Source organism: Nomascus leucogenys, chromosome 13 (genome assembly GCF_006542625.1).
Source record: "Nomascus leucogenys isolate Asia chromosome 13, Asia_NLE_v1, whole genome shotgun sequence".
Classification (NCBI taxonomy): Eukaryota; Metazoa; Chordata; class Mammalia; order Primates; family Hylobatidae; genus Nomascus; species Nomascus leucogenys.
The window spans coordinates 19915058-20203415 of record NC_044393.1 but is presented as its reverse complement, the minus strand read 5'-3'; the positions used below and the strand labels follow the sequence as shown (position 1 = coordinate 20203415).

General features: G+C 46.3%; 1 protein-coding gene, 1 long non-coding RNA gene and 1 pseudogene across 5 annotated transcripts; 2 read left to right on the top strand and 1 right to left on the bottom strand.

Annotated features, from left to right (window-relative positions):
- Positions 1 to 48030: 48030 nt before the first annotated feature.
- LOC105740677 lies at positions 48031 to 49398 on the bottom strand (annotated as a pseudogene). The gene has a single exon (XR_004033065.1). The product of XR_004033065.1 is annotated as a nuclease-sensitive element-binding protein 1 pseudogene (transcript).
- Positions 49399 to 72004: 22606 nt separating this feature from the next.
- On the top strand, positions 72005 to 72750 carry LOC101179017. The gene is made up of 2 exons (XR_179210.3): positions 72005 to 72084; positions 72306 to 72750. It is a non-coding gene; the product is annotated as an uncharacterized LOC101179017 (long non-coding RNA).
- Positions 72751 to 122927: 50177 nt separating this feature from the next.
- TOX2 (TOX high mobility group box family member 2) lies at positions 122928 to 246523 on the top strand. 3 transcript variants are annotated; one of them, XR_004033056.1, is made up of 9 exons: positions 122928 to 123064; positions 150300 to 150365; positions 183560 to 183805; positions 228465 to 228704; positions 231243 to 231470; positions 241667 to 241747; positions 242602 to 242800; positions 243619 to 243746; positions 245549 to 246523. XR_004033056.1 is itself a non-coding variant. In XM_030826423.1 (9 exons), the coding sequence occupies exons 1-9, from the start codon at positions 122939 to 122941 to the stop codon at positions 245816 to 245818; spliced, it is 1578 nt and encodes a 525-aa protein (XP_030682283.1). In that variant the 5' UTR covers positions 122928 to 122938; the 3' UTR covers positions 245819 to 246523. The 3 variants fall into 3 exon arrangements, 2 of the variants coding, with proteins under 2 accessions (XP_030682283.1, XP_012367182.1); XM_030826423.1 differs by having other exon boundaries at positions 242602 to 242997; positions 245752 to 246523; XM_012511728.2 differs by having other exon boundaries at positions 242602 to 242997.
- The last annotated feature ends 41835 nt before the right edge of the window (positions 246524 to 288358 follow it).

Genomic DNA, 288358 nt, shown 5'->3' with positions numbered 1-288358 from the left:
ATTCCTGGGTATGAGATTGGGGTCACTGTGGTTAAGCCCCATCCCCTTGGAGGGTTTCAATTTCTTCCCTGCGAAGAGCGCTTATCTCTGGTTCCTTTCACCACTAACATTCTGACGTATTTTCTAATTTAGCCACCTATCCTAGAAGAGCAGTATTGAAGGGCTTGGAGAAACCGAGTACTCACTATCCCTCCTGGTGCACTATCTCTAGCTGCCCACCCAAAAACATCCCAGTCTGCCCCTGGCCTCTGCATGGAGCCTGACCCCAACACAGACCTCTCAAGAGGTTCTGGATTCACTGGTGCTGCTACAGCCCTGAGCAAAAACACAGCTGCTTCATTTACCACCCCACCCCAACATAAGCTGTCCTCGGACTTCACAAAGACTTAGGGATTGCACAGTCCACAAGACTTTCAATGCCTTTGCCCTGTATCTCAACTAACTGTCAAATAGAGGGACCTTTTTATAGGAAGAAGAAGGAAAAATCAAGTGGAAAAACACCTTGATCAGGTACTTGAAGGAGAACTAGGGCTCAAGCTGCCTCTTGGTTTGGAAAGGGTGTGGAGGTGGCTAATCTGGCCCTGGCCTGAGAGTAATTCCAGGCTGGCAGGCTGGACCGCCTGTCTCCATAGCAACTGTTGTTATTGGTAACTGAATAACCATTTCCTAGAACAGCGGCTGGAGCTGCTGATGGTTTTCCCTTCTACTTGGAAGTGAGAGGAGCCAGGCTGTTTGCTGATTGATCCTAAGTGCTGAGCTCTTTGCTGATTGGGATCTTCACTTGATATTGGGCAAGGTGAAGCCACCTTTCTGTTTCACCTCTGACCTCTGCCAGCAGAGAGGGTGGGACAAACTGACTTAATATCTATTTTCTGGCTTCATCTGAGAGGTTGAGAAAGGTGCTCAAGGGCATTTAGCTAGCAAGATCTAGAACTTGAACTTTGCCCTGTCTGATTCTGAAACCCGTGCTCGTGACCACATGGCTGTTCTGACTCTGTCCCATTCCTCTGAGATCTCATGAAAACCTGATTAGCCCTCTCTCATGACACCATGAGCTGCCTAATTATTTGTGAGGACAGGTAGCATCTTACAGTGATCCACTGTCTGCACAAAGGCTATTCTAGAAGCTGTTTTACTTGATTATCATGCAGTGGGGTCAGTGGGACCTTAAAATGCTGTAGCCCTAGAGTTATCAGGGTCATGCTCATTGAGGCCATTGCCTCAAACTTCCTGCTCTCCCCTCTGCACTCTCCCTCTATCCTGGGGAGTGATAGGCGGTGGAGCAGACCTGGCCACAGGAGTGAATTCCAGATCACTTTCATGGAGGCGCTTAGGCTATTGCGTTTGTTACCAAGCCAAAGGAGCTTGCTGCCCAGTGCACTAGAAGCCAATACTATGACACTGGATTTTTGAGAAACAAAAAGCTTTTTAAGTTGACTAACAAGGAGACAGGAGTCCAGCTCAAATCTGTCTCCCTGTGCTGGCTTTCAGACAGTCATTTCATTAAAAAAGGTTGAGGGGGTAGATTCTGGGATTAGCGGGTGATTGGTGGAAGGAAAGGGGAGGTCTGGAAAGTCCTCAGGCATGCACAGTTCTCTCTCCATGCTACCACATGTGCAAATTTGCGGGGAGTGTTCATGTGAAACAGGCAGTGTTTCCTGTTTCCAGACCAGGCAAGGTGGCTCACAAATGGCTCTACGATCCAGAGAAAGTCAGCAGGGAGGGTTGTGATTTGTTATTATAAAAAATTAACAAATTACATCCTCAATGTGTTTAACTCCTATTCCCTTTGAAAAGGATCTTTGGGTACCTAATTGACATATTTTAAGAGACATATTGGCTAGTTAGACATCAATTGACATCCTCATTAAATATCAATTAACACATATCCTAACGTGATATTTAATTAGCTTGCTGTAGCTATTCTTTTAAAAGTCAATTAAATGCTTGGAATATTCTTACAAGCCGACTCCACTGATAGCAATTATGTATGAATTCCTGTCATAAGTCATTTTTAGTGGATCGCAGGGCAAACTGATTCTGAATATACACATCAGGTCTTTCAAGAAGAATTTAAAAATCAATCATTAGATATCTAATGAACCCTCTTCTTTGCCAATTGTGAATAAAAGGCATGTTCGGCTCTTGGACTGTAGTTTAGTGCATTTTCACATGATTGTTGGAACTCTAGGTCAAACAGAACAGACACCTGCCTCTAGGGAGAGTTGTGCTTCATTTGAAAAGAAAATTGTGGTAAAATAAACATAACATAAAATGTATCATCTTAACCTTTTAAAAATGTATAGTTCAGTAGAGTTAAGTACATTTGCATTGTACAACCAGTCTCCAGAACTGTTTTCATCTTGCAAGACTGAAACTCTTGTACCCATTAAATAATGATTCCCTTTTCTCTCTCCCCTCAGCCCTGGCAACCACCATTCTAATTTCTATCTCTAGGAGTTTGACTACTTTAGGTGCCTCATATAGAATTATACAATATTTTGTGTGTGTGTGACTGGCTTATTTAACTTAGCATAATGTCCTCAAGGTTCATCCATTTTGTAGCATGCATTAGAATTTCCCTCCTTTTAAAGGCTGAGTAATACTCCATTGTATGTCTAGGCCATGTTTTGTTTATCCATTCATCTATTAATGGACACTTGCATTGCTTCTACCTTTTGGCTATTTGGAATAATGCTGCTATGAACACGGGTATACAAATATCTCTTGGAGACCCTGCTTTCCATTCTTTGGGTACATACCCAGAAGTGGGATTGCTGGATCATAGAGTGTATTAGTATGTTCTCACACTGCTAATAAAGACATACCTGAGACTGGATAATTTATAAAGGAAAGAGGTTTAATGGACTCACAGTTCCACATGGCTGGGTAGGCCTCATAATCATGGCAGAAGGCAAGGAGGAACAAGTCACGTCTTACACAGAGGGTGTCAGACAAAGAGAGAGAACTTGTGCAGGGGAACTCCTCTTTATATAACCATCAGATCTCTTGAGACTGATTCACTATCATGAGAACAGCACAGGAAAGACCCACCCCCATGATTCAGTTACCTCCCTCTGGGTCCCTCCCACAACACATGGGAATTATGGGAGCTATAATTCAAGATGAGATTTGGATGGGGACATAGCCAAACTATATCATAGAGTAATTCTATTTTTAGTTTTTTTGTGGACATGCTTCATTTTTAAGTGAATTTATTCAATGCATTCATTAAGCACCTGTGCTAGTGGACATTCTCAAAAAAGGAGAGCTCAGTCCGGTGAGCTGGCTGGCCCAAGAGTAAGCCTAACCTGTTAGGGCTACTGCTGCAGTAGTGATAATGCGAGCCCAGATGGTGTGATCAGTGCATTTCTAACAGTGTGGCATGGACCAGGCATAGCAGGGAGGAGAGTCAACACAGCTGGCCTGAGGCTGCATCCGCAGAAATGTCTACTTGCAAAGTTGGCTCTTGGCTGGTTTCTGGGTACTTGGGTTTCAGGAGGATTCTACCATTCCCGTAGCTGATAATAGTGGCTCACTGTGCCTAAACTCTTTGTAGCCATGTGCTGAGCCCCTGCTTTCCTTCTGGGAGTCTGGAATTTCGGTACATGTTAGGCAGAGGGTGCTTATATGACCTGCCCCAGTAGAAACCTTGAGTATTGACCCTCTAATGAGCTTTCCTGGTAGGCAACGCCTCACACGTCAACACCTGTCCCTGGGAGAATGAAGTGCATACTGTGTGACTCCACTGGGAGAGGACCCTGTGAAGATTGCACCTGGTTTTCTCTGGACTTTGTCCCGTGTGCCTTTTCCCTTGGCTGATTGTTTCATATCTTTTTGCTGTCATGAATCACAGCCATTACTATGACTCTGCATTGAGTCTTGTGAGTCCTCCAGAAAATCATGGAAGTGTTCCTGGGGACCCCTGACATAGGTGATACCCTGCAGAAGGCCTTACAGAAGCAGAGGGGACATCCGAGGTGGCTCTTGAAGGACAGGAAAGAGTTTTCCAGGTGGACAAGGGAGGGGCAGCCGTCCAGCCAAAGGCACATCATGAGCTCAGGCATAGAGGCTGGAGGAGAGTGGCCTGACAAGGCAGCTGCAGCTGAAACAGAGGACAGCCAAAGCCAAGAGGGTACGGGATGGCCGCTCATGACAGGCCAGGAGCTGAAGAGCTGGGACTCTGTTCATCAGGCAATGAGGAGCCCCAGTGGAGTTTGGAGCAGGAGTGAGGGATGAGGGTTCTGCTGAAAGCCCCAGTGGGGGCCTCCAGGTGTAGTGAGGAGAGAAGGAAAGCAGAGAGAATGAGAAAGCAGTTGATAGAGTAGCCAAAGGGAGTGGAGAAGAGGGAGGAAAAGGGAAGGAGGCTGGAGAAGGAGGAAAGACAGTCATTAGGTGCCCAAGGGAGAACAAATCATCCCTGCCCATGGCCTACGAAAGGGCAACCACCACTGCCCAAGTCCTCAGAGGATTTCCTCCACATCCTGCAGGAGAGAGGCTGCCCTGGCTCTGTTGGCCAAGGCAGCTGGGGTGAGCCTTGTGTCTCTCTCTGTCTCAGTTTGTCTATCTGTTAAATGGGAGTGCAACAACACCTACTTGATGGTTGTTGTGAGGAATTCCTGGAATAACAGATGTGATTCAACTTTTATCCCCTAATGTGATGTCCTCAGGTTGAGGTGAAGATGGAGGTAATTTCTGAGTCTGGGGCCTGAAAGCTGGGTTCAGAGACAGGCTACATACCACATCAGGTCAGACAGTGAGGTAGCTTTGCAGAAGGAAGCCAAGTATATTAGTCCATTTTCATGCTGCTGATAAAGACATACCTGAGACTGGGAAGAAAAAGAGGTTTAATGGACTTACAGTTCCACATGGTTGGGGAGGCCTCACAATCATGGTGGAAGGCAAAGAGGAGCAAGTCACATCTTACACGATGGTGGCAGGCAAAGAGAGAGCTTGTGCAGGGAAACTCCTGTTTTTAAAACCATCAGATCTCATGTAAAACCCATCATTCACTATCATGAGAACAGTGCAGGAAAAGCCCACCCCCATAATTCAATCACCTCCCACCAGGTTCCTCCTATGACACCTGGGAATTGTGGGAGTTACAATTCCAGATGAGATTTGGATGGGGACATAGCCAAACCATATCACCAAGCTTCTGGAGACATCCATTCCTGATGTGGGAAAGTGATGCCACATATTCTGGCTGAGTTAGTGAATTCATTCCCTCCTAGGACACTGTATCTTGGCTACAGAGAGGCATCTTCACCCTGCAGGTGGGGACCGCATAGTGGCATGGGATGGGGGGGAATAGCACACTGCACAGGGTGCTGGGGGCCTGCTCTGGTGCCTGCTCCCTCTGTGTCCTGGGTGGCATGTGATGTGGCTAACGTGACTGCTGTGTCTGGATTCTGCATTGTGCCTGTGCCTGGCCTTGGAACCACTTTCACCCTGAAAAGTAACTCCAGGACTGTTGCTTCTGCCCATTGCCATTCCCCTGCCTACAAGATAAAGGCCATGCTTCTTAGCTTGGCATTCAAGGCCCCCATAATGACCCTCAACCCTTTTTCCTGATGTCTGCCCTGGCTCCGCCCCCTGGCACCTCCTCATTATATTCTCTGACTGCACTTTTTACCCCGTTCCTGACATTACACCCACCTAGTCTAGTCTACCACCAAGGCAATGACCCCCATGCCTTGGTGGCTCCAGCTTTTCCAAACTGTGATCTTGGGCAAGTTCCCTCTGGTGCCTCAGTTTCCTCATATGTAGGAAGGACATGACGCGAGAGGCTGTCCTGTTGGCAGCTGGGACTACTTCATTGTTTGTCTTGGTTATTACGCAAGATGGGGTTGAACCAGTGACTACCTGAGGCTTCTGTCTACTCTGCCCCAAGACCACCTGCTCCCAAGCCCCTCCCTGACACCATCTGTCTTGGTTTCTGCCCCCAAGCTTCTGGCCTTTATTCTCAGAGATGGCCCAGGGTGTTGCACAAGAAAGGTTTGGCCTCAAACAGACCTGGTTTAAAACTCACAGGTTGGGTGCCCCTAGACAAGTCACTCCTCTCCTCTGATCCTTAGGTGGGTAACAGGGGGAGCTCACGGAGACTGACGAGTTAACATTTGCAAAGTGCCCAATGTCCAGGTGCTCCGTGAATGTCAGTTTCCTCCCTCCTTCCATGCCCAGTGCAAGTCTGGCTTCAGTTCTGACATAAGTCAGCCCAGCAGTGTGACTGGGAGAGTGGATTCTGCAGCCAGTCTTCCGGGAGTTAGCTTTGCTATTCACTGGCTGTGTCAACTTGGGTGGGCCACTTAAACTCTCTAAGCTTTGAGTTTCTCACGTGTGAGATGGGGGCAATCAAGTGTCCACCCCTAAGCATTGTTGTGAGGAGCTGGCAAGAGATCACAGCCCCGTACCCGACACATAAGAAACTCTTAGGTAAAGCTTCGCTGCTATTAGTGATCTCTTCTTTCCCAACTTTAGTAGATTGTACTTTCCAAAGAAGGCTGCACAATAGCTCCCATCCCATGTGCTCTTCTTACAAGGTGACCTTGATACATCTCCATCAGGAGGTGAAGTCTATGTCCCCGACCCTTGAAGTTGAACAGACCTTTGCAACTGCTTTGACCAACAGAGTATGGCACAAGTGACGCAATGTGTCTTCCAAAGGGAGGTCATGATAGGCAATATAGCCTCGCCTGGCTCTCCCTCTCTAGGCACACTTGCTCTAGGAGCCCAGCTACCATGCTGTGAGGAAGCCCAGGCGACCAGGAGAGGCCATGTGTAGGTGTATTGGCTGACAACCAGCCTGTTATCAGAAATGCATGAGTGAACCTTTAAATGATTCCAGCCCCCAGCTCCTGTCTGAGCACAACTGCAGGAGAGAGCGGAGAACCGCCCAGCTGAACCCAATCAGTCCCCAAACCGTGAGAGATAGTGATAATGATACTAACTAAAAAATTCTGTGGGCTGGGCATAGTGGCTCATCCCTGTAGTCCCAGCTATTTGGGAGGCTGAGGTGGGAGGATTGTTTGAGCCCAGGAGTTTGAGACCAGCCTGGGCAACGTAGTGGAACCCCATCTCTCCAAAAAATTAAAAAAATTAGCTGAGTGTGGGGGCACATGCCTGTAGTCTCAGCTACTTGGAAGGCTGAGGTGGGAGGATTGCTTGAGCTTGGGAAGTTGAGGCTGCAGTAAACTATGATCGCATCACTGCACTCCAGCCTGGGTGACAGAGCAAGACCCCGTTTCAAAAAAAAAAAATCATTTGGTGAATATTTTTAAGGGAAAACAGCAAAGTTTTTTCCTATTAATCAGTGACCTCAGCATGGCATCAATAGAAAAACAAGTTGGGAGGAGGGGTTGCTGGTGGCTATTGATAACTGTCATGGAGGGCTTAGGATGACAGCAGAGTTGTCCCTGGGGCCCATCATGAACCTCAGCTTCGAAGCTAAGCACAGACAGCACAGAGGTGGCAGCAGCCGGTGGGGATGTGTATGGGCCTGCAAGTCAGACCTGGGTGGATCCTGCTTCCAGCACCCACCAACTGTGTGGCTTTGGGCAAGTCCCTTCCCTGTTCTGGACCTCACTGGAGACATGTTTAATACACAGGAGCTGGGCTTGAATGTTCATAAAGTTGCTTTGCTCACACACAGGGCTGTGATTCTCAGAGAGAAAACCCCTCTTCCTCGCCCTCTCCTGCTGCCAGGTGGAGAGGGTTAGGAGGTCGGGAGGCTCTGCGGGACACGGGGCAATCCCTATAGAGACACCAGCTTGCTCAGCCTGTCTGCCATCTTCATGGTCTTCTCTGCTGGCCCTCTTTACCTTGCATTTCCCAGCATCACCTCACCGACACCTCTCATTGCCACATTTCTGTCCTCTCACCTCCCCTCACATTTTGCTGTCACCCACACCCTTGTAGCCATCCTGACAGATTCCCACTGTCTCCCCAATGCATTCATAGACTCTCCTACAACTGCCATCAAACCCCAGCCTCTTGCTTCACAATCCCTCACAATCCCAAAGTCAATTCCCTTTACAATTTCAGGTCACATGCCAACATCCATCCCCTTCACCCCTGCAACCCCCAGATGCTCTACAACCTCAAGGCACCACCTCCACCCTCCACTACCACCCCTGAAGCTGCCCAGCCTTTGCCTATACTTTTGTGGTCACCTGAACCATGGTAAACACTTCCCCTGTCTTCTCATTGTCCCCCTCACCCCACCCAAAACCAGCCTGAAAATTACTGAGTTCCCATTTGCTGCCTGGATCTCTGCTCCGTTTCCTCGTTTGACAATGAAGAGTTGTCAGTATAATCTCTGCTTTGCACGTGGAGGACTTGAGGCTCAGGGAGGCTAACTAATCTGCTTGGAGTTTCACGGGGCCAATGCCTAAATAGCCACACCTGGCTAATGTCATACCTGCCCCTGCTGCCTCCTGCTTCTCTTACGCACATTGTCTGACTTTCATCCCATTCTCTCTGCCTCCTCCTGCACACCCCCTCCCCATACCTCCTCCCTTCCAAGTGCTCTGTGTCGAACTGAGGCAGAATGATCTGAGTACAAAAGATGGAAAGATCCAGCAAGCATGGAATTCTTTGGCTCTTGGAGCCTCAGATTTCTTAACTATAAAATGGGGGCAAGAGATGGTTCTTTCACGTGACTGCTATGAGCATAAGCAAGAGCCTACCTGTGGCGTCACGTCACAGAGTTGGGTGCACAGTGAGCATTTGATGAATGCACAAAAATATTCCAGGCACAGGATGCCATCAGGTCATGAAAAACACCTTTTCCAGATCCCCCCATGAGGCCCACCTTTGTCCCCCTGCCTGCGCTCTGGGCTGGTGGGGTGGTGGCACAGTCAGCTCCAGCAAACCCTGTGGGCCAGAGGCTTTTACATCTGCTCCTTTACTCAGCCCCTTAGGGAAGAAGACCCCAAATGAGGCCCCAGGGCGCAGTTATCAAGAGGCTGAGCAGAGCTTGGAACCGGAAACTAACTAGAGTTGAAATCCAGCTCTGCCATTCATTGGCCATCGAACTTCATCTCTTTGTGTCTCAGTTTCATCATTTGTAAATTGGGGATATAGGCTGTGCTCATCTCATTGGGCTGGTTGTGAGAATGCAATGAGTAAATCCAAGCACCTTGTCACACGGTGGGTGCTCAGTAGATGTTAGCTACTGTTCTCACCAGTGAACCCGCTGAGCCCCAGGAGCCAGAGATCCCTGCTTGGCACCAACAAGGGACCTGAGGTTGTGAGCTGTGCACAGAAGGCCAGGCCTGGGTCCAGGACGGTCTTTCTCCAGCCCCCTTATGTGCCAGCCTTTGTCATCGGCTCTCTCCACACCCAGCCTTTAGGAATATAATTATGAGACCCACTTCCAGGTAAAGAAACTGAAGCTCAGAGATGCTGAGAAACTCCCCAGCTGGTAAGAGGCAGTTGGGATCAGAGCCCGGATTGGCTGTTACTTCATTTGCCCATCTCCAGCCATTCACCTGGCACTGAGGACCTGCTATGTGCCAGGCACTGTTCCAGATGCTAGGGGTACTCTGCAGAGAAACATGGATATGATGCCTGCCATTCCTGGATTTCTACAAGAGCATGCTGCCTCAGGAGCAGGGGAAAAGTCAGGCCTCAAATCTTCTGGGCAAGCATTATTTACAGGGTCAGCTGAGCTATGCATGGACAGGTATAAGTGGAACTTGAAGAGTTAAAAAATAAACAAGAGCCAAATATTTCTCTGGGTACTGATGACTGCTTGATCAATGAAGAAGGAAGAAAAGATTGGGGTGACTGGGGCTGCATTAATAGAGGTTTAATAATCAGAATAAAGGAGGTGAGCATCCCACTTGTTGCAATCCGGATCAGATCTCATCAGTTCTACACTCCCACGATAAGGAGAACATGGGGTCGTTGAACAGATGATATCAAAAGCAGCTAGGATGGCCTGTGGGCCTTGGCTAAAGAGCTGGGGCGGTGCATCAGGCAAAGAGGCAGCTTACTTGGGGCATCAGTGTTGTTTTCAGCTGCCCAAGGGTGTCTTGTGGACTCACTTCAAGGAACTTGGGGGGCCTTAAGGTCATAACCTGGACCAGATAGTGAACATTACAGAGTTCTTCTGAGAATGAACTTTGACCTATCAAAATCCTCAGTAATGGGAGGCAGTTACTAGAGGCAGTGAGTTCCTTGTCACCTAAAGTGTGTGAGCAGAAGCTAGAAGATCATTTAACTGGGGCACTTGGGAGGCGTGTCAGACTAGGAAGCGTCTCAGGTTTCCACGCAGCTCATGCCTAGAGTCTCTGCTTTTACTGTTCCTTCTGTCTAGAAGGCGTTCCAGGTACTGCCTTCTCATCCTTTAGGTCTCAGCTTTAATATCACCTCCTCAAGGAAGTCTCCTTTGATCACTCATGGTAGGTTTCTTCCTCTCCCACTCCACTATTCTCTATTTCAGAGACCTATTGAATTCCTTCACAGGATTTTCCACAATTTGTAATTATTTAGTTTGTTTTACTTGTTTGATGTCGAATGCCCTCAAAAGACTGCAGATGCAGGAAGGTAGAGACCATATTGTCTCTGTTTGTATTGTTGTCTTGTTTACCAGCTGTGCCTCCAATACCTGGGATATAGCAGGTCCTCAGTAAGCATTTCTTGGATGGATGGATGGATGGATGGATGGAGAGATGAACTGATGGACAGATAGACGAATGATGGATGGATGAGTGGATGGATGAGTAGATGGATGAATGAATGAATAAATGAATATATGCGTGGGTGGATGGATGACTTCCAGCTCACATATTTTCAGGTGTAAACTTCTCTGTGTGTTCAGGACATCCTTATATGTAGATTATCAGCAGAGAGCTGAGCTATGTGTGTGTTTCATTTCCAGTTCCTGTGGACAGGAATTATGACTTCTCTGGGGAATCACTGTAGTGAACTGATTAGCAGCTAATTACAAGACATTTTTATGTTTTGACCCCAGAATTAACCACATGAACTTTGATGAAGAGGAAAATCAAGGACTGGGTGAATTCATTTAAATTTAGTTTAATATGTCCTTTCAGCATGTAGGCAGCTAATAAAAATGGACGTCTTTCATGTGCAAATCTCCTCTGAAGGGTCCTCCGTGGATGTTCCAGGGTCACAGCCAGTTCTCTTTGAAGTGTGGCCCAAAGATCTCTGGAGGCAGGTTCGTGAGCTTTGTTAAAATGTAGATTCTGGGACCCACCCCAGACCTATTGAATGGGAACTTCAGAAGTGGGGCCCAGGATGGGACATTTCTGAAGCATTCTTGTCCGAGCTTAGGCCCCTGGGAAACCATCTCAGACAGATGCTGACAGATGATGAAACAGGCCAGCCATGCACAGTGGCTCACGCCCTGCATTCCCAGCACTTTGGAAGGCCTAGATGGGCAGGTCACTTGAGGTCAGGAGTTCGAGACCAGCTTGGCCAACATGGTGAAGCCCCATCTCTACTAAAAATACAAAAAAATTAGCTGGACGTGGTGGCATGTGCTCATAATCCCAGCTACTTGGGAGGCTGAGGCACAAGAATCACTTGAACCGGGGAGGTGGAGGTTGTAGTGAGCTGAGATCGTGCCACTGCACTCCAGCCTGGGTGATGGAGTGAGACTCTGTCTCACAAAAAGAAAGAAAATTATTATATTAAAAAAAAAAGAGAGAAGCAGCAGCTGAGGCCAGAGAGGGACAGTGACCTACTTAAGGTCACACAGCAAATCCATGGCACAGCTCAGACTAGAAGCTTCTCTTCTGTCTGCCAGACCAACAGCCTGTTCTTGATGATGGGTGAGAGTGAATGGAATTTAGGGTTAAAAATAATCATATTGCTCCCACCTTAAACTTACATTTTCCAGTCCCAATTTTCTACGAATAATGTCCATTAAATAATTAATGTTCCTGAAAATAGTCTGGGCTCCCTCATGCCTTTTTATTCCTGGAACATCAAACCCTTTCAGATCATAATTAATTAAGACTCTTGATGTCCCCAAGAGGTAGCCAGACACCCGCAGAAACTTGGTAATTGGTTCCGAATACCAAGAGACACAGTCTGCGTTCTAGAATTTACCTGATTTGAGAAGGGGATGGGACTGGAGAGAGACTAACGTGGCCCCGAGGGCTGCCACGCACCAGGCAGTGTGCAAGTTGCTTCTCATATGTTCTCACGTCTCAGTCTTGTGACACTGGGAGGTACGTGGAATTATCCCCATTTTACAAATAGAGGCAATGGAGGCTCAGACCACCCAAGGTGGCATTCTTCAGCCTGGTGGCATTGAAGGAGGTGGCAAATCTGTGTTACAGAACTCATCACATTCTCACAAATTGAGGTCAGGGTGGTGATTGTTCTATGCTGTTTTTTGTTTTGTTTTATTTAGAGGTCTTCCTCTGTAACCCAGGCTGGAGTTCAGTGTGGTCCCACCATGGCTCACTGCAGTCTTGACTGTCTGGGCTCAAGTGATCCTCCCACTTCAGCCTCCCAAGTAGCTGGGACTACAGGTGCATGCCACCACACCTGCCTAATTTTTTTATTTTTATTTTTTTGTAGAGACAGGGTCTTGCTGTGTTGCCCAGGGTAGTCTCAAACCCCTGACCTCAAGCAATCCTCCTGCTTCAGCATCCCAAAGTGCTGGGATTACAGGCATGAGCCACTGCACCTGGCCTATGCTGGTTTTAAAACACGCTTTGCTCGTGGCTTGACCACACTTGGTCAGCGTGGCTGAGAGGAGTGGAGTGAGTGTTCCTGGGATGCACCAGGAGGGTAATGAGGAAGGGTCAGCAGAGCTGGGGTCTGGGGTTAGACAGAGGCCACGCTGCAGAGAACCTGCCTCCAGGCAAATAGCTTGTTTTGTGCTGTTTCTAAGTAACCACCCCTCACACCCATCAAAGCCTTCATGGGGGTACCACACACAACCACCCCTAGCTGTTCATTCACTCATTCATTCGTTCAACGAATATTTACTGAGCACCTGCTATGTGCCAGGCACTGTCTCAGGCACTGGGGAAACAGCAGGGACCTCGACGGTGACACAGACAATAAAGCAGCAGTAAGTTCATTACTGTGGACCCTTAAACAACGCGGGGGTTGGGGTGCCAACCTCTTACCCCATGCAGTTGAAAATTCTTGTATAACTTTAAAACTTAACTAACAGCTTTACTGTTGGCGAAAGCCTTACTGATTACATAAACACTTGATTCACAGATATTCTGTATGTTTTATGCATTATATACTGTGTTCTTAAAGAAAGCTGGAGAAAAGAGAATGTTATTACGAAAATCATAAGGAAGAGAAAGTCTATTTATTATTCATTCAGTGGAAGTGGATCATCATAAAGGTCTTCATCCTTGTTGTCTTCATGTTTAGGCTGGGGAGGGGGAGGAGGGGTTGGTTTTGCTCTCTCAGGGGTGGCAGAGGCGGAAGAGGTGGAGGAGGTGGAAGGGGAGGTAAGAGAGACAGACACATTTGGTGTAATTTTATTGCAAAAAATCTGCGTATAAGTGGGTCCGCACAGTTGAAACATGTGTTGTCCAAGAGTTGACTGTCATTAATTAATTACCCATTGTCACCCGTGCGATGAAGGTCCAGGGTGTTGGAGGTGCTGTAGAGAGGGCAGTTAGGGAAGGCCTCTGTGCGGGGCTGACATTTTAGGTTGAGAGCTGAAGGCTGGGGAGGAAGCAGCTGTGGAAGATGGGGAACAGTGTGCTGAGGCGCAGAGTGGGGGAAAAGTGCCATAGGATTGTGGACTGTGGACTGTGGACTGTGGACCGAAAAGAGGACTCGCATTCCTGCCACTCCTGCCCCAAGGAGGAGGAGCAGGTATGCGGGGAGAGCGGGGCGAGGTGGTCCTGGCCAGCTGAGAAGCAATGTTGGAACATGAGGGTGCTTTATCCCTGGGTTAGGAAATGGGGGGCCATAGAGGGGTGGGGGCGAGGAGTGACACGGGCTGACTTAGGATGTGTAAGCACCTTGTGGCTCCAGTGTGGACTGCAGGTGGGGGCAGGTAGGGGCTGTGGGTGGCTGCAGGGAGCCCAGGTAAGAGGTGCTGGCTGCTTGGTCTGAGGAAGGAGGGATGAGGCCGGAGCCAAGGGCAGACCCAGATATATCTAGTGCAGGGAGCGCACCTACACAGGCTGACTTCTGGGTATTTGGAGACTCCCTCTGGGCCAGGACAGGGACTTTTCTCCCATTCAGTAGGTGGGAACACTGAGGCCTCCGAAGTGAAGTGATGTGCCTGAGTTCTCTCCGGCAGGTGCAGCGCTACACAAGGCCTCTGCCCACTTTTGTGGCCTGGCTGGACCGGGGATCTTGTCCTTCAAGAAGTAAGCGAGTCCAGCTCAGGAGAGAACCCAGCCCTGCAGGTGCTCAGGGCAGACACAACCCCAATTTACAGTGAACCCCTCCTCTGGACTGGACAAGGAGGGCTCAGAGAGGCTTGAGATGGAGTGGGGCTTCGGAGGAGGCTGCAGTCAGGTGGGGGAAGAAGATGAGAGGCCCGAGCACAGTTATATAATGACAGTCAGCAGCAGTTGAGGACAGGCAGCTTTGACGGTGGTGGTGGTGGTGAGGTGGGGAGGATCGGGGGTAGGAAGAGTGATCAGAGAGGCCTTCCTGGAGGAGGTGAGGAAACCACAGACCAAAGACGTGGCCCGCAGGGTGTGAGAGATGCCAGTGAGGGTGGAGGGTGGGTTTGGATGGGAGAGACCCTTTAGGTGAGAGGATGGGGTGTGAGTGTTTTAGGATTAAGGGTGAAGCCTCATCATCTAGGCTGGGAGGCAGGAGGCCTGGCCTGTGGCCCCAGTTCTTCCCTGAGTGATCAGCTGCCTGGAGTGGCCAGTCACATCCTCTGTGGAGAGCCCTTCCCCCTAACTGAGCCTTGAGGGGGACCTGGTTGTGGCAAAACAAGCATTCCCCATTCATGGTAAAAATAATCTCTCCAACCCTCTTGGAAGATCTGTAATTTCTTTCATTTCTTTCATATGGTATATGTTAAAAAGTAGTTAATTATTTAGATAGCATACTGTTAAAGACGGTATTACAAAGTTCATGTTTAATGCGGAAAAACATTTTTATAATCTTGTCTTTTGAAAAAGAGATATGCACAATTTCTTGTGAATTAATTTCTTTTGAATTAATTATGTAATAAATGGTACAATTTGTTGACAAATTTATCTTTGAAGGACATCTCATGATTAATTTGGGGGAATAAATGCATATGAAAGTGTAGATTGATGTTTCATTCTGTACGTAATTGAAAAACTGCTTTCATTGCCGGATGAGAGGGATTTGTGTGTTTTGTGCCTAAAATAAAAGCCATGGGATTATTGGTGAATTTGGAGATTTTGTTTCAAATTGACTATAAATAGGAGAGAAGGCTCCAAGCTGATGTTGGTAAGACCCACTCAGGGAACCCATTGTGGCGTGAATAGCTTTTTTCCCCTCCAATAAATGAAAAGTTAAATTGGTTGTGCCCATCTCTGTATTTTCTCTCTTTGTAATTGTTTTTTGTGGTGCTGGAAACATATGGATGTGTTTTATAAGAATTCTGATCAGATGGCACCAGTGAAAGGTAGCACGAGGCACATCCAGTGAATTATCATTTCAGTGGTGCCCATTCACTTGTATTTCAACTTCACTGTCCCTGGCTTCCTGTTCTTAGCTAATATTCTGTTGTGGGTATAAATGAAACAGGTATGAGTAAGAATGTGAGCAACTGGAACTGTCAAACAGGCAACATCCTACAAACACATGTAAAATTACAACAGTGATAAGATTCATAAGATGCTTAAGACACTGGAATATAGTCGGTGGCCAACAAAGGTTAGCTATGGTGATGATGATGATGAAGGCTCAGAGAGGGAGTGCTCTGGAGCTAAATTGCTGTGTGACCATGGGCAAGCTGCTTACCCTTTCTGTGCTTCAGTTTCTTCATTTGCAACATGGAGACAATTAAGGTATATGCCTCATAGGTTTGTTGTAAGGTTTAAATGAATGAATGTAAAAAGTGCTTAGAGTGTTCTGAGCACATGGTAAGAGCTAAAAAATGTTACCTATTTTTAAAAATCATTATCACTATTATTCTCATAATTAGTCAAGGAAGGCTTCCCAGAAGAAATGACTTGGAGCTGAGCTGTGAAAGATGAGTCAGCAGTAGCAAGGCAACAATGGAGGGATAAGCATTCCAGGCGGAAGGAACAGCATGTACGGAAGTCCTATGGTGGGAACAGACTGTGGTACATTTGGGGAGCCGAAAAGGGCTAGTGGGACTGGAGCAGAGTGATCAAGGAGGAGTGGGAGGAGACCTGAGGCTGGAGAGATCAGCTGGGGGCCTGAGGAGGTAGGGCCTGGGGGCTTTTGTTAGGGCTGTTAGTCTTTATGCTGAAAGCAATAAATGCCAACAAGGGGTTTGTAGGCAGGGGAGAGGCAAGGTCTCCCTGTCGATTTGCAAAGCTCCCTCTAGCGGTTTTGGGGAGGGCTGAGGATGGCGGATGAGGGCTTTGGTGGGGTGGGGCTGGGAGGGATGGAGAGATGACTGCAGGGAGGAGTCTAAGACGTGGCCCCCGGAGGAGTTGGTGATGCATGCGGTGGTTGTGAAGGGTGAGGAAGAGAAAGGGGACAAGGGCAATGCCCCTCTTTTTTGGTCTGTGTAGCCACTGCGTGGGTAGTGGTGCCTGAGAATGATGGTGTGGGGGCTGAGATTACTTCTCTGAGCCTCAGCTTCCTTATTTGTGCTGGCAGCTTGTGGTGGGGATTATTAAGTGAGAGAATGCATGAGAGAGCAGTCAGCGCAGCCCCCCCAACATGTCTTTTCCCCCGAGACTCATCACCTGGGACCTGCCTCCTTCCTACCATGGCATTGGTGGAATGGAAGGTAAATATCACTCACGCCCAAGTCCCTGGATCTTGTTTTCCTCATCTATACCATAGCGACAAGGGCCCTTAACCCACAGGTTTCTATGAGATTTACAGGATGACGCTCTATGTGCATGAAGGGCTGTGGGCGAGCCTGGGTCTGAGAGACGTTTCCCCTTCCTGCCTCATCTCTTCTGCAGCATGCCCTAACAGAATTTTTTTTTTTTTTTTTTTTTTTTTGAGATGGAGTCCCACCCTGTGGCCCAGGCTGGAGTGCAGTGATGCAATCTTGGCTCACCGCAACCTCTGCTTCCCATGTTCAAGGGATTCTCCTGCCTCAGCCTCCCGAGTAGCTGGGACTACCTGTGTGTGCCACCACTTCCAGCTGTTTTTTGTTTGTTTGTTTGTTTGGTATCACCACGTTGGCCAGGCTGGTATTGTACTCCTGACCTCGAGTGATCTGCCTGCCTCGGCCTCCCAAAGTGCTGGGATTACAGGCGTGAGCCACTGTGCCTGGCCCTAACATATGTACATTTATGTGCATGAAACATACATGTACACACTTGTGCTCACACATTCCTCCTGCCAATTTCTTAACACACACATACATGCACACACTTACACACATACTCATGGTACCCACCTCCACACATCCCTTGAAAAATTCAAACTCAGAAGGTCTCTAGAGCCGCAATTGCTGTCAATGAAAATACAATGCAAACCATATATATCATTTTAAGGTTTCTTGTAGCCACATTAAAAATACAAAGTAAAAGTACACATTAAAAGTACAAAGAAACACTGAAATTAATTTTAATATGATATTTCATTTAACCCAATATATCTAAAATATCATTTCAACATGTAATCAAAACAAAATTTATTTGAAACTTATTCAAACTTATTTTGATATTCTTGGTGGGATTTTTTGTGTGGTCTTAAAAATCCATGTGTATTTTACACTTACAAGACGAGTCATATTTCAAGGGCACAATCACTACGTGTAGGTTGTGCTATGACACTGGATAGCACAATTGGGGATTATCTACTCAGAACCCTCATTCAACAGATGGGGAGACTGAGGACCTGAGTGGGGCAGTGACTGGCCCTGAAGAATGCAGCCTGGCCACTTTATCCTGCAACACCCTACTGTGTAAGGTATCCAAGGCCCCCATCTACCCCTGCTGTCTGCAGAGTGGCCCCGGCAAAGCTCCATACCTGGCCTTCCAGAGGAGGTGCTGCCCACGCATGAATCAGGCTGGGGGTGGCCTGCAAAGCCTACTCGTCTGTCATCCTCTCCTGGGGGTGCATCACCTGGAAGCATCGGGGTTCCCTGCAGGGAGGGAACACTTGAGTCCTCCCCCTTTTCTTACAGCCTCCATATGGGGTGGCTGGAATGCGACCACGTGGAAGCCAGGCAAGGCTGAGACAAGGGGAACATGGTGACTCTATCTCCCTGGTGGGCCCGGTCCTGGGGTCAGGGAATTCATTCTGCCTGCCTTGGTTCTGCCATTAGCTGCTGAGGCCAGAGTTCACAGACAGTGGGCGGCTGACCCAGATCCCATATCTCTTCCCAGCTGTGAAAGCTTCTCTGCCAATCAGCCACCAGGGTCTTCAAGGCTAAATAAGAGGTAATGAGTCCGCTAGAAAAATGGGTCAGAGGCCCATTAACTCAGGCTCAGATGTGGCTGAGAGCCTACTTTAACTATGGCAATGCCTACAGCACGAGGCAGAGCTGGGGGATTGGACCCTTCGAGAGAGGGGTTGAAAATGGAGCCTCAAATGTCTGAGGGGCCCAGGGCTTGCAGGTGAATCAGAGTCCCAGGCTAGCTTCCTGGGGACTTGCTACCTGCCCTGCCACCTGGCCCTTGGAAAGGAGACAAGGGCATATGCCACATACTCAATGCTTTGAGTATCATCGCATTTAACCCTTTCAACAACATGGTGTGAGATGCTGTACAGTGGCTGTCCCCATTTTATAGATGAGGAAACTGAAGTGCAGCCAGGGGAGGGAACCTGCCCAGATTCTCACAGTCAGTAATGGGAGGAGCTGGGATTCACACCCAGGTGAGCTTGACTCTGGGGTAGGGATGGAAGGTGCACTTTCTGTTATAGTTTCACCCAGGGTCAAAGCCAGGCTCATTTAGGCCAGGCTCTTTTGTGCAGCCAGATGTCTCTCTGAGCTCTTGTTCCAGACAGCCAGCTGCACTGGGAGGTATCTCTGTAGGTCCTGGGTGCCTCATGCCCTCCACACTCAAACCTGAGCCCCCCTGACCTGCCCCTGCCCTGCCCGCCTCATGGAGACAGGAGACTCTCCGCATGGAATTAGACTCCCAAAACCATTCTGATCTCCTGCTGCTCCCTCAACCTCACACCCAGTGATCTGTGCAACAAACATACACTGAGCACCTATGATGTGCCAGGCACTGATCTACGTTCAAAGGAGAAACCAGTGGACAAAATCAACAAACATTTCTACATTCCGTCTCGCAGGGGCTGACTCAAGAGGAAACATGAATAAGCAAATGATGTGCCCCAGGGACTGCCTTGGAGGATGTGGAGCGGGGTGAGGAACTGGGAATCTTGGAGGAGGTTGCAGTATTTATTGGGGTAGTCGGAAGATGCCTTATTGAGAAGCTGACCCTTGAGCAAGAGTTTAAAGGATCAAGAGAATGAGTCATGGGGGTATTGAAGGGAAGAGCATTCCAAAGAAGGGGAACAGCCAGTGCAGGGGTCCTTAGGAAGAAATGGCGCTCGCAAGCTCAAGGAATAGCAGAGTGTGGGTGAAGAGGAAGGAGTAGGAAGAGGAGAGAGATACTAACAGGAGATGAGGTCAGAGAGAAGACAGGGAGCGGGCAGATCATGTGGGGCCTTGTAGAACAATGCAAGGCCTGGCTTTGACCCTGGGTGAAATGATGCCATCTGATTTACCTTCGAAAAGGCTCACTTGGAGAGGAGAGGCAGGGAGGCCAGTGAGGTGGCTGCAGCCAAATTCAGGTAAGAGAGGAGAGGGTGGCTGGAACCGGGAGAAGGGGTCAGATTTGAGTGTGTTGTGAAGACTGAGCTGGCAAGGCCTCCTGATGGGTTGGACAGGTTGACAATTGAGAAAGGGGAGTCTGCAGGTGGGGCAGGTTTGGGGGAAGATCAGGAGTCCAGCTTTGGAGCTGTGAGGTGGAAAGGCCTCCTAGATATCCCAGTGAGCTGTTGAGAGTCAGGTTTATGGGCTTCCAGATGGGGACACAGGTCTGGGCTAGAGTGGCTGGCACGTGGGTAGATATGGTCACCAAGGGCTGGCCCCCAGGGCCCTGGGGAGAAGAGGAGGGATGAACAGAGGCAATGAGAAGGAGTAGTTGCAGGGTTGGAGGAGAACTAGGAGAGCTGAGCTGTGCCGGGTCAGGTAAGATGAGGACTGAGCATCACCCAGGAGACTTAGCGATGTGGAGGTCATCAGGGGCCATGTGGGTGAGGCCTGGCAGGGGATCCCGGGTCTGAGCAGTCTACCTTTTATCCATGTGGCAGGCTGAATAGCAGCCCCCATGAGGTGCAAGGCACTAATCCCTGCAGCCCCTAAATATTGATATTAGCTTATATAGCAAAATGGTCTTTGTGGCCGTGTTAAGGATTTTGAGATAGGAAAATTATCTGCTAATGTATGGGCCCTACATACAATCCTTATAAGAGAGAGGCAGAGGGAGATTTGACACAGACAGACAGATGGCAATGTGACACCGAGGTAGAAATTGGAGTCATGCTGCTATAAGTTAAAAAGTGTCACAGCCACCAGAAGCTGGAGGAGGCAAGGAATGGATTCTGGCCTGGAGCCTCCGGAGGGAGCACAGTGCTCTTGACTCTTTAATTTCAGCCCAGTGATAATGACTTCAGACTTCTGGCCTCCAGAGCTGCGAGAGAATAAATTTCTGTGGCTTTAAGCCATCATATTTATGGTAATGTGTCATAGCAGCTACAGGAAACAAACACGCCCCTTCTGGGATCAGGTCCCCTACTTCCCACCCTCCTTAGTCATCCTCTGTCCCTCATCCAACAATTGTCACAGCCTCATCACCAGGCTGCTGCCTCCAGGCTGCCCCAGCACCTGCCCTCCCCACAGAGCCTGATGGGGTAACTTCCATCCCTAATACCCTCTGCATGGAGCCCACATTCATTAGCCCAAAGCCCAAAGCTTTTCCTGATAAAGCCCTAGCAGTCTCCACACTCATTTCTCACCACTGGCTCCCACCACTTATGCTCCATAACCTCCATGCAATTTTCCGTTGATACATGTTCTCTTAAGCTTCTGAGCCATTGTACTTGCTGTTCCCTCTGCCTGGAACACACTTCCCCATCCCGGAAATAGTCATGGTTTGTTTCCTCATTAAATTTAGGTCTTTACCCAAAGAACTTTTCGATGACCATTTTAAAAGTGCAGCTCCCTCTTCAGCCTCACATTCCTGATTCCCTTCCCCTACCTTGCTTTTCTCCATGGTACTTATCACTCACTATATATGTATTTAACTAATTTGTTCATTGTCTTTTGCCTCCAATTAGAATTAAATTCCACAGGGGCAGGGAATGTAGTCTCTTTGGTTTACACTTGTATCTCCACCACCAAGGAATATGTCTGACATGTAATAAGAACTCAATAGACATACGCCGAATGAATGAGTGGGTGTATGAATGAATGAGTGGGCGTATGAATGAATGAGCAAAAGAGACAAAAAAAAAAAAACAACAAACTAACCAGGTGTGGTGGTGCATGCCTGTCATCCCAGCTACTCAGGAAGCTGAGGTGGGAGGATTGCTTGAGCCCAGGAGGCGGAGGTTGCAGTGAGCTGAGATCATGCCACTGCACTCCAGCCTGGGTGATGGAGTGAGACTCTGTCTCAAAAAAAAAAAAAAAAAAAAAAAAAAAAGAGAGATAGAGACTCAGAAGGAGAGGCCAGTGATATAGGAGAAAAGAAAGCCAGGAGCACATGATATCTCTGAGGCCAAGAGAATTAAGTGTTTCTTAAAAATATAGAAACTTCTGAATCATCCATTGTAAAAATGAGTCAAGCCTAGGTATAATGCTAATGTATTTTTATTGCATAAAACTTTTTCGGGGATTTGATTATTGGCATGGCCTACCTGTGAGCCACAATATTTATTCAACAAAAGACCCATTCAGCTAGTTCCGCCAAACTCTCACATTCTCTGTGGATGAGGACGCCTTAAGTGCCAAGCCCTGTGCTATGCTTCATGCTGTGATTTTCCCACCAACCCTTTCCATGGGGTCTAGGGGCAGGTAAACAGTGCGGCCCCTCACCACTTCCTGATCCCATTTCCAGGAAGTAACTAGCAGGAAAAGCTTGATGTGTAGCATGGTGTGTCTATATAAGGAGACACAAAGCTATGTCATTTTGAAAGTGGTAGTCCACGAATCCTATTATCCCGCAACTGTTCCACCTCCCCAATCCCAGTCATCTGTGGACATCTTTCCATGTCATTATTGAAAGATCTGTGTCATTTCTTCCATCACTTTAGGGCCACCTCATCCCACCCTAGAGTAACTATGGAGACCAGTTTACTGTGCACCTTTTCTGGTGTGTCTGATCTTAGTCTCACCATGATCTGTCTATATAAACATACACATATATACACACAAACAGCGCTGTGGGGAGGGACGCATGCCTTGTCACAGAGCAGCAGCTGCTTTCTGCAGAACAGCTCTCTCACCTGGGAGTCCCCGCCCACCCATTCCCAGCCTCTACAGAAGCCCACGAGCAGGTGTGGGCTCTCCAGGGAGGTCGTGGTGGGGAAAGCAGCCCTTTCTATCAGAGATGAGAGCGGGGAGCTGGGGATGGGCGTGTTAATAGTCCTCTCTTGCAACGCACACATACTACTTTATTTTTAGCAGGCTATGGCATCACACTTGAGTATCGGCCTGTGTCTTGCTTCCTTCATTCACCAGCTTATCTTAGAGCACTCTCCATGTGGAAATGTACAGGTCCACCCCATTGTGAGTGAGGGCTTCATAGAATTCAACAGGATGACCAGGTCACACTGTATCCAGCTTCCCTCCTGGGGATGGATCCCCACCTGGTTCCGATCTTCTCCTTGCATGTTTGGAGACTGGGGCTATTATCAATATCTTTACACACTAAACATTTACTTTGTGTAGGTAGATTCCTACACAAGTAGTAGGATTGCTAGATCAAAGGGCAAGGACACTTAAGATTCTAATTGATGTAATTGATGCTGCTGCCGAGTTATTTTTTGCTATGATGGTAGCAAGCCACACTCTCCCTCCGTGTGGGTGAATGGATCCAGTTGCACGTGGTCGTCAGTCCAGGCAGGGAAGTGGATGAGTAGGGAGGCACCAGGGAGCTTAAGAGGAATGGGGGCGTGTTCTGCCTTTTTTTTTTTTTTTTTTGAGGCAGAGTCTCACCCTGTCGCCCAGGCTGGAGTGCAGTGGCACGATCTCGGCTCACTGCAAGCTCCGCCTCCCGGGTTCACGCCATTCTCCTGCCTCAGCCTCCTGTGTAGCTGGGACTACAGGCGCCCGTCACCACGCCTGGCTAATTTTTTGTATTTTTTTTTTAGTAGAGACAGGGTTTCACTATGTTAGCCAGGATGGTCTTGATCTCCTGACCTTGTGATCCGCCTGCCTTGGCCTCCCACAGTGCTGGGATTACAGGCATGAGCCATCGCACCCGGCTTGCCTTTTTTTTTTTAAGAGACAGGATCTTACTATGTTGCCCAGGCTGGTCTCGAACTCCTGGGCTCAAGTGATCTACCCACCTCAGCCCCCCAAAGTGCTGGGATTAGAGGCATGAGGCACCGTGCCTGGCGTGAGTTCTGCTTTGCAGAAAGGATGCTGGGGGTGAGATGTATCAAAGACAGTGCAGCGGAGTGGATGTCACTCCCTTCCACCCCTATGTGGACTTCTTTCCTATTCTTCTTTTATCATGGTCCTTCTTACATCCCTGGGCAAGAGAGAACATCCAGGGTCAGGCTAGTGAGCACCTCCTTACATTTTGCACTTTGTCCCAGACCTGGCAAAATCATACCCATTTTACAGATGAAGAAAGTAAGGCTCAGGGCAGTGCAACGAGTGTCCAAGATCACAGGACCTGCAGCTGTGTCCATTCTCCGAAGATTCCTGTGGAATGTAAGGGAGGCGGGATGGGGTCCTCCAGGGAGAGCAGCCTGGCCAATGAGCAGAAGGGGCCTGGAGTCGGGGTGATTCTGGGGGTACCACTAACTTAGCTCGGCAATCCTGGCTCCCCACCTCTCAGGCCACAGCTATGGCACCTGGAAAATGGGTGGGTGGACTTAGATTAAGGGTTACAAAAAGAAATGGCTACAGACGACCCGGGAGACAAGTAGATCTGGCTGGTACATGGCTCTGAGACTTTGTGGATGGCAGGCCTGGGGCACTGTGTGGTGATGGGGCATGCTAGGGCCCGGGCACTAGAGATGATACCCTGGCTGAAGGAGCAGCCTCTACTCATGTTGGGAGCTGGGTCCCAGGAGGGGAGGCAGGTGCAGTATTGCCAGCATTTTTTCTTTTCTTTTCTCTTCTTTTCTGTTTTTTTTTTTTTTTTTTTTTAAGGACAGAGTCTTGTTCTGTTGCCCAGGCTGGAGGGCAATGGCGCAATCTCGGCTCACTGCAACCTCCATCTCCCAGGTTCAAGCAATTCTCCTGTCTCAGCCTCCTGAGTAGCTGGGATTACAGGCACACACCACAATGCCCGGCTAATTTTTTTGTATTTTTAATAAAGATGTGGTTTCACCATGTTGGCCAGGCTGGTCTTGAACTCCTGACCTCAAGTGATCCGCCCGCCTCTGCCTCTCAAAGTGCTGGGATTACAGGCATGAGCCACCATGCCCAGCTCCAGCATTTCTTTGGAGAAAGTGAAAACTCGGGTTTTCTTTCTCTTTTTTTTTTTTGAGATGGAGTCTCACTCTGTCTCCCAGGTTGGAGTACAATGGTATGATCTCGGCTTACTGCAACCTCCACCTCCTGGGTTCAAGTGATGCTCCTGCCTCAGCCTCCTGAGTAGCTGGGATTACAGGTGTGCGCCACCATGCCTGGCTAATTTTTGTATTTTTAGTACGGACAGCGTTTCACCATGTTGGCCAGGCTGGTCTCGAACTCCTGACCTCAGGTGACTCGCCTGCCTCAGCCTCCCAAAGTGCTGGGATTACAGGTGTGAGCCACTGTGCCTGGCTAAAACTCAGGTTTTCCAGCAGTATGGAGATGTGAAAGGCTGGCCATTCGTGGGGTTTGGGAGCCATCCCTTAGGCCTCCTGGGACTCTCAACCCTTTGCAATTCTCATGATCAAACACTCCTGACCTTTCTGAGCCATGGGCCTCTTCTCTGAGCACATCTTTTAAATGCACAAAATAAAAATACATTAGATTACAAAGGATTCCAATTATGTTGAAACATAGTTATCAAAATATTAAAAACACCTTTGATATAGTAATAAATGTACTTCTTTATTAATGCACTAAATAAGCGCTAGGGACAGGTCTAATTAGCATCTTAACTTCGAAGTGGTACTGGGTGTAAACGATCTATGGAGATAGTAGCAATGACTGTAATGCGATATGAAAATATCTGTGTTTCTTTTGGTGACAAAGCCAAGAACACCGCTAATACGACTGTGGTTTGTTGTTGACATTCGCAAGGGAAGGAAATGCTCTTTCAGGGCAGTGGTGCTGAAGGGACAGATGTAATATTTTTTTCCACCTCCCAAGTTTACCAACTCCCTCCGTGAAGATCCCCTGTCATTCATGGGGTTAGGGGTGAACAGGACGGGGCTTGGACCCCAGGGGGAAGTGCTCATGACCACAGGCCCTTCCATGGCTAAAATTGGGGGGGCAACAGGAGCTGATCCCCAGGGCAGGCCTCCCGCCGCAGGCAAACCTGAGATCTGGGAAGGGCCTGCCCTTCCTCCCTGCGGCCCTGGTGAGTCACAAAACGTCCTTTCTCAGGAAGACCAAATATAAACAGTTCAGGATTATCTTGAGAACAAGATGTTTGTTTACTTTCTAAAATTGCAGACATGGCAAAGTGCTGAGGCCTACAACTGCAATTAATAATAATTTAGGCCCATCGCTCCCAGGGCAGAGCTGCATCTTCATGTTAGAGACAAAGACCCATCTTTTCCTTACTTTGTGTTCAGGCAACGTGACGTTATTTCTCCCTAGTCATAGATATTTTTATTGCTTGTATCACCCCAGATTGTACAAGCAATACATGCTCATTGTAAAAATTTCAAAACACTACAGAAAGTAAAATTTTCCCCATATTAACTCATTCCCAGAGAGAACCACTAATAATGTATTCGATCCACTGTGCTTTTCGTCTCCATGCCTGTACTCACACGTTACCGTTCATATAATTTGTTTTTCCAAATGGCATTCTGTGAAAATTGTTCTACAACTTGCACTTCTTTTGTTTTTGTTTCTTTTTTTGAGATGGAGTCTCGCTCTGTCACCCAGGCTCGAGTGCTCGGCTCACTGCAACGTCTACCTCCCGGGTTCAAGCGATTCTCCTGCCTCAGCCTCCCAAGTAGCTGGGACTACAGGCACCTGCCATCACACCTGGCTAATATTTGTACTTTTGGTAGAGACGGGGTGTCACCATGTTGGCCAGGCTGGTCTCAAACTCCTGACCTCAGGTGATCCACCCGCCTCAGCCTCCCAAAGGGCTGGGATTACAGGCGTGAGCCACTGCGCCTGGTCTCAACTTGTACTTTTCACTGAAGGTATCATAAATATTATTTGTTGATATGTCTGTCTCCTCAATTAGAAATTGGAGTTTCAGAAAAGGAAATACAGTGCTTTATAAATCTTTTTAAATCTAATGCGCCTTACCCAACAATTCATACGTAATAGGATTCAACAAATATTTGCTGAGCTAATGACCAAATGAATAAATACATAAATTTGTTTTTCAAAAAATAAATTGTGAACACCTTTGTATGTTCATTAAACAATACTTCATTGTTTCAGGGTGCCTGAGAGCTAAGTTTAGGGATGTGATTGAATTTTTCAGTGACCACTCAGGTACATGGGTTGTTTCCAATTTTTCAAACCTGTTCTGCCCCAAACATCCTTAAAACATATATATATCTTTGCATGCTTCTTTATGCATTTTTTAGACTCAAAGAAAGGCCTATTTAGATTGTACCAAATTACAAACCTATCACCACAAAATCTTTTTTATCTGTTCCCTCACCAATACTGAGTGTTTATTTATTTAGTGGATGTGAACACACTTTATTCAACAAAAATGAGGCCTATTTCAAATATGCCAAAGGTGCTTCTATAATTCTTTCTACTAACCTTTCTAATTGGATTTTTATTCTTTTGAATATTTCAAAAGATAATATACTTTGAACAATTTCAAGCTTGTGGAAAAATTGCTAGAACAATACATAGAACGACCATATACCCCTCACCAAGATCATCAGATTCTTAACATTTTATCACATTCTGGCTTTTGCGTGTGCTCTCTCTCTCTCTGTCTCTCCCTCCCTCCATTATTCTCTTTCTGAATCTTTGGAGGGCAAGCTGCACACATAATATTCCATCATCTTTAAACACGGTTGTGTGTATTTCACCAGACCAAGTTCATTCTCTACCTAACCCCAATGCAACCCTCCAAATCAAGAAATCAACATCAGTACAAACACCACCACCCAATCCATGGACCCCATTCAAGCGTCCCAACAATTTGTCTTTTCCCCTCTGGTCCAGAACCTTCTCCAAGAACATGTATTGCATTTAGTTCTTGTGTATTTTCAGTTTCCTACAAGCTGGAACAGTTTCTCATTTTGCCCGGTCTTTTGAATCCTCAACGGTTTTAAAGGGTTCCATTCTCTAGGGTGACACTCAGCTGAGATCCATCTGAAGTTTCCTTGTGTCCGCACTCAGCTCATGTTCCTGGGCAGGGAGGCCACAGGATGATGCTGCATGATTTCAGTGTATCATCTCAGGAGGCACAAGATGGTGGCCACCTCTGGAGGTGTTAATCTCGACCACCAGGTCATCTTGGTGCCTGCCAGGTTTCCCCACCGTACTTTCATTTTATTTTATTTTATTTATTTTTGAGACGGAGTTTAGCTCTTGTTGTCCAGGCTGGAGTGCAATGGCACAATCTCAGCTTACTGTGATCTCCATCTCCCGGATTCAAGCGATTCTCCTGCCTCAGCCTCTCAAGTAGCTGGGATTACAGGCGCCCGCCACCAACGCCCAGCTAATTTTTTGTATTTTTAGTAGATAGTGTTTCACCATGTTGGCCAGGCTGGTCTCGAACTCCTGACCTCAAGTGTTCTGCCCGCCTCGGCCTCCTAGAGTGCTGGGATTACAGGCATAAGCTACTGTGCCCGGCCTTAGGTTTCCCCACCATAAACTCACCATTTCCCTTTTGTGATTGATCGGTGTGTTGTGGGGAAGTTTCTGAGATGATGCCAATATTTTCTGTTCCCTGTTAAACCCCCTTCATGGATGACTTCTGGATCAGTCACCTTTGTGATATTGGCCAAATGGTAATTTTTGTATTCTCATCATTCCTTCTACACCTATGAGTTGATATCCTATTGTAAAAAAGTCTTTTCCTTTTCCTTTTTGTATGTATGGGTGTATTTATATCAGCAGGAGCTCATGAATTTCTATTTTATAATTCATTTCTATCATTACCTAGTTTGACGATCAGAATCTTATCTCCAGCCTGGGCAATGGAATAAGACCCTGTCTCAAAAAATAAAATAAAAATCCAGGCACAGTGGCTTATACCTGTAATTCCAGCACTTTGGGAGGCTGAGGCAGGCAGATCCTTTGAGCTCAGGAGTTCGAGACCAGCCTGGGCAACAGGATGAAATGCTGTTTCTATAAAAAATGCAAAAGTCAGCCGGGCGTGGTGGTGTGCACATGTAGTCCTAGCTACTTTGGGGGCCGAGGTGGGGAGGATCATTTAAGCTCAGGAGGTGGAGGCTGCAGTGAGCCAGGATCACACCACTGCACTCCAACCTGGGTGACAGAGCCAGACTCTGTTGAAAAAACCAAATCTTTTCCCAGATGGCAGGGACCCCTTCAAGAACACAGTGGCTGCCATGTCCTTTTGCTATGACTTCATCTTTCATTCACCATTTCCTTACTTTCTGGCATAATGAGATATTCTAGCTTCATCTCGTCATCATGCATTTTCTGCCTCAGCCGTGCCATTAGTCATTTCTTGGAGTAGCCCTGATTCATTTCAGTGAAGGGTGATATTTACAACCAAGATCTGGGCACTCAGTATACTCATTACACCTGGGATGTAGGTATATGTGTGTGTGTATGCATGCACATGTGTGTACACACATACTCATGCTTACTCAACTAAAAATTATTTGCATGTGTCTCTCTCTCTATATATATGTACATACACACACACACACACACACACACGAATCATGAGTTTATACCAAAACCTCCAAATCCAATCCAATACCTCAAGGTTATTTCTAGCCTTCTCGTTTCACATTTGTAAGTATCTTAGGCAATGAGAATCTTGGCTCTCATTATCCCCAATATATGTACTAATTTATTCAATTGCTTTGCTTATTTGTTTCATATCTATCTTCCACCACCGCAACATCCTCTCACCGTCCTGCATCTGCGGCTGCTGTGACTCTCAGCCCACACCTCCATAAAGCCCCCCCACACCACTGTCCCAGCCAGCCTCTTCAGCCACGAGGCCCACGGGCCTCACACTTTGGCATGACCCCACACCTCCAGCCCTGTGTCCTTGCCACTGACTAGTGCCTCCACCAGCCCACTTCTGGCATTATTTCCAATCACTCAATTTGGCCAATCTTACAGTTTCAACAAAAATATCAATGGTGTCATTTTAACTTTTTTTCTTTTTTTGAGACAGAGTCTCACTCTGTCACCCAGGCTAGAGTGCAGGGGCGCAGTCTCAGCTCACTGCAACCTCCGCCTCCCAGGTTCAAGCGATCCTCATGCCTTAGCCTCCTAAGTAGCTGGGATTACAGGCATGTGCTACAACGCCTGGCTAATTTTTGTATTTTTGGTAGAGGTAGGGTTTCATCATGTTTGCTGGGCTGGCCTCAGACCGCTGACCTCAGGTGATCCGCCTGCCTCGGCCTCCTGAAGTGCTGGGATTACAGATGTGAGCCACCATGCTCGGCCTCATTTGAACTCTTTAATCATCAACAAGGTTGAGTATCTTTTCTTGTTGTTTCTTATTTGAACGGCCTGTTCATTTATTTTGCCCATTTTTCTACTGTGTTGAGCTATTCTCTTCCTGATATGAGAGTTCTTTGTATTGTAGAGATGCTGGATCTTGGTTCCTTGCAACTAATTATCTTTTGATTTTGCTTATGGTATATGTTACCATTTAACATTTTTATGTAATAAAATAAGACTTCTTTTTTAGGGTTTTATATTCCCCAAGTTTTATATAGATATATTTTTCCTACCATTTTAAACATTCAAAAAATACATAACTCACTCATCTCTCTGGAATATATTTTGGTATTTGAAGGAAGTTTGGAATTTTTTTTTCCTCCCAAATGTGTAGCCATTTATCTCAACATCTTTTTTTTTCGGATGAAGTCTCACTTTGTCACCCAAGCTGGAGTGCAGTGGCGGAATCTTGGCTCACTGCACCCTCCACCTCCAGGGTTCAAGTGATTCTCCTGCCTCAGCCTCCTGAGTAGTTGGGATTACAGGTGCCCACCACCATGCCCGGCTAATTTTTGTATTTTTAGTAAAGATGGGGTTCTACCATGTTGGCCCCACTGGTCTCGAACTCCTGACCTCAAGTGATTCACCCACCTCAACCTCCCAAAATTCTGGGATTACAGGTGTGAGCCACTGCGCCCAGCCCCTATTATCTTTTATTGTATAATCCATAAACTTCTGACTAATTTGAACTCTGCCTTTATTACGAATTAAACTTTGGTGTACACTTGGGTCTAATTTGGATTATCCATTCTGTTTCACTCATTTGTCTCATTAGGCAACACAATATGTTATTGATTACTGTAGTTTTATAATACTACAGTAATTTTTAAATATCTGGTAAGGAAAATCCCCTTTTAATGTTATTTTTAAGGGATTTTTACAGCATTATACATTTATTTTTGGGGGAAGAATTTAGAATTATTTTTTGTTAAAATCCCAAAAGCTGTTTTTGATATTTTAATTTGGATTGCATTAAATTTTAGAGTATTTTGAGGAGAATATATATTTTTATGGTGTTAGATCTACATACAAGGTAGCTATCAGTATTCACGCAGTCTTGTCTTATATATTATGTTTCTAAGCCGTGCTTTACATTTCTCTGCATTACAGGCTCTGCACATTTCCTATTATGTTCATCCGTAAGAATTTTCTGTTTTTTTTTTTTGTTTTTTTTTTTGCTACTGGGAAATGAATCTCTTATTCCATCATATTTTCTAACTAGCTCTTGCTTATGTATGTCAGAGTATAGTGGGAGGAAGTAGTCTCTGGTGGTTAAACACACGGGCTTTGGAAGAGGACCACCTGGGTTTTCATCCCGGCTCTGATATTCAAAGCTGTGTGAATGCAGGCTGGTGACTTCACCTCTCTGAGCCTATGTCCTCATTTTTACCATAAGGATAAAAATAATACCCATTTCATGGAAAAGTTCGTGTTACATAGTAAGTCCTTAACAAATATTAGCTATTATTTAAAATTTTTGTAATGAGCCATTTTAGCGAGCTATTCTATTGTATATATTTTTCTAACTTATTATATTGTTATTCCTGTATTATCATATTATATGGAATTATTATTTTATTTCTAATGGTTTGTCAGTTGACTCTCTTAGATTTTTAGAAAGGTGATTATATATTTTGCTGCCTTCTTTCTTTTTTATTTTTTCTGTAGAGATGAGGTCTCACTATGTTGGCCAGGCTGATCTTGAACTCCTGGCTTCAAGAGATCATCCTGCCTCGGCCTCCTAAAGTGCTGGGATTACAGGTATGAGCCACCATGCCTGGCCCCTCTTATATTATTTTCTTATTTACATGTGGATGCCCTGATTCTGTTTTATCAGAAGAAATGCTCTTATGGCTGAAATTTTGAGTAAGATGTTAGTTATTGGAGACATAAGTATGTCTCCATCCAGTAGTTATCTATAGATAGCTAAATATCTGGGTATTTAGCTATCTAGATATTTAATGATGTTACAAAATTATTTTTAACTTCTTCATTATAGATTGATATTTCATTTTAGCCAATACCTTTCGGGAGGGCACGTAAGGAGATGACCTTGTCATTTTTCTATTTTAACCCATTGATATGGTAAATCATATCTATAGATTTCCTAATATTGAACCATCCTTGTAGTCTTGGTGCAAACCCCTGCTTGGACATATTATGGTAGTTATGTGATGTACTGTTGTAAGTGATTCATTAATATTTTATTTAATGTTTGGGATCAATTTACTTTTTTCTTGTTGTTTTCAGCTTTTAGTGCTACTTTTATGCCTGCTTTATTTAAAATTCAAAAAAATTCTTCTTTCTAAATGCATTGGAACACTATTTTTATTCCTTAATTATATTTTTAAAATTATATTTTATCATACAGTAAAATTGACTTTATTTGGAGAGTGTACAGTTCTATGAGTTTTGACAGATATATATATATATATTCTTGTAATCAGCACATATCAAGGCATAGGACAATTCCATCATTACATAAAGCTCTCTTGTGGTTGCTAACCAGCAGGGAAGGCAGAGGAGGAAGGGAGGGAAGAGGAGTAAGAGGAAGAAGAAGAAAGAAAGGTGGAGGGAGGGAGAGAAAGGGGAAAAGGGAAAGAGAGAGAAAGGAAGGGAGGAAAGGGGGGAAAAAGAGAGGAAGGGAAGGAGGGGGAGGAAAAAGTGGAAAGAGAGGTGAAGGGAAGGAGAGAAAAGTGTGTGAGAGGGAGGAGGGAGGAAGGGAAGGCTGAAGCAGGGAGGAAGGAGGGGAGAGAGAGGGAGAGGGAAAGGGAGAAGCGGAGAGAAGATGATGATGATCAGAAGGAACTTGTGGAACAGAATCAAACATTCCTCAGGGGTTCCCAGAATTGTTTCTATGGGGAACCTCGCAGAAGGATGGATTATGGTTGGGAAGGCTAAGAGTCATAGTAATTTGGATCTTAAAATTACTTTCTGGTCAAAGACTGTTGAAACTTGAGAACATATTGGTGAATGTTTATTTGGAAGTAACTGTTGAAGCCTATTAATTTTCTTCCAAATACAGCTTTAGCTGTTTATTTGTGCTTTCAGCCAGGAGTTGTTGGCGGGGAGAAAATGTCTGAATTTTTATTTTTTGGTTTGCCTTTACTATTAATTTATGCTTCTACTGCATCAAGTTCAGAGCTTGTGAACTGTACTATATCTACTTTTAGATTTTTTTAGGTTTCCTTTGTAGCCTAGCACATGTCAAATATTCCACTGGCATGTGAAGAAAAGGAATATTCTCTGTTTTCTGTGGACAGAGTTTAACATATTATATACACACATATTTGATCAATGTCATTAATTACATTATTTAAATTATTTATAGCTTTAATTATTTCTGAGAGGAGGGAGTTAAAGTTTTCTATTCTTGTGTTTCTCCTGATTTCACATTGTATTTATCCAAGAGTTTTTGCTTCATGTCTTTTGATGTTACATTATCTGGAATGACGTCATTGACAATCATTGTGTTTTACATCCTTTATCAGCATGGGTAATGCTTTGTCTCATTTGATAATTTTTTGGTTTCATTTCAACTTTGTTGATACTGATGTCATGAATCCTAATTTCTTTTAGTTCATATTTACCTGGCAGGCTCTTAAAAATCATTTTTAAAAAATTCCTTCCCAGTCCTTTCCTTTTCTCTCACTCCCTCCTGCCCCCATCTTAACTATCCAGTTACTGATATAGTTCATCCATATTTTTACTTTCTAAAAAGAGATATATTTGTCTCTTTCTGGATTTCTCAGCTCAAGATACAAAACAATGTATAATAGTGTATAGTGACTCTCTACCATAAAAAACTACAAGATCTGTGGATTCATACTTCCTCATTTCAACTTTGATATGATCTGAGATTTTTATCATAGGCCATTGTAGGTATTCTATTTTAATTGTTTATTTTTACATAATATAGATTTTCTTTGAGGAGTTATAATTTTGACTTAAAATTAAATTTCACAGTTATTGAGGCTTGATTTTATATTTAAAAGGATCCAAGGTTCACTTTTTTTTCCCCCCCAGACAGGGTCTCACTCTGTTGCCCCAGGCTGGAGTGCATTCTTGCAGTCACAGCTCACTGTAGCCTCCACTTCTGTGGTTTAAGCGATCCTCCCATCTCAGCCTCCTGAGTAGCTGGTGGTACAGGCATGCACCACCACACCCAGCTAATTTTTAAATTTTTTGTGGAAACTGAGTTTCTCTATGCTGCCTAGGCTGGTCTGGAACTCCTGGGCTCAAGTGATCCTCCCACCTCAGCCTCCCCGAGTGCTGAGATTACAGGTATGAGCCACTGTGCTGGGCCCAAGATTCACTTCTTAACCTCTTCTTTACCTTTCCTTCAATAGCCTTCCTATTCTTGACTTCTTTATTTTGAATTATCTTTTGGTTTTCTGGGTTTTATTATTTTCTTTTTTTTTTCTTTTCTTTTCTTTTTTTTTTGAGATGGAGTTTTGCTCTTGTTGCCCAGGGTGGAGTGCAATGGCGTGATCTTGGCTCACTGCAATCTCTGCCTCCTGGGTTCAAGCAATTTCCCTGCCTCAGCCTCCCGAGTAGCTGGGATTACAGTCATGCACCTCCACACCTGGCTAATTTTGTATTTTTAGTAGAGACGGGTTTTCTCCATGTTTGTCAGGCTGGTCTTGAACTCCCAACCTCAGGTGATCCGCCTGCCTCACCCTCCCAAAGTACTGTACTGGTATTACAGGTGTGAGCCACCGTGCCCGGCCTGGGTTTTATTATTAAAAAGCATTTTTTAAAAGAAATGTTGATGAATCCTACAGTCCCTGAATTTAGGTACTTCTACTGCACACACAGAAGATTATGTGAGATGATGGATATGTTAACAATTTGCTTGACTGTAGTAGTTATTCCATTGTGTATATGTACATCAAAACATTATATTGTATACCTTAAATACATACAATGAATTTTTTAGAAAGAAAAAAAGCTAAAAACAATGACAAAAATAAACCTCACATCTGTTTATTGGGTATGAGGTTTTTAAGTCATACTTTTATTCCCTCAAACCTTTGCAGATGTTACACTAGTCTTCTGATATCAAATATTAATATGGAGAAATCAGTGGGGGCAGTCTGGTATTCTCCATTTAATTGATAACTTGGTATTACTGTCAAGGCACTTATATCATTATCCTTCTTTTTTTTTTTTTTTTTGAGATGGAGTCTTGCTCTGTCGCCCAGGCTGGAGTGCAGTGGCGCAATCTCAGCTCACTGCAAGCTCCGCCTCCCGGGTTCACGCCATTCTGCTGCCTCAGCCTCTCCGAGTAGCTGGGACTACAGGCGCCCACCACCACGCCCGGCTAATTTTTTGTATTTTTAGTAGAGACGGGGTTTCACCATAGTCTCGATCTCCTGGACTTGTGATCTGCCCGCCTCGGCCTCCCAAAGTGCTGGGATTACAAGCGTGAGCCACCGTGCCCGGCCTTCATTATCCTTCTTAAATGCCTTAAGTTGAAAATCTTTATCACAATATATCTAGATTTTCATCTTTCTCTACTAATGTTTTTTTGAAAGCCATATACTTTTTCAATCTTCACATTCAGTATTTTTTCTTTATTATATGATGGATCATTTCCATGCTACTTTTTTTCTGTTCTCTCCTTTAAGGATGCTACTTATCGGTATGTTTACTTCCATTGTGTGTCATACATAACAATCATCTGCTCTAAATTGTTTCTGACTCTTTGACCTTTTTCCTTTGCATTTTGGGTGATTTTTCTATTATCCTATCTTGAATTCTCCCTCTTTATATTCCTGCTGTTGTCAGTTCTGTCCTGGCTGTTTCTTATCTATTTAATAGGAACATAATCCAATTATTCTGGTTCACAACTTATTAACTTGGGTCTGCAATTCTTCCAATCTTATCCTGTTAAATTTTCATCTCATCTTTGGCTTTTTTGAGACTATGATACATCTGTGGTCTAATTTTTTTTAAATGTTTCTAAAATGTCTTCTTCCAAAATGAAATCTTTTTTTTTTTGAGACAGAGTCTCGCTCTATTGCCCAGGCTAGGGTGCAGTGGTGCGATCTCGACTCACTGCAAGCTCCGCCTCCCAGGTTCACACCGTTCTCCTGTCTCAGGCTCCCGAGTAGCTGGGACTGCAGGTGCCCGCCACCACGCCCGGCTAATTTTTCCTATTTTTAGTAGAGACGGGGTTTCACCATGTTAGCCAGGATGGTTTCGATCTCCTGACCTCGTGATCTGCCTGCCTCGGCCTCCCAAAGTGCTGGGATTGCAGGCGTGAGCCACCACATCTGGGCGCCTTGAGCCCTTTCCTAAGGATACTAATTTCATTCATGGTGGTGGAGCCTTCATAACTTAATCACCCCTCGAAGGCCCAACGTCTTAATAACATCACTTTGGGGGTTAAGTTCCATTGCATGAATTCTGGAGGGACACATACTTTCAAAGCATAGCAGGTCCCGTTACTAGCTTCAGAACTGCTATTCTTGGTCATTTAAAAGTGTATGTCTATTTGTGGTTGTCATTCTATTCAATTTGGGGAGAGAGACATTGAGTGAGCCTGCATTTACTTTACCATCTTTCATCAGATGTTTCAGATAATTTTAGAGAAAACCTCACAAAATAATTTAGTTATTCAATTCCATATTTCAGAAGTAGCTGTAATTACTCTTTGCGGCACATTTTCATATCACTGTTTCCTTACATTACCTCATTTAATCCTCTGGCAGCCTATTGAGATAGGAATTATTATGCCCATTTTCTAGTGGCTTTCACTCATCCATAGCAGTGAGTTGATGTGGATTAGATTTGTTCAACTCTAAATTTTGTGTCTTTTCCACTACACTGCACTCCTTTTCAACAAATGAAATAATAACCTCCTTGCTCTATGCTGGTGAGCGTGTTTGTCAGAGAAATTGGATTCTACAAGGCATCACTCACTGTATCTACTCTACCTGAGGGCATGTTTAATTGAACTTAATTGGAACAACTACCCAGGGTTTTAAATTTTTATTATCATTTTTACTAGCTCACTCTTAAGCCAAAAACTCACCATCATTTAAAGCAGGTGTTGTTATAAGTTCAACTATATATAAATGTGGTGTTCTTCTCTGTTGGAAATAGGAGAAATATAACAAAAGCACTGGCTCACCATTGGGTTGGGATTTTCAGCCTGCCTCCTTTTTCTGTTCCACTGTGGGATGGACCACTTTCTTGTTATGCAGAGGAAAAAACACTGTGATCCTTGTCTTGGCTGTGTGACCAGAACAAGTTACTTAACATCTCTGGTCTTCATCTCTCTCTGCTGGTAATGAAAATATACGGCCATATACTCTTCCTACCTTTAAGGTTTCAGACTTCATGAAATCCAAGTCTGGGAACTGACTCCAGACCATAACTTCAGCATGGGCTTTGCTATATTGCTGGGCAGTCTTGGGAAAGTTCCTTCCTTTCTTTGGGTCTCAGTTTGCCCATCTGTAAAATAGCCTTGTTAGATAAGTTCAGTGGTTTTCTTTTCTGTTCTTTTTTTTTTTTTTGAGACAGAGTCGTGCTCTGCCACCCAGGCTGGAGCGCAATGGCATGATCTTGGCTCACTGCAACCTCCTCCTCCTGAGTTCAAGCGATTCTCCTGCCTCAGCCTCCCGCGTAGCTGGGACTACAGGTGCCTGCCACCATGCCTGGCTAATTATTGTATTTTTAGTAGACACAGGGTTTCACCAAGTTGGCCAGGCTGGTCTTGATCTCCTGACCTCAGGTGACCTACCCGCCTCGGCCTCCCAAAGTGCTGGGATTACAGGCGTGAGCCACCATGTCCGGCCAGCTCAGTGGTTTTCAAACTGTGTTACAAGGAACACTAGGAACTGTGGAGGTGGAAACAGAAAGACTAGGCTTGTGCTTTATATAGTCCACCTCTGGGTAAGGTTACATTTGTAAAAAGTGTTCTATTGTTAACAAATGAAAAAATTGTTCTGAGATATTTCTTCCCGTACAGTCTCTCCCTGAAGGAGATTCCTCAGGTGAACATTCTTAGAAACTAAAACTTACTACTTTAAGCACAATTTTGGTTTGATATTGAATGGAAATCAATATAAAGTGGAATTAGACATCTTGCCTTATTTACAGTAAGGCACTAAACATTAACTTTTTCTTGCTGTTAAGGATCGCTATTTTGAATATCAACATGACCCTCTGATGTCTTGAAGACATGGGCAGGTGAAAATGGCCCTCAGCCCTTACCATGACTGTCTCCACATGACTTCCTTCCTTCCTTCCTTCCTTCCTTCCTTCCTTCCTTCCTTCCTTCCTTCCTTCCTTCTTTCCTTCCTCTTGCTCTGTTACTAGAGTACAGTGGCACAATCATAGCTCACTGCAGCCTTGAACTCCTGGGTTCAAGCAGTCCTCCTGCTTAGCCCCCCGCGTAGCTAGGATTACAGGTGCGTGCCACCACACCTGGCTAATTTGTAAATTTTTTGGAGATGCAGAGTCTTGCTATATTGCCCAGGCTGGTCTCGAACTCCTGGCTTCAAGGGGTCCCCCCGCCTAAGCCTCCCAAAACTTTGGGATCATAGGTGTGAGCCACCGCGCCTGCCAAGCATGCTTCTTTAGTTTGTATACTGTTTTCTGTGACTCCCTCTTTACCCCATGGCTATAGGCGGTCTGAAGTCCTTACTCCTTTTGGCATTCAGAGGTCCTCCTAGGCTCTGAGAAGAAAGTCTCCCCATCTTCCTAGCCTACCTTTCTCTCCACAAATTTAGAGCCAGAAACCTAGTTGTCTCAGGACATCTTTTTTTTTTTTTTTTTTTTTTTTTTTTTTTTTTTTTTTTTGTTGAGACGGAGTCTCGCTCTGTCTCCCAGGCTGGAGTGCAGTGGCACAATCTCTGCTCACTGCAAGCTCCGCCTCCCAGGTTCACGCCATTCTCCTGCCTCAGCCTCCGGAGTAGCTGGGACTACAGGCACCCGCCACGACGCCCGGCCAATTTTTTGTATTTTTAGTAGAGGCGGGGTTTCACTGTGTTAGCCAGGATGGTCTCGATCTCTTGACCTCGTGATCCGCCCGCCTCTGCCTCCCAAAGTGCTGGGATTTACAGGCGTGAGCCACCGCTCCCGGCCGTCTCAGAACATCTTTATTGGTTACTCCAAAGATTACCTCCAATCTAACACCCTCCCTTCACTTCCCCACCAACAGCCTCTTTCCTGCGAAGCCTTCTCCTCTCTGTGCATGGCAGGAACCCGTGACTCATTTTGGATTCTCCCATCTTCCTCAGCTTCGCCATCCAATTAGTTACCCTGGCCAGTCCTCGTTCTGTCCCCAAGACAGCTTGATAACTTTCAGCACATCCTTTAACCTCTCTGGGCCTTAGTTTCCTCAGGAAGAAAAGGAGGAACAGAAAGATAAAAAGGAAGAAACGTTTACTGAGCTCCTTCTCCTTGCTATAGGCAAGGAATGTGACACCAACCAGACTGGTTCAGATCCAACCTTGCTACTTGTTAGTTTTGTGCTCTTGGCAAAATAACACATTCCCTTTCTGAGCTTGTTTCCTCATCTCTAAAACGGGGGTGGTAATATGTATTTTGAGGAAGAAATGACAGTGGGCCTGGCACGTTGTAAGCATTTGGTATATGTTAGCCAGCGTGCCAGTCCTCCCTCCCGTCTCCCTTCCTCTTTCCTTCCTTGCCTCATTGAGAGCCTGTTTGGCTGTATTTTTCCACCCAGGCAACTACTCTCCCCACAAGTGTGTGCATTGTTTGGGAGTCGGGCTGTGAGATGAGGTTGTGAGTTGCAAACACAACAGCTCCTCCAGCCTCTGTCGCTGGCCTACAAATGTCACGTTCATCCAAATAGCAATTTCAGGGCACACTTCTTTCCTGATTTGTTAGTACTTCTGAAAAATTAAATGGAGAGAACTTTGAGGTGCCAAGGAACATGATGAACTCATTGCAGAAGCAGAGCCAGCTCTTCCTCTACCCTCCAAAGCTCTAAAATTAGACTCAGCAAACCCTGTGAGGAGAGCTCAGCCCACTCTTGACCCCAAAGCAAAGGGTGTCCCTCAAGACTGAAGCAGAGCCTATGACGTCTCTCCCTCCCTCCCTCTACTTCCATCTGGAACTAGGTGCCACTGGAGACGCTGAGCAGTGACGAGCCACGTTTAATTGTTTCCTCTTTTAGAATCAACTTTATTGGGGTATAATTGATGAATGATAAAATGCACCAGGCCGGGCATGGTGGCTCATGCCTGTATTCCCAGCACTTTGGGAAGGTGAGGTGGGTGGATCACCTGAGGTCAGGAGTTCAAGGCCAGTGCCAACATGGTGAAACCCCATCTCCACTAAAAACGCACACACAAAATAATCATAATCATAATCATAATCATAATAATTATCTGGATGTGGTGGCACATGCCTGTAATCCAAGCTACTCAGGTGGCTGAGGCAGGAGAATCACTTGAACCTGGGAGATGGAGGCTGCAGTGAGCCAAGATCGTGCCACTGCACTCCAGCCTGGGCAACAGAGTGGGCCTCTGTCTCAATAAAATAAAATAAAATCCCATTTCAAGTGTTCAATTCAATGAGCTTTGACAGATGTCCACATTCATAGAACTATCAACACAATAAAAACATAGAACATTTCTATCACCTCAATAATTTTTATTTAAAATTCAGAAATATTACAACCATCCAGAAATGTTCAGAGATTAATATAATGAAATAATGCTTACAAATCTAGCACCAAGGTTTAGCAGATGTTACTGTGTTGCTACATTTGCTGTGATTTGTCCTCATTTCTTTCTCTCTCTCTCCCTCCCTTCATCTCCACTCTGAGAAAGAAAGAAAATTAAATAAAAACTCTTTTAAAGAAATGAAACATTATCAGTACAGTCAGAGCCTTCCTTATCCCAATGCTCATAGATAACTACTGTCACTACCCATGTTTTAAAGGGACATATCTTACTCGGGTTTAAAAACTTACTGCACTGTGCATGATCACAAAAAGTATACAGCTTTGTTAGGTGGGCTTTTGCCATTTATGTACAATAATGGTGTACGTGTCCTTTTGTAACTTACTGTAACTTGACATGTGCTTTTAAGATTCATTCACCTTTTTACAAGTAGATCTAGTTCATTTGCCTTAAATTAGTATTCTAGTGTAAGAAGGTTTTAAAATTTACTAACCCAATTCCCTACTGATAGGCATTTAGGCTGTTCTCTTTCTCTTTCCAGTAACATCAGTGCTGCAGTGCAAATCCTGACCCCATGTATAGGAATTACTCTTTCAGGATATTTATCTGAAAGTGGAATTGTTGCCTCAGAAGGCCCCAAGGCACGAACCTCTCTAGCTTTGCTAGATATTGCCAAATTGCTCTCCCAGGTAAGAGTATCAACACCCTCTTCCTAAAAGTTCCTGTCTTTCCCATCTCCTCTGCAACCTTTGGTTAGATTTTTTTCCCCTACTCTGATGTTTATGAAATAGTCTTTTAGTTGCTTTAATTTGCATTTCCCTGGTCAACAGTGAAGCTGAGCATGTATTTATAAATTTATTGGGCTTTAGAGTTTCTTCTGTGAATGCTTGTGGATATTATTTCTCTTTTTCTGTTTGCTTTTTAAATTGGATTATAAAAATTCTTTATGTATTATAGATATTAATCCCTTATCAGTTATGTGTATTGTAAATATTTCCTCCAAGCCTATGGCCTCTCTCTTAATTTTGGTTTTGGTGCTTTTTGGTCACAGAAATTTTAAGTTTTAATGCAGTCAAATTTTTCTCTGTGGTTTATGCTTTTTGTGAATTGTTTAAGAAATCCTTCCCTACTCTAACAACATTTTCTACATTTTCTTCTAAAAGAGGTAAGGGTTATTCTTCCCACTTGACAGATAAGGAAATGAAAGAAGTGACTTGTCCAAAGTCCACGGATGTAGGTGGCAGATCCAGGACTGGCCCACTGTATGCTGATTCTAAATCCAGCATGCTTTCCTTCACTTGGGGCCCTGGCGTTGAGAGCCGGATCTGGGAATCAGATGATCATGGTTCAGTGTGGTCTTGACCTGTGGTGGGTGGACACTGGGCAGGCCATGTCCCCTCTCTGTGGCTCCTCTTGGTGGTCCTATGGTCAGGGAGGCTCACGACTTTCCCTTTGCGAGACGTGTCAGTGAATACTCAGTTCCTGAAGGTCAGCTTTGGAAGAGATTTGGGGCCGTGTGTTACACATGGAGAAACTGAGACCCTGACTTGGGGAGAGAGTTGCTCTGGACTTGCCCGTGGCTTATCCCACCTGCCAAGGGGCACAGTTCCAGCACTGCCTGGCTCCCACTCTGAACCCACTTGGGCCTCGCCACCCTGGCCTGGCCACTGGACAACAGCAGTCACCAATGGGGAGGACACAGGCCACCTGCCAGGTGACTGCACATCTGCCCCTTGACTTTGTCCTCATAGCAGCCTTAGGGCTGGCAACTGTCACCTCCATTTTACAGAGGAGGAAGTTGAAATTTAGAGAGGGTAATTGATTTGGCCAAATTTACACACAGAGGCAGGAAACCCTGATCCCCATGATTCCAAAGCTCATCCTGTGTGACCCAGGATCCTGCTCTGTATTGGAGGTGACTGAGTCAACAATGGAGAAGCAATTCCTTCTCTGATTGACCCTCAACTGTTAGAGAACCTGTGTCCCCAGCCCCACGTAGTCACCTCTGCCCTGAGCCTCTCCTCGGTGTCTCAGAGCCTCAAACCCTGACTCAGTCTCTTGTCTTATTTATTTATTTATTTATTTATTTATTTATTTATTTATTTATTTTTGAGACAGAGTTTTGCTCTTGTTGCCCAGGCTGGAGTGCAATGGTGCAATCTCAGCTCACTGCAACCTCCGCCTCCCAGGTTCAAGCCTCAATCCGCCTCCCAGATTCTCCTGCCTCAGCCTCCCGAGTAGCTGGGATTACAAGCATGTGCCACCAAGCCTAGCTAATTTTTGTTATTTTTAGTAGAAACAGGGTTTTCCCACGTTGGTCAGGCTGGTCTCAAACTCCTGACCTCAGATGATTCTCCCGCCTTGGCCCCGCAAAGTGCTGGGATTACAGGTGTGAGCCACCGTGCCCAGCTTAATCTCTTGTCTTAAAGCAAGGAGGTTTTCACAGCTCATGGCCCATCCACACACAGCCTTTGCCACTCCCATATCAGACTGAGTGGGCAGGGAATGTCCTACTTTCATCCATTCATTCCATCACTTATTCACTTAATTTTAACTGGGCAGAGAGTCAGGGTGATGTGTGGCCTGGTCTGAGTTCCGTGCCATCTTACTTAACTCTCAGAGCCTCAGTTTCTTCATGTATAAAATGGGCACAGTGAACACTCAACTCCTCAAACTGCTGTGAAGGTTAACTGAGAGGAACAAGCCTGTGGTTATGATTCCATGGCCAGTTTACCGTGGGGTCTGTGACTGCTGCCTCTGCTCTACCATGTGAGTTCAGGGCTGCCTGGCCTGGAATGGAGGGGTGGGTAAGAGCACAGGCCCTGAAGCCAGAGTGCCTGGATTCAAATCCTTCCACCACCCTGACTAGCTGTGTGATTTTCAGCAATATACTAAGCTTTTTGGTGCCACATTTCCTCATTTAAAAAATTATGTTAATAATAATGCCTACCTTATGACATTGTCATGAATATGAAAAAAGTTAATATACGTGAAACACAAAGAACCATGTAATTATAGACAAAATTGTGTCTCTCCCAACCCCACCCCAGATTCATATGTTGAGGCCCTAACTCTCAATTTGACTGTATTTGGAGACAGGGCCTTTAAGGAGGTAATTAGGGTGATATGGTTTGGCTGTGTCCCCACCAAAATTTCACCTTGAATCATAATAATCCACACATGTCAAGGGTGGGGCCAGGGGGAGATAATTGAATCATGGGGGCAGTTTCCCCCATACTGTTCTCATGGTAGTAAATAAGTCTCATGAGATCTGATGGTTTTATAAATGGGAGTTCCCCTGCACAGGCTCTCTTGCAGGCTGCCATGTGAGACACGACTTGGCTCCTCATTAGCCTTCTGCCATGATTGTGAGGCCTCCCCAGCCATTTGGAACTGAGTCAATTAAACCTCTTCTCTTTATAAATTACCCAGCCTCAGGTATGTCTTTATTAGCAGAGTGAGAACAGACTAATACATAGGGTTAAACGAGGTCATAAGGGAAATGGGGGCGGGGCTAATCAGATAGGATTGATGTCCTTGTAAGAAGAGACAACTGAGATAGTTCTTCCCCCCATGACCTTTCCCTCTCTTTCTTGTGTGCACAGAGGAAAGGCCATGTGAGGACACAGCAAGAAGGTGGCCATCTGCAAGCCAGGAAGTGAGGCCTCACCAGACACCAGCCCTGCTGACTCCTGATCTTGGACTTTCAGCCTCCAGGACAGAAATAAATTTCTATTGTTTAAGCCACCCAGTCTGTGGTATTCTCTTATGGCAGCCTGAGCAGACTAATATGCCAAACTCATAGTAAGTGCTGAAGAAAAGCTAATTATTTGATAATAATTTTATTTATTATTATTAATACAATTGTGGTTGTAACTGAAAGACCAGATTCAGGTATCTCCTGTAATGTTGATAAGGGGGTGGCAGGGTGAGGGACTGGGGCTAGTGTCAGCACCGTGCCCAACAAAGGACTTCCCCTCCCAGGCAGCCAACAGAAGAGGCTGCGCCAGGCTGCAGGTGGTCAGGGAAGCCTGGCTTCCTTGTCACTTCTGCCTCTCATTACCGGTGCACAGGCCTGCTCTGGGCCAAGGTACCAGAAGGCTTTGCCTGTGCTGTTTCTCTGACCCAGTGGCCTCTCCTTCTTCAATTGCCTAACTCCAGGACAGAAATAACTCTGATGCCCCTTTCAGACCTGCTCCCTAAGGCACCCCCTTAGACATTGGTCAGTAACAGGAGAGAAGATGGACAGATTAGAGGTGGGGGCATGGGAAGCCCTCTTCTGGTTGTTTCTCTTTCTTTTACAAAATGAAAAGCAAGGTCAACAGCTGAGAATGGGAGGGGGTGGGAGTTGGAGATTTGAGGGGAGGGGAGATAAGGAATACAGGTTATCTTACTTTGGGTTGCTCAAAAGCAGACCCCAAGACAAGGATCCCAGAGCACGTAGTTTATTTGAAAGGTGATCCCAGGACAGCCAGGTAGGGGACTAGGGGGTTGAGGCAGGAAGGGAAAGGAGCCAAGCCCATTACCATGGTGGGCAGCTGAATGCAGGTCAATCCCACTGGGCTATCGTGGGTGCCACCCAAGATGGGAGGGGACCGGAGTGATCTACATTCCAACTAGGGGTGGTTTTTGCTTAAAGGTTGCTCCTGGTTGAGAGGTCAAATCTCTGCCTCCAGCCCTGCTCCCCAAGAAAGCCCCAGCCATGCAGATGAGGGCAATTAGCATTGGGGCAGCAAGGAAAGGGTACTGGCCAGGGGTCGTGGGTGGGACCCTGCGAACATCTGCTCTGGTGAATTAACCAGCAGTAAGTGGAGGTCCCTCAGGGCTAATGGGGATTGGTTTAAAGTGAACCAAAGAGCATAAGCATAAGGTCAAAGGACTTTAGTCATCACAGACTGCCATGCCTGGCTAATTTTTGTATTTTTTGTAGAGATGGGATTTCTCTGTGTTTGCCAGGCTGGTCTTGGACTCCTGGCCTCAAGACTGGCTTACAGACGACATGAACTATAGGGCCCCCAGAAGAAAGACACTTTTCCAAAATCACTCTTAGCATGGTCAGGATGGCAGATCACATTCCTCTGGAACCTTGCACAGAAGAAAAAATAAAAAACTTTTAAAGCAATTTTTAGTATACGAAAGTAAAACATGATTATTAGAGAAAATCTAGAAAATACAGACAGAAAATTTAGAATCACACAGAAACGTGTAACCCAGAGACAACCACTGTCAACAATGGATCTGTATCTTTCTAGTCTATTTCCTAAGCCTATGTGTATTCATATAGTTTTTGCAACAAAATTTCAATTACATTATATATAATAGTACATACTGTCCTCTAACATGATTTTTTCGTGTTACAGTATAATCGTGTTTCTCTTTCCATATCAATGAATATTTTTCTGCATAAATGTCTAGGACCACACAATATTCCGTTGTTAAACGCTGAAATTGTCTGCGGTCTTCATTATTATAAATATCACTGCAATGAATTTCCCAGAAATTCACTCTGAGCATGACCATGAATATTTCCCAAGAATAAATCCCTAGGAATGGAATTGCCAACTCAAAGGGTAAGCACTTTTTAAGGCATTTATTTGATAATTTGCCAATTTGATAAACTTTGCTAACTTTGGAAACAACATGACTTTATTCAATTGCTCAGTCCAAAATTCTTGAGTCATTCTGTGTATAATAGTTCTGTACTTAGTGGTTGGATTTCTGTAGGGTGCTTTCAAGTGGGACATAAAAAGCTATGTTCATTTGCCATTTTGATAACACTGCCAAATTGTCTTCTAAAAGTATTTGACCAAATTGAATGTTCTTATCCAAAAACACACTATTTCTCTCTCTTTCTCTTTTTCTGTTAAATACTTCAGGAGAGTTAAATTGTTGTTCCTTTTTCATAGACATCATGCACATTATAAACTTTATTCTTAGGTATCTTTTGAGTTTTATTGCTGGCATGAATGAAATTTTAAAAATCAGTTATATTTTCTAGTTGGTCATTGTTGAAAACCTAAGAAAACTATAGATTTTAGCATATTTATTTGTTTATTTTATTATTATTATTATTTTTATTATACTTTAAGTTGTCAGGTACATGTGCACAACGTGCAGGTTTGTTACATATGTATACATGTGCCATGTTGGTGTGCTGCACTCATTAATTCATCGTTTACATTAGGTATATCTCCTAATGCTATCCCTTCCCCCTCCCCCCACCTCATGACAGGCCCTGGTGTGTGATGTTCCCCACCCTGTGTCCAAGTGTTCTCATGGTTCTATTCTCACCTATGAGTGAGAACATGCGGTGTTTGGTTTTCTGTCCTTGCGATAGTTTGCTCAGAATGATGGTTTCCAGCTTCATCCATGTCCCTGAAAAGGACATGAACTCATCCTTTTTTATGGCTGCATAGTATTCCATGGTGTATATTTGCCACATTTTCTTAATCTAGTCTATCATTGTTGGACATTTGGGTTGCTTTCAAGTCTTTGCTATTGTGAATAGTGCCACAATAAACATACGTGTGCATGTGTCTTTATAGCAGCATGATTTATAGTCCTTTGGGTATATACCCAGTAATGGGATGGCTAAGTCAAATGGTATTTCTAGTTCTAGATCCTTGAGGAATCGCCACACTGTCTTCCACAATGGTTGAACTAGTTTACAGTCCCACCAATAGTGTAAATGTGTTCCTATTTCTCCACAGCCTCTCTAACACCTGTTGTTTCCTGACTTTTTAATGATGGCCATTCTAACTGGTGTGAGATGGTATCTCATTGTTTTGATTTGCATTTCTCTGATGACCAGTGATGATGAGCATTTTTTCATGTGTCTGTTGGCTGCATAAATGTCTTCTTTTGAGACGTGTCTGTTCATATCCTTTGCCCACTTTTTGATGGAGTTTTTTTTTTTCTTGTAAATTTGTTTAAGTTGTTTGTAGATTCTGGATATTAGCCCTTTGTCAGATGGGTAGATTGTGAAAATTTTCTCCCATTCTGTAGGTTGCCTGTTCACTCTGATGGTAGTTTCTTTTGCTGTGCAGAAGCTCTTTAGCTTAATTAGATCCCATTTGTCTATTTTGGCTTTTGTTGCCATTGCTTTTGGTGTTTTAGACATGAAGTCCTTGCCCATGCCTATGTCCTGAATGGTATTGCCTAGGTTTTCTTCTAGGGTTTTTATGGTTTTAGGTCTAACATTTAAGTCTTTAATCCATCTTGAGTTAATTTTTTTTATTATTATTTAAGAACTTTATTAACAGATGCTTGCAGTTTGTTGACTTTTTTGAAAAAATCAAGTTGTAAACTTTTATTACAAATTAAAAATGAAGTTCTTAAAGATCTCAACTTGACCAGATATGAAACAATTTAAAAACCTTTAAAGGCGTATTGAGAAAAACCAGGCTTTTTTAAAAAACACGTTTGTTATTACCAAAAAGAGACGTGTTTAGGTAAAAATAATAAAAACCCCATGCTGCATAGATAATGCAGATAGTTCTATTTATCTGGTCAACGGGCAAAAAGCAAGCACTTAAGGTCTTGAGCTCCAATCTTTTGTTCATTTCTTATTGCTGGAATTTCATATTTCTTCTTGTTGGATGACTAAACCGGATGATGGTAGAGATGGTAAGCTGGCATTTACTCAGCCCCGCCCTGCTCAGCTTCGGGAGCGGACGAATTCTCAGCTGGTGGATAGGCTGCTTTTGTCTCTTTGCCGTCTTGTGGTTTAGGGTTTTCTGGGCGTCTGCGTCGGTAATTGAAGTTGCGGCGGTACCGACGTTGAGGTGGCTGCTGACCTTGGGTCTCATCTCCTTGATTTTCTTTATCTTCTTCATTGCCATCCTCTCTAGGCTGTCTTTGGCGAGGAGGGCCCCTGCGGAATCGTGGTCTATATCCCCGATACATATTCTGCCTCACTGGTCTACCTTGTTCTCCTGCACCCTGGTTGTCAGCACCCTCCATCACTTCTCCCTGCACAGGAGGGTTGGAATACTGTGGTCGACGCCCATAGGGTCTCCACATGTAGTAAGGTGGGAACCTTCGCCTGCAGTAGGGCTGGCGTTGTTGGGCCTGGCCTTCGGGAGCACTCTCCGATCCCTCGTTCTTTTCCCCACTCTCACTATTCTGGTAATTTTGCTGGTAATTGCGTGGGGGACCCCTACGACGTGAATAGCGTCTATAATGGTTACGGTCTGCTGCATATTTACTGCCTTGAACTGGAACACCACCAGGACCTGTAATATTTGCTGCCTCCGCACCCTTTTCTCCTTCAACAACATCAAACTCCACAGCCTCTCCATCTCCTACACTGCGAAGGTACTTCCTGGGGTTATTCTTCTTTATGGCAGTCTAGTGTACAAATACATCTTCCTTGGTGTCATTCCTGTTGATGAAACCGTATCCGTTCCTTACATTGAACCATTTTACTGTTCCCAAAACCTTCGTTGCGATGACTTTCTTGTCGCCGCCGGCAGGCGCCGCCGATGCGAGACCTCCCGGGCCACCGCTCCCTGCGCCGCTGCCCGTAGTGCCGGGCTTGGTGTCGGCGGCGCTGAGGGCGGGGGCGGCGAGGTGGGGGGCGGCGGGCGGCTGCTGGGTCTCGGCCTCGCTGCTCATGGTTGCGGTGATGGTGACTGGGGCCGGCTGCGGCAGCTGCGGCTCCTCCCAGGGTGTGATGGTAACTAGGCCGGCGGTGGAGGTGGGGCTGCTCAGGGCTCTCTGGGGTCCGCTCTCCGCTCCCGCTACCGATCGAACTCTTGAGTTAATTTTTGTATAAGGTGTAAGGAAGGGATCTAGTTTCAGCTTTCTACATATGGCTAGCCAGTTTTCCCAGCACCATTTATTAAATAGGGAATCCTTTCCCCATTTCTTGTTTTTGTCAGGTTTGTCAAAGATCAGATGGTTGTAGATGTGTGGTATTATTTCTGAGGGCTCTGTTCTGTCCATTGGTCTATATCTCTGTTTTGGTACCAGTACCATGCTGTTTTGGTTACTGTCTTTGTAGTATAGTTTGAAGTCAGGTAGCGTGATGCCTCCGGCTTTGTTCTTTTGGCTTAGGATTGACTTGGCAATGCGGGTTCTTTTTTGGTTTCATGTGAACTTTAGAGTAGTTTTTTCCAATTCTGTGAAGAAAGTCATTGGTAGCTTGATGGGGATGGCATTCAATCTATAAATTACCTTGCGCAGTATGGCCGTTTTCACAATATTAATTCTTCCTATCCATGAGCATGGAATGTTCTTCCATTTGTTTGTATCCTCTTTTATTTCATTGAGCAGTGGTTCGTAGTTCTCCTTGAAGAGGTCCTTCACATCCGTTGTATTTGGATTCCTGGGTATTTTATTCTCTTTGGAGCAATTGTGAATCGGAGTTCACTCAAGATTTGGCTCTCTGTTTGTCTGTTATTGGTTTATAGGAACGTTTAGATTTTTGCACATTGATTTTGTATCCTGAGACTTTGCTGAAGTTGCTTATCAGCTTGAGGAGATTTTGGGCTGAGATGATGGGGTTTTCTAAATATACAGTCATGTCATCTGCAAACAGGGACAATTTGACTTCCTCTTTTCCTAATTGAATACGCTTTATTTCTTTCTCCTGCCTGATTGCCCTGGCCAGAACTTCCAACAGTATGCTGAATAGGAGTGGTGAGAGAGGGCATCCCTGTCTTGTGACAGTTTTCAAAGGGAATGCTTCCAGTTTTTGCCCATTCAGTATGATATTGGCTGTGGGTTTGTCATAAGTAGCTCTTATTATTTTGAGATACGTCCCATCAATACCTAGTTTATTGAGAGTTTTTAGCAGAAAGAGTTGTTGAATTTTGTCAAAGGCCTTTTCTGCATCTATTGAGATAATCATGTGGTTTTTGTCTTTGGTTCTGTTTATATGATGGATTATATTTATTGATTTGCATATGTTGAACCAGCCTTGCTTCCCAGGGATGAAGCCAACTTGATCGTGGTGGATAAGCTTTTGATGTGCTGCTGGATTCGATTTGCCAGTATTTTATTGAGGATTTTTGCATTGATGTTCATCAGGGATATTGGTCTAAAATTCTCTTTTTTGGTTGTGTCTCTGCCAGGCTTTGGTATCAGGATGGTGCTGGCCTCATAAAATGAATTAGGGAGGATTCCCTCTTTTTCTATTGATTGGAATAGTTTCAGAAGGAATGGTACCAGCTCCTCCTTATACCTCTGGTAGAATTTGGCTGTGAATCCATCTGATCCTGGACTTTTTTTGGTTGGTAGGCTATTAAATTATTGCCTCAATTTCAGAGCCTGTTATTGGTCTATTCAGGGATTCAACTTCTTCCTGGTTTAGTCTTGGGAGGGTGTATTTGTCCAGGAATTTATCAATTTCTTCTAGATTGTCTAGTTTATTTGTGTAGAGATGTTTATAGTATTCTCTGATGGTAGTTTGTATTTCTGTGGGATCAGTGGTGATATCCCCTTTATCATTTTTTATTGCGTCTATTTGATTCTTCTCTCTTTTCTCCTTTATTAGTTAGTCTTGCTAGTGGTCTATTTTGTTAATCTTTTCAAAAAAACCAGCTCCTGGATTCATTATTTTTTGAAGGGTTTTTTGTGTCTCTGTCTCCTTCAGTTCTGCTCTGATCTTAGTTATTTCTGCTAGCTTTTGAATGTGTTTGCTGTTGATTCTCTAGTTCTTTTAATTGTGATGTTAGGGTGTCAATTTTAGATCTTTCCTGCTTTCTCTTGTGGGCATTTAGTGCTATAAATTTTCCTCTACACACTGCTTTAAATGTGTCCCAGAGATTCTGGTATGTTGTCTTTGTTCTCATTGGTTTCAAAGAACATCTTTATTTCTGCCTTCATTTCGTTATGTACCCAGTAGTCATTCAGGAGCAGATTGTTCAGTTTCCATGTAGATGAGTGGTTTTGAGTGAGTTTTTAAATCCTGAGTTCTAATTTGATTGCACTGTGGTCTGAGAGACAGTTTGTTATAATTTCTGTTCTTTTATATTTGCTGAGTAGTGCTTTACTTCCAACTATGTGGTCAATTTTAGAATAAGTGTGATGTGGTGCTGAGAAGAATGTATATTCTGTTGATTTGGGGTGGAGAGTTCTGTAGATGTCTATTAGGTCCGCTTGGTGCAGAGCTGAGTACAAGTTCTGGATATCCTTGTTAACTTTCTGTCTCGTTGATCTGTCTAATGTTGACAGTGGGGTGTTAAAGTCTCCCATTATTATTGTGTGGGAGTCTAAGTTTCTTTGTAGGTCTCTAAGGACTTTATGAATCTAGGTGCTCCTGTGTTGGATGCATATATATTTAGGATAGTTAGCTCTTCTTGTTGAATTGATCCTTTTACCATTATGTAATGGCCTTCTTTGTCTCTTTTTATCTTTGTTGGTTTAAAGTCTGTTTTATCAGAGACTAGGACTGCAGCCCCTGCCTTTTTTTGTTTTCCGTTTGCTTGGTAGATCTTCCTCCATCCCTTTATTTTGAGCCTATGTGTGTCTCTGCACGTGAGATAGGTCTTCTGAATATAGCACACTGATGGGTCTTGACTCTTTATCCAATTTGCCAGTCTGTGTCTTTTAATTGGAGCATTTAGCCCATTTACATTTAAGGTTAATATTGTTATGTGTGAATTTGATCCTGTCATTATGATGTTAGCTGGTTATTTTGCTTGTTAGTTGATGCAGTTTCTTCCTGGCATCAATGGTCTTTACAATTTGGCATGTTTTTGCGGTGGCTGGTAGCGGTTGTTCCTTTCCATGTTTAGTGCTTCCTTCAGGAGCTCTTTTAGGGCAGGCCTGGTGGTGACAAAATCTCTCAGCATTTGCTTGTCTGTAAAGGATTTTATTTCTCCTTCACTTATGAAGTTTAGTTTGGCTGGATATGAAATTCTGGGTTGAAAATTCTTTTCTTTAAGAATGCTGAATATCGGCCCCCACTCTCTTCTGGCTTGTAGAGTTTCTGCCGAGAGATCAGCTGTTAGTCTGATGGGCTTCCCTTTGTGGGTAACCTGACCTTTCTCTCTGGCTGCCCTTAACATTTTTTCCTTCATTTCAACTTTGGTGAATCTGACAGTTATGTGTCTTGGAGTTGCCCTTCTCGAGGAGTATCTTTGTGGCATTCTCTGTATTTCCTGAATTTGAATGTTGGCCTGCCTTGCTAGGTTGGGGAAGTTCTCCTGGATAATATCCTTATGTGTTTTCCAACTTGGTTCCATTCTCCCTGTCACTTTCAGGTATACCAATCAGATGTAGATTTGGTCTTTTCACATAGTCCCATATTTCTTGGAGGCTTTGTTAGTTTCTTTTTACTCTTTTTTCTCTAAACTTTTCTTCTCGCTTCATTTCATTCATTTAATCTTCAGTCACTGACACCCTTTCTTCCACTTGACTGAATTGGCTACTGAAGCTTGTGCATGCATCACGTAGTTCTCGTGCCATGGTTTTTAGCTCCATCAGGTCATTTAAGGTCTTCTCTATGCTGTTTATTCTAGTTAGCTATTTGTCTAATCTCTTTTCAAGGTTTTTAGCTTCTTTGTGATGGGTTCAAACACCCTCCTTTAGCTCGGAGAAGTTTGTTATTACCGATTGTCTGAAGCCTACTTCTGTCAACTTGTCAAAGTCATTCCCTGTCCAGCTTTGTTCTGTTACTGGCGAGGAGCTGCGTTCCTTTGGAGGAGAAGAGGCACTGATTTTTATAATTTTCAGCTTTTCTGCTCTGGTTTCTCCCCATCTTTGTGGTTTTATCTACCTTTGGTCTTTGATGATGGTGATGTACAGATGGGATTTTGGTGTGGATGTCCTTTCTGTTTGTTAGTTTTCCTTCTAACAGTCAGGACCCTCAGCTGCAGTGCTGTTGGAGTTTGCTGGAGGTCCACTACAGACCCTGTTTGCCTGGGTATCACCAGCGGAGGCTGCAGAACAGCAAATATTGCAGAACAGGAAATGTTGCTGCCTGATCCTTCCTCTGGAAGCTTTGTCTTAGAGGGGCACCTGGCTGTATGAGGTGTCAGTCAGCCCCTACTGGGAGGTGTCTCCCAGTTAGGCTACTCAGGGGTCAGGGACCCACTTGAGGAGACAGTCTGTCTGTTCTCAGATCTCAAACTTTGTGCTAGGAGAACCACTACTCACTTCAAAGCTGTCAGACAGGGACGTTTAAGTCTGCAGAAGTTTCTGCTGCCCTTTGTTCAGCTATGCCCTGCCCCCAGAGGTGGAGTCTACAGAGGCAGGCAGGCCTCCTTGAGCTGTGGTGGGCTCTACCCAGTTCGAGCTTCCCAGCTGCTTTGTTTACCTACTCAAGCCTCAGCTATGGCGGACACCCCTCCCCCAGCCTTGCTGCCGCCTTGCAGTTTGATCTCAGACTGCTGTACTAGCGGTGAGCGTGGCTCCTTGGGCATGGCACCCTCTGAGCCAGGCGTGGGATATAATCTCCTGATGTGCCGTTTGCTAAAACCATTGGAAAAGCACAGTATTAGGGTGGGAGTATCCTGATTTTCCAGGTACCATCTTTCACGGCTTCCCTTGGCTAGGAAAGGGAATTCCCCAACCCCTTGGACCCTTTGTGCTTCCCCGGTGAGCCGATGCTCCACCCTTCTTCGGCTCACACTCCGTGGGCTGCACCCACTGTCCAACAAGCCCCAGTGAGATGAACCTGGTACCTTAGTTGGAAATGCAGAAATCACCCGTCTTCTGCGTCGCTCACGCTGGGAGCTGTAGACTGGAGCTGTTCCTATTTGGCCATCTTGGAGGGTGACTTCAGCATATTTATTTTTAAGCTGCCTTTCTTACTGAATCTATTATGATTTTTAACAGGCTTTCAATTCATTTTCTTTTTTTTTTTCCCTAGGTAGAAAATAATAAAATGGTTAAATATTAATTGTTATACTTATTTTCCTAATAGTTGTATCTCTAATTTCATTCTCTTGTCTAGTGACATCAGTAGCACCTCCAGAAGAGAGAACAAAAGCAGTGGTAGCACCAATCTCCTTAGTCTTTTCTCAGATTTAAGGGGAATCTCATGTGTGTCTTCCCTTTGAGAATGATGCCAACACTCATTTGATGTACATGTGCACACGTTTTTGTTGTGGAACTATCCTTCTATTCTTGTTTTATGAAATATTGCTATCAGGGATAGATATTACTTTTAAAAATTGTATTTTAGGGCCATGTGTGGGGCTCATGCCTGTAATCCCAGCAATTTGGGAAGCCGAGGTGGGTGGATCACTTGAGGTCAGGAGTTCGAGAACAGCAAGACCAACATGGTGAAACCCCACCTCTACTAAAAATACAGAAATTAGCCAGGTGTAGTGGCATGTGCCTGTAATCACAGCTACTCGAGAGGCTGAGGCAGGAGAATGGCTTGAACCCAGGAGGCAGAGGTTGCAGTGAGCCAAGATCATGCCACTGCACTCCAGCCTGGGTGACAGGGCAAGACTTGGTCTCAGAAAAAATAAAAAATTGTTTTTTAGGTATTTATTGAACCTTTTTTCCTTTTATATTAACAGCCTACCAAATTTTGAATAACCCTTGCTTATTCTCACAATTTTTCTTTTAATGTTCTATTTAGTTTATTTGCTAATATTTTGTTATTTTGCATGTATATTCATAATTGGGTTTGTGGTCTTCCATTTTGTGCTTGTCTACTTTTTAAATATTTAATTCTGCATAATTTGTAAAATTAATTGAAAATTTTCTTTCATTATGCATTGGGACGATTTAAAGGGCAACAGATTTCTATGTTGTTTGGATTTTTGAAAGAGTTCTACTTCATCTGATGTTATCATGGTTCTGCTTTCTGCTTGTTTGTTTTTCCTGGAACAATTTTTTTGAACAAGTTTTGCTGGTCCTCTTACTCATAGTCTTTCTGAATCATTTTATTTTACTTAAGTGTTTGTGGAGTTACATTTTATGTTTTAATTTAAGCTTTTAAAAAATCTGTGTTTATTCCATTTTCATTTATTGTCATAATAATTTCTGTTTAAAAATGTTCTTAGGTTATTTTGTTTGTTGTGATTCATCGCAGTATAATTTGCTTTGTATCTTTTGCTGTACTGTTCATAATTTTTAAAGTAATTGAATGCCCATATAGATTCTGCTTTTAGATCTATTGATAATTGAATAACTTCATTAATCCTTGTTCTCTAATTCATGAGTGTTAGAAGTAAGGCCTTGCCCTTTGTCTTTCTCTATGAACGAGAAGGCCAACTGCCCGTTTTTGCTTCCTCTCATTCTCTCCTCTGTCAATATCAATTCCAAATCCACCTCACCAGATTTGTGTATCCTGAATTTTTGCCCCAGCCTATTATAAGGAACTTATCGTTAATATTTGTATTAGATGTCTTTCTTTGTCAAGGAACTTAATGTTTTTGTTCTTTCTTATAACAATACTTCCCATGGCTATTTAGTCTTCATTTCATGTTTGGAATTTGGATGCAGTTTGGATGGATTTGGCTCTTACCCCAGGCTTTCTACAACACAGCCTTCATGTTCAGAAATATATACTTATTCAACTAGTTCTTGAGAGAGTGTTTACGTGACCTCCTCCTAAAGTTTTCTGATGTTTAATAACAGCCTGTTTCCTTACCAGGTGACTGGCACTTTGACTGGGCTTAGAATTTGGGGGCTTAGAACTTGGGACCATATTCCTTTTCTTCCTTTAAACGCTGCCTTGTCTTCTGGCAGTGAATGTATGGCAGAAACATCAGAGTCCTTTTTCTTCAGTGTAGATATTTACAGACATTTTTCTTAACTAAAATGAAATAATCTTTGTCAGAACTTGCCTTGACATTGCCTTCTTTGTTCCTCTTTCATATTAGGAAAAATCTCTCCTTTTATGTTTCGAACACTGTTTCTGTCTTTTTTTTTTTTTTTTTTGAGATGGAGTCTCACTCTGTTGCCCAGGCTGGAGTGAAGTGGCGTGATCTTGGTGCACTGCAACCTCTGCCTCCCAGGTTCAAGCAATTTTCCTGCCTCAGCCTCCCGAGTAGTTGGGACTACAGGCGCACGCTGCCATGCCTGGCTAATTTTTTTGTATTTTAGTAGAGATGGAGTTTCACCGTGTTGCCCAGGCTGGTCTTGAACTCCTGAGCTCAGGCAATCCACCCACCTCGGCCTCCCAAAGTGCTAGGATTACAGGCATGAGCCACCACGCCCGGCCTCTAGTCTCTTCTTTAGGAGCACCAATTATCCTATACTCCTTCTCTTTTTCTTTCTTCTGTGGTTTTCCTCAATCCTTTGTCTTTTGCTTCTACATTCTGCATTATTTTCTCTCAAGGACCCTCCATCTTGCCAACCTGGGTTCCTTCAATGATGAATCTGTTCTCCCTCCCTTCCTACCCATTTAAAAAATGTTGCAGGAGCGTTGCTTGGCCTCTTACCATTTTTTCTTAGCATTGCCCATTGTTTTGTAAACCCAATCCGTAGTTACAGGAGCTCACTTTGCATCCGTTTTTTTCTTTGGAGTCCTTAAACTTTTTCCCATGCCACTGAGAATAGAAAGTAGATTTGCCCCAAATTTTCATCTGTTTTATGGGTTCAGTTTATAGAAATATGGTCTTCATCTCTCTACGCTGCTGTGTTCATTTCCTTGTCATTGGTTGCTAAGTTCTTGCTTCTCACTCCCTTCTTACCTTTGAATAGGATTCTATTTAGGATTTGTGCTTACCTTGGGCTGGCATGGATAGATTTTCCTTCGTGATTCCTCACACTTTGCACTCTACCCTTAGGTATTTGGGTAGCTTCAGAATTGTCTTACTAGAACTCTGTAAGTGAATATATATCTGGATGCATTTTGAGAGATTCAGAAGGATGCAAAACCAATAGAAAATATTGGTTACTTTAAGGTAAGATTGAAGGGAAATACTATTGACCTTTAATTTAAAAATCTCTCTTAAAAAATGGGCAAACATTATGAATATCAGATAGAATGTATAAATGACTAATCTGCTATGTAAAAAGATGTTTGACCTTGCTGATAGCCAGTGAAGTGCAAACTAAAACCACACTGAGACATCATCACTTGCACATCAGATTGAAAAAGATTTACAATTTTATAATGTCCAATATGGTAAAGATGTTGAGAAAGAGGCACTATTTCAAGAATTTTTTTTTTTTTAAGGGAACTTGGAGACTGGATCATGTAACTTAATTTTAGGCATTTAAAACTCAGACTGAAATGGGCCTATGGACGAAGTGGGTTAATTTGGTCTTTATGTATTTTGTTTTCGCTAAATAAATATTTCATGTAGGTTTAAGAAACCGTATAAACAAATTCAATCACAGACTTTAGTTTGCGTTAGGATTGCCTTCAGTTTTTCGGTACTTTTATGTTTTGCCTAAAATGTGATTTCTTCACTGCTTTATCAAGAGCTGGACCTGACATCAGTATTATAAAATAAATATACAGAGCTCGAGGGCTTCAAGTTCCTGTCAAGGTGACCCAGAAGCCCATATCGATGTTTCTTGCCATGAACTCTACTCTGGAGAAACCACAGAAATAGGATAAAACATGGATTGGAGGAACTAACAAAGGACTGTTGGAAGCCCCTGGAAGGGTCTATGGCTGCTTTGAGCTGGAGTGTATATATATGGGTGCACACACTCGTGTATTTGGGAGCAGTAAAGGATGGGAGAAGCAAAGGCAATGGTGGGAGGGTGGGTTAGAGCAGTGATTTGCAATCCTGGTGCACATTATATATCATCTGAGAAGCTTTAAAAAATATTCACACCAGATAACAGGGAAATATAGGAGAATGTCCTCCTCCTTAGCTGATGTTGAATTACTAGCTGTCTGCAACTCATTTCCAAATGCTTCAACAAAACAAAACACTTCATAACAGAGAATAAGAGAGAGAGAATGAGAGCAACTGTGGCAACTTTTGATGAATCCAGGTGAAGACAGCAGTGATGTTCTCTGTACTATTTTTTTTAAGACTGATTTGTTGGTTTGATTTTTGTTTTCAAAATGCAATGTTGAGAAAATCAATACTCACCTCCAAGCCTCATCCCAGGTATTCTGATTTCGTTGGTCTGTGATGCAGTGGCATTTGAAAAATGTTCCATATGTGAATATAATGCTGAACCAAGATTAAAACCCACGGGGTCGGCAGGAAGCTTTTAAAAAGCTCTACTCTTGCTGCTTCTCCTGAAGTGCCTTGATACCATCTTTGACTTCCTCTTCACCATAGAAATTGGAAGCAACAGTCCAAACCTCCAGTGCCAGTAAACATGGGACAGCTAGGTGCTCTGCTGAGTGAGGAATTGATGCAAAATGAAATCCCAACCAGAGGAGTTGTCAGTTACAATGGCAGCAAAGAGCAGTGGCTAACTGTTGTTTTGTGGTACTTGAGCTTCTCCACTCAGAGGCTCATCCCTCTACTTAACTGACATTCATCCACAGGGACACAGATGAGAGCCTGGCCCTTGAGGTTTCATTCATACTCTGCTAAACAAAGTAGTTGATTCCACTGTGGGAAAATGAATTCACAGGCCAAGTTACCTAGACACCTGAGAAATACCTCTCTTATTAAAAAAAAAATAAGACAAACAGAATGCATTCCACCTGAAGCAGAATTATTGAGAGATGGCTTCAGAATTTAAAATAAACATTATAAAAATAATTAAGAAAATAAGAGATGATTTTAAGCATATGAAGAAAAAGTAAGAAATCGTGGACAAGAACCAAGTGGAAATATCGAGTATGAAAAGTATAATAGTTAAAGCAAAAAATACAAGTGATAGCATTAATAGCAGGACGGAAGCAGCTGAAGAACCAATTAATGTAATGGAGGATTAGGTAGAGGAATTATTCTGAGGCAGTAGGAAATGATGAAGAGGGAGAAAACTATGTATTTTCAAAATGCTTTGAAATATGGAGGATAGAAGTAGAAGTGTTAATATTTTAAAAATGAAAACACTAAGAGAAGAAAAAAATCGAGAAGATGAAATATTTAAACAAACAGTGAAGATTCAACTTCCTAAAATTGAAGACAAGGGTCTCTGGCTTGAAAAGTCCTATAGAACACCAAAGAAAAGAGATGAAGAAAAACCTATAATTAGCTGGGTGTGGTGGCTCACACCTGTAATCCCAGGACTTCGGGAGGCCGAGGCAGGAAGATTGCTTGTGTCCAGGAGTTCAAGACCAGCCTGGGCAACATAGTGAGACCCCTTCTCTACAAAAAATAAAAAATTAGCTGAATGTGGTGGTGTGCACCTGTAGTCCTAGCTACGTGGGAGGCCTGAGGCAGGAGAATTGTTTGAGCCTGGGAGGTTGAGCCTGCAGTGAGCCATGATCGTGCCACTGCACTCCAGCTTGGTGGATAGAGTGAGACTTTGTCTCAAAACAAAACAAAGCAAACCCCACAAAAAATCCTGTACCTGTATAAGAGTGAAACATAAGAACATCAAAGACAAATTCTAAATGTTTTTGAAGTTGAAGCAGATTGCCAACAAACAAGAATCAGACCAACGTCAAGTGGGTACTACAAGTGATATGAAAAACATGGAAGACTAGATATAAATATAGTCAAGTTCAAGAAATAAATAAGGATAAATAAACTTGAGTGTGGATCTTAAATTAAGGGCAACTGACACAAGGCCCAAAGCAAAATAAATAAATTTTGAACCAGCAAAAGGAAATTCTCCCTACCCAAAAGAAAGTTGGATAGAAGAATAAAAAAAGAAAAAGAAATCCCTGTAAGTGTATATTGTGAAATACATTATAACAATAATAATAATAAATAAAAATGGATTAAATTCACTAATTAAATTCACAGACATCTCAGAGTAGATTTTTTAAAAGAAAGAGACATTATGTTTTTAAAATAAGAAATAAGCAATACAAAAAGGCAAAGAAAGTTGAAAAATCAGACTGGATTCCAGGCAAATATGAAAATATTGATAATCTGGCAATTTCAACATGTGAGAAAATAGCATTTAATGCCAAAACATCGTAATGAACAAAGCAAGAGGTTGTATCCTAATAAAAGGAACAATATAACACAAAACCCAATACAAATATATATGCACCTAAAAATATACACTAAAAATATATCAAGTAACAATTGACAGAGCCACAGGGAGGGGATGATAATTCGTTATTCACAGCTGAATCTTTTATTGTATTCCTCCAAGGAATGGACAGATTAGGTAGTCTAAAAATGATCAGAAATATTTTTAAAAATCTTCTCTTTGCTCCCAGTGTTCTGAAATTTCATGATGATATGTTTTAGCATGGGTCTATTTTTGTCCATCTTAACTTGATACTCATGGGCCTTTTCAATCTGGCAGTTCTTGTCCTTCTCTTAGCGACATGTTTTATTGTTGTTTTGTTGCTGATGTACTCCCCTATGTTTCTCTGCTCTCACTGGAACTCCTTTTATTTGGGTGGCATCTTCTGGATGGTTTCTCTAGTTTTTTTTTTTTTTAATCTTTTCTTTCCTATTATCTATATCTTTGTGTTTTTGATCTACTTTCTGGGAGATTTCCTCATCTATAGCTTCCAAGCCTGCTGCTGATTTTAAATTTTTTTCTATCGTATTTTTAACTTTATGAGCACTTTTTTGGTTTCAGAATGTTGCTTTTCTTAAAATAGAATCCTGTTCCTATTTCGTGTTTGCAATACTTCATCCCTTTGAGGGAACTAATACTTTTTAAAAAGAGATTTTCTTCTTTCTGGATAATTTCTGTTTCTCTAAATACCCCTGTACTGGTTTTTGTTGCTGCTGTAAAAAAATTAAAATAATATAAGTGTATTATCTTATAGTTCTGTAGGTTAGATGTTCAATATGGGTTTCACTGAACTGATATCATAGCGTTGGAAGGATCATGTTTCTTTCTAGAGGTTCTAGGGCTAATCTGTTTCCTTGCCTTTTTCAGCTTTTAGAGACCAGTCACATTTCTTAACTCATAGCCTGTTTCCTCACATCTCTCTATCTCTTTTCTAGTTGCCACATCTCCCTCTGAGCATGGCAAAGAAAAGTTCTTGGCTTTTAAGGACACATGTGATTTGACTGGGCTCACTAAGATAATCCAGGATAATCTCCTCATCTCAAAATCAGATCATTAACAACTTTAATTCCATTTGCAACCTTAAATCTGCAAAAGTGCCATGTAACATTATACATTCCCTGGTTCTGGGGATTCGAACATGCATATTGTGGGAGGCCATTTTTCTGCCTACCATACCCCATCCCCATAACCTCTCTCTTTTTTTGTTTAGTTTTGTTCTCTGATTTTCACTTTGGAGGTTTTCTTCACGCATCTGATGATCTCTAGCTATCTGCACATACTTAGGAATGAGAGATTAAAAAGTTTATTGGAAGCTCTAAAACATGAGTGGAGCTTATTGGCTGTGTAACTGTGGATTATTTGACAGATTATTTCCCTGGGCAACCCCCATGTGAGTATCTCAGGGTCTTTCTTGTTGGGCTGGTCAATTCCCCAGAGAAGACTTGTACAGTCTCCTCCCTAGAGGCAGAAGGCCTGGCCACCCAAGTCACACTATCTGAGCAGGGGAAGAGGCTTAATACGAATTTCAAGATCTGGGATGTGTGTGTTTAGACTGAATAATTCTCTTGTGTCTGTCAATTATACCTGTCATCCCTTTTGCAAAAACCAGACATTCAGTCATCTGCCTGGGTGTAAAGATTCAAGGGGAAAATGGGGCAGGGGAGTCCAAATGTCTTTTAAAGAGACCTTCAACAACTCTTGAATTTTTAGTCAAATCCTCACCTTTACTTCCAGAGATCCTGGATAGCAATTGCTGAGTGACTGGGGGATTCTTTAGTATAAACTGGGTTGGTTCTTGGATTTACCCTCCATTGGCTTGTAACTCAACTTTCTCAGTTCTCAGCTTGTCTATCTGCTTTCCAGTTTCCAAAATTTTGATGTTGCTTTTTCCCCTATTGGTCCTTGTTAATAGATGCCTTATTGGTTTTTCTTAAAACCCTTTATTCCTGGCTAACGCGGTGAAACCCCGTCTCTACTAAAAATACAAAAAAATTAGCCGGGCGTGTTGGCGGGCACCTGTAGTCCCAGCTACTCGGGAGGCTGAGGCAGGAGAATGGCGTGAACCCGGGAGGAGGAGCTTGCAGTGAGCCGAGATAGCACCATTGCACTCCAGCCTGGGCGACAGAGCAAGACTCCGCCTCAAAAAAAAAAAAAAAAAAAACCCTTTATTGTTGCTATAATGGCATTTCCAAAGAAAGCAGAGCTCAAAGCTTGGGCTCAATTCATTATTTTTTTAACTGGAAGTTGGTACATTGTTCCATATTTGTTGAACCCACTGTGCAATGTGAGCCACGGAAGTGCCCTGTCCCACTGTGGATGCCTCTTCTGACTGACATATTTCTCCTTTTTTGGGGTGCACCAAACATATCAAAGAGATGTCAAACTAAAGGAAAAGCTCATAACCATAGGCTTTCTGTGTTGAAAGTTGCTATGACTTTTAATGGCAAAAACCACAATTATGTTTGCACCAACTTAATAATATTCCCAACCCAGCAGGTATTTGTTGAAGATATTGGGCTATCACTCTGAAAATAGTTCCCAAATAATATTTTCCAGCCTCCCTGATTCTGCCTTTGCCTTCCTGACATCCATGTGTGTGCCCACTTGTGTGTGCTTGCACACAGACACACACACACACTCACATTTTCTTCCTTTTTTGGAGTGTACCCTTATCAGTATTAAGAATCTGACTCAGAACGATAGGGAGGGCTTTAGTCTTCCTGTTCAGCTATTACCATGGCTCAGAATGCTGTCTATGTCGGGAGACGAGTCCCTGGTTTTTTTTCATGGCCTGTCCATGTCTTTCCCTCATGCCACCAAATTGAAGATAATGCTATAACTTTGCATTTAGTTTTATAGCCATAGGAATATTCAGCACTATATATGTTTAAATACAGGATAACCCAGAACATAAAACACCTCCATTCCTTTTCCAGTTGAGAATATTCTCCAGAATTTTGGCCAATTTAAGTATAAATAACCTTTAGAACCTTATTGAAATTGATGTTTACTTACAAATTTTATTGGAGTAGTTTCATTATATACACAATTTAAAAATATATATTATAAAACTAATTTAATTTACTGCTTTTTTCCTACTCATATAATAATAAAGTTGTAAGAAACAATTTTATTCAAACTCCTCACTGGCGTCTTGGACATTAATATCTTTGTCGTCAGTAGAGCCATTTTTAAAAATCTTCCAACACAGTTTTCCACAGTACGTTGTATTCATTTCCATTTGAGGCATTGTGACACATTTATGTTTGTATCTATATGTTTGCTCCCATGGAAACTTTTATCCCAAGCCACAATAGCCCATTACATGGGGACAGATTTTTGGTTGTTTAATTTGTCCTGATGGTATATGTGCATGATTTCCACAGACGACCATTTTCTGTATTGATTTTCAAGTGAGCTTTAGAAGAATTGTTTACAAAGACATTAGACACTTGCAATTGTGAGGTGATACCTTTAGCAATAATTACTAAATCTGTGTCAAATTTCTTTGCCTTCCTTATTTACTGATTCTGTCAGGTGACATCTCTAATCATTGCAAACCAGTATTGATTGAGGTCATTTCAGGCTGATATTTCTTTGCCAAACAAGATTTTTGTTCAAAATAAAGAATTTGAGGCTGGGTGCGGTGGCTTATGTCTGTAATCCCAGCACTTTTGGAGGCCGAGGTGGGTGGATCACCTGAGGCCAGGAGTTAGAGGCCAGCCTGGCCCACATAGTGAAACCCCATCACTACTAAAAAATACAAAAATTAGCTGGACGTGGCGGTGGGCACCTGTAATCCCAGCTACTCGGGAGGCTGAGGCACGAGAATCGCTTGAACCTGGGAGGCAGAGTTTGCAGCAAGCCGAGATTGCACCACTGCACTCCAGCCTGGGCAACAGAGCAAGACTCCATCTCAAAAAAAAAAATTTTTTTAAATAGTGCCTTTCCAAATTGGTCTTCTTGTTCAGCCTTATTGCCATGGCTCCGAATGCTGTCTATGTAGGGAGATGGGTCCTTGATTTTTTTCATGGCCTGTCCATGTCTTTTCCCTCATGCCTCTTCTTATAGATTACCCAGTCTCAGGTATTCTGTTATAGCAACACTAAATGGACTAAGACACTTTCTCTTCAGACATCCACAGGACTCTCTCCATAATATGAGAGATTTTTTTAAGGACGCAAATTTAGAGTAATTCTTTTCTGAGAGTTAATTTTTAGAAATTATTGTATTTGGAGTAGATTCCACACTCGGTTTTATTGCTTATTGTTGATCCCCTTTTATAATGATCTTCTCATTTCTGGGTCCAACACTTTGATCTAATAGCCAGTGGGATTTAAGTGCCATGATTTTAAACATAATTTACACACTGACGATTCTCAGTGTTGTACCTCCAGTCTTGACATTTTCCTTGATCTTCAGTTTATATCTTCATCTATCAAATCAACACCTCCTAAGCCTAAACCTAAACTGATGTTTAATAGGCATCTCAAACTTGAAATGTCCAATACAGAATTAGTCTCCAAGAGTTGGATTTTATAAAGCCAGATGCCCCTTGGGTTTAGTCTCTTTGGATTTATCCACTGCCCATTTGACCTTCTCCACCATGTTATGCTGCAGACCAGTAGCCCTCACCATAAGCCTGGGCCATACCCTTGAACTTCCCAGCTTGCAGAACTGTGAGCTAAATAAACCTCTCTTCTTTATAAATTACCCAGTCTCAGGTATTCTGTTACAGCAACAACACTAAATAGACTAAGACACTCTCCCTTCAGATATCCACAGGACTCTCTCCATCGTTTAATTCAGGTCTCTGTTAAGATGTTATCTTCCCAACTGCAATACTACCCCACTGACACACACTAGTAACTCTGTAACCCTTCATTCTGTGTTCTTTTTCTTTATAAAACTTACCATTCCATGCTAGTGCATTTACTATAATTTAAATATTTATTATTTACATTATACTCATTTGTTTATTTTCTGTTTTTCCACCAGAATGTGGGCTTCATTAAGGCTAAAACTTTGTTTCATTCATGAGTTATTCTCAGTTCCTAGCACCAAGTCTGTGTTCAATAAATATTTGTTAAATGAATTAATGAATGAGCAAACCAGTTTTCCATATGATAGATCACATATTTAGTTCTCCTTTCATCCTTTTTCTTTTACCCACTGCATTCCTGCTTTCTCTTTTATAATTTTAACCCTTCTTCTTTTCTCACTGCATTCCTGACATCTTATCAACATCAATGACTTGATATGCATTTGTTTTGCTGCAGTACTTTATTACTGTAGGCACAGTATAAAATTCTGCCATGGCATTGTTTATTTCTTATATTATTAGTTTCTCACAGTAAAAATCTCAACCAGGCTTCTGTTCATCCCATTCTTTTGCAGTATTATTTCTTCTCTCATCTCACATTTCATAGGCTCTACGTTTTCTTGAATTTTATTGGGAACTTAAACTTTTCTTCTAGCAAGTGATTTTCTTCAGAAGACCTTTTTTTTGCTTCCTTGCAGAGTGTTTAGCAGTGTCTCAACATCCACACAGAACCCCAAAGTGAAGAATGGGAGATGTGTTGGTCTGAGGCATTTAAGGAAATCTCTCTTTAATCCTTAGTGGCTGAGCTAACCAAGCAAAGACTTCAGTGGCAACATGTGACAAAGAATACAGACTTTACAGAATAATTCCAAAGGACACTAAAAAAAAATAGCAGCAGCAACAACAAATAATAATAACAAACTCTGGAGAGGGGGAGAATCTGATTTCCAGAGTTGCCATATTATATTATTTTAAAGGTCAACTTTTTCAACAAAAAATACAAGTTACGCAAAGAAATCAGAAAGGATGGCCCATAAACAGGAAAAAGGAAGCAAAAACAAGAGAAACTACACTAAGGAACCCCAGATGTTGGATTTATTAGACAAAGACCTTAAATTAGCTGTTTAAAATATGCTTAAAGCATGAAGGAAATTATGTCTAAAGAACTAAAGAAAAGTTTTAAAATGTTGTTTCATGAAATATAGAATATCAATAAAGAGAAGTTATTAAAACGAAAATTCTGGAGTTGAAAATACAGCAACTGAACCGAAACATTCACTTAGAGGAGCTCAACAGAACATTTTAACAGGCAGAAGAAAAAGAAGTCAGCAAACCTGATGATAGGTCAGATGATGTTATCTGTCTGAGGAAGAGAAAGATAAAAAGAATGAAGAAAAATGAAGAGTCTCAAAGACCTATCAATCATACCGAGATATACCAAGAATACAAAAATATGCATAATGGGAGTTCTAGAAGAGAAGATAGAGTGGCAGAAAGAATATTTGAGAAAAAAAAGGATGGCTAGGCTGGGTATGGTGGCTCACACCTGTAATCCCAGCACTTTGGGAGGCTGAGGTGGGTGGATCATGAGGTGAGGAGATTGAGACCATCCTGGCTAACATGGTCAAACCCTGTCTCTACTAAAAATACAAAAAAAGAAAAAAACAATTAGCCAGGCATGGTGGCAGCACCTGTAGTCCCAGCTACTCGGGAGGCTGAGGCAGGAGAATGGCGTGAACCCGAGAGGTGGAGCTTGCAGTGAGCCTAGATCGCACCACTGCATTCCAGCCTGGGCGACAGAGTGAGACTCTGTCTCAAAAAAAAAAAAAAGGATGGCTAACACTTCCCAAATTTGATGAGAAGAATTCATCTACACATTCAAGAATCTCAACAAACTCCAGCTAGGATAAACTAAGAAAGATCCTTACCTAGACACATCATAATTTAACTGTTAAAAGGCAAAGACAAAGAGAATATCTTCAGAGTGTCAAGAGAGAAGTGACTCACCATATATAAGAGAGCCTTAATAAGATTGTCAGCTGACTTTTAATCAGAAACCATAGATGTCAGAAGACAGTGGGATGGTATAGTCAGAGCCCTGAAAGACAAAAAAACTGTCAACCAAGAATTCTATATCCAAACAAAACTATATTTTAAAAATGAAGGAGACATTAAGACATTCCCAGAAAGACAAAAATTGAGGCAGTTTGTCAGATATTTCATCCTGAAGCTTTTCTACAAGTAATACTAATGAATGTTCAGTCCTTCAGGCTGAAATGATAGGACAATAGGAAGTAACTCAAATTGACATAAAGAAATAAAGGTAACTACATAGGTAAATACAAAGGGCAAAATAAATATAAAAGGAAAAATAAATTTATTTTTTTCTTTGTAATTTCTTTCCTCTTATTTGTTTTAAAGGACAGCGATATGAAGCAAAAATTATAAATCTATGTTGATGGTCATACAATGTGTAAAGATGTAATCTGTATGACAAAAATAGTACAAAAGTTGGGGAGGGAATGAAGTTATATTGGAGAAAGGTTTATGTATACAACTGAAATGAAGATAATAACTAGGTTGTTATAAATTAAGATGCTAATTATAATCTCCAGGGCAACCACTAAGAAAATAACTAAAATATATATAGTGAAAGAAATGACAAAGGAATACTAGAAAATATCTAGTACAAAGGAAGGTAATAATGGAGGACTAGAAGAAACAAAAAAAGAAACATGTAAAAATAAACATCAGAATGGCAGACATAAAGCCTATCTTATCAGCAATTATCTGAAATTACATAATCAAAATATAAAACTTTTATGTTTCATTGGACACTATTGAGAAAGTGCAAGAAAATTCAGAATGAGAAAAAAGTTCAAATTATATATCTGATAAGGGACTTATATCTAGAATATATAAAGAACTCCTACAGTTCAACAATAACTAAACAAATAACCCAATTTAAACATTGTGCAAAGGATCTGAATATACATATCTCCAAAGAAGATGTACAAAGACAATAAGCACATAAAAAGATGCCAAACATCATTAGCCAGCAGGGAGAGAAATGCAAATTAAACCAACAATGGGCTGGGCACGGTGGCTCATGCCTGTAATCCCAGCACTTTGGGAGGCCGAGGCAGGTGGATCACGAGGTGAGATCGGGACCATCCTGGATAACACGGTGAAACTAAAAATACAAAAAATTAGCCAGGCGTGGTGGCAGGTGCCTGTAGTCCCAGCTACTCGGGAGGCTGAGGCAGGAGAATGGTGTGAACCCAGAAGGCGGAGCTTGCAGTGAGCCGAGATCGCACCACTGCACTCCAGCCTGGGCGACAGAGCAAGAATCTATCTCAAAAACAACAACAACAAAAAAAAAAAAACCAAAAAACCAACAATGAATACATTTTTTGTTTTTGTTCTTCTTAAGAGATGTGGTCTCACTATGGTGCCCAGACTGGAGTGCAGTGGCTACTCACAGGCACATTCATGACACACTGTAGCCTCAAACTCCTGGGCTCAAGTGATGCTCCCACCTCATCCTCTCAAGTATCTGGGACTACAGGCGTGCACCACTGCACCCAGCTTAAAACAATGAGATAGTACTTCAGACCCACTGGAATGGCTATGACAAAAATGACAGACAATAATAAAGGTCAGTGAGGATGTAGAGAAATTGGGACATGCCTACACTGATGGTGGAAATGTAAAATGGTGCAGCTGCTTTGAAAAATTCTGGCAGTTCCTCATAAAGTCAGACATACAGTTACCACATGAACCAGTGATTCCATTCATAGGTATATGACCCCCAGAATTGAAAATCTATGTTCATACAAAAACTTGCACAGAAATGTTCATAGCAGCTTTATTCATAATAGCCAAAAAGTAGAAAGAACCCAAGTGTCCATTAACTGATGAATGGATAAACAAAACATGGTATATCCATACAATGAAATATTAGTCAGCCTTAAAAAGGGATGAACTACTGATGCATACAAAACATGGATGAACCTTGAAAACATTTTGTTAAATGAAAGAAGCCAGACACAAAGAGTCACATATTGTATGATTCTATTTATGTGAAATGTCTGGAAAAGGCATATCCATAGAGACAGAAGATTAGTGGTTGCCAGGGGCTTGTAGAAGGGGGTAGTGCAGAGTGGTTGCTAATGGTTACAGAGTTTCTTTTTAGAGTAATGAAAATGTTCTGGAATTTGATAGTGATGACTGTTGAACTACTCTGTGGATGTATGAAAAACCACTGAATTGCAGTTTAAGGGGTAAATATTATAGTGTGTGAATTGTATCTCAGTTTTAAAAATGGGATGGAGTTGTGTCTAGACCTCTAATGTGCAAGGACTTCCTCCTATGTCCTACCTCTATCACCTGGACGTGTCTAAGTGGCCCTCCTGCCATCACCTTGACCCCTCTTGGTCCCTGTATTAGTCAGGGTTCTTCAGAGAAACAGAACCAATAGGGTATCAACATCAATATTGGCATTGACACCAGTATCTATATTGACAAAAATATTAATATATAGAGAGATATAGACACATAGAAAGACCAGCTGTTCACCCAACAAGCTCCTTCCTGTCCCCTTTGGGAGCTCTATTCTTTATATTCCCAGTAACTAGCTAGGATTCCGTGATTAGAATTATCACTCCTATTTCCTTCTTGTTGTGAGGTTAATGAGGGGATACATATTGAGCCCAGAACCTGGCCAGCCCAGGGACTGTGGATGTCCTGGTGAGGGTGACTGGCTGACAGCTCCTGAGATGGAGAAGATGAGAATCTATGGTTCTTTGAACAGTGCATGGCTCCTGAGACCCTAACCTCTATGCATTGACTAGAATATTCTCAGCTTTTTTAGAGACTGGAATTAAAAATCTAATAATATTACAATTCTGCTCAAAACCTTCATCGACTCCCCATTGCATTCTAAATAAGAGCCTAAGTGTAGTCTAACATTCCCTTTCTAGAATGTGATCCCAGTCCACCTGTCTAGTCTCCTGTGCAGTATTCCCTCAGTAGCTGTCATTCTTCTGCAGGACACTTGACCAAACATTCCAGAAAACCTGGCGTCTCCCTCATGCATTGAACATGCCATTCGGCACAATGCCATTGAGAAACTGGACTTGGGATACAGGGAGACCTGGTCAGGAAGTCCAGCTCTGCCAAAGACTAGCTGGGTAACCTTGGGGAAGTCACTCTACCTTCTGTTTAGTTTCCTCATTTGTCAAAATGAGGAATGAGTCTGGCAGTCTCAGTCGGTGGTCACAAGGTTTAAGCGACGTAGAGCATGTGAAGGGCCTTAGAGAACTAATTTGGCCTAGTCTAGCATCCCCTTCCTGGGGGAAGAGGCCCCCTCTCCTACTCCCTCCCTTTGGTTCTGTGGGTGGCCAGTCATTGCCACTTTTACTTCTCTGGACACACAGGTGAGGAAGTGGATCTCTCTGGGAACTTTCAAGTTGGAGTTAGAGAAGGATCGCCTCTTTAAGATGGAAGAGTCTGGAAGATGTGAAGTAGGGAGGCAGTGGTGCCTATGTGGCCCAGAAAGCCAGTGTGTAAGCATGGAGAGAGTCCAGGTGGCATTTAATTTTGGGTTCTGGTTATTTCTGCAGCCAGATGCAGCCCTTTCCATGTTAAGCAAACTCACCCATCAATTACCCTTTTACCCAAGCTGGATTAAGACAGGCTTCTGATCATCGCATGACTGATGAACTCAGGAGTCAGGGATTGGGGGAGCCTTCCCAGACTCCTCGTTGCTCCAGGTTTGTGTTCTTACTCTCTACTCTTACCTTTCCCGTGAGATCTGAGGCTCTGTCTAGGCAGGGAAATAGTCATTTGACTTGCTCCTCCCTTTGAGTCAGCTTGGGGTTCAGTCAGTGTTTGGGCTTAACCCTCGAGGCTCAGGCAACATCAGCAGGGCGGTGAGAGCCTTTGCTCAGGGAGTGGAGGTACTTAGAAAACTTTGAGATGGGTGCCAGGACTTCTGCCAGCTTCCAAGGGAGAACTAAGTTTGGACTTCTGTGAATCTCAATGGCTAAACCACCTTCATTTCCACTCAGACCCACCAAATCCAAGTTTCTGGAATCGAGGCCTGAGAATCTGCATGTTTTTCAAGCATGCGGGTGATTCTCGTGTGACCTAAACTTGACAATCTCTGGGCTGAGTCTTTTATGAAGCCCTGAGTTCATCGTTTTACTTCTTCAGATTCCTGAGTACAGCGGTTTGGGGAAAGTTATAACCAAAACAAGCCAGCGAGCTAGTTTCTTATGCTAATGGTCACACAGATCTCATAATTACATGGAGGACACAAGTGTCTCATAATTAGCGTCTGCTGTTCTGTTCCTGGGGGGCAATTGTTCTGCAACAATGGCCAGGCTCAGTGCTGGACCACCAGCGTCCCTCAGCTCACTCCCCTCCACCACATTCCAATCTCATGAGAGAAGAGCCCCTAGTTCTCAGGACTTTAACCCTCTCCTGCCAGGACCCCCAGGGCCAGTGCTGAGGTGGGGGAGGTTCATGATCTGATGCCAGGCATCCAGAGGGAAGTGGGAGAAAGAAATGTGGAATGACCGAGTACTGGGGGCAGCTAGCACTTTGCATTTAAGGCTGTGTTTCTCACTCAGACCTAACGAAGCATAACTTATGGGGTTGAGGCACAGGAATCCTGGGAATTCTGATTTTACTAGGATTTGAGACTCACTGACCAAATCTTTACCTCTTTCAGGCTGACAAGTTGGCTAAAAGGGCAGGAAGACTTACTCCTAGCATGCATCTGCCACTCAAACCATCACAATAGCCTCCCGCCTTCTCAGTGGGATTACGAGTGACCCTGCGGCAGAAGGCAGCAGGAGGTGGTGACAAGAACACACATCTGGCCCTAAAACTTGGGTCAGTCACATCCTGGCTGCCATTCACCAGCTATATGATTTTAGGAAAGTGGATTCACCTCTGAGCTGCAGATTCCTCATCTATAAAATGAAGCCAAGAACACCCACCCTTAGTATTTGGGTATTTAGATTGTTTCCATATTTTTTTATTTCTTTTACCATATTCTTGGCATTATGAGTTTAGCATTCAAGGTTCTGACCAATGAGTGATCCCAGGGGTGTTCATGAAAACCCCTGGGGGAAGCTTTTACAAAATAGAGAATGGAGTCTATTGAGCTGGAATTTGTAAGGGCATGACTCAGGAATGGAGTATTTGGAGAAAGTTCTTCACGTCTTCCTAATGCATACTTTTATCTTTTATTTTTAAATTTTTTTGTTATTATTTATTTATTTTTTTTAGAGACAGGGCCTCACTCTGTTGCCCAGGCTAGAGTGCAATGGTGCAATCGCAGCTCACTGCAGCCAGCCTTGACCTCCAGGGCTCAAGTGATCCTCCTGTATCAGCCTCCCAAGTAGCTAGATCTACAGGCATGTGCCACCATGCCAAACTAATTTTTTAAACATTTTTTTGTAGAGACTGGGTAATATGGTTTGGCCGTGTCCCTGCCCAAATCTCAACTTGAATTATATCTCCCAGAATTCCTATGTGTTGTGGGAGGGACCCAGGAGGAGGTAATTGAATCATGGGGGCTGGTCTTTCCCCTGCTATTCTCGTGATAGTGAATAAGTCTCACGAGATCTGATGGGTTTATCAGGGGTTTCCACTTTTGCTTCTGCCTCAACTTTCTCTTGCTGCCACTACGTAAGAAGTGCCTTTAGCCTCCTTCCATGATTCTGAGGTCTCCCCAGCCATGCGGAACGGTAAGTCCAATTAAACCTCTTTTTCTTCCCAGTTTCGGGTATGTCTTCATCACAAGTGTGAAAACGAACTAATACAGTGGGTTTTGCTATGTTGCCCAGGCTGGCCTCAAACTGTCCTCAACTCATCCTCCTGCCTCGGCCTCCCAAACTGCTGGGATTACAGATGTAAGCCACCATACCTGGCCGTCTAATGCATACTGTTATTCAAACTCATCTGTGAGAGGCCTGGAAGGACTTTGACATGGTTAAAAAAAAAAAAAAAGTGTGATTTTGCAGAGGCATCGGTTTAAATTGTGTACACTGATAATGTTAGAGCAAATTTGTTAGCAGGGAGTGAGCCTAGGCAAGTACCCAGCATAGACTTGTCTGTCTCCTTTCTAAGATTTCCAAAGGGCTAAACACTTTACTTATTATCTTTTTTAATCCTAAATTTGTATTGCTGCTCTGGGCTACTCCCCAGGCCCCTAGACCCATATATCCAGCTACCTGCCTGATCTCTCCGCTTGGATGGGAATAAACATCTCCAGTGTTGCTGGTCCCAACTGAACTTCTGATTCCCCCCAAACCTGCTCCAGTCTCAATCTCAATGGCAACTTATTTAATGACAATTAAATTCTTATGATTTCTCGGGCATTTTGAATATATCCTTAAACGTTCCCTTTCTCTCACACCCTACATCCTATTCTTAAGCAAATTCCACTGACTCTCCCCTTGAAAAACATCCGGAATCCAAAAAGTTCTCATCATACTCATGGCAACCTCTCTATCCTAAGGCACTTTCACCTCTCTCCTGAATAATTGCCATCATATTAAGGCAATGTCTCTGATGCTTTTTTTTTTCTTTTTAGAGACGGAGTCTCGCTCTGTTGCCAGGCTGGAGTACAGTGGCATGATCTCGACTCACAGCAACTTCTGCCTCCTGGGTTCAAGTGATTCTCCTGCCTCAGCCTCCCAAGTAGCTGGGACTACAGGCATGTGCCATCACGCCCAGCTAATTTTTGTATTTTTAGTAGAGACGGGGTTTCACCATGTTGAACAGGATGGTCTCAATCTCTTGACCTCATGATCCACCTGCCTCGGCCTCCTAAAGTGCTGGGATTATAGGCGTGAGCCACCGCACCCGGCCTTTTAATTTTATTTTAATTTATTTTTTGAGACAGTGTCTTACAATGTCGCCCAGGCTGGAGTGCAGTGGTGCAATCTCAGTTCAGTGCAACCTCCACCTCCTGGGTTCAAGCAATTCTTCCATCTCAGCCTCCAGAGTAGCTGGGATTACAGGTGTGCGCCACCACGCCTGGCTAATTTTTGTATTTTTAGTAGAGATGGGGTTTCACCATGTTGGTCAGGCTGGTCTTGAACTCCTGACCTTAAGTGATCTGCTCACCTTGGCCTCCCAAAGTGCTGGGATTACAGGTTTGAACCACCGTACCTGGCCTAGACAGAGGCTTTTTTATCCCAGTCTCCCAAATCTCTCTGAGCTATGCCATGCCAACTCTGCAGTAATCCAGGCAACTGGACCTGAAAAGGAATTGAATCCTCCGTGGCTTTTTTGCTCATTGTTTCCACCTGTGAGGAATCCTAAGGAGAAAAATGGAAGAATCATTTGCACAAAGATATTTATCTCTGGGATGGGTGTGGTGGCTCACGCCTGTAATTGGAGCACTTTGGGAGACCGAGGTGGGCGGATCACGAGGTCAGGAGATCGAGACCATCCTGGCCAACATGGTGAAACCCCATCTCTACGAAAAATACAAAAATTAGCTGGGTGTGATGGTGCATGCCTGTAATCTCAGCTACTGGGATGGCTGAGGCAGGAGAATTGCTTGAACCAGGAAATTGGAGGTTGCAGTAAGCTGAGATCACACCACTGCACTCCAGCTGACGACACAGTGAGACCCCATTTCAAAAAAAAAAAAAAAAAAAAGATATTTATCTCTGAATTGCTGGTTTATTCAGTAGAATCTTTGAGAATGACAAGTCTGAGCTCCGGAGCCCAATGTTAAGAGGTCTGGGAGAAGAGGCCTGGTGCTGTGGCTCACACCTGTAATCCCAGCACTTTGGGAGGCGGAGGCAGGTGGATCACCTGAAGTCAGGAGTTCGAGACCGGCCTGGCCAACATGAGGAAACCCCTGTCTCTACTAAGAATACAACATAAACCTTAGCTGGGCATGGCAGCGCATGCCACCCAGGCTGAGACAGGAGAATCACTTGAACCTGGGGGTTGGGGAGGCGGAGGTTGCAGTGAGCCAAGATTGCACCACTGCATTCCAGCCTGGATGACAGAGTGAGACTCTATCTCAAAACAAAACGAAACAAAACAAGAGATCTGAGAGAAGAGAAAGAACCAGCAAAAGACACCAAAAAGAAGTGACCTGGGAGGTAGGAGGAAACCAGGAACGTGTGGTGTCCTGGAAGGCAAATAAAAACGTGCCTGGAGGAAGATTCCTAGAAAGAAGATCGGGAACGGGTCTACTAGCAGAAAAAAAACACCGAATCTCCACTGAAGGATATGAAATAGGACTTCAATAAATGAAGACACATGTTTGATAGGAAGTTTTAGTATAGTAAGGATGTCTGTTCTTGTTACATGAGTGTTTAACTCAATGTAATTCCAGTAAAAACACCCTACTCAAACTGATAGGAACTTAACGAAGTTATTATAAATCTGGGACAATTGGTATAAAAGAACAGAATTGAATTTCCTGAAAAGGAAGCATAAGAAGTGGAACTTGCCCTACCTGTTTACCAAAACATATTATAGAGGTAAATTAATGGAAACCAAACCACAGGCGCACGGCATGATGAATAAGGGGGCCGCCAAGTGCAGACTCAGGCTCCAGCATCATGGCTGTTCAGCGGATAACGAAATTGACACTTCGCATTTGGGGAGGAAATAATAAATTACTTATTAAATTTTATTTAAATTAGCTAGTCATTTAGATTAAAAAAAAAAAAAAGCTAGAAACTGTCCCTGAGTCTTATTCCAAAAGAGACTTCAGAAAAATGGAAGATAAAAAGAAAAAAAATCCATACAGTATAAAAGAGAACACAACAGAATAGTTTAGTAATCTTTAGAAAAATAAGATTGACCAATTTAATTGCACAAAATAAAAAACTTCTATAGAGCAAAATAAATCATAAAACTAAAAGATAAACACTACTGTGAAATATAAAAACTTTTAAACATATATGAGAGAAATGGTTAATATCATTAATGTTAACTCTGGGATAGGAGTAAAGTTGGGAGCTAAATAAATACTTTGGTAAGGAAAGGAAGAGCCTTAAATTCTGTCCATCAACTCCTTCCTGCAGATATCGGCTCCCTGCACCCGCACCAGGTCAGGCTACTTCCAGGTGGGCAGGCTGGGCCGGGTTCCTAAGTACCTAGAGCTGAAAGCCCCACGTACACCACTCCTCCATCCTGGTGGCCCATCTGGACCCTCCTGCCCCTCCTCTGCACCAGGTGTGATGATAGGGGACAAGAGGAGTCACGGGAGACCTCTTCTCTCAGAAAGCAAGACCAGGCTGGCATCCAAGCTAAAGGCAGGGGCTAGGACTGCTAGGTGGAGGGATGGAGTGGGTTCTGGGTCAGAGGATAGGTGGGAGGAGATGGAAGGCTGTGCGCAGCAGCAGGGAGGGGAGGTGAGGAGGGGGAAAAGCAGAGATGGGAGCCCAGGCAGCTAGAATGGGGGTGGCAGTCGGGGGCAGCAGAGGTGGGACAGCTGAGGTGGGGGGTGTCCCTCCATGCCCCAGAGCTGCCACTTCGCCTCTCCCAGTCATCCAATTTGCAATGAGTTCCCTTTAGTACATGGAAAGTATCCTCCAGAACTTGTTTGCAGGAAACAACGCAATGCATGAATGCCCACTTGAGATGTTAATTACTTATTTGGTTCATTTATTCAAAAATAATTTATTGTTTACTCTGAGTCACACTGTGCTAGGCACTGGGAACACTTGGAATACTCACCACACCCGTGCATTTATGAATTTTAAGACAATGTGAGAATGCTTAGATTTAAAATGGAAAACCATAAATGACAAGGTTTCTCTGCCAAGTCTACTCAACTGCGTTTCACCAAGGTCAGAAAACTCCAGGGTGTGGGTTTCCTCCTAAATTTACTGAGGCTGCCATGGGCCAGGCAGCACGCTGGCCTCTGGGGTTAGAGTACTGACTATGCTCATGCGTTTATTAATTTAAAATGAGGCCCAAACACAGGGAGGGTCACACAGTGTCCAAAATGAAATAACCTTTGGACCGACACAGCTTGTTTCAAAACAGCTGAGATCCGTTGCCTTTTTGGCATTTGATTTTTGGTGCTGGGCCAAAAAAAAAAGGGGGGAGATGTATCTGGGAGGGGATCATAAATGCAGCTATTTAATCCGCTGTCACTTTGTAAGAGCCCCATTGAATTTTTGATGGGAAAAATGTTTTTGCCCGGATTGAGCTTCAGGACAAAAAAGAAATGCAAGGAACAGAGAGCAGAATTGATAGTGTTTAAAAATATGTTAAAAGATCTTATACTTTGTAACAAAGTCGGTAAGCTACAATGGAAGAATTCCTGACACAGCAGAGGCCTGGCCAAGCCCCTCCAGTGGGAGCCCTGGGAATAAAAGCTTCCTCCTCCAAGCTGTCAGTTGAAAGAAACCGTCCTGCCTGATGGCCATGTGCCACTCTCTGATGCTTGGGAACAAAATTGTGATGTGGCAGACTATACATTGTTTTTCCAGAATAACACAGAAACGTGTTCTGGAGAATCAGTTTAGACTTAGGGTATCAGGTGAGCCAGTGCAAGACTGGGAAACAGATGCCCTGGGTTCTAGTCCCGGCTTCACGGGAGTGACCCTGCCCAAGGCTCGCTCTCTCTCTCTCTCAACCTGTTTGCTCCTCTGTAAACGAGGATAATGAGCTAAAGGAGCTCCATCTCCCAAGACTAAGTGAGGATCAAATATAGCAATCAGTGGGAGAGAGCCACTCATGCCTTGCTCCTTCCTCCCCACATACACATCATCTCCATGTTCCAGTTAGAATCTCAGTCAAGGCCAAGAACTGAATTCAGGGTGGCTGCTCATGTCCTTGGCCACTGGCACAAATTTGTGCCTCGAGGCCCCACTTTCCTCTTGTTTCTGTCACTTCCTATGTCAGTGCACCCAAAATCTCTGCTGGCTTTTCCATGGTGTAAAATTGTTTTGAGGAGGCATCTTTCCAGTCTATCACTACATTCCTAGCCTGTCTTGCATCTGGGGTTAGCTATATGAGAAGTTCTCATCAAGGGAAGGTGAGCAGAAGTGATATGTCTCCTCTGGGCTGGGGTTTATGTGAAGCAGGGGGATGGTGGAGCCAGTGATAGAGGAAGCCTGGATCTCTGAATCACCACATGGAGGAAAGCTGTCTGCAAACAAGGAACTGGACTTTTCAGTGAACTGGAGTCATCAGTGAGCAGGAAACAGACTTCTGAGATTAAGCCACTGAAATTCAGGGCTTATTTGTTGCAGTAGCTAATGTTACCCAGAAGATACACACTATCCACATACTCACCTCTGCTGGCACAAGCTGCCCTTTCAAACCTCTCAGACATTCACAGATGACATCCACACAGATCCAGGGGAACTGGATCACTGATGTTATCAACTTAGTCATTGATTGAACAAATATTTATAACTCATCTGCAATGTGCAAGGAGCAAGGCTAAGCATCCCCAACACAATGCAGATCGCGCCCCTACCCTTCCTGGAGGAGGTCATGTTCAGGCCTACTCCCAAGTCCAGCTGCTGGCCTGAGGCCTGAGGCCCTCATTCTCCTACATGGGGATCCAGCCCACCCTTAGACCCTGATCCTGGACTTTCCCTTCTTCAAAAATCAGCCCTTACTCACTGTGGACAATATACCCTAGAGCAGCGGTTTCCAACCCCTAGGCCCATGGACCTCCACCGCTCTGTAGCCTGTTAGGAACCGGGCCACACAGCAGAAGGTGAGCGGCAGGCAAGTGAGCATTATTGGCCAAGCTACACCTCCTATCAGATCAGCGGCAGCGTCAGATTCTCATAGGAGCACGAACCCTATTGTGAACAGTGCATGTGAGGGATCTGGGTTGCACTCTCCTTATAAGAATCTAATGCCTGGTGATCAGAGGTGGAACAGTTCCATTCCTAAACCATCCTTCCCCTGTACCACTGGTCCGTGGAAAAATTCTCTTCCACAGAACCAGTCCCTGGTGCCTAAAAGGTTGGAGACCACTGCCCTAGAGACTGTCTTCCCCTTAGGACGGCCACTCCCCATCATTAATGTAAAAATCCAACTGGAAGTCCTCACCATTCCACCCTCAGCCCTCTCACCTTTCCTCCAACTGCATCCCATGGAGACCTCCAAAACCAGAACGCCCTCCTTTTATCATTATCTGTCCCCCTCCTGCCTTCCCTTCACTCTTAATCTAGGATCGACCTGAAAGCTGAGCATTTTCACTGTGTCTTCACCCCCTGTACAGATGGCAGGGTGCATGTCCAGTCATCCCTGGCAGCCCCAGGAGCTACTAATAGTTCTCCAGGGCCTTCTCATTTGTCCTGATTCTTTTGCATGGCCTCCCTTCAGATGTAGTGCCTCCTTCCCCCATACCACACACACACTGCTTAGAGCTGAGGACACCACTGTCCACCCCTGGAAATGGAAACATAAGCTACTGACACCTTTGCAAGCTGACCTTGCTGCCTCTTTAAGTGAAGGGTTTAACTGTGTCCACAGGGCTTGGCCAGCAGACCATAGGCTGGATTTCAACTTCATTCACTTCTTTTACACAGTACACAAGCTGTGCAACTGTACATGGTTGACTTGGCTTTGAGCTCCTAAATCTGGCTCTTGGGGTCCTCCCTCTGGCTTGTCCCTCCAGCTGTGTCCAGGCCCTTTCTGCCATGCCCTGGATTCTCCACCAATAGACAGCTTCATGGGGAGCCCTGTGTATAGCAGGCTACTTCAAACCACCCTGTCTTTGCTCTTACTGTGTCTTCTGACTAAAGAATTCTGCTTTGCTCAGCCAGCTCCTGGTCATCTCTGAGACCTCGTTTGGGAGTGTCCCCATCCTGGAAGTCTTTCTGCATCCCTTCTTGCCTCCTGCAGCCTCCACTCCCAGCCCCTGTGGGCCCTGGGTAACCCCCATTGGCACTCCTTGCCCTCCACTGCCATTTCTGTCCACACATCTGTCTGAACACAGCCTCTCTCCAGCAGGGATCACATCTGTAACCTTGGTAGCCTGCTCCAGTTCTGGATGTGGCAGCAGAGGACAGCAGGAAATGGAATTAAATGAGGAAAATGGTTTTAATCTAAAAGAGTGCTTGATAGGATGAAATGAATCCATTCTGATAGATTCACTCATTCATGATCCACTGGGTCAACACATACTTTTTGAGCACACGCTGTGTGCCAGGCACTGTGTTGGCCCCGGGGCACTGTGAACAACCATTTCTGGCTATGTGGGAGCTCCCAGCTTCAGCTCTCACATACATCATCGTACCAGAAAGAGAAGTGTAAATAATGATTCTGGTTGGGGCAATGTGAGAGGAAAGGAAAAACTGGGCCTAACCTGGCAGGGGCTGTGGGTGGAAGCCCATGATTCTGGGAGTGGAAGGAGGGCCAGGGCTGCAGCCAAGGCCTGGTGGCTGTTCCCCATCCACCTGTGACCTTCAAGAGCCTAGGCCTGGAAGTTAAGATCCTGGACTCCCAGGCGCCTCTCTCATGTGAGCGGCTCAGAGAGTTTGAGCAAGGCACTGCCCTGCTTTAGGTTGCAACTTTGAGGGAGAAGAATCCATGGCTGAATGAGGTTTGAGCCCCCAGGTCTGATGTCAGTCCATGGGGGCCTGCCCTTGGCATAAGCTCCTTGCTCTTGGGTACAGAGGCCACCACAGAGCCAGAGACAGCCAGGACCACTTTCTGGGCCAGGCCCAGGCCCAGGTGCTTGCTAAAAGTTGAAGAACCCATCTGCTTACCCAGTGCTGCTAGAGTTGCCATTTTAATAACCAAGTTTAGGAGATTCAATTAAGATTGGGAGCCTCATCCCTCTCCTAGGGAGGCCTCACAATTGGTGTTTTTCTTCGCAAAAGCATGAGTGGGGCCCTTTGCAGGGGTTTTTGTACAGCAAGCAGCACAGAGAGAACAAGAGATAAAACCACCAACTTTAGTTCAAAGATGCCAATAATAGGGGGTTTCTTTTCCCGTCTCCCCATGGAAGGTTGTCAATGGTACAGGCACAATCAGGCCTGGCGGCTGGCCTGCTCAGAGAGGGGGACGTGTGCTCCTTTGTTAGGACGGGCTGAATAGGATGTCCCTGCACCCAGACCTGGTCTCCCGGCTAACAAAGGGCCCCTTTATCACCCCGGGCAAAGAGTGCTGCTGAGGTTGCCACAGCAACTCAGGGACACAGACTTAACGTGCAAGTGACATTTCAGATGGTAACCGGGCATGCAAAAATTCAAATTTCTTTATGTAGAGTGGTTTCCTTCTCTGGATATTTTAAAGGAACCATATTGCAAACAAAAGAAAAAAATAAATAAGCCAACAATAAACACGCGGTCAAGCAGCAAACAGAACATTGCAATTCAGCATGCTGGCTCCTCCTCTCCTGATGAAAAAGTTGGGTGAAAAGCCAGGGCATCGTGGGAGGCCCTGGGTGAGCTGAGGGTTTTTCTTATCTCAAAGGCAATCAGACATCATTAAAGAAAGTTTGGGGAAAAAATCACCTGTAATTCCAGTCACTGGACACAGGACACTTTTCCTTGTCTCTGTCTCTGTGTTTACCAAATACTACTGGATGATTTGCTGCATGCCAGGCTGAGAGCTGGGCTGGGGCATGCAAACAGACGTCAGGTTCCTGCTGTCCAAGGTGGACGGTAGTGTGCGGTCCCATGTAAATGCGATCTCCATACAACGCTACATTGCCTTTAGTTGAGGTCAAGGGAGTCGCCCCTCAGAGGAAGGAATCGATGTTACATGAGCAGAGGTGAGCAGGGAATAGTGGAACTTGGATTTGCTGCCAACCCAGTGTTGACCCTTTGTTGCTATTCGCTGGATGGAATGAGGGAGACCCTGAGGGAAGGAAGGAAGACAAGGAGGAAGGGCTACCTCTACATTCTTCTGTAGTGGAAAGCATGGTAAATAGCATGATGCAGGCACAAATGTTTATCCAACTGCCATCATAACACACAAGGTATTTTCCCTCCACATTCTGTGATGACAGTTTAATAAACAATGTGGAAAGACTATGACAGCAAGCACCTGTATATCCACCACCTGGATTCCACCATTACTTTCCTCTCCTGCTTTTATCACATACTTACTATCCATCTCTCTGTTTCTCTATCCATTCATCAAGCTGCCTTGTTTTGGGAGTGCATTTCCAGTTGCAGACATCCTTTCACTTCCCCTAAACTACATCAGCATGTGTACCATCAATTGGAGTCTAATATTTGTTTACAATTTTTAAAATGTGAAATTTACATACAATGCAATGTACAAACCTTAAATGTACATTTTATAAGTTTTGAGGAATGTGACTGCCTGTGTAACCTAAGCCTTCATTGAGATATAATACATTAGGGTTACTTCAGAAAGTTTTCTCATGTTCCTGCCTAGTCAATTCCCCCACTTACCAACCATTATAGCAAAAATAACGTTCTCATGTTGCTTTCTAGTCTTCATGGCAATTCATTCTTCGGTTCACTTAATCAATTCATTCTTTAGTCACCCAGGGCCTTCACTGTCTCAGGCACTGGGGACATGTCCCCATAGGAGATGGTGTGTAAATGTAAATGCTCTGGGTTTGAATCTCAGGCCTAGTGTTTTGTAGGGCAAGCCAGCTAACCTCTTTGAGCTCCACTTTCCTGACCTGTAAACTGGGGACGGTAACATTAGCAACAACCTCACAGTGGGTAGATTATGTGAGATGATACATGCCAACCACTTAGTGCATAGTAAGTGCTCAGTAAACATATTGTCTTGAGGGAGGCCACAGCTGAATGATTGTTGTCAGCCCTCGAGGACTTTAAAAGCCTTTATTTTTCTCATGGCCATTAACTCGACTACTGTCGCTGTCTAATTTTGGCTATTAAAAGCCCTGCTTCTCTGAACGTTTTTGGGCAAAGATATTTAGGCTTCTACAGAACAATTGTCCAAGGCCCAGTAGAGACTTGGAAGGGAGTGACCAGGCAGTAGTACATCTTTTATTTTTATGTTCTTGTCTTCATGCGCCCCTTAAAGTGGGCTTGCTTACGAAGCTACCAGCAGTTGGGGAATGGCCGTTACCCTAAGGGGCTTTGCCAAAGGTCTTCTTCAAGGTGAGAAGTAGCAGCTGACTCTATCTTTATTCTCCTTTGCCCACCCCTGTGCTATAGCAGATGATAGAGAATATGGCACCAGAGGGGCACGTAGGACCAAAGTGGAGTATTGTCATCCTCAGAAGGGGGAAACATTAGTAGACATTCTTTTGTGAAAATGAGGGAGCCTAAGATCACAAATTCCTGGGTCTGGGCAGCTCACCCTTGCTCAGAGCTGAGCCACTTGAAGATGAGTCCAAAAGCAAGGACAAGAAACAGCCATCTCTTTCACTTGCCTAACTCTTACCCATCCTACAGTGCCCAGCTCAGCATCACCCCGCTCAGGAAGTACTCCTCTGTGTTCCCAATCCACTTTGTACTTAACTCTGTTATGTTTATCATACTATACCTCATTGACCACTTATCTGTCTGTCTCCCCAGTTCAGCTATGAACACAAATCATGTCGCAATCATAGTTTGAATCTCTAGTCCCTGGCATGTGCTAAAAAATATTTTTCTTAGATTAATTTAACCAATATTGCCAAATTTCTAAGTACTAGGTGTTTTACATGTATTATCTTTGTGTGCAAAAATGTTAATTTTTCTTCCCAGTTACTATAAAAAACTTGGAGAATATATAAAATAGAAATATAGAATAAAAATGTAGTTTAATGACAGACAAACTTTAAGTGTGATTGATTAAGAAAATAAGAGAAAGGGCATATGTAACAGATACAAGAGCATTTCAAAAATCATAAGATAATACTAAAGACATGCTTAACCCAATACATTTGAAATGCTAAGTGAAATGAACAATGTTCTAGAAAAACATACCAACATTTACTAAGAAAAAATGATATGATCATCCAATTATAATTTAAGAAGTTGAATCAGTTATTAAAATTCTTCTTTCCCATTCATTAGGCAAAACCAGTATAACCTTGACACATAAAGCTTGGCAACAATAGCACAGAATTTTAGAGCAATTTTGGTTATTAACATAGATGCAAAAAAAAAAAAACCCTAAGTGAAATAACTTCAAATGGAGTTTAGCAGTGTATTAGAAAATAAATTATGGCTGGAGGTAGTGGCTCATGGCTGTAATCCCAGTCACATGGGAGGCCGAGGCAGAAGGATCACTTGGGCCCAGGAGTTCGAGGCTGCAGTGAGCTATGATCACACCACTGGACTCCAGCCTGGGTGACAGAGTGAGACCCTGTTTCTAATAATAATAATAAAATTAGAAGCAAGTAGAAGTCCCAACAATTACCCAAGGTATTCAAGGATGGTTCAATATGAATAATATCTATATATATAATACATATCGTTAATGGGTTAGATGATAAAACCCAGATGGCTTTTTCAATAGATGCCAAAAAAAACCACATTGTAAACTACAATTAATTCATGCCAGAAAAAAATATCTTAGCAGACTAGGAATAAAAAGAAACTTTATTAATTGATAAAATGTATTACCAAGAGCTACAGTAAGTATCTTAATGGCTTAATGGTGAAATATAAGAAGTAGGTTCACTGAAGTAAGGAACATGACAAGAATGCCTGATACCACCACTTCTATTTAACATTGATTCTAGAGGTACTGGACAATGCAATAAGAAAAGACAAAGAAAGAAGTGGTAAGAAGATCAAAAAGGAAGAACAGAATCAATCCCCCCTTCCAGATAACATGACCATCTACACAGAAAGTCAAAGGGAACCTATAGAAAAACAGAGCAAATAAGAGAGTTTAAAAATTTTTCTTGAATACAATATCAACTTTGAAAACTTTAATAGTATTCCTATCTATCTGAATTAAAACAACTTTTAATAAAAAATTTAATTCTCCCCAAGTTAATTGAATAATTAAATGTAATTTCAAGTAAAATACTAATAGGGTTTTCTTTTTACCTTAACCTGAAATTTGTATGACAGATCAGAAAGATGCAGTGAGGTGTAATAGTTATGAGTGTGAATTTGGGAGCCAAACTGGCTAGTTGCACATCCTGGCTACAACTTGTTCTAATGGCAGGTAAGTTACTTGGCCTCTCTGTGCCTCAGTTTCCTCATGTGTAAGATAGGGACTACCTACCTCATGGGATTGTTGGCTAAGGGAGTTGAGCAGAGTCCAGGACTTGCATTCAGAGTCTTTGACATCTCATTTGGTATTCTTATATGCGGGGGCCAGAGTAAGTCACTTTGTGCCAAAGTCTGTCACACACGTGTTGGTCCATTAGATCTTTTGTCCAGCAGACACTTTGAGTGCAAATTGTGGGCTTCTTTGGCTCATTGTCAGAAATAATGGACAGGTTGGCATGCTGTTGGCCAGAGGGCACCATGGCCAGGGCTCCAGGAATGCCAACTGCTGCCTCAGACAACAGCTACCCACCAACAAAGTTCCTGGAGGAGATGTGTATAGCTTGTACCTGCCTCTTTTTGCTTAAGGGCTTTCTCTGGTTGCCACAGCCCTGTTGTGCCTCTCAGGCTGAACTGCCAGGAATGAATGCCCCAGATAGTAGGCTTTAACCAAGAGTGTTAAGAGAGTGGGTGGGTAAAGACCCCAATTCCTTGTTCTTTAAGGGGATAACTCCAAGTATGTGCTCTACGCTGTTTCCAGAATTCCCCAGTGGAGTTAGGCTCCAGTTGCCCACAGTAGTAATTTGTTGGATAATATGCCCTTTCTTGACTGTCTTCCTTTCTTGTCTCACTTTCCCACACCACTACCCGTGTGTCCTGGAACTGCGTTCTCATAAACTACTTGCCCCAGAATCTGTGTCTCAGGATCTGCTTTTGACCTCAACTAAGATAAGTTGAGCTTTTGAAGTGAGGTTTCCCCTGTGGACTTCCATTTTCTGCACCTCAATCCAGCTTAACATATCCCACCACATGCATGCTGGCTACTGGAAAGGAGGGGACAGAGACAGATGTAGACAGGGCCTCACCGGAAGGCTGAATTGTGACTTCCCTCACTGGCAAACATGGCCCATCTGTGAGCTGGAATCTGAACAATTAAATTCTTCGCGTGTGTGTGTGTGTAGGAAGGTGTGTGTGTGTGTGTGTGTGTGTGTTTGTGTGTATGTAGGAAGATCTTCTCCCCAGAGGTGGGCAGGAAGCATCCAGGCTTTGTTAGCCCCTGTGCTAGTCACTGGTGGCACTGAGATGAGCAAGCTATTGTCCTCGCCTTGGAGAAACTCACTGGGCAATTGGAGAAACTCATTGGGCAAATGTGATGTTGCAGTTCTTTGAGATTCACACTAGTAGTCCTGTGTGCAGATGGTTATTGGAGCACTAACTTGGAGTCTTGGAGAAATCTTAACCAAATAAATGTTACTTGAATTAGGTCTTAAAAAATGAGTTGACATTTGTTAGGATTTTTATGGCTCAGAGAATAGGATTAAATATGCTCAGGCCCTTAAAGCTTCCACCTGGAAGTGACACACACCACTTCTGTTCATGTTCCATTAGCTAAAGTGTCACATGGTCACACCTAAATTCAAATGGGTGGGGGAGTACAAGTCTACCACGTGCCTATAAGGAGAAAGAGGAAGAAGATACATTACTAGATCTAAGTGCTCCCACAGTTGGGTATTTAGTTCCTCTGCCATAGTTGTTTTTTAGGGATTAGTCCTTTTGATTTAAAGCCAAGACATTTCCTAGGTAAAGGAGCAATAGATGGAGTAGGACTCATTTCCCTCTTGGATCCCATGGGTAAGTGGACACATCTTGTATTAACCATGTCTTATTTTCTGTATTCTGATACTTTGACATCTGGGGTCTTGCAGACCCTGGAGGGACTGCCCATTCTAGGGTTAGCCAATACCTAGAAACAGTAGACAACTCACCCGTGAGCCTGTTAGCATAATTTTCTAATGCAAACCAATACAGAGCCTACACCTCCAACCACCTGTATTATGGGGCTCTCACACTCCAACTCACTATCTACCTGCCCTAATTACTCCGGGGCCAGTACCAGACAACTAGGGACAGCCCCTATGCCCCAGAGCTGCTGAAATTATTCAAACAAGCCAATCCTAAACCTGCTTACCCTGCCTTGTCTGCTCCTTCCTGCGGAAACCACAGTAAAAGCTCTTACCCACAGTTCTCCCCTCTCCCTCTGCCTCCTGACTGACCTGGTGCTTCCCCAGTGCCCTCAATGGCATGGTATGTCCCCTCCTCCTGACACCTGGGAGTACCAAACTGTCTTTTCCATGGCAATCATCTCCTGATGTGTTGTCCTTACCATACCTCAAGGTTAATAAAACATATTAAAACCCATCTATATTCTGATATCTCAGCTATTTATGATATCAGAAACTGAGAGCTGGAAGATGAATAAACAGATACTTTGGGTCTCCAGACTGGACCAGCTGGGCTACTGGCTGAGATCTGAGCTTCCTCTCTCACAGATTTTTCCTTGCAGTCAAAGGGAAGAGAGGAGAACTGAAGCCCCACTCCCATCTTCAAGACAACAGATGAGGCTGTGGTGTTTCTTTGGGGGAACTGAGTCATCAGCTTCCTGTCTGATCAACTGCCAACATGAAGTGGCAAGATCAAGCTTTGGGGCCTTGTTGGACTTTGCTGCTGGACTTTTCAGATACCTCCTTGGTGCTGGCTCCCTCCTCAGGAAAGAAAGTGGATATAGGTGACTGGCAGGGTTGATTGTTGCTGCTGCTGGCAGGCTCCAGAGACGTCAAATAGCTGCCTGTAGCTGACCCATTGCACATGCATCTTCAAACTCTGGTGGTCATTGTTCTACACCTCTGGTCAGAGTTAGTGGGACCAACACTGTGGAAATACGGGCAGTAGGAAGTGCCCCAGGTGGAATTTCCAGACTTAGGTGTAGTCCTGGCTCTACTATTAACTGTCAGGATGTGCATTCCTCACTGGGTCTCACTCTTCTCATCTGTAAAATGGCCACAGCAGTATTATTTCCTGACCCAGAGTATTTCTGTGGAGACTGATTTCTCCAACCTGCAACAGAGGTATCTGCAAAAAAAACTGGATCACAAGGTCAGGAGATCAAGACCATCCTGGCCAACATGGTAAAACCCTGTCTCTACTAAAAATACAAAAATTAGCTGGGCATGGTGGCACGCACCTGTAATCCCAGCTACTCGGGAGGCTGAGGCAGGAGAATCACTTGAACCAGGGGAGTTTGCAGTGAGCCAAGATCGCACCACTGCACTCCAGCCTGGTGACAGAGTGAGACTGTCTCAAAAAACAAACAAACAAACAAAAACACCAAAGCAAAATGAAACAAACAAAAATAAAACTACAGAAAGCATTATAACTAATGGTGAAATATTGATATCTTTCCTTCTGAGATCAGGAAATCAGGAATGGGACAAGAGTGTCTGCCACTATTACTTCTTTCCAAAATTATACTGGTGATATTAGCCAGTGCAACAAGGCAAGAAAAAGAAACGAAACTTACAAGAATTGAAAAGAAAAAACTAAAACTCTCATTTTTACAGATGAGATAGAATTTTTTTTTTAAAGCCAAAGAATCTACAGATGAATTACTAGAATTAATAAATGAGTTTGGCAATGTTGCTGGATACAAGGGCATTATTTAAAAATCTATTTATACTATGTTTCAGACCTATATTGCTAAGTAACAAATCACTCCAAAACTTTGTGGCTTAAAATAACAATAATCACTTATTATCTCTGATGGTTTCTGTGCATTTTGGATTCAAGAAGGGCTCATCTGCACAGTTCAGCCTTTTTCATGTGGGTGCAGTCAGATAGCAGACGGAACAGGAACAGCAGGAGCTGGCACAGCTGAGCACTAGCTAGGAATCCCTCTTTACTTAGTATCAGGGTCTCTGCATATGATTTTTCTGCATGGGTTACTTTGGGCTTCTTCAATGCATGGCAGCCTAAGAGAGACTTCTTATATGATGGCTTAGTGTTCTAAAGACAAAAGTCCCAAGAGAGGGAGCCAGGTAGAAGCCCTATTAACTTTTATGATCTAGCTAGCCTCAGAAGTCACATAGATTCACTTCTGTCACATTCTTTTTGTTAAAACCCATTCACTAAGACTAATCCCTTCCCAAGGGGAAGAGTGTTAGACTCTACTTCTTGGGAAGGGTGTCAAATAATTTGTGGACTTGTTGTAAAACAACAACCCTGTACTGACAACAAACAGAAAATAAAATAAAGAAGCCATTCATAATAGCAACAAAAAATACCTAGGGCTAAATCTAATAAAAGATGTGCAAGTTCTCCACATAGAAAACTACAAAAACATTGCTGAGATAACTTTTTTAAAAACCCAAAATAAATGAAGGGACATACCATGTTCATGGATAAGAAGTTTTACTATTGAAAATGTTAATTTTATTCCAATTGATTCCAAAATTTCTGTGAAAGTGTAAACATCAAGAATAGCCAATGCAGTCTTAAAGAACAAAGTGGTTAGACTTATTTCATGGGACATTTAGACTTATAAGGCCACAGTAATCCAGACATTGTGATAATGGCACAGGGAAAGAAAAATAGGCTAACAGAACAGAATAGAGAATTCAGGAACAGTCTTATGTACATATAGACTACTTGATTTATGACAATGTTAACATTACAGAAGAGTGTGTGTGTGTGTGTGTGGGGGGGGGTGGTGGTGGTGGTGGTGATCTTTTCAATAAAGAGTGCTGGTCAGTTGGATATCCAGATGAAAAAAATGGACACAGGACAATGGAAAATTGTTTCTGATGAGGTGTGGCATTGTATTTCTAGAAACAATGACTGCTGAAATTTATTTGGAAGTTCTTTCCTTTCTGAGCTAAAATTTCCCTCTGTTGTTCCCAAGCCTCCAGTGAATGCCTGTTTCCCACACCTATCTTTTGTTAATGCATCTTTCTTATGGTCCTAGTTCTTGGCCAGGACCAGCAAAGCCCAAGCAGCAGTTGAGAACTAAGTTCTAAGCTAGCTCCTGAGTGGGCAGGAAGCTCAAGTCCTTTTCTCCCAATGGCATCCTATATCCTGGTGCCACACAAGAATGCCATTCTGGCTGACTTCTGCCTCCTGGCCTCTCCCAGTCAGACATACCTGGAGCAGTCAGTGAGCAGTGAGATTGCTAGTGGAGATTGCTAGTGTAGACAATTCTTGCATGAAAAGGGGGATGGGGGTGCAACAGTCTAGCAACCAGCAAGTGATATCAAGAACTAGAGGGTTTTTTTTTTTTGGGGGGGGAGGAACCCCATTTCACAGTCACCTTTGTGACCCACCATCAGAGCCATCCCATTCCAATCTCATTTTCTTCCTTTCCTCACTCCAAGAGACCGTGACTGCGGGCAGATCCTAGACCCCTCTTCAGAGCTTCGGGCTCTAGGCATTCCTGCGGCCCTTCCCTCCCTATCATTAAAAGGGGTGGGGTCCTGCTGCCTTCTCCAAGTGGTTTCAGCTCTGGATCCTTTGGGAGCAATGGAGCCCACCTGCCTGGAGCTCCATTACTGATGCTGCAAGTCTTTGACTCAGTTTCCCCATATATGAGTGAGAGTTTAAGCGCGGCAATCTCCAGGGGGGGCTCTCAAGCTGACTCAAATCAGTGAGACGAGGAGGGGGCGGGCATGCTAAGAGTATCCTCCGGCGCTGGCCTGCGTCCGCCCAGGTAAGGCAGCACCCATCTCCAAAGTGGTCCTGTCACCACCTTTCTCTTCTCCCCCCGCACCCACGCCGCGGGGCGGGGGCTAGCGCCGCCTCAAATATTTAGGGCAAGGGAGTGTCCCACTTCTGGGGAGGGGTGCCGTTCGGGCTTCTCTCCTCACCGTGGGTGGCGAAAGCCGGGACGGAAAAGCGCCGTCTGGAGAGGCGCGCCCCCCTCAGGGATGCAGGGCCGGGCGGGGGACCCGGAGGCGGCCCAGCCCGGAGGAAGGACCTCCCCGCCCCGGCCCGGGCCCCCGGCCCTCGGCAGCGCCCGAGGCCGGAACAATAGCGCGCGCGGGCGGGGCGGGGGCGGGGGCGGGGCGGTCCTCTGGGCGCCGCCCCCGGCCCGCCCCCCGCGCTCGCAGTCCCGCTCGCACACTGGCTCCCACCCGCCGCCCGCCCAGGCACTGCCAGCGGGAGCCGCCGCCGCCGCCGCGCCCGCCATGGACGTCCGCCTGTACCCCTCGGCGCCCGCGGTGGGCGCGCGGCCCGGGGCCGAGCCGGCCGGCCTGGCGCACCTGGACTATTACCAAGGCGGCAAGGTAGGCGGGGGCGGGCGGGGGTCCCCCGCGGGCGGGGCCGGAGTCACCTGGCAGCTCGGGACTCAGGCGCTCCCGGGGTCACACGGGGCCGCGCACATCAGCCCCGCCGACGGGCACCGGCGGCTCACATCGATCCCCTCGCGGCCACGCTCACGCCCTGAGTTGTTGGGATCGCGGGCAGAAGTCATCCCGACAGCCACCCTTGCGACGACACAGTGGCCCCTCATTCGCGTCCCCCTGACAGCCTCGCAGTCATTCACAAGCCGTCACAGTGACCCACGGCCACACGCAGGCGGCCAGGCACTGCTTACACGGTCCCGCCGTCCCACGCAAGTCACCCTGACAGTCACTTATACACAACGACACGCGACCACTCACCCGCGAACAGTCTCACCGCCACAGACGAGTCACCCACAGACGCTCCGATGCCCCACACACCGTGACATGCCCCCACCCGCTGTCACAACCAGGCACAACGGGGGACAGTCACACAAAGAAGTCGCCCGACAGTCACACGCTCGCAGCCACAACGCCTCACCCAGGCGCACGCTGTCACACACAGCCACCCCCCTGGACGGTGAGCCTCAGACACAGATCGTCCTGACGGCCACACAGTCACACGCGGTCACACCCAGGGGCGGCCACACCTCGGTCATCCACACTCGCGCGTCGAGGTTTAACTTCTCAGCGCCGCAGCACACTAATTGGGCAGTTTACTAATTGGCCGTCACTGCCCGGCGGGGCCTCGGATTCCGAGTAGGCTGCGGCCGGCCAATCGAGGCCTGTCCCCTCCCGGGAGCGGTGAGCCGGCGTCCCTCCAGGCTGGGGCTGTAGTGCGGGACACCCTCCCTCCTCCACGTTTCCAGGACCTACCCCCCCACCCCAGCCAGGTCCCCGCTGCGCTTCGCCGGGCGCATTCCCAGTGATGGAGGCTTGCGTGCCTGGAACCCCGAACCCGAGGCGTCAGGTCCCACTGCCCCGACTGGCCCAGCCCGGAGGGGTTGGGTGCCTCTGTGCAGTCCGCGTCCCCTTCGGTCGCCGGGGAGGGAACTTTCAAACTTAGTTAGGAAGCCAGACTGTCCGCGCGTCCGCCAGTCGGTGCGTCGGTCCCGGGCCGGCTGCAGCCAAGCGCGGCTTTTCGTCACTCGGAGCCCGGATTGAACAGCGCGCGTGGGTTTCCCGCGGCCCTGGCGCAGACGCGCGGGCTCCGTGGCAATGCGGGGTGAGTGCGCGTCCAGTGGCTGGATCGGCGCCCCCCAGGGTCTCTCCCCAACCTCGCAGGCTTTTCGTCAGGCCCCTGGTAGTGGGGATGAGGCAGGAGAGGGGCGTCCCGGCGCGGATCCCGGGGCCTCCCGGGCTGGGCCTCCCTGAGTGCACCCTCAGGCCCCAGGGGAGCGGCTTCTGGCAAAGCCTCCCTGCAATTCGCCAGGGTCGGCAAGCATCCAGGCCACTAGGGCCTGCGCGATGTGGGGCGGTGGTGGGCGACAAGTGAGGTCTCGCGAAGAGTGGCGGTGGTTCTCTTTTGTCCAGTGACCTGCAAAGTTAGAAGCCGATGAGGGGGGATGGTAGCCTCAGGAGAAGGCCGGGAGCTGCCTCCAGTCTGATGGAGGAAAATAGATTAAAAGTAGCAAGTGGAGTTTTCAGGGAGGAGAAGGTTGGGTGTGGGGGCAGCTGGTCTGTCTTCTGCCCTTGGCTTTGTTATTTTTCAAAATGTGAAGTTGGCGAGGTAGGTGCCAGCGTCTGGTTTGCGGGTGTGGGTGGGCTGGGCATTTGTGCCTCAAAGTCTGAGTGGGTGGGGGCTTAGCCTGGAGCGCTCCGTTTGAGGGTGGTGTTTCTATAAATCTCGCCAGGGTGGGGCTGTCCCAAATAGGGGCCTTTGGAGGCAGGACTCAGCCGAGGCTCCTGCTTTATTCTGATGCTCTGTAAACCTCTGACTCAGCACCAGAACCTGTGTGAATCTCGCCGGGAAGGGCCCGTCAGGGAGGGAAGGAGAAGCCGGCGATTCTGGTTTCTTTCTGTGTGGGATGTAGGACCCCGGCCCATAGCTGAGGATGTGTCCAGAGTGAGGCGGGGCAGGGATGGGGGTGGGGATGCGCTGAGCCACTGGATAGGTGAAAGGAAGGTCTGACTTTGCACTTGGATGTGAAACCTGCTACTCAGTCCTTCAGGCTAGAGCAGGGTGAGGCGGGAGGGCAGAGGTCACTGTACTCAGTTAGGGGCTAGAGGTCTTTTGATAAGGGATTCCCAAGTGGGCATGGCCTTAGTGGTGGCGGTTGGGGGGTAGGGCCAGGCTGTGATCAGGAACTCCCCTTTTCTGGCTCAAGAAGTGGATGGGGAGGGGTTGGGGAGGGAAATGCCCAAGCTCCACCTTTACACTAGGTCACTGTCAAAGCTGGAGGGAAACAGGCTCAGGGCGCAGTAGTGACCACACTTGGGGCCTGTAGGCCTGGCTGAATCCACACATTGTGGGGTGGACACACCCACACATGGGGGGCTCTGTCCCCAGACAAGAGGCTCATTGCACAGGGAGCCAGGCTTTATATACATAAGGGCAAGCATTTGCCCAAGTGATGCCCGACAACTATGGGGCAGTTGACCTGGAAGGGCTCTTGGCGACCGTCCCCTTGGTGACTATCCCCTTGGCGACTGTCCCCTTAGCAATCCTCTACACAGAGATTCCCAGCCTCTTTAAACCAAAGTCACGAACATTGGTTGTTCTTTTGGTATCTTTTGTTTGAGAAAATACACACTAATGAAAAGCTGTTATGGTTTTATTTTTGCTTTGAAATAGATGTGTATTTTATTAATCACAATATTAGCATGCGTTAGAAAAATAGCTTAACAGGTATGAAGAAGACTCATTACTATTTAATGTAATAAAGGTGCTTTTTGAGCATAGGGATTTGTGGCCCCATGGCTCCCAGGATCTGTGGCTCCATGCTGGGAACCATTGATCTCCTCCTTCTTTGCATTACAGAAGGGGAAACTGAGTCACAGAGGAGTGTAACTCACAGATTACACAGCAAGTAAGGAGCAAAGATGAGGCCTGAGCCCAGGTTTGACTCCCAGAAGGACACTTGTTTGGCTTTTTTGCAAGTCTCTGTCACGGTTTAGGGGTTTAGAGCCTGTAACATCATTCTTAGGGTAACTATGAACCCCTGGTTCAGATTTTGGCAAGGCATCTTACCAAGTTGGGGGACAGCTGGGGGATCCCTGCTCAACTATGGCAGACTAGTGTAAACTGGCCATCAGAACTGGGCAAGCCTGGCTTCAAATGTCCATTTGTTGCTTAGTGACCTAGGGCAAATTATTTTTAGCTCATTTTTTACTGAGATATGATTTACATACAATAACATGAAGATTTTAAGTGTACAGTTCCATGAGTTTTGATAAATATTAACACTCATGTAACCAACATCCCAGTCCAGATAGAGAACATTTCCATCATCCCAGAAAGTTCCCTCAGACCCCTTTATAGCCAGCACGCCTTATCCTCACTTCCAGAGGAAACTACTTACCTGATTTCTGTTACCAATGCTTTCTTTAAGTTCAATTTAGGTATATTAACCATGTTTAAGTTCTAGAATTTGATATGCAGCATAAACATTTGTGTGTCTGTCTTCTTTTTGCTCAATGTAATGTCTTCAACATTCATCCATGATGTTGTATATATTCATAGTGTGTTCCATTTAATTGCTGAGTAATATTATATTGTTTAAATATAATACAACTGGTTTATCCATTCACCTGCATGTGGACATTTGGGTTTGTTTCCAAGTTGGAGCTATTATAAGTAAAGCTGCTGTGAATATTCTTATACAAGTCTTTTTGTGGGCGGGGAAAATCATTTAATATCTCTGAGTCTTGGTGTTCTCTCAAAGACAACATTGCCTACCTCTGAGTTTCAGGAAGGTTAAGTGAGGTGATACAGGTTAGGACAGTTATTGGCACATACCAGCTACTAATTAGATAACAACAATATCAACCATCTGGGGCCCATTCCAGGAAGAGGCTTAGCATCTCCTTTCCAGCATCCTTCATCCCTGGACTGAAGGGATGAAGGCCTTCATCAAGGCCAACCTGGGTACCACCTTCCCCGTGTGGTGCTTCACAGCCAGCAAACTTCTCTTTCTTTCCAGGCTTCCCCAAGAACTGGTACTGCATAGGATGTGGCATGTTCTGCCATCCATCATTCTACCAACAATATTTATTGAGCACTTCTTGGTGCTAGGCACTGTGCAAGGCAACTGATGCTGCAGCAGTGAACAAAAGTCACTCAAATCACTGCCCTCTGGAGCTTATTTATCAGTGTGGGAAGTCATAAATATATGGGTGAAATATATGGTATCATGATTGATGGGAATATGACTTTTGGAGAAAAATGGAACAGGAAAGAGAGTTGGGAGTCCCAAGGCCTGGGGCTGGTTTGTGATTTTAAATAGGGAAGTTGAGGAAGGATTTGTGGTCTAGAATAGTTTTTCTCAAATCTATGTACACATGAATCAGCTGGCAAGATTTTTTTTAAATTTAATTTTATTTTATTTTAAGTTCCAGGATACATGTGCAGGATGTGCATATTTGTTACATAGGTAAACGTGTGCCATGGTGGTTTGCTACACCTACCAACCCATCACCTAGGTGTTAAGCCCCACATGTATTAGCTATTTATCCTGATGCTGTCCCTCCCTCCCTCCCCCTGGCACTTGACAGGCCCCGGTGTGTGTTGTTCCCCTCCCTGCGTCCATGTGTTCTCATTGTTCAGCTCCCACTTATAAGTGAGAACATGCAGTGTTTGGTTTTCTGTTCCTATGTTAATTTGCTGAGGATAATGGCTTCCAGCTCCATCCATGTCCCTGCAAAGGACATGATCTTGTTCCTTTTTATGGCTGCATAGTATTCCATGGTGTATATGTACCACATTCTCTTTATCCAGGTTAACACTGATGGGCATTTGGGTTGATTCCGTGTCTTTTGTCTGGCGAGATTTTAAAAACAGATTCTTGGGCTCCACCCCCAGAGATTTGATTCAGCTGGTCTGGCGTGGGGCCCTGGGAATTTGCATGTCTAATGAGCTACCCAGGTGATGTTACTGCTGATCCAAGGACCACACTTTGTGTAGCAGTTGTTTGGTTGTTTGTGTACAGGCTTTTGTGGGCTCCTGGCAGGCGGGAATTCTGCCCAGCACCTGGCATGGTGCCTGACTCATAATTGCTCAATAAATATGTGCTGGTGGGTGAAGGATTCAACTTCCCACACACACGACTCTGGGCACAGCATCTTGTAAGGATGAGATCTGGACAAGCTTGGTTAATGAATGATTGAAGACTCTTTTTGACAAAAATTCATGAAGTGGGGTAAACTATGGACTTGATCTGGACTTGACCTATGTGAAGCTTGCCCAGCATCCTTGGTGGGTGAGATTCCCACAGCTCCTTGCTTCAGGGGCACAGGTGGCTGCTAGTGGGTCCCATGGAAGGTACCCTGGGATGGGTGGGCTTAGAGCTGAGATGGCTGGTCCCAGGGAATGCTAGGAAGCTCTGCATCTCTGCTAGGAAGCTCTCATTTACTTTCCATCTAAACATGTTCCCTATAGCTCCTCCCCCAACCTGTGCTGGAGGCTCCCTCCCAGGACGTTTGCATGGCGGGACCAGCAGCCCAAGCCTGGCACTGCTGCCCCCGATCTGCTGGGTGACCTTGAGCTTGTCAGCACCCTTCTTTGGGTCTCTGTTTCCCTGTGTGCAAAGGGAAGGCAAACCGGTGACCATCAGCCTAGAGGGATGGTGTGGGGGTAGAAATATAATGAAACGAAGGCTGGGAATGTCCTTTCTAATTGTGGAGGGTGCACTGGGAGGGAATGCTGGTGGGAATGGTGCTTTTTGAGGAGATGGGCCTGTTATCCTTCAGAGGACAGGAACCACTGTGTCTGCCTTTACTTTTGTATTCCCAGTGCTAGCCTGACACATAGATGCTCAGCAAATATTTGCTGAATGAATGAATGAGTCTAGGGCTTGCCAGTTGTAACCTGTGGCTTGAGGAACTTAGCATCTGTTTGGCTGTTGTCATCTGAAGACTTTGTGGGGCACAAGGAGTCCAGGGCAGGACCCGGCAGAGGCGCAGTCTTTGGCGGACTTTCCATTCCTAGAGGAGCTTCCCCAAGTGGGCTCGGGGGACAGAGCCTGGCACACAGAGCAGCCTGTAGGCGGGAAGAGGAGCTGAGCCTGCATGAAAGACAAGGTCCTGTGCTTCCCCCTTGGTCCAGCAACCCCCCTGCTGTGTGGTTCCTTGCCCCACGTGATTCTGTAGGGCAATCTATTTTGCTTCTCTGATTTCCTAGAGTTGGTCTCAGGATAGGAAGGCAGCATGGATTCTGGAACCTGGCAGACTTGGGTTTGAACACTGCCTTCACCACCGTCAGGGCAGACAAGTTATTTAACCTCCCTGGGACTCAGTCTCCTCATCTGTAAAATGGGGACATAGACACCTCCCCTTTGGAACTTGAGGGTTGGAGATCATGTATGTGTAGCACTTGGCCCCAGCAGGAAATGCTTTCATTTTCATCCACAAAGAGCAGCCCAACTGAAAGTTAAAATGCGAGAGGAACTTGCTTTTCTGAACCAGTTGCTGGAGGATGCTCCACAGCTGTCCCGCCATGTTCTTCTTCTTCTTCTTTTTTTTTTCTAGAGACACAGTCTTGCTCTGTTGCCCAGGCTGGAGTGCAGTGGTACAATCATAGCTCAGTGCAGCCTCAAACTCCTGGGCTCAAATGATCCTTCTGCTTTGGCCTCCCGAAGTGCTGGGACTGCAGGCATGAGCCACCACTTCTGGCCCTGGGCTGCTGGCAGTCCCAGAGCCGGATGCTTCCATGTCTTGGTCCCTAGACCTGATTTTCCTGAGCCTCTGGGTTGAAGGAGCCTCTTATTTGAGTGTCCAGGATTATGAATTGGGAGAGAGTTGCTCATTTCCTCCACCTTCTGTTATCTTCTTGAATCTGTGTAGCAGAGAAAATGCGTTTTGGAGGCAGAGAAACTGGTTCAAATCACAGCTGCACCATCCACTGGCTTGGGCAGGTGACCTTATGCACATCACTTAGCTGTTCAGGTCTCAGTTTTCTTATCTGTACAAGGGGACAGAAATGTCTGCCTTCTATTGTTGCTGCGAAGATCAGATTAAAGTAATAGGTATGGAAATTCTGTCTAACCTAGAATGGTGTTTCCCAGCCTTGGCGCTATTGACATTTTGGACCTAATAACGTTGTTGTGGGAGTTGTTGCATGCATTGCAGAATGTTTAGTCATATCCCTGGCCCCTACCTAGTAGATGCCAAGAGCATCGCCCTGCCACCAGTCGTGACAACAAAAATGTCTCCAGACTTTGCCCCTGGTTGAGAACCAGTGATGTGGGAAGAAAGTTTAGCGCAGGTAAACTAGAAGATGGTGGCGAAGGGAATTGCATCACCACGGCAGGGACCGTGCTTTCTGGCCAGGGCTTCAGTCCACTGTCTCCCTTCAGTAATCCTGTATCCACAGGGTTGACAGTCATCTTATTTACATGGATTCAAACCTACAGGGTGATTTTTCAGCATGGTTTGGGAGTAACAGTAAAAACATATGGTAAGTGATTATTAACCTAATGAGTTGTGGGAAATTGTAATTTTATATCTTAATGAAACGATGTTGTATGACACAGGATAGTACATTTTGATCAATTTCCCTGATATTTAAAACTTGCTGCCGTACAGTTGCTAATTCTGGTGCCTGCTAGGATGAGCAACCTGATTGTGGTTTTTCAATATTTAATGGCCTGTTTACTGCTGGGTTTCTCAGATGTTCAGCAGGTTTTTATTGAGTGCCTACTGGGTGCTGGGGATTCAGCCCTGTCCTGGAGGCTCAGTGACTCCATAGAAAAGTTTTATTTACTGGGTGAATGGCTATGTGGATTTGTAATCAATTGGCTCAAAATGCAGAGTAGTAATTAAATATAAAATTGGCTGAGCAGTGCCAATGCCGGCAGTGTGGGAAGGTTTCACAATGGCAGAGTCTTACAGGAATGCCAGGTGGGCTACCTGGGGGCATGTAGAGTGGTGGGGGGTGTTCCAGGCAGAGGGAGCAGCCATTGCAGGGGTGCTTTGGGGATACTGTCAGCCTAAGGAGGGGAAACCTGCCTGTGTGGGAGTTGGGACACCAGCAGAGATGGTTATGAAGAGCCTTGCACCCTAGCCTGTGGGGCTTTAAGTAGAGGACTGTGCCTAGAACCAGGGGTGCGGTGCACAAGTATGGAATGCATCATGTTGCTGGATTCTGACCGTCCTCAGTGACTGTCTCTTGGTCTTCTGCTGATGGGAAAGTCTAATGACTTGCATTTGATTTCCCCCAGTAGCCCATGATAGATACTCTGCTTCTCAAACTTTAGCCCACCAGAATCACCTGGAGCACAGTTAAAACAGACTGCTGTGTTCCACTCCCAGAAGTTCTGACTCAGCAGGCCTGGGGAGGAGCTGAAAGTTTGCACTACTAGCAAGTCAATGGTGCTGATGGTGCCGGTCTGGGATCCACACTTAGAGAACCTCTGGTCTAGTCTAGAGCGTGGCAGGATTGTCCTGCCTTAACTGAGGACAGTAGAGATGTATTGCTGGCCTGGGGCATGGAGCCCTGGTGTGGATGTGGTTAGGTGTCCTTCTCAAGCCGCTTGGTGGGTTGTGGGGAGAGTCTTCTTCACCATGGGGAAAGTCTTACATTGGGTTGCCTGGAAATGGACTCTGAGATGGAGAGTTGCTCGTGGAAGGTTTATGTGGGGAAGTTCTCTGCGGTGAGGTGGGCGGAAGGGGTGCACCTGCAGCGGACACAGGAGGAAACATGCTTGGGCCGGGGAGAAGCTGGCCTGCCCTGGCCTGTGGTTCTGACAAACGCCATCCCACAGGGAGCTGTGGCGCTAAGGTGGCTGTTTAGTGTTGCCCCAGACGGAGGTGAGGGGACTGCCCAAGCCTTTGATTTCTGCATCATCCGGTCATTTCGGCATAAGTGAGAGGCCTAAAAGTGAACAGCAGGCAGTTCCCTTGGGTGAAGGAGTTCACTGCAGTAGAGGGCAGTCCCGCTGAAGGGCGAGCTGCAAGCCCAGCCGCTGATATTCCTGGGGTTGGGAGATGAGCATATGGAAGAGGGCCAGGGAGTACCACTGTGACCATCTCAGGGAGATGCATCATGTGGAGAAAATGCACCTTCCTTTTGGTTCCCAGGAAATCAAGGGCCAGCATGTGGATGACTTTTAGTGATGGTCACTCACTTACTCAAGGTTCTTCTTTGTCTCATGAAGTGAGAGAGATGTGTCATCTCTTCTGCATAGGAAAGGCAGGATAGTTACTTTTTGGGTCCAAGGGAAGACAAATGGTAATTAATGGAGTTTTTAGGGGCTCAAAGATGCTCTTAGATGCTCCAGGGTGGGATTCCAGAGTCCTTGCACTGAGCTGTCACATATCTTCCTGTGTGTTAGGGAGGACTCCAGATGGGTCTCCAAGGAGCTTCTGGGCCATGCTTAAGGAGGTCACCTCTGGGCAAGAGCCAGGGCTTTCTTTTTGGGCTGGAGTCCTGTCTAGTTCAACAAGAGGCCGTCTGCCCTGCCCAGCCTCAATGCAGGTCAGTGTCTCTGGCTTTGCCTTTCACCTTCACTGAGCTCCCAGGAAGCTCAGAGGCAAAGGAGTGGGTCACCTGTAGCCATAACATAGGCTATTGTGGTGTGGCTGCTGTTCATTAACTCACTCCCAATTGCACCTCACTTTTCTACCATTTTCCTCTTTATCTTGAGTCCTGCCACTCTTTTATTTTTAAAAAATTGATTTTGGTCTTTGTAAGACACATAGAAGTATTTTAAAAGAGGAAAGACACAAGTGAAGTCCCTGTTACTCTCTGTCCCTCTCCCTTCTCCACACACAGCCCTGTGTCCCGGGGTGTCCACTGAAAAGGGTGTGGAGGATGTACTTCCCATCAAACCCTTTCTTCAGTTCCTTACTTTTAATACATTCGTTGTTTTTATTTCTGGAATCATTTTTTTATTTTCCCAGAATTCTGAGTTTCTTGATTGATCTCATATCATCGTGGTCTATTCTTCTTTTATGGATATGTGACTATCTTGAATCTCTTTGAAGATGGTAATTCGATTTTTAAAAAAGTGGTCTTTTTTTCCTGCATTTAACTCTGTTTTATTGGTGGTTCTTCTGTTCACTTTTAGGCCTCTCTTTTATGCTGATATTTTCTACAAATGCCTGGTGATTCTTGGTTGACATTTAAATTTGTAAATGGGAGGGGGGGCGGTCTAGATCTGTTCTGTGGTTGTGAGTTTCCTCAACATGGGTGGAAGGCGTGACTGCGTGGGTGGGCAATGTGGATGTTGAGTAGAAACGCCCTGTGTGTGGTGTGTGAGTGCAGACTCTATTGCAGTGTGGGATGAGCCTATGATGTCCTTGGGGGCCTCTTTGTCCCTCAGGTAGGCCAGCAGTTACCCCCAGGGCACTGGTGCACTTTTTCCAGCCTTGTGCTCACCCGCAGGAGGGAGTCTCCCAGGCAGATTTCTCCTTTCAGTTAGAGAATTCTTCTCCTTGGCATTAGCCTGGGGGCAAAACCAACAAACAGCTTCTCCCGGGGCTTTGGACGGACACAGAGGTCCCAGCGCAGGCTTCCTCTCTCTGGGAATGTTCTGGGGTTCAGTTAGGTGTTGCGTGCCAGTTCCTTAGTGCTCACAGGCTTCGCTGTCAGTCTGTTTCTTTGACTTCTTAGTTTCTAGCGATCTCATAACGTTTCTGATCCCAGCCTTTTCTTATTTTCTTATGTGCCTTAAGTTTTCCCAAGAACTATGCTGGGCACCTTTGTCCCCGTTTGTTAGGTGAGAAGACTGAGGTCCAGATGAATCAAGTAACAGAAGGGTGGCAGAGGGGGTTGTTAGGCAGAGCTGGAATTTGGCCCCAGCTTGCTCTGCAGCTGTCAGGGTGCCAGGGGGAGCTCACTTCCTCCTGCTGCAGGGGTGGAAGAGTGTATCACTGGCTCCTTGTCTTAGAGCGCCTTTACATTACAGCTAATTAAAATGTGCTTATCTCGAAGCTGGGCCTGATTTGCAGGAATGATTTAGAAACTTGTTGGAAATGAATCGACTCAGTGGTAGTATAACCCAGGGTCAATCCCATGCATACATTTTATTGTTCCATAGTGCTGTGTTTTGGCTTGAACTGAACTTTATGATGTGGAAGATGGACCCTGGGCCCTTTATGTCTCATTTATTCTGCAAATATTTCCTGTTTACATTATTTAGGAAGGTCTCCCACCCCCACTCCCATGCTTTCTCTGTTCTCTATGTCCACCTGAGATGGAAGTTCATTTTTATGCAAACCCAGATGTTGGATCCAAATGTGACTTTGAGTTTGATGGAAGTGCCTGAGTTCATATCCTGACACTTATAAGCTGTATGACTTTGGACCTGTTACTTAGCCTATCTGAGTTGTGGTTTCCTCACATAATCACATTTGCATCTCAGGTTGGTGGTTAGGTCTGTGGGAGAGCAAGTAACTCTTCCCCTCCCTCATTTCTTCCTCCAAGGCACTGTTTAGGTGAACTGGGCACTCTGTAGAACAGCGAGTATAGACCTTATGCTAGGTTTTGGTGCCTTTATACATTATACAGTCTAAGGAGCTTTTCAGTTCAGGATCAGTGTAGCACTTGTTCCCACTGGGACTGTCTCTTTTCTCTCCTGTATCAGTTGCCTTCTTTCTCATTGCAATTCTCACAGGGAGTTTTTAAGGACCAATGAAACATTCAGACTCACAAGAGGAACACGGGACACTTGGCACCAGTCTCCTCGAAAGATTTGGGAAACAGCCTGACACAGCCTGCCAGCAAGGCACGTGAGCTGTTCTCTTCTGCACGAGTAATTCTTGCAACAGTCTCTGCAGTGGTCCACGAAGGTGGCCAGGAGCTATTCTCTTTGCTGCCCCCTCCCTCCCAGAATCTAGTTCAAGTGCAAAGGAATGAGATACACAATGGGTGGCTGTGGAAGCCACCCTGGCTTAGAAGCCTTATTCTCCCAGCAGCCATATCCATTGTAACAATTCCGTAGGCTTAGCTTCAAGGACCCAGGGACATGTCAGGTACAAATGTCACTGCATCTAGGAAAACCCAAAGTATGGCTTCTTTTTCAGATATTTATAACTTATTTATAGTTCCTCCCAGTTCAAATGCAACTTACCAATCAGGGGTCATTTTTACCATGAGCAGAGTTGCCTGGTAACATAGTTAACGTCCCACTTTCCTCAGGTTTCCAGGGGAGTTATGCTCTGCAATTAACAAAGGTGCAATTCTCTTGCAACAAGGAAAAGGGTTTGGTTAACCCTTTCCCCCATATTCATCATCCTACTTTTTTCCCCTGTGGGCTGGTATTTTTGGCATCTCTTTTGGAAGGATGAATGGAGTCCTCAGTAATATATTCCACACTGTGTACATTTTCTGATGATCTATGTAACACACACACACACACACACACGCACACACACACACACACACACGCCATGAGATATGCTTTGGAGTCATACTGGCCTGGGATCAAATCTTGGCTTTGCCACCTATGAAGAGTTAATTTCCTTCCTTCCTTCCCTTCCCTCCCTCCCTCCCTCCGCCCTCCATCCCTCCCTCCCTCCCTCCCTCCGTCTCTCCCTCCTTCATACAGCCATCCAAAAAGCATGCACTGCCTGCTGTATGCAAGGCTTTGTGGTAGGTGCCAGGCAGGAACAGGTGATTAAGACATGGTCCTTTTCCTTGAGAAGCATGATCTTATTAGAGAGACAGAAATAAACAATTTCAAATGTGTGTGGTAAGCATTATGTTGAAGTAGCACAGGGGAGTGTGGGACCACCAGGCTAGGCTGGGGACAGTCAGGAAAGGCTTCTCAGAGGAAGGGACACTTGCCTGTGCTTGAAGGTGAGTAGAACTTGGCCAAGTGAAGAAGGTAGGGAAAAGCATTCCAGGTAGAAGGAACAACATATGCAAAGGCATAGGAGGGGCTGAGAGTGTTAAGAAGTGAGGCTGAAGAAGGGAGCCAGGGGCATTTGGAAAGCTATTTATTATCTCTGACTTCAGTTTTCTCATATACAAAATGTGATGAGCAATGCTTACTTGTTTATGAAATTAAATGAGGTAATGATGTATGTTTAAGCACCTGGTGTAGTTAGCTTCAATTCCCTTTCCAAATCTGTCTACAGATGCCTAAGAGCCAGGCTTTGATTTTAAATGAGAGAAAGAATAAAAAGCACTGAAGGGCCTGGCCGCCCACTTGCACAGTGCAGGTTTCCTCCAGCTGCTCTTGTGTTGGTCGCTTTATTGCTCCTTTGGACGGAGCACTAAATGTCTGCATGCCGACCTGGATTACATCCTTCAGGATCAGCGAAGCACATCATTGTGTTTTCTTAATGGCTCGGTGCTAACAGCAAGTCACGGCCTGTTGAGGTGTCCTGTGGGACAATTTTTCATCCGCCTATGGCCATGCTTCTGTCTGACGCTCTGTCAACATGCCCTGTCATTCGCTTCTTTGTCTTGCTTTGCCGAAAGGTGGCCACCTCCCACATGCCAGCTGGGGAAACTTAGCTTTCCATGGAGTTTGGAGACATTTACTATCCAGTGACCAAAGGTCAGGATGAGCTGAGGAGCCATGGTGGCCACCATCGATGTCTTTATGATGCATAAATTGAATCCTGTCTCTTCTCCATACAAAGCTGCTCAATGGGGCCGGGCATGGTGGCTCATGCCTGTAATCCCAGCACTTTGGGAAGCAGAGGCAGGTGGATCATTCGAGGTCAGGAGTTCAAGACCAGCCTGGCCAACATGGTGAAACCCCGTCTCTACTAAAAATATGAAAAACAACAACAACAACAAAAAAATGGGGCATGGTGGCTCGTGCCTGTAATCTCAACTACTTGGGAGGCTGAGGCAGGAGAATCACTTGAACCCTGGAGGCAGAGGTTGCAGTGAGCTGAGATCATTCCACTGCACTCCAATCTGGGCGACAGAGTGAGACCCTGTCTCAAAAAAAAAAAAAAGAAAAAAGAAAAAAGAAAAAAAAACAGGGAAAAAAAACAACCCCCACAAAGCTGCTCAATGGCTTTCTGTTGTAGCTTGATGAACTCTTACAAACCTAAATCACATCTTCTTAGGTTTCTGCTTAAAGCCTTCCAGTGCCTTGCCCTGGTGAGTAGATAACATCCAACTCCTTCTTTGGCCCATAAGTCCTCTCTTGAGCTTGCCCCTGCCTGCGTTTCCAGCCTCTGTTCCAGGAACCAGGCTTCATGCTGGGGACATGGTGATGAGTAAAGTCAGAGTCAGTCCCCCTCAGTGACTCCATTCCAGTCACCTGGCCTTCTTGCTATTGCACAGACCCCCCCCCACCCACCCCACCCTGTTCTTTAGCGCTTGAGGGGCTTTGCACATGCTGTTCCCTTTGCCTGGAATGTTCTTGCCCTCATTCTTCACATGTCTGGCTCCTGCCCAGTCTCTGACCTCAGCTGCATCCTCATCTTCCCAGAGTCTGACCTGCTCATCTGTGCAGTTGTCTTTCTTTTTCTCTACCGTAGCCTCTGAGTATTTTTATTTTTTAATTTTTTATTTATTTCTTTATTTTTTTGAGATGGAGCCTCACTCTGTTGCCCAGGTTGGAGTGCAGTGGTGCGATCTCAGCTCACTGCAACCTCCACCTCCCAGGTTCAAGCAATTCTCCTACCTCAGCCTCCCGAGTAGCTGGGATTACAGACATACACCACCATGCCCGGCTAATTTTTGTATTTTTAGTAGAGACGGGGTTTCACCATGTTGGCCAGTATGGTCTCAATCTCCTGACCTCATGATCCACCTGCCTCGGCCTCCCAAAGTGCTGGGATTACAGGCATGAGCCAACGTGCCCGGCTGCCTCTGAGTATTTTTCTTCGTGGCATCATATATCTGTGAAATTAGTTGGTTGTTCCCCCTTCAGGATAATAAACTTTAAGAAGCAATAGGCTCATGCTTATTTTGTTTACCATTGCGTCCCCATGGTGTCTGATCTATAGTAGGTGCTCAGTAAAAAGTTGTTGAAAGATTGAACGAATGAATGAGGCAGGTTATATTTTTCAGAGATGACCACTGTAACATAGCCCAGGCTGTGTTTCTAAGAATAATCCACTCACCCTCTCTGGGCCTCACTTACCCTGTTTATATGTTGCTGCCAGGAGGATTAAACACATATATGTGAGGGACACAGTGTTTGGGGCCTGCAAGTGTTAATCCATGTGAATTCTACAATTCTCCTTGTAGAAACATGCCAGGCCCATCTCTAGCTGAGCCCAAGGAGGAAAGTTGAGATATGACTCAAGAGAGATGATGTTTGAAATCCTTGTCCTCATGGCTTTTAATCAATGCTTGACCCTTTGGGGCAAGGCTGGCAGATGCAGCCCCTGTTTTGTCCCCTTCCCATCTCCCTGGGAATGATGACCTTGCCTTTGTCAGGAGGGAAGCATCACTCCCAGTTGCTTGGGCTGGAGTGTCTGGGGCACAGTTTTCCTGGCCTTCGGAGATAATAAAATCTCTCTCCAGCCCATGGGAATGTTTCTGTTGAGCAAGCAGGCCTTTTTGGTGGCTTCTCTCCTAAAGTTATCACTCTTCTTTTTTTAAAAAATTAAACTGTAAATTATGAACACTATGTTACCTGCCAAAAAGTTTAGGAAATAAGGGAAATCACCTGCTATGATCCCACGGTGCAGATTCGAGGGCAGTGTTTGACACTTTGCCTTCTTAATACTCAAGGCTTGCAAACTGCACTGCCCTACCATGGTTCACTGGAAGCCTCTTACCCATTGCTTTCTCTCTGCCTATTCCTGATGTTTATTGTTTATGTCCTTCTCTCCTCCCTCCTCTATCCCCTTCACTAGAATATCGGCTTTGGAAGTGTGGGGAATCTCTGTCGTTTGCTCATGGGTGGAGCCTTCGGAGCGACTCTGACTGCCAGGCCTCTGGTTTTAGTGTTTCCCACCCACCAGGCAAACTCCTACACATACATCTTTTATTTTATTTTTCTTTAAAAGACAGATGCTTGCTCTATTGCCCAGGCTGGAGTGCAGTGGTACAAACATGGTTCACTGCAGCCTCGACCTCCTGGGCTCAAGCGATCCTCCTGCCTCAGCCTCCTGAGTAGCTGGGACTTCAGGCACATGCCACCACACCTGATAATTTTTAAATTTTTTGACAAGGGGTCTCACCATGTTGCCCAGGCTGGTCTGCAACTCCTGGACTCAAGCAATCCTCCCACCTCAGCCTCCCAAGTAGCTGGGACTACAGGCATGTGCCACCACACCTGGCTAAACACACATGTCTTTTAAATTTCTGCTCAAGTGCCACCCCCTCCTGGAGGCCTTCACTGCTATCCTCCCCCGTGCTACTGCCTTTCCCATCCAGCATCTCTGACACTGTGGGCTCCCTGTGGCTGGCTGCCCAATGTCCACAGGAGACATGGGCTTCAGAGGCCATGTCTGGGTGCTTGGACTTTGACTTAAGAGCAGTGGGAGTCATGGAGGTGTGCTGCGTTTTAGAAGAATCTTTGCAGTTGTTCTGTGGGGGAAAATATTGGACGGGGCAAGAGTGGAGGCAGGAGAATAGTTGGGAGGTGGTGCCTGTGGCTCAGGGGAGAATTGATGATGGCTTGTGGCCATGCTATCCTATAAGGTAGCCAGTAGCCACGTGTGGCTCTTTTCATTTAAAATACAGGAAAATAAAACAAAATTTAGTTCATTCACACTAGACATATTTCGAGTACTCGCTAGCCACATATGGGTATTTTAGCCCCTGTTAGGCAGCGCAGATACAGACATTTCCATCCCTGCAGAAAGTTCTGTTGGTCCACTCTGGCTTGGACTGTGGTGGTGGAGTGGAAATGAAGAGAAGTAAGGGTGTGGGAGGTGAAAGATATATGCAGTTTGGGGAGGAGTTGGATCTGGGGTACGGTGGAGAGTGGGGTATCAAAGAAGACTCAGGAAGTAAAATTTCTGGGTCAAAAAAGTGCGAGCATTTTTATGGCTCCCAATTCATGCCGACCTGTCATTTTCCAAAAGGGTCATCCCCACTCACCAGAAGCATGAGAAAGTGCCCATTTTATCCTGCCCTGCTGGCACAGCTTATTACCTTCTGAACATCCTTCCATTGTGTATATACCTCTTGCCAAATCTGCCTTCATTTAGGGTCTAGCATGTGGACCCTGAGGTCTTTGTGATCGGGGACTTATATGTATATTAATGCAGATTTCAATAAAAAGAGTTATGTTTGCCATTGTGGTACGGTCTGATGCTGTTTAAATGCCTTTGGTAATATCTTCAATCAGACAGCAAATAGAAAACAGGAAAGTTAGTAATAAAAAATGAATTAGGACGATTAGTAAAAGGTGAACCGCTTCCCTTCTCAGGCGACAGGCAGAGTTGACGGAGCTTTGCAGGGTGCCTCCTGTCCAAACACACGTCTGGATTATTGCAGCCTTCGGGGCTGGCCCTGGGGTCTTCTCTGCACATAGGACTTGGTTATTGCATTTAGTTTTGCAAAGGTCATGAACATCCCCTCGGAGGGGCTTTGAGGGGCTCACACCAGGATTGGGGGCCCACACCCTGGGTTGGGTAAAGGCAAGGGGTTGGAGAGGGGTTGCTGCCCCCCCTGCCATTTCTGACTGAGGGCAGGTCAGCGGCTTCTTCCTCTGAGCAGAGACATCGGTGGGCCTTGCTCCCCTCCGTGCATCCTCCAGGGGCCTGGACAAATCTCATCTGCCCCTCTTTCTGACACCTTCCCCGGGGTTGCTTTTGGGGAACCTTTCCTAGCTGTCTGGTGGTAGGGGCAAAGTCCCTTCAAGAAGGAAGTAGAGGCAAAGGCTGTAATTGACTAATGCAGACCCTGGGGCACCAAAGAGAAACAGAATTCTAGTGACCAAGTAAGGTCACTAGAGTTTAGAGCTCAAACCAGAAGGGTGAGAAGCTTCTACCTGGGTAAAGTTGGTGATCACACTCACCTGGAGCAAAGGGGACCACGTTGACCCCCACAGGTGGTGAATGTCTCCATTACCTAGCTAATTTCTGTAACTGATGGTCAAGTTTGGACAATGTCTCAGCTCACTGGGGCTCAGGTAACATAATACCAGAGACTGGTATTTATTTATTATTTCTCACAGTTCTGGAGGCTGGGAAGTCCAAGATCAAGGCATGGCAAGTCTGGTGTCTGATGATGGCCCACTTCCTTGTAGATAGCCCTTGTTTCACTCTGGCTTCACATGGTGGAGGGGGCCAGCTAGCTCTCTGGGCTCTTGATTATAAGGGCACTGATCCTCATCAGGAGAGCTCTGCGATACCATCAGGATTTCAACATGTGAATTTTGGGTGGACCACAGCATTCAGACCATAGCAGATAACATGCACATTAGCAATACGATTGCCATGACAGAGGGGTTGGTTTGGTTAATACCCAGGTTAGTTGGCTGATCCCCACAGAGGGCTGGTGACTGCCTACCTCAAGCCAGCGCATCTGAAACTGAAGAGCACCTGAATCACATGAGGGTCTTGTGAGAATGCAGATTCTGATTCAGTAGGTCTGGGGCGGGTCCAGAGATCTGTCATCTCTAACAAGGGCTAGATGTTGCTGCTCAGGGAGCCATGCTTTGAGAATCAAGGCGTTTGTGTTAGGCTGAGATTCTAGAAGCAGAGCCTGAGATGAGGGTTCTTGTGCGAGAGGTTCGGTGGGGAGTGCTCGCAGGAGAAAGGGGGAAGGCCCTGGAGCAGGAATGTTACGAGAAAGCGGGTCCCACCTGGAGGCTGGGATTGTGCCTCTGCAGCCCACATGTCAATCAGTCATTGGCCATGGGCTGCCCAGGAGGGGGAGAGGTATCATGCCTCCTGTGCCACCTCCCAGCAGGTATTTCTCCAGAGGGAGCAGCTGTGGGCAGCTGTGGGCATCAGCACTCAGCCCCTGGGGAGTGGGTGCACAGCCTGAAAGAGGGGTTCTGGGTGGAACTCGTGGTCATCCAGTCACAGTATCTTTGCCTGAGGATGGCCTTGAGGAGGGTGGACTGGGAGGCAGGACTCGGGCTCTGGTGTGGACTCTGCTGTGTCCCCTGGGGTGGCCGCCTCTCCTCTCTGGGAGGAGAGGACCTGCGTGTGCTGCAGGTTCACAAGGTGATGGTTTGGTTGGTCCTTTGTTCTGGTCCTCAGGCTGTGATGGAAGCTGAGGGTGGGGATGGGGGGAGGGTCTGCACAGGAAGAGGCAGCTCTTATTTCAGAGCCCAAGGTAAGGAGAGAGAGAGAGAGAGAGAGACCTGCCCTCAGTCAGAAATGGCAGAGATTACCCCTGAGGCCTACGGTGTTCAGGGAGGGCTTCCTGGCAGAGGGAACCTTTAGGCGGGACCTCCAAGAAGCGTAGGAGGAGAACATAGAGGAATGGGGAAGGGCAGAGGCATTTATTTAGCATCCATCACAAGATGGGTATTTCACTTACATTATTTATTTAATCTTCACAACAATCCTATTTAGAAAGCCACCTCCACCGTGCAGGTGAGGAGCTGAGGCTTGAGAGGTGAGGGCACTGGGCCGGGGTCACAGTGGGATTGGAACCCAAGCCTGCTTGCCAGGAACATACTTTCTCTTCCTAAGGGACCACACCACATAGGGAGGGGGTGTGTGGAAAGGGGAGGGGAGCTGGAGGCCTTGGGAATTACTGCAGACCTGACTGGGTGGGCAGAGGCTCGTATAGAGGGGCTGGGAGGACACTGACTGCCATGCCAGGCTCTGGGGTTTGGATTCTGTATGGGGAGCCGTGGAGGGCTTTGGGGCAGGCGTGATGGTGCAGTGTCATGCCCTCTGCCCTGGGACCCCCTTCCCACCCCAACTCTGAGCCAGCTTCTCCACATTGTCCACCCTCCCTGGATTCAGACTTCATCTGTGTGTGTGTGTGTGTGTGTGTGTGTGTGTATGTGTGTGTGTGGATGTGTGTTGGGGTGGGTGGAGTCCATCCTGGACCCTTTCTATAGACCATTTTTTGGACATTTGGGCTACTCTGTACAGGAGTCATCTATTTTTGCTATAGGTGTTTTGTGGGGCAGAGGCCAGGCTAAGCTGCCAACAGCGTCCCTGGAGTCATGCTCTGTCCAGGAATCTTGGTGACAGCTGGGTGTCTGGCCACTGTGGTGAGCCTTCCTTCTCTCTCCTTCCCATGCAGCCAGCCCCATTCTGTGCACTGGTGCCTTGAGCATGAATGGAGGGAGGAGCACAAATCATTATCCCAGATGAAGACAGATTGGTCTTGGGGTGCGTCAGGACCTTGTGGGGAGGATTCGGTTCTGAATTATCTTCAGTCTTCTTCGCTCTGTCCCCACCTCTGAGGCCTGAGTTTTCTCTCCCAGTCAAAGCTGGGAACATCCAACTCTTTCTCTGTCATCTTCCCTGTAAACCTCTCCTGCGTAGGATGTTATATAAGCTATAGTCACAGCTTGGAACCTGGCACGATATGCTGATATCAAACATGGAAACTGTTAGTGCTAAGCTGCGATGTGGGAATAAGATGGTCGAATGAAAGGTACCAGTGGAGTTGGGGCGGGGACGAGGAGGAACTACTGTTTAGTGAATACTTACTGTGTGCTAAGCACTGTGCTAGGTGTCTTTTGTGTACTATCTTATTTAACCCCTACAACAGCCCTGCAAATTATGTATTACTATTACCATATCACAAATGGGATACCTGAAGCTCAAAGAAACTTGCCCAAGGTCACACAGCCTGTAAGAAGCAGAGTGGATCTGCCGGGTGAGGTGGCTCATGCTTGTAATCCCAGCACTTTGGGAGGCCGAGGCGGGTGGATCACCTGAGGTCAGGAGTTCGAGACCAGCCTGGACAACATGGTGAAACCCCGTCTCTACTAAAAATACAGAAAATTAGCTGGGTGTGGTGGCAAGTGCCTGCAATCCTAGCTACTCAGGAGGCTGAGGCAGGATAATCGCTTGAACCCAGGAGGAGGAGGTTGCAGTGAGCCAAGATCATGCCATTGCACTCCAGCCTGGGCCAAAAGAGTGAAATTCCATCTCAAAAAAAAAAAAAAAGCAGAGTGGATCATGAACCTGAATCTGTCTAGCTCTGAAGTCATGGTCTTTATTCTGCACCACATATTCTTGCATGCACAGGGGTCTTTAGCTTCCTTTTGGAGACCCTTTCGTGTGTTCCTCATTGAGACTCAGATCATCAACCCGAGAAGGCTTGGCATGGCGTATTGTCATTCCCACTGGTAGAGACGGGCAGACCCACCCACAGAGGTGAGTGCCCACCTTGTCCCAGCTCAAGGCAATGTCATAGGCCAGCAGGCTCAAACTCAGGGTCTGAACTTCCCTGATCCCAGCTGCTTCCCAGCCCCCAAGAGGCTTTGTTGTTTTCAACTTGATGTTGAGTAGACCAGACACATGTTCTTTGGCTGTGAGCGTATCAGCGCAAATGCTCTTCTATTAGCTCCTGTATCGGTTGTGTATTGCTTCACAATAAGCCACCAGAATTAATGGCTTAAAACAATAACCATTTCATTAAGCTCATGATTCTGTGGGTTGGCTGCAAGGCTTCTTGGCTAGGCTGGTTATCTCTACAGGCTCTCCCTGCATCGTGGTCAGTTGGCCAGTGGCCTGGGAGCTGGGTGATCTAGGACAGCCTCCCTCGTGCGGCTGGCAGTTTGCACGCTGCTGGCTGGGGACTGGCTGGTTGTTGGCTCAGCCCCCCGCGTGACCTCCTGTCCTCCAGCAGGCTAGCTTGGGCATGTGCACCTGGGGCTCCCAGGCTCCCTGGTGCATCAAGAGAGAGCAAACCCTAGTGTCCTGGTGCTTTTCAAGCCTCTACTTGTGTCACATTTGCTGTTGTCCCATTTGTCAAATACAAGCGTATGGCCAAGCCCACATTCAAAGCATAAAGAGAGAGATGATGAGAGGAGTGGCAGCCTCACAGTGCCGAGGGCATGCATGCAGGACAGGAGGCTATGATTATGATTAGTGGTCATCTTTGTAATCTACACAGCTGCCCCCACTCTTCAGACAGCTGACATTCATTGAGTCCCTGCTGTGTGCCAGGCACTGTGGCAGGGACTCTGGGGTGAACAAGACAGGCCTCATGCTGTGGGCATGTGGCCTCTAGTCTAGCCAGTGAATAATCACATGATGAAACATAACAAAAGCAGAACAGGTGTGATGAAGGAGAGCCACAGAGGGCCGGGAGACCAGGCAACAGAGAGCACTGGGGGGACTGTGGGAAGACTAGGAGTTGCTAGATGATGGGCACAGGGGAAGCATTCCAGACAGGGAAGAGCACGTGCAAAGGTCCTGTGGAAGGAGGGGCCTGGCACACTTGACCACTCCAAGAAAGTGCCAGTTTCTTTTAAGTGTCGGCAACCTTGGGCTGGGAAAGGAACTTCTGGTTTGCAAAGGTCCCCTGAGCATTCCTGTGCAATGCAGTCTCAGGAGGGAGGTGGCTGATACCTTCCCACGGGCAGCTCCTGGGTTTTGTGGGCTGGGAGAGGAGACCCAGGAGGGATTTGAGCATTGGGAAGGGTGTTGTGGGCACAGGGTTCAGTTTGAGGAAGGGGGAGGAGGAAGCAAGGAAGGGGTCAGTTGCAGAGGATTCGGGAGGACTGGCGTGTGAGGGAAGTGAGGGGTTTTGGACTCAGTCCTGCTGGCTGGTGGTCTTTGAACCATGGACTGAGAATGAGGTGATCAGATGTTGGGCAGACCCGTAGGGAGGGTGCACAGAGGAATGACTTGGGGACCCTCCCCAGCCACACCCCAGGTCTCGAACCCTAAGCCAGCCTCTACATCCATGTGCAGGGCTGGGAGGGCCATCCTGGGGGCAACCGTAGCATCAAGTCCCCCTGCGGAGCTGCCTGCCCAGTCCCATAAGCAGCCTTTGATGTCCCTGGAGCCTTCAACAGCTTCTCTCAAGGCAGATCAGGGGCTGTGGTTTTGGAAAAGACCTAGCATCACTGGCTGCCAGAATAATGATCATAAATAAACCAGCACAGATTGGAAAAATGGGAGGAGTCTGGAGTGTGGGTTCCTGCTTCTCGCCAATGTCTCCATGAAACCGTGCAAGTAGCTGCCCAGTCCTGAGCCTCAGTTTTCTCATCTGGAAATAGGGCCAGCTCCCATCCTCCCTGGGTCAAGTGAAGAGGAAGCTTTGAGGGCTGTTAACCTCAGCACCTTCAGTCTAATGCTTGTGGACAATGTGGGGACCCCAGTAACTGCACGGCGGAGTGAAGCAAACTCTCCTCTTACCAGAACCCATGTCAGTGGAACTTTCTTCCCCAGAATAAACAGAAACCATGGCAACTGGGATATGTCACATGGACTGGCAGCCTGTCCCAGTGATGGCCAGGAGAAGGGCCTGGCACAGATGTGGGCCCCACTCACAACTCCACCTGCTGTGGGATGACCCACTGGGACCCCTTAGTCCTCCCCTCCTGCCTGAGGTAGGACTGAGAAGTTCAGTCCTGACTTTGGGTTTCCATTCAACCTCAGATTTTATTATTACTTAATAGTAAAATGCTTGTCCCAGAAAGCATGTCTCAAATGAGATAAGTTGAAGCAACCCTGGCTCCTGCCCCATGTCCTGATGGGTGCACTAGGAGTTATCAGGATGCTGCTGGAGGTGGGCACTGAAATGGCAGCAAATCTACTCTGAGAGGGAGGGTGCTGAGCCTGTGAGCTCCTTCAGTTTTCAGATGGCCAGTGAGGTGGTGGCATTAATACCCCACTTTATGGAGAGCCTCAGCTCTTTACCCGGGGTTCACAGCTAATATTTGACAGAGCTGGGATTCGAACCTGCATCTTCATGCCCCAGGACTTATTTCCACACTGGCTTTAGCTGAACTGGAGGCCCAGCCACCACGTGGCAGGCAAAGAGCATTTGTTGCTCCCTGCATTGAGGGGGCGACTGGTCTGTGATGCCTGCTTCCAGCACAATGGGTCCAGGGGTGGTGGAGGGGCATCTGAGGCAGCTTTGAAGGCCAGGGGGGTTTTTCAGCCCTTGTGTTTCTGCCTTATGGCCTCCTTGTGCAGCTCTGGCAGGAGTGGACAGGTGCCCTTGCTTCTGGAAGCGTGGTCTTGCCTTAGCTGGAAGTTGAGGGTGGAGCTTCCTGGAGTCGCTGGCTTCACCTGCATCTGCAGCCATCCAGACAGGATGCCAAAGCCCCAGCTTGGGTAACCCCCTTGTCTCTTGGAGCCCCAGTGTCCTTATCTGTAAAATGACGAGATCAGTGACTCAGGGACAGCATAGCATGGTGGTGCTGGGCATGCATGTTGGGTCCTAGGACCTTAGTTCCAATTCTGTCTGTGACAGTTACTAGCTGTGCACATCTAGTAAGTTACTTAACCTCTCTGTGCCTCAGTTTCATCCTCTGTAAAATAGGGATAATAATTGCATCTACTTAATTTGTGGTAAGGTTTGCACAGGGATTTCATCATATTGGAACTGGAGGAGTTGAGTAAGAAGAAAGGACAGAACCTTGGTCTAGCTTCTGCCAATTTCTGGGCAAAAGCTGAAGTTAGCACAAAGTCAGCCCAAGCATGCTCCACTGCACTCAAAGTACAGTTCTGCTGCCAGAACCCAGCCAGGGGGAGGGGATGGGAACTCTATAAGAATATACTGTATATGTGTAGGGGATGGGAACTGATTAAGAATAGGACAGATGCCAAGACTAGTGAGGCATTTTAACAAAATGAGGCTGGAACGTGGCATTGTGTAAGTCCCACAAATGAATCAGTGCGGTGAGGTTGGAAGATAAGCGAGGGTTCATTTGGTGAGACCATTCGTATAGTCAGACGTGAGTTTAAACTGACCCTGCAGCTTAGAAGCTGTGTGGCCTCAAGAGCTTACCTAACTTCTCTGAGCCTGTTGGCACACCCAAAAAGAAAAACAACTCATTTCGTTTTGCTAGATTGTCTAAGGATTAAAGAGGTGACAGAAAGTACCAGTGCTTGGCACAGAGTAGATGCTTACGAAGCACCCCAAGAGTTTCTTTTGGGGTGCTTATGTGATTCAGTCGGTGCCGCTACTGAGTGACCACAGGGATATGCTCAGATATGCTGCAGAGGTTTCCTTCTATAGTTAAGGGGCAGGGAGTCATGCCCTGTATGAGACATTTTTCCGTAGGGAAAATGAAGTCATGGGACTTGTTCACCTGGATAGTGCAGTCCAGGGGTGTATGGGGCTTGGGGTACTGCAGGCAAGTCCCTGGGACAGTGTGGCTGAGGGATGGGGTACTGGGTCTAGGAGCTTGGTGCAGAGCTCAATCAAGAACCTTAAAAGAAAACACAATGTGAAGACTTTCTACCTTGAGGACAGTGGGGGCCGTTGAAGGATTTTAAATGGTGGGACGTCACTTTTTTTTTTTTTGAAGAGTTGGTGTCCTACTCTGTCACCCAGACTGAAGTGTAGTGGCATGATTATAGTTCACTGCAGCCTTGAACTCCTGGGCTCAAGTGATCCTCCTGCATGGGGCTACTGAGTAGCTGGGATTACAGGCATGCACCACCATGCCCAGCTATCTTTTTTTTTTTTTTTTTTTTTGGTCTGTTTTTCAGAGCTGGGTCTCGATATGTTGCCCAGGCTGCTCTTGAATTCCCGATCTCAAGCAATCCTCCCATCTCGGCCTCATAAATTGCTGGGATTACAGGTGTGAGCAATCGCACCTGGCAACTTTTTTTTTTTTTTTAATTTTTCTCAAGAAAACTCTACTAATTGGCCTGGAAAATAAATGGGGGAGGGTGAGCTAAGGGGCTGCTATGGGGATCCAGGCCAGAAGGGTGAGAGGCTGAGCCAGAGTCACAGGGATGGAGGGGGAAGGAGAGGTGACTGCAGAGGATGAGGCAGCGATCAGGGCACCCTAGGGGTGTGGTATGGCACTTTAGTGGTCAGTGCTTTGCAGAGAGGAGGCACATGGGATTAAGCAAACACAAAATCCCAGTGGGCGTGAGGATGTAGACAGGGCACCTTAGAAGCGCAAAGCGGCTTTAGTCACTTCTCTTGGGTGAGATTTGTTTAATAGAAGCTTGCAGCTTCTCAGCACTTAACAGGTGCTGACGGGGGCATCACAATATTGTGAAATTAAGCTGTGAAGCCGACTTCATTACCAGCTTACCTGGTGATGAAGCAGCTGCCTTAGTTAGCACTGATGGTTAGGCATGACAGAGCTAAAATTGAACTTGGCAATTACTGCTCATGAGAGGTTCTCAGTACTGTGAAAGGAAGGTTCCATGGAAATCAACCCTGGTAATCACAGGGTTTAAAATTAGTCAGTTACTATTAAGGTTGCTCTGTCAGCGTATGCTTCAGGGCGATGTGAGGGAAGGGTGTGTGGAAGCTTGGGTTTGGGCTGTTGTGGGTTACCTTATGTTCACCTGCACTGCATTTAAGAAAAAAAGTTGGTTCTAGGACAAAGGTTCCAGAGTCCCAGTGTTCATGTCATGGTGCAGGGTGGCCATTTGGATAATAGGTGATTTTAAAGCCCTGTTCTTTTTTTTTTTTTTTGAGACAGAATTTCGCTCTTGTTGCCCAGGCTGGAGTGCAATGGGGTGATCTCGGCTCACTGCAACTTCTGCCTCCCAGGATCAAGTGATGCTCCTGCCTCAGCCTCCTGAGTAGCTGGGATGACAGGCATGTGCCACCACACCTGGCTAATTTTTGTATTTTTAGTAGAGACGGGGTATCACCATGTTAGCCAGGCTGGTCTCGAACTCCTGATGTCATGTGATCCACCCACTTTGGCCTCCCAAAGTGTTGGGATTACAGGCGCGAGCCACTGTACCTGGCCTAAAGCCCTGTTCTTTTTATTTGCGTAAACTCACACCCTCTCTCAGCTTTGGTGTTTTCTATTGACTTGAGGAGGTTTCCTGACTCGCTTCAGGCCTCTCCTTGGGATGTTGCGCAGGAAGAGCTCAGCTCTCTGTGGGTTCCTCCTTGCCCCGAGGAAGGAATGATGTGATACGATGGAAGGTTCCTGAGTCCTTCACAGAATTGTTTTTGGTAAACCTTGGCTGGAACATCTCAGCAACCTCAGAATGTTTGTCCCCATTTTGTGAATAAAGACAGCAAGGGGCTGATATGGGCTTGTTGCTACTGTAGTGAAAATCAAAGGACAAAGCTTATAATGATTCAATTATGAGTTTGCCTGGGCTGTGTGCATTGACCCTCATGAATAAGAAGATGGAAGTTGACTCATTGCTGTGAGCCTCAACTTCCTCATCTGTATAATGGGAACTTGTTTTGTGCAGGTGTGAGGATTAAATGAGATCACCAAAGCACAGTAGGACCTCAGCATGGTGGCTGTTGGCTATTAACAGTGAAATTTATGGACCAGACCAGGCACTTTCCATCGATGACAGCTGCTTTGCACAAAAAACCCACCAGGAGGGAACTATTATTCCTATCTTAACATTAGTAAATAGAGGCTCAAAGAGGATCTAAGTTTGGCCAGGATCTAAGGGTACAGCCAGGATTCAAACCCAGGCATTCTGGCCACAGAGCCTGGCCATTGTCCCTCCCCCTCACCCTGGGAACAGCTGAACAACAAGGAAACAAGTAATATCATGGCTCATGCCTGTCATCCCAGCACTTTGGGAGGCCAAGACGGGAGAATTGCTTTAGGACAGGAGTTAGAGACCAGCCTAGGCAACATAGTGAGACCCTATTTTTACAAAAAAAGAAAAAACACAAAAATTAGCAGGGTGTGGTGGCACATGCCTGTAGTCCCAGCTACTCGGGAGGCCGAAGCAGGAGGATCTCTCGAGCCCAGGAATTGAAGGCTGCAGTAAGTTATGATCATGCCACTGCACTGCAGCCTGGGCAATAGAGGGAGACCCTGTCTAAATAAATAAATAAATAAATAAATAAAAAAAACAAGCAGCTTGGACAAGCTGCCTCCGTGGATAAGAAGAGAGAAGCATTAAAACTGAAAGATCATTTCCAAAAGGCTGCAGCTCCTCCACAGGAAGCTGAGTCATCTCTCTTTGTTTTGAACCATAACCATCACGTTGCCTCAGAATCTGAAAAAGTAAAAAAGAACTAAAAAAATGCTGAGTTTCTTCATGGTGCAGAGGCCTTTCTTGTCTCCACCCTAGAGGAGCTGAGCAGAGGGGCCACAGAGATGGGACCCCCTCCAACCCACATTAAATACCTCCACCTGAGTATTTATTGCAAAGCCAAGAGCACTGCACCTGGAATCCGGTCTTACACCCTGGGATTTGCCTTGCTAAGCCTCAGTCATCCAATCTGCCAGGCAGGTGCACCTGCCCCAGCTCTGCCTTCTCTGTGAGGCTGGTGCTCTCAGGGTGCACGAGTCAGGGTTCGGAGGATGCTTTCTCACCTGCACACCTGTGGATGGTACGATCACAACCTCAAATGCCTCCTCCCAGTACATTTGGCAGAATTCAGTCCAGAATCTGGGCCTCGGCTTAGCTCCTGTAAACTCCCTCTCCTACAGATGGTGGGGTTCAGTAAGCATTTGATGAAGAATGCAGGGGCTTTCTATGCTTGTCTGGTATCACCCAGCTTCTGCCTTTTAAAATGCCTTGTTCCTTCTCTGTGTACTCAAACTCTGCCCCTTCTCCAAATCTCAGCTTGACTGACACCTTTTTCATGAAGCCCTCACCCAGGTGACCACCCTGAGACCCTTACCCGTGAGCACTGTCTCCCTTATATCATACTCACCTCCATGTGTAAGCTGGGCTTCCTATGAGGACAGGGACAGTGTCCTGATCACACATTGCTCCAGCTTCTGGAATTATGACCTGTGTGAAGTAGGGAGGAGGCAGAGGGAACAACAAAAAAAGGTTTTTTGAGTGAATGAATAAATAAATGAGACTTGAAAGATTTTTACCTTTGTGTTTTCTCTCTGACAATCAATTCTACCTTTCACTTATCTCTTGTTTCTGATGAACAAGTTTAACATTCAACAAGCAACATGGCTTCTTGCAACATCAACAAATGCCCATCATTTTCATGGCCGCATAGTATTCCATCCTATGGAGAGCCATGATTTATTTATCCAATCCTCTATCAATGGACTTTATTGTCATTTTCATCTTCTTATAAATAATGATGCAATAAATATCCTTGTCCACACGAATTTGAGTCTAGAAAGTTCTTTATCATCCTAAGCTTATATAGATATTCATGGACAGTTTCTTCTTGCATGCTTACAGCTTTGTGTGTGTGTGTGTGTGTGTTTCTAAATCTTTGGTATGTCTGAGATTTTCATCCATCTTTGTATCACAGTGCAAAATGCACCTCTCTTTTGCCTTGAGACGAGTGCCATGTGCCTTGGATCTATGTGTTGTGTGCACTTTCTATTTGGTGAGCACACACTATGTGTCAGGCCCCATGCTGGCATCCAGGACCCAGAGATGAGCAAGACAGACGATCCTGACCAGCAAGAAGCTCAGAGCCTAGAGAAGAACAATAAACACAGAAGCAAAAGCCATCAAACACATGAACAGAAACCATTGGCTGCAGGAGTGTGCTGTGGACAAAGTAATTCGGGTGCAGGTGAGATTAGAGGAGCTCTCTTTGGGGAAGAAGGAGATCTTTGAGCAGAGCTGGAAGGATGAGAAGCAGTCAGTTGTGTGAAGGTCAGTGGAAGAGCATTCCAGGCAGAGGGAACAGCATGAAAAAGGTACAGAGGCAGGGAAGCAAGACTTTTTCCTTTCTGGAGCCTTTTGTAATCCCCCTTCTAGCCTCTCCCTCCTCCTGCAGACACGCTGGGCACCAGCCCCCTTTATCACATGAAATTTGCTATTCCCAGGCCGTTATCTCTGTCACTTACTTTAGTGTTGTTACAAGTGTTCAGGAATAGGATGATTCCCCAGAGCTCTTCCTGCTTAGTCTGGATCCTCTCAGCTCTGTGATGCCTCCTCAGCAGCCTTTGCTGCTTCTGAAATGTCCAAAAAATTAAAATTATTTTAATAGCACCTGGCACAGTACATGACACTTAATAGGTACTATTATCCCCATTTTACAGGTGAAGAAACTGAGGCTCAGGGAAGTTAGCCATTCCAGCAGGCAGAGCTAGGATTCGAACCCAGCTCTGTCTTATTTCAAAGTCTGCCTTCATCATGGAGCCCTAGTTAACTGCATTTGTGCAAAAGCTAATGAGAGACTGCTGGTTAATCCTTAGTGCCTGGGGCCAGCTTTATCCCAAGCCTGATCAAGGCTTGTGGTGGGTGACCTTGGCCTTTGGCCTGATGGCTTCAGAAGAGTGGAAAGGAACCAGGGGAGGTTCTTATTTTTTTTGTTTTAAATTACAAATGTAATACATGTTTGTGGTAAAGAAAAAAAAATGAAACAAGAAAGAAAAAAGCAGCAACTGAAAATATCTCCTCCTCCCTAGTGTAACCACTATTAACAGCCTGGTATCTTTTATACTGCATGTTCAGACACATACATATACACCGTTATTGTTTTTATAGAAATGGAACCACGTCCTTGACTTTTTCTCCCAGGCAGTTCCAAGTCAGTACCTACACACCTTCCTCATTCCATCGGATGTATTTCAATGTATGCAACCAGACCCTGGCTTTCGACATTTAGCTGTCTCTCATTCTCTCTGTAACAAGCAACATCCTTAGGCATGCATCCATGCACTGAGTACAGGTATTTCTGCAGGATGGATGCTCAGAAGTATAATTGCTGAATGAAAGGGCATGCAAGTTTCACACGTTGACAGGTGCTGCCAATTTGCCTTCCGAAGCCTCTTCCAGTGCAACACCCCTCCCAAGGCAGCGTGTGTGAGTGGGGAAGGCTCTTAAGCCACAAATGACGTGGAGCCGCGCTGTACTTAGGGGCTGCCTCCCCTTCTGCTCCCCGAGACCTGGCGTGGAGACCGCCACCAGGAGCTCCAAACACGCAGGCCCAAATTGGAATAGGAGATGGATTTTGATAAAAGAGGTTAAATAACAGGTTTTTCCATTTCACCTTATACGAATGGGATGGGGGGTGGGGGTGCTGGGCCTCTAGCCAATAGAGGACCAAGAGTTGTCAGGAGGGCTTATAAAGCTTGCTATTTCTGGCATTTTTTCCTCTTTCTCTGCTGATTATGCAGCAGACTCGCATAGAGGCTGTCGCGGGCGCGTTCTCTCGCTGCCTGGGCTTCTGTGGAATGAGACTCGGGCTCCTTCTATTTGCAAGACGCTGGTGCATTGCAGGTGTGTTTCCGCAGAAGGTAAGCAGCGGGTGCCCACCGCCCCGTGAGGTGGAGGTGATCAGGCCGTCACTGTGGGCTGAAGACAGGTGATGTCTGGATGGGGGCAGGCAGGGACCTGGACTGGTGCTTGTCACATTCTGGAATGAAGATGCTTTAGAGGGGCCAGGAGGTCTGCAGTTGGCAGCTCCTTCTTGGAGAGGAATTCTGGAGGCGGTTGGGGCTGGCCTCTGGAGAGCAGGGTCAGGCTGTGGCCTTGGTGCCCAGGCTGCTCAGGATCATTCATTCATTCATTCATTCAGCACACCCTGCAGTAGGCCTGGCCAGGTGTGGCTTGGGGGGTCTGGCTGATTCAGACTGGAAATGATGGGAGCAATGATGGGGATGGCCCATGGCTTGGGAGGAGCCCAGAAGATACCTGGGCTAAAGAGTGACAAGGGCCTTCCAAGAAGGCAAGAGGGGTGAGAAGCAGCTGAGGACGTCACCAGGAGTACCCGAGCTGCCTCTTCCACTGGATTTTGGGGTTTGGGGAAATCAATAAAAATTTCTCGCCAAATTTGGTGAATGCCACCTTTTTGTTTTGTTAAGTAAGGACATTGAAAAATAACCAGTTGGGATCTCTACACACCATACTTTCGTAGAAGAAAGGACAGCAACAAATGAGAAAGGACCTAAGGGGACTTAAGGGGACACACATGCCCTTAATAGGTGGCAGAGATTTCAAATGCAGAAACCTAACGTGAATGGCCGTCCCAGCTGTGCCTGGGAGGCTATCTTGGTGATGGGAGTTGACTGGGCTGGGGGCGGGGCTTGTTGCTGTTGATGGTGCTGCACCCAGCAGACCAGGAGGCCTGACCTCTTCTGATGCTGTGATTTATCACAGCCATTGTTGAAATCCGGCTTCGTGCATGTGTGTCCCAGCAACAGAAGCCTCCCGCTCAGGTCTGCTTTCAGTCATTTGGAACATCCTGGGTGAACTGGGAGAGACCAGGAAACACCAGCTTCTGTGCCTCCGGGCATGGTTTCCACCCTCTCCACTCTGGGTCTGAAAGCCTGCAAGAGGCAGTGGGCCCAGGTCTGCAAGGGAAGCCTGAGGAGCCAGCTGGACACAGAATGTAGCTATTGAGCACCTACTGTGTACTGGGGTCTAGGTTAGGCACTGCTTACAAATCTCAGCTCAGTCACAAATACAATCTGTGACACAGCTCGAGTTCCTTGAGCTTTCTAAGTCTGTCTCTTCATCCATAAAATGGGGACACTGATGCCTACTTTCTTGTGTTGTCATGATGGTGTGTGTGTATAAGCATTTACGTGTGTTCATGTGTATATGCACACATGCACGTGTGTACACACTGTAACACTTTGCCTGGTGTGTGGAAGGGCCTCATTAATGAGGCATGAATGAATGAACAAATGACCTAGGATGTCGGCTCAGCTCATAAGGAGGGCGTGGCTCACAAGGGCATGTGTTTGTGTGCATCCGTGTGTATGATCCAGGGAGCTCTCTTCTTGTGCTTTAGAGTCAGAGGCTCTGGAATCTGTTTGGGGAGCTTGAAGGGAGGGCCACGTTTGTTTCACAGCCCTGGATAATAGGAATTCTTTGTGTTTCTGGTCACATCCATGAGTTCTTGACTGGGAGAGGAGTTCATGGCAAGGACTGACTGGCCATTTTGAAAGAGAACCAACTGATCCTTTTAGTGTTAACACTCCCTGAACAACTTACTGAATACCACTCATCAGCACTGTGTTGGTGGGGCCCTGGGAAAACAGCCAGCCAGTAAGCCAGTGTTCAGATTGCTACCTGACGACCTGTTTGCTGAGAGCCCCTGGCTGGGAAGGAAGGTGCTGGAAGGAAAGGAGTCTTGGAAGGGAGAGGGTGGCTGAGAATTGCACCCTCACACATGCTCCCTGCCTGGAGAACAGAAGCTGAACCAGGTTTAAGACCTTGTTTTAAGTCACGGCTCAGTTCCTTGCTTGCTGTGTGACCTCAGCACAGCAACCTCTCTGAGCCAGAGTTTCCTTGCCTATAAAATGACAGATTGTTAGGAGGACTAAGTGGAATAAAATACATAAAAGCACATTGTTGGTGCCCAGTAAATAACGTGTTCTCCTGGGGAGGGAAGATGCCCTGGAGAGCCTTTGCCTGAAACCAGGGTGTCTGCTGGCACGCAGGGGCCCAAACACAGCAGGCACCTACTGAATATTTGTGGGAAGAATGAAGGTGTGCAGAAGTGGGAGGCCTGAGTTGCAGGGCTTTTCCTGCTGTTAGTAATTGCTGTGTGATCTTGGGCCAGTTCTTCATCCCTTTTGGACCTTTGATTCCCTCAGAAGAGGAATCCAGGCTGATGGCTTCAACCCCTGCTCCTCCACTGTGTTGGAAATCGGGTATGTGGGAGCCTCCAGAGCAGGATGAGCTTCATGTTTGAAATTAATTTCCTTTCCTCGGCCGGTGGCATCCCTGATGACTCTCCCCTGCTGCCTTGTGCATGAACAAACCGGTAATTAATGAAATTGGGAGCAGGGGCAGGGAGGTGAGGTTTCCCATGGAGGCAGCTGGGGGCCTGCTGGGGCAGCCTCTGTGCCACCCACTGGGAGGCCCAGGGCTGCCCAGGAGCTGCCATCTCCTTCTAGCCAGGGGGCCTGGCAGATGTTCACACATCTGGACAGTTGCAAAGAGAGGCATGAAATATAGATGGGGAGATGGGGAGTGAATTCTCCAGCTTCTCCTGGGCCTGGGGAGCCATTTTCCAGGGAGGGCTTCGGGAAACTCCTGCTGTTGGGTGTTGAGCCCGGAGTATGAATTGAGTGGACCTGGATTTTCAGCCTTTGCTCTCTTGAGTTGTGAGGCTCGAGTTGTGAGGCTTGAGGCAGCTCACTTAACCTCCCTGGGTCTTCCTTGCTGTGAAGAGCAATTGAGGCTGTGGGAGCAGCAGCCCCCTAGTCATGGGGGGATTGGTGTAGAAAGGCAGCTCTGATTTGCATGTCCTCACCCCAGGGGCTCATCTAGAAGGAAACAGTTACTCTCAATGGCCCTTTTCCTGATTCACACCCTCCCTCACCTCAAAATGCCCCTTCTACTTTGTGCCCACTTTGTATATATGACTGTCCACCCCTCGGCTTAGGCCACAAATGTAGGATCATCTTTGACCCCTTTCTCTGCCTTACTCCTTGCATCTAATCCACCTGCACTTGCTGCTGGCTGTACCTTCAGGGTGCAATGACTTCTCCTCGCTTCACTATTACCTGTCACCGGGGTGACTGCAGGAGCCTCCTCCCAGGCCTCCCTGCCTCCACCCTTCCCCTGCTGTTCTTGCAGCAGCCAGTGGGATCTCTGAGAACCACCTGATGCGCACCTCCCTCCCTGCTTAAAGCCTGTGGTTGGGTGTCTTTTGCAATCAGCTGGATCTGTTCTGATACCTTTAATATACCTGCCTGGGGGAGCTGGGCACCTGTCTGATCCCACTTTTTGCAGTCCACAGGCTAGCTAATGCCTCCTGCAGAATCACTGTTCTGCTCCCTCCTAAATCCCCTTCCCCAGTGACCAAGCTATTGTGCCTCTTAATTTTACTTTCAGACCCCTTTGTCCAGAATGTTTCTTTTACCCCTTGGACTCCTGTTTATTCTTGCAGGTGTGATCACGACGTCCACGGCTTTCCAGAAGCCTTCTCTGATTGCCCTCACTGTCTAGCCGCAACTATCTGAGCCAGGGTCCCCTTCCCTGTGCCCACTTCTGTCATTGTCCTCCCCATCAGTGCTGTGATGCTCTGGGAGAACATCACCCATGATGATGCACCTTTATTCGCACAAGTGCTGCAAGGCCAGACAGCACAGAAATGTTAATTTAGGCAGTAGATGCGAAGACCTCCCTGCAAATTAAGGGCCTTCAGACCTAGACAGACTGGAATAGGATCCTCAAACTGGTTTGATTTGGCTGTGACCTTGGACAAGCCACCTAGCCTTTCTGAGCTTGGAGGGTCACGAGGATTGACGAGATGACATGTATAACAAACATCCTCCTCTTTCCCACTTGCTGGATAGGAAGTGTTCCCAAAGACACTTGGAATGCTTAACCCCTCACATTTGCTCTGAGCAGAGCAAACTCAACAATGCACAGACAAGCCCACCACAGAACCCCAAACAGGAGCAAAAATAGCAGCCATCAGGGCAACCTGAGATGCAGAAGCCACAGGAAGAAGCCGCAGGCCAAGCGGATGTCAGCTGCTCTGAGGCCCCGCTGAGGTTCCTCGGATGTGCCGAGCTATGCAGCCCTCACGCCTGCCCTCGCTGGCTCCCCAACCACAGCATCAGATAAGGCCGGTGGAAAAAGTGCTGGCTTCCTCTCTCTGGGGAGGGGTAATCTCAGTGCCATCTGTGGGGCACACTCCATCCCCAGTTGCCTCTCTGGCCTCCCCTACCCCTCCCCACTGCTTGCTCTGCCCGTCTTTGCTGGTCTCTTTGCTGACCGAGGTCACACCTGCTGGCGGCTCCCATCTTAGGGCCTGTACACAGGCTGTTGGGCCCTGGAATGCTCTCCCCAACACATCTACTTGGCTCACTCCGCCACCTCCTTCCAGTCTTGGCTTCACTATCACTTCCTCAGTGAGGCCCACCTTGACTGCTCTGTTTAAACTTGCATACCCTCCATCTCGACATTCCCAATACCCCTCACCTGTTCAACTCTTTCTTCTTTCCATATACCATGTAAGTCACTTATTGACTATGTGTATTGTTTTCTGTCTCCAATGCAAGAGCGTAAACTCCAGGGGTCTTTGTTCACTGCTGTCTCCCAGGAGCCCAGAATAGTGCCTGGCACAAAGTAGATGCACAGCAAACATTCTTTCGGTGCGTGGATGCATGAGTGCGTGAATAAGAACCAGCCCAGCAATCAGAAGTGGTTCAGGCTAGATTTTGGGGTGGGAGGGTTTGTTTCTGGGCACCAGGCCCCAGGGATGGGCTCACATAGTCATTGAGGATTCTGGCCCCAGGATTGACCTGCATTGGCCAGAAGCCCCTGCTGACCTTCAGGGCGATAGCTGTCTGGGGCCGGAGAAGGGTCTGGAAGCCTGTGGTCACTTTCAGGAGGGACCCTTGCAGTAGTTAAGAGTTTGGCTTTGGAACCACATGGTTCTGGGTTTGAATCCCAACTCCACCACTTCCTAGGTAGCTAGCCTTCACGTCTACCTCTCTGTATTTGAGTTTTCTACCTTTAAAATAGAGTAGATAGGCCGGTGCGGTGGCTCACGCTTGTAATCCCAGCACTTTGGGAAGCTGAGGTGGGCGGATCACTTGAGTACAGGAGTTCAAGACCAGCCTGGCTAACATGGTGAAACCCCGTATCTACTAAAAATACAAAAAAATTAGCCAGGCATGGTGGTGCACACCTATAATCTCAGCTACTTGAGAGGCTGAGGCAGGAGAATCACTCGAACCCAGGAGGTGGAGGTTGCAGTGAGCCGAGATCATACCATTGCAATCCAGCCTGGGAAACAAGAATGAAACTCCACCTCAAAACAAAACAAAACAAAAGTAGCGAATTCTGACCTTGCTTAGGTGGTGATTATGAGGGTTACATGCAATATAGGTAAAGTGCCTGACTCACGGTAGATGATCAGCAAATGATCATTACTATTAAACTTATTATTACGTTTTTTTTTTTTAGAGAAAGGGTCTTGCTCTGTCAACCAGGCTCTAGTACAGTGGCATGATAATAGCTCACTGTAGCATCAAACTCCTGGGCTCAAGCAATCCTCCCATCTTAGCCTCCTGATTAGGACTACAGGTGCATACCACCATGCCTGGCTAATTAAAAATAATTTTTTTTTTTTTTGAGGCCGAGTCTCGCTCTGTTGCCCAAGCTGGAATGCAGTGGTACGATCTTGGCTCACTGCACCCTCCACCTCCTGGGTTCAAGTGATTCTCCTGTCTCACCCTCCCACGTAGCTGGGACTACAGGTGCGTGCCACCACACCCGGCTGATTTTTTTTAATTTTTAGTAGAGATGGAGTTCCACCATGTTAGCCAGGATGGCCTTGATCTCCTGACCTCATGATCTGCCCACCTCGGCCTCCCAAAGTGCTGGAATTACAGGCGTGAGCCACCGCGCCTGGCAGAAAAGTAATTTTTTTTTCTAAGAGATGGGGCCTTGCTATGTTGCTCAGGCTGGTGTCAAACTCCTGGTCTCAGCTATCTTCTCGCCCTGGCCCCGCAAAGCTCTGGGATTACAGGTGTGAGCCACTGCCCCTGGCCTAAACTTAACTGAGCATGTCAGGGTTATGCTGCTGTAACAACCCCTTGAATCTCAGTTGCTTATCATGAGGAAGGCTTATTTTTGCTCTTACTACGTGGTTCCATGACAATCAGCAGAGAAGTAGGGGTTGGGCTCTGCTCCACAGATCACTCAGGGCTGTAGGTTGGTCAAGTCTCGACCATCTGGAACCTTGCTGGTCCTCTAGAGAGAGCCTGTAGATCTCAAGTTTGCTTTTCTATACTTCCACCCAGAGGAGACCCACGTCGTTTCTGCTCATAACCCATTGGCCTAAACTAGACACATGGCTCCAATAAATGGTAAGGGGAGCCTGAGGTGTAGTGTCCTATGTGCCAGGAAGGAGAGGAGAGCCAGATATTGGAAAGCAGTAGTAAAGTCTACCACAACAGGTACTTCCCTCTCTGTCCTCTCCAGACATATAGGCAGACTGAGACATAGTTAGTCAGTACTTACGGGACTCACTGTGGGCAGTTGAATAATGACCCCTGAGTATAGCTAGGTCCTAATCTTTGAAACCTGTGTACGTTACTTTAAATGGCAAAAGGGGCTCTGCAGATGTGATTAAGGGTCTTGGGATGGGGAGAGTATCATGGGTTGTCTGGGTGGGCCCTATAGGATCACAATGGTTCTTATAAGTGAGGAGGGGGTTCAGAATCAGGAGAAGGTGATGTGAGGATGAAAGCAGAGACTGGGGTGATGTGCTATGAAAATGGAGGAAGGGACCACAAGCTGAGGAACACAAGCAGCCACTAGACACAGGGAAAGGCAAGGAAATGGATTTTCTCCTAGAGCCTCCAGACCAACCAGCCCTGATGACACCTTGGTTTTAGCCCAGTGAGGCTGATTTTAGACTTCTGGCTTTCCAGAACTGTAAGAGAATAATTTGTGTTGTTTTAAGCCACCTGTTTATGGTGATTTGTGACAGCAGCCCTAGGAAACTAATACATCACCTTCAGTCAGAAAATCATTTGAGACCCACTGCATAGAAGCCTCCTCTGTCTGCTCTGACAGAACTGACCCCTTCCTCCCGTCTCTTGTGGCGCCCCTTGCACCTGTCTGTCATCACGTTCATGCACAGGCAGAGGTGTCTATTAACATAGTCCTTCCACTCCCAACCCCCATGTGCCAACATGTATACGCACACCCTCAGCCACTCTTTGAGCCTGTCATTTCTCGGGCTGATCCGGGTTGGTGTGTGTCCATGTTTGTAGGAATGCAGGGCAGGCTGGTGGCAAGGTCATTGTAAAGGACTTGTCTGTAGGGAAAGGGCCCTGGCATGCCCCAGGAGTGGCCCAGTTGGTGGGACAGTAGAGGCCTCGTGGGAGATGGTGGGGGTGTGAAGGATGGGGCTGGGGAAATCATCAGGGACCAGGTCAAGCAGGACCTTGGGACCCTGGGACCAAGAGAAAGAGGTGGATCTTTGTTTTGAGGACAGAAAGGAGCCTAGTAGGATTTTCAGCAAGGGAGCGACTATGGATGACTGATGACTGGGTTCTCCTGGTTTGTGACTAGGTTAGAAGACTGTCTTTGTCCTCCTATCTTCTGGAAGTCAACTCTGTGCCAGGCACTCCTGAGCTATGCTTTTCACAGGATTTCTCATGCATCCATTTTATAGAGGAGAAAGCTGAGACTCAAGGAATGGAACCTCATGGAATCCATCCTCCACGTGGCTAGCTGAGTCCTCTTTTAAACTATAAATTAAAGCATGTTACTCCCCTGCAAGAACTCTCCAAGGGCTTCCCATTTGGGATGAAATCCGAGTGCCTTATGGTGGTCCTAGGATCCCAAATCACGTCCTTGCCTCGCCCCTCTGCCTACTGTGTCCTGCGCGTTATTCCCCCTGAATGCGAGAGCTTCTACTTGTGGACCTCAGGGACTTTGCATTGCTGCTCGCTCTGCCTTAAATGCGCCCACCCACTACTTGTTGCCTGACAGCCTCCTCCTCTTCCTTCTGGGCTCCCTCAGTTTAATTGCTGCCTCTACAGAGAGACCCTGTCTCCACACTTCCTGTGTTTGCTGCACAGCATTTAGCACAATGCAATGTGTGACCACCCTTGTGTGTTTGCTTGTTCGTTGCCTGCCTCCTGCAGTAGACTCTGAGGCCTGCAGGGGCTGGGACTGTGTCTACCTTGCTTCTCGTTGTGTCCCAGCCTCCAGGACCTGGTATGAAGGGGGCACTCAGCGAGAGAACCTCTGCGGAACGATGAAGGGTGGGTCCTGGGTGCAGAGGATGCGGGGAGTCTGGACCTTTGAGGGTGGCTGGAGGCTCCTGGACCTGCCTCGTAGGACAGACACCATGCAGGGGCCAGCTGAGGAGTCACGCCAGTGGTTTCTCTGGGCACCCGGGCAGCCCCATTCCTATTGCACCTGGCCTTGACCCACTCCCTGTGCTGTCTACATTCCCTGTCACATTAAACGCTCTGCCTGCCATTTCAGCCTCTGGGAGGATCTACGAAGGTGTGGGGAGAGACATCAGACCTGGGTTTGGATCCCAGCTCAGCCACTTAATAGCTCTGAGACCTTGCACTGTTTCCTTTAACTTTCCGAGCCTCAGTTTCTTCTACGTAAAATGGGCATACACAGGGACAGCCTTCTAGCACGTGAGTCCTGGTGCTTGATTCAGCTCGAAACTGCCTTATCTGCAATCCAAAAAGCCCTGCAACCAGAAGTTGTTTTGTCAATATGCTGCAAACTCGTTTGGCCCCCAAAATCTGACCTGAGCTGACGCGAGGCTCTTTGTAATCTTTACTTACCCCACTTGTGTGAATATTCATATGTTCCACTGCAGAAATATGAATGTGTTCCATTGCAGGTGTTGCCTGAGGCTCCACTGAAGCTATGGCGTAATTTGCAGAATTTGCACTTCATTACTTTTCTGAAATTCAAACAAATTCTGAAACTGCACGAGTTCTGGCTGAGAGCTGTGGATCTGTGTATGTGAGTCGCTGCTGAAAACCCTCCTGGGGCACAGGAGGGCCCATGGGGGCCTCTGGCAGCCATCGCAGAGCCTGAAACCCCTTGTTTCCCCTTGGCTGGCTTCTGGTTTCTTGGCAGCCAGTGTCTTCTTAACTACCTGGGTTTATGTTGGGTTTTGCTGGTTCAGGGGCAGGGGTGAAAGCTTAGGGCAGGGTGAGCAGAGGTACTCAAACATTTCTGATGTGAATTTAAAAGGAGAATTTTTTTTAAATGAATCATCAGAAGAAAGAAATCAGAAGGAAGTGTGTGACCAAGGAGAGGAAATTAGCGTTTGCAAATTGCATGAGTCACCCCCTTTCTGACTCCTGGGTGATCCCTTGCCCTTGGCAATTTTCACTCATCTCTGAGACTCTCAAGGCCATATTCTGCACAACATGCTGGGGCTGTCATGGTTTTATTCTGGCTCCAAACCTGCTTCTCATTCTAGCCGTCAGTATAAATTTCTATTTTTGAATCACTGCCACGCTGTTTTACTTATTATTGCGTTAGCCAGTGTTTCTTCCCTGCCCAAGCCCTGCTCAGACTCCCGTTTCCCCATCTTAGCATCTGCAACCCATTCTCCACCCAGAAGCCAGAGGCCAGTTTCTGAAGTGCAGCTCACATTCTGGGTTTCAGTCTCAGCTCCCCAGTGTGGCCCTTGAAGCTCCCTTGTGATAAGGCCCTGCTTGCCTTTCTGTCTTATCTTGCACCGCCTTTCTACTCCATGAATGGGCCCTTCCCTCCAGCTCCCAGGCTTTGGTGAATGCTGTTCCCACTGGCCTCTGCCCTCGCCTGGCTAGTTCTGTGCATGCTGCGGGTAGATCTGCTTAGAAGCCACCTCTTCCGTGAAGTCTTTTTACAAGGTCCTTGTCTAAGTCCCATGAACCTGGCTTCCCATCTGCTTATCACCCACCCATATTCTGATTCCTGGTCCTGTCCCCTTCCCTAGACCATGAGCTCCAGGACAAAGACTGTGTGTCCACCAGGTGCAGTGGCTCAGGCCCGTAATCAATCCTGGCAATTTGGGAGGCTGAGGTGGGTGGATCACCTGAGGTCAGGAGTTCGAGACCAGCCTGGCCAACATGATGAAACCCCGTCTCTACTAAAGATACAAAAATTAGCTAGGCATGGTGGCGCATGCCTGTAATTCCAGCTACTCGGGAGGCTGAGGCAGGAGAATCGCTTGAACCTGGGAGGCTGAGGTTGCAGTGAGCTGAGATCGTGCCACTCCACTCCAGCCTGGGTGAGAGTAAGGATCTGTCTAAAAAAAAAAAAAAAAAAAAAAAAAAAAAGACTGTGTTTTCTGTATATCACTTTACCATCCCCAGCACTCAGAGTAAAAGGCTGTTTTAAGCAAGACTGTTTTAAGCCCTCGAGTCCTCGTCCCCTGCCTCTGGTTGGCTGTGTCTGCCTAAGAGTGGCCGCCATATTGTCTTCCATTAAGCTGGAACCCGTTTCCCGTGTCAGCAGTGGTATGAAATATCCCAGTTGCATTGCAGTAGGTTTGTTTTATGTGCATTTCCCCACTTGCCATTGAATCAGGTGTCCCTTTTTTCCCTTCCATATTTGTTTCTTAAGATATTGCCTCTTGTGTGACTTTTGTTTGAATCCCATGTCTTTTTGTCTGTTGGCATCTTGCTTTCTGTTTAATTTGACTGAGCCATTTCTACCTTGTATATATTAACTGTCTTATAGTTGGTGCTGATATTTTCTTAGTCTGATGTGCTTTTCATTTTGATTTTATTATGTTTTCTTCCACAGAAGATATTAATGCATATATATTTGAATCTGTCAATCTCTCCTCCTCTGTGATTGCTTCGAGGGCTGAAGAAGTTATCCTGCCTCCACAGATCTGATAAACATTCTGTTCTGTGTTGTGATTGTTTCCCTGTAACATGACTTTTTATGTTTAACTCTTTAATCCATTTGGAGTGCATTTTGGTGGGTGTCTTGCAGTGGGTGTCTAGTTCAGTGTTCCTAAATAGGGACAGGATAACCCTCTTGTCCCCATTCTGTTTATTAAATAATTAGTCCTTGTCTCTTTGTTTGCGAAAGGGGAGACAAAATAGAGTAGCTGTTATAAGCGTGAGCTTTAGCAGAATTAAGATTTTGGCTTTGCCGCTTTCTATGTGAGCTATGAGCACGTTGCTTAAATTGGGCTTGTTTTTTCCTTTGTAAAACTGGATGATGATATCTGCCTTCTAGGACCATTGTCAAGATTGAGCAGAAAATCATGTGTAAAGCACATCAAACGTTACCTGGCATAAAGTAAATGCCCTCTTTTTTTTTTTTTTTTTGGCTTAACCAATATTTACAAATATTGTGTCACAGGGCTAGAGGTCAGAAGTATGAGATCAAGGTGTTGGCAGAGTTGATTCCATCTGAGGTCTCTGTATTAGTTTGTTCTTACACTTATATAAAGACATACCTGAGACTGGGTAATTTATGAAAAGGTTTAGTTGGCTCACGATTCTGTGAGCTGTACAAGCTTCTGGGGAGGTCTCAGAAAACTTACAGCCATGGCAGAAGGCGAAAGGGAAGCAGGTACACTTCACATGGCCAGCAGGAGAGACAGAGCAAGCAGGGAAGCGTTACACACTTTCAAACATCCAGATCTCATGAGAACTCACTATCACGAGAACAGCAAGGGGGATATCCGCCCCCAGGATCCAATTACTTCACCATATCCCTCCTCCAAAATTGGGGATTACAATTCGACATGAGACTTGGGTGGGGACATAGAGCTAAATCATATCAGCCTCTCTCCTAGGCTTGCAGGTGGACACCTTCCCCTTGTGTCCTTACATGGTCTTCCCTCTGAAATGCCCTCCTTAATCTTGATACGTTTCCATACCTGGTTGGGTCCAACATTGTACTTTTCCTTCTGCTTCATTGATTTAGAATTCTTGTTTTCTGTTACTGCCACACCACTTTAATTGTGGCTTCACGGAATGTTTCACTCTCTGGCCAGATTGGACATCCTTCCGTTACTCTTTCTTTAAGAATATTGCTTTAAACACGCACCTGTTTTCTTTAGTGGATGTTGATTTTCTCTCTCCCGTTCTGTACTGTAGTCCACCTCAGTGACTTCTAGACACCCCTTCTTCCCCTTCCCCAGCACACATACCGGTTTTCCCCCAACTTGGCTGCCTAGCCTTTGCTCACTCTGGACCCACTACCTCACAGGTACGTACCAACTGCTCTCACCTGGCCTATCTCCACCTTAGTGCTTTATCAACCCCCGCCCGGGTGTCATCATGCAGATACCCATTTTCCCTATGGACCTGAGCTTCCCTGGGAATTGGTTCTAGGTCCCTAGTGCCCCTCTGCACCTGGCATGTGGCCAGGTACATTGTAGGTGCTGAGGTCAGGGCTTGGGGAAGACAGGAATGTTCACCGTGCCCTTGGGCTTTTGACAGTAACTGGGCTAAATCTGGCTTCTTCTGGAGGTGCAAGCTCAGGGGACCCAACAATTTGGCGGTTGTAACCCTGGACATGCTCTTGCCAATAACGGTGGGCCATCCATCAGCCCTGGCCTTAGTTTCCCCAGTGGGATTTGCAGAAGCCAGAGGGTTAAAGCCCTCCCAGCCCTGAGGCCTCATTATTTATCTTAGTGGGTCCATAGTGAAGATGAATTAGAATAACTCATTGGCACATGCTATGCCTTGGAGTGCAGTTTTCTGTTTTCTGGGAGAGAAAAGGCCTCTTAGGACAGAGCCCCCCACTGCCCTCCTGGGTCTCCAGGAGAGAGCCCAGATCTGGGTCAGAAGGGTTCAATGGTCAAGAATAGAGGGGTGGCTCTCTGCCTGGGAAGGCAACTGGGGTGAAAGCAGGGAGCTGGCCTTTCTCTGCAAACTGCTAGGTAGCATGCAAAACCCTGCCTGTTCCGTTCCTGTTCTCCAGGGGAGGACTCTGAGGATGAGAGGGGTAAGATCCCTGCCCACTGCCATGCAGCAGCTAAGTGCAGAGCCTGGACTTGAACCTAGATCTGCCTGCTTCCAGAGCTGTGCTGCACCAGTGTTCTCACAGCTCCCAGTCCAAAGGCCGACGTTGAGACAGTGCTTAAAAAGATATCAGCAGTGTTTACAAATACCATTTCCTGTGTTATCTGGTACTGACAGAAGGAAGTGAACCTGGCACTCTGTGTCAGGTTTGGGGTTAGAGGCATAAGTGCCAAGTTCAGATGACCTAGAAAAACCTTTCTAGGTCAAATTACAATTTCAAAGATTTCTTTTCTTCTTCTTTTTGAAGCGCTCCAAGATCGAACGCTGTCGTTGACATATTTCCCTTCCGACAACACGAGCCCTTTGTGGCATGATTGAGGGCTTGTTTTGTAGTGCTGGGGAGAAAATATCTTCCACATCATCTGCTGCTCATTGTCTCAGTCACACTCGTTCCCCCCACACCACAGTGCCACGCGACGTACGCTCATGCGGCTTTTAGTTAATTGTCTTTGGCAAGAATCAGTTTTGGGACTTGTTCCCAACCGCTTGGATGATAGATAGTTGTCAAATACAAATATTGTCAGCACAGGGCAACCTGAGGCTCTAGACCGCTGACCGCATCCCAGCCTCTGGGGAGAGCTGGGAGCTGGGCAGCTCCATGTTATGGGAGGTAACGGGGCAAGACCTGGCAGCAGTACAGCCTTCTCATTACAATGTAGGCTCTGGAGTTGAACTTCCTGGGTTTGAATCCTCACTCCACCCCTTCCTAGCTGTGTGGCCTTGGGCAAGCTACATAACCTCCCTCGACCTCAGTCTCCTTATCTGTAAAATGGGAGTCTCAGTAACTTACCTCGTGAGGTTGTCGTGAAGATTACAGGAATGGATGTTTGTCATTCAATTAAGAGTGCCTGGCTTGTCGTTAGTGTGATGTAAACATTGCACGCATTCGTTCTAATGAGTAAATGATTGTAGCCATTAGGTGGATGCTGTTGTGTGTCACCCTAGTCCCTCCTCAGATCCAGGCACACATTCTGTCAGCTGCTTAGAGTGTTGGCTGCTGCCCCTATCAGCTGAGCCTCTCTCTGGGCAGCTCCATGGTGCCTTTGGTGGAAAGAGGAAGGCTTGGCCAAGGTCATCAACACTCGCCCCCCGGGCATCCTGGATCCGATGGCCATCCCATGTGGGGATACACAGTGCTTAGCTCCCTGCCTCAAACTGGGACACCTCTGCTGGGCCATCCCAGTTCCAGAGCTCCCCTTGGGACAGGTGGAGGCCTCCGTTATGACTGTGTCACAGTTTGGCTTGTCTTTCTGGCCTGTCCTGCTCCCTCAATCCCCTGTTGCACTTCCCAGTACATTTCTTGTCTGTAGATTTCACCCTCAGAGTCTGTTCCATACCTGAAACAACAGGTAGCTATCCAGACGCTGAATGGAATCTGATTTCCATTTTAAAGCACATGCTGATTTCACTTGCTTGTATTTTTGGAAGCTTTTTGGGGGATGGCCTTGGGTTCTCCACCACTCCTGTCTCCCACCCTCTGTGTGTGCACCTTTTGGGCACTGTCAGCATGCCTTGGTCACCTCCATGGCTCCTGGTGGGAAGAATGTTGCCTAGCTCCTGGGCAGACCATAAAACTTAAGACTGATGGAACGGCCCAGGGGCTCAGAGGGCATCACCCATTCAACCCTTGCAGGTACAAATGAGGAAACTGAGGCCTAGAAAGGGGGAGGCCTTTTTCAAGGGCACACAGTGAGTGGTACCTTTCTTTTCCATCTTTGAAGGTGATGGTGTCTCGGGATGTAGTAAGCAGGCTGGTCTTAGTCAGACGTGCGGCTGTTGTGATATTGTGGCGCTAGGGTCCAATACATGTTGTACGGGGTGCCCCCATGGCAGAGGAGTGGTCAGGCAGGCCCAGGAGTGGGTATCAGCAATGGCTTCTGGAAGGGGGACAGCATGGGAGTTGAATGGGCATGAACGGTGTGGAAGAGAGAAAGCAGGGAGTTTTAGGTGGAGACACAGCTGCTGCAGAGGCCTGGATGAGGCGTGCGGGAGAGTGCGATCTGGGCAGGGAGCTTGGAAAGGCAGAAGAGGGGATGGGCGCGTGACGGGTGGGAGGCAGCCTGGACCGTTGGGCTGGCAGGCGGCAGATGCTCAAGTGAATGTTGTGGCCAAGAATTAAAACTTTTCCCCAGTGGAGGGGATGGGACTTGATGGAGAGTGACTTGGGGAGAGCCACGCAGAGGCCTTACGTATCATGGTCCCCACTGACCCTGCACTGCCTGAGCCAGTTGATGCTCAGTCAATGGTTGTGGAATGAATGAGTGAACGAATGAGGGAAGGGAAGATGGTGCTGAAGAAGAGGCCTCCAGCTGCACTGTGGCGGGTAGGTGGGACGAGCCCACAGGCTCTGATGAAACTGGCTCTTGGTTGGTGGTTTCATCCTTCTGAGCCAGACTGTGGGTCCCTACCTTCCCTCCTGTCACTGGAGAGGTCCATGGGCCTGGCTTCGATGAGACTCTGGGGACTTGGGGAGTGCCGGTGAGACCAGCCGAGAGCATATACATTGGCATCACCCACAGCAGAAGCCCAGGGAAAGGGCTCAAAGTCGTGAGCCCAATCAGATGAGGTCCTGGCCCTGCCCCTTGGATGGCCTCATCTCATTACACCTTGACTCACTTCCCAGCCCAGCTCCTTCCAGCCCCAGGCAGCGTCTGCAGCCCTCTTTGAACCATTCCCCCTCACAGCGCCAAATGAAAATGTTTGTTGAAAACAACATGTGCATAATTAAAGCTTAATGAGCGCTTGTCTGTTTGGAATGTGCAATTAGATTTACAATCGGGGATGGGAGAGAGCTCCAAATGGCTTTAAATGGAGCTGAGAGAGAGGATAATTTTTGCCATAAATCTGCAGTAATGCAGACGGTGTGTGAGCTACCAGTGGCAGTACCAGGGAAGGAAGAAATACAGGCCTGCCAGGCCTCCATGCTATCTATGTTAGGGGGCTGCCCTGCCCATCAGGCCAGGCCCTCTGGGCAGCTGCAGCTGGTAAGTATACTGGGATGGGACTTACTGGTGGTCCTGGGGCAGATCAGCCCTAGGTTGGAGCTGGAGTTCCTGCCTGCAGCCTATGAGATCTGTGATCCAGCCAACTGTGAGGGGCTGAGGGGCTGATGCTGAGTCCAGCTGCCCAGGACCCCAGGATCCCATGGCTGGGGCGAGATTCCTGCGTCATCACCATGTTCACCCCCAGCCTACAAACTGGCTTCAGGGCAGAGCCCTAGACTGGGATGTGGCCCTCTACCTCGTTCTCTGCTGTTTCCCAGTACCCAGAGCATACATAGTAAGGCCTCAGTTAACATTTGTTGGATGAATGAATGCCTCGTTACCAGACTCTTGCCTTCAACACGTCACTCTTCCTCTGCAAACCCCATTTCTCCCATATCTATCACAGAGAAATGGATTCGGCTACTGCTGATGATGTCAACTCTTCTGTCTCTGGGGTTCTGGGTCAGAAGAAGACAATGACTAGGGAAGCGTCTAGACCAGCACCATCCAGTAGAAATACAATGCAGGCCACATACATGATTTTAAATTTTCTAATAGCCATGTTCAGAAAAAGTGAAAAGAAACAGGTGACATTAACTTTAATACTTTAGTTAACCCAGTATATCCCAAATATTAATATTGTTCCAATATATCATCAATATACACATATTGATAAGGTATTTTGCATTCCTTTTTGTTGTCATCATCATCATTCTTGCTCTGAAGTCTTCGAGATTCAGTGTGGACTTTACATTTACCCACATCTCAGTTTGGACTAGTCACGATTCAAGTGCTCAGAAGCCACATGTGGTAAGTGGCCACCATTCTAGATGGTGGAGGTCTAGAAAGAGTACAGTTAGCCAGGTGGGAGGGGGCAATGATTTCCACCTCCCAGAGGAGCCCAGGTGCCTGGCAGCCCTCACTTCTGGTGTTATAGTGACCACTGCCATTTTTACACTACCCCTCGATGTCTTTTATTGACTGAAATAGGTGGCACCATCCAAGCCAACTCTTGGTGGTGGTGGGGACAAGGGTTCTGCAGGGGCCCACAGCACTGAGCTTGCTTACAAGGGACATTCCCAGCTCCTGCGGCAGGCAGTGCCCAAGGCGTTGTCCTTGCTTCCGATAGTTAAGGTCCCAGGCCCGTAGTCATGAGGTCACCTTCTCTGGTTCACGTGGCTTGGAGGCAGTGGGGGTGGGAAGCCAGGGTGTACTCTTAGGAGTCAGCAGCCTGGACTTCAAGACTCAGCTCAGGCAGGTCTTGGCTGTGTGGCCTTAGGCAGATCCCCTAAACTTTCCGGGCCTCTGTCACCGGGAGGATTTATCACCAGGCAGAATACAAATGTGCGTTGTGCCCAGCAAAGCAGGCGCACTAATCAGGAGAAAAACATTTTTGAAGAGAGGTTAATATCTGATATTTTAGGAACAAAGCATGAAAGTCGTCGTTGTTGGGAAAAATCAGCCATCACAGTTGGACTTTCTTATAAAAGACTTTAATTTGCAAATTTTATTTCAAATTACATACAGTGGGCACAGGCATCAAGGGTCTTTTCCATGATTAAGACCTCAGAGATTTGCACAAAGCCCCACTCAGTTTCTTCATCTACAGAAGAGAGGTAGTTATAGCAACTGGCAGGGTTCTTAGGAGGATTCAATAATAAAATAAGAAATAGCTAACAATGATTGAGTACCTTCTCTAGGTAGGCAATGTTCTAAGCACTTTCCGTATATTTAATCCAAATAATAGTCATACCCATTTTGCAGATGAGAAAACTGAGACACAGTAATGTAGTTAAAAAAAAAAAAACCCAACAGCTTGAAAGCAACAAGTCCAGGATTTGAACCCTGGCAGCCAGACCAGGGCCTGTGTTTGTATCCACTGTGCCATCGTGTTTCTCCAAGTGGTGATGGGCCTGGAGTTGGTGTACAGGGCCCGGATCAGGCTGAGACTGAGGCTTCCCGGGCCATGCTCTATTCCTGTTCCTCTTCCATCTGTGCCGGGCTCTCTGCCTGCACCCCTCCCCCGGCATCTTCCTGGCCCTGATGTGTATTTCCCCATGAGACTTCCACATAAAACCGCACTCTCGGCAGGACCTAGGTTGCAGCTGCCTCTCTCTTTAGAGCTGTGTTTTATCTGTGCAGAATGAGCGTTCTCATGGCCCAGTGTGGGGCAGGCGGGAGCAGTGTGTGCTGCTTTGATTGTTTCCTTTTTAGATCTTGGTGAGGCGCAGCTCTCAGTGCCTGTGACTGGCTAGGCTGAGGGCTGTGCATCCCTGGTCTTTGATCTGTGTCTCTGTGCAGAGGGGAAGAGCAACAGCTTCTACAGAACAGCTGCTGCTTTGGTACCTGGGATCAAGGCCAAGTTCAGACTTCCTGGGTGGCTTTGGACAAGTTCCCAACCACTCTGAGCCTCACCTTGCTCATCTCGACAGTGGGGCTGCTGCTTATGGAAACCTAGGGATTTCTAGGGGGTTCCAGTGAGATGGCTGGTCACAGCTCTGGGACAAGGGCTGGTATACAGTAGGTGCTCTTTGGCCAGTGCTCACAGCAGCCTTGGATGTCATATTCCTTGCTCCTTGCCTAGTCACCTCCTGTGCTTCCTACATCATGGAGCCTCCAAGTCACTTTTTCAGGATGCTTCTCTGGAAAGACCCTCTGCCTTGCTTCTGCTCCCCTTGGCTAACCTTATCCTGGCCTTTGTCACATGTGTCAAAGAAGAGGGCATCATTCAATATCGAAAGCAAGAAGCTGAATTCATTGGTATACTTTGCAAGGGTAGTCTCCCCAAATCAAGCAAGAGGCTGATCTTTTCAGGGTTTGGGGAAGCATGGAGTCCTGGGACAGGAGGACTTTCAGAGCAGGAGGTTTTGAGACAGGCTGGCTGTCTCCCTGGTGGACATGTGGCTATTAGGAGTAAGACTATTGATTGATTGACTTTCAGAGGTGGGGCTGTAAAGCTCCCAGTGACCAATGAGGATGAGCTTTAAGCTGGTTTGGGGGCTCATTGTTTACAGCTTGGGACTGTGGTCAAAGAACATCTCTTCCTTTGTAGATTTGGAGAATAGGAAGGTTTCATTCTCCCTCCATAGCTGTCATCTTCTCCAAAGGACTGGGGGTTCCTTGAAGGCAGGGGCTGTGTCATCATCATTTGGCATGCCTGGCACCTAGCACACTGGCTGGCACACAGTAAGCACTCACAAGAGATCGTTCAATGAACAGTGACTGTTGCCTCCAAGTCCCTTTGCTTTTATCTCTTTTCAGTGCCTTTGTGATGATCTATTTGCATAGATTTCCCAAGGGGCAGTGGCAAAATTCACTTTTAGATTCCCCAGTGGCTGGGAGCATATTCCTCAGCACATGATAAGTGCCTGGTACACGATACAACAAAGGCACTGCCTGGTCTCGTTTCGCCTCAGAACATTTGAATGAGATCTTAGACCCAGGACCAAGAGTGGGAGCGAATGGGCAGAAGACATGGGAGGGACAGGGTCAAGGTGAAGAGGCTGACCTTGGAACAGGAGGGAGATAGCTTTTCAGACTAAAGGAAAGGAAGTCAAGATGAGCATGATGTAAATAATGTAGGGAAGGTTGGGAGAATTGAGGGAATATCTGATGGCTTCAATTCCTCAGTGACAGAGGAGACAATGTCATCTGCTAGACTGAGGGAGATGGGGGCTGATAAGGGGATAGGAGTTGAGTATATCATAACAATGATAATAGGTAAATTTATTAAGCATCTGTCAAAAATAGTTAATATCTGTAACATAATGCTTAATAATGCTAACTCACAGCTGATGTCTGATAACAGATACCAAGAACCTTATGAGGTAGGAATGTAGCTGTCATAATTGTTGTTTTATAGGTGAGGAAAGGAAGGCAAAGTGAAGTTAAAGTCACTGAGCTCGTAAGTAGTGGAACCAGTCGTCAGATAAGTGCTGTTACCCAGTATGTTACACTGCACATGGAAGTTGAATTAAGTCCAAAGCTGATTTTAGATGGAAGCTTTTGGTTAGGTCCAAGAATATGGGTTTATAAAAGCAAGCAAGACAGTGTTAAGGTTGGAGTTTGTAGCCAGAAATAAAGAAGGGCCTAGGAAGAGGTAGAGTTCAGTGGATAGAGAAAGGGAGAGTGCTCCAGGCTGATGGTGGGACGATGTGTGAGAGTGGGGGCACTTGCTGGGTGTGGTGGCTCATGCCTGTAATCCCAGCACTTTGGGAGGCCGAGGCAGGCAGGTCACTTGAGAGCATTAGTTCGAGATCAGCCTGGCCAACATGGTGAAATCCCGTCTCTCTCTACTAAAAATACAAATTTAGCCAGGCGTGGTGGTGCGTGCCTGTAATCCCAGCTACTCAGGAGGCTGAGGCAGGAGAATCACTTGAACCTGGGAGGTGGAGGTTGCAGTGGACCGAGATCATGCCACTTCACTCCAGCCTGGGTGACACAGCAAAACTGTCTCAAAAAAAAAAAAAAAAAAAAAAAGTGGTGTTCCTGGAGGCTCCCACTACGCTGAGGACCCCAAGGGAACTGAGACTTGGGGCTGTCCTGGAGGGTCCTGGATATAGGCTAAGTGATGGGGAGTCTCTGCAGGGTTTGGATCTGAGGAGTGAAGCGATTGCCCAAATATTGCTAGTGATAGCCAAGGTGTAAGATGGATTGTGTGACACGGACCTACCAACATGGGTTTGTGGTGCCTGTGTGTGCCCCTACGCTGTGCATACCACATGCATTGTATACCTTTGTGTTCACACTCAGCATACTTTTAGGGAAGCTGAGCAGAAAGATGTTGTGGGTGATTGGATCAGAGGGATGTAGATGGCAGGGAGACCAGAGTCACCCCAGGGGTACTGACTGTGGGACTGTGTGGAAGGTGACAGTTTCTGTTATGACAGGGGAGTGCTGGAGAAACAGCAAGCCCATGTACATGTTATGAGTTTAGTGCTGGAGGTGTTGAATTTGAGGTGCTCATGGGCAAATGGGGGAGAGAGCCAGGGAGAAAACTATCCATATTGGAATCTGGGGGTAATTTGGCTAAAGATGAGGATTTGAGAATTGGTGATGTTGCAACCATGAGTAGCCATGACATTTTCCAGAGAAAGCGTGAATCGAGTGAGAAGGAAATACCAGACCCACACTTCTATGTGCCTATCCATTCCACCCAACCACTCAACCCATTTTATCCACCCAAGAACCCACACATCCAGGCATCTATCCATGCATCCCCAACACCCATCTCACCCATCCATGTTCATCTCGTCCACCATCCCAATACTCTTCCCATACACTTGTCTGTTCACACTCACGCAGCCATCCCCTTTCACCTATCCATTCATCCACTCCTCCCTCTCATCCCAGCCATCCCATCCATACATCCCAACCACCCATCTATTTGTCCATCCATCCATCTCATTAATAAACCATTCATTAATAATCATTTTGTATCGATTACATGTTGAAATCATGTTATGAATATATTGAGTTAAATATATCAAAATTAAGTTTATCTGTTAATATTTTTAAACTGTGGCTACTACATTTAAAAATAACGAAAAGAGTATAATTGGATTGTCTGTAACACAAGGGATAAATGCTTGAGGGGATGGATACCCCATTCTCCATGATGTGATTATTACACATTGCATGCCTGTGTTGAAACATCTTATGTACCCATAAAAAAACTGTGGCTACTAGAAAATGTAAAATTACATATGTGGGTCACATTTGTAACTTATATTTCTGTTGGACAGTGCTAATGTGTACAATCCCTCACCCATCTGTTCATTCACCTGTCTATCACCTGCCGATCATCCATCTATCCATCACCCATCTATCAATCATCTGTCCACCCATCCATTCATCCACCCATTTGCCCATCCATCCATCCCATCCTTTACTCCTTCCTCCTTTGCATCCATTCATCTACCCAGTTATCACGTCTGTTTACCCCACAAATATTTTATTTATACCTGTCATAAATCAGTGACTCTGTAGTCATAAGAATGAGAAAACTGAGGCTTAAAGCAGTTAAGCAATTTGCCCAAGGTGGCACAGATGGACCTGGGATCTGACTCTCTAAGATCAGGGCTCTTCACCTTAGTTGCCTATTTGCTAAGTTTCCTTAAAAAATCCTTTGGGGAAGCATGGTGTGCTTAGGTTGGGGGATGGTTGTTGGAATAGGGGCCGAGGAGCTCTTTTCCCTGAGGGGACCACACAGGGAAAGGAGAGGTAGGGGAGAGACAGACGCCTTAGAAGCCCCTGTAAGCTGTGTCCCTGGTGGCCGTCATGAAAGGGTTATCCCTACACATTCGATATTTGCAAAAATGTGGGTTCTTTCAGATTCCAAAACTCATTTCCATGACAAAACTCTTGGGAAGAGAAGATGAAGGCCTGGCTTTTGCAGAACAATCTTCCAGCTGTAATGAGGACTGAAGATGGCAATGGGAAAAGGAATTATAATTAGAATATGAAATGGGGAAAATTAATCTATTCCAGTCACTGGTAAGAGGATGTTCTCCTGGCGTTCATGGAAATTCTTAAGCTGTTGTTTCTCCCTACATTTTTTTTCTCACATTTTAAAGCATAGGGAAGGCTGTGTGGTATGAAAAAAAAGATTTTTGGCCAAGGAACTGATAAACTGTGAAATATGCGTAGAATTGAAGCTCTTGTGCATCTTTGCTTTGTATGTCTCTATGCACATGCAGTATATGTTTGTGTTCACATTTATGTGAGTTACATTTAAATGGCTGCAGATGCATGGAATGTTTATACACATATGGGCACACTCTGCTTTCGTTGTGTGCATGCTGTGGTTATTTTGTGCCCAGTTGTATAAAGGGTCTCTGACATGTGCACACTCACGCTTGTGCTGTGTGTGTGTTGCTTTGTGTTACCCATGGACATGGTACATGAGTGAGTTGAACACCGCCATGTTGAACGCTGTGCTGCATGACATGGGTCCACACAAACATGGGTTTGTGGTGCGTGTGTGTGCTGCCCACGCTGTGCACACGGTGTACATCGTATACCTTTGTGTTCACACAGCATATGTACTGCGGTGGGTGTAGATGTGGGTGTTTTTGATCTTGTCTGTGCACATGTGGAGGAGGAGGTAGCCCTGCTGTGTCTGATGGCAGAGGTAACTTTGTCATCTCTCCCTTTGGCTTCCAAGTTCATTTACCCAGAAAAGGTCCCAAATGAGGAGGGGCTGAGGGGGTAAGTCCCACGCCTTAGAGTCCTGGAAGCCAAGCCAGGGGGAGCCTGGGAACCCTCAGTGTCCCCCAACTATCCCTTCATGCCCTTGAAGGGCTCCAATGTGGTGGAACCCTGGCAGAGGTGGGCAGAGAACAGGCCTCCTCGCCCCCTCAGGGCCTCTGCTCACTGCTGCTCAGCAGCTGGTTCTGAGCCCAGCAGGCTCCAGGGCATTGTGCAAGGTACCCAAGGGTAACTGAACTGAGGAGACCCAGGCCCTGCCTCGGGAACCTCTGCCAACTTCTCAAGTGCCCCTTGAAAGCCAGAAGCAAGCTTTACTCCAGCACGCGGCAGCTCTTTCCTAGACATTGGTTGAATAAAGGAGTGAATGAATGAGACAGGCTCTGGTGACCTCATAGGAATCTACTACCCACCTCCTTGCCTGCCCCTAACACACTCGCATCAGAGACCAGGCCCCCTTACCCTACATCTCCAGTGCCATTCCCACTGCTCTCTGTGGATAATTCCTCCCTCTCCTGAACCTCTAACACACTTATCAAGCACCTGTTATGCGCCAGGCCCAAGGCAGACTATTGATTATATAGTAGGATCTAGAAAAGCATTGGTCCCTGCTGTGAATGCACTTGCAGCTAGTGGGAGAGTCCAAGCAGAAAAAATCCAACAAGGGACTCTTAAATCCCATCTCTCCCCAACTGTGTGATCCTGGACAACTACTTAACTTCTCTCTACCCATTTCCTTGGTTTTAGCAGTGAAAAGAATACTTTCTTCATTGGATCATTGTGAGGATTAAATGAGGTCCTTTATGTAAAGCATTTTGCTCAGTGCCAGGAATATTCAGTCAGTCACCAAATATTTATTGATTGTCTGTCTACTGCGCATATCGGGGAATGAAGCAGATGGTGGCCCCTGCCTTGCAGTGGCTCTGTTCTCACCAGCATTTAATAAATGGTGACCATTCAAAGGTTTTTGGACATCTTTCCCTCTGTTTCTTATGCATATTCCTATATCATACCGTTCGATTACTATTGCTTTATAAAACGTTTCAAACACTTCATTAAACTTAATGTTCCTCCATCTCCAATTATTCTTTCTATTAGGGTCTACTTATAAGTTACGTGTGGTTTTAAAAAAATTTTACTTTTGTCAAAATGATCAATGACTATGGTCACACATCAAGTCAAGTACCCAGGAGCTTTTGCTGAAAGCGCCCCCACCCTGCCTAATCTATAGCCCCATCCCTAATGCCAGGCTCTGGGAGATTTGGAGATGACCAGGACACAGTTCCAGCCTCCATGTTGCTCCCACTCTGGGACAGATGACAAATGTGGAGCCAGTCTATGTTGTAAGAGGAACAGCCAGAGGAGGTGAGAGCATGGCAGGCCTCCTGGAGGAGGTAGCCTCTCAGCAGGGTCTTACAGCATGAGCTCTGGGTGCAGTGTGGTGGACGGAGTCCTGCATTTGGGGTCAGTGCCCAAACTCTAGGCATGGAAGAGCCTTTTCTTTTAATCATCCAGCAGTCACTGAAGTACTCTCCCCGTCCCTGTGCTGGGGAGGCTCTTTGGTGTAACCATCAACCCAACTGCCTAGATGGGAAGATAGGCCTGGTCAGAGGTGATCTGAATGTGGTAGTGGCTGCTTTATTTACTTATTCAACAAACATTTATTGAGTACCTTCTCTGTGCCAGGCACTGTTCTAGGAGCTTGGGAGGCATCAAGGTACAGATAGACAAAGATCCCTGATCCCTGGGAGCCTCCATTTTAGTAGGAGGAATCTAATCGTAAGCAATGAATATAGTAAATATAGAGAATGCTAGAAGGTAACAGGGGCTATGGAACAAAGGCCAAGGGAAGGCGGGGCGAGGGTGCATCGAAAATGGTGGTAGAAAGGGTGGTGGGCTCTCAGCCCACAGGGGCTGGGGCTGGCATCTGAGCCAGTTGTCAAGCAAAGCTTCTCTGAGTGAAGGGGACTGGGTAAACTGACATTTCACATGGTTGTGGGCGTTTGGATTTCTACGGCCTCCATGAGGGCAGCTGGGTGATGTCTGTCTAAATTACAAATGCACATACAGTTGGACCCAGCAATTATACAAACGAATCCTACAGATAAACTCACACCCATGTGGAATAACGGATGCACAAAAATATTTATGGGAGCACTATTGGGATAGCAGAAAACTAGAAACAATGCAACTACCCATGTGCTCAGCTAGTTAAATATATGTGTTATATCAACACTGTGGAATACTGGGTACAGAAGAAAGAATTATGTTCTGATATAAAACATTTTCTAAGATGTGTTGCTAAGAGAAAAATAAAGTGCAAAACTGTATAGCATGCTGTCATGAATAGAATAGATGACTCTAAAATGTGTATATGTAGACAGTCTTTGAAGTGATATAAAAAAGCTGGTAGACGTTGCCTCTGGAGAGGGGCAGTGCTGATGGCTGGGAGGTGGGGTGGTGTTGCTTTTTGTACTCTTGGAATTTTGAACCATGTGAATATATCTTAATAAATAAATGGTTCAATTAAAATAAAATGCCCCACCCAGAACCCTTTACTGATCAGCACAGACATCTCCCACCCACCTTGAGCACGAGCTGCCTGCAAATGGCTCACAGCCAGTATAGTTCTCTGAAGACTTATCCTTGGCCAACTGGGGGCCACCTTGCTCAGAAGGTTATGCCTCCCCATGTCCCCTAAGGGCAGCCCATGAACGATGACTTCCTTACCTGGGCTACAACAGCCACCCCTTGTTTCATGTTGGTACTAACTCTGCATACAATTCATGCCCCAGAGCTCCCCACCAGAACAGGCTGAAGCAAGTCTTCAGGCAAGACCACATCCTTGCTTAGCTGTACCCACTCCTGTCCGGCTTGCCTTCCACACTTACAGGTTGTTCCCAAGGAGTACTTAATAACCACATGCATCTGAACCCTTGCCTCAGGCTCTGCTTCTAGGGAACCCTATCTAAGACACCTAGCTCAAGGGAAGGGAACTAACTGGAATTAAGTCCTCTCCATATGAATGTGTTGAGTCAAGTGCTCTACAGTGCAACATCCTATGAGGAGGGGCCTACAGGCATCATCCCCATTTAACAGATGAGGAATCTCAGAAGTTGAGGCACCAACTTGAGATCACACTTCAGGGCAAAGAGGGAGGCAGGGGTCCCAGAGCCCACATTTCTTCCCCTGCACCTGCTCCTGAATTTTTAGGCAGATTTATAGGGAAATCTTCCTGAATCCAGACTTAGCAGCTTCTCTGCACACAGGATTTAGTTCCTGTACATGGTCTCTACCATAATCCTCACTGCCTGTAGCCAGGCGTGGTCCTAGGGGCTGTGATGGCATAGGTGATGGGCCAAAACCACTCAGGATGGCAGGACCCGGAGGGCATGTCTGGGGAAGGCTGTCACGATCCCAAGGCTCTGGTGTTCTTGGCCTCCCCCAGCACATGGGATTCCAGCTCTAGCTGATCACCTGATATAATTTTAGTCAAGGGAGGTGTTTGCATACTTCCAAGGATGGGCAGCTCAGCACATGGCAAGGCAGCTTGCTGTGTTTATGGACAAGTTATAGAGGGCAGAAAGGTTTTCCCATTTTCATTCTAAGTGTGATTAACAGCATGAACCTGAGCACTCGAGAGCCATGGAACAGGGGCTGCTCCTTCCACCCTAGAGGTAGCCCTGCTGAAATGGGGCCTTGGGCATCCTGGGCTCTGATTTGGCTTCTGCAGTCCCCACGGTCCCCTGCATTCAGTCTGCTGCCTTCCTCGGGCTGCTTCTCCTGGTGCCTTCCTGAGAGCATTTTAATCAGAGCTGCTTCTCTCTCTCTCTCTATTCTAGTTTGATGGTGACAGTGCCTACGTGGGGATGAGTGACGGAAACCCAGAACTCCTGTCAACCAGCCAGGTGGGTGCCTCGTCCTCCCTGAACGGGTGTCTTAAGATTTGGGCTAGCTGGAGCTGAGCCGTTCCTGGGTGGAGGTGGGGGGTGCACAGTGGGGCCATCACAGCCCGCTGCTATCTTCTCTCTGAATGATCAAGAATAGCAATAGTCTCCTTAAAAGGTACAATCAAAGTGGGACTATAGTGTTCTCTGTAAATCAACTACCTGGCTACTCTTGGCTTAAAATGGATTGGGAACTTGATGAAACTTGAAATGTATTGCCCACACTCCCTACCCTTCGGGCAGCTTTTCAGCAGCAGTGAGTTGAGATGCCTGCTGCTGTCTGGTGCCACCTGCCTCTTGCCACCACACAGCACCCATGGGGACATGTTCTGGTTTGGATGCACACATGCCCTTGCATAGACATGCATGGTTCTCTTGCCCGCTGGGAGTTGTTGAAGGCCACAGGGGAGGGTTGTGGATAGGGCACAAGGAAGAAGAGCAGAGGGTCTTACTGGTGGCAAAGGAAGCACAGTCATTCCTGGGCAAGTCTGTCCGAACCCCAGCCTGGCTCTCTGGGGGGTCACAGTTGCCAGTTGGAATCAGATTTTCCACTGAGAGCCTGGTCTCTGAAAATTAATGTTTCTCTCAGCTGGGAGCATCCTCACTATAGACTATGATGCCACAGAGGGTCCTTGCTGCAGGCTGAGGGTCCAGGGAGGGTCTCCCTGCAGAATGTGATGGCAGGGTGGGTCCTCACTGCAGGCTGGGACCCCCCAGGAAGGGTTCTCACTGTAGGCTGAGATCAGGGAGGGTCCTCACTGCAGGCCAGGACCCTTGGGAAGGTCATCCCTGCAGAATGTGATGCCAGGGTGGGTCCTCACTGCAGGTGGGGGCCCCAGGGAGGATCCTTACTACAGGCCGGAACCCCAGGGAAGGTCCTCACGGCAGAATGCGATACCAGGAAGTATTCTCATTGCAGGCATGGCATCGTGGAGGTTCGTTCCCTAAGGCAGTGGTGCTTGCTGGGTGGGACTAGCTCAGGACACTGATTGGACAGCCGAGGAGGGTTATAGCCGCTGAGAAACTTGGGAAGCTGGAGGGCAACCCCGGCCCTGGAGCTGACCTCTACCCTCTGTCTCTGCCATTGTGGGGGCCATGGCAGTCCAAGCTGGGTGGCCCCTCAGCCATCAGGCTGGGCACATATTTTCCAGATGGGGCAATAGAAGCCTATTAACTCACAAATATTTATGTCCCTATTCTGTGACAGGTCCCATGGAGGCCATAGATGAGTAAGACACGGGCCTGTGGCCCTAGGGGGCACTACTAGTGAGGAAGATACTGTAGTCTCAGTGGGGGCATGGAAGCTCTGCTGCAGGGTGCTGCGCCCCCTCCCCTGCCGCTGCAGGATCGCTCATGCTGGGGCCACCATACCATGCCCCTCTCTGGCCAGTCCCCATGTGAGCATCATGCTGCTGCTGCAAAGCTGCCTTTATACTGCATTGACATGCGCCAACATGCAAGACTGGTGGGCAAGACTCCAGGCCCTGGAAGTGGTTATTTTGGAAGAGTACACTGATGTCATTTAATTGTACATAATCAACTGAAGTCTCATCTCAGCAGACCAGAGTTAGCCCTGACATCTCATCTGAGCCTTTTCATAATGTTTAGATAGTATTTTTGTTAACATATTGAGCCCTGGTTTTCAGAACTATGTTATGGTAAATTCTGTTCTGGAACCTACTGGAAAGCAATGGCAATGTCCTTCTACCAAGAAGGGAAAGTGGGACTCAGTGGGGCTCTGTGTCTGCTCTAGGCCTGGGCAGAGGAGAGCACAGTCGTTTGGAGAGGAGACTTGGTACAAATAAATGTCACCCTCCCCAAAACATTAACAGTCATATCCTCAACAATTCCCCCAGCACTTTGCAGCTTGCAAAGCCTTTTTCTCAATGGTTATTTCAGCTAATCTTCACAACAGCCTCGAGAATGAGTAGACATTATTGTTCAGTCAATTTTATAGATGATGCAACTGAAGATCAAGGATGTTGGCTGATTCAATCAAGGTGACTCAGCCAGGGAGCACTAGAGCTGGCATTCGAACTTGTGAAACTCAGACTCGGAGCTCCACAAGCCTCCCTTGCCTTGTCCACTGACTTGCCTCAGCCTAAATGTCACTTCTGCAGAGAGCTCTTTGTGACTGCCAAACCCACATTAGGTCCCCTTTCCATGATTCTCATTAAAATGGCACCAGGTCTTTTTAATTCGTAGTGTTTGTCACAGTGGTCATCTACTTACCTTGTGATGACTTAGTTAATACCTGATTTCCACCCTAAACTGTGACCACCATGGGGAAAGGATCTGGTCTCTCTGGTCCAATGCTGTGTATCCCAGTGGGATATAGTGTCTGGAACACCGAGAGCACTCAGAAAATATTTGTGTAATGAGTGATGGTAGCCCCTGCTCTTCTCTGAACTTCAATGTCCCTAACAGTGGAACAAGGTGGTTGGACTTCCTGAGGGTCCTTCTAAATCTTTTATGCTGTGGCCCAGAGGGTCTCCCTAACTTAGGACTTTATGAAGAAGAAGATCAAAATTCTCTGAGATTAAGTCTAGCCAGTGGCATGAGCCAATCTTAATGTGAACAAATTTTGCAATTGCAGTTACATTTCTTATAGTGTATCTGTTAATTTTTGCTGCATAACAAACACCTCAAAACTTAGTGGCTTAAAACAACAAATGTTTATCTAGTTAATGATTTTGTGGGTCAGCAGTTTAAGTGAGTTCAGTTGGGGGGTTCTTCTGGCCTTGCTTAGGATCACTTTAGCAGCAGCAGTACACTGCCAGATCAGCAGTGGGCCGGTTGGTATGGGGAGGCTCACCTGTGTTCCACATGGTCTCTCAGCTTCCAGCAGGCTAGCTCCAGGTTGTTTACATGGCAGGAGAAGGGTTCCCAGAGCAGCAAGAGCAGAAGTTTCAAGATTTCTTGAGGTCCAGGCTTGAAATAAACACACATCTACTTCCAACACATTCTGTTGGTCAAAGCCAGTCACAGGACCAGCCTAGATTCAAGGAATGGAGAAATAGCTTCTACCTCTTGAGGGGAAAGGCTGCAAAGTATTGTGGCCTTTTTACAAACTACCACATGTAGGAAACATATGGGATATGATTCATGATGATTTTGTTGAAAAATAACTTAGACTTTTCTGGTACCTATAGCTCCCTACAGCTCAGTGGGACCCTACTGGCTTCTAGACTTGAAAGTCCTATATATTTCCTTCCTCTTTTCCCTGGAGTGCTTCTTGAACTCATGACACACACACACACACACACACACACACGAACACCCTCTCACAATGTGTTGTCTCATCAACTGCAGGAATTGTATTGTCCAAATTACTGGATTAAGGATTGACATCAACATTTGGGTAAAATGAAGCTCTCACAGCCACTAGAGGATTCAGAGGATAAACACTCTAAATGGCTTAAAATATGTTTTATAAATACAGTTAAATACAAGGTTCACCCAATCAGCAAAGGTTTATTGGACACCTGTTATATGCAAGGCTCTGAATATCAGTGGGAAGCCATTTCTGGAAAACATTTGCTTCCAGAACATCCAATCAATATATGTATATATTTTTGAGATGGATTCTCACTGTCGCCCAGGCTGGAGTGCAGTAGCTGGATCACGGCTCACTGCAACCTCCACCTCCTGGGTTCAAGTGATTATCCTGCCTCAGCCTCCCGAGTAGCTGGGATTACAGGTGCCTGCCACCACACCCAGCTGATTTTTTTGTGTGTGTATTTTTAGTAGAGACAGGGTTTCTCCACGTTGGCCAGGCTGGTCTTGAACTCCTGACCTTAAGTGATCCGCCCACCTTGGCCTCCCAAAGTGGTGGGATTACAGGCGTGAGTCACTATGCCTGGCCCAGAACATTCAAATCGTATTACAAATTTGTTCTTTAATGTAACATTTCTCCTGAGATGCCATCTTCTTTACTTAGAAACTGCAGCTGAGACAGAGGTTCCCCTAGGGTATGTATTAGCTGACTGTGTCCCTTTTTGAAAAGTTTCACAGCAGCTCTATGGGCTTGAAGTTTTTTTTGCAAATGCATTCTCCATTGTTTGGTTTTTGCAAGTCTCCACAGAAATTTTCGCATAGCTGCTTTAGCTTCTACAAATGATCACACTCCCTCTCCCTCCTTGGACCTTGGGTTACTTTTGTACCAGACTTGCCAGGGTGGCCTGAGAATGAGATATAATTCTCAGATAGGGCTGTGTCCCCATCAGCAGCTCCAGGGGGGTAGAGGACCTGGTAGAGGTCAGTTCTTTCCTGTTGAGAGCAGACTCTGTCCAGGAGTTACAGGAATGGATATTTCCTGATGATGTGACCCAGAAAGAGTCTCCTCCTTCCTGGGATGAGGTGAGGAGGAAAGGGAGTGGGCTTGGGACTCAGCAGACCTGGATTCAAATTCCAGCTCCTCCATGCCTCAGCATGGGCCAGATTTCCTTATGCAAGTGATAGCAGCTTCCTATCAAATGGGAGGAGTAGCGCCTGGCTCCTAGAGTGTCATGAGAAGTAAATGAGGTGTGTGTGTATTGTGGATTCTGTTGCTGCCTCACCAGAGTCCTGCTCATCATTCAGCTGCTGTGAGTGTTGGCTGCTAACTATTCACAGCTTTAGCTACTTCTTCTTTGGAAAATTGGAACTGTGAACCCAGGAGAGGATAGAAGGGGAGGTCTGGAAACCGAAATCCTTATCTCAAGGAGTGACCAACTCTGCAACTCCTCATGGGCTCCAGCTAATCCAGCCAGACTCCAGCCAAGGCCAAATCTTTACTCAGCTCCTCCCCTGTCATGTCCTGCCTCCCTTCCTCCCTTCTTCTGAGAGCCCTCTTCAAGTCACTTTCACAGGCATCCCCATCTCAGGCTGTACTTCAGAGGAAGCTAAACTAAGATTATGTAAAGCACCAGAGTTCAGAAAAACTAGCTATGACTTATTATTATTATTTTTACCATATATAATGCTTTGGTCACACAAGAGCCTCTGGTCACCTCTTGCGCTCATTTACAACTTAGTGTTTTTATATGCATTGTTTCCTCTGATGGGAATCCCCTAGTGTTTTTCAACCAACAAATGCCTATTTGTTCCTTCAGGGGCACTGCAAATGTCACCTCCTCATCACAGCCTTCCTGGCTGTGTGTAGAGTTTTCCACTTTCTTAGCTCTAAATACCACTTCTGCTAAAGAGCTCACATTTTTTACAGGAATTATTGAAAGAACTTGTGCGTGTGTGTGTGTGTGTGTGAGTCAGACTGAATGACATGAATGACATCAGATTTGCAGTACTAAAAGCTCTCAATGACAAGAATGAATACAGGGAGACCAAGTGGGAGGGTTGGTAATAGGCCAAGTAAAGGATCAAGATCTAGATTGTGGCAGAGGGGATGGAAAGAAGTAGATGCATTGGAGATAAAGTTAGTGGGTCTTGACAGTGATGGACATAGAGGGAGAGAGAAATGGAGGGGTAAAGGATGACTCCTAGGCTTCTACCATGAGCCCATTTTCAGGCATGGTGGTACCATTTTCTGAGTTGGGGAAACCCTGGGGAGTTGCAGGTTTGATGATGCCAGACTTGGATGTATTATATTTGAGATGCTCTTCCACATGGAGATGTTCAAGTAGATAGATGATGGTACAAATCTTGAGCTCATGAGAGAAGTAAATTTGGAAATCTTCAGAAGTAAAATGGAAAACCTTGGGAGTGAAGGAGATTGATGGAGAGAGGGAAGAATGAGAAGAGCAGAGGACCAATGACTCTGAGATGTTGAGCTCCAACATTTGAAGGCAAAGTAGAGGAGGAGGAGAAGACTGTGAAGTAGATTAAGAAGGAGTGGTTTGAGAAGTAGGAGGAGAACTTGGAGTCTTAGAAACCAACAGCAGAGTAATTCAAGAAGAGAGGGGATCTAGGGGAAGAGGATGTCGGATCCACAATTCCTTAAAATTTATCAAAGGATAAATAAAATCCTTTGATAATGGGATCACATCAAGTTAGAACGCTTCTGTACAGCAAAGGAAACAATCAACAAAGTGAAGAGACAGCCCACAGAATGGGAGAAAATATTTGCACACTACCTGATGAGATTAATAATCAGAATATATGAGGAGCTCAAATGACTCTACAGGAAAAAAAATCTTATAATCCAATTAAAAAATGGGCCAAACATTTGAATAGACATTTCTTAAAAGAAGACCTGTAATGGCAAACAGGCATATGAAAAGTTGCTCAATATCACTGACCATCAGAGAAATGCAAATCAAAACTACAATGAAACATGATCCCACCCCAGTTAAAATGGCTTATATTCAAAAGACAGGCAATAACGAATGCTGGTGAGGATATGGAGAAAAGGGAACCCTCGTACACTGTTGGTGGGAATGTAAAATAGTATAACCAATGTGGAGAACAGTTTGGAGGTTCCTCAAAACACTAAAAATAGAGCTACCATATGATCCAGCAATCCGACTGCTGGGTATATACCCCAAAGAAAAGAAATCAGTATATTGAAGATATCGGCACTTCCATGTTTGTTGCAGCACTGTTCACAACAGCCAAGACTTGGAAGAAACCTACGTGTCCATCAACAGATGAATGGATAAAGAGAATGTGGTATCTATACACAATGGAGTACTATTCAGCCATACAAAGAGAATGAGATCCATTTGCAACAACATGGATGGAACCTAGAGATCATCATGTTAAGTGAAATAAGCCAGGCACAGAAAGATAAACATTGCATGTTCTCACTTATTTGTGGGATCTAAAAATCGAGACAATGAACCCATGGAGATAGAGAGTAGAAGGATTGTTACCAGAGGCTGGGAATGGTAGTGGGGCAGAGGGGGACATGGGGATGATTAATGTGTACAAAATAGAAAGAATGAATAAGATTTAATATTTGATAGTACAACAAAGTATAGTCAATTGCATATTTTAAAATAACTAAAAGAGTATAATTGGGTTGCTTGTAACACAAGGATAAATGCTTAAGCGGATGGATACCCCATTCTCCATGATGTAATTATTACTTATTGCATGCCTGTATCAAAATGTCTCATGTACTCTATAAATATGTACACCTATGTACACACAAAAATAAAAAATAAAAAATGATTTGATAAATGTTAAATCAAACATTTAAATATACTCAAGGGAACCATAAAGGCACCAGCAAAACAAACCTTAAGGTATACTTGACAACTTTGGTGTGGGGAAGGCATTTCTACTATTCAAAGCCTCAGAAGAAAAGACTGAAAACTGGACCATAAATTAACATAAAACTAAATTAATATAAATATAAAAACATAAAATCAACATATGACTTTTGTATGGCCAAACCAGCATAAGTAAAGTCAGCAGACAAAAGCTGGGCAAGAATATTTGCAACTTACACCATAGTTGAAGAACTAATCACCTTTATACATAAAGAGTTGCTAGAGATCAGTTCAAAACCCTGGTAGGAAAAAGGAAGGAAATATGAACCAATAGTTTACAGAAAAAGAAATACAAGTGGCTCTTAAGTATGTGAAAAGTGCTAAGAATCATTCATAAGATACATCACAAGAGAGCCATTTTTTACCAATTGGATTGACCAAAATCCAAAGGTTTGATAACACACTCGATTGGAATTCTTATGGGGAAACAGGTAGTTTTACACATTGCTGTGGGCAGGGTAAATTGACAACATCTATCAAATTGCAAATACACTGACATTTAACCCAGCAATTCGTTTTTTGGAAATATGCCCTACAGAGAGAAATGACATGTTCAAGACTATTCATTTTGATATTGCTTTACTAAAAAAGATGTAAAACAGTACAGTATGCTACCGTTTATACAAAAAGGTGATAAGAATGTATATTTCTATGTGCTTGCATTTGATTAAATAACCTTGGAAGGATATATGGACGCTAGTAGTGGCTTTGCGCATTGTACATGCATGTACCTCTGTGCCTGTGTGCGTGGTATGGGAACTGTGCAGGTGCTGAATACAAAAAGACTTTTCACTGTATGTTTTTATGTTTAGGGAGTTTTAAACCATGGGAATTTATTATAACTTTAGAAAGTTAAATAAAATTTAAGAAGGAGGAGAGAGTCAGTTAGCTCAAACACTTCTGAGGGATTGGGTGAGATGAAAGTTGAAATGTGTCCAATCATCTTAGCGAAAAGGAAGTGACTCTGGGCTTCAGTATAAGCAGTTTTGATGTGCAGGGTCATTGTGCAGGTCCCATGGGCGGATTGAGAAGCGTGAGGTGAGGACATGTAAACAGCAAATATAGACAACTTGTGTGAGAAGTTTAGCTGGGCAGGACAAGGGCCAGGGCCGAGCTCAATGAGATGAAGATTCCATAGAAGGGATTTTTTTTTTTTTTTTAAAGAAAAGTCTTTAGAATGTTTAGTCATCGATGGAAGGTGTCAGGAGAGAGGGTGAAGCTCTAGGTTTAGGAGGGGGAAAGGCTAAGGGATGCTTTCAGATTTCAGAGAAAGTGGGAGGGTCTGGATCCTGCTCAGAGGTGGTGGCTCTGGTCTTAGCTGCGAGTGCTGGGTGTGGAGGACAGCAGAGAAAAGGAGTGTGGCTTTGTAGATGGGTTGGCTAGAAGCAGAGGGTGTCTGCACCTGAAAGTGTCAGTCTTCTCAGAGAGTTGGTGGGCCAAGAGCCGGGGGACTGCAGGTGAGAGGTGGTGGGGAGGTCTGGGGAATTTGCTGTGGGGCATGGGAGAATGAGCTCCCGGTGCTTGTGCTGTGGGGCAGACAGGTGGGTTAATCCAGGGCAAGAGATCTGCCAGGTAGGTGCACCAGAAGGACGCGACAGCTTTTTTTACTCAAAAGAGACTGATGTAAAGGATCAGGGAATCTAAGCTGCGTTGAGAGAGAAGACGGGTCCCAGGGCCCGGGGTCCAGTGCAGCTAAAGAGCTACTGGGGAGCAGCTGGATGGCAAGGACACCTTATTCAGAGCAGGAAGCTGGCTGGTGATTTTGGAAGTGAGCAGGCCATGACATTGGCAGGGGCCTGGTGTGCCTGGGGAGCAGAGAGCTGCATGGGAGAGAAGCTCCTGGGAGGTGAGGAGCCCACTGTCCAGCACAGCATGGTGGCTGAGCTGAAGGGCCCTGGAAGGATGCCAGGGTAGGGTGGATGGGAAGGTGGGACCCAGAACTGAAGGCTGGAAGAATGAGGGGCTGGATGCTGATGGGGCTGGGTGTGGTGGGATTTATAGGGACAATCAGCAGGGGTCTGAATGGATGGGGCAGTGGAGAGGGAGAAGGATGTCAGTTCCTCTGAAATTCCTGTTGAGGCAGGAGGCGAGCAGAAGCCGTGTTCTAAGTCAAGGCTGGGAATAGGGTACTTTGTTCCTAGAGTGAGAATCCCAGTGGCTCCAGAGCTGTTTGCAAGGGGAATGACACTGCACAATTGAACATGAAGATTCTGGGGACTTACACATGAGGTGCTCCCTGGGGAGCCCTCAGGTCTCTGGGGTGCAGTGTGTGCCACCAAATGTGAACCTGCTGGCTGTGAGCCTCATAGGGCATGAGCAGCACCCAGTGTGGCCCCTGGCCCCACTGCCCCCGTAGCATCCCTTCCCAATGCTCCAGCAGAACGTGTGCTGGAGTACAGCCATCATGTCATACAGGCCAACATCCTCATGCTACGGAATGAGGCTTCTCAGTGCCTCACACCACACCTGGCATGCAACAGACACACAAGAACTTGGAGTTCGTGATTCTTGCTCTTGGCTCCAGCACGACCATCATGCTTGTGCAGCAACCTTCCTTCACAGATCCCCCAAGTTTGCCTGGTCTGTTTCTCTCACCACTTGGATCAAGCATAGACCTAGGGTGGGGAGATGGTACCATCAGAAGGCCAGAAGACAAGGTGCTGGTCAGCCTCTAGAGGAGAGCTCAGACCTGCCATTCCCTGAGCACTGAGATTCTTGTGGCCTCAAAGTCACAGCCTCCTTCCAGCAGGGGGCAGTGTCAGATGCCCAGAATGGGAAAAAGAGCCAGGAGCTCTGAGTTCGAGTTTCTACCCTGCTCTTAGGCCTTCACCTGTGCTGGTATCACTCTGAAACTGTTTCCTCATGTGAATAATGAGGGTAGATGATCTGTTTTTTCAAGCACTAAATGATGATACCGATGATCAATAACATTTGCCCTGCACCTCCTTAGGCTCAGGCTCTGGGGCTAAATGTTTTCCATGGGTGGTCTCATTTCATCCTCACATTAACTGTGTAGGTAGGCACTATTGCTGTCCCATTTTACAGAGGAGGAAACTGCAGCACAGAGAGGCAGAGGAGGGTGAGGCTTTTCGAAACAAATAAAAACCCTCCCCAGTAAATGTATTGGAGGCAGGCGACCCTCCTGCTGCTGTTGAAATCTAAGATTTCTGTCTTAGTAACTCTGGCCTCTGAGTCTGTGTACATTGTAAAGGGCAAAGATGACAAGGCTTTTATTGCTTTAATTAAAACCTGGGTGAAGAGCTCGCGATTCATATTAAAATGAAATTGTGTTTGGCCCGCTGTGGTGCAGGGAAGGTAACAGCGGTGATTACCGCTAAGATTACAAACAATCAAAGAGAAAAGGCCTTTTGCAAGCATTTCCTATTAAAGCCACAAACATCACACTTTAAAAATAATTATGGTTGTATTATCAGAACATGATTCATGAGTTCTGAATAAATACCGGAGGCCTTAAAGGAAACTGTTTCAAGACCATAGATTTTGTTCAAATCTGATGAAATTTAATATCAACTTCACAGTTGGAGAATAAAATACAAGGAGGGGGAAAAAGCCCATCCTGTGTATATGGAGAGAATTGAGTATATGTCAGATTGAACTAATGAGTTCTCCCCCATCAACCCTAAACGCATACTCAGAAAAAATGGCCTAGCTTCTCTTATTTTCATTGAGAGAAAACTACCGAGGAGGAGTGAGTACTTACATCTCACCAATCTTAATTTTACATCTCAATGGCCAAAAATATATTTTAAAGCTCTTGATTCCTGCCTGTGAGATGTTTAAATATTTGAGGGCACAGGCATGGAGGCATTGGGGAATGGATGGGGGGAGGACTTTGGTCTGCATTTATGGTGCCTCCCCTGTCATAAAGATATTTTTCATACAATACAGTGAATGTTTATGGCATATAGTTTTGTTTCCTTCCAACTATTATGAGAGAAATTGAATCCCAGGAAATGTTCACTCTCTCTAAATGGGATGGAAACAATGATGATGATGTGGGAAGTGCAGGGGCTTGGGGGAGGGGATAGCAGTGGGGTGGACACGTGATTTCAAGGATTTTCTTAAAAACAGCACCCTTCCCCCTCCCAGCCACCTCCCAGCCACCTCGAACTTAGCATCCCCTGTAGGACCTGGGTTTTTACTGGGGAGGGTCAGAGAACGAAGATTTTATACATTGTTCATTGCTGTGTGTGAGCTCACCGGTGACCAAGAAGTGGAAATGAGGCCAGACGTGGGGACTTTCTCAGAATGGGACTGGGTTCTTATCTTCTGGAGGGTCAGGATCCTGGTTCTGGCCCCTCCTCAGCCCCTCTCCCTGTGTCCCCTCAGACTGGTCATTTGTCCTCTCTGGGCTCTGGTTTTTACATCTGTGAATGGGGATTGGATGAATATCTCTGAGGGACCTTCTGGGTTGACTTAGAGCCAAGGGCTCAGCCCCCTTCATCCACTGCCTGAGCGCCCAGGAGGGACAATGGTCTGTCCCAGAGGTCAGAGACTGGCCTTCCCCACCTGGCTGAGTCACACCAATGATGAGAGGGCCCCGCAATGAGGCTGGAGGCTGTGTGTCACATTTCAGCCCACCAGGGATGATGATAAGGAGCTGGGTTATAAAGGTAATGACATGAGAAGGCAGAACTGGGCTCAAATGATAATCTTGACACATGTGGCTGGGGAAGCTTGGACAAGTTAACCAAGTTTTCTGAGCTTCAATTTTGTCTTTAGAAGTTTCTCAGAGTGATGCAGAAGTAAATTAGGTGTGTTTATATCCAAAGTGGTTATTCTAGTGCTTGGTACATAGCAAATGGTAGTCAGCCTGAGGTGCTACTAAAATACCCATTTTATAGATGGAAAACATTATTTTCAGTAAGGTAAAACGGGACAGGTACATACTCAGCCCCAAGTAGAGGCTCGGAAGCCCTGGGGTCAGGCCAGTGATGCAGGCCTTCGACGATGCATCTGCTTGCGAGGTATCAGGGTCTGTGCCGACAGCCACCCGGTAGCGCCGAGCTCATAGTTGGGAGGGTGCTCAGAGCAGAGTGAGGAGCTGGGGCGCATGGCTTTAAGAGGAGTGTGTGTCCAGCTGGGAAGGATGAGCGGGCTGTGAGAGTGACCGTTGCCTTTGGAGAGAGAGATGGGGAAGGAGGGGCTCTGAGGAAGGTTGCTGTGCATTGGGAGGTGGGATCTTCCTCTTATAAGTCCCCTGAAGAAAAGCTTCAGTGAAGTTCTTTGTAACCGACCAAAGGCTTTAAAAGTTAGCACAGTGTGACCTTTGGCTATTGACTGCTGGGATGGCCCTGAAGGGTAGGAAGTTCGTGGCTAGTGGTTATACTTGTGCCATGTGTAAACTGAGCAGTTGTAGTTTTATTGTTGCCGCTAGCCTTCACAAACAATTGTTGGCAATTGCAACAGGAAAGATATAATGGGAAGGGACGAGGAAGCCTTTTTAAATGTATGTATGTATGTATGTATGTATGTATGTATGTATGTATGTATGTATTTTCTGAGATGGAGTCTCACTCTGTCACCCAGGCTGGAGTACAGTGGTGTGATCTCAGCTCACTGCAACTTTCGCCTCCCGGGTTCAAGTGATTCTCCTGTCTCAGCCTCCCAAGTAGCTGGGATTACAGGCATGTGCCATCACGCCGAGCTAATTTTTGTAGTTTTAGTAGAGACAGGGTTTTTCCATGTTGGCCAGGCTGGTCTCGAACTCCTGACCTCAAGTGATCTGCCCATCCCAGCCTCCCAAAGTGCTGGGATTACAGGTGTGAGCCACTGTGCCCAGCTTTAAAATTTATTAACATGATGTACTCCCACCGAAACGGAGAACATGTAAAAGACTAAGTTGACAAGGATCTGGAGGAACCAGTACCCTCACCCACTGCTGTGTAAATTGGTACCACCACAGATGCCATTTTGCAGTATCTAAAGCTGAACATATGTCTCTGTGACTCAGTAATTCAACTCCACCAATGCTTTCATATGTTCACCAAAAGATGCACATAAGAATGTTCAGACCAGGCATGGTGGCTCATGCCTGTAATCCTAGCACTTTGGGAGTCTGAGGTGGGAGGATCACTTGAGCCCAGGAGTTCAAGACCAGCCTGAGCAATTTAGTGAGACCCCTGTTTTAAAAAATTAAACAATTAGCCAGGTGTGGTGGTACATACCTGTAGTCCCAGCTACTCGAGAGGCTAAGGTGGGAAGATCACTTGAGCCCTGGGGGTTGACGCTGCAATGAGCCATGATTGCTCCATTGCACTCTAGCCTTGGTGACAGAGTGAGACCGTTTCTTTAAAAAAAAAAAAAAAAAGTTTATAGGAGTGTTTTTCATTAAAGCTCAAAACCGAAAACAATCCAAATGCCCATCAACAGTAGACTGGATACATGATTCAGAAATATTCTTACACAGTGGGATACTATGCAGCAATGAGAATGAATGATGTGTAACCACATGCCACCAAGCAGATGAGTCTCACAAACACGTTGAGTGAAAGAAACCAGACAACAAGGCAGAACATTCTAGACAATGCCATTGACATACAGCACGTGAACAGGCAAAACTAATCAATGGAGATAGAATGTGAATTGCAGTTACCTAGAGGGGGTTAAGGAGTGACTATAGGGGCTTTGAGGGGCTTCAGAGGTGCTGGGAAGGTTTTCTCCCTTCCTTTGAGTGCTGTTTACACAAATCTGTTCACTTTATGAAAATTCATTGAGCTGTACATTTATGATTTGTGCACTTTTCTGTTGTATTCTATGCTTCAATAAGGTGTAAAAAAAGAAAGATCAAGGCATTGTATTTTTACAAGTATCTCAATTTTTAGAGACAGGGCAGGCAGGGAAGGGAACCTAGCCAGGTTTGGTCATTTGTATCTTGTGTTAATCCGGTCACCAGGGTAGTAAGTTCCCACTGGGAGCATGGATGGACGAGCCTTTTACTGCTTGAACAATGTATTTAACTTCCTGGGAGGAGAAGAATTATTTTAGCCTCATAATGGATGATGAGCTGTGAAATTGCTCTGGCTGTGGCTTGCCCCAGGGAAGCAGGTGGCACGGGCTTCCCTAGATCTGCTCAGCTCTGCAGGCTCTGGCCTTCCACTTATATTTCCCTGTGGACAGAGTTTTAGGAAATGTTTGAAATATCAACATCTTTTTTTTTTTTTTTTGAGACAGAGTCTCACTCTGTCGCTAGGCTGGAGTGCGGTATCACAATCTTGGCTCACTGCAACCTCCACCTCCCGGGTTCAAGTGAGTCTCCTGCCTCAGCCTCCTGAGTAGCTGGGATTACAGGCACATGCTACTACACCCAGCTAATTTTTGTATTTTTGGTAGAGACGGGGCTTTACCATGTTGGCCAAGATGGTCTCGATCTCTTGACTTCGTGATCTGCCCGCTTCGGCCTCCCAAAGTGCTGGGATTACAGGCGTGAGCCACTGCCCCCGGCTGAACATCAACATCTTAAAGCACGTGTGTGTGTGTGTGTGTGTGTGTGTGTGTGTGTGTGTGTGTGTGGTGTGTGGTTTTTGTGATGCTGTGCTACGGTGCCAGAAAATCTTGTTAATGGAATATGTGAAGATGTCTAAGTTTCTCTGGGTACAGACACACACATGCTTGTATACAGACACATTCATGCACAAATACAAGCAAATGCAAACACAACTTGTAGGCATGCTCAGTGTATGGAAAGGCACATTGAGCATTGCTGTGTGCTCCTGGGCAAGTTACTTAATCTCTCGTTGCCTCAGTTTCTGCAGTGAAATGAAGATAATAGATCACCTGGCTCTTGGGTAGTGTGAGCAATACTCTCACATGTGCACAAGCACACACAAATGAGATTTTAGTTTCTGTTTATTTGCTGAATGGCTGCTTTCCTCCTAGACTGTGGGTTTCATGGGGGCAGGGACCTGGCAACAGGGTAGGAGTGGAGTTGGTACCTGGTGAGCTAATATCTGGTGATGAACAACTCTCACAAACCCACTGGTACAGATGCTGTTTAGACACATTCACAAGCACGTCTGACACACTCATTCACGGGTATGGGCGCATACAGGGATATACACGCACACACTCAAATGTGTCCAGACTCAGAACTTAGGAGGGTGGATTTATCTGCAGTTTGGGGACTCTGGACTAGAAGTGAGAACACTGGGTTTTGGTTGTGGCTCCAGGTAACTCTGATTTATTATGTGACCTTGAGTAAGTCTCTCTTCTCAGAGGTCAAGGACTCCCAGCTGCATGTGATGGACTAGAATTTGAACCACGGTTAGTCTGAGTCAAAGTGCTTTTAATGATTCAGGCTGTGCTATCCCCAGTGTGGTCATGGACCTGCAGCATCCCCTGGAGCTTGTTAGGCATGCAGCATCTCAGTCCCCACCCAGAGTCTGATTTAGAGTCTCCTAAATCAGAATCTTCATTTTAACAGATCCCTACTTGATTTATATGCACATTACAGGTTGAGAAGTGCTGGCCTAGTGTACTTTGCCTTCCCCAAGCACTGCAAGCAATTAGAGAGCCCATGCTGAGGGGGTTCATAAGCTGATGGGGCACAGGCACATGCCCACCCTGTGGAGCAGTTAGAGAATGGGAGAGGAGGCAGTCGGGAGCTGCCTATGCAGACAGAATCAACATGGAAGCTCAGCATCATACATGCGGGAGCCCAGTCCCTTCTATTTATAAAGAAGCAGAATCACATGGTCGTTAAGGGTGCCAATTCATGAGCTAGGCTTTTTAATTTTAAAAACAGCATATATTAGGGCTAGGCACAGTGGCTCATGCCTGTAATCGTAGCACTTTGGGAGGCCCAGATGGGTGGGTCTCTTGAGGTCAGGAGTTCGAGACCAGCCTGGCCAACATGGAGAAACTCCATCTCTACTAAAAATACAAAAATTAGCTGGGCATGGTGGCGTGTGTCTGTAATCCCAGCTACTCAGGAGGCTGAGGCCGGAGAATCACTTGAATCCGGGAGGTGGAGGTTACAGTGAGGCGAGATCACGCCACTGAACTCCAGCCTGGGCAACAGAGCAAGACTCTGTCTCAGAAAAAAAAAAAAAAACAACCCACCCAGCATATATTAATGATCTCATAGTTACTGCAGCCCAGTATGGCTTCATGGGGTGCCTCTGGGTTAAGATCTCTTGGAGGCTGTGCTCAATGTGACAATCAGGGCTGTGGTCTCATCTGATGGCTTGACTGAAGGGGGATTTACTTCCAAGTTCCCTCTATTGGTTGTTGGCCAGATTCAGCTCCCCTGAGCTGAACCATTGAGTTGGAATACTGGCTCCATCCCTTCTTACCAGTTGGTGTGGCTTTGTGCAAGTTTCCCATCTCTGTGGCTTCTCTGTGAAATGGGTATAATAATAACACCTGCCTCATAGAGTTGTTGTGAAGATTAACAAATTCATGTATGAAAAGTACATAGGATAAGGATACCTCTACACTGCTATTTTTTGAAAAAAGCTGTAGAAAAGCAGGTCAGAACAATGTGAGGATGGGGGCTGAGCTATTTTTTTTAAATTTTACTAGTAACTCTGTAGGTTGCAGCACAAGCCTAGTTCAGAGTGGGTGCTCACTACGTTTTAGGGGAGTGGATGAGCTCTAGGTGACAGCCCCCTGATGGGATATTTGGGGCATAGTAACAGGAGCATGGGGTCCAGGCTGCAAGAGGAGCAGGCCTTGCTCTATTCTGCCCAGATCACTGGGCCCCATTTGTGGTGCCACCACCTGGGAAGGCAGTAGGGTATTGTGGAAGTCCTCTCATTGTCACCTGGGAGGACAATGGCATGAGCAGAGGGACCAGCACACCCAAGGGCATGGTGATACCACAGAATGCAGTGTCTGGGGGCTACAGTGAGTTCACCGTGGCTAGTATCAGGCAAGGTTGCAGGCCTTGGTCCAGGAGGCCTTGGATGCCAAGCAGAGGCTGGGACCCTGTTCTGAAGGGTCTGAGCAGGGCAGTGTCCATGGAGCAGTGTGCTCTAGGGGACTTCACTGCTCAGCCTGGTGTCCTGGGATCTCAGGGCACTCATGAGGACCATTCTTGGAGAACTTAAGTGCCTTCATCCACAGGCAGCTGGCGCGTGGCACATTTTTAGGCAATGCTACTTCTGTCATTTTCAGAAGGTAGAAATGGGAAAGAAAAAAAAAAGCTGCAAATAGACATCATTTTTCCAGAAGCTTATTTTAAGACAGAAACAACTAGAGAGACTACTCATCATTTTTGCTGCTTTTAAAATCAGCACTGCTTTGTGTGTGCCTGGGTACCTGCACACAAGGAGCACAGGCATGAATTGAATTTGATTTTAAAAATCCCTTGATCCAATTGCCTCTTTTTACAGTTGGTGTAACTGAGGCCCAGAAAGGGGTCAGTGATTTGTCCAAGGTCACACAGCCTGTCAGAGGTAGGGGCTCAGATCTTCATGAGAAGATGCTAAGATAAGGGCAGGGAACCAGGAGACCCCGATGGGCCAAGTTAGAATGATTTCATGCTGAACAGCGTCACCGAGCAGGAGGCTGCTTCAGACCTTTGCTGACTTCTTAGAGCTTGCAGGAAAGATGGTGCAGTGCTGAGCCCAATGCCATAGCAGACCATTAGGACGTTCATTCATTCATTCACTCCAAAACCTATTTACTAAGCACCTACTGTGTGCCAGGCAGTAGTGTGGGTGCTGAGATGAAACTGAACAAAGCAGTCAAACACTCCTAGTCCTTACTCGTTCATGCATTCTTTTATTCAGTAAATGTTTATTGAGGGCCTACTATGTGCAAGGTACTGTCTTTGGCCCTTGGAATATATCAGTGACAAAATGGTGGAATTTATATCCTAGTGAAGGGGACAGGCAATAATTATTATTATTATTATTTTGAGTTGGAGTCTTGCTCTGTCGTCCAGGCTGGAGTGCAGTGGTGCGATCTCAGCTCACTGCAACCTCCGCCTCCCAGGTTCAAGCAATTCTCCTGCCTCAGCCTCCTGAGTAGCTGGGATTACAGGCATACACCACTATGCCCGGCTCATTTTTGTATTTTTAGTACAGACGGGGTTTCACCATGTTGGCAAAGCTGGTCTTGAACTCCTGACCTCAGGTGGTCTGCCTGCCTTGGCCTCCCAAAGTGCTAGGGTTACAGACATGAGCCACCGCAACCAGCCATAATCATTATTTTTAAAAAGTAGAGTATACTGTATGTCTGCAGGTAAAAGTTCTGTGGGGAAACTGAGCAGGTAGGGGAACTGGGTGTGCCAGCAGGAGCTGCATTTGCAAACAGGGTGGCCAGGGAAGGTGCTGTTGAGAAAGTGACATTTGAGCAATGACTTGAAGGGGGTTGAGGGAGTTGAGATCTGGGAAGGGACATTGCAGCAGGGGAAATGACCAGCACCAAGGCCCCGCAGTGGGAGTGTGCCGGGCATGCTTGAAGAACGTGGCTGGAGTGGAGGGAGGGAGGTGGAAGAACTGGGAGACTTATCTGAACAACGGCTGGGATGGCTTATCTGAACAACGGCTGGGATGGTCAAGAGCAGCTCCCAACCATGTGTGGCATGGACAGAGGTAAGTGACCCAGGACAGCATCAGGAGTGATCGTGTAGGAGCCAGGATACCCCTACCTCCCTTGTAAGGCCTCCCAGCATTGGCATGTGGGCAGGGCACGTGCATGTGGTGTGGCATCCCTTGCAGTGATTTAAAGGGAAGTCTCAGTATCTCGCAATGTCTTGGAGCCAAAAGAGCTGCCATTTTGAGGCCACTGTGGGAAAGTCATGTGGCATAAGGAAGGATCATGGCCTTCCGATCGAGCCAGGCCCATGTCTGAAAAATGTCATGGTTGAATGTCTTAGTAATACCAGCATGGAGAAGCCATTTTCTAAGCACGATGTGAAAGCCAGAAATCATACATTAATACGTTTAGTGTTATTAACATAAATGTAAAGCCCTTGATATGGCAAAAGTTATAAATAAGATCAAGTGACAAATTGGGAGTAAAATTTGTAGCATGTAACATGCAAATACATAGAATAAAACAATAGAAAAATGGCAGAGGTAATGCTGGTTTTAAGAACATGAAACACATTCATGCAGAGTTTACAAAAAAAAAAAAAAAAAAAAGGGTGGAAGGCCAGATTTGGTCCACGGCCTGTGATTTGCTGATCCGAACTGATTAGGAAAGTTGACATGTCCAAAACTGAGCTTGTGGTCCTCCTTTTACCCACCAAGCATGTTTTCCCCTCAGTATTCCTCCACCAGTGGCTCGAGATGGGAACCTGGGAGTGATGTTCGAGTCCCCTCTGAATGAGGAAGACACGTGGCATGTCAGACACATCCAGGCTGGCCATAGCGATGAGGGGGTGTCATAGGAGGTGAGACTGGAAGGAGACTGGGCCGGATCATGCAGGACTTTGCAGGCTGCAGAGAGGGTTTCACACACACTGTATCCCGAGCGTAAAGAGGACATCAGCTAATGGGAGTGTCACCATCAGTTTTGTGTGTAAACTTCCACCCTGGCTGCTATGGAGAGAACAATTTGGAAGCAAAGAGATTAGAAGTTAGGAGATCATTGAGGAGGTGATTACAGCAGTCCTTGTGGGAGGTGATGACCGCTTGCACTAGGATGGTTGCTCTGCAGATGGATAATGGTGGGAAGATTTGAGATACATGGGGAAGTGGGGCTGACAGGACTTTGTGACTGATTGGAGATGGGGGTGAGAGAGGGAGGAATTGAACATCACTCCCAGGTTCTCAGCTTGAGCCACCGATAGAGGAATACTGAGGGGGAAACGGACTTGGTGGGTACAAGGATGACCACAAGCTCAGTTCTGGACATGTCAAAGAAATCATGGCCCTTGGACCAAATCTGACCCTCCACCTGTTTTGTGTAAATAAAGCTTTCCTGGAACATGGGATCCTCCTTAGTTTAAATATTGCCTGTGGCTGCTTTCATGCTATAGCAATAGAGTTGAATAGTTGTGACAGAGACCATATGACTCACAAAGCCAAAAATACATATTATCTGCAGAAAAAGTTTGCTGGGCTTTTGTGTAGGACATCCAAGGGAAGAAAAGTATCAGGCAGTTGGATATGTAGCTATAAAAATGTCATTTGAGGCTGGGCACGGTAACTCATGCATGTAATCCCAGCACTTCGGAATGGAAAGCAGGGAGGATTGCTTGAGGCCAGGAGTTTGAGACCAGTCTGGCTAATATAGCAAGACCCTGTCTCTACAAAACAACAACAACAACAACAACAAAAACAACAACAAAAAAAATTAGGACATGATGGCACATGCCTGTAGTCCCAGCTTCTTGGGAGTCTCAGGTGAAAGATCGCTTGAACCCGGGAGATTGAGGCTGCAGTGAGCTGTGATCATGCCACTGTACTCCAGCCTGGGCAACAGAGCAAGACCCTGCCTCAAAAAAGAAAATTAAAAAAAACAAAAACAGTTTGGCATGGTGGCTCATGCCTATAATCCCAGCACTTTGGGAGGCCAAGGTGGGTAGATCGCTTGAGCTCAGGAGTTTGAGACCAGCTTGGGCAACATGGCAAAACCCCATCTCTACAAAAAAAATTAACCAGGTGTGTTGGCTCGTGCCTGTAGTCCCAGCTATTCAGGAGGCTGAGGTGGGAGGATGGCTTGAGCCTGGGAGTCAGAGGCTGCAGTGAGTCAAGATCATGCTACTGCACTCTAGCCTGGGTGACAGGGCAAGACCCTGTCTCCAAAAAAAAAAAAAAAGTCTACCACTTATTGGAAAAGTGAGCTTCCTTATCTGTAAAATGGGGTGCAATGCCTGGTTCAGCCTGCCTCTTCTCATTCAAATGCTGTTGCCCACAAGTTATCCCCAGCCTTGCCACTTTTGCTACTTAAGTTCTGCTGGGCCTGCTTCTTCCTAAAGAAAAGGACCCCCAAACCCACCCACCAATAATGTATCTTTCCAGAGCCTCCCCATCCCTGCACAGTGAATCACCCAGGATGCTGCTGGAATCTTAGCTTGCGTCAGATTGTGTCCTGAGAGAGAACACATGGGGATTATCATGTTTGTTCTCAGATAGGGTATTAGTCAACAAAACTCTTGTCTAATGTGACTGCCTGTCATTGTCCCATTATGACGCCTCTCTCTGTCCCGATCCAAGCATTTCAGGGTCAGGAACAGCCACAGAGCAACCGTGGCTGGCAGCATGGCAGACTGCCGGCGGGAGGGTGTTAGACGCGCTCCTGTGTGAGTGCCCTGGCTCGGCTTGGAGGTTCTGCCTGTAGATAAAGGCTGAAAAAAGATATTACATTCCCCTCCCCCACCTCCTCCAGAATCCACGCTTCATTTTAACGGTATGGCTTTTCTCTCCCGTTTGGCTTGTATATGGTATGGACTTTCAGTTTTTTATTTTTTAAGAAGCATTTTTAGTCCAGGAAAATGACAGGCCAGGCAAAAGGCATAATTGTCCTGATTTTCAGAAGTGCTGCAATACTCCAGATCTGATGTATGGTAAGACTCGAATCAGAAAGATTCTATTAAACATGTCTGGGATGGGTGACACAGGGGTATTATCTGAGATGATTAATTTGACTCGGTCATTATGGACACAGACAAGCCTGACAAAATTGCATTTCATTCCCCGCAGAATTCATAAAATCACTATACCCGTGATAAGAAGTTACAGTGCTAGGAGCTCAGCTCCAGTTGATGGGGTTTGGAGTTTGGATAAGATGCCATTTTCTGTTGTGAAAACAGAATTGAGAAACACGGAATTGCACTACAGTCTTTTAGCCAAGATGGGTTTTTTTTAAACTTTTATTTTAGGTTCAGGGGTACGTGTGAAAGTTTGTTATATAGGTAAACTTGTGTCATGGGGATTTGTTGTACAGATTATTTTGTCACCCAGTTATTCAGCCTAGTACCCATTAGTTATTTTTTCTGCTCCTCTCCCTCCTCCCACCCTCAAGTAGACCCGTGTCTGTTGTTCCTTTTCTTGTGTTGATGAGTTCTTATCATCTAGCTCTCACGTATGAGTGAGAACATGTGTTATTTGCTTTTCTGTTCCTGCATTTGTTTGCTGAGGATAATGGCCTCCAGCTCCATCTATATTCCTGCAGAAGACATGATGTCGTTCTTTTTTATGACTGCATAGTATTCCACGGTGTATATGTACTACATACAACATTTTCTTTATCCAATCTGTCATTGATGGTCATTCAGGTTGATTCCATATCTGTTGTGAATAGTCCTGCAATGAACATTTGTGTACATGTGTCTTTATGGAAGAATGATTTATATTCTTCTGGGTATATATCCAGTAATAGGATTGCTGGGTTGAATGGTAGTTCTGCTTTTTGTTCTTTGAGTGATTGCTATATTGCTTTCCACAGTGGTTGAACTAATTTACACTCCTACCAACAGTGTAAGTGTTACCTTTTCTCTGCAACCTTGCCAGGATCTGTTATTTTTTGGCTTTTTCATAGTAGCTATTCTGACTGGTGTGAGATGGTATCTCATTATGGTTTTGATTTGCATTTCCCTAATGATCAGTGATGTTGTAGCTGAGATGTTCTTGCTGGTGTGGGTTTTACTTGTTAAAATGGCAAGGTGGTAGGGTGACCATATAATTTATTGGCCAAACCAGGACACTGTTTAGAGTGAAATAAAACATTATTAACATGACACTGGAACAAGAGGCGTGGAGCACGCCTGCCCGGGCCTAGCCAGGACTCGTGTGTGTTGGGAGGAGCTTGAACAGTGGCAGAGCAAAGCTTTGGCTACTGGTAGGCAGGGCTTCTTGTCCTCATTTTCATAAATGCTACCCATATGACTTTGGATAAGTCATTTTTCCCTTTTGAACCTCAGTTTCCTCATCTGTAAAATGGAAATGCCATTTTCTACTTGTTCTGCGTATCATCCAAGGGCTTTTTTTCTTCCTTGGGTGTGTGTGTGGGATTTATGCTGACTTTCTGTTAATGTGTTTTCCCATCTGTTTCCTTGTATAATTCTCTCAGCTCTTAGGTGGGGTTTTGTAGACAAGGAAACTGAGTAGTAGGCAGTTTGGATAAATTGCCAGAAGCCCTCAGCAAGTAAGATTCCCCATGTCAGTGTAACTCCAAAGCCAGAGCTCTTTCTGCAGATCAACAATGTAACTCTCAATACATGAGAGTTACAGCACCTCATGTTTCCGTGTATTTCAAATATTCCTCCCAACAAAGCTGGAAGGTTGTTGGAATACATAATCAGGATTCAACTCTGGGGACACAAGTTGGGTTCTCCCAAGAATCATTTCTCACCATGCATCACCAGGGAGTGAATGCCACTTCTCCTTTTATGCTATATGCCAACTCTCAACAAGCTCTTTGGAGAAAGGTCAAATCACCCACTACTCCCTCAGTGAATCTTCACCTCTTTCTTATACAGCATTGTGGTGGGAAATAGAGATCGATAGTCAAAACGGCAGCCTGAGAACTTTCATGTAAGCACTAACTGGGATAAAGTAGAAAGCCATCACTAATAAAAGGAACATTTCACCAAGCAGATACAATAACATTTGATTTGTAAATACCTAACAACATAGCTTTGAAATACATGAAGCAATACAGCAGGTTGCTAAAAATCACAATCACAGTGGAAATTTTTAATACATTTCTCAGAAACCAAAGGATCAAGCAGAAAAAGAAAAGTAATAGTTGTTTAGAAGATGTAAATGATAGAATTAACAAGCTGAAAATTATAAATATTGATCAAAATTAGCCTGATACTGTATCAAAGGAATTCTCAATGGCTTTTAAAGAATTAATGTATTTTTCATTCCCTTTTGGGTATCTTTTTCTTTTTTCTTGTCAGTGGTTCCTTATTTTATTAGCCTTTTCAAAAAAACCATCTCTTCCTTGTATTTCTTATCTAAAATTTGTTTTCTATTTTATTACTTTTTCTCCTACAGATTTTCGGTTTATTTTGTTATTCTATTTCTACCTTCTTGAGTTGAGTGCTGAGTTTGTTTGTCTTTCTTGTCTTCTAATAAATTCATTTCGATAAAAGTATAGTTTTTCATTGTCCATCTCTCATAACTTTTGTCAGGTAGTGTTTTCATCATTTCAGTTGCGATTTCCTCTTTAGCACAGAAGTTACTTAGATAATTGCTCTTAAACTGTTTAAGTATGTAGAAGGATTTCCCTCCCTCCATTTTTTTTTCTGCTTGTTTGTTTTTGTTAATAACTAGTTTGGTGCAGGTACTAGTCTGTTCTCACATTGCTAGAAAACTACCTGAGACTGGGTAGTTTATAAAGAAAAGAGGTTTAATCGATTCACAGTTCTGCAGGCTGTACAGGAGGCATGGCTAGGGAGGCCTCAGGAAACTTACAATCATGGTAGAAGGGTGAAGGGGAAGCAAGCACATATTCACATGGCAGCAGGAGAGAGAGGGAGATGGGGAAAGGGCTACACACTTTCAAACAACCCGATCTTGTGAGAACTTACTTACTATCACGAGAACAGCAAGGGGGAAATCAGCCCCCATGATCCAGTCACCTTCCACCAGGCCCCAGCCCGAACTCTGAGAGTTACAATTTGACATGAGATTTGGGTGGGGATGCGGAGTCAAAGCATATCAGTGTATTTAGGTCTTAGAATAGAGAATGTGATCTATCTCATTTCTACCTTTTGAAGAGTTTGAGATTCTCTTTGTAGCTTACCTGGTTATATTTTGTAAGTGTTCTGTGGACATTTGAAAGGAATAAATCAAAAGAGTGAATTGTGTTATTCAAATCCTCAATCCTCACTCATTCTGACTGATTTGCCCATTTTGTTTATAGTTTTGTACTAACAGTTTTTTTACATTTTATATTTCTGTGGTTTTATCAATTTACATAAAAATTTGTTGTTTCTTCTTAGTAGATTTATATCATTTATTGACTTAAGTGTTCCTTTTGATATTTTTAATGCTTTTTTGCCCTGATTTGTACTTAATTTGTAATTAATTTTGCCACTCTGCTTTTTATTGGCCTGATACATCTATCTATCCATCTATCTATTTATTTATTTTAAGACAGAGTCTCGTTCTGTCACTCAGGATGGAGGGCAGTGGCACAATCTCAGCTCACTGCAACCTCTGCTTCCCAGGTTCAAGGGATTCTCCTATCTCAGCCTCCTGAGTAGCTGGGATTACAGGCACTCGCCACCATGTCCAGCTAATTTTTGTATTTTTAGTAGAGATGGAGTTTCACCATGTTGGCCAGGCTCGTCTTGGACTCCTGACCTGAGGTGATCTACCCACGTTGGCCTCTCAAAGTGCTGGGATTACAGGCGTGAGCCACCATGCTCAGCTGACCTCTATTTATTTTTACCTTACAGGTCATTTTATTTTAGGCATGTCTATTATAAATCATATGCTGTATGTATTTTAATAAAAATATTTTGTCTTTTAATAAAGCAATTGAAATCATTCCTATTGCATTATGAATAGTCTTAATGCTGCCATTTTATGAATATTATGTTTAATAGTTCATTCCTAGGCCGGGCGCGGTGGCTCATGCTTGTAATCCCAGCACTTTGGGAGGCCGAGGCGGGTGGATCACGAGGTCAGGAGATCGAGACCACGGTGAAACCCTGTCTCTACTAAAAATACAAAAAATTAGCCGGGCGTGGTGGCGGGCACCTGTAGTCCCAGCTACTCGGAGAGGCTGAGGCAGGAGAATGGCATGAACCTGGGAGGCAGAGCTTGCAGTGAGCCGAGATTGCGCCACTGCACTCCAGCCCAGGTGACAGAGCGAGACTCCATCTCAAAAATAAATAAATAAATAAATAAATAAATAAAATAATAGTTCATTCCTGTTTTCTTTGCAGATTTTTCTAGATTGATAAAGTTCTGTTTTCTTCTACTTTCTTTGGTTCTTCCAATGGTGTAAAATTTTTGCTTTTCCTTAAAATTATAAAAAATAGTTAATAAATGAATTCATCAAAGTTTCAGGGCAAGATCAGCATGGAAAAATCACTTGTATTTCTGTAAACCAGCAATGAACAACCCATAAAGGAAACTAAAAAAAAAATTCCATATATAATAACATCTAAGAGAATAAAATATGTAGGAATAAATTAACAAAGAAGGGGAAAAACTTCTAAACTGAAAACTCCACAACATTGCCAAAAGAAATTAAAGATCTAAATAAATTGGAAGATATCCATGTCTGTGGATTGGAAGACTTAATATTGTTAAGATGGTAATACTATCTGAGCATCTACAGATTCAGTGCAATCCCTATCAAATTTCCACTGGTCTTTTTTGCAGAAATGGAAAATCTGATCCTCAAATTCATATGGAATTGCCAGGGGGCCTGAATAACACCAATAATCTTGAAAAATAACAGGCTGGAAGACTCACACTTCCCAATTTCCATAAAGCAACAGTAGTCAAAACAATGTGGTACTGACATAAGGATAGACATATAGACCAATGGAATAGAATTGAGAGTCTAGAAATAAACCAATACATGCATGGCCAGTTGATTTTCTATAGGGGTGTCAAGACCATTCAATGGGGAAAGAACAGTAGGCTGTGTGGATATTGAGAGCAGAGTATTATAAAGGGTGGGAACAGCCATTGCAAAGACTCTGGGGCAGAAATGTGCCTGAAGTAGCTGGAGTGGTATGAACAAGGGGAATAGGAGATGATGACATCAGAGAGGTAAAAAAGGATGTGGGACTGGGGAGAGCAAGACTACATACCATGGTGTGGGGGCCATTGTTCCTTATCTGAGTGAAAAGGAGAGCCCTAGAGGGTTGTGAGCAGAGCTTATATTTTAGCAGGGTAATTCTGGCCGTGGGGTGAGAATGGACCTTAGCAAGGGTGGAGGCAGGGAGGCCAAGAGGCCAGGGAGGAGACTGCTGCAGTCATCCAGGGCAAAGAGGGTGATGGCTCAAGGTGGAGCTGATGGCATTTTTGGACACATTTCGTGTAGGATGTGAGAGGAAGAGGGGGTCAAGGATGACACCTTGGTTTCTGACCTGAGCAACCAGAAGGATGGAGTGGCCATTAGTTGAGGTGGAGAACACTGTGGGAGGGGTAGGTTCTCTCTTAAATGTGTTAAGTTTTTAATATCAATTAACATCCAAAGGGAAGGACAAATAACAGTGGGCTATGTAAGTCTGCATTTCAGGGGAAGGTCTGGCCTAGAGGTAAGAACTGGAGCTCAGCAGCATACAGATGGTCCATAATGCCACAAGTCTGGATGAGAGCACCAGGGAGTGAGTGTGTTTAGAGGGTATAAGATCTGAGTTCTGGGAATGTCATCATCAATAGATTAAGGAGAGGAATGGGAACCAACAAAGGACATACAGAAGAAATGGCCTGTGATGTTGAAGGACCAATATCTCTGGTGTCCCAGAAGCCAAGTGAAGAAGTTTGTTCCCAGGGAGGAGGATGCACTAATTAAATCAAATTCCACTGATAAGGTCAAGATGAAGGCCAGATGAAGACTGAGCATTGGAAACTGGATTTAGGAAGATGGAGGTCATTGATGACCTTCCCAAGCAGTTTTGGTGGAAGTGGGATGAAAACATGATTGGAGTGGGTTTAAGAAAGAATGAATGGAAATGAAGAGGTAACTCTTTGCAGACTTCCTGTAAGATTTTACTAATATTTTTAACTGGCAAAGCTCTTACGACTTAGCATCTCTTTCTATATTTTCATGAGGATGCCAGTGGTAGAGAGAAAATTAGGCACCAAGGAACGGCCAATTCTACTGCAGGAAAATGCTGGGTTCGGAGTCACAAGACCAGGGTCTGAATCACAACCAGGACCTACTAGCTATGTGACACCTCCACTCTCTAAGCTCCACGTCTCTCATCTGCAAAATGAAGATAATAATCACTTCTCTACAGAACACATATGAATTAAATGGAGAATGTATATGGACATGCTGGGCTCAGTGCCTGGCACATAGTAGGTACTCAGGACAAGTTGTTTTGTGTTCAGTGTCATGCATGTAGGATTTGACTGCATTCAGAAGCGGCATGTTCATGTTTGCGTGCTTAGTTATTTTTAAGTGTGCTAATTGCCTCTTTAAGTGAATTGTCATAATTGTGTGATTCCAATATTTTGATACAGCATATGCTTATTTTTTCAAAAGGCTTCTGGTCAATTGGGCCGGTTCCAGTGGATTGAAGTTTTGTTTTTTGACTGAAAGGAATGGACTTGAGCAGTCAGTTAGCATTCACTGGGCACCTTCTCTGTGCCAGCACCTATTTTAAGGGTGCCGAGGGACAGGGAGGGAGGTGGCGGTCAAAACACATGAACAGCAGGTGGCTGAGGGGTGTGTAGTATGCTGGGAAGGAGACCTGTGGTTTGAAACTAGAGTCCGGGACATTCCCCCATTTCCCATGCCCATTTATTGTGTTGTAATGAGTCATTACTGTGCACTGTGCTAGGCACTGATGACAAGACAGTTAAAGGACTTCCCCAAAGACACAGAATAAGTAAACAGTAGCTCATTGGCTCAGGATCGTCATTCGTGAGTGTTCCTAACTTGCACAACACAGGTCTGAGCACCACAGGGTGACGTGTGTCTTCAGCCTGACCACCAAGATGGGCTGGGGGCCGATTGCCTTTAGGTGGCAATAAGCCACAGGTATCATATCACCCCAGAAAGTAGAGTCCCACTGCCAGCTTTCCAGTTCAGAGTCGCCACCTCCAGGAAGCCTTCCCAACCCCTCTGCCCATTCTAAGGCAAGACTCTACTCCTTTGATGCTCCCTATACAATCCCTTGTGTGTGTCCTCCATAGTATCATAGTATTCGTGACCACCTGCAACCATTTTGACTCTACTTACCTTTTGCATGTGTCCCTGTCCCCCATATCCCATTGTGCTACTGTTTGCTTATTCTGTGTCCTTGAGGAAGTCCCCACCATCTCTGTGAAACTCCAGATGAGGGCAGCAAGGATAGCAATGACTAACGCTGACATCACTCACTGTGTGTTCGGCATTGCCTTGAGAAACTTACATGTTATTGATTCATTTATTCTTCATAGCAGCCCTGTAGATACATACTGTCATTACTCGCTTTCTCACACATCAGGAAACTGAGGCACAGAGAGGGTGTTTTAGTCTGTTTTGCATTGCTATAAAGGAATACTTGAGACTGGATCTTTGACAAAGAAAAGAAGTTTAATTGGCTCATGGTTCTGCAGGCTGTATCAGCATGGCACCCAATCTGCTCACTTTTGATGAGGCCTCAGGAAGCTTTTACTCCTGGGAGAAGGTGAAGAGGGGAGCAGGCATGTCACATGGCAGGAGAATGAGAGAGAGGGGAAGAGGTGCCAGTCTCTTTAAACAACCAGCTCTTGCATGAATGAATAGAGCAAAAACTCACTCATTACCAAAGGGAGGGTCCCAAGCCACTACTGAAGGATCTGCCCCATGACCCAAACACTTTTGGCCCAGCCCCACCTCCAACAGTGGGTCACTTTTCAACATGAGATTTGGAGGGGACAAATATCCAAACTGTATCAGAGGGTAAGTAATGCACCCAGAGTCACACACAGGCAGTAAGTTGCAGAGCCAGGATGCAAACCCAAGCTGCCTGGCTTGTAACCCCTGCACCGCACTGCCTCCTGCGTGATAGGGACAGTAGTTCCCACCTCCAGGGCAGTCATGAAGGTTGAGTGAGATGCATGTTTACGGCGTCTGCCCCAGGACCTGGCTGTACATTCAATTCTTTTTTTTTGAAGATGAGGTCTCCCTCTGTCACCCAGGCTGGAGTGCAGTGGCACAATCACAGGTCACTTCAGCCTTGACCTCCTGGGCTCAAATGATCCTCCACCTCAGCCCCCAAAGTAGCTGGGACTAGAGGCGCATGGCAACACACCCAGCGAATTTTTGTATTTTTTTTTTTTGTAGAGATGGGGTTTCACCGTGTTGCCCAGAGTGGTCTCAAACTCCTGGGCTCAAGCCATGCTCCCATCTTGGCCTCCCGAAGTGCTGGGATTATAGGCCAACTCATTGTTTCTGAGCTCTTACTTTGTGTTCCGACTCTGTGCCAGGTTCTGACCAAGGCATTGGGGATATAGGGAGCAAAACTCACATTAAATATCAGACAAATAATCACACAAGTCAGTTAACTACTTATAACGATGAGTGCTTCCATGGAAAAATTCTGGGCAATCTTGGGGTGTGAAATGGGGTTTGATCTACCCTGGAGTATCAGGGAAGACATTTAAACAAAACCTATTGTGGAGAAATGAGTAGGAATGAACCACGGGAGGGACAACGTGTGGCGGGCGGAGTGCAGCAGAGGGAACTCTGTAGGGGAGAGCCCAGAGGCAGGAGAGGTCACTGTGGTTAGAGGGGTGGCAGGGCCAGGCCATGCAAGGACTTCCAGGGCTGGACCTGGGACTGTGGACTTCATCCTGAAGGCAGTAGGGAGCTCATCATTTGATGTGGGATTGACATCGCGTGATGATCATCTTGATAGAGACCAGTCTGGCTACAGAAAGAGAATAGAGCAGCCCGAGTGGCCAATGAAAGGGGCTGGTAAGAGGTGGTGGTGGCCTGGACTAGGATAGTGGCAGTGCGAGAGAAACAGATTTTAAAGATATTTCGGAGGCGTTTCATTGGATTTGAGAGATGTCAGGGGGTGAGTCCCAGGTTCATGGTTCTATGAACTGGATGGAAGGTAGTGTCACTTGCTGAGATGGGGAGGACACAGGGACACGGCAGGGGAAGGGGTAGTTTATGATCAACAAATGAGAACATTGACTGGGCATGGAGGGGCTCAGCCCTGGAGCTCAGATGAGTGACCAAGGCTGGAGGGGTAAATGTGGCACTTAGATGAGAATTGAAACCCAGACTGGTTGAGGTCCACCTGGGGAGGCAATGTAGGACAGGAAGAGAGGGGAGTTCAGGACAGCCTGAGGAATCCTAGCATAAGAACAGAGAAGGAGAAGGTGAAGCAGAAAGGTGGGCATGGTCATGGCCTGTTCCCAGATGACTGCCCATCTATGAGATCATCCCGCTGCAGCCCTGCAGAGGGAGGAAATGAGCAAGGGGCCATGTGGGCTCTGGGTCCCAGTGGTGGGTCCCAGGGTGGCAAGGCACTTACCCTCTCAGTCTGTTCTATGACTATAACGGATAGTCTAGGGCTCTCCCCCCCGGAATTTAGGTATCTTGTGCTTTCTGCTGTTGCCACAGGCAGTACACACACCCAGCTATCCCCACTGCTCATTAACTTCATCCAGCAGACACTCAGGGAATTGGCTACCACCAACCAGGTCCTGTGCCAGGCTCAGTGACCTTCACTATTTTAACGCACGCACTTAACAAACAATACAATGATGCTAGAAGATGTTATTTCTTACATGCTATTGTGGTTTAGGTTTTCCCCCCACCTCTACGCATATTTCTTGATTGATTTAAGATTTAGCACTGTAGGTAACAATATATGTTACATAGTTATATAGTCTGAAAGAGCTAGAAGGAAGATATTGAATGTTCCCAACACAAATGATAAATGTTCAAGATGCTGGATATGCCAATTACCCTAATCTGACCGTTATGCGTTATTTGTATCAAAACATCACTGCGTACCCCATAAGTAGGTACCATTATTTTACGTCCATTTAAAAAATGAAAGAAAAAGTGTGGAAAACATTTACCTTTATATTTACCAATGCCTTTGATATGCTTCCTCTGTTCTGGAACATTCTCAACTATTATCTCCTCAGTTCTCCCCTGACCTATTCTCTCACTCGTCTCCTTCCAGAATGCTAATTGAACAGGCATCCATTAGACACTCTTACTCTGTCCGCTGTGCACATAAACTCTCTTTCATATTTCCTTTTTGACCGTCCATGCCAAACTCTGGATAATTTCTTCAGAGTCATCTTCCAGTTGACACACCTCTCTTCTGCTAGGTCTAATCTCTTCCAGAGTGTAGAAATGGAAGAATGACTCCTCAAGCTAAAGTAACCTTGTTACTAAAACCCCAACAAGGACAGAATGAGACAGGAAAACTATAGGCCAGTCGCACTTGTGAACCTGATACAAAAGTTCTAAACAAAACATCAGCCAACAAAACTCAACAATCTATAGAAAGAATCATATGTCATGACCAAATAGGGTTTATTCCAGGAATGCAAGATTGATCTACCACTAGAAAACCAAATTACATATTTACCATATTAACTGAATTAAAGGAGAAAGGTCATTTGAGCCTGTCAGTGGATGCAGGGGGAAATAATTTGATAAAATTGAAAAGCCATGCATGGTTTTAATAAAGCCACACACTTTGACCCACCAGGAGGTCCCTCAGCGTGCTTAAGAATACCTCAAAGAACCCGTGGCAAATGGTATCCTTTGTGGTGAAATATTGAGCTCTTTAAGATAAGGAAAAAGGCCCGGATGTCTGCTCTCACCATTTCTATTCAGCGTTGTCCTGGAGGTTCCTGGACAGTTTGGTGGGGTGGGAAATAATAAACAAGGAAGGATTGGAAAGGAAGGTGCGCAGGTGACTCCTGGTTTCTAGCTTGCGCTCCTGCAAGGATGTTTGTGCCATTTACCAAGGCCTGGAATCAGGACACTTCAGCTCCATTCCCAACTCTTTCCCCAACCTTAGATGGACTGCTTTCCTCCCTGGACCTGAGTCTCCATCTGTGAAATGGGTGGGCAGGAAAGATGGATCCAAGGTGGGCTGTGATGGCTAGATCTGGTGGGAAACCAGAGAGGAACAGGGGGAGGCAGCCCCCATTCTCCAGGAGGGCAGGCTTCTGTGTGCAGAGCCTCTGGTGGGAGGAAGCATCTGTTTGGGGATAGGGCAGGAGTCTGACCGAGTCAGGGCACTGTCTTGACCCTCTGCCTTGCAGAGGCATCATCCCTTCTCTCCTTTGTCAAGGGGTTGCTATCGTTATTGTTGCTGTTGGGTATCTTCTGTGGTTGTAAGGCACTGGCCCCCACCGACATGTCTTTTTGATGTTTTAGACCTACAACGGCCAGAGCGAGAACAACGAAGACTATGAGATCCCCCCAATAACACCTCCCAACCTCCCGGAGCCATCCCTCCTGCACCTGGGGGACCACGAAGCCAGCTACCACTCGCTGTGCCACGGCCTCACCCCCAACGGTCTGCTCCCTGCCTACTCCTATCAGGCCATGGACCTCCCAGCCATCATGGTATCCAACATGCTAGCACAGGACAGCCACCTGCTGTCGGGCCAGCTGCCCACGGTGAGTCCCTGTCACCTGCTGCAGTTTCTGCTGATGACAGCAGGGAGGGGTTTGAGAGGGAAGCAGAAGAATGTTGATGCTTTGATAAGAACCCTCTGCTCATGGGCAGGGTCTGGGTTCACCTGGTTGCTTGCATAGGAGTCTGTGGGACACGGCGGGTGGGCATGGAGAGAAATCTAATGTCAGCACGCTGCTTCCTTCTGGAGCTCTGGGTACAATATCTTGGTATTGGTTTGCATTATTTGTTAATAGTATAATCTCATTTTTATTTTTTAACAGTTTTATTGAGGTATAATTTATATTCCATACAATCCACCCATTTAAAGTATACTACTTAACGGCTTTTCATATATTCACAGAGTTGTGTGACCATTAACACAATTGATTTTAGAACATTTCATCACCCCATAAAGAAACACTAGCTAGGCACAATGGTGTGTACCTATAATCTCAGCTACTTAGGAGGCTAAATGGGAGGATCACTTGAACCCAGGAGTTCTGGGCTGTAGTGCACTATGCAAATCAGTTGGCCGCACTAGCTTTGGCATCAGTATGGTGACCTCCTAGGAGTGGGGAACCACTAGGTTCCTTAAGGAGTGGTAAACTGGCCAAGGTCGGAAACAGAGCAGGTCAAAACTCCCATGCTAACCAGTAGTGGGATCGTGCCTATGAAAAGGCACTGCACGCCAGGCAACATGGCAAGACCCTATCACGAAAAGAAAAGAAAAAAGAAAAATGCTCTATTGCTGGGCATGGTGGCTCACGCCTGTAACCCCAACACTTTGGGAGACTGAGGCAGGAGGATCACTTGAGTCTAGGAGTTCATAGACTTGGCAACATAGCAAGACCCTGTCTCTACAAAACAAAAAATTAGCCAGGTGTGGTGGCATGTAGCTGTAGTCCTAGCTACTTGGGAGGCTGAGGTGGGAGGATCACTCGAACCCGGGAGGTCAAGGCTGTGGTGACAGAGTGAGACCCTTTCTCAAAAAAACAACAGGAAGAAACATCATATTTTTGGCCATCACTCCCAACCCACTCCCTGAAATCTTCAGCCCTAGGCAACCACTAATTGACTTTCTGTCTCTATAAATTTGCCTATTCTGGACATTTCATAGAAATGGAGTCATATAATTTAAAAAAATTGTATCTTGCTTAAGCTGCCAGAGAAGAGGGTGATTACTGAGTTAAAGTTCATGGGATAGGTAAAAATGTACCAGGCAGACAAAGGCAAGAAAGAACCTTTCCCAGGTTGGGGGAATATCAGGTCCAAAAGGAGGCGGCAATGGTGCTTGTGCCATGCTTGGGAACAGCATGTGGTTCATTCTTTTTATTGGTCTGGAGAGGAAGGACCTGGAGTCAAGGAGAGAGAGGAGATGAAGGAGCTCAGCAGGGCTCAGCAGGGCCTGGATCGTAAGGGTCCTGAATCCCATTCTAAGGAGATATATATCCTTAGAATGGCTGATTTGAGGCCAGGCATGGTGGCTCACAACTCTAATCCCAGCACTTTGGGAGGCTGAGGTGGGTGGATCACTTGAGGCCAGGAGTTCAAGACCATCCTGGTCAACATGGCAAAATTCCGCCTCTGCTAAAAATACAAAAATTAGCCAGGCATGGTGGCACACACCTGTAATACCAGCTACTCAGAAGGTTGAGGCACAAGAATTGCTTGAACCTGGGAGGTAAAGGTTGCAGTAAGCCGAGATGGTGCCACTGCACTACAGCCTGGGCCACGCAGCAAGACCCTGTCTCAAAAAAAAAAAAAAAAAAGGCTGATTTGAACCATCACAATGTATAGAAAAATGGTAGAACAGTAGAGCATTTTTTTTATACCATAGAAAAATCTCCTTAAGGGAATTCTAGTGCTTCTTCTGAACAACTGTGACTTGTGCTTATTTTTGCTTTTTTTCCCTTCACATTTAATATTACATACTAGTCATGACTCTTACATTCATTTTTAAGTGACAGGGACCAAACTCGAACTTATACAAAAGAGTCTGAAATATCCAGGGGGTGGATACAGGGTTTCAGGCATGGTTCAATCCAGGAACTCCACCAGTGTCACAAGGCCCATTTCCACACAACAGGCTTGATGGCTGCTGGCAGCCAGCATCTTCCCTGACATCTCTGGCAGAGAGGACCATGACAGCATCGCTGGACAGACCACTATGTCTAGGAGGAAGCGGCTCACTATTTTGTCAGCTTGAGTCACACACACACCTGTGGCACAGGAGGAGGGCTGCTTAGTTGATTTTCCTAGCAGAATCTCATGGTTTGGGGTGGCTTGTGTCTACCTCTGCCATGACTGTTCAGAAGCCACAGTCAAATTCATGGCCCAATTCTAGCAGACCCCTGAGACCTTAGGACATGGCTTTTTATAGTCAAATGATCTCAACTGTATTTTGTTTACTCTTCATTTATTACCACCAAACTTCCTTGTTTAAAAAAGCTGGTGTCCTCTGTGTATTTTTGTAAGGCATGTCCCATTTTTTGGTTTGTTTTTGAAGTTAGGTGAGAAATAAAAGGAGACAAGGAAGGGAAGGAGGGTGGGAGGAAACCAACTCGAGATCCCCATTTTATAGTGTTTGGTTCTCACGAAAGAGTTCAATGAAAATGGATGCTCCGTTTCTCCAGAAATTTTTTCCTTGTGGGTCCATCAATAATGCAAGTCCTCAGCTTCCTCTTCTCTCTCTCAAACCTAGCGATTCAGACTCACACCGCCATGTCTGGAATGGTTTTAACCCATTTATGTCTGAGGTTGCAATTTTTTGAATTTTTGCAATCAGACCTTGGCGATGAGCTTGAGCAGTAGGATATAAATAACTCCCACAGGCTTAGCGTTTCAATAATGGAACACTAGGCATAAATGGGTTTCCAGTTCGTTAGAATGCTTGTGCCTTACTTGCTTACCGGGCTCATTTTCTAGCAGAAACCTCACTGCTCCGGACCATCCCTGTTTGGGATTTATGGTAATACAAGCAAAAGCAGGGCCAGATGGGCACCTTGTCATCTGCTATGAGGGCTGTGGTGCAGGAGTGAGCATGGCTACAGTTTGGGGCCACTGTGTTGCCGCCTTTGGTACTGGGGTGAATGGAGACAGTGTGGGGTGGTGGTTGGTCCCAGACACCCGAATTAGATCCTGGCTTCACCTTTGAAGCCTGGGTTCCCTTGTCTTGGAGTCATAATCGTACCCACCTGAAGATTGCGATGAAGTGTATCAGAGATAATGAATGTAAAGTCTTAGCAAATGTCTGGCAGAGAGTGAACATTCAGTGAGCATTTGCTATTGTTATTTGTAATAAAAATGAATTCCCACTATAACTAAATGGCAGTGTTTTCCCTTAAGTCTCATTTACCCTAAGGAGCAGACTGCAGACACCCTCAGGTACATTTGTAGGGCCACCTGATTATAATAGCTCTGATAATTACAAAGCATGTTATCTTTTTATCAAAGATGACCCCCTAATCGCCCCTCCTAGGAAATGCTTTTGTTGGGCTCTGTCCAAATAGGCACTTGCAGTCGTTTTCCAGATTTTCTTTAAAACTAGCTCATGTTTAAGAGGCTTCACAAATTCAGATAGCCTTAATTCTTCCATTAGAATTTGCAAGGGTTCACTGAATTTCATATTCCCTCTTTATGTCATGAAAGATAAGCCAAACTCTATTACCCAGGGGAGGGCACCCGGACCAACTGGGAAAACCAGATAAGAAGATGTACATGCATTGGGACTATCTGGTGAAGAGAGACAAGGGACTCTTCAAGACAGTTTTTAAATTCATCTGAACCACAGGACAAAGGGGCGTGGCTCTGTGTGTGCGTGGGCATACACGCTACGTGGGTGACGCTGGAATTGGTGTTAACACCTGCTGGGTGTCAAGCACCATGCAGAGGGCTTTCAAATGTTTTCTTGCATAATCACCCCAAGAAGCAAACCGAGGGATAATGATAATAGTATCATGAAGGGATGGAGACCCCAAGGTGGCAGGTGATTATATTAGTGTCTCATGGCTGCTTTAAGAGATTTCCACCAACTTGGGGGCTTAAAAAAACAGAGATTTATTCTATCACACCTCTAGAAGTCCAGAAGCAGTCTCCTTGGGCTGAAATCGCGGTGTCAGGAGGAACTCACTTTCCCCAGAGGCTGTCGGGGAGAATCCAGCCTTGCTTCTCCTCCGGCTCCTGGGGGTTGCTGGTCTTCCCTGGCTCGTGGCTGCATCATTCTGATCTCTGCCTCCATCTTCACATGGCCTTCTCTCTGTCAGCAAAACTCCCTTTTCCCCTCTTCTAAGGACATTTGTGATGGCATTTAGGGCATTTGGGATAATCTAGGATAATCTCCCATCTCCAGATCCTTAATCACATCTGCAAAGACCCTCTTTTCTAAATACAGTACCATTTACAGGTTCCAAGGATTAGGACCTGGTATCTTTGGGGGGCAGTTTTCAACCTACCACAATGATCCTCAGCTGTGCGACAGCCTTCATTGAGCGCCCACTAGGTACCAGGCATTGTTCTAGGCTTGGGATCTACAAGATGCCCTTGAGGGACTCCTGGTGCAGATGGAGAGAAGGTGAAAAGCCTATTTCTAAGACTGTGGTAAATTCTCTAATAGCATCAGTGTGTGGTGCTCTGTGCCCGGAAGAGGTCCCTTAGATGTGGGGTTATCACTTCCTAGAGGAAGCGTCCCCTGATGCAGAGTAGATTCTGTAAGTACTTTGTGAATGAATTACTGTCATGCAGCTCTTAAACAGCAAGGCCAGAATGCAAACCCAGCTCTATCCCCTGCCATCCACCTCTCAGTTTTACCAGATGGCTGTGGGATGGTGCGACCAGGCTGCAGGGCCACAGATGGCACAGAGGATGCGCTGATGGCCAGGGTGCTTCAGGCGTTGTCTGCACAGGTCGAGATACACTAAGGATGTCATCCCTGGAGAGGCGGGCTAGGCCAAGGCATTTGACAGCCATCTCATAAATGCCAAAGCCCCCTTGGCTGTGATCCCGGAGGCCACCGATTCTTTCCGGTCCCCTGCCCTGGCCTGTTCAGCCTTGTGGGCATGCGTGGGAGTTAGCCTTCTGCTTTAAAGGTATGGCAGCTAGCAGGAGTCATGTACAGTATTGGAATCGAACCCCTTTTACAAAATTAAATATGCTTAAGGCTTCTCCCTCAACTTCAGCGTCTTAACTGATTAAACATTCATTTCCAAGACAAAAAGAGTCAATTTAGTATGAAAGATATATTTTGCCGGTTTAATTTAAAGTGCTGCACCTCTGTCTGACCCTGATTTTCATAACTCAATAATTTTATCCTGTGTTGATTGTCTCATTTCGAGAGAGATATTGTATGTATAAATCAGTTTCTAAAATACCCAAAGAAACTCGAAGAGTGGAATTTATTAAGCTGCTTCTGTTAAGTCTGAAATCATTTATTTTGGAGTCGTCCTTGGGAAGTGTTTGAGCTTATGCTCCTGGCTTACCCAGGAGAGGAATTACCCTGGGAGATGACAGAGTTGGACGTTTCCAGACAGGTTCCTGGGGAACCTGCACCTTTTGTGAGACCAGAGAAACTCCTGGGAGAGCCTCGGGCAGATGGAGGCTGGGCCCAGCCAGAAATGAATGCTGGCAAAGCTCCCCCGACACTAGCCATAGATTCTGGTGATCAGGGAAATGTGGGTTTTTCCTGCACCAAGCCCCGTGGGTCTCTGGAGCTGTGTGGTCTTGCTGTGGGACTCACTTAGTGCAGGAGAGGTATGCAGTGTCATTCATGCTTGCTCCTCCCAGCTCTGACTCCTGTTTGCTTTCTTTGGGATCTTGGACAAGTTACTTCTCTCCCAGCCTCAGTTTTCCTATCTGTGAAATGAGGATTGGGATTTCAGCTCTGATGAACTCACAAATAGGAAAATGGGTAGAATTGTTTCGTTAGCAGTGACATACTAGACAAGTATACGGATCTGAAGTTCAATAGTCCTCCCACTACCAATGTCACACATATCACTGGCCTAAGGGGGCTCAAATCCTATCAAATGCAGTACTTAGTGCTGTATTTCAGATTCTTTGTGTTCTAGGTCCCCGTCCTAAAGCATCTTGCCAGGATAGGCCCTTCATGCTGCACACACAGGGCTAGGGGCTGTGGCCCAGGGTCCCCCACCCCAAGCGAAGGGCCTTTCCACGCTGGTGCCCTGGACTAGGCTGTTGGGGAAGAGGCTGAGCTGTACCTTAGTTGCCACTTGACCGCTTTGCTTTAGAGATGGTTCCTGTGCCCGGAGCCTGGGGGCAGGGTTTAAAACTTGGAGTGGGGACTTGATCCTGGGGGCAGGGCCTTGGACTTAGGGACAAGGTCTGGGTATTGACTCTGGGAGGTCCTTGATATACCTTGGAGTGGGGACTTGATCCTAGGGGCAAGGGCCTTGGAGTTAGGGACAGGGTCTGGGTATTGACTCTGGGAGGTGCTTGATATACCTCCTAACACCTCCCCCATTTTCTTCCTGTTCTGAACTATTCCCCTCCAATCTCCTTTCTCTCTCCTCTTCTCTTCTTTGCCACTTTCCTCCTCCCTGTAGAGGGCATGGTCTATCTCTGTTGGATTCTCACAAGTTGAGACATAGGAATCCCCTCCCGAGTTGCAGATATAAGTTAAAAAACCCTCAACCCTTGGTCCTCTGGTCTTTGAAACACAGGGGGCAGTAGGGACCCCCTAGTCCAACCCAGTCATTTCATTACTCTTAATGCATAACATTTTTGGTTTGGTCATGTCTTATGAATGTATCAATTAGCTTTTGCTGTGTAACAAACTACCCCAATACCTAGTGGCTTAAAACAATGCATTCTTATGATTTCTTATTATTTGGCAGGTCAGTGACGTAGTTCTTTTGATCTGGACTGATTCAGGTGATTTCTGAGGTCCAGCTTACAGCCCGCCTGCAGCTGCTTATTGTAGGATGGCCTTATTGACATTGCAGTGGTTGGCCCAGGGTCAGCTGACACCAAAGGGGAATGATTTGGCCACTCTCATATCTCATGATGACAGCTGTATGTCTCAAGGCTGGGCATCATGGCTTGCCTGTCATTTCAGTACTTCGGGAGGCCAAGATGGGCAGATCACTTGAGGTCAGGAGTTCAAGACCAGCCTGGCCAACATAGTGAAACCCCATCTCTACTAAAAATACAAAAATTAGCTGGGCATGGTGGCTTGCGCCTGTGGTCCTAGCTACTCGGGAAGCTGAAGCAAGAGAATCACTTGAACCTGGGAAGCCAAGGTTGCAGTGAGCCAAGATCACGCCACTGCACTCCAGCGTGGGTGACAGAATGAGACTATCTCAAAAAAAAAAAAAAAATAGGAAAAGAGAGATGTGTGTCTCTCTGGTGTCCTAGGATCATTCACATGGTGATGGACACAGGGTGCCCAGGGTAGCAAGAGAGGGTACACCCCAATGTGCAGTACTTTTCAAACCTCTGCATGCATCCTGTTTGCCCCTGGCCCATTGGCCAAAGCCTGTCACATGGCAAATCCCAGAGTAAGGGGTGGAGAAATAGATCCTACCTCTTGAAGAGAGAAATGGTAGAGTCACATCATAGAAGGGTGTGGACGCAGAGAGGCAAGAATGTGTAGCTAATTTTGTAACCTACCGTGATGAGGTTTTGGGTTTTCTCTGTGCATTTTTGGTTTCTTGGCATACAGCATCATCTAGCAGTCAGGTGTATAGGCTATGTGGTCAGGCTGACCTAAGTTCAAACCCCAGCTCCCCTCCTCGTTACCCCCAACCCTGTGACCCAGATCAAGGGGTTGATCCTCCCTGAGCCTCGGTTTCTTCATCTGTAAATGGAGATATTGTTACCTGCCTCGTAGGAGTTTATAAAGAGTCAGCGATCTGATGCAGGTGAAGTGTCACACCTAGGCAATCGGTAAATGTAAGCTGCTCTGTTTATTACTTTATCCACTTTACTGACAGGGTTGGGGTGGCTTCAGCCTCATCTCTAAGTTTGTCCAGGCTGACTTGCTGGTTACCAACTTTGTCGCGGGCTGAGGTGGCCAGAGATAGTGGGAGGGCCCCAGCTGGGGCACAGGCAGGGGAAGGCGTATTAATTACACTAGGACCTCGGTCAGGGCTCAGAGCTTAAAAGCAATAGTGGAGTGACAGTTCCACTGCTTGCCAAGAAAGCGGGGGCCCAAGATGCAATGCTTCTTGGCATCGTGACCAAGGGAAGGATCCATCTTAGTCGAAGCAGGGGGTTACCAGGGGCACCTCTGAGTTGGGCTTTTCCAAGGTGCCATGTTTTTGTCTAACATCCCTCTGGGGATGGAAGTAGGGGGAGCACTGATCTCCAAAACAGGTCTCTGAGGGTCCTAAACAGTGGTAACTAGAGGCCCAGGGCTTCCTTTGTATTTATCAGAGTCCAGATGAAACTCCTGGCCCCTGTTTTTCAGAGACATTAAGCGAAAGAAATAATGTCTTTTTACATTTTATAAAACTCAGAAAAATGGCTTTAAACAGCTTTTGCTCCCCTGCTATAATTATTTATTTTCAAACACTCCTGCAGGGGACCGCTCCGTTTTCTTACCCTGAACTCCTTTTTCTCATAAATGAACCATCACTTCAATAAATCATTATGGAAACAGAGACTAACACCGGCTCTGAAAGGTTGAAAGATTTATGTAACACATTTATGTTTCCCATTTTCTCATTCTGGTACTCAGCTGCAAAAGCTAAGCTAATAAAAGCTGCTATTAATATTTCTTGTTGCCTAGCAACCCCAGAGCGGGAGTAATAGCTTTGGCTAGAAAAATAGATGACCGATAAGGAAAAATTCAATTCTTTTATTATCTCAGGGGGAAATGGCCTTTTACTGGAACATTATGATGTACGAGTGTGAAGTTGAACACAAAAGATTTTTTCGTATGTGTTTGTTTTTCTATTTTTAATGAACATTATTTTACCTCCACTAACTCTTTTAGGGTACTTTTTCTTTTCTTTCGTAAACCCCCCATCCCATCCCTCATGCTTAATTTAGCAGCTACAGTAGTTAAGAATCTGTCAGCGTTCTTTAGTTTAAAAATGGTTTTTGCAAAGGTTTACAACTCAGTCATAAAAATTCACTCCCTGTTAAAACTCAGGCCAGTGATAAGCTAACACGCAGGCTGGTTTTCTGTGAACAGGATCACGTTTGTTGACGAGATAAGATTCAGGGTTTTCCCTACAAGAAAGGTCGGAAAGGAACAAAACATGTTCTTTTCCATGTCCCAGTTTTCTTTGGAACCAGGGATGCTGTCTCTTTTGAGAACTGTTTGCTCTGCAGTTTGGGATGTGTTCACACTGGGAGAGGATGGGGCACAGATATTCACTGAGCACCTGCTCTGCAGAGCCTTGGTGCTGTTCCCTCCTCCCAGCACCCTTTAAGGTAGGAACAATTAGGGTACCTATTTTTCATATGCAGAAACTGAGACTTAGAGAGGCCAAGGGATCAGGCTGAGGTAGCATCTTTTTTATTTTTTATTTTTTTATTTTTAGTAGAGACAGGATTTCACCATGTTGCCCAAGCTGGTCTTGAACTCCTGAGCTCATGCAATCCGCCTGCCTCAGCCTCCCAAAGTGCTAGGATTACAGGCGTGAGCCACCACGCCTGGCCTGAAGTAGCATCTTAAACCATGGTGTTTCCCACCTGTGTTCTTTAGCACAGGGGTTCCCAATCTCGGCACCACTGACATTTTAGGTGGGATGATTCTCTGTTATTGGGGGTGTCCTGTGCCTTGTCGGATGTCTAGCAGCATTCCCGGCCTCTACTCACTATTCTTGGCCTCTAGTAGCACTACCCTAGTCAAAATCAAAATGAAAAATGTCTCTAGACATTGCCAAATGTCCCCTGGGAGCAAATTCATCCCTGGTTGGGAGCCTCCACATGCTGTTCGCTCTGCTGAGAAGGCTGTTCCACCTTGTCCACCCAGTGAACACTATACAGTTGGACCCAGTTGTCCACCTATTCCTGTATGAGGACCCAATTCAGAAGTCATCTTCTCACAGAGGCTGCCTGGATGCTCTGGGCTGGAACTAGGGTGAGCCTTGTGAGACGCGTGCCTCACCCATAAAATTTAAGGGTGTGTCCAAAAACTCAGTCATCAAGATAAAAATAGTGTTTTAATGAAATATTTTGAAAAGGCAAAATTAACACAGAAAATCGTGATGAACAACATATCAGAAATTTAAATTAAGGTGGGATCAGTCTGAATTCATGGCAATGTGTGGTTGTGCATTTAGCAGGGGCCACTGGCCTGGGACAGCCTGAAGGCTGGGCCAGGGCCTTGTGTCTTTCTCTAGGCCCAGCATCTAGCAAACAGCCTGGTTAGCAGGTGGCCTTCAATGTCTGTTTATTAATTACTGAATGAATGGGAGAAGGGAATTACTTGTCCAGGGTCACATAGCCAGAAAAAGGATAGAGCTGGAACTTGAACCTGGACCTCTGACTCTAAGCCCAGTTCTTCCTGCACCCGCCTGGCTGAGTATGAGTATGGGGTGAATCTTTGTTGTCTGCTGAGTAGGGATCTAAGCTGTGGAAGATTGAAAGATGCTCTGGGGTGCACAGCATCTAGGAGTGGTGAGCAGGGAACAGTGGCTATGATTTCAGCTTGGTGTCAACCCAGCTTTCCTTGGGGCTTTTATTTCGGCTTCACCACCTCTGTGCCTGGCAAGAGCTGACGTGGGCAGCTCAGTGGCCTGTGGAGCATCCCCAAGAATGTCACGATGGCCAGCCCCTTGCAGCACTGCTCATGCCCATGGGGCCAGATGCTTCATCTTGGCCTTTGGAGGTCAAGAACCACACCTTATTTGACCTTGTATCCGCTCAGTGAACTTTTCTTAAGCGAATGGGTGAATTATTTATAACTGTCATGTAACATTTATTTAGCAGTTACTATGGAGCTGGCACCTACTTAAATCCTTTCTATTTATAATCTCACTTAATCCTTGACCCTGAGAAGGAGGTACTGTTATTGTTGCCATTTTACAAATGAGAAAACAGAGGCACAGAGGGGTAAATGACTTGGCTACACAGCTATCAAAATGATGGTGCCAGGAATTGAACCCAGGCAGCCCAAATCCCCAGCCTGGGCTCTCCATATTTAGCCCATGTAGCCTTCCAAAATGAATGAGTGAATGAGCAAGGCAGTGAGCGGGACAAGATGGAGACCCACTTTATCTGCCCAGCTCTGAGTCGAGCCATTCATATTCATAAATAATCTCAACATGAAATGTGAGGCACTTGCAGCTTGGAACAAGAAATGGAAGAAGTGCTGAGCTCAGAGGACAGTCCCGGCACCGAAGGCTTCCTGAAGGTGGTAACCTTGGGGGCCAGAGGACAGTGGGAAAGCCTGAGAGGAAGAAATTTCATATGTGCATGGACCTCCCTGTTCAAACCTGATCACCACCCCTTCCGCTGAAATTCATAAAACAATTTGTGATGTTTTAAGGTTGCTCAGCTGCCCTGTGGTACCCACCCTTTCCATCCCCTGCTGAGCTCCTAATCAGAGCACTCGAGGCTGAGTGCAAGGGCCAGGTGTTTAACTTCCACTCCAGGCAGCATGCCCAGCCTAACAGAGTATGAACTCTGAGAGCTGCTCCTGAGTCATGAGGGAGAATTCAGGGAAAATCACAGCGACATTCGTCAGCTGCAGCCTCGATATTACTGGGTGTAATGGCTCTTTCCTCTGAGTGCATATTCAGGACCATGTTTGGGAAAATGAGCTTTTAATGTACCATCGGCATTGCTGAGAAGCCATCTTTGGCTCGGCAGAATGTCTGGAGCACATAAAACTTGAGATTTATTGGAGTCATTTTCCCCCTGCTCTGCCTGGATAATAAAAAGTCAGTCTCATGAGCTCTCTTTCTCTCATCTTGTGGCTTTGTCCATTTAGAACTCGGAGTCTTTATAAAAGGTAGCAAGACAAATACAGCTCATCTAAATATTAAAGCTCTAGGAGAGAGTGTCGGGGCACTATGGAAGACTGGAGGCTGGGAGCGTTTCCAGGACAAGTGCGTCCCATCAGAGATTTCAGCTCAGCAGCTGGGTTGGGCTGGGGCCCGGGCTATGGTGGTGGCAGCCGCTTGCCCAAGCAATAGCACTTAACTGGGAGTCTGAGGTCCTGGGTCCCTGTTCTACCCCAGTGAGTGACCTCGGGTGAATTACTGTCTCTCTCAGAGCCTCAAGTAAGATGGAGCTGATGCTGTCTACTCCACAGAGTGTGAGAATCAAACGTGCCAATGAATATTTCTGATGCTTTGCTTCATGTGTGGCATATAGCAGGTGTCTGAAAAAGGTTTGTTGACTGACCGACTGACTGAAGAATGAATGAATGAATGAATGAAAAATAAATGCCTCTGTAAACACCTCAAACTAGAATGCTACATCATTTTTGGAGAGTAAGTCGTGTGGGGACCCTATAGCGTCTTCTGTCTTACACTGCAGTCTGCTTCATGTCTTCTAACCCTCCCGTCGTCTTTAAGGGAGATAAAATTCTGCTCATTTACAGATGTGTTCCCAAGACCCAAAGGGCAGGTGGCTTGTCCAAAGACACACAGCTAGGAAGTGGTGAAGACAGGATGGGACCCTGATTCCTTGACCCCAAGTGCTTTATGTCCTCAACACAAAAACATCCCTCACCCTATCCTTGGCCCAGGCCTCTGAGCTGGGATGGTGGGCAAAGGTGGGACCCTTGCCCCTGTCTCCCTGTCGTGTGTGGGTGTTGGTCAAAGCTCTCAGCCAGACAGGGTTAGGAGGGCAAAAGTGTTGGCTCAATGACTCTGTCTCCAAACTCTTGGTAGCAAGGAAAAAGGGAAGGAATATCAGGTGAGTAGTCAGAACCTGTCATGGGGTGTGTGTGTTGGGCGGAGCTGTGGGACTGGGATGCTGGAGCCCTGAGGAATCTCTAACTAACTAACTAAGCATGGTTAGTTCTTCCTGTCACCCCGGAAACTGATAGCAAGACCGCGAGTCAGGAAGCCTGGGTTTAACTTCCTGTCTCTGCCACCACTAAGAGATTGTGGGAGGCAAGTCACTTTCCTTCCAGCCTCACTTTCTTCACCTGTTGAATGGGCAAAACCCAAATCACCCCAGGGAGTTGTGGAAAGGATCAAGGGAGAGGGGGCCTCTAAAGCATTTCATGAATGAGCTCCTCAAGCGATTCAAGTCTCTGGAGGGTGTGGATCACAGCCAGCTCAGGAGAACCACGGGGTTAGGAGGTAGGGCTCCAAGGTCAGGCAGCATCAGCTGCGCGTGTAACCAGCTGTGCGACCTCAGCCAAGCTGCTTAACCTCTCTGTGCCACAGTTTCCTCCCAGGGTTGTTGTGAAGAGTAAATGAGACATTAGACATGCTATCCGGAGCTGCGCTAGAGGGAGGTCTGCCTGGTCCCACAGGCAGCACTGCAGCGTGGATTAGGCCACAGAGTTGCTGGCATTTGTTCCCCAGTGTGAACTGTGAATCAGTCGTGGGTCACAGGCCAGAAGTAGGTGGAGCTCCTGCATAACTTTCTACATAAGACGGCCCCCCAAGAGAGGGAGAGCATTAGGACAAATACCTAATGCACGCGGGGCTCAAAACCTAGATGACAGGTTGATAGGTGCAGCAAACCACCATGGCACGTGTACACCTATGTAACAAACTTGCACCTTCTGCACGTGTAACCCGGAACTTAAAGTAAAAATAAAAATAAAAATAAAAAGATGGCCCCTCTTGGCCAAGGGCAGTTTTCGAGAAAGGGGCAGGTGTGTGCCTTTGGCAGCCACACTCCCAGCAGGGGATCCAGCAAGACAGACTACTGCTGAGCTGCTTCCGGAAACGTGATCCTAAGGCCAGCAGCAGCAGCATTGCCTGGGGACCTGTTGGAGATGCAGATTCTCAGGCCCCTCCCTAGACCTGGTGACTGGGAGACTGGGCTGGGCCCAGCAGTCCATGCCTAACCACGCCTCCAGGGGCTTCTAATGCCAGCCCAGAACCACTAGGCTGTGGTCATCCTCCGTTGAGCCCTGAATTCTCAGTTGTTTTAGGACACATGGGATGCACTTGTGTTTCTGTTTGCCCTGAGGATTTCATCACACTTGGGATGGTTGCAGACTTTTTCCCCCCAGAGGAACTCGAGGACCGACACCTCTGCCTGTGGTTCCTGGTTCTTTCCTACCCTGTGCACCTCCCATTGGCACAGGCCTTGAAGCGGACCCTCTGGCATGATGACAGTCCCAGCCTGTGATCAGAAAGACTCTAGGTTTTCCTGAATCGCATGACGCCTCATCCTGGGGTGCTTCATGGGCAATTGTGCAAAGGGTCTAAGAAGAACCAGGAACAAAATGCAACAGGGAAGAGAAAGGGGGCCTAGGACAGGCGTGGTATCAGGGACGTCTGTGTGACCAGAACGCAAGATTCCTCCCACTGCTTATGGGGGAGAGGGGTGTGCATATGCCAGGGAAGGGATGGATCAGCAAAGCCCGTTCTTTGAGATCATAGGAGGACAGAGTGTGAGCAAGTAGACAGACTCAGACATTTGCAGCACTGGTAGCAACTGGCCCAGAAGAACTGGACCTTGGTCAGAAGCACAGGATAACAGCAAATTATGGGGCCATAAGCCGAGATTCTAAGACTGAAGGATTAGCCTGAGATGGTCGCTACCCCATCCCACAGGACTCCTCTTCTCCTTTGGGAGCCCCAGACTTGAGGCCCCTGTCCCTGTGCACACAAGACCCCCAACCACTCCCTTTTTGTCTGCCTTGTGAACTTGACACCTTCTTACCTTCTGCTTCTGTATCCCTGCTCTGAAAAGCAGATTAACTCTAGCCAGTACATTGGCTGTGCCCTGCATGCTTCCACTAGGTCGACTTTTTTTTTTTTTTTTTTTTTTTTTGAGACAGAGTCTCGCTCTGTTGCCCAGGCTGGAGTGCAGTGGTGCAATCATGGCTCACCGCAGCCTCTACCTTCCTGACTCAAGCAATCCTCCTGCCTCAGCCTCCTGAGTAGCTGGGATCACAGACACACACCACCATGTCTGGCTAATTTTTTTGATTTTTTTTTTTTAAGAGATGGGGTTTCCCTGTGTTGCCCAGGCTTGTCTTGTACTCCTGGCCTCAAGTGATCCTCCCACTTTGGCCTCCCAAAGTGTTGGGATTATAGGTGTGAGCCACCACACCTGGCCTAACTGACTTTGATCACACTAAACCAGAACTGTACCTTCCCATAACCCACTGCAAAATGAATTCCAGATGTGGTAGGGAGCAGGCTCACTTTGCCGTCAGCATGTGGCGGAAGGCCCGTCACCCACTCGTGCGTCCACAGCACAAGTGAGCAATGTCTGGCCCCATGATGCTGGAGACAAAACTGTCCTTCGGGAACAGCCCCTTAACCGGGACTCTCGCTGTCTTCTCTGTGCCCGTGGCCCTGCTGAGAGGGGGTCAGCACGTTGCCAGAATTAATGTCACTGGCCTTGGACTTGGAAAGAACTGGATTTTGAGTTTCTCCAGCTACCTGTGTGTTGAGGAAGTTACCCAGGCCCTCTGAACTTTAGTGTTTGTGTGTGTGTGTGTAAAATAGATGTGTTATTCATCCTTACCTTGTGGGTTGCTTTGAAAATTAGATGCTGTCATGATTATAAAGTACTCAGCATGGGAGCCATGGCAATGCTATTGTTTGTCTCTAAGCACTTTACGTGTGAGCTGTCTCTGTTTTCTTCCCTGCCAACCACATAGAGGGCTCTGTATCCTTTCCGGTTCCCCCAGGAAGTCCACCTTCCCAAGCATTGGTGAACTGCCAGTGGATGCCCACGTGGGCTCACGGGGGTACCTGGCACCAACAGTTTACTCATTTTTGCGTTTCCATGTCTTATTGTGGCCACAGTCACTGTGAGCCTGTGAGTGTATCCCTGCCCTGTGGCATGTTCCCTGCCTGGGACTTCTCTGGGTTCTGTCTCTCACACTGTGAGCCCCTCAGCCCTGGCATCTCCCCTATACTTACCTCTGTGCCCATGAAACCAAAGCTCCTCCATGGGCAGGACCTGCCTTCGTTTGAAATTAGCTTAGTGACCCCTGAGCGGGGTGCTCTTGGGATCCACCCTCCACCCCAAGCAGGTCCTCAGTGTGTTTCTATCAAACAGGTACAATTTTTCTCCCAAAGACGGATTCTAGTTGTACATTAGTTAGAGTCTACCAAGAAGCAGGCACCAGATGGGATTAGATATGTAAGAGGAGAGAGGGAAAGGGAGATGGGGGGAGGAAGAGAAGGCCAGAGGGGGGAGCTTCAGACCATGATATAGGTCTGAAACCAGAGGGAAAAAGGATGGGAAGGAGGGAAGAAAGGAAAGAAGGAAGGAAGGAAGTGAGGTAGGAGGGAAAGATAGAGGAAGGAAGGGACAAAAGGGAAGGAAGGAAGGGATCCCAGCACTTTGGGAGGCCGAGGTGAGCAGATCACCTGAGGTCAGGAGCTCAAGACCAGCCTGGCCAACATGGTGAAACCCTGTCTCTACTAAAACAACAAAAATTTAGCTGGATGTGGTGGTGAACACCTGTAATCCCAGCTACTCGGGAGGCTGAGGCAGGAGAATCACTTGAACTTGGGAGGCAGATGTTGCAATGAGCCAAGATCGCACCACTGCATTCCAGTCTGGGTGACAGAGCTAGACTTCATCTCAAAAAAAAAAAAAAAAAAAAAAGAGGGAAAGAAGGACTGACTGGATAGGAAGATCTGGGTAGCAAGGACTGGGCAGGAAGCATCTTGGACTGCATCAGTTTTAAGAAAGGTTGGCCAGGCAAATGGGGAGTCCTCAAACCGAAGCTGCGCATCAGAAGAGCTGCACACCTTCCCCAAAAGGACCTGCCTTAAGCCCCAGTGTGTTCAGACACTGACTGGGCATGACCACAGGCAGCGTGGCCTGGGAGGCGCATGCTCAGGGAGCCGAGGAGCTGCGGCTGGTGCTCTCAGCACCAGTGCCAGCTGGCGAGGAAGGTCTGAGTCCCACATTTTGGTGGCCAGCACAGTCCATCCCTTTTGCCACACAGCTCTGCTTCTCATGCAGGACAGTGAGCAGCACCTCCACATCCCATGGGCCCTCACTTCTGCAGGGAAACCTTAACAAATGACAACCTCATTGCTGCCTCTGGTCTTGGGGCTGCCACCAGCACTCACCCCCTTCCCTCCTTCCTCAGCCGCATCCCCTCTCCCTTAGCCCGTCCCCTCTCTGATCCGGTGGTGGCTTTTTATAAGATAGCTTTATCATACTTCTGTACTGAGGTTCTACTGTCTTTATAAGATGACTATTACGTTGAGATCTCCTGAGAAATCTACTACACTGAGATCTACTGACTATTACACTGAGATCTCATACTTCTGTACTGAGGTTATACCATCTTCATAAGATGACTATTACATTGAGATCTATACGGTTATTACCATGGAGTTGTATATAGTATTACCTTATCTCTTTTATGTTCCTCGTATCTATAATTACACCCTGATTCATAATGCTAAAGTTGGTGGTTTCTCCCTCTCTTTTCTGTTCATCTTTACCCGGGGTTTATCTGTCTTATTGCTTTATCTACATTGTTTTATTCATTTTATTCAGAGGACTAAGCATCAGAGTTATGTTCCAATTCTATTACTTTTCTTTCTCTTAATGTTTTCCCCCTTTATGTTTATGAATCACTTCTTTCTTTCTGTAGATGTTTAAATTTTTTATTTTGAATTCTTTAGTTCATTTACTTTTATTGTTTATTGTTTAATAATAAAAAGTTTATGGCTGTACATTTTTTCTTAGTATGGCTTTGGCTGTATCCTATAAATTTTGAAATGAAGTCTTCTTACATCTTTTACTTTCTTCCCAAAGCATAGCTTTGTGGATTTGATTTTTAAAAAATGGCCCATGTTCACTGTGAAAAAAAAAATTAAACCAACAAATACAAAGAAGTAAAAATTGTTAAAACTGCACCATCCAAAAAATAATCGTTATTAACCCAACCATTTACTAAGTATCTTTTCAGTCTTTGTGCATTATACACAAAGATAATATATACAATAATATATACAATATACAAAGATAATGTACACAATATATACAAATATATACAAAATTTACATAAATGGGACCCAAATGTGATGCCTTTTCCTGTACTTTCCAGTGTGTTCTATTGGAGCAGTTCTAGGACCTGCCAATTTTCTGCAGCCGTGTATCATGTGTATACTTCCGCGTGCATAATTACAGGTCTTGCTCTTCCTTTTAGTGGCTGGATAACATTCCATCATATGGGTTTTTTTTTTTTTTTTTTTTGAGGGTTTTCTTGCCCAGCTGGGTGCATGCCATCTCGCTCACTGCAAGCTCCGCCCCATCACCCATCTCCCCTCAGCCCCCGGTGCGGACTACAGGCCCCCCACACCCGGCTATTTTTGTATTTTAGTAGAACGGGTTTCACTGTTAGCCAGGATGGCTCGATCTCCTGCCTCTATCCCCGCCTCGGCTCCAGTGCTGGATTACACTTCCCCGCCAGTATCATATGGGTGTTTCATCATGTACTTAACCTTCTGTTGATGGACATTTAGGCTATTTCTGATCTTTTCTATTATAAATCCTCTTGGGATGGGTTCTTTGAGAGTGGTGAAAAGAATTTTTTTTTAATTTTAGTATTATTATATTTTGAGGGTGGGATCTCAGGAGAGGGAGGGAGAGATGTTAAGGCAGACAAAGAAGTTTCCCTCGGATGCGTCGAGCCTCTGCCTGCCCCCAGGGGTGTTCTGGAGCATAAACTGCACTACACCCGCACAGCTGATCCCATCATAGCATATAAAGGGGTAGCCTTTGCACCCCCATGTCCATTTGTCATTGGCCAGAGATTGGGGGATGGAGTGACCTCCTGGGGCTGCAGTACCTGTTGGCAAGGGGTGTCCCCTGAAGAAGGGGGCAGCTGAGAGCCTTCACCAACCGATGTTCCTGGCAGCTGGGGGACAGGGCGCTGCTCCAGTGAAGGGGGCCCAGAAAGGGGCCAAGAACTTCTACTACATCCGTGGTTCTTAACAGGAGCAGTTTTGCCCCCCTGCAGACATTTGACAGTGTCTGGAGACATTTTTGATTGTCACAACTGGAGGCTAGGGATGCTGCTAAGCATCCTATAATGTACAGGACAGCGCCCCCAACCCCTGCCACCAAAAATTATCTGGTCCCATATATCATTAATGCTAAGGCTGTGAGACCCTGCACTACAAACACAGTCAAACATTTTTGTGGATTTACCTTTTCTATTTGTACATTTATCTCCTGTGGGATTTCAAAACTTCTTGAAACAGTCATGTGTCTTCATTTTTCCCAAATTCTGTCCTCCCACCCTTTCTTGGCTTTTGTTTTAAGCCCTTCACTGACACTTCCCACTTTGTGGTTTTTAATGACCTCCATGTTGCTGAATTCTGGGGTCAGTGCTCAGCCCTTGACTTACTTGCTCGCGCATCAACCTTTGACACAATTGGTCACTTTCTCAGCCTTGCACAATGCTTTCCTTACCTGGCTGCTGGGACTCACACTCTCCTGCTCCTCTCTGCGCCCTCCGTATGAGTCTCCTGAGTTTACCTCTGAGCACTGAAGGGGCCCCAGGGCTCAGTCCTCTTTTTATCTGTCACAGGTGCTCCATGATCCCATCTAGTTTTGTGGTTTTAAATACCCTCTATATCCTGAGAACTTCCAAAATTTTATCTCCAGCCCCAAGTATCTCTGTGGTTGTCTAACAGGCCTCTGAAACATACTCTCTCCAAAACCAAGGTCCTAACACTTCCCCTGCCCTGCTCCTCCATTGCCCTCCACCCCTTTTCATCTCACCAAAAGACAGCTCCATCCTCCCAATTGCTCAGGCCACACAGCTAGGGGTCATCATCCCGGACCACCCTTTTTCTCAGTGAGAGAGCTCTAGGTGAGGACCTTGTTAACAGCCTCCCAGTGCCTTCACATCTCCCTCAAAGTGAGAGCCAGTGATTTATAATGTCCACCAGACCCCGCATAATCTGCATGCCACCCCACCCCCACTGCTTACTCGGCTCCAGCCCTGCCAGCCTCACCAGTCCTTGAACGTGCCAGGCACGAGCCTGCCTCCGGCTCTTTGCCATTCTGTTCCCTCTGCCTGAAACACTCTTCCGCAGACATCTGCAGAGTATATTCTCATACCTCTGTCTTTCTTAAAAAGTGACTCAGTTGTCATTCTCAGGCGGCCTTTCTAGCCACCCCTTCTAAAATTGCACCCCATCCCCCACCCAGCACCTTGAGCTCATCTTCCCTGCTCTATTTTCCTCCCTGGCACTTGCCACTGTCTAAAGCAAGATATATTTATTTGTGTGTCAGGTGTCACCTCTGTCTCCTTGACTGGAACGCCAGGGCCCTGAGAGCAGGGACTAGGTCTGTTTTGTTCACTGCTGTATCCCCAGAACCAAAATCAGTGCCTGGCACACAGGAGGCACTCAATAATTACTTTTGAATAAAATTGGAATGAGTTGTGGGCTAGACGACATGCACATTTTGAAGCATATTGCCAAGTAATTTTGATTCGGATGACAGATGGTGGTGATTGTGGGAGCTCTAGTGGATCGAGGTCTTTTCTACTATTTCTCAGGCCCTGTGCTGAGCGCTTCCTCATGCATTATTTAATTCTCATGAAACCTTTGAGGTAGACTCTATTGTCATCCCATTGTATGGATGAGGCAGCTGAGGGGATGGAGCTGTGCAGTGTGTTCTGGAGAAATGTTCGGACCAGGTGGGTCTGCCCAACATCACTGCACTGAATCCCTACACACCACCCAGCAAACGGGCGCATCAGCTCCACCCCTGCTCATGGTGCCAGAGATACCAGAGTTCTCCCGCCCATGTCAGCACTAAATTTTGTAGAACTTTTAAAAAATCTGAACTAATCCTATGTGTGAAAAATGTTATTTTCCCCCCTCCCACCACATGTCTGGATGGATCCTTGGGAGTAATGAGTTACAGCTTTCCCCACCCTCAGACAGAGCCCAGATCCTCAGTGGAGGAGCAATTTGATGCCATCAGGAGAGCAGGGACCTTAGGGCTAGAAGATTCCAGCTCAAGCCCCAGCTCTATCCTGGGCAAGCTTCTTCACCCTCTCAGCCTCAGCTTTCTCATCTGTAAAAAATGGTAACCATCATAGCACCTGCCTCAGAGGAGGGATGTGAGGATAAATGAGGAGCCATTTGTGGAGCCTTCTAAACTGTTTACAGGTTGAGAGGCCCTAAGGCTCCTGGTGGGGCGGGGTGGGGACATATAGTCCTCTGACGTGGCCATGGAGTCTGGGATAGGGGGAACTCTGATCTTTAAGCCAGCTTGGATTCTAAGATGGCCTGTTGCCTTGAATGGCTATACCTGATTGGTCAACATTTGGCCATTGCCCAAAAGGGGCTGGGGATAATGACTTCTTTCCACATGATTATAGCAGCACAATTCACAATTGCAAAAATGTGGAACCAACCCAAATGCCCATCGGTCAAGTGGATAAAGAAACTGTGGTATATATATATATATATATATATATATATATATATATATATATACACACACATATATATACACATATATATATATATACACATATATGTATATATATGTATATACACATACACAATGGAATACTACTCAGCCATAAAAAGGAATGAATTAATGGTATTTGCAGCAACCTGGGTATGATTGGCGACTATAATTCTAAGTGAAGTAACTCAGGAAAGGAAAACCAAACATCGTATATTCTCACTCATAAGTGGGAGCTAAGCTATGAGGATGCAAAGACATAAGAATGACCCAATGGACTTTGGGGACTCAGGGAGAAAGGGTGGGAAGAGGGGGAAAAAGAAGATAAACAGCATATTTTGAATTAAAAATTACTCCTTGATATTAATAGTGGGCATTCCTTTAAAATTATGGATTAAAAAAACCCTAGGAATTTGTTTTACCTCAAAAATAAAAATAAACCATAATAAACCTAAAAAGGGGGGGCTGGAGAGCAGGAAATGTGTGGCTTCTTCTGCCTCCCTGACATTGTCTCAGGCCAGACCTCCCCAGACCTGCTTCATCAATTAATTTGTGGTAAATTAGGCGGTAGGAACCACCCCAGAACTCCAAGTCCTTCTATGCCTCAGGTCCACTCTGTGACCTCAGGGCGGGTTCTGACCCTCTCTGGGCCTCCCTCCCTCTTCTGTGGGGTGAGGCCACTGAGCCCCATCCCTGAGCACCCACAACTCTCCTGGGAAAGGATCTGGGAAGCTTTTCCTGCCGCCTCCTCCCCACTTTGGGCATTTCAATCTCGGCTTAACCAGGCACTTCAACAGGCAACACTTTTCTCGAGAGTTCATAAAAACATGTAAACACGGGTGAGGATACAAAATATTGAGCGGCGAGGCAGTAAAACACAGCAGTGTTTGTTGTGTTAATTGAATATTCATGAGCTGACTGTTTAAATTACAGTTCACAACTGTTGCAGGGCCTGATGAATAATTTAAACGAGGGTGGCCAAAGAGATTTCAACACTGCATTAGCAAACTGCTCAGGATCAGCTTCAGAGAATTTATAATTAGCTCAGAATAGCCTATAATAAATTCTTTGGAAAGATGGTTTTAATTAGCACATGTGCCAATTCAGAATGGAGAATGTTCAGCGTTTGGGGAAGGGGGTGGGTCACCCTCCCCTCCTTCTTACATTTCCCCGTCATGCGGAGGTCCCACCACCTGCCTGGGATCCCTGAGCCATGCTGAGCCCACCCAGAATCCACCACCAGGCTTCCTGCCTTGAGTCTGTCCCGCCTCCACTGCCCCATCCCAGCTTAGGCCTCTCTGCCATAGCCCGTGCAGCTGCAGAAGCCTCTGACCTGGTCTCCCTGCTTCTGTGTCTCCTGCTCCAGTTCATCCTCATGGGGGCAGCCAGTGGGAACTTACTGGATGCAGATCTGATTCCATCTCTGCCCCATTTGGAGATCCTTAATTGAGGAGGCCCAGAGAGATGAAGTGGCTGGTCGAGCTCAAATAGGTCCCAGAGACTAGTTGACTTCAGCCAGTGCCTAGGTGATTGGGGATGGGTGAGGCATCACTGGCAGAAGGAAGTGCACAGGCACAGGTGAGGAGGCAGGAATGTTCAGTGTGTGGGGTGCCAGTGGGGAGCAGGACAAGCAGAGCCTTGGAGGAAGCGGGGGCCCGACCGCGGCGTGCCCCAAATGCTTCGAGGTGGAGGATGTAGGAGGGAGGTCCCACTTAGGGGATCATGGAGGCTGCCAGTCTGGGGCCCAGAGCTCCCAGCCCACCTGGCTCATTCCTCAGCATGTGCTGAGTGCCTGACAGGTGCCAGGCCTCAGGCTGGGCACTGGGGAAACGGCTCAGAGCAAAGCACCAGCTACAGTTCCTGCTTTCATAAATGGAGCACACAACCAGAGCCATGTACACACTCAGTTGAAGGTACGACTACAGCTGTGACAAGTTCAATGGAAAAAATAACAGGGTGTCAGGAGAGAGAATCAGCAGGGATCCTGATTTAGGTGGGGGAGCCAGGGAAGGCCTCCTGAAGGCAAGGGCATTTGAACTGAGTCCAGAAGTGAGTAGGGGTGAAGGAGGCCAATTGGTCCCAGGTGGAAGGAGCTGTCCCATTCCCAGAGCGGGTGCTGTGGCTGGGCAGGGGGGTGAGGGGGTCTAGTAGAGCCCACAGCAGCAGCCTAGGGTGGGGCTGGACTGGTTCTGGGAGAGGGGCATCTGTCTATGGGGAGCTCATTGCTGGAGGAGGAAATTACCTACTTTTCTGCTCCCAAACCCTCGCTGCAGCGCTTAGATCTGCAAACCTTGAGCAAGACGTTGGAGTTTCTCTGCTTCATTCCATCAGGATCACTCACACACTCATTCAGCCCTCACACTTTTATTGAGCCCCTACTATGTACCAGGCACTCTTCCAAGCCCTGAGCAGTAAACAAAACTGATGACAATCCCTGATTCATGGAGCTTACATTCCAGTGAAACAGACAAAGACACAAAGGAGTAAGATGTGCCCTCCCTGTCACTTAGATGGGGGAGGAAAGTTTCCCTGCCGGATTCTCTGATGCCCCCTTCCAGCCCTGGTGCTGTGGGCAGGGCTCTCAGACCCCTTTTGAAATAGAAACTGAAGATCAAATTCAGGAAGTTGGAGGATTCACAGCTTGGACAGGTCATTTTTAGTTATCCACCTGCTGTGACCAAGGGCGGCCAGTTCTGCCTCCTCAGCTCTCTCCTGTCCATGACATCTGCCCCACGTGCCTCTTGACCCTGCCTTTAGCCTCTTGCCCTGAGCACAGGGAAACCTGCTGGGCCATCCTCCACTCACACACTGCTCTGGCCCCCCAGTGACTGCCAGACCAAGTCCTCATCCCCTTGTGATCTGCCCCTCCTGGCTCCCCAAGCTTCGTCCCTTACTTGGCCACAGTGAACCCGGAAGTCCTAGCAGCCCCCGACACTCAGGGTCGCCACCGTGCTGATGCTGAACAGCAAGCCTCGCCCTCCAGCTCTGCTTCCATCACAGCAGTTCTGCGGTTTGTCATTGTTTTTGACCAGTGTTTCCCTCTCAGTTCTTCACAAAGATACAGAAAGATAAGTCACAAAGATTTGTCAAAACAAGGCGGATATCGCTGTGCTGACCTGCCTGGCGATAATAAGCACCATACCCTTTCAGGCACTCTGTAACCGTGGGTAAGGGGATGTGGTGAGGCCAGCCCAGCCTATACCATGCCCCTCTGCCCTCAATAGTGAAAAGAGCTCAGACTTTGTGGTCAGACAGACCTGGGTTTGGATGCTGATCCTGCTGTGTGTGTGCTACAGACAGGGAGCCATGAACCTCACCTCTTGGAGGCTCCATTTGTTCATCTGTAAAGTGGAAACAGCAGCAGCGACCTCACAGGGTTGTTAAAAGAACCACTTGACCTCCAAAATGAGAACATGGCCTGTGAGTGGCAAAGCCATGTTACAGTCACCCGGTTCTGCAATTGGGATCCCCATGGGGAATTGCTGTGATGGGGACACCTGCCCTCCACAATTGCGCTTTCTGCTCAGCATCTAAATAGAAAGTTGTCCCTTGACACCTGCTTACTGTCTCCTTTCTCCCCTCTTGGTCCCAGCAGAGCTTCCAAGAAGGGTCATTGACTCTGGCTGTCTGTATTTCCTCCCCTCCCATTCGCCTGGCCTCTGCCTCCCTGTGACTATAAAACTCCTCTGGTTAGGGGCACCAATGGCCTCCACGTTGCCAAACCCATTGGGCACCTTCTGTCTTTATCATCCTTGACTTTGGCTGTATTAGACCAGGCTCCTGGTGTCCTCCACTGCTCAGGCCACCCTTCTGCACCCTCCTTTATAGGACTTTCCTGATGCTCCACACTCATGGCTGGGTACCACAAGGGAGTCCAGGCCATTTCCACTGCTCTATCCCCTCTCCTAAGCACCAGACCATGCAATCGGCCCCCACCTGGAGACCCCCGCTTGGATGTCATCCCCAAGCTCAGCTGTCCACAGCTGGCCACTCTCCCCTACCTGGCTGGATGTGTCTCTTCTCCTACGTAAGCAGCCCATGGATTTCATCAGTAATCTGGTGTGAGCCTTAATCATCTGCCAGAACCAGTCCCCAATCCTACGTCTCTCCCTCCATCTCTTGCTTTCCATCTATCTGAGTCTCAGATGGTGGCTATATCATCTCTCAGCTGGAAGTTGCCACCTACTCTTAGCAGCCAAGCTGGCCTTTCTGAAATACAAGTCACTGCTATGCCTAAAACTCTTTTGGGTTTCCAGTGACCCTCAGGATAAAGTCCAATGTCTTCCCCTGGCGTTCAAGGCCCACCCAGCCTGGCACCTGCCTGTGTGTCTAAGCTCCTCCTTCCCCGACCCTCCTCAGCCCTCCCACTATCCTTCATTCCTGCCAAATCAGGGTCTTTCCTGATGCCCAGTGTGCCCTTGACCCCTGATCTTACAGCCTCACTTGGCCTGTGGCTTCCATCTCGGCCCTCACCACCACTGTGACTGTGTATTGATTTGGGTGTAGATGAGCTCCACAGGGCAGGGGAGTCCCAGTGCTCAGCACAGGGCCTGGCACATAGCAGATACTTAATAAATACAGATGTGCCTGCTATAAAGTGACATATGCCTTCCTGAAAAACCTGCAAAATCCTAAGAACAAGAGTTTGTGGGAAAAATAGAGCTGGGACAAACTACTCAAAGTCCGTGCAACTTTGTAACCAGAGCACTAAGAGAAAACCATTACATTCCTAATGTATATATCTGCACAGTTAAAAAGCATTTGTTAAATTCTTCCTTAAAAACCCTCAGTAACAACTGGGGAGGCATTTTGATGGAAGGAGGTTTGAGGAAGGGTGGGGAGGCATTTTGATGGAAGGAGGTTTGAGGAAGGGTGGGGAGGCATTTTGATGGAAGGAGGTTTGAGGAAGGGTGGGGAGGCATTTTGATGGAAGGAGGTTTGAGGAAGGGTGGGGAGGCATTTTGATGGAAGGAGGTTTGAGGAAGGGTGGGGAGGCATTTTGATGGAAGCAGGTGTAAGGTTCACTGCTGAGTTATGGAGACAAGGGCAACATGCACAAAGATGGAGAAGCAAGCAGTTGGCGCTTTTATACCACAGCAGGTGGCCAAGTGGTATGAAGGTGGGCCAAGTGGTACACAAGAGCAGGTGGGGGAAGGTGGGCAAATGGGCATTGGAAGCAGGGCTGCTTCCTCCACTGCTTGCTGAGTCCTGCTCTATTAGTGCCCTCTGTGTTTAGACGCTGTTCCTTGGTAGCATAAAATAGTACTGCCCTGGAAGAAGCCTGTATGACTGAGCAGGACTCCTCTGCAATGCCACTTTCCCCATTCACTGGAAGGGGTGAGATACTTGTGTCACAGGAGCATGCTGCATTTGTCGAGTGGGTGAGTGCATTAGTAGCATGGGTTGTGCTATATTGGTGCGATTAGCTCTTTCCATCTGTTTGTCCCGCTGGACTTGGTGGCCCCTTCTGCATGGCAAGGTCTGTGCCTGCATTCTTTGTGTCTCAGGTCCTGTGGCTCATTGACCACCACTGTGTAGGTCCTGGGGCTGTGACAGTTCACAGACCACTGTTTCTGCCCTCAAAGAACCAACCGAGAATGCACCATGTGGCCTGTGGGAGTTACCCAAAAGCACTTGCTGGAGAAATGCCTAAGCTGCCCATTAAGAGACTTACCATAGTCCAGGAAATGAAGTGGGCTCTGAACCTTGGCAAGAAGGGGTGGATTTGGGAGACCAGGAGGAGGTGGCATGTGCTTTTGGAGGCCCAGCAGACATGGAGGGTGAAGGGAGGGGGAGGTTGGTGGATAACTCATTCAACATTCACTGAACCCCCTGCTAGGTGTCGCGGTCTAGATACCAGCAGGCACTGGTCTAGATACCAGCAATACATCAGTGAACAAAACAAAGATCTTTGCCCATGTGCAATTTACATCCTAGCAGGGGGAGCGAGATAATAAACAGTAAACTACTAAATAAGTCATGCGTATGTTAGCAGGTGTTAAGTACTTTGGAAGAAAGAACAGAAGCATAATGGGACGCGGAATGCTTGCCCGGTGTGTGGGGCAGGGGAGCGGGTTGCAGTATTGGGTAGGATGGTCAGGGAAGGCCTTCTGATAAAACTGTGGTTTGAAGGAAGTCTTGCAGGAGGTGAGGGAGGGAGGAGGGTGAGTATCCCCTGCTGGGTGGGGGAAGAACATTCCATGCAGAGGCAGTAGCTAACCTCCCAGGGTTTTCCAGCTCAGCACTACTGACATTTTGAACTGGATTGTTTGTTGCGGGGCTGTCCTGTGCATTGCAGGATGTTCACCAGCTTCTCTGGCCTCTACCCACCAGATGCCAGGAGTGTCCCTGCAGTTGTAACAACAAAAATGTCTGTAAATAATGCCAGATATCTCCTGGGGGCAAAAATGCACTGAGCTAGAAGAGAGCCCTGTGGTGGGAGCCTGCTCGAGTGTTGAAGGAAGAGCAAGGGGGTGGATGTGATGGAGAGGGGTGATGGAGGGGACTGGAGTGGGGGAGGCCAGAGAGGTGCCAGGTGGTGGTGGTGGTTGAGTTGTTATAGGGGCTTGTGGCTCAGTAAGGACCTTGGCTTTTACTTGAGATATAGTAGGGAGATAGAGCTGGCTCTGAGCAGAGGAGAGAGGGTCTGTATTGCAGAGATGGGGAGCACGGGGACCCCCCACAGCCCCATCCCAACCTGAACAGAAACCTCACACCCCCAGCTGAGTAATCCCAGACCCAGGGGCTCGGTGACCTGTATTTGCAAACCTTTCTTCAAAGACAAAACCAGCCCCCAAAGGGGACAAATTGCTTTTCATTTCTCTGCTTCTCCGCCGATGGCTTCATATTCATAACACGATGATCAGTATCACCAGGAATGGGGCTGTTGCCTTAAAGGATAAATTAGTCTGACTCTTAACTCAATAATTAAAACTGTGATGGCACTCGGCCTGCAGGGATAATATACTATTATTATAGTCGTTTGTTTCAATTAAATGCTTACTGATTTTACAATAGCAGCTGGGCACCTGTGCGCTACAGCTATTATTCTGAACAAGACATCTAAATTTCAGGAGAAATTTGTCAGCGTGAGAAGGATCTCCCACCAAGCATGAAAGTGTATTAGAAATACGTACCGATGAGGCTTTGGGGCCAGGGGCAGGCACGGGGGAGGCTTCCTATTGGTTCTCTTTTCCTCTCTTTTGTGCTAGATTTTTTTTTTCCAAAAAGGAGATAATTTTCAATTATTTGATGCTTAAAACCCCGGGACATCTCAGAGAGCAGTGTGTCCCTGGGAAGACTGGCATGGGAGAGCTTTAGTTGTGACTTCCCATATCATTGATTCTGGGCTGCAGTAAACTGAATCATGCCCCACCAGATGCCCATGTCCTGATCTCTGGGGCCTGTGACTGTGTTACCTTATATATCAAAAGGGGCTTTGCAGATGTGTTGAAGGTAAAGATCTTGTGATGGGCATATGGCTCTGGTTTATTTGTGTGAGCTCAATGATGTAATTTCAGACAAGAGGGAGATGGGAGGGCCCAACAGACAGAACCACTGCTGATGAGACCACAGAAGCAGAGAGCAAAAAGGTCATGTGATGTGGGGCCACAAGCCAAGGCATGAGGATATGGTTCATCCAAAAAAAAAAAAATTATGGAAATGCTTCTCCCCTGGAGCCTCCAAAGAGAATGAGCCCTGCCAACACCTTCACTTTAGTTCAGTGAGACTCGTTTTGGACTTCTGACTTCCAGGAGGTGCATGTGCTGTTCTTGCTCCTGCAAGGGAAGGAATTTGTGTTATTTTACAGCATTAAGTTTGTGGTAATTTATTACAGTAGCGATAGGAAATTAATACACAGAGTCTCTGCTGCCTTCTCAGCGGACTGAGATGTGTTGCCTTTCACTGGGGAGGCAGATATGCTGCAGATCATAGGGCTTCTTGTCAGTTGTCAGTGCCCAGACCTGTTGCCTGTGGCCATCCCCTTAGCACCTGCAAGCACACTTACCCTCCATCAAGTCCCAGCCTCTGGATACCCCTTTATCCTTATCTCCCACCCTACCTATCACTCCAGCCCTGCCAGGCTCCAGGCGGCTTGCAGAGCTCATCACACTGGCCTGTGCCTCAGTGCCTTTGCATGTGCCGTTCTTGCTCCTAGTGCACCCTCTGTACCCTCCTTATCTTCTGCAGACTTCAAGAGTCAGCTCAGTTTTTTTCCTGTGGAAAGGCTTCCTGGCTGTCCAGGTATTGGAGGGGCTTCTTCTCTGGCACCCCACAGGACCCCAGACACACCTGGGTTGCTGCACTATTTACAATTATGGGTTCATTTCTGTCTCCCCCACCAGAACGTGTACTCCTGAGATGGGGTGTTTCTGGCTCAAGGTCTCAGACATAACAGTCCTCAGGGAATGTTTATTGAATGAATGAATGAATGAATGAATGGAGTACTAGGAGCAGCTTGGAGCTCTGGGAGGTCTAGAGAAATGAAATGGCCACAGAAAGAGTTGTGATGAGGGCAGCTCAAGACAGAGGCCTGCAGAAGACATGAGAAAGAGGCTCAAGGCAGTGACTCAAGGAAGCTCACAGTCAGAGGACAGAACAGTGGCCAACTTCTGGGTCTCTGTCACCGTCCAGGCCTCTCTGCCAGGTCTAGACTTCTAGGCTGGACTCCAGACTTGTGACCTCTTCTTCTCCTTCCAGGACTGGCATGCAGGAGCTTTGTCTTGACTTCTCATATCATTGATCCAAGTGTGGTGGGCTGGATAAGAATCCCCCCCAAAGATGTCTACATCCTAATCCCCAGACCCTGTGAACATGTTAGCTTCCATAGACACCCTGTTGGCTCCCAAAACTTAACACATTTCTGCCTGTGCTCATCACCTTCACCCTGCCCAATCCTGCTCCTTCTTCTATGTATCCACCTCAGAGAACTGCAATAGCCACCCCTTATCACCATTTCATCCCAAGAGTCTTGCTTGACTCAGCCACTACTCATCCCACACATTCCACTCAATCACCTATCAATATCAATCTTCCTCAGTGCCTCTCGGACCTACCTGGTAGATTTGGCCACTGCCATAGACTGTACCAGCCCCCTCTCTGGGACCTCTTGTCTCCTCTCTCAACTGCCTCATCCATGTGCAGCCAGAATGGTTCCATAGGGCAATTCTGAACACATCCCTCCCCTGTTGAAATCCCTTTGATGGCTCCCCATGGGCCTGGGAGAACCTTCCCCCACTCTGGCTCTCAGGCCTTTTGCTGTCCATCCCTGCTGGCCTCTGAAGCCTCAGTGAAGCCACCTTGGGTCCTGCCAGGTCCATGTCAGCCCCAGGCTTTGCACAGGCTGTTTCCTCTTCCTGGACACACTCACCGTCTTCACCAGCTAACTCCTGAGCAGCTGCAAGAGTCAGGCCAGACTCCACTTCCTCTCGGTGGCCACTGCCTTCTGCAGACTAGGTGGGAAGGTCTCTGTACACGTCTTACTCCTGTTCCCCCACCACCCCCACACAAGGCCTCTTGAAGGAGGGACCGTGTTCCGGTCAGCCATGTGTTCTCTAACCCAGCATCTGCACTCGGCACTGGACATACTCAACAAGGGTTGCTGAAGGGCTGGAGGGAGACGTGGCTGATGCATGGGGAGAGGCTGGTTCTTGCCCAGGCATTAGGACCCTGCTCAATGCCTGGGAGATGCAGAGAGCTTGAATGTGCTGGGTAATGGGGTAATATGGGCCAGCCAGGTGGCTGTTATCAGTCAGGTTCCCTGGAAATAGACTCCGAGATGGAGATTGTGCACAGCAAGTTTTAGGGGAGCACTCTCAGGAACGTCACCCATGAGAAGTAAAGGAAGCAGCCTGGGGCAGAGAGAGAACTTGAACCAACGTGCATTGCTACAGAGGCCTCAGCCAATCCAGTGAGCTCTGGAATGCTAGAATGGGCCTTCTGAGATGTCCCAAATTGAGTCAGCGGGGCTGGGCCTTTGAACCCCCACATCACTGAATGTAGACCACCCCTTGGAAGGGCTTGTAACCATGGGGGAAGCAGCTCCATCAGCCACAGGCAATTCCTGGAAAGGGTGGCAGCTGTGAGCTGTCAGAAGCCCATATGCTCGGCAGCTGGAGAACTGAGTCCTGTGGTCCTGAGGGGGCCATCGGGGCGTGCAGGGGTCACAGCTGCACTGATTTTAGAGAGAGGCTGCAACGCAAGGTCAGAGCAAGAGCTCAGCTTGTGGCCAGTGCAGGGCTTGGCCAACTGAGAGCACACTGAGTAGGTGTTCACTGAGGCTGTGCTGGGCAAGTGGGTGCAGCAATGGGGTAGGGCTGAGGACACAGGCCTGGGAGCCACACAGACATTCATGTGAATCCAGCTGTGCCGCCTACAGCCAAATGACCTTGGGCACGTGACTTCTCATTCTGAGCCTCAGTTTCCTCGTCTGTAAAATGTTGATGATAAGCACCCCTTTCTCGCATGCCTGAGTAAGAAGAAACTGTGGTCAACAGGTCAGTGTCTGGCAAATGCTACCTGCCACATAAAGGATAGCATTTCTACCATTGCTTCTACTTACCACACTCCACTACCAGAAGGATTGCCAGTCTGTGGCCCTGGGCCAAAGGCCCTCTGCCCATTTTTGTAAATAAGGTTTTATTGGAACACAGCCACAGCCCTTCATTTGCATTCTCATCTATGGCTGCTTTCCTGCTCCTGCAGCAGAATTGAGTTGAGTAGTGATTAGAGGCCATCTGGCCCACAAAGCCTAAAATATTTACTGTCTGACCCTTTATAGAGTTTGCCAACCCCTGGATCTGACAAATATAGAAAATATTTGTGAAGTGCCCTCCTGTACCAGGCTGTGTGCTGTCATTTTTGGTGTCCTTGGAGCCTCCCTCCTGGCATCCCTCTCCTCTCAGATTTCAGAACCTTCTATTGTTTCTCATCTCTTCTTCTTTTTTGTTTTTGAGATGGATTCTCACTCTGTCACCCAGGCTGGAGTGCAATGGTGCAATTGCAGCTCATTGCAACCTCTACCTCCCGGGTTCAAGCGATTCTCCTGCCTCAGCCTCCCGAGTAGCTGGGATTACAGGAGCCCACCACCATGCCCAGCTAATTTTTGTATTTTTAGTAGAAACGGGATTTCACCATGTTGGTCAGTCTGGTCTCTAACTCCTGACCTCAGGTGATCCACCCACCTTGGCCTCCTAAAGTGTAGGGATTACAGGCATGAGCCATGGCGCCCAGTCATTTCTCACCTCTTCTTAGCCAAGTTGAGATCCAGTTCAAGCTCATACCTTAAGTTCATGAGGGGATGAAGAAAGGAAAACTTTTGTCTTGAACACCCGCTAGGTGTCTGACCCTGTACAAAGTTACCTTTTCGTTTGATCCTCACAGCTGCCCCATGAGGGCAGGGTCATTGTTACCCCATGTTGAAGCTGTTAAGATCTGTATGGATACAGTGAAAAACATCTCAGACTCAGAAGACAGGCAGAATTCTGGCTTTCCCACTTTCTGGCTGTGTGATCTTAGGCAAGTCACTTAACGTCTCTGGGTTTCGGTGTCTTTATTGTCAAATCAGGGTGATAAGAGTGCTTACATCAAAGATTTGTTGGTGACTCTCCTAGCGTGATTCCTGGGGTGTAGTGAGCCCTCACTCACTGTAATACTAGATATTCTTATCATTATTATTGCTATCATTTTTTATAAAACAAGGACATTGGGATCTATTGGAAAGCACTACTCTTTTAAATTACTCAGTGACAGGTAGTTCTTTATAGCAGTATGAGAATGAACTGATACAGAAAATTGGTACCAGTAGCGGGGCAATGCTATAAAGATACCTGAAAATGTGGAATCAACTTTGGAACTGGGTAACAGGCAGAGGTTGGAACCTTTTGGAGGGCTCAGAAGAAGGCAGGAAGATGTGGGCAAGTTTGGAACTTCCTAGAGACTTGTTGAGTGGTTTTGACCAAAATGCCGATAATGATATGGACAATGAAGTTCAGTGGTCTCAAATGGAGATGAGGAACCTATTGAAAACTGGAATAAAGGTCACTCTTGCTATGTTTTAATTTCTGATTGTGCTCAGAAATTAATGAGAAGTGCTGGGTGCCGTGGCTCACACCTATAATCCCAGCACTTTGGGGAGCTGAGGAAGGTGGATCGCCTGAGCCCAGGAGTTCAAGAACAGCCTGGGCAACATAGAGAGACCCTGTATCTACAAAAATACAAAAAATTAGCCGGGTTCCTTGGCTCCGCCTGTGGTCCCAGCTACTTGGGAGGCTGAGGTGGGAGGATCGCCTGAGCCGGGGGAGGTGGCAGCTGCAGTGAGCTGTCATCATGCCACTGCACTCCAGCCTGGGCAACAGAGTCCAGGAATTAAGGAGAAGTTTCTGAACCCTGTCAAACTGAAGTAGGGACTTAAATAAGAGCACAATTGAACAGAGCCTTTGTTGCCATCAGAAAATTGATTCCACATTGTATACATCTGTCAGCACATCGGATTGGACCCTATACATATATACAACTATGACTTGTCAATAAAAAGAAAATAAAAAAATTTAATTGTGGTGGGGAAAAATCCACCTTTCCGGGCTGAAGAAAATAAAAAAAATTTAATTGTGGAAAAAAAGAAAAAAAAAAACAAAAACATTCCACCTTCCTGGGCTGAGTGTGAGGCTGTGTTGAATGACAGCTCACTCAGGCCTCGGAGGACACAGGGCGGCTGCCAGCTCTGTGAATCGGCAGAAGGCGGGAAGGAGGAAGGTGTGATTTTTCTTGTTCTCTCCTCACTGTGTGGGGTTACGCTGAGCACATGGGGCTGCTCTCCATAGAGACTGCAAATAGGGAATTTGTGAAAAACGCCCTTGTGTTCCTGCAGCCCTGTGAAGCTATTAAGCTCTGCGATCCTAATTACGTTCACAGCCGCCTCGTTCCTGCTGCCTCCATGTCTCCTCCTTACTGGGGCGGGTGCAGATGTGGCTCAGGAGCGTGGCCATATGTTTCCATGAGGGAAGCAGGAGGCTGGCTTCACTTGTTCCCAGACATCTCATGAGTGCCGGCTGCCTGCCCAGCCCTCTCCCTGGTGCTGGGAGGCAGGTGTCTCCGCACTTGAGCAGATGCCGGGAGGCAACGTGGAGAGCTCTGTGAGAGGCTTGGAAAGAGGACGAGGCCAGAGGATGGAGCAGGAGAGGGAGGGCTTCTCTGAGCAGGTGACGTTTCAGGTAAGCCATAAAGGAGGATGACACAGAGGGCAGGTGTCCAGTCTAGAGAGAAGCCCACATGTCCCCAGGGAGCTCTGGGAAGGGACTGGAGAGGTCAGGAGGAGAGAGATTGTATAGATCCTCATGGGGCATTTTACTTGGCTAGGCCGTTGCTAAGTGGGCACGTGGGAGCTGCTGAGAGATGGAGAACAGGGAGGCGACATTTCATGCCCCAGAAGGGTCACTGCAGGGGCCAGCATGGTGCCGGGACTCAGGAGGCCATGCTGGAGGCTGGGATGAGAGCTGGGTAGCTTGAGATAGCCCCGAAAGCAGACCCTGACCCAAAGGTTTGGGTGCAAGAAGTTTGTCTCAGGGGTGAACCCAGGAAGCCCTTGGAGGGAAGAAGGCAAGTGAGATTGAAAGGAAAGAAAGTCATGGGTTGTTACCACTGTGGGCAACAGGAACGGGGTCCTGCTGTGGACCCTCTGAGAGACTTGTGGATGTGATCCGGGAAGGACGCCAAGTCTTCCGGGACACAAGTCAGAATCGTCCCACTGAGGGGAGAGGAAGTCGAGGTTTCATCTACAAACTCTTGTTCCTCATTGGCTGAGGGTCATTCCTGGGGCCCCAGTTGGTCAGCACTTCCAGGCTGTTTGGGGCAGAGAACACCCTCAGGCAGGGTGCTGAGGGAAGCTGTCCGCACGCACAGTAACCTTCTGTAGGGACCCCCGAGGTGGGCCGAGGGTCGGGGGGCAGGGTCTCCACTGCATCTGCTGCAGCTGATCAGGACAAAAGGCCTTAGCTGCTAAAAGTGTTGGGGCAGCAGGGTGTGGGTTCTGATTGGAGTAGGGGTCTCGTGAGCTGGTAGAGCGTTCTAGAATGCATGGAGGGATGGACAGGGTCTCACCACTTCTGTGTCCCTCTCTTGTGAGCTCACCTTTCTTCTTCTAAAGGCTGAAATTGGCTTTAAGCAGAACATGTTTTTAGGTGAAACTTGGGAATTTTAGAATCATCACGGGGATGCCCCTATCCGTAGGTGTCTATGGAGGAGCCACAGACTCACTTGGAAGGAAAGTAAGTTGGGAGGAAATGTCAGACAGAACCTTAGGAACACCAGCGTTTAGCGGGTGGGCTGAAGAAGAGCAGGAAGGATTGGCTGGAGAGGTGGTTGGACAGTTAAGCACCAGGCCCTGGACAAAGGGAATGGGGCTGGGAGGGGAGGCAGCAGGCCCAGGAGTTGAGGATGGAGAAGTGTCTTGGGGAAGGCATCGTAACTTAGGGAGGAGGGTGATACTTTGGAGAAGCTCAACTCCACCTTTAGTAGCTGTGTGATTATGGGCCTGAGTCTTGGCTTTTTCTGCTGGGGATGATTATATTCCACCTCCTGTAGTAGTTGTGATTAAATGAGTCATGTGGACATGCTCAGCACAGTGTCTGGCACATATTAAGTGCTTAATAAAAGTCTCTCCTCCTCTTCCTCTTTCTGTTCCTCCTGATGAGGATGGTGGTGAGGACGTTGATTACAACGGTATGGGTAGTAATGAGGACAGATGCCAGGTGAGTCGCTGGTGGGAGGAGTGGCCCAAGGACAGTGAGGAGAGACAATTCTTTGCACAGTTGGCTGCATGGAGAAGAAGGAAAGTTGGGGCAGAAGTTTTTAAGAGACCTGGAGCTAAGAGAGATTTTAATTTTAAGATGGGAGAGGAGTGATATTGATGAGATGCAGCCGACAGAGAGGGGAGACAGGAGCTGAACCGATAGAGGTGGGGGCTGTCTAGAAGCAGAGCCTGAGATGGGGTTCCTGTGAAGGTTTTTTACTGAGGGAGGGGCTGCAGGAATCAGGGATTGCAAGGGAAGGGGCTGAGCATGGATGTAGCCTCGGCTGGAGACTCGCTTCAGCCTGATTCCACAGGGAGCCCTGGAGCGCAGCTTCACTGCACAGCCAGCAGGGTGGCCTTTAGCACCCCTGTGCCAGTCAAGCAGTGGTGAGGTCGGCTGCAAGGTGGACTGTTGGCGTTAAGGAGATGTCATAGCCTCCTGGGAGAAGCAGCTCTCATTTGGCCACTTTTCTGGAGATGGGGGCAGGTGCCAACGCTCCCAGCACACAGGGGAATGGTTACAGCAGCGTGGTAAAGGGGGTGGGGTCCGGCACCGACAGTGTCCACTACAGCGGGCATCCTCAACTAGCAGGCCTCAAATTAGGGGCACATCTTTCCCTTGGGGAAATTAGGACAAAGCTTTTTAAATGTCCTAGAAAACCTGGGATGCTTAGTGGCTGTCCCCATGTCTTGCTGGTTTTTATCTGTGAATAGCCAGTCATGTACTGTCTTTATGAAGGGAACTGTCTCTCTAATTGACTGTGAGACCCTGAAGTGCAGTTGGGGAAGTGGGCGCTGTCACCCCCAAAGCTTGCCATTGTGTGTCCATCACAAAGCATGGACTCATGAAAGCTCCGACCATATATTGAGAATATGTTTGTAACTATAGCAAGAATGAAGCTTCTCCACAGAGACTTGAGGTTGGGGTTGTAAGGGAAAGGGAGAAGTCAGGGTTTATGCTCAGGTTTGTGGCTTGGGTGACAGCAAGAACGCCAGTGCCATTTTACTATTTTGGTAAAACCGGAGGAGGAACAGGTTTCAGGAGAAGGAAGAGCTCCATTTGCAGCATGTGAAGTTTGATATGCTTGCGGGGCATCCGAGGGAAGATGTCACTCAGGCAATTGGATGTGGGAGTCTGGAGCCCAGGTTGGGGATGAGGGGATAAAGCTGACCCTGTTTCAGACATTTCAGGGTGCCTAATATGGCCAATTAAGTCATGTAGGTACCAGCCATTTCCCTTCATTCCAGACTTCCTGGAACCCATCACATTTAAGTTTAACACTCTGCTTGGAAGAGCCCATATTGTTGTTGCTGCTGCTTTGGATCTGCTTTTGAAGAAATAAATATTGCAGGTACAAGTTAAGGTCCATTTGTACCTCTCTGTTCTCAGAAAGAAATAACCACTATTCTGCAGTGAGTGTTTTTATGCTTTTACTACATTTTCATATATCCTTGAACACCTGACAGTGATGTTTTATATTTTAAACGTGTTCATAAAGGCATTATACTATATGTGTCCTTCTGAAACTCTCTTCACTGGTTATTGTCTTTGAGTTCATCTGCATTGGCAGCTGTAGGTCCAGGTTGGTCAGGTTAACCCTCTAAGAATTCCATTATGTGAATACACCACAGGTTTTTGCCATCTCCCAATTAGTGAATGTTTACATTATTTCCAGTTTTTTTTGGAATTAAATGCCATAATGATCATCTTTGTTGTAACACATAACTTTCTAAAGGTAACATCATAACTCTCATACAAATGTAAGGTGAAAGCATGCCAAAAATTTATGTAAGTCATGATTAATGAGGAATCTAGTAAGATATGACAACAGGTTCAAAGGTGAATCTGAAGAATAGACACATATATAGGCAAACAGGAATGGTGAAATAAATTTTCTAAGAAATGCAAAACTGCTTAATGGCTATGGAGCAACCAAACATAATGTTTGGAATCATCTTTTTTACAGGGTGGGATCAATTATATCCCTACCAGACAAAATTTGTTTGCATTTTTATGGACAAGAATGAGTTTCACTCTACCTCACACCTATTAGGATGGCTTCTATTGAAAAGAGGGAGAGAGAGAAACAAGTGGCGTGGACGTGTAGAAACTGCAACCGGAACCCTTGTGTATTGCTGGTGGGAATTGAAGTGGTATAGCCACTATGGAAAACAGTATGGTGGTTTCTTAAAAATTAAAAACAGAATTACTATATGATACGGCAATTGGAATTCTGGGTGTCTACTCAAGAGAATTGAAAGCAGAGTCTCCACGAGATATTTGTGCACCCACGTTCCTAGCAGCATTATTCATAATGCCCAACCAAGTGGCTACCAGCAGATGAATGGATAAGCAAAATGTAGTCTGTACAAACAAGGGTGTATTGCTCAGCCTTAACAAGGGAAGAAAGTTCCGATTCAGCTACCACATGGATGAACCTTGAGGACCTTATGCTAAGTGAAATAAGTCAGTCACGAAAGAATATTGTGTGATTCCACTTGTTTGAGGTACCTGGACTAGTCGTATTTCTAGAGACAGAAAGTAGAAGAGTGGTTTCCAGGGCTGGGGGGAGAAAGGAATGGGGAGTTTCTTACTTACTAGGGATGGAGTGTCAGTTTTGCAAAATGGAAAGAGTTCTGTGGATGGCTGCTGGTAATGGCTGCATAATGGTGTGAACGTATTTAATACTACTGAACTGTACACTTAAGAATGGCTCAGATGGTAAATTTTATGTGTATTTAATCACAATTTAAATTTTTGAATGATTAAAAAAATCAGTTGCATTAATACCACCTTTTTAGAGCTTACAAAGTTGTAAAATAGCCTAGACAAAGACGTATACTCCTATAGAAGCAGGTACCCCAGAGGTCCGCTGGACAATGCCCCGCAGTTCATTGAATGACACTCATTTGTCCATTTCGAAGTCTTTTGCAGTTTTCCACACTGTGTGTACGTCTTCTTGTGCATGTGCGAAAGTTCTTTATAGTAGCCATCTTGGAGTAGAATTCTAGGTTATAGGATGTCTGCATCTTCAATATACTGAGTATCGCCAGGTTGTTTTCTAAAGCGTTTTAAATACTAGTCTACACTCCTAACAGCAGTATACGCAGAAACATAAATGGTCCAGTAAACTTATGAAAAGGTGGTCACCCTCACTAGTGACCAGAATGGTGGAAATCAGAATGACTTTGGGAGAATTTCACACTTAGCAGGTTTGCAAAACTTCAAAAATCCGCCATTATCAAGAGTTGGTAAAAATATTAAACCACTGAGTCAGGAATATATGATGGAAGAATTCTAAAGCAGGCCGCTGGGAAGAAAAAGAAAACAAGCCCTAAGACAGAGCTCTAAGGCCGATTTGACCTTGAGGAGCTAATGCCAGATTCTTGTTTAAGGCTGATAGAAAGTGAGAGTGCATAAGCTGTGGGGTGGGAAGAGGGGATGTTTGGAGAATACATTTTAATACCTTCTATAAAACAGTTCACTTTAAATCTGTTTCTCAGATATTTGTATGATTAAGAATCAAATACATATGTCACAATATATTAAGAACTGGGTTAGAAACCAATATCTACCTACACACTGTTTACACTTAAAATTATGCAGGACAAAAATAAAACAGTGAAAAATTAGAGTGATAATGATAGCAGATGAAGTAGGAGGTAAGACAGAAACATCAATTAAGGCAAAGATGCTTATTTTTTATGAGCAAGGAGAAGCCACAGTAAAGACATAACATTCTGGGACATTTACAGGATAAAGAACTTCACATTAGTATGTATGCAGAAAATCTGTTTAGAGAGAAACTGCTGGAAACACAATAGGAATGTCAGGCTTTGTGGAAAACAGCATGGTGGTTTCTTAAAAATTGAAAAACAATTACTATATGACACGGCAGTTGGAATTCTGGGTGTCTACTCAAGAGAATTGAAAGCAGAGTCTCCACGAGATACTTGTGCACCCACATTCCTAGCAGCATTATTCATAGTGCCCAACCAAGCGCCTACCAGCAGATGAATGGATAAGCAAAATGTAGTCTATACATACAAGGGTGTATTGCTCAGCCTTAAAAAGGGAAGAACGTTCCAATTCAGCTACCACATGGATGAACCTTGAGGACCTTAAGCTAAGTGAAATAAGCCAATTTTTTTGAGATTTTACACCTGAAGTAGTCAAAACTGTTTATTGAATAGACATATGGAGAAATTTATACAATATACAGTATTATTTCCAATATACATGAACAGTTTTGCAAAAATTGATCATACTTTGGTGACAAAATAGTCTGTATACCAAACCCCTGTGACATGCAATTTGTCTGTATAACAAACCTTCACATATACCCCTGAGCCTAAAAGTTTTAAAAAAGGACAAAAAAAATTGATCATATCCTAAGCTAAAATGAAAACCTCAGTACATTCCAAAAAGATAAAATTCTAGGAGTCATGGTCTCTCATCATGATAACAAAGGATACATTAAATAAAAACACTCTTCCAAATAGTTTTAGGGTAAGAAAGAAAATAAAATCATCAATGTAGAATATTTTAAAAATACTTATATGATGTAGCTAAAATTCTCCTTGGGATAAAAATCATAGTTACGAGCAGAGTTTTTCAACCTCAGCACTATTGACATTTTTGGATGCATAATTCTTTGTTTAGTGGGGACATCCCTGGCCACTACCCAGCAGATGCCAGTAGCTTCCCACCCTCCAGCTGTCAGAACCAAAAATGTCTTCAGAGAAATGCCCCCTGCAAGGTAAAATTGCTCTTGTCTCAACTCCTGCCCTAGATGTTTCTATTACTAAAAAAGAAAATGTGAAAGTAGCTTAATTTGAAAACCTATGTAAAAAAACAGCATATGATACCTCAAGTCAATATTAATAGAGAAGAAAGCAGAATTTAATGAATTATCATGAAAGTTGTCAATTTTTTTTTAAATATAAGAGCTGGTTCTTTGGCTAGACAGTTGAAATATATAAACTTTTGCCTGGGTGTGTTGGCTCATGCCTGTAATCTCAACACTTTGGGAGGCTGAGACGGGTGGATCACTTGAGGTCAGGAGTTTGAGACCAGCTTGGCCAACATGGCAAAAACCCGTCTCTACTAAAAATACAAAAAGTAGCCAGGTGTGGTGACATGCACCTGTAATTCCAGCTACTCAGGAGGCTGAGGCAGGAAAATTGCTTGGACCTGGGAGGTGGAGGCGGAGGTTGTGGTGAGCCGAGATAGCGTCACTGCACTCCAGTGTGGGCAACAGAGCAAGACTCCGTCACAAAAAAATAAATTTTGAGAAGGAAAATTTTAAAAAGCAACATGTATTCACAATATTACAATTTTGAATGGGAACTGATGAAAACCACAGAGTATATTTAAAAATATATTATCCAGTTATATGCTAGTACATGTTAGTATCTGGATAAAATGAATTTTTATATATATATAATTTACCAAAACTGACTCAAGAGAAAATGGAAACTAAAATAGACCTTTTAGCCTGAAGGATATTGTGAAAACAAAAAGCACTGGGCCTCAGATGGTTTTCTGTTTAAGCTCTTTCATTCTCTAAGGATAATGTAATTTATATGTTATCTATACTGTTCCAGGGCATAAGGGAAAAGTTCATTTTCTAAAGCTGATCATAACAAAAACATTTGACAAAAGTAACCCTAAAAAATAAAAACTAAACTAAGAGATTTGTAATTAAAAAAAGATATGCCAGACACAGTCAAACAAACATACAGGCAAGGACAGCATTATTCATATCAGACTCCACTGATTTCAAGGCAAAAAAAATGAGACAAAAAAGACACTTAATAAGAAATTTAATCCATAATGAAGACACAATTGTCTGTCTTCTTTTTGTAATAAAAACCAGCATCAGGGCTGGGTGTGGTGGCTCATGTTTTTCATCCCAGCATTTTGGGAGGCCGAGGTGGGCAGATCACTTGAGGTCAGAAGTTCGAGACAAGCCTGGCCAATATGGTGAAACCCTATCTCTACTAAAAATACAAAAATTAGCCAGGCATGGTGGTGCCACCTCTTGTCCCAGCTACCTGGGAGGATGAGGCCAGAGAATCGCTTGAACCTGGGAGGCAGAGGTTGCAGTGAGCCAAGATCGTGCCACTGCACTCCAGCCTGGGCGATGCAGCACAACTCTGTCTCGAAAACGAAACAAAACCGACATCAGATTCCCAAAACAAACACTTTAAGCATTAAAAGGGTTTTTTAATGGAAGCAGAAAAATTGCAGGCAATCTAGACAAGTCTGTGTAAGATTAAAGAGCCAAAAAGGTAAGGAATCTAAAGAATAATCACTGATGGAATGGAAAAATATTATATTGCTATATTCATCTGCAAACATAGCCTATTTCTTTGTAAGGACTGTGGAATATGTACACAATTTAATCATATTTGGGTCTCAAAGAAAACCTTAACAAAATCTCACACTTGTGAATAGTACAGACCCCATACTTTGATAATTTTTTTTACTGGAAATTGTAGCCAAAAGAAAAAAAATGAGCCACTTAGAATTTCCAGAACTCTTCTTTTTGTTAGCCTTTTTAAATTTAAGTTCCAGGGTATATGTGCAGGATGCGCAGGTTTGTTACATAGGTAAATGTGTGCCATGGTGGTTTGCTGTACCCATCAACTCACCACCTAGGTATTAAACCCAGTATGCATCAGCATTTTGCTTGATGCTCTCCCTCCCCTCGCCCCCTCAATGGGCCCCAGTGTGTGGTTCCCCTCCCTGTGTCTAAGTGTTCACATTGTTCAGCTTCCACTTGTGAGAACATGAGGTGTTTGGTTTTCTGTTCCTGCATTAGTTTGCTGAGGATAATGGCTTCCAGCTCCATCCATGTCCCTGCAAAGGACATGATCTCGTTCCTTTTTATGACTGTATAGTACTCCATGGTATATATGTACCACATTTTCTTTCAGTCTATCATTGATGGGTATCTGGGCTAATTCCGTGTCTTTGCTATTGTGAATAGTGCTGCAATGAACACACATGTGCATGTATCTTTATAATATAATGATTTATATTCCTCTGGGTATATACCCAGTAATGGGATTGCTGGGTCAAATGATATCCTTGAACAACTCTTGGATCAAAGAAGAAAGTAGATTTTAAATGTTCTCATCTAAGCAATGCTATGTGAGGTGATGAATATGTTAATTATTTCACAGTGTATACATGCATCAAAACATATCGTACATATAAATATATACAATTTGTCATTTGTCAATTAAAAAAATACAACTCAAAACTGAGGGGGAAGCAGCAATTATAAATCTTTAAAATGCGGAGGAAGGGATAGCTAAAGATAAAATGAGATATTAAAGAATTAGAAAACAGAGAAGCAGAAGTGATAAACTTGAGATTTGATTCTTTTGAGGAGAAAAGAAACAACCCACGTAAAACTGAAAACCCATTTGCTTTCCTAATGAAGAAAAAATGAGAGAAAAACAGATACTTGATGTTAGAAATTAGAAAGGGGAAATAGCCACAGATGCAGAGGAAATAAAAATCGTAAGAGTATGCAAATAGGTATGCTTCACTCAACAGGGTGTGGACACACATTTAGGTCCAAAGTCCTATTCTCAATGTGTGTTTTGTGTGAGAAATGCTTATATGTAAAAACCAATAACTTTCCAAAAGTAACCAGTTAGAAAATATCATGGGGAATGGAGTTAATAACAAAACTGCTGACTGTAGGAAGAAAAGTGCTCAAGTTTATCAAGAAATTTATTTATTCAATGTATTTAACATATGCTTATACGATATAGGCTTACCGTATGCCAGGTACTTTGATCTTTAAGAACCCTAGAATGTAGGTTTGCTCATATTCACATTTTACAGATGAAGAAACTGAGGCACAAAGAGGTTAGGTAACTTGGCCAAAGTCACCCAGCTGGTAGATGGCAGGACCAGGATTCAAAATGTAGTTAGCGTCCAGCATCTGTGTGCGTTGCTATCACGCTGACTGCTCAGTTCATGCAGAGACGTATCACATTCCAGGAGGGAAGACTCAGTCTCATCAAATGATCCAACAGAACCGGACTGAGCTCTCTGGCAGGGGCTGAAATGCAAAGCGTCTGTCCGTGGTGAATGTCAGTAGAATGGCACACAGCCACGGAGCTGCCGGTTTCCCACGAGTGCACTTAATCACGCCGAGGCCCAAGTAGCATGAGGCTCCATCTTGAGATTCACCTGTCAGGGATCCGAGCAGGAGCTGCAGCCATCACTTCTCCTCTGCATTCCCTCCTCCAAGTCCGCTAGCACAGATGTGATGGAGTGGCAGTTCAGATCCTTCCTAACTCAACCCCCTGTCCTCCTCTCTTAGATCCAGGAGATGGTCCACTCGGAGGTGGCCGCCTATGACTCGGGCCGGCCTGGGCCCCTGCTGGGTCGCCCGGCAATGCTGGCCAGCCACATGAGTGCCCTCAGCCAGTCCCAGCTCATCTCGCAGATGGGCATCCGGAGCAGCATCGCCCACAGCTCCCCATCACCGCCGGGGAGCAAGTCAGCGACCCCCTCTCCCTCCAGCTCCACTCAGGAAGAGGAGTCGGAAGCGCATTTCAAGGTATGTGCGGTGGAGGAACAGAGCCTGAAGCTGCCCTCCTGTCGGCAGGGAAGGGGTCCTGTGGGGAAATGGGCATCACCTCCCTCTAGTAAATACTAGAAAAGGCCGATGTCCCAAGGCCCCGTAGGTGCCATCCCCACCGAGCAGGCGTTCCTGGTGGCGGTTGGGATGTCCGCCGCAGAGCTCAGTGGTTTTCTGTTAAGACACCCGGGCCACGCTGGAAGCCAGGGAAAAAGCACATCGGCAGGTGGAGCACCTGGTCAGGGGGGACGGCACCTATGGGGCTTTGTGGCATCGGGCTTTGGCTGCTCCATGTGCTGAGCATCCTTGACAAGCTGTGTCCTCTCGGGGCTCCCAGAGCCTTGTGCGGAAAGCAGAGAAAATTCCAACAAACATTGAGGGGATGGGGTGAGAAGATCCTGTGAAAGTTGGCAAAGCCTGACTCCTGAAGGATGGCTTCAGCAAGGCCATCAGGGTCACATTTGGCCCTTTCAGGAGAAAATATTCTGACAAAACTGTGTGGTCCAGAAGACAGCACCTCTGGGCCTAGAGTATTCACTGACCTTGAGGGTGGGGTGCAAAAATGACCCCCCCATTGGGAACATGCATTCTCCCAACATTCCTGGAGTCTAGAGTGGTTTGACCTCCTCCAGAACATGGTAGGGATGAGAGCCCGCCACCTGTCCAGGCTCTGGCCCTTCTTTGCATTGACTCCAAATCCACCTCCCAGTGAGAGAACATCTTGTCTTACCAGGGAGGAAAACAGAGGCCCAGAAAGGCCAAAGACAGAAGTGTTTGCCCAGGGCCTCCCAGCGAGCTAGTGGCAGAATCAAGACTTACCTCCCTCTGTGGCTCCTACCTCTGTCGATCCAGTGTCCTTTCCACATGGTGGCCTCCTAAGGCCTGGGGCAGTAACCCTGGACTTCGGGGGAAGAGGGGGTTTACTTTTGGATCCTGGCCCAGCTTCATCCTAAGGATGACTCGACCTCTATTATAGTCCATGCAGGAACGGTTTTTATTCAACAAACACGCCCTATGGGCCAGACACTGCTCTAAACACATAACAAGTATACGTCCATGTAATCCTCATGAAAGTCCTATGGGGCAGGGACTCTTATTATCTCTGTTTGGCAGATGGGGACACTGAGACACAGAGAGGTTAAGTAATGTATCTGGTGTCACACAGCTAGTAAGTGGGGGGAACCAGGATTCAAACCCAGGAGGCTGCAGGTGCAGTCCAGTATATGTGCCCTCAACCCCCTGCCCTGCTGTGCCTGTTCAGGACTTTATCAATGACAACATGCCTCTTCATCCCTGATCTTGCTAAGGCCACACCACAGTGCTAACAAACACAACTGGGGCTTGGAGAAGGGAGTGGCTGCAGAGAATAAGCCTCAGGAACAGAACCATGTCCTTCAGACATGGATGCCTGATCATGCTTACTGGCCCATGGCTTTATCATCAGTTCAACATGTCACCTCCATCTTCTTGGCTCCTAGAGCCAGAGTCTTCACTGGCTTTTGACCAAAGTCCCCTGTTGCTGCATGGCTTGAGTGACCCAACAGAGACCCACTGAGGTCTGTGGTGGGCATCCCAACCACCACCCCATCCTGGAAGCCCTAAGTCAAGTGTTCACAGGATCGTGGTCCCGCAGTCTGTCCAGCGTGAAGCCACTGGCTCCAGGGCTGACGCAGTAACAGTCGCTTTAGCCTCATGCCCTCCCCACTTCACAGGGTCCAGGGACTAAGCCACCTGCTCAAAGCTGCACAGCTGAAACATGGTGGTGGAGGCCAGCCTTTTGTAATGCAGGATCCCTTTTGGGGATTGTGATCCCAAGTGGGAGGGCAGATATATACACACACGCACACAAACACACACACACGTATATACACATATACACATGCACACACACTCCAAACTTGGAAATAGGCCCCCAAATGACTGCACATTTTTTCAATGTCGTACCAAAGCATTGGCTAACTGGCTCACTCAATAATTATCTGATTCTCTAGGAAACTGGACCTTTGCTTTGATTCGTTATTCATTATTGATTAGGGGATTTTACAATTCTGTAAAAGAAGATGTTACCTTGGGGGGGAAAAAGTGATAAGAGATGTAAGTGATTTTTGTCTGATTATAAGGCAAATTAACTTTGCCTGGTAGAAATGCAAATTTCTGTCCAGTAGAAAAGATTAAAAGTCCCAAAGTTGATAGTTTTAGCGCACTATTGGGCACTAACCAGTCTCACGTGTAATTTAGTAATCTAATTCCAGCATTCTTTCCATTCTTTCAGTGACTATACAGTCGTCTTCTCCTCCTGCATTTCTCTGAATCAACTTTACCATCAGGCTGATTCTCTTTAATGAGTTAAACACCCACCCGGGGTGTGTGTGTGTGTCCATTGCCCCCTCCACCGCGCGAGTGGTTATCTGTGTGTGAGCAGGCTGGCAAGTGCAGCTCGGCCTGAGTCTGTGTTGATCGCCATTGGCAGGAGGCCCTTGGGCTTCTTTGGTTTTCTGACTCTTCTCACTCGGGCAGATCTCGGGAGAAAAGAGACCTTCAGCCGACCCAGGAAAAAAGGCCAAGAACCCAAAGAAGAAGAAAAAGAAGGACCCCAATGAGCCGCAGAAGCCTGTGTCGGCCTACGCACTCTTCTTCAGAGACACTCAGGCCGCCATCAAGGGTCAGAACCCTAGTGCCACTTTCGGTGACGTGTCCAAAATCGTGGCCTCCATGTGGGACAGCCTGGGAGAGGAACAGAAGCAGGTGAGCCTCCCTCTCTTTCTGGGCCATCCCCTGAGGCTTTGTGGTCCTGGAGCCAAGGACACACTTTGAAGGTCTGAAACCAGGCCCAGCTCTGGAACTAGAGACTCTTGCAGAGGTCTTTCCTGGGCTCAGGTTGCCCATCTGTAAACTGGGAAGCTAGCTGCCTTCCAATTCTACTAGCCAACTGCATTTACTAGCAACTTAACCACTCTGAACCTCTGCTTCCCCCATTGATAAAATGAGAACAAGCATCTCCAACCATCTTGTCCCTCCAACCCTAAAAGTCTGGAGTTCAGGCCAGAGCTTCCTATCCCACTGACCATCTGCCTGTGGCCTCCTCTAAAGGCCTCCAGGGAGAATAGAGAGCAGAACTAGCTGGTAGGCAAATGGAGTTGCCAGCTGTGTGACCTCAGCCTGACCACCTAAACTCTCTGAGCTTCAGTTTTCATGTCATAAAACAGGGGTGCTGGCTACTCATTCTCTGAGCTCATGTCTGGGCTGGGCTCTCCCTCTGGTATTTCACTGAATCCTTACAACACCCTGTGGAGTAGCCATTGCTTTCCTGTTTGGTAAAGTGACTCACCCACGGTCACCAGTGTGAATCAAGGTAGAGTCAGGATTTGAACTCACATCTGTAGAAGCAGGAGGCTCAATTGAGTTGTTGGCATGAGAGACATGAATCAAATAAGTAGAAGAGTAAATGTAAAATTACAATTGTGATTGTGCCATGTACCAGGAGGGTACATAGTTCATGAGAGTGGAAAGAGCAGGGACGGACATTGTCCCGGGGGTCAGGTCACCAGGTGAGACCTGAAGAGTGAGTTCTCTTTGGAGGAGAGGAAGTGTTCCAGACAGGGAGGCCTGGTAAGGGAAGGAGCCTGGAAAAGCACAGGGGACTGAAAGGAGACCAGGATGGCCAGAGAGGAGACAATAAGGGTCCCCATGGCAGAGATGGAGCTGGAAAGGAGGGCAGGGGCCAGACCACACTGGGCTTTGCAGACCTTGGAAGTAGTCAGGCCCTGTTCTAAGAGGAGAGAAAACCAGTGAAGAGTTTTATGCAGAGGAGAGACTGGAACGGCAGCATAAGGCAGGTAAAAGTGGATGTGGAGGGTGCACAGTGATCCAGGTGGGGGAAGGTAGGGTCTGGAGCATCTTCCAGAATGGTTTGGGGTAAGGGACACAGAGCATGTCCTGGGAGCCTCCTTGCATCTGGCTTCCATTCTGAGTAAATGGAGATGTCAGTCACTGGATGGGAAATATGGGGAAAGTAGCAGGCTTGGGGCAGAGAGATGAATTGCTGACTTGTTTGAAACATCTCCTTTACCATATTCTAAAATTTTAGCTAATTTTGGAATATGTTATAAGGTGGAGTTTTTTTTTTTTTTGTGAGACCCCCACCTCTGGTAGGGGAGCGGGGAAATGAGACAGGGAAAGGAGGGCAGCCAGGAAAGAGCACATTGTCCCAGGAGAATCCACCAAGGGCAACTGAAGCACAATCCCGCTGGGAACTCAGGAGCCTGCTTAGAACGTGCCAGGCCTCAGGGTCATCCTGTCTGAGGGGCAAGGGTGCTGGGGTGGACACCAGCATTCCTTCAGAGCTGCTCCAGGGGACATTACTTCTGCAGCACCTCTGGCCTGCTACTCATGCCAGGCTCCTGCCACCAGAGGGACCCTCAGGCAAAGGAATATAGCTGGTGGCAGCTGGAAGTAGAGCATGTTTGTAGGACAGGGGTAAGGACTGGGGGATATTGGCAGGGCACTGTGGCTTTTGCTATAGGGATGTCTGTCATTTTCACTTGTGTTTTGTTGGCAACCAATTCTCTTTCAAAAGACTTCAGGTTGTTTTTGTTTGGTGGGGGGATTTCCTTGCCCTTTTATACAGTCTGGGGAGACAGCGGTCTCAAGTGCTGTGTCCCCAGGCACTCCCTCCACCGATGCTTTCTCTGACCTCATTCAGCACAGCCCAGAGGCAAGCAAAGGTGGTTGAGAGTTCCAGCTCCTGTGTCGGTTTCATTTCTGCTTACCTGTCTGGCGTTTTATTTCTAATCCAAGAACTTGGCATATATTTATTTCCATCCAATAATGGGCATCTCTCTCCTTTTACTTAATGCATTATAAATGGCACATTTCTCCCCATTTTCCTAGCAAATTGTTGTTGATGTATAAAAAGTTAGGAATTCATTTTGTAACTGCCAAGCTTACTATTGTATCATTTCTGATCATTTTTAATTCCTGAGTCTTCTAGGTTTAAAAAAAGATGTGTCTATATATACATATTTGCACACATGTATCTTTTACAAATGATAATTTTGTCTCCTTTGTTATTTGTTTTTTTAAGAGACAGGGTGTCGCTCTGTCACCCAGGCTAGAGGTCAGTGGCATGATCATAGCTCACTGCAGCCTTGAACTCCTGGGCTCAAGCAATTTTCCCAGCTCAGCTTCCCAAGTAGCAGGACGACAGGTGTGCCATGCATCACCATGCCCCACAAAATTTTTTTTTTTTTTTTTATAGAGACAGGGTCTTGCTTTGTTGCTCAGGCTGACAAACTCTTAGCCTCAAATGATCCTCCCACCTTGGCCTCCCAAAGTGCTGGGATTAGAGGCATGAGCCACTACATCCAGCCATGTCTCCTTATTTTGTCTCCTCACTTCTCAGATTTCTAATTTTGTTTTCTTTTCCCAGTTATGTTGACTAGGACTTCTAAGAGATGTTCAGCAATGGTTGGGATAGTAGTCTTCTTACTTTGCATTACCTCTCATGTTTCACTATTAAGCATAAAGCTGGGATGTTAGCTTGTGTCGGTTTTTGAAATCACATTTAGAAGTGTGACTTATATTCCTATTTTACTATGAATACACTAATAACCAAGAGAGGTAGTGTTGAGAAAATTATACGAAATAAAAAACCCCCGCCTAGCCCCCAAAAGTTTCAAGCCTAGGTGATGGATAGGAAAGTTCTTTCAAATCATCAAAGAGCTAATAATTCTAAGACTTAGAAAAATAAGAAAACCTTCACAAGTCTTTATATACAATGTAACCTTGACACTAAAACATAATGAAGCTAACTGCATCATTTAATTTTGAATGTGTAATAAACAATACCAAAATTTAATGGCTTAAAATAGTAATCATTTATTCAACTTATGATTCTGAGGGTCCATGAACTGTGCTGGGCTCAGCAGGATGGTTCTGCTGCTGCTCTTGGCTGGGCTCACCCATTTGCATCAGCGGTCAACTACAGTAAATTAGGCATCTCTGCTTCTGGGAGCTGGATGGCTGTCAGCTGGAGCAGTGGAGCCAAACTGAGCCATGTGTCTCTCATCATCCAGCAGACTAGCTCATGCTTATTCACATAGCAAGTCAGAGTTCCAAGAGCAGTTTTAGAGCAGAAAAATGGCGGAAAGGAGACAGGACTAACTTGCAGCTCCCACTCGGACAGACAGAGCAGTGCATGGAGACTCACATTGTAAACTTTTGCTCCAAGAACTACCACAGGAACATACTAGGAAAGCCAGAAGAATCCACAGACCCTTTGAAGGATGTGGAGATTGCTACTGCAGGCTCTCTGGGACAGCCAAGGAATTGTGAGTTGGCTTGCTTTCTCAGCTGGGAGGCCTGTAGCCTGGGGCAAGTTCTCAGCGCTGTTCACTGGCTGCCTGGAAATAAACTTGGTGCTGTTGGGGGTGCATGGCGGGAATGAGACCAGCCTGTGGCTGCCAGCTTTCCCTCACTTCCCTGACGACCTGTGTGATGCAGCAGAGTCAGCCATAATCACCCTGGGAACCACAACCCCCACAGCATCTGCAGCAAGCCCCGCCTAAGGAGAGTCTGAGCTTAGACACACCTAACCCTGCCCCTACCTGATGGTCTTTCTCTACCTGCCCTGTTAGCCTAAGACAAAGGACATAATCTCTCTTGGGAACTCCATGGCCCCACCCACCACCTGACTCTAGGGCAAGCTTGTATCCTCCCTATACTACTGCAGCTGATGCGCTCTAGAAAGTGCCACCTCCTGGCTAGAGGCCAACCAACACAAAACCGGTGCACTTAAAAATACAACCAAGGACCCTCACGGAGTCCACTTCACTCCTCTGCTACTTCCACCAGACCAGGTGTTGCTATCCATGGAGGAGAGACCTGAAGACAGATCACATCACAGGACTCTTTGCAGACACTCCCCAGTACTAGCCCAGAGCCTGTTAGCTCCGCTGGGTGGCTAGATCCAGAAGAGAAATAACAATCACTGCAGCAGGGCTCTCAGGAAACCACATCCCTAGGGGAAGGGGGAGAACCCCAAGGGACAGGAGAATCTGAACAGCAGCACTTGAGTCCCAGATCTTCCCTCTGACATAGTTTACCCAAATGAGAAGGAACCAGAAAAATAATTCTGGTAATATGACAAAACAAGGTTATTTAACACCCCCAAAAGATAACACTAGCTCAACAGCAATGGATCCAAACCAAGACAAAATCTCTGAATTGCCAGAAAAAGAATTCAGAAGGTTGATTGTTAAGCTAATCAAGGAGGCACCAGAGAAAGGTGAAGTCCAACTTAAAATAAAAAAAATTATACAGGATATGAATGGAAAAATCTCCAGTGAAATAGCATAAATAAAAACAATCACAACTTCTGGAAATTAAGGACACACTTAGAGAAATGCAAAATACACTGGAAAGTCTCAGGAATTGAATTGAACAAGTAGAAGAATGCACTTCAGAGCTCAAAGACAAGGCTTTCAAATTAACCCAATTCAACAAAGACAAAGAATTTTAACAAATGAACAAACCCTCCAAGAAGTTTGGGATTATGTTAAATGACCAAATCTAAGAATAATTGGTGTTCCTGAGGAAGAAGAGAAATCTAAAAGTTTGGAAAATATATTTGAGGGAATAATTGAGGAAAACTTCCCTGGCCTTGCTAGAGATCTAGACATCCAAATACAAGAAGTTCAAAGAACACCTGGGAAATTTATCACAAAAAGAAGGAAAGGAAAACCTATCAGATTAACAGCAGATTTCTTAGCAGAAACCCTACAAGCTAGAAGGGATTGGGGTCCTATTTTTAGCCTCCTTAAACAATTTGCCAAGAATTTTGTATCCAGCAAAACTAAGCTTCATTACAGTTCTTTTTTTCAAAGCAATGCTGAGAGAATTTGCCACTGCTAAGCCAGCACTGCAAGAACTACTAAAAGGAGCTCAATCTTGAAACAAATGTTCAAAATACACAAAAATGGAATATCCTTAAAGCATAAATCTCACAGGACCTCTAAAATAATAACACAATTTTTAAAAAACCACAAGGTATTTGGGCAACAAATAGCACAACGAATGGAAGAATAGTACCTCACATCTCAATACTAACACTGAATGTAAATGGCCTAAATGCTCACTTAAAAATACAGAATGGCAGAATGAATAATAATTGACCAACTGAGTATCTGCTGTCTTCAAGAGACTCACCTGACACATAAGGACATGCACAACCTTTAGGTAAAGGGGTGGAAAAAGATACTCCATGCAAATGAATACCAAAAGTGAGCAGGAATAGCTATTCTTATATCAGACCAAACAAACTTTAAAGCAACAGTGGTTTAAAAAGACAAAGAGGGACATTATATAATAAAACTAGTCCAACAGGAAAATATCACAATCCTAAATTTATATGCATCTAACATTGGAGCTCCCAAATTTAAAAAACAATTACTACTAGACCTAAGAAATGAGAAAGATAGATAGCAAAACAACAATAGTGGGAAACTTCAATACTCCACTGATAGCACTAGACAGGTCATCAAGACAAAGTCAACAAAGAAACAAGGAACTTAAACTACACCCTACAACAAATGAACTTAACAGATATTTATAGAACATTCTACCCAACAACTGCAGAATATACATTCTGTTCATCAGCACATGGAACATTCTCCAAGATAGACCATGCAATAGGCCATAAAACAAGTCTCAACAAATTTAAGAAAATAGAAATTATATCAAGTACTCTCTCAGACCACAGTGGAATAAAACTGGAAATCAACTCCAAAAGGAACCCTCAAAACAATGCAAATACATAGAAATAGTTAAATAACCTGCTCCTGAATGATTGTTGGGTCAACAATGAAATCAAGATGGATATTATAAAATTCTTTGAACTGAACGATAATAGTAACATAACCTATCAAAACCTCTGGGATACAGCAAAAGTGGTGCTAAGAGGAAAGCTCATAGCATTAAATGCCTACATCAAAAAGTCTGAAAGCACACAAATAGACAATCTAAGGTCACGCCTCAAGGAACTAAAGAGAGAGAACACACCAAACCCAAACCCAGCAGAAGAAAAGAAATGACCAAGATCAGAGCAGGACTAAATGAAATTGAAACCAAAAAATACAAAAGATAAACAAAAAGCTGATTCTTTGAAAAGATAAATAAAACTGATAGATCATCAATGAGATTAACCAAGGAAAGAGAGAAGATCCAAATAAGCTCAATTAGAAACAAAACATGAGATATTACAACTGATACCACAGAAATACAAAAGATCATTCAAGGCTACTATGAACACCTTTATGTACATAAACTAGAAAACCTAGAGGAGACGGATAAATCCCTGGAAATATACAACCCTCCTAGATTAAACCAGACCAATAACAAGCAGTGAGATTGAAATGGTAATTAAAAAGTTACCAACAAAAGAAGTCCAGGACCAGATAGATTCACAGCTGAATTCTATCAGACTTTTAAAGGACGCTATTCCACAAAATAAAGAGGGAATCCTTCCTAAATTATTCTATGAAGCCAGTCAATCACCCTAATACCCAAACCAGGAAAGGACATAACAACAACAAAAAAGAAAACTACAGGCCAATATTCCTTCTATGCCCAAAATCAGCATAGAAGGGACATACTTTAAGATAATAAAAGCCATCTATGATAAACCAGAGCCAACATTATAGTGAGTGAATGGGGAAAAATTGAAAGCATTCCCCTTGAGAACTGGAACAAGACAAGGATGCCCACTCTTACCATTTCTATTCAACAGAGTACTGGAAGTCCTAGCCAGAGCAATCAGACAAGAGAAAGAAAGAGCATCCAAATCTGTAAAGAGGAAGTCAAAGTGTTGCTGTTTGCTGATGTTATGATTGTATACCGAATGCAAAAATCCTCAACACAATACTATCTAACTGAATCCAGTGGTGTATTAGAAAGATAATCCACCATGATCAAGTGGGTTTCATGCCATGGATGCAGGAATGGTTTGGTTTAACATACACAGGTCAATAAATGTATACCACATAAACAGAATTTAAAACCACATGATCATCTCAATAGACACAGAAAAAGCATTTGACAAAATTGAGCACCCCTTTGATTAAAACCCTCAGCAAAATCGGCATAGAAGGGACATACCTTAAGGTAATAAAAGCCATCTATGATAAATCCAGAGCCAACATTATACTGAATGGGGAAAAGTTGAAAGCATTCCCCCTGAGAACTAGAGCAAGACAAGGATGCCCACTGTCACCACTTTTATTCAATGCAGTACTGGAAGTCCTGGCCAGAGCAATCAGACAAGAGAAAGAAATAAAGGGCACCAAATCAGTAAAGAGGAAATCAAACCGTTGCTGTTTGCTGATGGGATTATCATATACCTAGAAAACCCTAAAGACTCATCCAAAAAGCTCCTAGAACTGGTAAATGAATTCAGCAAAGTTTCAAGATACAAAATTAATGTACACAAATCAATAGCTCTGCTATACACCAACAGTGACCAAGCTGAGAATCACATCAAGAACTCAACCTCCTTTAGCTGCAAAAAAAAATAAGATAAAAATAAATAAATAAAATACTTAGGAATATACCTAACCAAGGAGGTGGAAGACCTCTACAAGGAAAACTACAAAACACTGCTGAAAGAAATCATAGATGAAACAAACGGAAACACATCCCATGCTCATGGATGGGTAGAATCAATAGTGTGAAAATGACCATACTGCCAAAAGTAATCTATAAATTCAATGCAATTCCCATCAAAATACCGCCGTCATTCTTCACAGAACTAGAAAAAACAATCCTAAAATTCATGTGGAATCAAAAAAGAGCCCTCATAGCCAAAGCATGACTAAGCAAAAAGAACAAATCTGGAAGCACCACATTACCCAACTTCATACTATAAGGCCATAGTCACCAAAACAGCATGTTACTGGTATAAAAATAGGCATATAGACCAATGGAAAAGGATAGAGAACCCAGAAATAAAGCCAAATCCTTACAACCAACTGATCTTTGACAAAGCAAACAAAAACATGAAGTGGGGAAAGGATACCTTATTCAACAAATGGTGCTGGGATAATTGGCAAGCCACATGTAGAAGAGTGAAACTGGATCCTCATCTCTTACCTTATACAAAAATCAACTCAAAATGGATCAAAGACTTAAATCTAAGACCTGAAACCCTAAAAATTCTAGAAGATAACACTGGAAAAACCCTTCCACAGACATTGGCTTAGGCAAAGACTTCATGACCAAGAACCCGAAAGCAAATGCAACAAAAACGAAGATAAATAGATGGGACTTAATTAAACTAAAAAGCTGCACAGCAAAAGAAATAACCAGCAGAGTGAACAGACAACCCACAGAGTGAGAGAAAATCTTCACAATCTATACTTCTGACAAAGGACTAATATCCAGAATCTACAAAGGAACTCAAATCAGCAAGAGAAAAAACAATCCCATCAAAAACTGGGCTAAGGAGATGAATAGACAATTCTCAAAAGAAAATATACAAATGGCCAACAAACATATTAAAAAATACTTAACATCATTATGATCAGGGAAATGCAAATCAAAACCACCTTACTCCTGCAAGAATGTCCATAATCAAAAAATAGATGTTGGCATGGATGTGGCAAAAAGGCAACACTTTTACACTGTTGGTGGGAATATAAACTAGTACATCCACTATGAAAAACCGTATGGAGATTCCTCAAAGAACTGAAAGTAGATCTACTGTTTGACTCAGCAATCCCACTGCTGGGTATCCACCCGGAGGAGAAGAAATTATACAAAAAAGATACTTGTACACATGTTTGTAGCAGCCCAATTTGCAATTGCAAAAATATGGAACCAGCCCAAATGCCCATCAATCGAGTAGATAAAGAAAATGTGGCACACACACATATATATATGTACACACACACACACACACACACACACACACACACACACACACCATGAAATACTACTCAGCCATAAAAAGGAAGGAAATAATGGCATTTGCAGCAAACCTGGATGAAATTGGAGACAATTATTCTAAGTGAAGTAACTCAGGAATGGAAAACCAAACATTGTATGTTCTCGTAAGTGGGAACTAAGCTATGAGGACGCAAAGGCATAAGAATGATACAATGAACTTTGAGGACTTGGGGAAAAGGATGGCAGTGAAGGATAAAAGACTATACCTCAGGTACAGTGTACACTGCTCAGGTGGTGGGTGCACCAAAATCTCAGAAATCACCATTAAAGAACTTACTCATGTACAAAAAATTTTTTTTAATTAAGAGTTCCAAGAGTAGCAAGAGGGCTCACCAATATGCGATCACTTTGTTTCTGCGTGCATCACATTTGTGCTTGTCTTATTGGCCAACACAAGTCACATAAGGCTAAGGTCCAAGTCGTTCGCACCTCCTTGTTTCTACCAAAAACCATGGAAAAAAAGGAGGTGAGAACAAACTGGGACCAATCCTACAATAACATATGAACCTAGGTCTAAAATTTTTAATAAAAAATATTAGCAAACTGAATCCAGACTAACATACTATGAACAAGTAGGTTCATTCTAGGTTGTGAAGGCGGTTCAGCATTAAGAAATCTGCACTGTGCTGGCTCAGAATGGGGGCTTCAAAGGGCCTTGTCTTTCTGTGATCAGTTGTACTGATATAACCTGGAGGCCCAGAGAGGTGAAGCATGTTGGCCAAGGCCACACAGCGACTTGGCTGAGGAACTGGGATACGGCCTGGTCTCCACAATTTCTCTGCAGCGCTCCCAGAAAGGGGCCAGTGGCTGGCTGACTCAGCTTCTGACCCCACCACCCTCATCCATTCATGATCCTTGAATCCATACCTTCCCACCCCAGGACCCTGCACCGCATGTCCTCTGTAACTTTCTCTCCAGTGTTGCTCATGTGTTGACTCTTCCAGGCCTATAAGAGGAAGACAGAAGCAGCAAAGAAGGAATATCTGAAGGCTCTGGCAGCCTACCGGGCTAGCCTCGTCTCCAAGGTAACACCCGGAATCTCCAGGCACAGCCCTGATCAGAGTGGGGCCACTTGAGGAATGGAGCAATAACTGGGGCCTGTGGGAAGGGCCAGCACCCCAGGTCTTAGAAAGGATGGGTCAGACCTAAATGGTCATGTTTGCAGGGCACCTACAGCGTGCCAGGCTCATTCTGGGCACTTTATATGCATTTCGTTGGCTTCTTCCAACAAGAACCCAACACCCAGAGGGGTTGAGCAACTTGCCTGAAAAGATCGAGTTTGTTAAAGTGGCTGCACCAGGATTCAAACCCAGTTTTGCCAGTTTTATGTGGCCTTCACTTCTGACCACTGATGGGGCTTGGGACATGCTACCCCAAAATATGGCACCTCCTCACCACACCATCGGCCTCCTCTGTCAACACCAGCAATGTAGGAAGCTAAGTGTGGCTGTGGATGCGTGGCCCAAGTGGAGGTGGGTGTTGTTCCTGTTACAGAGGAGATGGCATCCAAATTGGTCCATAAAAGGCCAAGTAAAAGGCGGTCCAAAGTCAAGGGAACAACATCTGCAAAGGCACAGAGGCTGGAAGGAGCATGATTAGAGCTGGCTCAGTGGGATGGTGCTTGTCTCACTGGCCAGGCTGAGGAGCATGGATTCCCCCGTGGGCAGAGGAGCCCCCCAAAGATAAAAGCAGTGGGTGGCTGGATGGTCAGAGCCAAGGGGACTAAGGACCCTGTGCTATCTCTGGTTAGTCCAAGCTCTCTCCCAAGAGATCCAGCCAGCAGCCATCTCAGTGGGTTGCAGAGCCTCCTGGCCTCACAGCCCAAGTTCTGGCTCATCCCTCTTCTGTTTTCCAGTGACTGATATCTGTCTCCTTCCAGAGCTCCCCGGATCAAGGTGAGACCAAGAGCACTCAGGCAAACCCGCCAGCCAAAATGCTTCCACCCAAGCAGCCCATGTATGCCATGCCAGGCCTGGCCTCCTTCCTGACGCCATCGGACCTGCAGGCCTTCCGCAGCGGGGCCTCCCCGGCCAGCCTCGCCCGGACGCTGGGCTCCAAGACTCTGCTGCCAGGCCTCAGTGCGTCCCCGCCGCCGCCACCCTCCTTCCCACTCAGCCCCACACTGCACCAGCAGCTGTCACTGACCCCTCATGCCCAGGGCGCCCTTCTCAGTCCACCTGTTAGCATGTCCCCAGCCCCCCAGCCCCCTGTCCTGCCCACCCCCATGGCACTCCAGGTGCAGCTGGCGATGAGCCCCTCACCTCCAGGGCCACAGGTAAGCAGGGAAGAGAAGAACAGCCCTTCTGTGACCGTGTGGGGAGGGGAAGCAGCTTTGCCCTTTCAAACCCTGGCCCTGCCACTCACCAGTGATACAACCTCAGCCTTGGCACCCGACCTCTCTGAGCCTCAGTTACCACATCTAGGAAGTGGGTCTCGCACACCTTACCTGAGATGCACTGGCTGCAGTGAACAGTTCACAAGTTGCCAGACTGACTCTTAGGATATTCCAGTCCCCTCTTCCTGCATCCTCAGCCCTAGCCCTGGCCCTTCCCAAAGCCTTCGAGACCTTACTCCTGCTAATTGTTCCACGGAGATTGCTGCAAGGTTCACATGGCCCTTAGAGGTCATTGGGCTCAGTAATTCCATTTTACAGATCGAGAAACTGAGGCCCAGAAAGGGAAAGGCCCTGAAAGCCAAGTCCTTCAGCCCCTGATTCAGCCAAGACAAGGGTTGAACATTTTGGAAGGTGCTCTACTGGGAGCAAGGCAGCAGCCCTGGAGGCAGCATCTCTTCCATGTGGACACCCCTGGACACATGGGCTCCCACCCCGGGAGGCCTGGGACAGTCTGCCGCCTCATCTCTCCTTGGCTCATGGCCCCCTCCTTCCCCACTGTAGGACTTCCCGCACATCTCTGAGTTCCCCAGCAGCTCGGGATCCTGCTCACCTGGCCCATCCAACCCCACCAGCAGCGGGGACTGGGACAGCAGCTACCCCAGTGGGGAGTGTGGCATCAGCACCTGCAGGTTAGTCCTCGCCCGTCCCTGCCTTTGTCCTGCCGGCCAGGGAGAGTGGGAAAAGGATGGCCAGGGATGGGAAAATGGCCAACGGCAACGTCGACAGGGGAGAACCCTGCAGTCACTGTCAGCCCTGCCGAGGGGAATCGATATCTCAGATGACACTGCAGAGCCAGGCCCCAGAAGGACTCTGCTGGCCTGATGCTGAGGCCTGCTTGGGAAACTGACTAGTCTTCAGTCTTGCTGCTTCTTCCTTGCTTCTGTTTTTTTCACAAGTGCTTCCCCATGACATTCACAGATGAGTCCTGCATCTTAGGCCGGTTCCCTAGAAGCAGAGCCTGAGGCAACAGGGATTGGGTGCCTTTGGGGATGCACTGGGGAAAGCTTGCAGGAGAAGGGGGTGAGGGAGGCAGGATGGGGTGGGGGAAGGAGCTGAGGGGGGATGTGGCCTCAGCTGAAGACTTGCTTCTGCCTCATCCCATAGGAGCCCTGGAGCATGAATGGTGCTAGAGTGGCTCCCACCTGGAGGGCAGGGAACTGGTTTTTTGAACCCCTTCATCAGTCAGACCTTGGCTGTGGGCTGCCCCGGGTGGGGGGGAGTGTAGCCCACTGGGCAGGGCATCTCCCAAGACTAGAACACCTAAGAATGCAGGACAGGGGACCTCAGTGGGACATGGTGGGAGAAGGGACCCACTGTTTATCCCAAGGAATTACAGACACCTTAGAGACCCCTTCCCCCTGCACCCCAGTGTCCTCCCTAGTCCTCCTGTGGTCCTCCTGTCTCAGGCCTCTGTTCCTATCCTGCACTCAACCTTTCAAATCCATGCTAACACCTCCCTCTAGAAAGTCTTCCTGGATCCACGCCACCCCAACTCCGGGGAAGAGTGACCTTTCACTGCAGCCAGCAGGAGAGGGAGAATGCAGTGAGGAGGGACACTTGCTTCTTAAACCCGCCAGCCGGGTTCCCATTCCCTTGGCAAAAACGAGTCCCGCAGCCACACCTGGGGGACGTAGTGCCAAGCAGCTGTCCCAGCGATAGCGCCACACCCTGGAAGGCACAGCACACTTGTCGGGTGGCCACCTTGCTGCTGAGAACCGCTGCCCCCAGCCCTAGCCTCGGCCTCCCAGCACAGGGCTCGTTCCTCTGCTAATCCCGCCAGCGCCGTTGGACGCTGAACAAGTGACCACTGCGCATGCCCATTTCTGACATGCCTGAAGTGAGATTCTACGTGGGTGGGCAGACTCAGCTCAGCAAGAATCCCTTCCCTGCATCCCAAGCAGGTGCAGACCCTCCTACCCCAGCCCCTTCCTGTCCCCAAGTTTCCTTCTCAAAAGTCAGAATACTTAGGGTATGTAGGGGAGTGTCACACAATGTCCAAGCCTCCTGAGGCTGGCCCATCACATCCAGCATGGAGGTCGGACTCCAGCAGAGCCCTATTTTAAAAACATAAAAAGCACCTGTCCTCCCTTAATTCAGTTTGAGATTTACAAATTCCTGTGATTAAAAACCCATGTGAGAGCAATGGTGACATCGGCGTGCACCTCGATGAAAGACAGACACACTACTGCCCTTTCACCCAGAGCTGAGGACCGGGTGGTCCCCTGCTGGGTTTCCAGGAGGGGTTTGGTTCTGCTTGGTGCAGAGGTGGGTCGGGGTGGGGGAGCAGCTGCAAGTCCCTCATTCAGCCACAGAGGGGCAGCTGAATCCAGTGGCTGGGGTGGGGGTGGGGGCGTACAGTGCAGGGGTCCTGATGCTCCCCTGGCCTGGGGAGGTACCCAACAGCTTTGACAGCCCCTCCTCTCTCTCACAGCCTGCTCCCCAGGGACAAATCGCTCTACCTCACCTAATCCCACCTCCCCCCCACCATCCCTGAGGCTCGCTGGAAGGCACTGCTCAGAGCCTGAAGGGCTGACAGCAGAAAAGAGGCCCTAGCCAGAGGCAGGTGGCCCATCGGAGAGAGCAGTGAGACACCCATTGCCCGGGGGCTGAGTCTCTTCCTCAACCTCCCACCAGACTCTGCAGAGGCAGCCCACTGCCTGCCGCCAGCCCAAAGAACCTGCAGGAACCTTCTGCCCGCTGACCTGCTTGCTCCAGGGTAACTGTGGACCCTGTCCTCGCCCTGCGCACGGTACCCTATGTCTGGACGCCCGGCCCCAGCCCCAGCCCCAGCCCCAGCTCACGTGGGCTGCCCCTGGCGGGGTTGCTCACCAACGGACACCCACCCCAGATGCATGGGCCAGAGGGCCGGCCCCCGGCACAGACGTGCACATCGGTTTTCCAGTGTGAACAAAAGATTACGAAACCTAGAAACTGTTGGTTCCGTGTAAGTAGTTGACTACGTGTTTTAGAACTGTGCTGAAGACATCTGTAAGATTATTTTGTGGGGAAAAAAAGTAGTTTCCTTTAAGGTAAAAAGCATTTTATATGATCCTTAGCACATTTTTAAGTTTTATCTTAAGGGAGACGTGCACAAAAGCGGCTGCCAAACCGTTTCGTCATCCTCACAGCAAGGACCGGACGCTTGCTAGCCACCCCAGAGCACCGCTCTCCTTTTAATCATGTGTTCATCTATTTTAAATTGCCGGCGACGACTTTTGTCTATTTATGAAGAAACCTTGAGAACAAAGTTGCAGCTTATCCTACCGTGTGCGTGGTTTTGGGGTTTGGTTTGGGTTTGGGTTCTTGACGTCGTTTGCAGCTGTTTCCTGGCCCTGGCGAGTGTCTGTCTTGGTGCCCAGTGCTTCTCTCAAATCTCTTTATAATAAAACTTTTGAAAAGCTGAAAACAAGTCTGTGTCTCCTTGCCCTTGGTGAGCCAGGGTTGAACCCCCTAAAGTGGCATAGAGCCCCTTGGGCCAGACGGACGGGGTTCGAAGTCTTGCTTGACCTTTACCAGCCCATATGGGTTTGTGTGTGGGTGATGGGACCACTCTGACCTCAGTCTTGCCCTCTAAGGGGGTAACAGTGGTACAGACCCGTAGGGCTCTTGTGATGATGAAAAGGGGTGTGGGCAAGAATGCCACCACACAGGAACTTGCAAGAGCTGGTGACAGTGGCGAGCCCTTCCTCTGGAGGATGGGGCCTCCCAGGCTTGTGGAGGTGAGCGGTGGGAATCCAGGGAGGAGGCCAAGCGGTTTTTCAAACCTGAGTGTAGGAAGCATCCCAGACAGGGGATTCTTTAAACCAGGATTCCCAGCAGACCTTAGATGGCGATACTAACAACAACAAACAACAACAAAAGGCAAATAATAGTTGACTGTTTTAACTACATCTGGAAAAATACCAATTGCCTGGTGGGAGGCTGCGACTCTTGCACCCTGTGATGCAACCACTTTGAGGTGGGGCAGGTGTCCCCGCTCCCAGCCAGGCTCGGGACCCAGACAGAGGAGCCCCCACACTCAGGACAGCTCTCCCAGCCTCTCACCCTCCAATCACGGTAAACCCCCTCCTTCCAGATGACAGCCCAGGAGTGGGGTGCAGTTTCCCCACTGGAGGGCATTTTGTAATCCACTTTGGAAAAAGAAAAGAAAACCCCAAACAAACCAGCCACCTGCCGTCCCGTCAGCAGCAGCACTGCAATGTGCAGCATAAATATTTCATGTGGTTACAATTTCCTTTTCTATGTGGGGCTTGTCAGTAACACGACGGCTTAGATGGTTTAATATTCAACTCTTGCTTCCATGTTTGTGAAAACAGCATCACTGGGATCCACGCAGACAGCCCACAATGACAAGAGTACAAGGCCCTCCTTGTACAGTGGTGCTGAGGCGGAGGCCTGCTGCCACCCCTCACAGCTGCACCAGGAGCTCAGGAGTCCTTTCCAAGCATCCACACACCAAGGCCACTCCTTCTAGGCTGCACGGGACACTCAGCAGAATCTAAGCACCCTGCCTGCAGATAACCCAAGCAGAACCTAAGCACCCTGCCTGCAGAGATCAGGGACTGTCGCACGGGTATTTTCTGGGGCCCGGAGAGTGAGAATAGATCCTAAAGGCCAATTTCAGAGACATGGAGTGGACAGCGACTGTCTTAGTCCATCCCAGCTGCCATAACAGAGTGCCATGGGCCAGGTGGCTCACAGCAACACAAACTTACTGCTCAGTTGTGGAGGCTGGGAGGTCTAAGATCAAGGCGCTGGCAGCTTCAGCGTTGGGTGAGGGTTCACTTGCTGGTTCGTAAATGTCCATCCTCTCGCCGTGTCCGACAGGGCAGGAGGGGAGGGCGCTCTCCAGAATTTAACAGCACTCACCCCAATCCTGAGGGCTCCACTCAGTCACCTTCCAAAGGCCCCGCCTCCAAATACTGGCCCATTGAGGGTTAGGATTCCAGTAATCAAATTCCGGAAGGACACAATCATTCAGTCTGTAGTGCCGACTGCAGTAGTTGGCACTGGTGTCCCCCTGTCCCCAGGCTCTTCTGTTGCCAGAGTCCATCCCCAGGTCCTGAGTGCCATCCCAGTCATTGCCCACCAGAGCTGTCACAGCTAATGGAGATGCCAACTCTGTGGTCCCATTCACAACCCGAGTCCCCGGGAGCAGCCTGAAGCCGCCTCCAGCGGCAACACCATCCTTGCTAAGCTCCTTCCCCGTACCCTGCCCTACTCTGAGGATGTGACTCCCTTCTGAGAGCACCCACTCAGAAAATCATTTGAACCAGAATCCCCATCTCAGGCCTGTATGTTTCTAAGGCAACAGCCTACCATACTGATTATGCCCATGGCCCAAGTGGGGCCACATCAGTATTGCTCCAAATGTCTCTGGCTCTGGCCTTACCTGCAACTACAAGACTTTCAGCCCCGAAACAACCACCCAAGCCCCACTCCAGGGGCTTCCTCCTTCCTGGGAGGCAGTGTCTGCTGCATGTTTTCTACTCCATCCTGCAACGATGGTGGCCACGACCCACAGAGCCTCCAAGAACCCAGGGTCACACCGGCTGTAAAAGCACTGGGGTCTCTGCCATGGGCTCTCCCACTCCCCATCCCTGTGCTCCCAAAGCTGCCAGCCCTGGGTCCCCCAGCCTTGTCGTGGGCCAGGTTCTCCCTGCAGCATCCTCCACCTGCCGGGGCCAGTCTGCAGCTAGGTCCAGTCTGCGGTTGGGGTCCCTCACACTTTGAGGCTTCAAGTTATTGCTGGACCCTAGAGCAGTGGCCCCAACAGTGTGAACACCTTTAACTCCTACCTGCAGCCTGCAGCCTGCCCCCACTGCCCACAGAGCTGACCCAGGGAGCAACCCCACTCACCCTTCCCAGGGCCAAGCACCTTCCTCAGGTTTCTCCATCTCACACCTCCCCCTACAAATGCATCTCAGTCCAAGCAGGAGGCACGACCTGGGCAGAGGCTGAGACTGAGCCCTAGCCCCACCCCCACCCCAGAAGGCAGGCATGGCTAGTCCCAAAATTGCCCAGTAGTAATTCCTCCCTGGAGGGATACATAGAAATTTTTACACTGGATTGGAATGTGGGCAACATGGCACAGATTAATTTTTTGATTAATTTTCAGAGTTCGCGATGCTAAAATTCGATGTGTTCATTCAGCAAGAATACAAACAACAGAGCAGCTCTTCTCTGCCACATAGCACATGCACACATACATCAGTTAGCATGGAATTATCTGTCCTCGGAAGTTTGAAGTAACTCCCATGCAAAAAAGATCCGATGTGCTGTTACAGATTCAGGAGTTTTAAAAAATTGTTCAACCCATCAGTTATTAACCAGCTCTGCTTCCCAAATTACCCAAAACGAATAACCTCAAGCCCACTAAACGCTGAAGGGTAGTCAGTCAGAGTGAGAGGCAGTGTCGGGGCGGTGGTTAGGAGAGAGGGCTGGGTCACAGCCTGCCTGGGAGAATATTCGCTTGGCTGCCTACAAGTTGTATGAGCTCAGGCAAGTTTCTTAACTTCTGTTTCCTCATGTCTAACTTGGAGATAATAGTCTCCTTTTCAAAGGGCTGTTCTAGTAACAATGAGTTAATATAGATAAGTCCTTAAAATAGTATTATTTCTCATTATTATATAATAATATTTAATCTCTGCACCGGAAGGTCAAGTTTCTTGCATCGTGTACTATTCAGGATGTGCTAGGCTACGCTGCAGAAACAACTCCCATCTCAGCAGCTTAACCCAACAGAGTTGATTCCTCCAAGCCTCCTCCAAGCCACCAAGAACATTTGGGGATCCAAGGTTCTTCTCTCTGGTGGCTCTGCCATCCCCTTCACCCTCGGAGCCCTCCCTGAGTCTTCTATAGCCAGCCAGTGGTGAGTGAGCCGGGGATCCTGCAGAAGCGGGAAACGAAGTGGTGCCTGTCACTGCTTCCCGTTTCCTGATGGCCATAACTAGTCAGCAGGGATGGGAAATGGAATCATCCCAGAGAAGGGGTCCCCAACCCCCGGGCCGGTCTGTGGCCTGTTAGGAACCGGGCCACACAGCAGGAGGTGAGCGGTGGGCGAGCAAGCATTACCGCCTGAGCCCCACCTCCTGTCAGATCAACAGCGGCATTGGATTCTCATAGGAGCGTGAACCCTATTGTGAACTGCGCATGCGAGTTACATGCTCCTTATAAGACTCTAACTAATGCCTGATGACCTGAGGTGCAACAGTTTCATCCTGAAACCATCTGCCTGCCACCTGCCAGCCATGGGAAAGTTGTCTTCCATGAAGCTGGTCGCTGATGCCAAAGAAGTTGGGGACCACTGTCCTAGAGGAAATGTGCCCTGGAGGAAAAATGCAAGTTTGTGGAACTCACAGTGATGCTTTTGCCGAATATCACAACACATTTTCAGGGGAGGAACATGTTGCCCAGAGAGGCCAAGGTACTTGCTGGAAACCTCTGGAAGGCAGCCTTCCTCCATATAATTTTCATGAAAGCAAGAATTAAAATGACATCAGACCCCACATCTCTCCTTTTCCAAATTTCCTCTACTTGCATGTAGGAAGCAAAACTCCAGGAGGGAAGAGAGCTCAGGCACTAAAGCCCTAGGGGCTTGACTTGCAAAAAGCACCTAGATCATCACTTGACACACAACCCCAGCAACTTTATCTTCCAGCCTTTAGCAGATGAGGGAAGTCAGCAAAAAACTGCTAGAGGCGGGCACACCAAAAGCCATGAGAAGCAATGCTGGGCAAGGGAAGGAGATATAAGAACTCAAACTTAGTGGTCTGGGGACATTTGGTGCAGGATCAAACAGTCCTATGCACACCGGCTGCCCCTGCAGTCATCATCTAACATGCTTGTAATTTTTTCTCAGGTTTCAACATGTATAGGGGGACATGCATGAGTTACTAGACACATTTATTTCTGCAAAATGGCCGTATCCTGGCAAAGTGGACCAGATGACCTGTCATTGTCCTTTGAATGAAGGAAAAAGATGACATTGGGGAGTGGACATAGTCTGGAGAGAGAGGGCTTGGCTGAGGACCAGAGAGGACTTCAGGCACAACGGAGGTTGCACAACATCTGGCAAAAATCAGAGACTGAGGATGGCAGCAGCTTTGGGGTTCTAGGACCAACCCTACCCTTTCTGGCGGTGACACCTGGAAGACTTTCCACTTGGAGATCTGGTTTCCTCATATGCAAAACCTTATGGTAATAGCTATGGCTCAGCCTACTGATTAAATGAGACAGTATGTGTGAATTGCCTGGGACAATTTAATATAATAGATGTTGTTTGCTTATCTTTCTCTAGGTCTTGCTTTCCTTATCCGAAAAATGGGAATACTATTACCATTCCCAGAGGACACTTGTTGGGATTGAAAATGATGGCATATTTGTAGGGGTCTGGCTCATAACGACTCACATTCTCATGTTTTATTATGCGTGTTTTTTAAGAACCTGGGCCTAAGAGTGAAGAGAGCAGTGTCACCTTTAATCTCTCTGGTCCCCGTTTCACTCTGCCTGCAGGGCGCGAGTTTTGCTTCTCTCCTCCCCAGTCTTGCTCCTGCTACCAGAAGGTGTGGCCACCCACCACCCACCTGCCCATCTCTCTGCCAGCCTGGCCTTGCCTGTGTTTGACCTTCTACCTTAGAGCTCTGCTTCCAAGTGGAGGAAGGCTGCCTTCCAGAGGTTTCTATTAAATACAAAAACAGGTCAGTTGGCATTCATTCAGCAAGGATTTAATGAACTCCTATTAAGTGCCAGCCGCTGTGGCAAAGTGACAAGTGACACAGACAGGCAGGTCTCCAGCCTTCTGGACTTCAGGATAGCAGGAGGAATAAGCCCTAAACAAGGACACATGCAGACGCAGAGAAGACTTCCGATTGTGAGGCTGCTGAGAAGGGCTGATAATCGCTGCTATGAGCAAGAATAAAAGGAGGCCTGTTTTAGATGGGGAGAAGGTGGAGAAGAAAGGCCTTTCGAGGAAGCACCCTGGAGGCCCGCCCCAGCCTGCAGTCGTTTTCTTGCAGGGGTCAGAGGTGTGGACGCACACGGGGTGCTGACCAGGGAGGAGCTGCCGTCCATCCTTCTCATGAGCTCCAGGGATGAGTGTGAGGGGCCAGGGGCAGGGAGGTGATGTGTGGCCCCACTGCGAATCAACTCCTGCCACGCTTACGCCCTCTTTCTCCTCCGCGGGGATCCCTGGTCACCCTCCTGGCAACAGGAAAGATTCCAGTCAACATTTTCTTACACAAATATGCTAAGGAATAAACAGGAAATATGAGATGGTGACAAGATAGGATAGGGTGACATGATGGGGGACGGAGGACAGGTAGTGCGTGGCACCTCAGAGAGGGAACAGAGCTGGCTTTTGAGCGGAGACCTGAAGGAAGCAAAAAACAGACAAGGACAGTATCAGAACAGAGTTCCTGGCAGAAGAATGGGCACACAGATGTCTGCAGTGGGAAGACGCTGGCTTGCTCTGAAATAACAAGGAAACCAGTGTTGCCTGCAGAAATGGCCAAAGGGGAACATGGCATGAGATGAGTTTGAGAAGCCAGCAGGGGCCTGGCCAGGCCACAGGAGGAGTTTGGACTGTGTTGTAAGAACAACGGGAAGTCATCTAAGTTTAGGAGAGGCATGACCCAAATGGCAGTTTTACAGGATCCCTCTGGCAGTTGAGAGGGGATGGGATGGAGGCGTGGAGGAGTGGACGTGGGAAGATTTGTCAGGAGTCTGCACAGTCATCCAGGGGAGAGGAGGTGGTGACGTTAGACAAGTGTGGTGACAGCGAAGGACAGGAATCCAAATTGCCATGATGCAGAATGCCACTGGAAACTGGATATATACTCGCGGGTGCCATGAGCGAGAGCACTGGATGAGGAGCCCGCAGTCCTCAAAAGTCAGAACCCCAGCCCTGGGGCCTACACCATGACGCATTCGCCACATGACTGTTGTGCCCCCTGTACCCAAGGCCAAGGCTGACTTTGAGGCACGGGAAGGGAATCAGAGGACAGAAATGAGCTTTCTGAAGTGCGAGTGCAAAGCAGTTTAAAGAAACCACTTTGAAGAAGTTCCAGTCAACAGAGGAGGGTGCAGAGGCCAGCTGTGATTTCACTGTTGCCTTATGCCGTGTACTGTATTGTGTCTCCCCAAAATTTGTATGTTGAAGCTCTGACCTTCAAGGCGATGGTATCTGGAGATGGGCACTTTGGTAGGTGACAGGCTGAGACTCTACACGAGGGTAGAGTCCTCATGATGGGATCAGTGTCCCAAGAGGAGACACCAGAACCCCCCTTCCTGCCCACCAGGTGAGGACACAGAGAGAAGGCAGCCATCGCCAAGCCAGGAAGGGCCCTCACCAGAAACCAGCCATGTGGGCACCTTGATCATGGACTTTCCAGCCTCCAGAACTGCGAGAAAACAAATTTCTGTTGCTTGAGCCACCCAGTCTGTGATGTTTTGTTATGGCACCCTGAGCTAAGAAGCCCTCAGCATTAGAAAGGGCCCTAGGGGGACAAGAACAGGGGACTTGGACCTGGCAGCGTAAAAATCACGCTGGTGGTGCCCTGCACAGGCGTTTCACACAGTTTTAAAATAGCAAGTAACATCTACATGGGTGAAAGGGTGCTAATTTTCAAGGTCCTTGACTTCAACTTTAAAACTTTAATAATATAATTGCGGCCAGGTGCAGTGGCTCATGCCTGTAATCCCAGCACTTTGGGAGGCCAAGGCAGGCCAATCACCTGAGGTCGGGAGTTCAAGACCAGCCTGACCGACATGGAGAAACCCTGTCTCTACTAAAAATACAAAATTAGCCGGGATGGTGGCGCATGCCTGTAATCGCAGCTACTCAGGAGGCTGAGGCAGGAGAATCGCTTGAATCCGGGAGGGGGAGGTTGTGGTGAGCTGAGATCACACCATTGCATTCCAGCCTGGGCAACAATAGTATAACTCCGTCTCAAAAAAAAAAAAAACAAAAACAAAAAAACAGTTTAATAATATAATCAACCCTTGGTATCTACAGGGGATTGGTTCCAGGACCTTCTACAGATACCAAAATCCACAGATGCTCAAGTCTCCTATACAAAATGGCATAGAATTTGCAAATAACCTATGCATATCTTCCTGTGTACTTGAAATCATCTCTAGATTACTGATAACACCTAATCCAATATAACTGCTATGTAAATAGTTGTCATACTGTTTTGGCTTTATTTATATTAATTTTTACTGTTGTACTTTTAAAAAAAAAAGTTTGCTCTGTGGTTGGTTGAATCCATCATGCAGAACCCACGGATATGGAAGACTGACCACATATCCCTGCCTTAAAAAGTCAAACCAAGCCGGGCACGGTGGCTCACGCCTGTAATCCCAACACTTTGGGAGGCCGAGGTGGGCAGATCACGAGGTCAGAAGATCAAGACCATCCTGGCTAATGTGGTGAAATCCCGTCTCTACTAAAAAAAAAAAAAAAAAAAAAAAAAAAAAAAAAAAAATTTGACCAGATGTGGTGGCGGGCTCCTGTAGTCTCAGCTACTCGGGAGGCTGAGGCAGGAGAATGCATGAACCCTGGAGGCGGAGCTTGCAGTGAGCCGAGATTGTGCCACTGCATTCCAGCCTGGGGGACAGAGCGAGACTCTGTCTCAAACAAAAACAAAAAACAAAAAACAAAAGTCAAACCAGACCATGACGCTTATAGTGATGTCAGGATTTCCTCTGCCCTTCCCTCCTTCAATCTCTGACTCTCACCACCTGGGGGTAAATACTCTCAACTCTTTTTATTTAACAACTGAATATGCACACACTGCTATTTCTTGATTTACAGATTTTTTTTCTTTCTTCTGAGATGGAGTCTCGCTCTGTCACCCAGGCTGGAGTGCAACGGTGCAATCTCAGCTCACTGCAACCTCCGCCTCCCGGGTTCAAGCGATTCACCTGCCTCAGCCTCTGAGTAGCTGGGAATACAGGCAACCGCCACCACGGCTAATTTTTTGTATTTTTAGTAGAGACCAGGTTTCACCATGTTTGCCAGGATGGTCTCAATCTCCTGACCTTGTGATCCGCCCACCTCGGCCTCCCAAAGTGCTAGGACTACAGGTGTGAGCCTAGCCGATTTATAGATTTTTAAATGCCTTTTATTCACTTCTTTTCATGGAAAAAGAGGATTTAGTGCTCCTCCTCCATCTTGCTTCCCCCATGTCCTCCCAGTGAACTACACAATCATTGCAGTTAATCAGTATTCCAGGCTTACATTATTCCTATTCTGTAACTCATGTTTGCTGATGGGTCAAGCTACATATTTTTTTCCTTGAATAATTTTTCATTTTTGTTTTTCATGTGCTTAATTTTCCTCCCTGTCACTCATTTTCCCCCAAAGCTCAGAGCTGTAAACCCCTTCTGATTATGGCCAGACACTTTGTGCTCCAATCTGATCTCCTTCTCAAGCAGATTCCAGCCATCATCAGATGCTTCCTTTTATTACTTAGCAAATCCCCTTGCTTTTCTCTATCATGGGTCCTCTCTTTGCAGGATTCCATCCATTCCTCCTTCTTATCTTGCTTCTTTGTTGTGGTGGAATGCATCTTCCAGGCCCTTTCTAAGAAAGGATGGATAAGAAATAAAGGTGCAGTTCTGCAAATGTTTTCGTCTTACCCTCACACTTGATTGGTGGTTTGACTGGGTAAAGACATCTAGGCTGAAAATAACTTTCTCTCTGAATTTTGAAGGCACGGCTTCATTGACTTCTCGTTTCCAGCCTTGCTGCTGTTGAGTGTTGAATATTATTCTGCCTCCCATTTCTTTGTATACTTCTTACTTTTTGCCCCCTTCTCTGGTAACTTTTAGATTTTCTCTTCATCCACCGTGTCTTGAAATCTCACAGGGATTTAGGTGGGTCTTTCCTGGCTTTGCAGGTGGTAGGTGGACCCTTCCAATCTGAAGAGAGCCAGACTGCATCTCCCCTTCCAGCTTCCTCTTACTCCTAGACCATCTTTTTGAACTTGGAAACCAAGAATGTGGCTTCTTTATGCTCTCATCTATGAAGAAGTGGTTCTCATCACTAATAGTAAGAGCGTAACAAACAAAGCACATTCATTAATTCCTCCACACACATGTCTTACACAGGGGAGCGGGGAGTAGGAGGATGGTCTCCAAGCTCCTTTCTCCTCCCCTGCCAGGCTGGCTTTTTTTTTTTTTTTGAGACAGGGTCTTACTCTGTTGCCCAGGCTGGAGTGCAGTGACGCGATCTCAGCTCACTGCAGCTGCAACCTCCTGGGCTCGAGCGATCCTCCCACCTCAGCCTCCCGAGTAGCTGAGACTATAGACATGTGTCACCACACCTGGCTAATTTTTGTAGAGACAGGGTCTCACTATGTTGGCCAGGCTGTCCTGAGCTCAGGTGATCCTCCCATCTTAGCCTCCCAAAGTGCTGGGATCACAGGTGTGAGCTACTGTGCCCTGCAAGGCTGGCTATTGACCACAGACTTACATCCTCAGCTCAGCCAGCCCTGTCTAAGCCCCTGCCCAGCCCACCTTTGATGGATAGCATATTAGTCAGCCTGGGCTGCCATAACAATAGAAATGGTTTAAACAACTGAAATTAATTTTCTCACAGTTCTGGAGACTGAGAGTCCAAGGTCAAGGTGCTAGCAAGGCTTTGTTTCTTCTGAGGCCTCTCTAGATGGCCACCTTCTCTCTGTGTCCTCACATGGCCATCCCTCTGTGCCTGTCCGCCTCTGGGGTCTCTGTGTGTGTCCAAGTCTCTTCTTCTTATAATGACACCTGGTAGATTGAATTAGGGCCCACCCTAATGGCCTCATTTTAACTTAATCACCTCTTTAAAGGCCCCATCTCCAAATACAGTCATATTCTGAGGCACTGGGGGTTTGAACTTCAACATGTGAGTTTGGGGGAACACAGTTCAGTCCCTGATAAATGGGGTGCTCAATAATGATTAGAAACCCCACGGTACTGGTTAAGCCCAACCACTGGTTCATGGGCCAGGTGAAAGGAAACAGATGCAAATCAGGAAGGATTCTGTGTGAGTGCACAGTAGCCAGGTCACTCTTCTGGGAGGGTACCGCAAAGTCAAAATGCGGCATGCTCCACCTCCCGCTCACCACCGTCCAGCCCAGGAAATCCACAGGTCTTTGCAGGTGCCATGCACGCTATGCTGACAGAGCACAAGGGACATTTACTGATAGGTCCAGGGCGGACACTGAAGGACAGGGCTGCCTCCCGCATCTCCACAGTGACTCTCGGCCACACCATTTGTCACCTTTCCTGGGTGCCTTCCTAAACCTCCAAGCTGCCCTGGAATCCCTTGACTCCCATCTATAATATATTATTAGTATAAAGGGAGTTGACAAACTCATGACCACAAGCTGCAAATTCCAGTGACGTCAGGGTCAGGCAGATAACATAAGCAAAGGAAGGAGACAGAGGGACACATGAGAGGCAGTGATGAGGACTGGGGCTGAGTGGAGAGGGACTGCCCTGCCAAAAAGCATTTAAATTCAATGCGTGTTGGAACACCATCCCAGCCAAAACCAAAAAAACAACCAAACACAAACCAACCAACAAAACCAAGTTTGCTGACCAAATGCAGCCTCCAAGCGTCTAGTTTGTGACCTGCACTGAGGATATATGGTTAAGAGGACAGGCTTTGAAGACACAGACCTGGTTTTGAATTTCACTGTGTTTCTGTGAAACAGTCTGGTCCAAATGTTAGAGATGTGTGAGAAATATATGAAATAAAGCATGTAGTGCTTAGTGCAGACCTGACACATAGCAAGTGCTAAATTAATAGTAGCTATTAATATTACAGTGGTAAATAAGAAAGTAGTGATGTGATTCTAAGCCTTCACTTCTCAGAAACAGTGCGGAGAGTACTCACGTATGGAGTGGTGGTGCCTCCTGGTGGTCATAATTAGGAACTGCAGAGCAGTGTAGCAGGCCTAACAGAATGACTAGGAGCCAAGTGGGCCAATTTAGGGTCAGACAATGGGTTTGAATCCAGTTCTGCCATCTGCGAGTAGGTGACACAGGTCATTCACCTCCATGCTTAGCCTCCATATTCAACTGCCCTACACCTACAACCCCACGGAGTGGCTCTGACAACTTAACAAGACAATATGATATCACTTAGTATGCAGTAAAGCCCTTAGTAAGTGCTACAATCCTAGGATGATCCTGGCATGATGCCAGAACTCAGAACACCCCAGCACCACACTGCCAACATCCTTCTCTCTTGTGAGAAGGTGAAACAGGTGGATCCCCGGTTGTTATTTACTTTTTCTTTTATTGGATGGCAATGAGAAGGGGTTACTCCGGACCAGAGCCCCTGACCAGAAAAATAGATCTGCTGTATCACCTGAAATTCACCGGAGCAAAATATTCCTTTGAGTTATGCATTGCTCTATCCAGATTTCTCTTTTAAACCGAAAGTTCCCCCAGAAGGGTGACTGTATTAGTCCCAAATACCCACGTGAGGATGAGTTTATCAGCTGCTCCCCTCCCTGAAAGGAGGGGCCTGGGGGACACTTCGTGCTGTCATCACCTCCGTTTGGGATCCCCGCCCCAGTCATAGCCTTCTGCCCACTTGCCATTGCTGGCCTACAGAGCTGGCTTCCTGCCTGCCCGGGATGGGAGACCCTGCCTTCAAGCTGGCTGAGTTGTCCCCAGGAGGTGGAGAGGCCAGGCCTGACCTCAGACTGCAGGGTCCCCTCTCCCACGGCCCTCTGGGGAAGCTGCCCGCACCCAGGCCTCCTCAGCCCTGCCTCTCCTCCCCAGGTCCTGAGCTCTTCTTCCAGCAAACAGCAGCAGCATCTGTCTGGAAACACAGGAAAGGGGCCTCCACTTGTATCCTTTCCTGCCGCCAGATGGAGAAATGAATAACAGATCCCACCGCCAGAGCACGTGTGCTGGGGCCTGTGCTGGGCACTGCAGACCCATTGGCTCATTTCATCATCTCGCCAACCCCATGTGATAGATACAATGATCGTTCACATTTCACAGATGAGAAAACTGAGGCTCAGAAGGGTGAGTGACTTGCTGAAGGTCACAGAGCTTGACAGCAGGGGAGCCTGGGTGGGAACCAGGCAGACCAATGCCTGACCCTTCACCATGGTGCAATGTTTACCCAATGGGGAGCCATCCCTTCCACCTCCAAATCCAAGAGGCTGCTGCTGACTGACCAAAATCCAGCCCATTACCCTACCGTCAAATTGATCACATGAGCACGAATTATCAAACTGACACTCTGACCCACCCTGACAAATGTCACTGGCCAAATGTGTGACTGGTCATAACTGACAGATGGACAGACATTTGGCTTGGGAAAGCTAGGACCTGACTAATCTTTGCTTTTAAAAGATCTTAAGTTTTTTTCATTTTAAACTTTAAAAAAATTGAGGCATAATTTACAGCCTCTAAAATGCCCACATTTTAGAATGATGCACAGTTGATGCGGTTTTGTTTTCTTGTTTTTGAGATGGAGCCTTGCATCTTGCTCTGTTGCCCAGGCTGGAATGTAGTGGCGTGATCTTGGCTCACTGCAACCTCCACCTCCTGGGGTCAAGGGATTCTCTTGCCTCAGCCTCCCGAGTAGCAGGGATTACAGGCATGCACAACCACACCTGGCTAATTTTTGTATGTTTAGTAGACACGGGGTTTCACCATGTTGGTTAGGCTGGTCTTGAACTCCTGACCTCAGGCGATTGGCCTACCTCAGCCTCCCAAAGTGCTGGGATTACAGGTGTGTGCCACCATGCCTGGCCAGATTGATGAGTTTGATACACGTGTATATCCCAGTCAAGCTACAGGACATTCCTGTCACCCTAGAAATCTCTCACACCCCTTTCCAGCCAACCCCTCTGCCCCCACTGCTCTAGGCAGCCACTGCTCTATCACTACAGCTAGGTTTTGCCTTTTCTAGAATTTCATACAAATGGAAGTACTGGGTATGTACATATTTATGTGTCTGCTTCCTTCACTTAATGGCTTTTAAATTCATCCAGGTTGTTCCCTGCATGTCTTTAATTTCTTCCTTTTTGTCCCTGAACAGGATTCCATTTTAAGCAATCGGGCACAGTTTGTTTTCTATTCTGTTGAGAGTCATGTGTGTTGTTTCTAGGTTTTGGCAATTATGCCTAAAGCTGCTATGAACATTCTTGTACAAGTCTTTTTGCACATATGTTTTCATTTATTTTGGGTAAATACGTGGGAGTTTAAATGCTTGATCACAGGGTAGGTATATGTTTAACTTCAAAATAAAACCTGCCAAACTGTTTCCCCAAGTGGGTGTATGATCTGGTCACTTAATTTTAACTACTCATCTGGTGAGCCAGAACTACCTACCAACTGACCTCCTTTCCAGACAAATACCATGTGACTCATGAGCTGGGCTTCCAGGGACTAGAATTGTTCCTGGGGACAGGCTGGGTGTTGACCAGAAGCAAAGGATGACATTTGGGAAGTTACCTGGCTGGCTGCCCGCCTTCTGGGGCCTGTGCTGGGCACTGCAGACCCACGGTCTCCCTTCTGCCCCAGCTCCTCTTGCAGGCTTCTGAGGCAAAAGAACTTCTGCCGGGCCAGGCATCCCAACTCCCTCTAAAAACACCCTCAGCAAGGTGCTCTCGGTCCCTCACATCAGTGCCAGGTGGAGAGAACGTGCCCAGGGCTATCCTGAGGCTGCGGGTGGCCAGGGGAGGTAGGAGGGAGAGGGCAGGACCTCTCTAGACCAGACTAGAGTTCCATGCTGAGGTGTGAGGCTGTACAGCCCTGTGGTACACCTCAGATCTGGGAGAGGGAATTATCTCACCTTTGAGAGTGCGGACAATACTGTCAATAGTAGCTCCGCCCTGGCCTCATGTCAGTCATCAATTGCCGTGTAATGAAGGATCCCCAAGCTTATGGGTTAAAATGATTATTCATTCTATCTCACAAACCTGTGGGTTGACTAGATGGCTCTCCTGCTCCACGTGGTTGGCTAGGGCGACACGACACTGGAGCTGAAGCATCAAAGACAGCTTCTCTCCACGTCCAGAGCTCAACTGAGATGACTGAAACATCTGGGGTTGACTGGTCATCTCTCTTCTTTCTCCGTCCAAGTGGCCTGTCCATGGAGCTAGCTTGGGCTCCCTCATCACATGGTAGTCTTAGGGGCATCGGGCTTTTTTTTTTGTTTTTTTGAGATAGGGTCTCACCCTGTCACCCAGGCTAGCATGCAGTGGCATGATCACGGCTCACCGCAGCCTCAACCTCCCTGGGTTCAGGTGATCCTCCCACCTCAACCTTCTGAGTAGCTGGGACTACAGGCACACACCACCATGTCTGGCTAATTTTTCTTTTTTTTTTTTTGTAGAGGATGGGTCTCACTATGTTGTCCAGGCTGGTCTTGAACTCCTGGGTTCAAGTGATTCACCCACCTCAGCCTCACAAAGTGCTGGGATTACAGACGTGAGCCACCATGACCAGCTGAACTGAACTTCTTACATGGTGTGGTAGGCTGAATAATGTACCCCCAAAATTCATATCTGCCCAGAACCTCAAAATATGACCTGATGTATGGTTGTATATGACCTCATCTTAACTAGTTATATCTGCAAAGATGAGAACAAGGTCTTCGCAGATGTTAACTAGTTAAGATGAAGTCATACTGGATTAGGTTAAGCCCTAAATCTAACGTCAGATGTCCTTCTAAGGAGGTTGGAAGACAAACAGATACACACAGGGACGAAGGCCATGTGAAGATAGAGGAGGAGAGTAGAGTTATGTCAACACCAGCCATGAAATGCCAAGGATTGCCAGCAGTCAAGAGACAGGCGTGGAACAGTTTCTCCCCCCAGAGCCTCCAGAAGGACCCAGCCCTGCCAACACCTTGATTTTGGCCTTCTAGCCTCCAGAACTGAGACAGAATACATTTCTGTTGCCTTAAGCTGCCCAGTTTGTGGTACCTTATTATGGCAGTGCTGGGAAACTAACTTGCATGGTGACTGAGGTCTGAAGATGTAGCAGAAGCTAACGGCGGCTTAAAGGCTGAGCCCAGAACCAACGGAGCATCACCCTGCCATGCTTCATCGGGCAAAGCAGGGCCTCTCAGCGTAGGCCCTATTGGCACTGGAATGATCTCATTCTGTTTGGGGAGGGCAGAGGAATTGGAGGAGGTTGCTCTGTGTGTTCCAGCATGTTTAGTGGAATCTCTGGCTTCCGCTCACTGTCAGTGGCACCCCCACCAGGCCCAACAACAAAAAGTGTCCCCAGAGATTGCCCAATGTCCCCTGGAGGACCAAGCCACCCTGGATTGAGAACCACTGGGTTAAAGTAAGTAACAGGATCCGCACAGCTCCCAGGGCAGGGGCTGCACAAGCACGGGAACGGCAGCAGGCTCCCTGAGGGCCACCAATGGGACAGTCTCCCGCTTCAGGATCACCTGGAACTTGCCTTGAGATTTGCAGGACACAACCCACAACCCCAAGATCTTTTTTTTTCTTAGAGACAGGGGTTCATTCTGCCGCTCAGGCTGGAGTGCAGTGGTGCAATCACGGCTCACTGCAGCCCTGAACTCCTGCGGGTGGCAGGGAGGCCGGGCTCACCATGTGGTAGCTCGCCACCTCCTGCAGGCTGTCAGCGAACCTCTGCAGACATTCCTGGAGGAGCAGATGGGGACCCGTGCTGAGACGGCAAATCCGGGCCCAGGCTCAAGTGAGGCCTCAGCCACCTGAGTAGCTGGGACTACAGGCACATGCCACCATGCATGCCCGGCTAATTTTTATTTTTATTTTTGTAGAGATGGGGATCTTGCAATGTTGCCCAGACTTGTCTCAAACTCCGGGGATCAAGTGATTCTCCTGCCACTCAGAGTGCTGGGATGACAGGTATGAGCCACGTGCCTGGCCCCCCAGAGACCTTGAATCCCTTGGGTTCCACCTTATGAAGTGAGTCCCAGGCGGGGGTCAGAAGCTGGCATCCAGGTCCAGGACCCCGTGGAGGGTTACCTGTGACTTTGGGTGCTTCTGCACACTTGTTGCCAACTTGAGATGCTGAATTCAAACCACCACAGAGCTGCTCCCTGTACCAGGTGAGAAGTGTGGGAAAATGGTTTGAAGCCATGTGGTTTGCCTTGGGCAGTCTAACGGGCAAGACAGAATGCACATGTGTCTAGGTTGGGCACTGCAAAAAAAGATGCCACATCTAAGGGCAACAGGGCAAACATACTAACTCGCATGAGTGGCAGAGGTAAAGATTCATGGGCTCCCACCTGAGTCCTGGAGCAGCACAGGAGAGCCTCTGCCCACCTAAACCAGTGCTGGCACCCCCAGCCATGCCACACGCTTGGGAGAACTCGTTCACCCTGTGCCGCACCCTCCGCTGCCCAACCCCAGACCTACATTGCAGCCTCGGCGTGGCAGGCTCCTGGCGGGAGCACACCCGGCATCTGGGGTAGCTGTGTGTGAAGCACAGAGAGTGGCACCTGTGTGTGCAGCGGAGTTCACCTGGGAGGAAGCCGCATAGCATTTGCCTGATTTCTTGTATGTTGCATACATGCCGGACACTGATTTAGAAGGGCTGCTTTTCTGTTTGCTTGTTTTTAAATTATACATTTTCACATCTCCATCTCTGTAGCCATGACCCAAAACAAAATGGAACGTTTCCATCACCTCAATAGTTCCCACGTGCCCCTGTTCATCAGTGATTTCACCCACCTCCCTCCACACCACCTCCCCAGGTAACCACCATGCTAACTGTTATTGCCATAAACTGAGTTTGCCTCCTGTTCTATCATTTTATATAAATGGACTCATATATGGTTATCTTTTCTGTCTGACTTTTCTTCAGCACCATTTTTCGAGATTCATTCCTGCAGCTGTGTATAGCATCCCTTGACTTTTTTTTGCAACCAAGTCTTGCTCTGTTGCCCAGGCTGGAGGGCAGTGGTGCGATCCTGGCTCACTGCAACCCCCACCTTCCCAGTGCAAGCCATTCTCCTGCCTCAGCCTCCCCAGTAGCTGGGATTACAGGCTTGCACCACCAAGCCTGGCAAGTTTTTTTTGTATTTTTTAGTAGAGATGGGGTTTCACCATGTTGCCCAAGCTGGTCTCCAACTCCCAGGCTCAAGCAATCCACCCGCCTCAGCCTCCCAAATCCCTTGTACTTTTTATTGGTGTGCAATATGATAAAAAGAAGCTTGGTTTATGAAACTGCAGTTCCTAACTTGATGCTACTGTTTACGGCCCAGTACCAGAGCCCCTACCTCCTCCTTCTCTCCTTCCCCGAACTCCATCTTTACACTTTGGCCATGACCACTGTTACCCAACTCACCTAGAGTGAGCGTCCCATTCCGCCTCAGTCCAGCTTTCCCCCAGGGCCACCTGTGATTGTTCAGGCTGTGCAATGCCATCCTGACTCCAACAATCCCTGGGGGAGAGGTGACGGATATCCTAACTACCCTGCTTCGATTATGACACATGGTATGCATGTACCAAAATATCACATGTACCCCGTAAATATGTACACATACTGTATATATATCAAAGATGGAGAACTACTGCAAAAAACAATGACTGGAGGAAGAAAAGCCTTTTTCCAGTTTACACCCTGGCCCTGCATGGCTGGCAGAAGGTTCTCCACTTCCCACAGCCAGAGCCCTTTAAAAACTGGTTTGGCCTCAATGCCATTGCTGCAGCTGGAACGGGTACAGCTGGCTCATCTAGGATAGAAAGTGCATGGCCAGATTTGTGTGAAAGGAGAGGAAACTCTCTCCCTGCACATAGCTGCTGCTGTTGGATTCCAAATTCCTTGTCCTGTCCTCCCATCTTCCCCGTATCCTGCCCCAACTTGTCCTTGAGGCACTGTTCCACCGCAGCCCTGCCCACTCCCACCAGAGCCATGGGCACACCAGCCACCACCCTTCCAGGAAATGCAGTGCGGCAGAGCACATAGGCCACACTGCTGGCAGTTCGGCCACCTCACGCAGCCTCAACTTCCTCATTTGTAAAACAGGCATAACGACAGCAACTAGCTCATTTGGTGGGAAAACATAAGATCATCTAGGTAAAGTCCTGGCACAGTGCCTGGTGCACAAGTCGTCACTGAATATTACCTTTTGGTTGATCTGTGCAGGACAGTTCTCCATGTGGCCTTGGGCCAACCCATCAACGCAGTTCTCCTTGCCTGCCCCCACCCGCCCACCCCCTCCCCCAACTTTTTTTTTGAGACAGAATCTCACTCTGTCACCCAGGCTGGAGTGTGGTTGTGCGATCTCAGCTCACTGTGCAACCTCCACATCCTGGGTTCAAGCGATTCTCCTGCCTCAGCTTCCCAAGTAGCTGGGATTACAGATGTGCGCCACCACACCTGGCTAATTTTTGTATTTTTAGTAGAGTTGGGGTTACACACCATGTTGGCCAGGCTGGCCATGAACTCCTGACTTCAAGTGGTCCACCTGCCTTGGCCTCCTAAAGTGCTGGGATTACAGGCGTGAGCCACATTGCCCGGCTACCCGCTTTTTTGCTTAAGGTTCTCAGGACTAACTTGGTGTGTGCTGGGAATGCAATATCCTGAGATACGTAGGAACTGGCTATAACAGCCCAGGCACTATTCCTCTTTCCCCTGCAAACAGGATATCCTTAGGCGTTTTAGCCCAGCCTATCGTGTTGCCCCTGAAGTATACAACCTGGGCTGGGCTGTGTTTTGGGGTATCTCAGCTGTGGTACAATTGGGGCACACACACACAGACTCCATTCACCCCGGGCAGATTTCCTGAGCCTGGGGGACTGGCTTGCAATGAATCCCAGGCTTCTGTTGTCCCTTGCTGCCTGTCTATAACTAATAAACCCATTTCATTTCATGTAACGTATACGTGGCTGTTCTGTCTCACCAGATTCAGGCCAGCTGGTCACCAGCACACAGAAACTCTGCTCCACAACCTGGGATCTAGTTGAAACTCCGGCACTAGTGCCAATTTGAGAGGGCTCAATGCCTGGGTAAAAATACACTTCTACCCCTGTCCTTCAGTTTCCCCATCTATAAAAGAGATGGTAGGCCTGTAATTCCAGCACCTTGGGAGGCCGAGTTGGATGGATCACTTGAGGCCAGGAGTTCAAGACCAGCCTGGCCAACATGGCAAAACCCCATCCCTACTAAAAATACAAAAATTAGCCAGGTGTGGCAGTGCACGCCTGTAGTACAGGTGACCCATAAAGTCACTTCCAAACCTCACATTCTATAAAGCTATGATTCCCAGAGGCTGAGAGCTCACCACCTTTTTGGTACTTTCATTTTTAATATTTAAATCTTCAATCCATTTGCGAGTGACTTTAGTGCAAAGTATGAGCCACAGATCTAAGTTTACTTTTTCCCCAAATGGTTGCCCAGTTTTCTCCTTGCTATGTATTAAATGTTCCATTTCACCTTTTTGAGTGACACTCCTTTAATTAGAAAATTGGGTCCATTTCTGGATTTTAAAAATCTTATTCCATTGATCCATTGATTTCACTGTAGATTTTTAATATACTTAAGTATTTTTGTGGGTCAAGCAACCTCTAGTTTCTTTCTGAAATATTTTAGATGTATAAACAGTACAGATAGAATATAACTAGCACCTAGGCAACCTCTACCAATCTTAAACTTCAGTCAGAACTCAACCCCCCACACACAGTTATAATCAAGGTTCCCACGTGTTTCATTCTACCAGTTTCCATCCTCCTCTGAAAGTTGCTGCTTCAAGTTTTTTTTTATCATTTCCATTATTTAAACACAAATGTAAATATCCACAATATATAATATTGCTTTATGTGTTTTAGAATTTTATGTAAATTTCTCATACTATAAATATTCTCCACTTACAGGTTTTTGAGAAATATGTAATGTTGGTATATGTAGCTTCTCATTCTCATGGCTCTAAGAATTAAATGAAATAATCCTTGTATGCAATTAGAAGTGTCTGGAATGTGATAAACAAGGTTAGCTGTCATTATCAGTGTCACTGATCATTATTTTTATTATCACCATTCCTACAAAAGGGATGAGAGGTTCACACATGACATTGTTGAGGAGCAGCAAAATGGAGCCACGATTTCTTTTAGGATAACAGGAGCCGTTTTCCCTGCTCTGAGGTATGTTTGGATGGGAACACTGGGCTCGGTGTCAGCTGTTCCCTGGTGCTATGCACAGCTTGCAGGAATGGCTCTGATTTTGTTTAATGACTCTGACATGGACTCCAGACTTGGCCATGTGACTTGTTCTAGCCAATGAGACAGCAGCAAACATTACGCAAGCAGAAACTTGAAAAGTGCTTGCTCATTGGCCTTGCCCTCTCACTGCTCTTGGTCAGACCCATCACCATGAGAACAAGCCCATGCTAGCCTGTTGGATAATGAGAGACCCTGCAGAGAAAAGGAAGGTCCCCCACCTGACATCAGAAAGCCCTGTGCCCATCCAGCAGCCAACTTCAGATGTATGAGTGAGTTCCAGCTGAGATAAGCCAAACTTGGCAAAATCGCAGAACTGCCCACATGAACCTACCCCAAACTGTCATCCCACAGAGCTGTGAGCTCAATAAATAGTTGTTGTATTAAGTCACTGAGTCTGGGGTGGTTTGTTATGCTGCATAAGCTAACTGATACACCTGGTTATCTGACAGCTCCACCAATTACTGACCTGTATTTGCAGACTTAACTCTTGGTTACATGACCAGAAAACAATATTCCACGTGCATGAACCACAACCCACAAGAGACAGGCTCCCTTTCAGAAACATCAAACGATGTTCAACATTTGGCAGGTGTGAAAAGCTCTCATCCATACCATGAGTGTGTAAAACATGCCTTGACCAATGATAATCACCAAGGGGCACTTTCTGGGGGATGGTGCTATCCCCCCCAAATAGCAGACTCTTCCCAAAGGAATCACAGGTGATGTATAGGTGTTTCTAACTGGTCCTAATCCCAAATCCACGTCTGAAACCTCACCTTATACCTACATATTAACTTCATGGGTGCAAACACCACACCTGGTCATACCAGAAAGCAGAGTTCCCAAAAAGGGTGGATGTCCTTCTGTACACAGCAAAGGCATGTTGGGCCATGCCTAGAGGAAAAGGAGGCAGAGGCTGCAGAGCTGGAAGCTCAGCTGTTTTGAGGCCCTGGGCTGTCAGATCATTGTCCACAGCCTTGCCAAGAAATGCCCTACAGTCCCACATTTGGAAGTGAACAAGCTGGAAGGGTGATTTTCCAACTGGACGCAGCTGGTGACGATCAAGATTGTGACCCTGGATAACTGCCTTCAGACTCTGCAAGGCCAATTCTCACCACAGGTGGAGTTATTTGCCTGCATAATCGATGGTCAGGCCCTCTCTCCTGCCCCCAGACACAGAGGAGGGACCACGCGCTTCCTGACATTGTGGCCTCAAATCCCACAACCACAAGGGGCCATCCACTTAGGTACAACATTGGTGTCTGCCTCAGGAAGTCCCTTCCCACTCCACCTGCCTGGGAACACGCCCTCTGATGTGACGGCTTCTGGACTCATGTTATAAACAATTTCTTTCTTAAGGGCCTGAAACATTGCAATAGAACCACCCCCCAAAAAAAAATGCAAATCCAAAATACCAAGTACTATACAAAAGTGCTCTAATTATGCTTGGTTCAAAATAATTCACAAGAGGAAAGGGAACCGACTCCGTATGTACGCATGTCTAAGAAAGAATAAGAGACGCTTTCTCTATGTGCGTGCTTCCCAGAAATTAATGAATGAAATCTCTCATCCTAGTCCTTTACAGATTTATCTAAGGTTTCTTCCTGTGTTTGAATTCCTCTATTAGAAAAAAATTAATCAAAGCAATATATCCCTGTGGCTAGAAATTAAATATTTACAGACATATTATAGAAAGCAGTAATTTGCCACCCCCTCTCTCCACACCAACGCAACTCTCACAGTGAATTCCTGATGACTACCTAGCATAACTCTAAGTAATATATTTATACCATTCTTTCTTATCAGCTCTGACATTACTTCTTCCCAAATTCCTCTAAAGGTTTTGATAGATTACTTTGATTCCGCCACCCCTTAGAAACATCACACCTTTAAACAATGCACTTAAACCTCGATTAACTGAGCTTTTCTATTATAACTTTTGTCTCCCTACTACAATTGATGAAAATAACTCCCTTCTACCTCCCCACCCTTCTTTCATTTTATACCTTTGTGTGTCTGTTAGCTGCATCGTAACTTTTACCTGTAATTAACTCCTTAATTGCCAGGCACTATTCTCTGTACTGGGGATAGAACCTTCCAGAAAACAATAACATTCCTTCTGTCATGGAAATGACCCTTTAAGGGAAGCAGAGAATAAAAATATAAGGATGTGCAGAAGATAATTTCTGAGAATGAAAACACACTGGATATAAACAAACAGTCATGTGCAAGAGACTGTACCTAGAAGCAGGAAGCTCAAAACTAACTGGGGTCCAGGTGTGGTGGCTCACTCTTATAATCCCAGCATTCTGGGAGGCCGAGGCAGATGGATCACCTGAGGTCAGGAGTTTGAGACCAGCCTGGCCACCATGGTGAAACTCCATCTCTACTTTAAAAATAAAAAAAAGTAGCCGGGCGTGGTGGCACGTGCCTGTAATCCCAGCTACTCAGGTGGCTGAGGCAGGAGAATCACTTGAACCTGGGAGGCAGAGGTTGCAGGGAGGCAGAGATGGTGCCACTGCACTCCAGCCTGAGTGACAGAGTGAGACTGCCTCAAAAACACAAACAAAACACCTAACTGGGGAGGTCACAGAAGGTCTCGCCCAGCAGACGGCACTTGAACTGAGACCTGGATAACAAGAAACCCTGTGAATCTTAAGATTGTCCAGTCTGACTGTGGGAGCAGACACTGTTCCTGGTCCTGAGGGAACATGTCTTCCCCCTGGTCTCACGTAGTTCCATCTCACACATGCACTGATCAGCAATCTGCCAAGTAAGGGAGACACTCTGCAAACACCTAGGGTGCTCTGTGTAATTCTCTTCTCTCTGGGACTCTGTCCTGAGAAGTCTGCCTACCTTGGTTTTCCCAGGCCCTCAGCCAGTGTCCTCAACTCACAGCACTGCAAGCTGAAAACTCACTGGGTCATTTGTAGAATCAACCTGAAAACTCACTGGGTCAGTTGTAGAATGTATTAGCCTGGGCTGCCATGACAAAAGATCACACATAGGGTGGCTTCAACAACAGACATTGTTCTTCCACTTCTGGAGGCTGAAGTCCATGATCAAGATGACAGCAAATTCAGTTTCTGTTGAGAACCTGCCCCCTGCTGGTAAATGTCCTTCCATGACTTCACTCTGTGAAGTCTTTACTCTGTGCTTGCACTGGGGAAAGGAGGGATTTTTAGTGTGTGCATGTGTGTTTTAGTTAAAGAGGCAGGGTCTCTCTCAGTTGCCTGGGCTGGTCTCAAACTCCTGGGCTCAAGCAATTCTCCCATCTCGGCCTCCCAAAGTGCTAGGATTATAGGCGTGAGCCACTATGCCTCACCTCTTCCTTTTCTTATAAGGACGCCAATCCTATCTGACTAGGGTCCCACCCTTATGACCTCATTTAACCTTAATTACTTCCCTAAAGACCCTATCTCCAAATATATTCATATCGAAGGTTAGGACTTCAACATATGAATTAAGGTGGTGCTGGGGGGGGAGACACAATTCTGTCCACAACAGGGCTCACTCCATTTGTTTCCCATTTCTCAGCCATCACTGTCCTTTGTTGATTGATGTACAGTGTCTTGCAAACCATTGTTTAGTCCCTTCTTTTGTTGATCCAGAAGGGAGGTTACCTCTTGGCTGGTCTTAGATTTTCACATTTATTTGCATAAAATAGTCTCAATTTTGTTTTCATTTTTGTTTTATGGTCATTTGCAATATTTTGTATGTTTGTGCTTTTTTCTTTATTACACTAGCTAGTATTTTTTTTCATAGAAACAATTCCCAGTTCTACTATTTCCTTTCTCTTTTCTGATTATTCTATGTACTTGTGTTTATTAATTCTCCCTTCCACATCTTTTCATTGATATTTGATTTGTTTTGTTTTGTTTTGTTTTTGAGACAGAGTTTCACTCTGTCACCCAGGCCGGAGTGCAGTGGTGCAATCTCGGCTTACTGCAACCTCCACCTCCTGGGCTCAAGCGATTCTCCTGCCTCAGCCTGCCAAGTAGCTGGGATTACAGGCGCCCACCACCATGCCCAGCTAATTTTTATATTTTTAGTAGGGATGGGGTTTCACCTTGTTGGCCAGGCTGGTCTCAAACTCCTGACCTCAAGTGATCCACCCACCTCGGCCTCCCAAAGTGCTGGGATTACAGGTGTGAGCCACTGCACCTGGCCCTTTTCGTTGTTATTTTTATTGTTGTTCATTTCTTAACTGTGAGTTGGAAATTAAACTTTTCTCTTTTTAATATATTTATTGCTATACCTATTCAGTGGTATGAGTTCTTAGCTAAGCACTGTATTGGCCGTGTCCCAGTGATTCTGGTATGTTTTTATTCATAATAAAGCTTTTAATTTCAATAAAACATACATCCAGAAAATGCACAAGTCTTGAGACAGCTGACAAACCCATTACTAAGCGAATATACTCATGAAACCAACACCTGGATCAAAAATAGGACATTGCCAGCATCCTAAAAATTCCCACTGTGCCACCTCCCAATATCCCTCCAGCCCCCAAGCAACTATTATCCTGATTTCTAACACAATAGATTACATTACGCCTGTTTTTGAACATTACATAAGTGATATCATGACGGAGTCTCTTAGGTCTGTCTAGTTTCACCCAGCATTATGTTTGTATAATTTGTCCATGTTTCTGCACGTAGAAGAAAAATCTGTTAAAATGTTTGTTATGACTGAAATAAATAGAAAATGCAAAATCGCTCCTTAAAATCTGTTATTACAAATGTTCCAGGCAGATTTCATGATTTGGTGAAGAGGTTGAATAGCTTACCCAATAATATGCAACAGATTAAAGAAAGGAAGTACTCCAAAGTCACATCACAAAAATAGATGCCTACATAAGTAGAAAGAAACTAAAAATTTAATAATTGACATAACCTTTACACAATCTATATTATTTTGACTTTAAAAAAATTGCTAAAATGAAATCTTACATTTATCAAGTTTGCTCATGTAGGGATTATGCACAATAAACATACATCCTCTTGGTCAGGCATGGTGGCTCATGCCTGTAATCCCAGCACTTTGGGAGGCCAAGGCAGGCAGATCACTTGAGTTCAAACCAGCCTGGCCAACATGGTGAAACCCCCATCTCCACTAAAAACACAAAAATTAGCCGGGCCCGTGGCAGGCGCCCGTAATCCTAGCTACTCGGGAGGGTGAGGCAGGAGAATCACCTGAACCCAGGGGCGGATGTTGCAGTGAGCCGAGATGGTGCCACTGCACTCCAGCCTGGGCAACAGAGTGAAACTCCGTCTCAAAAAAATAAATAAAACAAAAATAAAATAAACATACATCATCTTTATACAGTGTTTTTGGAGAGAGACTGATCATATGATGCAAATCACTCCAGACTGGGAATAACAGTCAAATTTGAGTCTCTGTCCATCAATGATAAACAAGATGAAGTTAATTAGATTCAAATATTTTATTTTCAAGCATAAAATAGGGCATTCACAAGACATGCTGAGGTTTTTCTAGCTCTAAAACATAACATGATCCTAAATATATTTAGACAACCAAAAATTATATCAGAGACATGAGAAAATCTAGCAAGATGGTGATTTAAGAGGTGGACCCAGCTCACCCTCTGTATTCATTTTCTACTATTTTTACTATTAAATTTCCTGGTATTAAAAATTACCAAAACTTAGTGGATTAAAACAACACAAATGTCTTACCTTATTATCTCATAGTTTTGTGGGCCAGAGTCCAGCAAGGGTCTCACTGGGCTGAGATTGAGGTGTCAGCAGGGCCATGTGCCTTTCAGGAAGCTGTAGGAGGGTATCTGCTTCCTGGCCTCTTCCAGCTTCCAGAGACCCCCTTCCACCATCTTCAAAGCCGGCAACATAGTGTGTAGGTGACCCTACTTCCATCACCACGTTCCTTTCTCTGACCACAGCTGCCACTGGTTGTCTGCTCTTAAGGAGCCATGTGATTAGATTGGATCCACCTGGATAATCCAGGCTACTCGCCCCAACTCAAGGACAGATGATAGCAACTTTAATCAATTCCCTTTTGCCATGCAAGGTAACGTGCTCACAGGTGCTGGGGACTAGGATGTGGACATTGTATTAGGTCATTCTTGCCTTGCTATAAAGGAACGCCTGAGACTGGGTAATTTACAAGAAAAGAGGTTTAATTGGCTCATGGTTCTATAGGCTTACAGTTTCAAGGATGGCATCAGCGTCTATCCAGCTTCTGGGGAGGCCTTGAGGGGGCTGTTACTCATGGCGGAAGATGAAGGGAAGCAGTCTGTTACGCGGTGACAGCAGGAGAAAGAGAGGAAGGTGGAGTGGGAGGCAGGGGGTGCCACACACTTTTAAACAATCAGATCTTCTGATAACTCACTATCACCAGGACAGCACCAAGCCATGAGGGATCTGCCCCCATGACCCAGATACCGCCCACCAGGCCCCTCCTCCAACGCTGCAAATTACATTTCAATGTGAGATCTAGGGGGACAAATATCCAAACTATATCAGAAATCTTTAGGGGCAGTATTTTTCTTCCTCCCGTTCTCTTTTTCCACAATCTTGATGGAGTAACTCCAATTCTAGAGCTAGCAGGATAGTGAAGCTTAGAAAGTGCATTTGATTTTGTTTTTTATCAGCCCTATCCAGCTCCTGTCCTGTCCCCCAAATCTCCAGGGCTCAAAGCCTAGATGATCATTTATTTCCTATAAAACAAAACATGCGATGGCAAAAGCTCATGTCTCCACCAGGCCTTAAGACCAAGGACTTCCTGGGTTCCCTGAGGGAGTCTGCTCAGGGGATGCTTTTGAAGTATCTATACCAGGGACTGGCAAACCTTTTCTGTAAGGGACAGAAAGGAAATATTTTAGGCTTTGCGGGCCACATGGTATCTATCACAACTATTCTGTTACCAGGTGGAGGGCCTTGAGTGTGAGTTGTCCAGGTCCTCAGCGTTTTGAACAAAGAATTGGACAAAACACACAAAGTGACAAAGGAATGAAACAAAGCAATAAAGCAGTGAAAGCAGGGAATGATATTTTATTTTATTCATTTATTTGTTTTTGAGACGGAGTCTCACTCTGTCGCCCAGGCTGGAGTGCAGTGGTGCGATCTTGGCTCACTGCAACCTCTGCCTCCTGGGTTCAAGCCATTCTCCGAAAGCAGAGATTTATTAAAGCGGACAGAGCTCCACAGGTGGGAGTGGGCCCAAGCAAGCAGCTCAAAGGCCTAGTTACGAAGTTTTCTGGGTTTTAACTACACCTTTTGAGGTCCCTATCAGCTACAAAAATGAGTACCAAACTCATGTTTTGCTTTATAGAAAATAAAGGATCATCTAAGCTTTGGACCCTGGAGATTTGGGGAACAGGACAGGAGCCAGATGTCAGGTCCACAACTATGCCAAATGTCCTGCTTGGGGTCAGGTTCGGGCCCATACTGAGGTCCAAGGGGATTGGGTGGATGGGCAGATAGCTGAAAAATACTGGGCGGGGTGCCGTAGACAGGTGAAATGTAGTTTTATTCAGCAGCTCTCTCATCAACAGCTCTTACACACTCTTCCCTCATCAGCAGTTTTCTCACACTGTGCGCCCTGTTTTGGCTGCTTGAGCCGGCTGCTCCCACACACCGCTGTGCTGCCAGCTCTCCCTTGCCTTCAGGGTCAGCAGCTTAACTCTTTCTTTGGGCACAAGCTGGTTCCTGGCTCCCCACTGCTCACCTGCAAGGTGGACAGCTTTGGCTCTCTCTCTCTTCCTCTGGGCACCAGCGCACCAAACCATGTCAAGCCGTGCCCAAGAGCCAAGCCCAGCTATGTCCCCAGAGCCCTGTGCAGTGTCAGCAGGGCAGTCATACCTTTTACAGACAATAGTGGCGTAGAGCTAAGTATGAACTTACACAAACAGCTTATATAACAAGTGGAGGTGTGAGCCTGCACACCAACCCTGATGAGTCATGCAGGCCTGGATGTCTGCCTCGGCCTATTCCTTGACCAAAGGACATCCACGTGAAGGAAATAATGTATACAGTGGTCCATTTCCAAGACAAAGTGCCTTGAATTGGCTTAGGTCAGCAAACTACAGAAGAAACAAGATATACTAGGCCCCTGCTTGGATAGCCGATGCCTGCTTGTCGGCTTCTCCCCTTCCTCCCTTGCTTAGTTGCCCTCACTCAAACCAAAGACGTTTAGTCTAAAATGAAAGTTTACTAGCCTGCAAAATAGCTCACTTTGTCAGTTCTTATCAGCCTGCCCAGCTACTTAGGTCATTAGGTCATAAGTCAAATACTTAAAAAGCCCCTGAGCTAACTAGGATTGCAATGTATTGTGGGCTGCAACCCTAAAATGCAGCAAGACAACCCTAAAAAAGAACACCTAAAGCCCCTACCCACCATCAGCAGGCGAAGTCTGGGAAGAGTGTGACCCCACAGTACTCAGCCTTTGAGGAACCGGGGGACAGACCTGTGCACTAGAGGATGAATTGCTTGTTGTGACTGTGCTGGGTGTGCCTGCTCATTAGACACCCAGTTTTGCAAGACCGTCATTAAAAGTCTCACTTTCACTATTCTCTGGGTCTCTAAGTCCATTCTTTGAATTCGAACGCATGAATTTGTTCCTCACACATGTACCTTACACTGGATAGGGCTGATTAAAAACAAAATCAAATACACCTTCTAAGCTTTACTTTCCTGCTAGCTCTAGAGTTGGAGTTACTCCATCAAGACTGTGGAAGAGAGTGTGGTAGGAAGAATAATGGCGCCACTGAAGATGTCCATTCTTTATCTGGATGAAGGATTTGGCCCATGGCTAATTAAAGCTGAAGTGAATTGGTCAGCAGTCATCTGGAGATGGAGTGGATTGGCACCCTATGCAGATGAGGGGATGGCCGGCACTTGGCCCACAGCCAATCCAAGGCACGTTCCTTTCCATCTGAGACATGGTGGAAGGTTGTATGGAGAGTAACCTTTGATTCTTTGTTATCCTGGCATGGCAAGATGGAGTTTTTTCTTTTGGTTTAGCTTTTGGAAGTTGGTGTTAATTGGTCTTAGAGTCCCTGCCCCCAGACCCAAGTATTTCCCTTTTGATCCAGCTTTAGGAAGTCAGCACACATTGGTCTTAAGTTCCCTGGTCCAAACCCTATTCTCCTGCCTCAGTTCAATCTGTCAATATGAACGTTGAAAATACATCATTAAATGAGCACAGCTGTGGGCCAATAGAACTTTATTCATAACACTGAAATGTGAATTTTACATGATTTTTCACATCATGAAATAGTCTTCTTTTGTTTCCCACCCTAACCATTTAAAACGGTAAAAACTGGCTGGGCGTGGTGGCTCACGCCTATAATCCCAGTACTTTGGGAGGCCAAGGTGGGCAGATCACTTGAGGCCAGGAGTTCGAGACCAGCCTGGCCAACATGGTGAAACCCTGTCTTTACTAAAAATACAAAAATTAGCTGGGCATGATGGCTCATGCCTGTGATCCCAGCTACTCAGGAGGCTGAGGCAGGAGAAGTGCTTGAACCCGGGAGGTAGAGGTTGCAGTGAGCCAAGATCCCACCACTGCACTCCAGCCTGGGCAACAGAGTGATAGTCTGTTTCAAAAATAAATAAACAAATAAATACATATGTAAAAATTGTTCTTAGCTCAAAGGAAAAAAAAACAGACATCTGGCCAGATTTTGCCCACCAGCCATGTTTTGCCAGCCTCTGATATTCACAAAGGGTTGTCTTCTGTCTGCTGAGTGTGGCCTTATTTGGCTCAATACCATAGACCTGAAGCAGGCAGGACTCAAATCTCTGCAGCTGGGAGAGTTTTTAAATGCAGCTACAAAGTTTTCCTGAATATTAGATATATTTACAGGTTGCCAGCTTGTTAGATAAGCACTCACAGGGCATTCTGCTAGCTGCTAGTTTGCCCTGATCAACACTTTTTATGTTGTGACCTATAAGAAAGCTCAGAGAACCTAGTGGCCAGGAATAGCAAAGGGAAACAGTTATGAGAGGAGGTAATTACCCTCTCTACCACCAAGAGATAGAGGGTGGAGGGCAGAGGTTAAAAGGGTGGGCCCTGGACTCACGGTAAATTACTCGGGGTAAATCATGTAAATTTTCTGGCCACCAGTTTCCTCATCTGTGTAACAGGGATGATGATAGTGTCTGTCTAATTATATCGCTGATAGGATTAAATGTTATCATGCATTTAAAATACTTAGTGTCTGTTTGTTAGTTATTAAGTGGTTGGTTTTCACTACCTCCACTATTAGCTACCCTGGCATAAAAAAGCAAAAGGAAAAAGAAAGGCAATTTGTACAATTAACTCCTAAAGAAGGTGAAAGAGTTAGTGGAAGAGATGAGAAAACTTTAATAACAAAGAAATAAGAACTTTCAAGAAAATGCAATTTGGGTTTGATGACTTTCTGGAAGTAAAATGTTTGAAAAATTAAAAGAAATATCCAGTAGTTGGACTGGAATAAATGGGAATCATGGTATAGTAAGTGATAGGACATCTCCTCATTGGGATGAAAGAACAGGTAGACCAGGGGAAGGGAGGACATTTAAGAGGCACGTGCAAAACACCCCATAAGAATCCAGGGTGCGGGGAAATACAGAGAGAGAGAGTTGGCCAATTAATCCTATTTGAGACGATAAGTTCAATGAGCTGAAGACTGAATTTTCTTTTTTTTTTTTTTTTTTTTTTTTTTTGAGACAGGGTCTTGCTCTGCCACCTAGGCTGGAGTGCAGTGGCACAATCTCAGCTCACTGCAACCTCTGCCTCCAGGCTCAAGCACTTCTGCCTCAGATTTCCAAGGAGCTGGAGGTGCGCCACCTGTAATATGCCACCACACCTGGCTAATTTTCATATTTTTAGTAGAGATAGGGTTTCACAATGTTGGCCAGGCTGGTCTCGAACTCCTGACCTCAAGTGATCTGCCCACCTCAGCCTCCCAAAGTGCTAGGATTACAGGCATGAGCCACTGCACCTGGCCTGAAGTCTCAAATTTTGACACCGAAAGAGCACGTTGTTTCCAGGACCGGATTAATTCCTGAAGGACTCACCTTAGACACATGCTCTGTTTAAATTCTGAAGACTGAATCTTAGGAGAAAATCTGACAAGACTTCAGAGGGAAAGAAAAGAAGAGTTTACTCATAAAATTAAAAGAATAAGTAATGGAGAAAGGACTCCCTATTGAATAAATGGTGCTGCAATAACTGACTAATTGTATGCAAAAGATTGAAACTGGACCCCTTTCTTACACTGTATACAAAAATCAACTCAAGATGGATTAAAGACTTAAATGTAAAACCTAAAACTATAAAAACCCAGGAAGATAACCTGGGAAATACCACTCTGTACATAGGCTCTCGCAAAGATTTCATGATGAAGACTCCAAAAACAATTGCAACAAAAACAGAAATTGACAAATGGGACCTAATCAAACTAAAGAGCTCTGTACAGCAAAAAGATATTATCAACAGAGTAAACAGAAAACCTACAGAATGAGAGAAAATATTTGCAAACTATACATCCAACAAAAGTCTAATATCCAGAAACTATAGGGAACTTAAACAAATTAACAAGCAAAAACAACCCCATTAAAAAGTGGGCAAAAGTCATGAACATTTTTCAAAAGAATACACAAGGCAGCAAGCATATGAAAAAATGCTCAACATTACTAATCACTAGAGAAATGTAAATCAAAACCACAATGAGATACCATTTCACACCAATCGGAATGGTTATTACTAAAATGTCAAAAAATAACAGATGCTGGAGAGGTTGCAGAGAAAAGAGAACACTTATACACTGCTGGTGGGAATGTAAATTAGTTCAGCCATTGTGGAAAGCAGTTTGGTGACTTGTCAAAGAACTTAAAACAGAAGTACTATTCAACCCAGCAATCCTATTATTGGATACATACCCAAAGGCATATAAATCATTCTACCATAAAGACACATGCACATATATGTTCATTGCAGCACTATCCGCAATAGCAAAGACATGTAATCAACTTAAATGCCCATCAGTGGTAGACTGGATAAAGAAAATGTGATACCTATATGCCATGGAATACTACAGAGCCAAAAAAAAGAACAAGATTATGTTCTTTGCAGCAACATGGATGGAGCTGGAGGCCATTAATCTAAGTAAACTTAACATAGGAACAGAAAACCAAATACCATGTGTTCTCACTTATCAGTAAGAGCCAAATATTGAATACACATGGACACAGAGGAGGGGACAAGAGTTGCTGGGGCCTACCTGAGGGTGGAAGTTGGCAGGAGGGTAAGGATAAAAAAATTACATATCAGGTCCCATGCTTATTACCTGGAGGATGAAATAACCTCTACACCAAACCCCCATGACATGCAATTTACTTATATAACAAATCTACACATGTACCTGTGAACCTAAAATAAAAGTGTAAAAAAAGAAATTGTGTACCTTTAAAGCTTACTCACAAATATGACTCTCAATGTATTAGCAATATATTAAACATATTTTTAAATAATATGTAGAAATTAATAATATCTATTTTCATATTCAATATTGTACATTCTTTACAGTCCTTGCCCCTGATTTTGGAGATTAATGCTGCAGAAAATATGGAACCAAAAAAGGCATAGGTAAGCAACAGAGCTGTATGATCCCATCTGTATTCTAGAAGTCCACTAGAAGAGTGGAGGAGGACAAATTCCTAGAAAGACACAAACTACCAAAACTGACTCAAGAAGAAATAGATAACCTAAGTAGACCTATAAAAAGTAAAGAAGTTGAATTACTAATGTTTAAACTTCCCATAAAGATTCAATCTTTGTAGGTTGAATGCTTCTAGGAAGTCATCCATTTCTTCTAGGTTACATAACTCCTAGGCTACATAACAAAGGAAATAATTATCAGACTGAAGAAACAATCCACGAATTGAGAGAAAATATTTGCAAACTATAAATCTGAAAAGGGGCTGATATCCAAAATATATAAGGAATTAAAAAAACTCAACATCAGGAAAACAAATAACCCAATTAAAAATGAGCAAAGGTTCTGAACAGGCATTTCACTAAAGATTAGATACAATTGCCCAACAGATACATGACAAAATACTCAACATCTCTAATCATTAGGAAAATGCACATTAAAACCACAATGAGATTTCACCTCACACCTGTTGGAATGGCTATTACCAAACAGATGAATGACAAGTGTTGGTGAAGATGTGAAGAGATGGGAACCCTTGTGTACTCTTGGTGGGAATGTAAATAAGTACAGCCATTTTGGAAAACAGGTTGAAGATTCCTCAAAAAACTGAAAGAACACCTTTGTCCTCTAACAAAGGTGTCATTGTGGGGTCCTTCCTCTGTAGTCAAGGCTCTCTGGGTCTGTGAATTTATTTAGGTCTGGGAACTAGGGATGAAGCCGTGGCTCTCTTTTGCAGTGACTCAAGTCAGACTTCTGCCTATCAAACCTAAAGTTTGTCCAGTAATACTTTAGTAGATGGTCCAGCTATTTCATCTCCCCAAGGAAACCAGGATTGATTCACTCCTGGTAAAAATCCCTGCATGTCAAACCTTCTGATTGCTATTGGTTCACTTTGCCCACTACAGAACTTACACTCACCTTGTCTGTGAAAGTTAAGTACTGCCACTTAGCTTCTACCACCTTGAGATCCTTTCATTCTTATTGAAATCATGAAAAAATAGTTTTTATAACATAATGGTGCCAATTAGGAGCCATTAATGAGCTGTGTAACAACCTGGGAATCCAGGTGCTATGGTTTGAATGCTGCTGTCCCCCTCAAACTCCTATGTTGAAGCCTAATCACCAATGTGATAGTATTAGGAGGTGGGGCTTTTGGGAGTGCTTAGGTCATGAGGGTTTCACCCTCATTAATGGGATTAGTGCCCTTATGAAAGGGGCACCAGAGAGCTGCCTTGCCCTTTCCACCATGTGAGGACACAGAGTGAAGGCACCATCTGAGACCCAGAAAGCCGTCCCTCACCAGATATCACATCTGTTGGTGCCTTGATCTTGGACTTCTCAGACTCCCAAACCGTGAGAAATAAATTGTTGTTTATAAGGTACCCAGGCTTTGGTACTGTGTTACAGCAGCCCAAATGGACTAAGACAACAAAAATGAACAAAATAGGCACATCCCTAAGTGCACGGAGTTTACAGCCTAGTGACAAAGGCAGATAAACAATAACCACACTAATAATTGTATTTAATGGGTCTGAGACAGACAGCTGTGTGCCAGGAATCATCTGGGAAGGATGGGTAGGGGTAAAACTCAGAGTCCTCTTCATCCCCTCCCTTCCAAATTTACAATGCTTTTGTGTATTTTCACAGCCTCCTGCATATCCCTCTGTCCTGGCATGTTTAATGCCAGGCCATCATGTAAGACATTCTAGGTCTTCTTTCCTAGAGTACAAGGACTGTGCCTCTTGTATCTCTTTGATCCAAGTGTCCATGAAAGGTCCTGGAAGTAATTGACTTCCTTAAATATTTTAAAAAATAAATGGAGGAACAAAGAGGGACAAGATACACCACCAACTAGGGAATGTCCAGGTGTTCATGTCTAAGAAAAGAGTAATCACTAGCTTTTCCCACTGTCTCTACCTTGATATAGGGACCCAATCCAAGTAAATACTAAGAAAGATAATTCTACTGACTGATATTAGATAGGATTGGGAGGAAGAAGAGACAGAAGTTGGAGGGAGTGTCCTTGGTGAGTATCAGTGCAGCCCAAAAGGTGGTCTGAAGGGATAATATCATCATGGCTGGAGACTGGACACTCATAGGAATCCCCTCCTCTGACCGCATTTTTCTCTGTGACTTCTCCTGTGGTGGTAGATTGGGTTTTTATTCCCAATTCTTCATTCCTTATAAAAGAATCATATGGCCAGGTGTGGTGACTCATGCCTGTAATCACAGCACTTTGGGAGACTGAGGTGGGAGAACAGTCTGAGCCCAGGAATTTGAGGCTGCAAAGAGCTATGATGGTACCACTGCATTCCAGCTTGGGCAACAGAGCAAGATCCTGTCTTAAAGAAAAGAAATCATATATCCACTCTTTTGTGGTAAGTACCACCCTCTAGATTTGGAAGAGTTTACTTCCCCCACACCACTGTTGTTGGGCTCAGGCATGGGACTTGATTTGGCCAATAGGATCTAAGCAGACATGACAGGAGCAGAGGCTTTCATTCCTGCACTTCTGCCATCCACCGTAAGATAAACATGCTCCGTTGGCACTGGTCCCAGCATGAGAAACAACTGGAGGAAACCTGACCTTCCCCTTAGGCTGAAGCAGAGCCAACACAGTCAACCCACGGATCTATGAGCAAGAAAAAAAATGTTTGTTGTCATCAGGGTTGCTTGTCATGCAGTATTATCACAGCAATATTGCACTACTACACTTGCTTTGTTTTTTGAGAATTTCATTCCACTCTCCCTTTTCTGCTTAACTTTCATGTATCTCAAATAATGTTATAATTTCTTTTTATATTTCTGATAAGGCTCAGGGATCTCCTTTTCCCCTCATCCACATACCTAAAAACCACCTTGTGCATATAACCAATCCCACCCATTTGTAATGGGCTCTGTACAAAGGCCACATTAATTGCACCCCCTCATCCACCACTCCCCCACTGCCACACACATACCTATGCTCTGCCAGGAAACCTCCTGTGTAGAGAAGCATCTGGGGTATGGGAAGAGCTTTGGTGTGTCAGAAAGGTCTCAACAAAAGCATGAAATTTAAGAGACACTGTGTAACCTGCCCTGGGTCACACATTTTAACAGTTAGAATGTGTTTGGCCCCAAGTAACAAAAAACCTGATGAAGAGGGGCTTAAATCTTGAGAACAGTTATTGTTTACTTAACAAGAAGTCTGGTTGTAGATGGTTCAAGAGTTGATTCAGTAGCTTCAGAATCAACTGGGTTGGCATCTTGGCAATTCTCTTGACCTTCCTTTCATGGTTGTGAAATGGCTGCCACAGCTCCAAGCATCTGCACCCACGACCCCCAACCTGCATCCAAAAGCAAGAATAAGGGGGAAAGCCAAGGTAGCAAGAGAGACTTTGTTTGCTTTCATCTCTTCTTTTATCATAGAAGAAAGTCTTTCTCAGGAACCCCCAGGTGAGCTTTCCCTTATGTTTCATGGACAATTATGTCTCCTGGATCACAAGGCTACTCCTAGATGCAAAGGAAGCTAGGAAATGAGTTTTGCTCACGAGTTTTGCTCATGCCTCTGCAGTGGAGGCAGAGATAGGAGGAGGGTCAGGAATGGCTGTTGGGTTTGTGGTAGACAGAGAGATGCGTCATGCATTTATCCCTTCAAGAAGGACTTGCTTCTCAGCAGTGGGAAATGTGGTCAGTAGACAACTTCCAGCTGTCAGTTTCTTTAGGGTCGGCCCCAGCTTCAGAGAGCTGTCTCACCCAAGGCCATTCCCTTCCCAGAGCAGCCCATACCTACTGTATTAGTTCGTTTTCATGCTGCTGATAAAGACATACCTGAGACTGGGCAATTTACAAAAGAAAGAGGTTTAATGGGACTTACAGTTCCAAGTGGCTAGGGAAGCCTCACAATCATGGCAGAAGACAAGGAGCAGCAAGTCATGTCTTACTAGATGGCAGCAGGCAAAGAGAGGAACTTGTGCAGAGTAACTCCTCTTTTTAAAATCATCAGATCTCATGAGACTTATTCACTATCACGAGAACAGCACGGGAAAGACTTGCCCCCATGATTCAATTACCTCCCACTGGGTCCCTCCCACAACATATGGGAATTTAAGATGAGATTTGGGTGAGGACACAGCCAAACCATATCACCCAGTAACTGAGCAAGGGAGGGGTATAAAAGCCCAATAGGAGATGCTCCACAAGCAATCCTTGCTCTGGAGCTCCCACTGGGTTGGACTTTGTCAGGCCTGCATCAAGTTAGACTTCTTCCTCTGCCTTGTTCTGCATTCTCCTCCTTCCTCTCACAGGTTTTGATCCCTAATAAACATCTTGCAGCCTAGGTGACTCTCAGCATCTGCTCCTGCAGAATCCAATCAGTGATGGCATCTTCCACATGCAGCAAAGAAGTGATATAGCCAGGATTAGAAACTAGGTCTGTCCAATTCCAAAGCCCCAACCCATCCCCACTCCCCAACCATACTGCCTCTTATGGTCACCATATCCATTTCCTCAATAAGCACTCACTGAATGTCTACGCTGCCCCAAGACCTAAGTGGGACAATGGGGATGGTACTAGAGGCTGTACTGTCTTGTCTGTTTACCAAAACCCACATCCTTCTCTTCTCCCTGAGGACACATGTAGTCCATATTTCCCAGCCTCCCTTGAAGCTAGTTGAGGCCAAACAACTGAGTTCTGACTAGTGGAATATGAGCGGAAGTGATGTGTGCTATTTTCCTGGTGAAGGTTTTTAGGAAGCAAATTCCATCCTCCATACTGTCTTTCCTTTTCCTTTGGCCAGAAGCAGAGACCAACAAAGGCCTAGGATATGTAGAACCACAGATGGAAAAAACCTGGGTCCCTGAATCATTGTAATGAGGGACAGCTGTTCTATGACAAACTTATATGGTGTATAGCAATTATAACCTGTGGAGTCTATCACCTCAGCCAAGCTTACATTAACTAATGCATGGATATAGAGATGAATCACAGATAGCCCCTCTCTCAAGTAACTCAGTCTAGTGGAGAAGCTGTGGATAGGAAGAGATACAGGGTTGTGTAGTTAGGAACTAGGCCTCGAGAGAGAGAGGTCTGATTTTTGTCCTGGCTCCTGGGAAGTAATTTCTAAACCCTTAGGATATCCTGATTAACAGGAATGTCTTTGTTATTCATGTTGGGCTCCTGGGACAACTCATAGTTTATGCTAACAAGATGACTTACGGTGAGTGCTGGCCATGCCAGAAAAATCAACCACAGGGTTAAAGGATTGGGGCTTTGGGCTATGTGATGTCAGCCTGAACTTTGGGTGTGGGGAGGGGTATGGAAGTTAAGTTCAACCATGTGGGCAATGATTCAATCAATCACCTCTACATAATGAAGTCCCAATAAAAACTCTGGACACTGATGCACTGGTTAGCTTCCCTGGTTGGCCATACTTTGTCATACTGTTACTTATCAATGCTGGCAAGGTAACAGATACCGAGGACATGGGTGTTTAGCATTTGGAACCCTCCCAGATTCCACTCTATGTCCCTTCCCCTTGGCTGGTTCTGATTCGCATTCTTTGGTTGTAATAAATGTGACTTGAGTAGAATAGTTTTCAGTGAGTTCTGTGAATCTTTCTAGTGAATTATTGAGTATGAGGATAGTCATAGGAACCCCCTTGTTTGTAGCCAGTCAGTATGAAGTGATGGTGGCCCTGGAGACCCCCAAACTTGTATCTGGGGTCTGAAGGGAGAGCAGCTTTGTGGAGATTATTCCCTCAGCCTTTGCTGACTTTACAGCCTCAAGATGTAAATAGCTTTAAAAGGTCACTAAGAAGTGACTGTATACCATTTCACTCCAGCCTGGGTGACAGAATGAGACTCCGTCTCAAAAAAAAAAAAAAAAAAAAAGAAGAAGAAGAAGATGAAGTGACTGTAATGTAGGCACCTGGTCAAGATAGCCTGGAGTGAATGGTGAATGTTCTGACACATGGGGTGCCCTGGCGTCTGTTGCCCTACATGAGGTTCTCACCTACAGTTGGTCTGTGGACAAAATATGACTCCCTGCTCAGTCCAGGCTCTGTCACTGACTTGCTGTGTGAGCCTTACAAATCACAACACTCTCTCCAGACCTGTTTCCCCATATGAAAAACAGGGGGCCAGATGAGCTGATATCTTAGAGTGCCTCCATCTCTGACAACCTAAGGAGTTATTTCCTTAAGCTTCTTCAGAGAAGAAGAAGGAAACTTCCTTCCCTGAGCTCCTTCAGGAATTCTGAATCATCGCATCCACTCATATCCAATCGATATATGTCCCCTGCCACATCCCTGTTGACTAGCATCTCCCCTCGGCTGGTTCATCTGCAGTGATGGGAAGCTCACTCTTTCATGGCGGGAGCCGTGTGGTTCTGGAAAAGAGCACAGGCTCTGGGTTTCAGTCCCAGCTCTGTCCTTCCCTCTCTGTGATACCTTGAACCAATCACTTCATCTCCCCAAGGCTCAATTTTCCTCGTCTGCAAAATGGGTGGACGAATACCTACACCATGGAGACACTGCGAAGAATGGAAAATAACAGTTCATTTACCATCTGCTCACACCATGCTGGGAATTGTTCTAAGTGCTGTGTTCATATTTTCTATCTGAAGAGGCAGGTAACATGGTATTCATCGCCCCCAGAAAAGAAAGTTCTAGATGTTAAGGGACAGAGCCAAGTTGAACCAGCTACCATGTGCTGAACCACACAGCTGTTCTGCCACCACATACAGGAGGTGAAGGGCTTAGCACAGGGCCTGACCTACGGCCACCTGACTCCATCGAGTGTACCAGCAAGACAGGCTGAGAGAGTGAGAGGGAGTGGGAACCGGCCTCCGTAGGCATAGTCAGAGTTTTGCACAAAGCAAGAACCTAAGAGCTCTTTTAATTTCAGCATACATGCAAGGTTTATGTTTTACAATTTAGGTATTATTTGTATTCTGAGTTACTTATTTGGGGGAGAGCATCTTCATATCAGTTTTTTAGGCGTGGCACCTCCAAAGGTCATCATCTGGGCCTGCATCTCTCCCAGAACAGCCGGGTCTTCCGTGGGTGCATCAGATTATGAAACTTCCCCTCTTGCCCGAATCCCAAATCTGACTCCCACGGTTCCTAGGTCCCCTCCCTTTCACTGCCCTGGAAGAGTCCTGCAGAGACCTCAAGGCAGTGGGCCAGCATTGCTTGTAAGTTCACGCATGGTACAAAACACCTTAAATGCATTCCGGGCATGGCAGGAGACCCATCAGACTTCCTAGAGCTGCCTGTGGTCAAGACTAGAAGAGGAGGCATCAGCCTGGCTGTGTCTTACCCTTGAGCCAACAGGGGGTGCTATCTCTGACCAACCCTACCTGGCTCTGAGTCTCCAATCCTGGGGCTCAGGAAGCCTCCTCCTTTGCACATCATCCAAAGTGAGTTTAATAACACACACACACACAATCTGCAGACCGGCCAGCTGGGCTGGCTGCCCATCTGCTTTCCCTCTGTGGGTTTTTATCAAAGGCTGCAGATAACAATTCCCTCCTCATTCCCGCTCCCACCTCCCCTCCTGTGCTTCCTCCAAGCCCATGCTTCCTGGAATCCCAGCATCATTCCAGAGTTTTGAAAACTCTTTTTTTTTTTTTTTTTTCCAGATGGAGTCTTGCTCTGTCACCCAGGCTAGAGTGCAGTGGCTCGATCTCGGCTCACTGCAACCTCTGCCTCCCGGGTTCAAGTGCTTCTCCTGCCTCAGTCTCCCAACTAGCTGGGTTTACAGGCACGTGCCCCCATACTTGGCTAATTTTTGTATTTTCTTTTTTAATAGAGATGGGGTTTTGCCATGTTGGCCAGGCTGGTCTCAAACTCCTGACCTCAAGTGATCCACCTGCCTCAGCCTCCTCTAACGTGCTGGGATTACAGGTGTGAGCCACCATGCCCAGCTTAAAACCTCTTTATCACCATAATCTATCTCATTTGAGCCTCACAACTGCATTGCCTATGAGGAAGACCATGGGGCAGGGATTAGAGTTTCCTCAGCAGAAGAGGAAACTGAGGCACAGAAAGAGGGAGTGAGGGAGCACATGGCCCATCAGTGATAGGGCTGGGTTGGGTAGGGGAGCCAGGCTCCTGAGGACAGGGTGTGCCTGAACTCGAGCCTACTGTTGGTTGAGGGACCCTCTTCTCCAACCCCCTTGCTGGGAACCACCGGCTTTGAGAGTAACTTCATGGGCAGTACTTATTCCTAAAAAGTCAAGAGAACTGCTTTCCTGCCACCAACTTGCCGTGTGCATGACCTTGGGCAAGTCCCTCTGCTCTAAGCCTCTGTGGAGTGTGGAGATCACATCAGGCTTCCCCACTGATTGAGATATTCTGACTAAACAACTGGTATCTGAATCACCTCCAGCCCTTTG

Excerpts from the sequence above, each read along its gene's own strand:
- TOX2 (XM_030826423.1), top strand. The coding sequence starts at position 122,939 with ATGCAGCAGACTCGCATAGAGGCTGTCGCGGGCGCGTTCTCTCGCTGC. Across the intron at positions 231,471-241,666 it reads TGGGAGAGGAACAGAAGCAG|GCCTATAAGAGGAAGACAGA; the intron begins GTGAGCCTCCCT and ends TGACTCTTCCAG. Across the intron at positions 243,747-245,751 it reads TGTGGCATCAGCACCTGCAG|ACTCTGCAGAGGCAGCCCAC; the intron begins GTTAGTCCTCGC and ends ACCTCCCACCAG.